General features: G+C 26.5%; 25 protein-coding genes, 2 long non-coding RNA genes and 1 pseudogene across 45 annotated transcripts; 16 read left to right on the forward strand and 12 right to left on the reverse strand.

Annotated features, from left to right (window-relative positions):
• Positions 1–1,442: 1,442 nt before the first annotated feature.
• Positions 1,443–7,315, reverse strand: LOC132930802 (pancreas transcription factor 1 subunit alpha-like). The gene is made up of 3 exons (XM_060996862.1): positions 6,996–7,315; positions 4,359–4,706; positions 1,443–1,961 (listed from the first exon to the last, which is right to left on the reverse strand). The coding sequence occupies exons 1-3, from the start codon at positions 7,156–7,158 to the stop codon at positions 1,786–1,788; spliced, it is 687 nt and encodes a 228-aa protein (XP_060852845.1). The 5' UTR covers positions 7,159–7,315; the 3' UTR covers positions 1,443–1,785.
• Positions 7,316–18,777: 11,462 nt separating this feature from the next.
• On the reverse strand, positions 18,778–20,654 carry LOC132930676 (transcription termination factor 4, mitochondrial). 3 transcript variants are annotated; one of them, XM_060996672.1, is made up of 2 exons: positions 20,473–20,654; positions 18,778–19,859 (listed from the first exon to the last, which is right to left on the reverse strand). In XM_060996672.1, the coding sequence occupies exon 2, from the start codon at positions 19,852–19,854 to the stop codon at positions 18,979–18,981; it is 876 nt and encodes a 291-aa protein (XP_060852655.1). In that variant the 5' UTR covers positions 19,855–19,859; positions 20,473–20,654; the 3' UTR covers positions 18,778–18,978. The 3 variants fall into 3 exon arrangements, with proteins under 3 accessions (XP_060852655.1, XP_060852656.1, XP_060852657.1); XM_060996673.1 differs by having other exon boundaries at positions 20,372–20,654; XM_060996674.1 differs by lacking the exon at positions 20,473–20,654 and adding an exon at positions 20,368–20,466.
• A 2,117-nt stretch (positions 20,655–22,771) lies between these two features.
• LOC132929767 (cilia- and flagella-associated protein 57-like) lies at positions 22,772–31,804 on the forward strand. Its single transcript, XM_060995326.1, has 16 exons — positions 22,772–23,056; positions 24,613–24,889; positions 25,037–25,191; positions 25,855–26,103; positions 26,171–26,354; positions 26,443–26,871; positions 26,996–27,208; positions 27,499–27,672; positions 27,733–28,050; positions 28,154–28,338; positions 28,435–28,534; positions 28,780–28,961; positions 29,781–30,075; positions 30,299–30,514; positions 31,187–31,555; positions 31,643–31,804. The coding sequence occupies exons 1-16, from the start codon at positions 22,839–22,841 to the stop codon at positions 31,646–31,648; spliced, it is 3,570 nt and encodes a 1,189-aa protein (XP_060851309.1). The 5' UTR covers positions 22,772–22,838; the 3' UTR covers positions 31,649–31,804.
• Positions 31,805–32,065: 261 nt separating this feature from the next.
• LOC132929769 (probable very-long-chain enoyl-CoA reductase art-1) lies at positions 32,066–37,757 on the reverse strand. Its single transcript, XM_060995328.1, has 7 exons — positions 37,381–37,757; positions 35,443–35,487; positions 33,796–33,934; positions 33,387–33,558; positions 32,874–33,090; positions 32,608–32,800; positions 32,066–32,544 (listed from the first exon to the last, which is right to left on the reverse strand). Exons 1-7 carry the CDS (start codon positions 37,384–37,386, stop codon positions 32,417–32,419), a joined length of 900 nt encoding a protein of 299 aa, XP_060851311.1. The 5' UTR covers positions 37,387–37,757; the 3' UTR covers positions 32,066–32,416.
• A 6,921-nt stretch (positions 37,758–44,678) lies between these two features.
• LOC132930226 (protein maelstrom 1-like) lies at positions 44,679–48,769 on the reverse strand. Of its 2 annotated transcripts, none has more exons than XM_060995973.1 (3): positions 48,662–48,769; positions 45,817–46,419; positions 44,679–45,738 (listed from the first exon to the last, which is right to left on the reverse strand). In XM_060995973.1, exons 2-3 carry the CDS (start codon positions 46,415–46,417, stop codon positions 44,843–44,845), a joined length of 1,497 nt encoding a protein of 498 aa, XP_060851956.1. In that variant the 5' UTR covers positions 46,418–46,419; positions 48,662–48,769; the 3' UTR covers positions 44,679–44,842. The 2 variants fall into 2 exon arrangements, with proteins under 2 accessions (XP_060851956.1, XP_060851955.1); XM_060995972.1 differs by lacking the exon at positions 48,662–48,769 and adding an exon at positions 47,994–48,338.
• Positions 48,770–48,983: 214 nt separating this feature from the next.
• On the forward strand, positions 48,984–56,542 carry LOC132930098 (nicastrin). Of its 2 annotated transcripts, XM_060995771.1 has the most exons (14): positions 48,984–49,194; positions 49,257–49,361; positions 49,424–49,547; positions 49,733–49,997; positions 50,975–51,119; positions 51,370–51,600; positions 51,841–52,040; positions 52,307–52,488; positions 52,878–53,040; positions 53,108–53,335; positions 54,139–54,235; positions 54,319–54,514; positions 55,211–55,247; positions 56,427–56,542. In XM_060995771.1, the coding sequence occupies exons 1-13, from the start codon at positions 49,143–49,145 to the stop codon at positions 55,233–55,235; spliced, it is 2,013 nt and encodes a 670-aa protein (XP_060851754.1). In that variant the 5' UTR covers positions 48,984–49,142; the 3' UTR covers positions 55,236–55,247; positions 56,427–56,542. The 2 variants fall into 2 exon arrangements, with proteins under 2 accessions (XP_060851754.1, XP_060851753.1); XM_060995770.1 differs by lacking the exon at positions 56,427–56,542 and having other exon boundaries at positions 55,211–55,600.
• Positions 56,543–58,932: 2,390 nt separating this feature from the next.
• Positions 58,933–61,493, reverse strand: LOC132930314 (enhancer of mRNA-decapping protein 3). Its single transcript, XM_060996111.1, has 6 exons — positions 61,182–61,493; positions 60,951–61,117; positions 60,417–60,695; positions 60,172–60,325; positions 59,885–60,102; positions 58,933–59,580 (listed from the first exon to the last, which is right to left on the reverse strand). The coding sequence occupies exons 1-6, from the start codon at positions 61,340–61,342 to the stop codon at positions 59,258–59,260; spliced, it is 1,302 nt and encodes a 433-aa protein (XP_060852094.1). The 5' UTR covers positions 61,343–61,493; the 3' UTR covers positions 58,933–59,257.
• A 4,948-nt stretch (positions 61,494–66,441) lies between these two features.
• On the reverse strand, positions 66,442–69,200 carry LOC132930074 (heat shock 70 kDa protein 14-like). Its single transcript, XM_060995739.1, has 10 exons — positions 68,975–69,200; positions 68,388–68,471; positions 68,087–68,324; positions 67,772–67,973; positions 67,547–67,708; positions 67,233–67,491; positions 66,942–67,163; positions 66,722–66,853; positions 66,609–66,664; positions 66,442–66,546 (listed from the first exon to the last, which is right to left on the reverse strand). Exons 1-10 carry the CDS (start codon positions 69,038–69,040, stop codon positions 66,474–66,476), a joined length of 1,494 nt encoding a protein of 497 aa, XP_060851722.1. The 5' UTR covers positions 69,041–69,200; the 3' UTR covers positions 66,442–66,473.
• A 4,845-nt stretch (positions 69,201–74,045) lies between these two features.
• LOC132930104 (uncharacterized) lies at positions 74,046–78,745 on the forward strand. The gene is made up of 5 exons (XR_009662192.1): positions 74,046–74,171; positions 76,382–76,496; positions 76,921–77,697; positions 77,768–77,895; positions 77,966–78,745. It is a non-coding gene; the product is annotated as an uncharacterized LOC132930104 (long non-coding RNA).
• A 2,149-nt stretch (positions 78,746–80,894) lies between these two features.
• LOC132929392 (RNA helicase aquarius) lies at positions 80,895–92,670 on the forward strand. Of its 2 annotated transcripts, XM_060994724.1 has the most exons (27): positions 80,895–80,985; positions 81,075–81,283; positions 81,892–81,995; positions 82,992–83,148; positions 83,223–83,423; positions 84,134–84,311; positions 84,464–84,642; positions 84,703–84,816; positions 85,188–85,291; positions 86,032–86,143; positions 86,739–86,952; positions 87,910–87,958; positions 88,422–88,519; positions 88,617–88,754; positions 88,819–89,036; positions 89,111–89,280; positions 89,444–89,575; positions 89,668–89,778; positions 89,846–90,136; positions 90,232–90,430; positions 90,489–90,613; positions 90,756–91,184; positions 91,259–91,430; positions 91,496–91,666; positions 91,738–91,935; positions 92,002–92,184; positions 92,263–92,670. In XM_060994724.1, exons 2-27 carry the CDS (start codon positions 81,206–81,208, stop codon positions 92,539–92,541), a joined length of 4,404 nt encoding a protein of 1,467 aa, XP_060850707.1. In that variant the 5' UTR covers positions 80,895–80,985; positions 81,075–81,205; the 3' UTR covers positions 92,542–92,670. The 2 variants fall into 2 exon arrangements, with proteins under 2 accessions (XP_060850707.1, XP_060850705.1); XM_060994722.1 differs by having other exon boundaries at positions 80,941–81,283.
• Positions 92,671–93,233: 563 nt separating this feature from the next.
• Positions 93,234–99,521, forward strand: LOC132929291 (UDP-glucosyltransferase 2-like). 3 transcript variants are annotated; one of them, XM_060994545.1, is made up of 7 exons: positions 93,234–93,392; positions 97,005–97,125; positions 97,274–98,246; positions 98,345–98,570; positions 98,648–98,870; positions 98,927–99,173; positions 99,309–99,521. In XM_060994545.1, the coding sequence occupies exons 3-6, from the start codon at positions 97,392–97,394 to the stop codon at positions 99,171–99,173; spliced, it is 1,551 nt and encodes a 516-aa protein (XP_060850528.1). In that variant the 5' UTR covers positions 93,234–93,392; positions 97,005–97,125; positions 97,274–97,391; the 3' UTR covers positions 99,309–99,521. The 3 variants fall into 3 exon arrangements, with proteins under 3 accessions (XP_060850528.1, XP_060850529.1, XP_060850530.1); XM_060994546.1 differs by having other exon boundaries at positions 97,324–98,246; XM_060994547.1 differs by having other exon boundaries at positions 97,374–98,246.
• A 1,657-nt stretch (positions 99,522–101,178) lies between these two features.
• LOC132929292 (ADP-ribosylation factor 6) lies at positions 101,179–105,154 on the reverse strand. Its single transcript, XM_060994548.1, has 5 exons — positions 104,507–105,154; positions 103,171–103,265; positions 102,302–102,405; positions 102,030–102,228; positions 101,179–101,968 (listed from the first exon to the last, which is right to left on the reverse strand). The coding sequence occupies exons 2-5, from the start codon at positions 103,250–103,252 to the stop codon at positions 101,826–101,828; spliced, it is 528 nt and encodes a 175-aa protein (XP_060850531.1). The 5' UTR covers positions 103,253–103,265; positions 104,507–105,154; the 3' UTR covers positions 101,179–101,825.
• A 7,708-nt stretch (positions 105,155–112,862) lies between these two features.
• Positions 112,863–114,901, forward strand: LOC132928523 (trans-1,2-dihydrobenzene-1,2-diol dehydrogenase-like). Of its 2 annotated transcripts, XM_060993263.1 has the most exons (7): positions 112,864–113,162; positions 113,239–113,442; positions 113,559–113,689; positions 113,808–113,968; positions 114,044–114,287; positions 114,349–114,499; positions 114,606–114,901. In XM_060993263.1, the coding sequence occupies exons 2-7, from the start codon at positions 113,241–113,243 to the stop codon at positions 114,704–114,706; spliced, it is 990 nt and encodes a 329-aa protein (XP_060849246.1). In that variant the 5' UTR covers positions 112,864–113,162; positions 113,239–113,240; the 3' UTR covers positions 114,707–114,901. The 2 variants fall into 2 exon arrangements, with proteins under 2 accessions (XP_060849245.1, XP_060849246.1); XM_060993262.1 differs by having other exon boundaries at positions 112,863–113,442.
• Positions 114,902–115,086: 185 nt separating this feature from the next.
• LOC132928522 (cohesin subunit SA-2) lies at positions 115,087–122,903 on the reverse strand. Of its 4 annotated transcripts, none has more exons than XM_060993257.1 (24): positions 122,795–122,903; positions 122,641–122,718; positions 121,574–121,760; positions 121,178–121,518; positions 120,906–121,108; positions 120,664–120,837; positions 120,396–120,600; positions 120,107–120,332; positions 119,895–120,048; positions 119,538–119,686; positions 119,234–119,453; positions 118,958–119,176; positions 118,593–118,775; positions 118,297–118,512; positions 118,044–118,205; positions 117,779–117,973; positions 117,552–117,711; positions 117,337–117,470; positions 117,093–117,269; positions 116,802–117,016; positions 116,569–116,732; positions 116,451–116,490; positions 115,412–115,468; positions 115,087–115,340 (listed from the first exon to the last, which is right to left on the reverse strand). In XM_060993257.1, the coding sequence occupies exons 3-24, from the start codon at positions 121,744–121,746 to the stop codon at positions 115,184–115,186; spliced, it is 3,924 nt and encodes a 1,307-aa protein (XP_060849240.1). In that variant the 5' UTR covers positions 121,747–121,760; positions 122,641–122,718; positions 122,795–122,903; the 3' UTR covers positions 115,087–115,183. The 4 variants fall into 4 exon arrangements, with proteins under 4 accessions (XP_060849240.1, XP_060849241.1, XP_060849242.1 ...); XM_060993258.1 differs by having other exon boundaries at positions 122,809–122,901; XM_060993259.1 differs by lacking the exons at positions 122,641–122,718; positions 122,795–122,903 and adding an exon at positions 122,095–122,152.
• A 2,188-nt stretch (positions 122,904–125,091) lies between these two features.
• LOC132930190 (uncharacterized) lies at positions 125,092–132,025 on the forward strand. The gene is made up of 14 exons (XM_060995914.1): positions 125,092–125,510; positions 125,632–125,746; positions 126,605–126,672; positions 126,754–126,802; positions 127,917–127,988; positions 128,857–128,970; positions 129,036–129,308; positions 129,394–129,522; positions 129,683–129,970; positions 130,033–130,290; positions 130,374–130,585; positions 131,019–131,176; positions 131,267–131,488; positions 131,589–132,025. The coding sequence occupies exons 1-14, from the start codon at positions 125,193–125,195 to the stop codon at positions 131,827–131,829; spliced, it is 2,517 nt and encodes an 838-aa protein (XP_060851897.1). The 5' UTR covers positions 125,092–125,192; the 3' UTR covers positions 131,830–132,025.
• A 3,254-nt stretch (positions 132,026–135,279) lies between these two features.
• LOC132929919 (nuclear transcription factor Y subunit gamma-like) lies at positions 135,280–139,893 on the forward strand. Of its 3 annotated transcripts, XM_060995561.1 has the most exons (8): positions 135,283–135,464; positions 135,527–135,677; positions 135,747–136,055; positions 136,645–136,839; positions 137,746–137,919; positions 139,084–139,185; positions 139,249–139,332; positions 139,446–139,893. In XM_060995561.1, the coding sequence occupies exons 1-7, from the start codon at positions 135,442–135,444 to the stop codon at positions 139,324–139,326; spliced, it is 1,032 nt and encodes a 343-aa protein (XP_060851544.1). In that variant the 5' UTR covers positions 135,283–135,441; the 3' UTR covers positions 139,327–139,332; positions 139,446–139,893. The 3 variants fall into 3 exon arrangements, with proteins under 3 accessions (XP_060851545.1, XP_060851544.1, XP_060851543.1); XM_060995562.1 differs by lacking the exon at positions 139,446–139,893 and having other exon boundaries at positions 135,280–135,464; positions 136,645–136,824; positions 139,249–139,395; XM_060995560.1 differs by lacking the exon at positions 139,446–139,893 and having other exon boundaries at positions 139,249–139,395.
• On the reverse strand, positions 139,724–141,757 carry LOC132929918 (phosphatidylinositol-glycan biosynthesis class W protein-like). Of its 2 annotated transcripts, XM_060995559.1 has the most exons (3): positions 141,486–141,757; positions 141,361–141,390; positions 139,724–141,277 (listed from the first exon to the last, which is right to left on the reverse strand). In XM_060995559.1, the coding sequence occupies exon 3, from the start codon at positions 141,246–141,248 to the stop codon at positions 139,872–139,874; it is 1,377 nt and encodes a 458-aa protein (XP_060851542.1). In that variant the 5' UTR covers positions 141,249–141,277; positions 141,361–141,390; positions 141,486–141,757; the 3' UTR covers positions 139,724–139,871. The 2 variants fall into 2 exon arrangements, with proteins under 2 accessions (XP_060851542.1, XP_060851541.1); XM_060995558.1 differs by having other exon boundaries at positions 141,361–141,757.
• Positions 141,758–144,180: 2,423 nt separating this feature from the next.
• LOC132930779 (interaptin-like) lies at positions 144,181–150,563 on the forward strand. The gene is made up of 16 exons (XM_060996826.1): positions 144,181–144,560; positions 144,728–144,971; positions 145,093–145,187; positions 145,258–145,345; positions 145,445–145,652; positions 145,723–145,838; positions 145,947–146,030; positions 146,566–146,718; positions 146,778–146,894; positions 146,987–147,063; positions 147,140–147,236; positions 147,335–147,658; positions 148,720–148,808; positions 148,912–149,071; positions 149,141–149,350; positions 149,801–150,563. The coding sequence occupies exons 1-16, from the start codon at positions 144,556–144,558 to the stop codon at positions 149,879–149,881; spliced, it is 2,148 nt and encodes a 715-aa protein (XP_060852809.1). The 5' UTR covers positions 144,181–144,555; the 3' UTR covers positions 149,882–150,563.
• A 1,449-nt stretch (positions 150,564–152,012) lies between these two features.
• Positions 152,013–155,538, forward strand: LOC132929376 (uncharacterized). Its single transcript, XM_060994696.1, has 4 exons — positions 152,013–152,048; positions 153,053–153,199; positions 153,312–153,643; positions 155,068–155,538. The coding sequence occupies exons 2-4, from the start codon at positions 153,170–153,172 to the stop codon at positions 155,330–155,332; spliced, it is 627 nt and encodes a 208-aa protein (XP_060850679.1). The 5' UTR covers positions 152,013–152,048; positions 153,053–153,169; the 3' UTR covers positions 155,333–155,538.
• Positions 155,539–160,881: 5,343 nt separating this feature from the next.
• LOC132929912 (uncharacterized) lies at positions 160,882–170,855 on the forward strand. Its single transcript, XM_060995549.1, has 3 exons — positions 160,882–161,020; positions 161,099–161,256; positions 169,272–170,855. The coding sequence occupies exons 2-3, from the start codon at positions 161,227–161,229 to the stop codon at positions 169,614–169,616; spliced, it is 375 nt and encodes a 124-aa protein (XP_060851532.1). The 5' UTR covers positions 160,882–161,020; positions 161,099–161,226; the 3' UTR covers positions 169,617–170,855.
• Positions 170,856–171,555: 700 nt separating this feature from the next.
• LOC132929911 (UPF0235 protein C15orf40 homolog) lies at positions 171,556–174,059 on the reverse strand. Of its 2 annotated transcripts, XR_009662174.1 has the most exons (5): positions 173,691–174,059; positions 173,328–173,455; positions 172,097–172,235; positions 171,935–172,031; positions 171,556–171,873 (listed from the first exon to the last, which is right to left on the reverse strand). XR_009662174.1 is itself a non-coding variant. In XM_060995548.1 (4 exons), the coding sequence occupies exons 1-3, from the start codon at positions 173,878–173,880 to the stop codon at positions 172,137–172,139; spliced, it is 417 nt and encodes a 138-aa protein (XP_060851531.1). In that variant the 5' UTR covers positions 173,881–174,059; the 3' UTR covers positions 171,556–172,031; positions 172,097–172,136. The 2 variants fall into 2 exon arrangements, 1 of the variants encoding a protein (XP_060851531.1); XM_060995548.1 differs by having other exon boundaries at positions 171,556–172,031.
• A 1,140-nt stretch (positions 174,060–175,199) lies between these two features.
• Positions 175,200–176,363, reverse strand: LOC132929913 (mediator of RNA polymerase II transcription subunit 9). The gene is made up of 3 exons (XM_060995550.1): positions 176,105–176,363; positions 175,947–176,043; positions 175,200–175,506 (listed from the first exon to the last, which is right to left on the reverse strand). The coding sequence occupies exons 1-3, from the start codon at positions 176,173–176,175 to the stop codon at positions 175,366–175,368; spliced, it is 309 nt and encodes a 102-aa protein (XP_060851533.1). The 5' UTR covers positions 176,176–176,363; the 3' UTR covers positions 175,200–175,365.
• A 9,636-nt stretch (positions 176,364–185,999) lies between these two features.
• Positions 186,000–188,024, forward strand: LOC132930156 (uncharacterized). The gene is made up of 4 exons (XR_009662194.1): positions 186,000–186,767; positions 186,838–186,965; positions 187,036–187,163; positions 187,234–188,024. It is a non-coding gene; the product is annotated as an uncharacterized LOC132930156 (long non-coding RNA).
• A 649-nt stretch (positions 188,025–188,673) lies between these two features.
• LOC132929650 (ribosomal oxygenase 1) lies at positions 188,674–193,601 on the forward strand. 2 transcript variants are annotated; one of them, XM_060995154.1, is made up of 8 exons: positions 188,674–188,813; positions 188,897–189,176; positions 189,367–189,795; positions 189,856–190,072; positions 190,463–190,721; positions 191,109–191,226; positions 191,557–191,767; positions 193,267–193,601. In XM_060995154.1, the coding sequence occupies exons 2-8, from the start codon at positions 188,926–188,928 to the stop codon at positions 193,342–193,344; spliced, it is 1,563 nt and encodes a 520-aa protein (XP_060851137.1). In that variant the 5' UTR covers positions 188,674–188,813; positions 188,897–188,925; the 3' UTR covers positions 193,345–193,601. The 2 variants fall into 2 exon arrangements, with proteins under 2 accessions (XP_060851137.1, XP_060851136.1); XM_060995153.1 differs by having other exon boundaries at positions 188,679–188,820.
• On the reverse strand, positions 193,062–201,643 carry LOC132929651 (multiple coagulation factor deficiency protein 2 homolog). Its single transcript, XM_060995155.1, has 5 exons — positions 201,504–201,643; positions 196,846–197,125; positions 193,786–193,866; positions 193,594–193,715; positions 193,062–193,541 (listed from the first exon to the last, which is right to left on the reverse strand). The coding sequence occupies exons 2-5, from the start codon at positions 197,034–197,036 to the stop codon at positions 193,438–193,440; spliced, it is 498 nt and encodes a 165-aa protein (XP_060851138.1). The 5' UTR covers positions 197,037–197,125; positions 201,504–201,643; the 3' UTR covers positions 193,062–193,437.
• A 26,209-nt stretch (positions 201,644–227,852) lies between these two features.
• On the forward strand, positions 227,853–227,969 carry LOC132931099 (U4 spliceosomal RNA; annotated as a pseudogene).
• Positions 227,970–231,127: 3,158 nt separating this feature from the next.
• Positions 231,128–242,447, forward strand: LOC132930436 (homeobox protein unc-42-like). Of its 2 annotated transcripts, XM_060996313.1 has the most exons (8): positions 231,128–231,325; positions 231,402–231,775; positions 235,408–235,662; positions 237,921–238,063; positions 238,161–238,268; positions 239,766–239,951; positions 240,400–240,514; positions 241,870–242,447. In XM_060996313.1, exons 3-8 carry the CDS (start codon positions 235,416–235,418, stop codon positions 241,974–241,976), a joined length of 906 nt encoding a protein of 301 aa, XP_060852296.1. In that variant the 5' UTR covers positions 231,128–231,325; positions 231,402–231,775; positions 235,408–235,415; the 3' UTR covers positions 241,977–242,447. The 2 variants fall into 2 exon arrangements, with proteins under 2 accessions (XP_060852296.1, XP_060852295.1); XM_060996312.1 differs by having other exon boundaries at positions 231,128–231,775.
• A 9,026-nt stretch (positions 242,448–251,473) lies between these two features.
• LOC132930798 (KRAB-A domain-containing protein 2-like) lies at positions 251,474–254,450 on the forward strand. Of its 2 annotated transcripts, XM_060996852.1 has the most exons (4): positions 251,474–252,271; positions 252,487–252,523; positions 252,597–253,857; positions 253,924–254,449. In XM_060996852.1, the coding sequence occupies exons 3-4, from the start codon at positions 252,745–252,747 to the stop codon at positions 254,215–254,217; spliced, it is 1,407 nt and encodes a 468-aa protein (XP_060852835.1). In that variant the 5' UTR covers positions 251,474–252,271; positions 252,487–252,523; positions 252,597–252,744; the 3' UTR covers positions 254,218–254,449. The 2 variants fall into 2 exon arrangements, with proteins under 2 accessions (XP_060852835.1, XP_060852834.1); XM_060996851.1 differs by lacking the exon at positions 252,487–252,523 and having other exon boundaries at positions 253,924–254,450.
• Positions 254,451–269,678: the final 15,228 nt, after the last annotated feature.

Consider the following 269,678-nt stretch of genomic DNA (forward strand, 5'->3'; position numbering starts at 1 on the left):
TTTCTACACTTTTTTTTGTGTTTGTCATCACCTTTTTAAGCAGTAAAAACTATAAATGATTCACGGTTTCATTGGATCCATTAAGGTATTTCTAGCATCCACGGAGTTATTCACTAAAAATTTAATTATCAGAATTATTACTAACAAATATAAATATTAAATTTTAATAACAAAATATATGTTATATATATTGTATATTTATAATTTCCAAAATATTTTAATTCTTTTTAGGCTATTTATAGGCATTTGAAATTTTCGATATTGTAATATGCTCGGCCATAAAGTTTGATAATGAAGTAATACCGTAATTGTATTATAGACTTATAGTACTATAGTATTTAATATTTATAAACAATGATATACAATATACAAGGTTTTACATTAGTCGTTTTTACTGGAATTAAAAAAAGCTTAACAGATATAGGTATGTAATATTTATGAATTATATGTGTTTGAATATTTGACGAAACTTTTTTGGTTACAATGAATACCTATATTGTAAATCTAGTATTTTCTTCTGGAAGTATGATTCTCAAAAAAAGAATTGAAATAATCAAAATTTTTATTTCTCTTCAGTCTAGTTTTTAAGACCAATATCAACCACAATTATTATTGAGTGAGCTTGAAAATGTTCCTAATTTAATTAACACAGTTTTCTTTTCCAACGTATTTCCCTTTCTTTTTCGTGTTTTTAATGCTTGCCCATTGGAAATTCATGATACCTTAGAAATTTTGATAGTGAAGATTTATTCATTATGCAACATAAATTATATTTATGTATTATAAAATATAATGCCAGTTAAAATCAATGTATACGTATACGAACCAACTAACCAAGCACGACTAGTTAACTGATTTTAATATTTATAGTATTGATGATATTTTTACCACAAAAAAAATAGTTATAATGTTTGCCTACCTATTGTTATTTTTGTTCACAAGAAACACGCGTACATAGTATCAACATTTTACTTTATAAATTATAATAAATAAACAAAATATAAACAAAATATAAAGACCTATATTTTTAATACGCACTACAGTCACAGCACTTAGCGATTAGCATGTACAAGCATAGAACACTAGTGTTCTATGGTACAAATTCACCCACGATTCTCGTATATTATAATATTATTTTGACAATTACCCAACTGCAAACTTCTGCTGTATTAATCTTCAATAAATAGTTTTTAATGGTTTTATTGCAATTTCATTTGTAACGGATTATTTTTTTAAGTTATAAGTTTATAACTATTAGGTATGTATGATAATGAAAGAAAAATAATTTTAAACATGAAATATGCCATCGAGTTGTAACAAGTAGATAGTTATACCTTTTGATCTACAGCTATAAAACAATATCATAAATTATGGGCTATCAAAGTACCTGTAGATTGAGCATGAAAATCATATAATAACTCTATAATACATTAATACGCATATTACAATTACCGATCTATATTGCTAGTGAATTATACAGTAGGAATGATAGAATTATAATGTATTATTATATTTAAAAATTGGACGATTAAAATAAATAATTAAAAAAAAAAATAATAAACACTCTAATAACTATCAACTAACAATATTAAACAATAATAAAACAAGTAGGTTATACGAGGTATATTAAGGTACCTATACAAAAAAATAATTTAGTTAATTTATATAATAAACATTTTAAATTGGAATAAGAACAACTGAATAGAGACAATAAATAAATATATCACTTATGTTCTATAGTATATAACTTATAATAATAGTTGTCTTATTTATTATGTTGAATGATTAGGTTTTACTTGATGATGTCGAACTCGTTGAGGTTGAAGTAGATCCAGAATTACGCGGTGACCCTACTTCAGGCCTCCATAACTTTGCTCGCATTACTCCTGCGCTATTTGGACAATTTTCTTTTGCCCTCGACCAAGACAACGAATGTAATGAATATGGAGTTCCAAACGCACCTGAAATTTAAAAAAATCCATTTTACCTTCTATACTGCTAAATGTTTTATAATACGAATAAATAGTTACAAGTTACAATGTAGGACGTACTAATACGTATAGCTATAAGTACGATACTAATAATATCATCATTGATACATAATATATTTACAGGTAGGTAATATATATTTACATGGTTGTTATTTATACATTTATAAATCTTAATGCTCAACCTCTACCTTATCCAAATTAATTTAACCAAGTTCTTATTTTTTTACTGTAAATCATTAAATCGAAATTGAATTTTTAAAACGTACTACGTAGTTTTGAATAATAATACATCGTGTATTATAAAAATTATAGTCTTATTAGTAATAGTTTACATAAAATATAAAAAAAATTAATATTTATTTTCTTGTTTATACAGTCATATTATAGGTATTATTCGGTACCTAAGGATTCAAGATTTGAATGAACCTACACAATTGAAGAAAAAAATATCGGAAAACTTGATCTGCATAGTATGTGTGAGTATACTTCGTCATAGGTAGGTAACTATTAAATGGATGTGTTAAATTTTAATTCAATGATACATTTTAAATCATTGGAATGTTGGATACAAATAAAGATTCTGAGCGGTGACGGTCTAAATTTTTGGTAATCACTAATCAATAAGGTTAGTGGTTACCAAGCAATTATTTTAATAATAATATTAAATCGGAGATGCTTTGTCAGCCTATATTTCTAAGGATCTTTTAAATTTTATTTATATTAATATTTTATTAATTATAATAATTATATTTTTCATTATAAGTAAAATGTTGCACTGATTTTTGTCAAAAACTTTATCTGTAAATTGTATAGACAATTGGTATTATATTATTAAATTATAACTTATAAAATAGCTATAAATAGCTTAAAATTAATATACATTCTTTGAAAATTGCAATATTTTTCTTTAAAAATATAGTAATAATATATAAGTACGTAATGATAAAAATTTTCATGTTCCAACAGTTAATATTTTTTTAATAATAACTAAAATTATAAGATCGTTATTAATCGTTTAAATATTAAATTTTATTAAAATTAAGTCTTCAAGTTTTTTGATTTAATAACATATGGAATATACGAGTAGATACATGGATCGAAAAATAAAAATAAAATTTATAAAATCCACAAATAGCACGATAAATTTATAATATGTTGAAAGTTTGATGTATAGAAAATGCATATAATACCCACTAATATTCAGGAAATATATTGTCTTTATGGTTAAGTATTCGTTTTTTATTAAACAAAAAAAACAAGTAGATTTTTTTTTAAATGCACTAAAAAATGCTCTTTAAATTATTTTTAACATTGAAAAAATTTGTTTAATTATATATATTTTTATTCTTAGGTATTAATTATTCGTATCATTTTTATCATTTTCTAGTTCTTCTATTTTCTTTTTTACTCTGAAAACTATTTCCAAAAAATGAATATACAATTTAGATAGATACCTACCTTATACTTTTATCATGTTTGTGTTTCATAATACAGTACTGTATAATCAGGTGCTGCTTATTTTTTTTATCGAATTTTATCAATTCCCATATAAAAACAACTTAAAAACATAAAAAAATGCACTAAAAATGTTGAAAAATGCAAAATAAAAATTACATTTTTTAATTCCTCGATGTATGCAATTAACTTTATGCTTGGAAAGCAATAATGATTTCGGGAAAAATGCATTTTCCATTTCAATCCGTTCTCTAGTTATTACCCATTATTCAAGAATAATCAAATACAATACATTAATGTACTATAACAGTATACATAAGTACAAAACAAAATATTACATGACATCATTATAAATTGTACCTTCATTTTTGTTAATCATTTTTGTAGTTTATACCAATGATTTTTTCACATTCATTTCATTTTATTATAATAAATTACTTTTGAGAGTTTATATAGTATTATAATTTATAATAAATAATACATAAATATTAATTATTGATAATTAATATGACCAATACGTAGGTAATAGCGGAATAAGTAATAACGGCCGGTAATAGACCGGCACATTCAGTTTTAAATAGTCATTAGAGCGCTGGACAATAAAAATAATATTAAACGCGACACGCTGCACGTCGGGTATACGGCGGTGGAACGATAGATGGGCCGCGGTACAGGGAAGTCACTTACACTAATGATCATTTACTACACACACACATGTACGCCACAACGCACGTACTTTACAGATTGTCTGAAAATTGCCTATACTCAACTCCTTAAAAACGGTCGGTATGGAATCCCCTTAATTGAAAAATGTTTTTTGGGTGAATTGTGATACAACTTAAATGAATATAATTCAATATGTTAGTTCCATCACTGCGTTAAAATTTAAAATTTTATTTTGGTCTAAATTACCTCTGACAATAAACTTCTTGACGGGTTGTTCTTTGACCTGTGCCGGTGGTCTATGCAGACGACCGGCGATCGTTGTAAGTTTGGCCACATTCAATGACGTTACGCCATTTCCTGTAGGTCCCGTGCCACGAGTCAACTCGGACAGGAAATTTATATAACCTATAGCTAACTTCAGTGTGTCCACTTTTGACAAGCGCTTCTCATACGGCAGAGTGGGTATGTGTGCACGAAGCCCTTCGAACGCTTCATTGATGCTTTGCATGCGTCGCCGTTCGCGCAGGTTCGCTGCTTGCCGCTGCTGCGTCTTTTGCCTGTGACACCGTGAACTCTTCTTGCGACCCGAATCAACTATAAAATACATGCCAAGTGCATTTTAAAGAGATTATCAAAAATAATTTAATCATACATCGTTATTATTAAATGTTTGAAAAATTTCGTCAAAATTATTTAACTTCAGACGAACTTAAAAATAATCGTGCTTATAACGTCATATTTTTTTTCAATTTTGATTAATAAAACTTATATTTAATTATCAACTCTTAGGTATAAAATTTAAAAATTGTATGCATTTTTATTACAAAATAATTTACTTATTTTCGTGATTTTGACAAAAATTTAATTTTATATACTTATAAAAAAATTGTGACTGTATTTTTGATAAATTTTAAATTCTGTAAGAGCGCACTTAGGTATGTTGTCTTTTATTCTTAAGGTCAGATTTAGGGAAGGGGCTGAGTGGGCTGCAGCACGGTGGCTTCACAGTTTTATAAATACAAAAAAAGTTATTAAATTAAAAATATATATAATATGGAACTTTATTTTTATATTTAAATTTAATAGCTTCTATTATTGTATTAATGTTTGTAATATGCATTAAATAAACAAGCGATAAATATCGATAAGAAAAATTTTCATTCCTTGACACAAACGCAGATAAAGTAACAAGTTATTTTGGTTTTTACAGTGTATGTGAACACTATAAAATATAGCTAGGAAATAGCGATATTAATCATAATTCATAACACTATTGTCTATTAATTATTATCGTATGTCGTTTTTAAATAAATAATTGGAGATAAATGAAAATTATTGTTAACACGACGGTCGATGACGAACAACAAATTTTTTGTAGTAGTGAAAGATCATTCTCTAATTTGAAATACATCATAAATAGATTATGAATTTCTATGGATATAGATAGATTTAATCAACTTGCGAGAATGAACTCAGAATGTGATATTTTAAGGTAAATTATATTTTAAATGTATAACTGAAGATTTTGTGAATATAAAATCAAGACATATTCCAAGTATTTAATTTTAATCATATCATTTAAAATTATTATTTTTATTATTATAATTAAAGTCTCGAATTCTCAGTTATGTATTTTATTAGGAAATGAATTAAATAAGCAACATATTATCGAAAATATTAAATATTATATAAAATAAAAAAAAAAATTTATTTATTTTTTTTTAGGCACCACAATATATTCCGCTCATGTGCTACCACTTATCTTAATCCACCCCTAAATTGTTTTATTTACAAATAAATATTTTATAACAAATTAATAGATATAGGAGTATACTTATAAATTATTTTTAATTAACACAAGGTGTATATAATAACTCATTTTCATACTACATGGTAAAACAAAAAACATATAACACATCTAATTTAATATTTATGTGTTAAGGTTTGTAGATAATAGAAAATATTATCTGTAAACCTTGTGTAAGTCTAACTTTGTATAAAAAATAATTATTATACAGGCAGCTATCATATTTATTTTGTTTAAAATCAAGTTATGTAACGATTGGAAGTCATTTTTTGATTTCTATATTACTTATAATTTGTAAATGGATAATGGTAAATGTATATATTCAGGTGGGAGTGAATATAATAAGGTTGTAACGAATGAGTCTGATCCCCATTATATTCTTTTTTATGTATAGAACTTTCAAACTTGTAATATATAATAAAGTTAATACCTAAGTAAATAATGGATATAACAATTGTCAATTATACTAATACTGTGATATACAATAAATAATAATATAGTTATCTATGAGAATAATTCTGTAACTATCTACAATCATGGCGTTCATGTCAAATGTATTATAATGTATCTGGACAAAAAAAATATATATATAATGAGTAAAATACCATGCATGTCCGCACAAAAAACTTATCGAAACCCATAACGTTAAAAAAGAACGGGGATTAAGTTCCTGAAGAAATGTCCGTGTACCTTTTTTTTTATACATAGGTGATAAGAGTAAAATCACCAATTATAAAAATTATAGAGAATAATATTTTTGTGGGTGTGACATATTTATTTCTTTAAATATTGTTTCAAAATTAATTTATAGTATCCATTTAAATTACAAAATAGAACAATTTTAAATAGAAGTAACACTAGTAACATATACAATTTATATGTGAAACCCTCAAAAATATTATCCTCTAACATTTTTGTAATACCTAGGTGATTTTACTCTAAGATGACTCGAAAATCGTAAAAAAGATCTTACATGAATGCGTTTTATCTATAGCCTGAGAAAAAAAATAAATATTGCGTTATCCTTTTAAATTGAATACTATATACTGTGCATAAGCTATTTAAACTACACTTACCACAATTGCCGGAATCGCAATCACTATTCAGTGAACTTGTTCCATCGGATTCGGAACCGGACGAATATTCGTAGAGGAAATAATCTCTTGTGTACGGTGGTGCGTGATAATGGTGCCCCGCACCATGGTGATTCAGTTGATAATGATGATGATGATGGTCCATTTCTGGATATACTAAGCGTACGTCGTAAGGACGATATATTAAGATAGTTATTAATAATATATACTTATGATTACATATTGCACTGCTAGTTGAGACGTGGGCTAACAAACACTAGTGGAAGCCGGGACGCTACTGCAGAGACTGCCGAATCAACTTTAGAAGTAGCCAATATACTGAGGCGTGCCGGATAAAGGACTAGTGGTCGCGATACCACGCCCATACACCGCCCCAATATACACCCTTCCTTCCACCCACAATCCACATATAAGTTTGTGACCCTATAACGTGTATGCATACAATATGTCTATGTATATACAAGCTGTTATATATTAAGTGCTTACGCCGTCCAAAAAATATTGATAAGAAATTCCAATATTGCGACAGTTTTAACTTAGGTAAATAGGTATTAGAATTAGATATATTAATATAAATACAGTGAGATTGCTGTTGCAGTATCTCAGGTGTAAGTTACCGACTGTAATTATTATATATTCATTATATAGGTAGATATTATAATCAATAGAGTATATAACTTGTGACCTGTACAAAAATGTTGCTATAAAATATAATTACAGCGATAGCTATTATATACGTCGTCAATATTGACAGAGACAAATAATATAAATACCTATAAGCTAATATTTATTATTTATCATATAATAAATAGGTATGTGTGATGCGTTTGTATGAATAATTTCACAATGAATCAAAAAAATAATTTAGGAATGTGAAAAAGTAGATTTTCATTTTTTTCAAACAAATAAACAAACCTTATAATAAAATATATATTATAGTTTTTTACAATTAGCTGCTGCTTAATAACCAACAGTTTCTATACATAATATTTTGTAAATTATAAATACTGACTGATTTATCATTTATAAATGTTGTTAAATAGGTATAAAGATATATAGAGTAATCACTATGTATACGTAATTGTATTAAATTAATTTTACAATTTTTAAATTAGTTTTTATTATTACTTTTAAGAACAAATTTTTTGTTTAGATTTTATATTATTTATGAAAAATAATATTAGGTAATGCATAATGTTATTGAATGAAAACAAGCTTAAACCTAATACTAACACGTCTAAAACCTAATGTTTATAATATAGCTGTTTTCTATATATCTACTGATAATAATATAATTCTATATCATGTTAGGTACTTCAAAGGTTGGTAAATTATAACTAATTCCTTTATTTTTGATTCAATAATATACATATACTAAATCAATATATTATATTGATTAATATCGTATTATTTCAAACTATTATATTGTTTATACACGTGTACTATATATAGGATATATCATCTAATTCTCCTAATTCAAAATTTAAAATTGTATTTTTACTATAGCCTAATAATCGTAAGATTAAGCATTAATCTAAAAAATAAAATAAAAATTTTAAGTTAAAACTGTTTAGGTACCTACTAATGTTCTAAAGTATATATTTATTATCCAGTATCGTAATTTAAATTATTAAAGTAGGTATCAAATTATAGATAATAAAATTACAAAAATTTAAAAAAGCAATCTTATTTTTATTTAGTGTAACCAATTAAATTCATCAATAGTATTATATTAATCATTTTTTGCATGTAATCTCATATCTGAGTTAATTATTATATTTTATTTTTAAAATTCAATGCATCATATCATAATTTTAACAATTAACTATATAATTATGAACAGTTTCAATTAAATGGATTCATGTTGAATTTGATGTTATTTGTATAAATTGATTCATAACATGTGACACTTCATTATATCAATTTTTTTCTAGGGTATCTCGCAAACTCTTCAATGATGTTATTATATGATTATTTTTTAGTTATTTCAGATTCAACTGTCATAATAATATCAGATTATCTGTCTATCACGGGATAAACATGGTCGAATTTTTACTCGTTTTAATACTGAGAGAGAGTGTTTGTTACTACAATTTGTACAACGCATAATAGTTAAAAATATTTATAAAACAATCGTGATGTTAGAAAATGTATGCTTCATGTTCATCAATCTTAGGTAATTCAGTTGCTATTGAGAATAATCCATATTCCATAGTTATCAATGACGTTTTTAATTCTTGGAATCGTAGCACTTCATTACCAAAGATTTCTTTATCCAAATCATTCGGAAAAAGATCCAATAAATTTGACGTCTACATGATAATATTTGACTTTTTCATATTGCTTTTGAACAAAAAGATAAAAAATTTTCTAATTCTAAGTAAGCGCTATTTCTTTTTTTTAAGTTCAAAAATTAATTTATCATATATAATATAATGTGTGATAGGTACCCATTGAAAATAAAATGTTCTCTAGATGTTAACTTAACACTTTGACTGTTTATTTCACCTAAATATGTTTAGTTTTAGCTCGTTTAGGTGCTTTCACTTTTCTTTAAAGTGAATAATACGAAATTATGTCTAAAGAGGATGCTTCCTCTTCATATATTGTAAAATCTCCCCAGACACCTTAAATAAAAATCAATTAATGAAGTATAAAAAGGAAATAAATCTAATACATTATTTAATATTTTTATAGACGATTGTAAGTCCTTGTTAACACTATTAATTCTTTATAAAATTGAGTTTCATTTCACGGTCAAAACATTAGTTTCTTTTTGTTTGAGCTTCAAATGAAGTTATTTGGCTTCATTTTTTTTCTGATTTACATAGATCTGACTGATATCTTTTAATGTTACCAATACCGGCAATACCTCATTGAACTCAAGCTTTTACGGCGTTTATTGTATTATAGCTGAATATCGTGTTTTTTATATCGACTTTAACGTTAAACAACATTTGTTTGACTTTAACATTTCACACACAATTTCATTAGACACATTTTATTTGAATTTTGGGTAGATAGGTAGCATCATTTATATAGTATTATGGTAATATCAAATATTAATGAATAACATGAGCTTATTAATGGTATTGTATAGATATGACAATAATATATGATGTTGATATCACGGTTTTAAATAATAAATAATATATATAGATAATAGAATCTATATAATATATTATAATTTATGACAATTTTTATCATTCTTTTTTAATTTTATTATTCTATAAAAAAAATGTTGCGTTAAAATAATTGCAATTTGTTAGTCTTTAAAAATACTAGTAGGTCTAACGAAGAATATATATGATGACGCTTCAAATTGAATCTATAGGTGACCAATCAATCAGGTACTGTAGATAATCCATAATTATTTTTTCATTTTAAGTTCTTTAAAAAGTAAAAATTGAATATTTTAATTTTGAAATTTCTATTTTTTGAGATTAATTTTCATAGTGTTTATGGTAACAAAACAGGTTGACATAAAGTTCATTATGAGTTAATTATAAGCGTATTTATTTTATAATACGCAATATAGTACATAATACATTTTAACTTGAAATTTTCTACTAAATCATAATAATCTATACGATAATTTATGATTATATACCTTTCAATAATATAAAAAAGTCGTGGTTTTCCTTTCCGACAATTTTCTCTCTAGTAAAATTATTATGATATTAATTTACTTAGACAGTTATAATTTATAACAATGAAAATAAAAATGAAATCATCCTACTGCATAGTAAGTTCCAAGTGTATCTCGTTATTATTGTGTATTTGTGTAGGTTATTGTAAATCTGTAATGGACGTGTTAAATTATTATTCAATCATTAATAATTCTAACACGAAAAGCAATTTTTGGCAGAATCGTGTATTCGTGTTGTATCTATAATTTAGTCATCTTTATTTCTAAATTCTAAGGATATTTTATAAATATTTATATTACTATTTATGGGTTAAGTTATTTTTTGTTAAAAAACATTAAAGGTATATATATTCAATATTGTTTAATAATATAAGCAAACAGTTTCAACAAATTGATCTTTAATTTGAAAATTGTATTCTGTAAAATATATAATAATTTACATTATTGTGAAAATAAGTATCCCAAACTTAAAATGTCTCTATAACAAAATAACTATAATCATTATTAAAACACCGATATTGTTTGTTTAAATATCTAATCTGAACAACAATTTAACTTCAAATGTCTACAAAAAGAAAAAAATGGCATTAAAAAATTTTTCTTCCTTTAAACCATGTTGTATGCAGATACACAAAATAGTATTTCTAAAAAATACATTTTATTATAAAACCAAAACATTCATCGCTCCGCTTAGAATCTAAAACTAACTATCTCCGAATAAAAATACAAAATGCATAACTTTGTGAAAAATAAAATAAAATAAAATGTTATGAAAAATAGAGTATTAAAAAATGTCAAAACATAGTCCATTTATTTATCTATATTCTATACGTTTGCACTATCGCTTGAATTTTAATTTAAATCCAAAATATATGGTACATCATTGTCATCATTTTATACTTTTAAAATTTGAAAACTATACTGAACAAACAGACGTATTTGTTTAACATCGAATTCTATCTATCTCTCTCACCCATTTCTCTCTCTCTTTACCTTATGCTATAGTGCTATACACTATACACTTTGTGCTTCGTAAACAGGTGCTACATTTCCCAGAGGGGTAACGGCAGAAAACAAATCAATGATTCGCTGGCTGTTCTTAAGCGTCACGTCATGTCGTCATAAACAACACTGTTCGTAATAATATAAATAAAATGCATTCTGTTATATTTATTTAATTATATAACAATTATAAAAATAGTTTTTAAATTCTAAAATAATATTTAAAAATATCATAACGTTTTTGATGAATATACTTGTATAGTTTTTAGTAACTATTAGTAAAACCAAAATATATACCTAAACTTATTACTATAACATAGATAATGTATAAATAGATAAATAATAAATATAATTTAAATTAAATTGATTTATAAGTAGGAATATTTAAAAAATGAAATGCCAGAAAAATTCACTTTCAATTCCACAAAACAATAGTTATATTTTTAATTTTTATCATAAACTGCAATTTAAAAAAATCTAAATCGATATTTGTGTGGCGTATATGTAGATATTATAAATAGTTACCTACTTATTATTTTTATTAATTTAATTAGAGTTAAATATTTTGTTCCTATACGGCTATACTAAAGTACCCTACCGTCTCTACCAATATATGTATTGTTATTTTAAAATAAATAAATGAGTATGAGTTACTATACATTGTTATTTTATTTAAACTGTAACACGTGCAACCGATTGGGGCACGTGCTAAGCCACGTGCAAGCGCGTGTTAGGTACGAGTTGCTCTTTCAATTTTCACACTTTTTCACCCATTAAATAATATAAACAACGTATACGGTGCTAGATTTAAAAAAAAATTACTAAACTTATTAGTTTATTACTTATAAGTGTGTAAATAGTATAATATAAGGATTAAGTGGTTTGATATAAGATGTAACTATAACACTATCATGATATACTGAATGATTAATATAAAATATCATTTTTATCAGATACTTAATAATTTAAATCAATGAACAGTTTAAAAACAAATAATACCTAATACAATAAACTATATATGTACCTCTTTTTTAAAATATTTGTATTATAATTTCATTACAATTTATAGCATTTTAAATACAATTATCACATGTTTATAAAAGATAAAACGTAATTAAATGTATGGAAAAATATCTTAATATTTTCATTCATTATATTTACACGTATTATTAGGTATTTAATTTTATTTAAACCTGCATAGGTATTAGACTGAAATAAAACAAACGAAAATATGTATTACGAACAAAAGCCATGTAATATAAAGTATACCGTGTCTATACATAGTATAATTTTAAAAATAGTTTGGCTTGTTCTGAGCAATTTATAGACAATTTAAATTTTCGATATTTTGTTGTCAATAAAAAAGTTATGAATAATTTTAGCAAAAAGCCAAATTAATTTTTTACAACATTGGATTCACTTGTATAATAACTATTTCTTTACAAAGGATTTTTGTTTTTTATTGTAATTCAAACGTAATTAATAGATAGTTTAGAATAGATTATAGTTTTAATAGATACTTGAAAATTTCACTAAATATTTATATTAACATTTTCTATGTATGGTATAATTTTGAAAATGATTCAACTTTTTTGAGCTATATATTTTTTTTTATATATAAATATCTATCGATAAAAAATGATTGGGTCCAAATTCTTGAAAATGTAATACAATATCTCGCATAAGTTATTCTTATATCGGTATTAAAATATGAAAATTACATATAGGTACTATATATATTTGATGTTATAATTTTGACGAAATTAAAAAAAATTTCAAAAATTAACTATTATAAAAACCTAACTATTTTGTTGTATGTTTCTATTTGAATTTCTTTTAACTTTTCTATGAACATAAAAATGTTTGAATGAGTTGTATAAAAGCTAGAATTAAAATGAGAATGAAAATACTTGCTTGCATTAGTGGTTAAAGTTGGTTCTGCTAATGCTTGAGCCCATACTTCAGGTGGATACTGAGCTTCAAGTTGTCGGGCGCAGTTTACATTATACCTTTGTAACATAGATAACATTTCGGGCGCAGTTTACGTATGCCCAATACGTTGACGTATATAATCAACGTTAATATGTTATCAGTATTTTTGTTTTGTTGTTGTTTTTGATTCTCAATAACTCAAGTTAAAAGTATTTAGCCCCCCCCCCCCATAAAAAATCCTGGCTACGCCTCTGAGCGTACCTCATAATTTGAGTAATTCACTGTGTTTGTGATATATTAAATTTTAATCCAATGATTAATATTAATTAATAATTATTACTTATTTTGTGTAAAAATAATTCTAAGAAAGGCAGCGTAACGCAGCATTTATTTCTAAGAATATTTCAGAAACATTACTATAGTTCTATTTTGTAATTTATAAAAATTCTTGATTATATGTATAAATACAATATAAATATTGTTTTTCATGATCAAAAAAAATGTTAGATGTTTTTTTCAACTATTATGTTTATTTTTTACCCCCCCCCCCCCCACCATAAAAACGTATTCCAACTATGGCGTTAACCATAATGTATCTAGATTATAGAGACAATTAGGTTATTAGGTAGTATATCAATAGAAACGAATGTCAAAACATTTATCAATTTATCATATAAAATATTTTAAATTTAATAATTTCATCATCATTTTTATTCAAAATACATCAATATACGTTTACAATGTTTTCGGATAAAAGAGTTAATCAAATTGATTTTCAAAACGAATTAATACACGTGTTATCTATGTGTATATATAATTTATAAATAATATATATTCATTATATTCAGTGGTAACCCTTCAACGCTCTTGGATAAAAGTTTAATCTTTAGGGTGATCTACATACGTACAAAAAAAACAAATCGAAATACGCGAGTTTGGTGATCCCAACGTCGGATTATAAACTTAAACCTTCAAAAAGTAAGAGTGAGAGTATAGGGACGTATAGTATAATGTACATATATACATTATATTCTATGATGCTCGCGCGCGCGTGGTGAGTTTAGATGTGTGGGTGTGACGTAAGCTTTAAACAGCTGCAATATGATTGTATATATCCAGCAGCAATAGGCGATACGCGTAAGGGTCTACCCTATTTATTTTGTCTGTCAGTGTATAATAATATATACGTATATATAATATATATATATATATATATACACTTTTACTTGCTACGCTGTTCCCCCTTTTGCGGCATTGGACAATGCATTGTATAATGCGACCTCAATTTGAACTTAATGTACAATGTATACACCAATTGACCCTTTTTATAATAGCGTTTTGGGGCGAATTTGAGGGAGTCGTGTAGAGCACCGTTTGATATAGTTGCCAATGTTTCAATAATTATCGAGTAGTATTATTTTTTTCATAGACTAATTTCATTGAAATGCAAGGTGTTTGTATCGCCCTATATATCGATATAATGATAACACGCAACCTTTTGTTGTAACAGAGAAACCCTTCGCATCAATATTATAAAATATGCGCCACAACATCCATCGATATATCCAACACAATGTCCGATGATCATTATTCATGTATAATATTGTGTCTGTTGACCTGTGGTATTGATGAGACAGTTCGTATCTCTACTACGATTAAAAGAAGTTAGGTAATTACTATATAGTTAACGCAAGTTACAATATATACTATAATTATTGTATAGAAAAGTGGATAGATGAATATAAAATTCATATAATTTATATAATACAATTTTGTATTAGATTCTATATCTTATAACCATGGACTAGAATAAAAATCCGAGAGGGATATCCCTGAAATTCACTCGAATACTTTTAAAAATTTATATAATTTAGGTAAGTACTATAGTTAAATTTACAAGTTTGATTTTTTCTTAGAATTTAAATTTTAAATCTATAGTAGGTATTTTTCATTGTATATTTGTTAATACATCTAAAGATTCATGGTTGGATTGTCGTATATACTATATACTCGTATAGTCGTATGTAAGGTAGATTCATAGCCTCCTAGGCGCAATTTGAGGGGGGCTTGGGTTTGCTTAGCACCCCCAATTTTGAAATTAACACCAGCAAATTTTTTCATGTTAATTTAAATTTGAATAGTAACAGGTATCCATAACGACCATAACCTCAAGGCATTATACAAATAACATTATAAAAAAAGATAGAGGAGCTTCAGCACCCCCAGTTTTTTCATTGAAATTACGCCCCCGGGTAAACTCCTGAAATTTAACTTTTTTGGGGTGAATAAAATAAGTAAAACGTTTATCTTGTCTACTAAAACTTGATCAAATTAAAAGTATAACACATCATTTTTTTATAAGACTATCCTTTATAAATAGTAATAGTAATATAATACACCTTCGTGGGTATATGATTAATATAAGCATTATAAAAATATTGTTCCTAAGGATGACCAAGTATAAATAATAGACTAGGGCCATTGTCAGCCTAATCCGGCAATGCAAAATTAAATCTTTAAAGAAATACTAGTACCTATAATGTGAAAAGATTAGGAATCAGGAAGGTAATAATCTTTTTACTAGAGCTGACGAGCTGCATTATAAATACTAAATACATTATATGTGTATTGTGTGAACATTGATATAAAAATATAATATCTATTATTTAACTTGAAACTATGAGTTAATTTATAATTTATAACAATAGCTTAAGTTTAATGAATTTATACAATATTCTAATATCTTATCCTTAAATTGATACGTTATACTTATATGCATATTAATTATATTAAAAAACATATTGTATTGTAATATACCTTTATTACGTAACCTATATTTTATTTGCAGACTGCAATGCGTACGATCTTATTATATAATATAATATTAATAGATATTGTATTTGATTTTACCTATATTGTACTAATACAATAAAAATACAATTTCAATCGCAATGTTTAAAATGAGATATTTTGATTATGTAAAAAACAATTAAACAAATACATTAATTTTTAACCAACTATTAGTTATGCCTATCTGTCATAATACTATTTGTCTATTTATACTATTATACTACATATAATTATAAAATATATGCAACAGCGACATGGTGGTATAAACATTATAAACATGTATATAATAATGTGTTTTTATATTTAATGAGATTTTAACTATCAGTTTATAATATAAAATACCTAAACATATAAAATAATTATCATTGGCGCAACTAGAGGGGACTTAGGGGGCTTAGCCCCATCAAAATATATTATAGCTCCTCCCTCCAAATTTTTTTTGATTATTTAAGATTAAATAATAATTTAAGCATAAAATAGTGAGGATGGCAGATACATCCTATGCAATATGATGTAGAGAATTATTATAACAGAATTATTCAAAAGTAAATTGTATAAATATCAAAGTTTATTTTGCAATATACATATAATTTTAATAAAAATATTTTTATCTAATAAATATTATGTGGGTATGTAGCATAATCGAGCAGCGGCACTGCGGCGGTCACCGTCCAATATTTTAGTTTAATTTTGGTGAATAAAAATGGACAAAAAAACTTATTTAGTATTTTTAATATACCAAAAAAATTATCCGTATTTGTACAGTTGTTACTATTGATATAAAAATAATCCAGACGATCTCCCTTAGTTTTTTGAAAAATATGGAAGTAAGTAAATTAAATTAGGTATTTATTTGTGGGCCTGTAGCCCCCCTAATATTTTAGACCTAGTTGCGCCAATGATAATTATTATAATTTAAATTAAATATATGTAACTATTTGCGACTATGTATCTAATAACGACAGTAATTTTTTTGTAGTTTATAGTTACTAGTTGTTACTAGTTAAAACATTGATTTTAGAATATATATATATATTTAGTATATTCTAAAATAAATGGTTATAGTAACTTTTCAACAAATACGGTTTATATATATATATATCTGTATTTGTCGAAATAACTAGCTATATAAGTATTTTAACAGCTTAAAATACTTAAAAATATATATTTTTTTAATTCATATCGAATTACATAGAATTTCAGAGGTGCAGTATTGTAAAAGTATTGTACAAGTAACAAATAAGTGGTGTATCAAAATATGTATATGAAAACATTTTTCCAATTTGTCCTCACTGTTTAAATTTTAGTATTATACATAATTTCAAATTTATCCACGTAAAAATTACTTTAAAATAGTAAAAGGTAACACACTTGGACATAGTACATTAAACATTTTAGTTTTAGTTTTATCTACATTCTACTATATCAGGTTCAGGTACCTGCGTATACAAAATAAAATCAGTGGTGGTCCATACAATTTTTTTATTAATCAATATTACATTTATTTTATTACTTGTACATGAAATTCATTTAAATAAATAAAAATAGTCCAAATATTTATTATAAGTTTTAGATTAATTCAGATAGATTAGATAGAACTACATTGTTGTAGTTATGAATGATTATTATAAATAAATTGCACAACTCTATATGTGCCTGCTCTATATAATATAGTACCAAATTGGAATGTTGGGTATATCATTTTAGAGAAATTACGGGAACTTAATTACTTTTTAAAGTGAAAAAACAAAATATGTTTTGAAAATCGTTCGTTCCGTAAAATGTTTTTTATTTTATTTTTTCTTAAATGTAAAGAAATAATAATAAATAATTTTTAACACCAAAAGAAAAAGTTTTAATCATTTTTCTTTAAAAATGTAATTAATGTAATAAACTCCCCCACTCACCCACTGTACCTAGACCATGTATTTATTAATGAGAATGTTAAAAAAAAACCAAATCTTTCACTAAAAAAAAAGTAATACTTATACTTATAAGTACTTATATTTTTACTATTTTTATAATCATATATACATTTAATAAGAAATATGTGATTGAGGGCTAACAAATATTTTTAATTCTTAAAAATTTCTTAAATTTTTAATTCTTTCTATTTTTTAATTCTTGGACGAATAGTTGACACATATGCATTTTCTTATATCACAATTCAATGCAGTCGGTAATTTATGGAAAAACCGCGGCACACTTAGTGGATACTCAACCAGTTTGAAACCACTGCAATATACTTATAAAAGTGTAAATAATTAATGTAGAACTAATGAGTAAATGGTTAAAAATTATAAATACAATTCAGTAATTTTTACAACTTAATTAAAGAATATATGAATTTTATTAACAGAAATTAAACCAAATAAATAAACAAAAAAAATTATTTAAACATTAGTTATAATTTTTTTTTTTTGAATTTAATTTAAAATGATTTTTTACAATAGATGTTTAAATATGTATCTTAGTGTATTAATGCAAACTATTTTACAATATCTACTTCAAACTATACATCTCATATTAAATTCAATTATCATCACTGTAATATTCAGGTTCGTCTGAATCATCTTCATTTTCTTCATCTAATTGTTTTTTAAATAATTTTTTAAAAACAAAGAATTCTTCAGCTGTAACTCCCGCAACTTTAACAGCAAATTGCTTATCACTTGTTTCAATAATTTTTTTTAATGAAGGATTACCAGTTATTTGGTTTTGACTAGCCTTTGGATCTCTAGGTTTGTACATTCCTAGTTTTATCAAAAAAGTATGTCTACACTTTAAATCAAAAAGTGTTGAGGACATAACACTCGTCGTTACAAATTGAGTAGGACCAAGTTCCATGTTTAACAATATATAATCTAATTTAGACTCTATATACTTCCAATTGTCAAACAAAATATTTGGTGAATATGATATCAATTCTAATAATCGATTTTGTTTATTACCAACATATGATAAAAGTTTAGGGATTCTGGATAGAATTTGCTTATCATCCAGCAATAAACAAGAAGGCTGTGAAATTATTAGCTGTCTTAATTTTTTGTCATCAAAGCGAAAATTAGTCCATGCAATCATACATTTTTGTAAGTCTTGTCTACTTATACCTAATATGTCTGGATTTGAATCTATCATTTCTAAAAGCTCAGATGTTTTAAAATCATACTGAGTTAAATATTCAAATAGTACTAGCCATCTTGATTCAGTGTAAAATTTTAACTTCTCTTGATGGTTGCTTATAACTTTGGATAACACTGTACTTTTTACATTTAACTGTTTAGCCAAATTACATAAATGTTCTGGTATAGCATTTGGTTCATTTACTGCAACTGACATATTTTTAGATGCGATCATTTTAAAGCAATTACACAAATGACATGTTCGAAATTGCCTCATTAACAACATAGTAACTGAAAAAAAAAAATTACTTCAATAGTTAAGCTACACAAATTTAAAGCTAGAATAAATAAATTAATAAATACATTATTTTGTTTTTATAACAGGTAGGCTGTATACTTATTTCTATTAATCAAAGATTATTGTTACTTTATTTTATCAATCTAATAAAGATAATTATTTTGTTAAAACATAAATAATAAGACCCAGGTTTTTCTGAAAATATTATCCTAACTCCTTAGCACACAAATTTAAATGATCCAAAAACTACTCGTTTGAATTTTAATCAATACAAACATTCAAGTCATATGGTTAACAATTTAGGAGGAAAAAGAAATTGGTACGTTACAATTGTTCTGAAATGGTGTACAAATTTAATCAATTGAATATATAGTCAATATTACTAAGTATAATATTTAAAAATGTTCAATAAATTCATTACTGTAAGAAAAATAGAAGCGAGCATACTGGGTATAGCGAATCATCTTGTATATAATAATTAATAATATAATATTGCTATACCTACTTATTCTTTTAATAAATGTCTCATATATAAAATGTAAATTTTTTTTAGTAATTAGATTATACACAATGGCTAAAATTACAACTTAAACATATTACACATACATAAAGTGAAAACAGGAAGAGGTCAAAATTTCAACTTTTTTAATAAATTTATTCTTCAGTCTTCTTTACATACTGTTATTAAAACAAATTTACTGAAAGTCTGAAACACCGAGTACAAAACTAGAGAGTATAGACCAATCTGCAGTCAGTAGTCGCACATTGCACAAGCTGCTGCGGTTAAAAAGAACTGTTTGATTATATTATAGTAATTGATAAACTGATAACAATAGTTGTGATAATATTATATTTATACCACGGCTCATGCCCTAATGCCCTATACCATAACCATTAAATAAATAGATAATATGTACCATGAGTAAAAAATAACAAAATAACACATTTGTCACATTTTGTCATGATATGTACATCAAAAAAAGGGTGCATCAATCACGATTTAAGATATCTTAAATCGCGGCATCAATTAGCATACGGGCCTTCTAAAGAAACGGCCTCTCTATATTACTCTACGCCACAATCACATAAATAACCACGGCATAAATGTAAAATGAATACCAAATACCAACCACAAATATTGAGAATTTCAAGAATTTGAAATATACCTACAATAATATATTATATACCTATCTGAGACAGTAGGACACGAATACAATTAAAATTTAATATAAATAAATATAACACCTACCTATATAAATAATACTTAAACTTAATTTATATTAATTCGCGACTATGAAGCACCGCGGTTATACATTGCAAGTTCATAAAATGGTTACGAGCATTAGTAGGTACTATAATAACTACTACTAATAATAACGTATGTACTATAGAGTACTAACCCGCCACCACATTACCACAAATTACAATTTAAAAACGTCCATAGAAAAATTACACGGTTAAACTGCCACTTGCAGTAAGTAGGTATAGTACCTACATAGACATAAATATACATAATAACAATATTGTTAACTTATTTTGAAAATAATTACATTTTTATAAGAAAGTACTTAATTATAAGTTACCTAATTATAAGTTTATAATTTGATAGGCGTCTATAGATAATGATTTTTTTTTTTTTTTGTAAAAATGATTCTATTTATATAAACAAATTTATTACAATATATTTACATAAGTACCTAGTAAATACCCATGTATCAAACTACTAACCCAACAACAACATAAATGTAAGCCATTTAAATAGATGTTAGACCGAAATTTTACTCGAATAATTGTACCTATGTGGCTATGTCCTATTTGATTCTTTAACTAAATAAGTAAAAACTAATAAAATATTTTTTTCTTATGTAATTATTTACTACCTATTATTTTATTGTTTATACAGTTGTAGCATACACTATTAATGATAACCGAAACTTTAAATCTCAACTGTAATTTATTATTAAATTATTACAAAAAAATGTAATTAATTTTGTCAAAAACTGATTTATGTAAAAATTCCCGTTTTTTCCTTTATTTTTTTGTTAGTTTTTCCTGTAGATATTTTGAAAAGTACTTAAAATTTAATTTTTGACCTTGCAAAAGTGCCAACTATATGTCTATTGTCTATATCTATCCCATTTTTTACTAGAAATTCCCATCAAAGTTAAAGATCGAAGCATTTTTTCTATATAATTCGTGTATAAAATCACAGAAAAAATAAACCATACATCATTGTATAATTAATACATTCATTACTTCACGAGTCTTTATCAAGAATCTAAAAATGGGGGTAAGCATACTTGGCGAATCATCCTGTTTAATACGAATTAAACTATTTACACTCCTCTCCATCAACCACCATGTTTAAGCATTCTCGTCTTATACATATACTGCACCTACTGCATTGTACCTACAGGCTACAGCGTACTTACAAACCCACGCCTCTGATTCTTAATTATTTATAATAATAAACGTTACAACTCAAAATTATATACATTTCTTTTAAAACATAGCTTCTTATAAATAATTATGAATAAATATATAGGTCCAACAAAAAGGACTAGATACAGAAAATTATATCTATTTAGTATTTACTTCATTAACGTGGTATCATAGCAACTATATAATATTATATATACCTAAGCAAATACAAAATTCGATTTAACAAACACATTTTTGTGATATCTGCATTTATATGTACTCTGTGGCTAAATCGATGGGAGGTAAAATACTTGTGCTATTAATTTAATTACAATTAAATAATTAATATTATAATATATTATATATTTTAAATTTTAAATATATTTATATAATACATATATTTAAATAAAAAATTATTAGTTTTTATTTAGGTAAATTAATATGAATTTATTTTGATTTAAGTTTTTTATTTTTTTACAGAAGCTATCCATTATATTTCATACATAGGTATATAGTGAGAAAGATAAATATATCTTCTATTTATTAGTATAATGTCACGTCCTGTAACAATACCGACCTTAAAACCGAAATTTTTTTTCGGCCTTACAACTCAAGTGAACGGTAACTGCTTATTTCTGAATGAAAATGAAATCGTCTATCCAGCATCTGGTGTCCTTGTCGTTTACAACACTGCCCACCATAAACAAAAATATATACACCTGGCTGAACCACAAAAGGTCATCACTGCTATGGCTCTTTGCATTAACAAGTATGTTCGTATATTATCTATTTATATTTAATAACATTTTTGTGTGTTATAAACTATATACATACATAACTATAGAATGAACTCATATAAACTCTTAGACATATTATATATATATATATATATGTCTATGTACAAGGCCATAACTGAAAAAAATTTCGGGGGTCCAAGTGTCCAACTGTCCAACAATTTTTTAAATATGAATACTGAAAATGTATAACCAATAAACTTTATTCGCCACTAAAATTTTTCTACTTTTAAAAATTTCGGGGAGGGGGGTCTGGACCCCCTGGACCCTCCCACCAGATACAGGCGATACAGCCTTGTCTATGTATAAAGTATAAACACTATAAAGTATAAACTAATATTAACTAATAACTAATATCTCTTAGTTTTAAATAACTAGTAACTTCGTAAATATTATAATTATGGCAATTTTAGAAACAATCTAAGTGAATTATAATTAGGTAGGTACCAATTTTTTCTGTAGTATAATAGGTAACATATTATGATAATGGTCTTAATGGTCTTATACATATCGTGTTTGTTTATTTTTCACGTGGGTGTGATATTATATTATATAGCAAAAAGCTTGATAAATCCATTTATAGTTATACATACACACACAATTGTTGAGCATTAAGAAGGAATGAGAATATAATAATATGGCATATTTGTATGTAAAATCTATTGTCTGAATTATAAATTGTAAAAATATTATGAGTTAGACACCATAGTTGTGTTTACGTATCTGTATGTTTGTATATTTTAAATGTGAGATGTGACTATGTAAGTAAACAAATAATGACTATTGTTATTCGTTATTGTTACGAAATAACACAATTCAAATCAGCAAAATATATTATGTTTTGTATATTCAGCTCTATTATTTCAGTTATTCCCCAAAACGGCCAAAACACTACTAAGCATTTTGAATGTCCGTTTTTTATCTATATAGGTAGGTACCCTAAATGTACGTAAATAAATTATTGTTTTATCTCACTGTTCGTCGTTCGTGAATAATTATTAGTTATTAGTATCCATCTATTCTATAGATGTTACTGATGTTAGTAAGCATACTTAACTCTTTATCCTATAATATATGATATAAAAATTATAACATATTGATGATGCGTTCTAACGCATTATATTATTTAGATTAATTAGATTAATATAGTGCTATCTCTCTTTATATTTAAAATTGAATTAATTCAATTATGAGATACCTTATGACTTATAGTAAAACTTACATTTGACGATATTTTTTGTTTGAGATAATATTTTTAAGAAACATAACCAAATATAAGAACTAAATATATTATGTATTTTTTTTTTATCCCCGTGGGTCTATAACAAAGATGTTTCGCTGTATTATTATCTATTACAGTGTGTAATAATCTGTTTATAAATATTAAATTAGGCGCGGATCCAGTGGGGGGGGCGGTAGGGACGCCTAATAGAATTATCGTACTAAAAATTATACATAGAACATATAGATATAATTATAACTAATTATATAAATATAATTGTATTTTTCCTGAATTTTTATTACAATTTAGAAACGTTATAGCTGTGGCAGAAAAAGGCGACAAGAAGAAACCGACCATAAGTATTTATGATCTAGACTCAATGAAAAGAAAAAAACTATTAACCGTGTTAACGGATTTAAAAACCGATAATTTCATAAATATAAAATTCTCATTTGATGATACTTATTTGGCAGCCCTCACTAATGGACCGGACTTTATGATGTATTACTACAATTGGGAAAATTCGAAAATTGAAAGTTATGTAAAAGCTAGCAATCCTCCAAATGCTGAAGGACCAGTGTTAGACGTATGTAATATATTAAAAATAAATAGGTAACTTAAATATAATGTACATACACAGCATAATATATGATATTGATATATATATACGTGAATTAAACTTTTATTAATGTGTTTATTATAAGTGTCATTAACAATATATAAATTATCACAGATGGCATTAAATCCATCCGACAATACTATATGTTGTTTTGTTGGTAAAGGGTTATTCCGACTAGTGACTATCAGTGATTCTATTTGGCGACAATATGGGTTTCAAAAAGCCGACAACTTGGATTTTTCCTCTGTATGTTGGTTAAACGGAGATAGGTAATGTATATTGTTGAAAATATCAAATTAAAACATTTTTGTAGTGATTTGTAACTGATATGAATATAGTTGAACGTCATATAAATGACGGTAGTGAAGTATAAAGCATTATGGTTTCTGTTATTGATAAAATGTATAAATGTATTAAAATTTAAAACGTAAATTTCTTAAGACTTGCTTTAAGCATATAGAAAAAAATGTAATAAAATATAACTAAAAATATGACTACTGTTAAAAATATAACTATATATTATAGGCTTATAATGGATGTTAAACATCTTGAAATTGTAATGGATGTTAAATACCTTGAAAAAGTAATGGATTACCAACTATAGCCTTAAAGGTAAAACCTAAAACTCTTTATCGATCCACGAGTATATCTAGTAGAAGTAACATGAATTAATTTCCTAATTATTTAAATTTTATAAGTTAATGTAAATTATGGCAAAAGGATTCAATATTTTTATGTTCAAATTTCAAGCTTTTTAATACAAATTTAAGTAGATATCTACAAGCATGCTCATGAAGTTATCTAATATAGCATAACTAATACACAACAATACAGATATATCATCTCATGTACAATTAAATAATTATACATAAATAATATATAGTATAAATGTTAATCTAAGTATTGTTATTTATTTGCTTTAAAACAACTAGGATTTTAGCTGGTACTATGGATGGTCGTATAGTTATAGTAGAAAATGGAGAACTTATAGCTGTGTACAACGTTAAAACAATGATGGATTTTGATCCGAAAAATAGAATAAAAGCTCCTTTAGATGTGATTCCGTTACCTAAAGAAAGTAATCAACGAATGGACATAAGATGCTGTATTCCAATCAAAATAGGTTTAATATTCGTTTTTGGTGATTCGTGTGTTTATTACTACGAAAAAACTAATCACAGGTTTATTACACAATTAAAAACAATAAATACTAAGAATATCAGTTGCACTAAATTGGCGATTCAACAGGTACAAAAGACGAAATGAATTCTTGAAGCAAAGTGATTCAAACTTAAATGCTCTGGATACAGATAGACCCATGCACAACATAGAGACACTGTCTATAAGTCCAAAATACCAAAAAATGATTTGTGTCACAAGGAGGTCACAATTATTTTGGGCACCGTTAGCTGAAATTCCAGACACATCTTTGGTAATATTCTAGAAACGATAAATTTAATAATATGGTAAAAACACAATTCAATGTATACACCATTATACCTACAAATATTGTATTGTAGAACGCGCAGAATATTGTTCACTTTAAGCCGCTTGGTGAAGACTTACATCACGGTGGTATTTCCAGCTTGTCAACGTGTAAATGGAAACCAATATTCATAACATGTGGCAAGATTGACCATACTATTAGAGTTTGGAATTATTTAAACTGTTCATTATTACTGTCACAACAATATCAAGAAGATGTGTTTAGTGTTTCATTACACCCTTCTGGATTATATTCTGTAGCCGCGTTCACTGGCAAAGTTGAATTCCAATTGGTACACACAAATGGTCTGAAAGCGTGGAGAGAGTTTGCTGTCACAAGTTGTAACTTAACTGAATTTAGCATGTCCGGTCACATGTTTGCTTTGGCTAACCAATTCGACGTTGATGTGTATTGTTCAGTGAAATTTGAGAAAAGGTTTACGTACAAAGGTCATTCAAATACGGTGTGTTGAAAATTATTACCAACAATTGCAAGCGTAATCACTCTCGCGTCGTACATAATGCATAGTGCATACACGTACTAATGTTATTCGTGTAATAATGTATCATAAAATTAATGATTTATAGATCACGGCTATGGTATGGGCGCCAAACGATATAAAACTAGTCACGTGTGGAGAAGATGGTGCAATATACGAATTTAATACAAGGACTGGTGAAAGGGACATGGATATCGTGCATCCTAAAACGATTTATATGGATTTGGCCGTTTCAAACGACACTAATCAAATTTTCCCAGCTGCTCAAGATGGTCGATTCAAAGAAATAAATAATCAATCGGTTAACTTTTTATGTTAAAGTATTATATTAATTTACACAAAAAAAACACAATTGTAAACATGTATATAGGTACCTACCCAAGTAAAAGTGAAGTATAAAAGCTTTAATTTAATCTTTTCCAAAATGTAAATAATTATACACCTATTTTATTGACCTATAAAAAAATACTTACTAATAGAGTATGTCTGTATGTCTATAAATAATCACATCACACAGTAAAAGTATAGTTGATATAAGACCTAAACCTAACCATAAGAAGTCTAATTATATGTGTTTAAAAAATTTTCTAGGTGGTCCGTGATATAGACTTGCACCAGGGTCCATTAGACGCAATAGCTTTGTCTAGATCAGATTTAATTCTATTTGTAGCAGGTCAAAACGGTGTTGTATTATCGTTAATGTTACCAATTATGGCTGAAATTAAACATAAAGAATTTAATATGCACAATAAGAATATTACAAAGGTTTACAAAAACTGTGACATTGCGTCATTGTAAAATCTTAATAACACATACTTTTTACAGATGTGTATGACAATTGATGATTCAAACTTAATCACTTGTTCGACAGACGGCAGTATATGTATATGGAAAATTAAAGATGCCGAAGGAAAAAAAGTTATTTTAAATGAACAATTTGCTTATTCTGACGATATCCTAGTGAACGCTTCGGATTTAAAGAATAAAATCGAAAACATAGTAGAACTTAAAATGAGAGTGACTGAATTGGAAAGGGAAAGTAAATATCAAATTACTCAACTTATAAAGTCTAAAGAACAACAGATACAGGAATTGAATAATAATCATTCGATCGTTATGAAAATATTAGAAAATAAAAATACGGTAAAATATTTATAATACATATCTATTATATAGTTAGTAGAATAGTAGATTGAAACATATTGCTATAGTTAAAGGGGACTATACAATTATATTTATATTTAAGGAAATAACAAAAAAACATATGGCTGATAAGAGTAGGTTAGAAATGGAATTAAACCTTCTAAAAGATTCACATGCTCAAGAGCTGGAAGAATTAGAAGCTAATTATAATAAAAAACTCCTATACGAATACGAAAAATATGACATACTTCAAAAGGAATTAATCCAAACTAATTCGGAGTTGGAAAAGTAATAATGATTATGCAAAACATTTAATAATTAAACAGTTATGTGTAAACAACGAGTATGTTCATTTAATTTTTTTATTCCTGTCATTTATACTAGAGATATAAATAAATCTGAATTTGAACAAAACGAAAAATTACAAAAAATAGTAGATCAATATAATATAAAACTTGATGAAAAAGATGAAAATATTTTGAAAGTAAGTAGTGTATATTATGTATTAATGTGTATTGTGTATTATATTATAATAATTTAAAGTGGTTAAAATTTCAAAAAATAATAAATAATAGTATAATAGTTACCTATATTAACTATCAGTTATACTATTAATTAGTTGTTTTATTTTCACGATTAAAGATAAGATATTATAATATATTATAATACATTATAATACAATATACAACAAGCTATAGTTAATAAAATATATAAAATATTTTTCTATAGTTAAAAGAACAATTGATTAAAGATAAACAAAGTATGTCTGATCTTATGGATAAAATTGAAGAGGATGCGGATCGGGAAGTATCGGAGAAAAAGGCTAATTTTGTGACTAAATTGAGAGAATTGAAAAAAATTAATTTGAATCTTAGAGGCGAACTTGGATCGTATAAAATGAAAGCTAAAGCGTGCGTAAACTTTATGTTAAAATTCAGTGCTCAAAATGGACTGGAACAATTATAAAATTCATAACAATTTATATAAACCTAAGCTGTGTTTTTATATATAATTATTATTTTGACCCTCCGAATTTAATCCTGAAAAATATTATCCACGAATAGAAAAGGTGGGCATTTCTCTAATGGGTGATGAGTGATGACTCTATAAAATGCAAAAAAAATACGAAACTGTGTAGGAAATTATTAAAAACATTGAATACCTAATTTATTGTATACTTAATTGAATTTATTCTGTTTGTTATTAATAAATTCATTTTTCCATATCTAATCGAATTATAATAACAAACTATTAATTTAACAATTAAATAATTCAGTTTATAATGTCTGAAATTTAAAATATAATTTTATATTTTCTTTAAATAAAAATGTGGGTTTGAATTTGAAATAAATTAAACTGATCAAACTAACTAATAATAATAGTTGTCAATTTGTCATAGTACCTATATTTTTAAAAATGTAAGAAATGTGATAATCCATAAAATGTGGTTATTAAAAAAAATGAATATAGAACGGAATAGATATTTAATAACTCCTTTGTTTTTGTTAAAGCTTATTATTTTTTAGTAAAATAAGTCTCAGTTCATAATATAGGTATATACTTTATTTTGATATTTTGAAAAAAGAGACAAATGCCATTTTAATTTTATAAACGTTCCGGTTCGTAAAATGTCCAATTTCGAGCACTGAGTCATAAGAATACTGAAATAGTTAAACTGTTTCAATGACTTATTTATGCCTAATATGTATAATACAACGCTGATGAAATAGGGCGTCGAAAGAAGCAGAAGACTTGACTAGTCTAATTGAAAAATACGAAGAAGATATAGCCCAACTGAAAGTATCGGTTAAGAATGAAGAACAGACTATCTTTGACCTTAAGAAGCAAATACAAGTTCGTGACGATATTATAGAGCAGAAAGAATCTCGGATTTTCGACGAGAAACTTAAAATGAAAAATCTAGAAAAACAATTGTTACTGACGAAAGAAAACGTTAGTGAACTAGAACGAACGGTCGAGCCATTAATAATAGAAATACAAGAAAAACAAAAAACTATTGAAAATGTAAGTTTTTGTTTTATGCACCTATATATAAATATATAATCTACAGCGAATTTATAATGAAAAATAGATAGGCATATAAAGTCAACTCCAATAATAAAAGTAATAATTTATTATATTATATTTATTTATAGCATTATATTAACTGTAATGAAAATGTATAAGATTGTAAGAACCTATTCATTAAATCTGATTTATTATTGTTGTATTGGCGGAACGCGAACAGATGGAATCAGAAATGTTAGATATGACAGCAGTAGTAAAGCAGATGCAATTACGTATATCCGAGCAACGAGATAAATTGAAGGCGTGCGGCCTGGAACTTGATAAAAAAGAACAGACGATCCGAGACGTTAACAGAGTGGTTAAAAACATTCGAGTCGACATTCAATCCGCTAGTGAACACTACCAAAATTCAGCAAAGCTAAAAGAAGCAGTTAAAGTAAGGAGATGAGATTGAAAATTTTTCTGGTTTTTGTAGGGAGTTTCATATAGGCAACTTATATTTCAATTGCAAATGTGTGCATGTGCTAAATATGTCTAATCTCTAATGTGTCAAATATATCATCAATATGACTGTTCAAACAAAAATTAACTTTAAATCAAAATTTTAGTACCTATAATAAATACAGTTTATATAGTGTATTATTACTACAAAAATATAAGATTAGACAAAGATTCATAAATTATACTACCTAATATCACACACTGGAGACTGACCTAATATTCTACTGATGCCCTCCTTGAATTTGTAAATATATCAGTGTTCATCAAAATCAATGGTATTATTTTACATTTAATTTACTGATCAACTTACAATAAAGAGATAGATACTAATACATTTAAATAAATGATTGTAGAAAAACTTTTTTTTATGAAAATACTTTGAACACTTTTACACCTATGAATGAATTTTCTAAAAAAGAGTACCGACAGTACCATAATTTTTTATCACAAGCAATAACATTAATGAATGTAGTATACTGTATAGTATCTAGCACGGTTATCTACTCCTATAGTAGATAACTGTGGTATCTAGTATCTACTTAAAAGTCTAAGTTTTAGTACTTAAAACTAAGTATTTTTAGTTATTAAGTAAATGTTTTGTTTATAGGATTTGTTTATTAAATATGGCAATACAAAAACATTTGAAATATCTAAAGATGAAGAACATGATACCAGAATGGAATTTACAAGACAGCGGAAATTTTTAGAACAGTCCATTATTAGCTTAAAAAATCGCGTAAATGTGTGTGCAAAAAAAGATGATTCCTATAACAAAATTATGGAGGAAAATATGATACTCATTGAAACAATCAATAAGTTAAGACAAGAACTCAAAACAAATCATAAGAAATATGAAAACTTAAAATCAATTTTGAAAATTAAAGAAAGTAAAAATCATACTACTAATAAACAAGCTAAAAATAATAATCTTCAGAAGGCTATAGAAAATGTAGATGCTGTTGAAAAAATAGCAAAGGTAACATAATATATTGTCTGTTAAATTAAATTTTTTTTTTAAGAAAAAACTGTAATTAATAGTTAATGTACAATTATCTGATTTTAGAAATAATGAAAACAACAAAACATTTAAGACAGAACAAAAATCTGGAATTATAATTCATAAAACTCATTTTTTGGTTTTATTTGTATATAATCATTAATCATGATTCATAAGTATAAAACATGAAGTTTATAATATTCTAAAACAAAGCAATTTAATGCCACATTCTTCCTTGTAAGTATTGAATTTAAATTATGCAATTTTATATTCAACTATTTTGTACTTTAATATGACTAGTTTTTATAAAATAATTATTATTTACTGTTTATATATTAACTGTTTTTACTATTGATATTATATATATATATATTTATAAATAATTAAATTAATTATGTGATTTAGATATATGTTCAATTAAATGTACTCATTTTGAATAATACTTTACTGTGCATAATATTTTCTTTGAAATAATATAAATATAATATATTACACATGAAAAAATGTAATTTATTATTAAATATTATAAACAACATATTAAAAATGAAATAGAGAAATAATAATCATCAAAATATACCATATCACTTACAAGAGTAATATAAATTATTTAATTATTATATGATATAAAAGTGGCTGTTAATTTATTAGAACTAATGTACAAATATTTGTATACAATTTGATCAATTACTTGTATTTTAATTAACAGTTGTAAAATATACAACAGTAAATTTTTAACATAATTTAGTATCCACAAGATACAAACCAAAACACCTATAAAAAAAAATATACACCCACCATATTCAGTCCTAGAAAAAACTTATTTAAAATATTCAGTACAAATTAAAGTAAAAATGGTATAATAGACTTTCTACATTTTGGGTAGTCAGAGAATTCTTTTTTGTAATTCCTGTGTTTGCCAAGAGCCCATACTGCCATTTGGTAGAATCCAGCAAAAGTGAATAATCCAGCTAAAAAAAATTACATACAAATTATTTTTTATCATTAATGCAATATTAATTATAAACATTTACCTGAAAATGAAGATGTCATTATAGTAAATCCAATCCAACTACCAACTTCATAAGTATAGTTAGGACAAGAAACAAAATTGAAAAGAAGTGTAAAAGGATTTATAGTGGGAACAGGGATACGCCTGACTTTGGTACCAGGTGGACGAAGGTTTCGCAATGCAATGTGAATGCTTAAATTTCCTAATTCACAGAACTGTAATATTGTTTAAAATGTTTATTTAGTTATTATCTTGATACATAAAGTTTAATTTGATTTTAATACTTACTATAAAAGTACCAAGACCAATGTAAAATTGAATTGTAGATGGTGGAGTATATAATGGATGGCTGACAAAGTATGAAACAAAAGCAGTGAAACCCCAATAATATGAACAGTTTTTAAAGAGATTCATTATTGGCATTGTGTTGTGAGAGAAACGATGTACAAACAATGTTTCAAACACACGCTTTGCATAATGGAATGACCAACAGTAAGCAGCAACCCTAAGAAGACAAAAATGAAAATTTGAATTACATGAATAGAAGTAAAATTATATATATTTAGAAAATCAACAAAAATTGATAATAAATCATTTTGATAATGTAAATAGCTAAGTTCCTTAATGCTTAGTTATACATTTTTAAAAAAATATTAAAAATAACATTTTAATATTATTATTATAAAAGAAAAAATAATTGTTTACACATAAATAGCATATTTTAAAAATAATTTAATTTAATAAATAATAGAACAATTTGGTAATTAAAATATCTCCACTGTTAAATAAATAATGGCTTACTCAGCAACTTGTGACATCTTTTGATTAGCTGTAGCCCCATAAATCAAACTAGGTCTTGCATAAAATATTAAATATACAAATAAGGGTCCAGCATATTCTGCCATAAATACGGTAGACCATCCAATTTGAGGGCCCAAGTCTTTAACATAAAGTTTTGATCCATTTTTTAATCCTAAAAAAAAATAAGTAACTATTAATACAATTTGTAACTAAACTTCTAATAATATAACAAAAATTTAAAAAGTAATTATTATCTACTGAACTAAGAAAACTATTAAAAAGCTTACTAAGTCAATATTTATTTCCGACAAAAACTTGAAATAATTTTCTTTAAAAATATAAAAATACATTTTATACTTTCATTGAAGATATTAAAAAAATTTAGAAAATATTACTTTTCCATACTTACCTAAATCTTTAACTTTATCAGTATCTTTTAAAGTTTTTCCTCTAGGTTCAAGCCTGATAGATTGTCTGTCTGGATATAAAGCTGACTTTACTTTGCTTATGCTTTTCTTAATATCACTAATCTGAGAAGCATCTGTTACCTGAAAAAATGTTTAATTTATAAAAATAATATCTTTTGGTTCACACGCATAAATTATCTTGGAATTATTCTACATCAAAATTAACATGGAAACCACACATTTTTTCAGAATTATAATTAAATTATTAACGATTTAACATGTTATATTATGTGCTCTACCAATACAATAAAAATGTAAATTATTTTTATTTTAAAATATGTACAAGTGGATACATAATTTATTTTGTAAAATTTAATTTTTATGTTTATTTATAAGGACGCTGCCTCACATGTGTTATCTCCATCCTAAACATGTAAAACATAACAAACACTGTTTTGTACAAGATAAAACCACTCATGATGTAGTAATAGTTAAGAAACAAAATTTTTATTATGCATAAAAGAAAACTTTGATTGTGAAATATTGTTTTTATTTTTGATATTACATAAAAATCTATTATTTGCATTATCTATTATTATTTAATGCGGTTCTGATACCAAAAAAATAAAAACAATTTTTCATAGCTAAAGTTCTCCTATTTATGTGGTAAAAATGTTGTTTCTTAGTTATGACTGTAAAGTTCTAGGTTCTTTGCTGCACAAAACAGTTTTTACTATACTTTAAATTTTTGTAAGACTAAAACAACACATGCAGATGTAGCGTTCTCTTAATGATTCTAAAAAAATTGGTATGGTACAAATCAATGAAATTATAAATCAAAATTTGAATTATAATAGAATAATCTATATAATTTTGACAGTAAATTAAAATAATATACACATTGATTGATTTTAAATTTGGAATTCATTCTTCTGTATGAATTCTTTATCTTTAATAAGTGTATGTACTTATAAATCACATTGATATTTAAATAAATAAAACTCAATAGAAAATTAAATAAAAATATCATATTAACAATAATAAATGGTAATGAATGTGATTTTAAATTTTTTTAAATGTATTAATCATCTATATTTAATACTTGTACACATTGTATATATTAAAAATTATTGTTTAGTAAAATGTTCCTTAGCACAGATAATATCTACTCAAGTAGGCACACTGAATAAATTATACAACATTTATCAAGGACATGGAATAACATTTTTAATTTGAATATCAATGAACAGCTTGGTAAAAAAATTAATCAATTCTAAAATAATAATTTAAAATACTAAAGTAAGAATGTACGAAATAAAAAAAAATTAGTTAACAATTATAAATTTTAATCTAAATGTAAATCCAACATAGTATAAAAATATAAAATTGTTAAAAATCACATATTAGAATTAAAGAATTTTTTACCATTACACAAGGTATCTAAAATACTAGTTAAATATCTAGTTTAAAAAATAAATACTTATATAATTAATATTTTAAAAATAATTAATAAAAAATGTTACATAAATAATGAATCCCAAAATGTCTACATCTTCACTACTTACATATAATATTAAAATATCATGGAACATAAATAATAATGAAAATATATGTGTTCAATATAAAATATTGTTAATAATAATTCTTACTTTAATTTTTCCAATATTCTTGTCAGTAGTTGTTACAATTTCAATCTAAAAAAATAAAACATATACTTAGAATTTTTAAAAACTGATCACACAAAGTTCAAAATATTATTTTTGTACAATGTAGATACACATTATTTTTTTAATCAATTACAATATTAACATAAAGTGACTATATTGGTTTACGTTATTTAATTGAAATTCAATAATTTATTATATTACCTACTACTAATGTGGTTTTTTACATATTATAGTAAAAATATAACATAAGCCCAGGTTGTATTAAATCTATCACTGGTGTTAAAAACTCATATGAAAAATATAAGTATTTGAAAAGTACTAAATACTATAGAGAAACTAAAAAGTGTGACTTATTATTAATATAGTCTGTTAATATTCATTATAATATATCTTAAAGAAACACATTTAAATGAATACGATCCATTTGAAATAAAACTAAAACAATATTTTAGTTTTACAAATAATACTGAAATAATTGCATTTAAATGGTATATTGCTACTATAATTTATAGGTACCTTAACTACCTAATTTTATTTTGAGCACTCACACACACTTGTTGAGAGAGGCACAATTTTTTCTTAAAGAATATTGAATAAATTAAAATTAAAAATTAATCTTATTTTTGTATATAATAAAAAAATTATATTGACTTCTAAAAATGTTAAATAATACAGTAACTTGATAAACAAATGCCTATTAATAAAATAATATTCAACATGCTATGCAATAATTCGTGTTGGAAGATAATATACTTAGATTAACGGGGTCAAAATTGCAACTACAATTTTTTAATAGATAGTCAATTAAATCAATTAACTTAATAAATAATTAGTAAGATATAAATACATAATTAATCAATTTTATATTGCACTACCTTCTATAAATTGTAATTAGACAGAGACAACTCTTTGTTTATCTTCAATTTTTACTATTAAAATAACATAAAATAAATAGTCAATTTAATGTAAAACAATAAATTAAATTGAATAATAATAATGATAATTTTCTTTCTACATGTTATATGAATATTTCATTAAATAGCTTAATTATTTTGGCTCAGTTGAGGAATAGATAACAAAATGGACAAATAAGCTGGTACAAAGGTAATGTAAAGTTTTAATTTTGATTATATAACTGGTACGTGGGCCAAAATAAAATCAATGTTACCTAATTTATAAGGGTCTATTCGCCCATAAAAGAAAAGCTTACCGATACCCAAAGTAATCAAACATTTAAGTAATCAGATACATCCAACTCAAATAAATTTTAGTTTTTATCATTTATATATCATTGCACAATGATATACATAAATATACACTGAGATGTTATACATATATATAACAAGTTTTGTATGAGATTATGAATTATGTGTAATGTTTCAGGGTTAACATGTACCTATAGAGGGCACAAGGTGACCTGGACTAGAAATCTTACTAATCAAATAAAAAGCAAGTACCTGCTTGGAAACTAAAATCTTAACGTAATCATTTGAAACTCAAACATTGGACAAGTGTAATTACAAAATGGTATATCAAGTATTAAACATTTAAAACTACATTGAATAATATGTTTATACATAATTTTAGTCACAAAAAACTAAAACTCGAGGAATGTGTTTAACCAATCAGTAGAGAATTATTGACCACTGTTCTTATTTCGGTGGTTGTAGCAAAGAGAAAATTCTCAGGTAGGCTTGAAGATCTCCAATATCTATTTAAGTAATATAGCCTCCTGCGATTTTGGAATATTTTATAATCGTACTTTTTGAGGGGGGTTATTACTCAACCGTCTCAGCCTATTGGTAGATCCATGATTAACTAACTTAGTAACTAACCTAACTTAGTTAGTTAATCACGGGTAGGTCGATGTAGTGGCGACAACGATCAACAATAATACGAAAACAAACTAAAATTGCTTACCTCCATAATTCAAAGCGTTGCTGGGCCGGCCGCGTGTAAAACTAACAACTATAGAAAAATTAGTGCTGTGTCGGCGACAGACGATTAAGTGATAGCGACCGTAACAGCGAATACTGAGTGACGAATGATCGCCGTTCCTGTGCTGCCGTGCGACACCAGCTGATACTGTACAGAGTACGGACGACGTGGAACGTTCGAACGTGCGTAGTATGTACTGTGTGTAGCCGTGTAGGTACTTCAGTCAGACAGTCAGTGTGTGATGTGTATTGTGTAACATAATATTAATATTATACGTGTAGTGTGTACTACGCGGATCCATGTACTAACTACCACTAGTACTACAACTACCAATTACCATTGAATAATACTACCACTGCGAGACACGAGTAAACGAGTTACAACTTACTGCTGAACTGTAGCTGACACTCTGATTGGCGGATTGCTCGCCGCAAACGACCCGAACGTTAATATTATGTCAATATAAATAAATTATAATATTACTATACGTTACTTCAACAGTTTAACTAGCCTAATTCTTTGATCCTAATCAGGCCCGTCTGGGCCACCAGTTTGGGAGAGGGGTTGAAATGAATTTGTAATTTTTGAAATTTTTATATACTAACCTTCATATTATATTTTTAATTTTTTACCATATATATCTACATATTATATGATGTATTATAATTATAATGTCATTTTGATAATTTAATTAGCAAGTAAATATATATATATATATTTCTAAATTAGAAGTTTTATATATGACTTTCAGAAATATTTAGTACATGAATTTAGGGGTCAGATAAAAAACATTTCCTATTTGCATTTCTTCTGGACATAAGTACCCTATGCCCTATGGACAGTATGGACCAATTATTTTGTACTCATAAATTCTCCCTAAATGATTCCCTACTCTGTGGCCTGTGCGACTGCAGTGCTCGTCATATCTAATTCTCCAGCCATCTAACTTTTTTTCATTGTTTAATAGACCAACGTGTATTTCCAATTTAATATTTATACTATTAATTTTATTATTTCGAAAATGTAAAATTGTCAAGATTACCTAATGGATGTATGTAACTAAGTATACATATTAAAAAAACATCGTTATGAATTTATAATACTATACTATTGCAGCGAAAATGTTAAGTTGAAAGCGTACTCTGTACCCCTACGAATGACACTTGAATGAGTTAGGTGCAGTGCTCGAATTGGGAGGGGGTGCGCAGGGGGTCCGTGCTCCTCTTCTATTTTTATTTTGTTTTTGCGTACCACAACCATATATTTTCACTGAATTGAAGAGACGGTACAAGATCATGTCCAAAATTGTTTTATTAAAATGTGGATTTCAATTTACGTTAATTATATAACAAATTTTTAAATTTTTAATATCAAAAACAATAATAATTATTATTTTATTTTCAAAGCTCCCCACCGGTTTGTGTTAAGTAATTGTACACTTGGAACGCAGTTTTGAACTCGTTGAATTGAGCTCCTCTACCTACTTAATTTTTCCTAATTTGAGCCGTTGACAAGGGGGTTTGGATTCAGACCCCCCCCCAAATATTTTGCTGACTACGGCCTTGCTTTCCAGGTCACCCGGGGGCCAGAGCCACAAGACAGAAACAAGTACTATAATCCGGTTGTGATCGTGATGATAATGTTATTTTATCGCCTATCGGTTTATATCTCGGTTTATATTGTAAATAATTCATAACAACTTCGGGTTTTAAAATATAGTTTTTATATATTATATTTCGTCCGGTTTCACGTCGAACCGGTTGCTTCCGCAACTAGTTATTATTGATTTCCTTTAGGCTCACTAATCGTCACTATTATTGTAGACCGTAGTAAATATTAATATTATATGAAAATGATGAACTAAGAAGAAACAAGAAATACCTACACAATAGTACAATACACATACACCGATACACCATAACCATATGCCCATATTATTTCTTAATATGTCTATAACATACACCATTAGGTACACCAATAAGTATCAAATACTGATATTCTCGTTGTCCATACTATACTTATACCATAAAAATGAGTTAAATAAAACTATAAAATTAACAATAGAAGTAAAATAAACTAAATAAACGTATTACTGTACAGTTTGATGATGATGAATATATGACGTATGTCGTAAGTATCGTAAATTGCAGTACCTAATCAAGATTGTAGATACTATAAACTATTTTACCCACATCCTACAACTCTACATCATTATAATATCGGGTATTATTTAGCTAACTTTAAGTTGTACCTACTACCTTGTACAGGTAACAGGTATAACACAACAATTATTAAATTTTTAATTTCAACTACAATTAGGTATTTATAGTTCTTTTAATAAGTATTTTTCAATACATTTCATATTTTCATGAGTGTAACACGATTGCATTCGAGCCTATAATAAACGAATTTCCTCAATATATAGGGTTGCCAGATTTTGAAATTACCAAAACGGTACATTATAGTATTGAATAACTTTTTTTTTTTGAATAACCCTACAACCATCCAGTGACGTAGCCAGGAAGTCTGAGGGGACTGCAGCCTCCTCTGAAATATTAAGAAAATTTAAAAATCCTAGCTACGCCACTAAAACCATGCCAATTACATTTTTAACTACATTATTTAGATAACATACCCATATAATACAAATAATACGATAATCATATAATGATGATAAGTGTATTATTATTAATAATAATATAATATTAAAGTTGTTCGCTGATTATCTCTCAGCTTTCATAAGCTGAGACAAATTTAATGACTGGGAGTTGGGACACCGGGACATGTCTTATTAAAAATCGGGACGAATGGCAACTCTACTATATAATATATTAATATGTTTAAAATACGTTTATAAAAAAATAATATGATGAATATTTATAATGTCATATTGCCATGTAGATGTAAGTATTAATAAAGTATACAGTCATCAGTCAAACTTGGTTAACTCGAACTTTTAACTTCGATTTCAAGTTAACCAAGTCCGAACGTATTTTTAAATAGTGTATTGGAAAATTGTTAGAACCTGAAATTGTTACCTATATATTATAGGCTCAAACACAAACGTGTTGTGTTTTTCGCATGTAAAAACATGTAAATAGATAGGGCAAGCACAATTGTGTTTCGCCAATTTTCATATTATCCTTATATTATTCGGTAACGATAAGTATATAGATGTGTGCAGTGTGCCAGTGTACAAATAACTACAATAAGTAATAACGATGACGAGGTTACAAAATACGTAAATAGGTAGGTATTTCCTTTTGTTATAGCATGTGTAAAAACCCAATAAATATTAAGTATCCACCTACTAATGAGTAATGATTAAAAATTAACTTTCGACACCTCTAGGTTAATGATAAATTAATAATATATTAAATGTTTATTGTATTATTGTATTATTATTATATACATAGCTACATGCCCTACATCTCCATGTTTTCATTCAAAATCGTATACAAATACAGCGAGTTTTGAATTATAAAATAATTGTTATTAGGGTTATGACTAATCATTCGCCAAGCATATCATGTTTATCCCTATATGCTCTTTAATATAATGAATTTATTCAAACTTTGATCTTTGAAACTTTCAAATTCTTAAATATACTCATAGTTCTTAATAGGTACTGATTACTGGTATCCTGTGGCAATGCAGATTTCTGATTTTCCTAAAACAACCCCCTTTTTACTGTAAATTATTTAATGAACTAATTTTTTGAAAATGTTGATGTATTTCAAAATTCGAATCGAACGAGTAGATAGTTATTAAAATATTTATACTAACTACTAAGGATAATGGTTTTTAAAAATTGTTTTACAATAATATAAAATATATAATGTCCAATCTAGTATTCATTATATTTGGACCATTTTTATTTTTTATAAATAATAATTGCTGTTAAGTGATGGATTAATATAAATTACTAAATTTTCCAAAACCATTATCATCATTATCTTTAACACCTATAAGTCCCTATACTCACTATAGGTACACAAAATTGAATTACTCAAAAACTAATCGTGCGTATTTTGATTCAGATATCTATCGACTAGGTATCTTAAGATTTTTAGAAAAATTATCCGCTATTAACGATAGCGGATAGGCATGGAGTCATGGAAGGATTTTCATTTGAAAATAGAATTTGTAATTTGTATCTCCACAGGTTAATACTGAAGTAGCATAAAAAACCTTGATAATTTGAAAACAAATAACTATATTTCAAAATTTTAAATAAATACGTCATTATTAAAGAAAAAATGGGGTAATAGATAACTAATGAGCATATTTGTTGAATCCATAGCCTTACACTAAATATAAGGTCTATAATGGACGATGGTTGAATCACCCGATATATTGTGAATACGTTCATAGTATAGTAGGTATCGAATCATGACACCAGTCTATTCGCCGCCATGCTGCCATAGTAATTGATATTTGATGATAACATCACTAAAAAATATTAGCGTCTTATTAATTTCAAGTACTTAGGTATCTACCGCGTACCATCCAGAAGACACTTTCAACTAATATTAGGTATTTAGGTATTTGAAAATATTGAAAATGTTCTGTTAAATTTATATTATTATTATAATTATCACTCCAATTTATATAGTAATAACTAATTATCATGTTCCTATAAATGAAGGTGTTAATCATGACAAAATATGTATTTCGTCATGGTGTTATAAGGGGCTGCTTCACCAGCATTTGTTTTCTCTGTCTATCTCCCACATAATATAGGAACAAAGATTTTCCGTATTTCCATGATTACGACTCTCTGGTTCAGTTTAGAGCAAAAGCACCTATCACATATTTTTTAAAGAAGAGTATTTCCTGTGTATTGACCGGATAGATTTTTAATATTTACATTTTTTATAAATATAAGCATGATTAAATTTAAAATAATTTCGATTATTTTTAACCATTAATTTATTCAAAATTGTAAATATTAAAAATAACCTACAAACCGGAGAATAAAAAATTCAAATAATGAAACTTCAAAATATTCCAAAAACTGTGGGTCTAAAGAAAAATGTAAACGTAAGCCAGACAAGTCTGTAGGAAAAATTACAGTATAAGCAGTAATTAAGGCAGAAATATCTATAGAAAAAACGCTTGCCAAGATTGATTTTCAATTTTTAGAAATGTAATAATTGTATGCAATATGTATGTATAATGTATTTTATTTTCATTTTCATTTAATGAGATAGATCTCTGAAACCGTAGAGCGATTTTGTTGTTTGGGGTCTTGTTAGATTCACATTGGCTAGGATAAGAGCAGTGAAGATTTTCAGATATCTTTTATAGTTAATTCACTACAAAGCTTAAAAAAAAAATTAAAACCCATTTTATTGTGTGTTTTTTATGTTTTTCAGCTTTATAGCTTTGTAGTGAGTTAACGATTGAAGAATAACAAAATCCGTTCTCCAGTTTCGGCAATCTACCATGCTAAATGAAAATCTAGCAAAAAATAACTATTTTTTTAACTGTGAAAAATTAAATAATTTTTTTTGATCATTCAAAACATTATTAATCTCACATTTTGTATCTACTTGATAATCCCTTTTTAATGAGCTACCAACCAACTATTTAGCTATAAAAGTTTTGGAGAAAAGTTAAAAAATAGAAATTTTGGGACTGTTTTGTGGATTCAAATTTTTATACCGCTTGGGTGTGATATCGGATCTCTCTCATTAATATTTAATGTTAAAGCTAGCTTAATTATCCACTTACTCATTTCAATTGAGTTACATTTTTATTGTTTTCCTATTTAACAAAAATTCTTATAGAACACTATTCAATAGTGTCATAAAAGTATGGACGTATGGTGATAATTATAAGAATAATATTTCATTTATTCATTGATAATAAATAAGGTAGTGTAATTAACAAGCAATAGCCTATGTTTTATTTTTTAAACATTATTTTTATTATTGAGCAATTGATGAAAAAATTTAAATCCACTAATTGTTTAAAAATGCAAAATTTCATTAAATATTATACATTTATACAATGTTTTTATGTTGGATTATAATAAAGTAATAGGTAATAGGTAATATTAAAATATAAAATAAAAACAAGTGTGAGTATTTGGGTCTTACACTAAAAGTTGTTAAACATTTTAAAATTATAGTTAATGAACAAATGTTTTTATTTTAAGTAAACTTAATACAATAATTTAAAAATACTACAAGATATATTTAAATAATTGTTAATTTTTAGTACACATTTATTTGACAGACATATATTTTTTTAATGGTTGCCGTATAATAACATACAAATATTATTTAGGCGAAGCAGAAAAATTAAAAATTAAATTATTAATACTTTTTGAAAATGTAACAATGATATAAAGGTTAAAACGTTATATTATTGGCACAAGGAGTTTTATCATAAAACTTTTATTCTTTAATTAAGTACACTATAAATAGAAATGTTATTTTATTTAAAAAGAGTTCATTAATAAATGCGTAATTAAGCTTAACTTAATTAAGAGGATGTCATACCCACAAGTGTTGTCTTTGCCCTAAGAATGTAAAATATGGCAAATTAGTAATCAGCAAAATTAAATTTATAATATAATCTTTAATATTAGTCAATTTACCCATGTAATATTAAACTTACAGGTAATATTATTTAGGGAATATCATAGGCTTTTATTGAAATTTTAATTTTAAAGTAAGTTTTGACTTTATGAGCATTTATAGTTTTAATACTTTACGTTACTACAACTCATTTAAAAATTAAAATATCAATAAAAGCCTACAAGATGCTCTACTTTTAAGTTTGATAATTGGTAAATTGGCTCTAATATTTATGCTAATAGCATTAAATTGATTTTGCTGAATGTAAATTTGCTGTTTTACATTTGTAAGACGTTGACAACACATGCCACATGCGGGCATGATGTCCTCTTAAAATATATTTAGTTATATTGCAATACTATACAATTAGTATAATTAATAATTACTAAATTATAAGTATACTATTGATCTTAATAAGTCTATTTTTTTTATAGGGGATTTTACTTTACTATAAGAAACCTATAGATTTTGATGATGAGAGTTGTTGCTGTATAAAATGATAGTGCTCATTACATCTACAATATCAGATACAAATGTAGTAATAGATCACCTAATTATCATTTAAATAGATATTATGTTTCTAAATAATTGATAACCAAAGCTTTTTAATAATACATTTTTTTTTGTAAATTTTCAGTCTGAGTATATGTTAATGTACGGGTTTCTTAATCTTTAGTAAATTAAAACAACCAGTTTTAAATAAAAGAAATATTTATTTAATATTTAAAAATTAATTAATTGTTTAATTAATTCATTAAGAAATAATTGTTGTGGAATTAAAAATATATATATATTTTTTTTTAAGTTAGAAATTAAAAAATTTAATAATGAATGATTTTATAACCATTATTTCTAACCTATTTATTTTTATCTATAAAAAGTCCTCTTCCTTTGTATGGTTGCTTTGGATTTTCATTTAATTGGTTAAGGTTATTATTTTGAATTTGGCTAATAACACCTCTGCCACGACCAGCATTCTTACACCAGTTGTTTGTTTCAATTGTAGTATTTTCTTTAACAGTTTTTGAATTACCAAGTGGAGGAAAGTCATTTGCTTTATTTGTTATAGTTTTACTATTTGTATTTGCTTTATATTCTGGTTTATTCCATACAGATTTTTGAATAACAGTTGATAATTTACTTTCAAGTGCTGGAAAATGATTGATTACTGAAGTTTTTTGTTTATCTGTTTCTGTATCGTTTGAAAAATCATCAGAAAACTTAGAAATATTAATCTTATCAAAATTTTCTTCAGTTAAATTTTCTATTTCAGATAAATCAAAATCATAATGGCAACCAGATTTAAGTTTTATGTCAAAATAACGACAACAATGTGCTGATAAAATGTATATCCACTTGCATACAAAAAAGTTACTACAAGCATGAGAGTATTCCAGTTTTTCATGATAATTACAACCAATTGAATTAATTATACTATATACATCTTTTGTTAAATTATCGGTAGCCATTGCAACAGAAGGTATAGCTAAATCATCTGTTTCTTCTGGATGTCGAATTTGATGACATCTATTTTTTAGTTCCATAAATAGTTTATCCAAATGGTAAACCTTAATAATATTATTGAAATAATTTCTATCAGCGTTCTTTACTGCACTTGCAAACAACTTAAACAAACTAGTACTAGTAATCATTAATTCATTTCCAATAGGTGTGTGTGCAGTATAGACTGGTGGCATGTCTAATGTTGAGTCATTTAGCACAGCTTCATCAACTTCTTTGTTCATAATAAAACCTAAATAATTACCATATATTATAACATTAGTTTGAAAAAATATATACATATTAAATCATTTTTATTATTAATACTTACCAATTATTTTTAATAATATTTCTGTGTAATTATTTGGAAACATTGAAAATACGTTAATCTTATGATTATTAGCAGCATGCATGTTTATATCCCCTGTTGAGGCTTTCGGAGCTTTTGTTCTGGTTTGATCAAATCCAATTAATTGATGAAAAATGCGTATCAAGCCTTTTTCTAAAGAAAACTCGGCTAACGAAATTTCAGCAGGGAAATAAAATCCTTCTTTCTCGCATGTATAAGGGTTTATATGAATCAAAATGAATGTTTGCTTAGGAAGATAAAAATTGGATGGTTGCATGTCGAGCAATTCTTTTATATATGCATACATAGTATTTGCTTGAAATATAGTATCATCTGATTGTTTTTGAACATCATTTACCTTTTCACCTATTGAAGTAAATTTGGCTGCTTTTTCTTCACCTTTCATATTTTTAGCTTTTATTTTATACTTTTCTTTCATTTGATCAGACATATTTTCCCAATCTTTTTTGCAATACTCTGACATATCAGCCAAGTTTACTTTAACACCCTTAATTGATAATTTCTGTTGAGTTTCTGTCATGAATACTGAATATGCATTGATAACTTTCTTTTTAGGAGCCATTTCTAAGACAAAAAAGTTATTAAATCAGTAAATAATAAATCAATTATATGCTAAGAATTGTTAGTCTATCAATATAATTTAAAGTATAGTATATTATTAATTATGATAAATAATGATTTATGAAGACATTATACTAAATAGTATCAGTGGCATAGCCATGGAAAAGGTTGAGGGGGCTGCATCCTCCCCCTCCCCCCCTCCAAAATATCAACAAAATTTAAAAATTATTTTAATTTTTAATGGTCTATGAAAATTGCTAAAAAAATTGATCAGCCCTTCCCGAAAAAAATCCAGGCTACACCACTGATTAATATTAATTATAACTATATGTATGTTTTTATATTTTTTTGGGGGGGGAGGGAATTTAAATATGTAAAAATTAAACTTAAATTAGTAGATCACTATTTAAAGTTTAATAATATCTCAAGATATAATTAAAGATTACATAAAAATACTTACATGAATAAAGAATGAGCACTTTCTTAGTTATTCACTTACTAAATATCTATAAATTATCATAATTATAAGGTACCCTTGCTACACAATATTTTTACACACAACATTCCTAAAACTTCCTGTACTAAACTCGGATCTTACACAGATTTCACAGCAATTGTGGTAACCAATGAAAACCCAATCATTGTTTCTAGTATGTTCAAAGACACTTCAACATAATTGACCTCTGGACAAAAAAAAAGAAAATCAAAATTAACGAATCCAAGTCTTTCATTACATTCACCCTAAGAAAAAGATCTTGCCCCTTAGTCACAATGAACAACACCTCAATCCCCTCCAACTCAGAAGTTAAACCAACCTGGAATCCTCACCTAAAAGCAAAACAAAAAGCCCTTAATACCCGTAACCACCTCCTTAGACCCCTACTGAAATCTAAAATGAATTTAAATACCAAACTTCTAATTTACAAGTCCTTACTCAGGCCACTATGGACTTACGGTGTTCAATTATGGGGTGCCACTAAACCTTCTAACACCTGTACAATCCAAGCCTCTCGGTCAATATGCTTTCGCTTAGTTTCATCTGCACCCTGGTACTTAACCAATAACAATCTCCACAGATATCTTAAAGAAGTCCAAAATCTTAACCAAATCTACAAATTATTTTATACCAGATTTGACAATAAACTTCAACGAACACACTGCCTGATGACCCGTGCCATAGACTAAAAAGACAATGTAGTAGAGATCTTCTATAGTATGTGAGCACAAAAATTGCTAGACGTTGCTACTAGGCAACACCTTTCAAATTTTAAAATTTTTCATTGTTATTACTGTCATTTTATAGGGTGTTACCAATGGGTATCATCCCTAATCTCACAATTCATGTCAACTACTTTTATATGTCACTTATCAAACCTACTTATTGTATAAAATATGTATAGATTGAACATTTTTCAATAAAATACAAAAAAAAAAAAAGTACCTACATTGTACATAACAATTGCAAAAATATTCACACATTACTTGTGTTATGTACACTAAATAAACAAAATATAAAAATCATTATCTTAACTAAAACAAAAATAATGGTAATAAATATTATGTCTTAATAATCTAACCTGTTTGACTTTCGGTATTTGGCTATTAACAAAAAAAATAAAACTATTGCACTACTTTGTGAGTTTCATACTTTTATGATTTATAATAACGTTTTAACGTCAACTATTGTTACTTGTCAGCCATATTATTATAATTATCGCATTCTGGAATGCTGAATTACTATAATTTAAGTTGTGCTACTACCGTATATTCACTATAATTATGTCTATAATTCTATATTCAATATAATCAAGTCACAAACTAACGAACTGACGGATCAAAATTGTTTGGATTGTGATAATGAAAATATGGTAATAATTTGATGATCTGCAGACAGTTCTATATCCAACTATTGGCATTACCGAATATCGAAGAACACGAAATCATGAACCATATCAGAATCTTAGGATAAGCCATGGTTTCATTGGTTTCACGCATAGACTTATAATTATAAATTATAATAATAATAATTATAATTATGAGTCTATGGTTTCACGCCGAATGGCCGAATAACGGAAATGTATTGTTATAATCATGATTTCCACATATAAATATAACTATCTATATTTTAAATCTGTGATTTCGTATAAAACCATGCGGTAGTCCACGGATTAATATACATATATATATATTATATTAATCTGTCGTGCTACCGTCTATCCAACGATAAATTATTTGAAATACAAACCATAACAATTAAACAATTTGATTTTATTTATGAAAAATCCAGTAATTTAACTTGAGAAACAGTTTTGTTAACATTTCCATGAAAAAACCACTTATGGTTCTTTCTCTATCGCGCATACTACGATGGTTTTATAGTTATCTTTCTATCCGTGGTATATTATATGTATATTTATATTATGTACAACCATAAAAAGGGTATAATATAAAAAAAATATATAATACCATTGGTTTTTAAAATTGCGGTGCTTGTATTATTTTAGGTTATGTTCAATTTCATATCAATATCAATATCAATAAATTATCACTATCTTAAGAGTGAAGAAAAATTGTTGTGATTATACTTCTGTATCTGTAAAATAAAAATTGAAATGTTGAATTGTTGGGTATTTAAAAAAACAAAAATGTAGTTAAAATTTTTTATTATTTAAACATTTATTATTATAACTTTTTTTATCTTCTTTTATTATTCTAAATTAAACAAAATGATTACTGTACGTCATGTTTTATTTGTATGCTTACATTATGCGACTTATAGTAAGTTTATTCAATAATATTATTAACATACACTGTATTTTACGATAACTATTTCTTTTTAGCATTATTAAATTGTCTCTCTGTCAAAGATCAAATGTATGAGAACATCATAGCGAATAACCCATGTTTTCTTAGGCTAAATGGAACAAATCAATTTGGGTGTACTTGTAAGTTCTCTTTTGGATATAAATAACAATTTTTCTATGTTGATTTTTTTTTTATTTTATAGCTTCAAGGTTCGGAAATGTTGGAACTTTACATTTGGTAACAAATTCGACTGATTTAGATTGGTTATTTAATGAAGGAAAGGCTGATCCTTATACTGTAGCATTAACGCCAAAGATGTTTAATAGGTGATGTTTGTTTACATTTTTTATTTAAATTAATAATTTTTAAATATTTGATTTCAAACACTTCATGTATTAACTTAAATTTATATTTTAATTAATAATTTCATTTAAAGTATTTTTTTTAATTGTTTTTAAGATTAAATACATATTTATGTTCAAAGTAAATTAAAATATCTCTTTATTTGCAGAGAGGTTTTACAAAATATAGAATTGAGTACTAAAGTAAATGGTATAATGTTACTAATGAATGGCACAGAACAAGAAGTAATAAATAATGATAATCTACAAAATAATGGATTTAGCCCAGAAGATACATGTCCTAACCGTTATTCAGATGTTAACAGTTGTCCAATGAAACCATGGAATCCTTTTGGTACTGATATTCTTTTAAAAAGTTGGAGTTTTCCCATATTTGTTGTCTACGATCAAAACACAATCAAAAATATTATAGATGTAAGAATAATCAATTTGTTATTTTAAAAAATATCAGCATTAACATCATATGTTTACTTTGGTCGGGACTCTTACTATTTAAAAGCTATTATGTTTATTTTTATTTATCATACACTAATTTTACTATTTTGAGAAAATATATAAATTCAAAATCTATATTTTGATTATAAGTCGAAGGATGAAACTAATTAAATATTCTTGATGGGAACATTACCTAGTAATTCATTTTAATTTCACATACAATATTATTAGTGATAATTTATACACATAATAGGTATGTTCTATTTTATTTATGTATGTTAGCCCCTTTTCAACTAGTTAATAAAGTTTAGAAATAGTGGTGTGTTACATTCTCTAAAATAATTTGATAATGAATCTAAGTATGCAAAAGTTTAAAAAAAAATTAAACTATTGTTATTAGATTATAAAATTGTAATAACAAAACAAGGTTTAAATTTTTAAATAATTTTCTTGCTAAACATTTTTTTGTGTGTGAATAAGATACCTTTACTGCAACCTTTACTAAAACCCATAAAACTTTATAGCTACCGGCACACCACTACAAAGACCTTAATAATTGTTATACAGTGAAACTTCCAATTAACGGTCACCAAAGGGACCATAAATAATGACCGTTATTTAGAGGCGGCTGTCCTATAGACGTGACAATACTGACAATACATGATATAACACTATGGGACCAAAAAATCTAACCGTTACATAGAGGTGACCGTTAACAGAAGTTTTACTGTATAACATAAATTAAAATTAGATAACATATTTTTATAACAAAGCAATTAATTTGTTAATAATATGTTCTGTATATTAGTTTAATCAAAACTATTGAACTTGATTTATTTTGGTTAGTTTTTGTGTAAATTAAGTAATAGTATTATTATGGCATTGGGTCTCTAATTCATTGTATATATTAGTTATAATGTTAATAATAAATAAATAATAATGTATTATTTTTCCAGTGTTTTAAAAATAATAATTTACCTTTAAAAAATCAAAATGATCAATCTTTATGTGCTCTGGAATTAAAGTCTCATATGTATGCTGCTGTAGATTCCAAAACGTGTTTGAGACGAACAATGATGTCATATCAAAATATAAGACCAAGTAAATAGTTGCTGTTATGGTTTATATTATTTTTTATCTTATAGCGCTGTGACCTAAAATAGGTTTATTATGCCTAGTTTAATCAACTGGTAGTAGTGTTTTGAAAGACGCTACATCATTTCTTCCATACTCAGAGGGATAGTGATCGAGTCTGTTTGGCCAGAAAAAGAGACAATTAGTTGACAATCTAACTTCCGGACTATTATATTAATGTATTATAATAAATTATTAATATTTTAAATTTGTTTAGTTAAATTCTGTGATCCATTGGGTGATAAAAATGTATATTGGTCTCTAAAAGAACTACGCCCAAATACACCAAATCAATCTATTGCTATTGTTGCTGCACGATTGGATGCTACATCTATGTTTCAAGATTTAGCTCCTGGTGCTCTATCAACAGCTACATCTATTGTGACATTAATGACTACAGCTAATTTGATTTCAGAAATGCTTTCTTACAATGATGCCAGCAACTTCTGTAAGTTCTTTAATTTTATTTGCTCTTTATATCTATAATTTTTAATTCCTTAATGCTTAGGTAATGCCACCACTTCATATAAAATTTATTTCCCATCTGCAGGTAGTTTTCAAATTAAAAATGTATGATTACTATTTGTTTGTATATTGATGTATAACATATAGTTAAGTTTATTATGTGATCTATTTATAGAAAAAAAGCTTCTTAGTTATAATTTTGAACAAATATTGAAATTTTCAGCTCGGAATGTTATGTTTATTTTATTCAATGGAGAAGCTTATGATTATATTGGATCAAGTCGAGTGGTTTATGATATGTTAGATGGAAATTTCCCAAATGATTTAATTAAACTCAATAAGAGCCATGTTGGCATGTTTGTAGAACTATCACAAATACATTATGATAAAGAAGTGGTTTTTTATCGCCCAATGAAATATAATGTATGTATTTAATATTTATTAATTTATTATACAGGATGGGAACCTGACGTTTTTAAAAAAAATAGCACTTGGTTATTTTTTAATTAAAAATTGAAATTTAATACTCGAAGTTGTTTGTAATAACATGTTATTTGAAACATTTTTCAATTGTGAATGATTACGTCTCCTGAATGCAATTAAAAGCCTGAAAAATGACGAGTTCCCATTATAAGGTCACCTTATACATAAAACTTAAAGAATTATTTATTATTTTTATTTTATTTTAGGCTAGTGATGATGTTCAAAATTTTATGGAGACATTTACTAAGAGTCTTTCTGATGATGGTTTTTCAGTTACTGAATCAAAAAGCACATTTATACCACCGTCATCACTACATTCTTTTTTAAAACTTGATCCAAAATTTCCTGGTTTAATATTAACAGGATTTAATGATCAATTTAAAAATAAGTATGTTTTATTTTAATTTTATATTAATTTAACATTGCAATGTTTATATTTAGAATAAGTTTTTAATATTAATTATAAATTAACCTTAATACAGTTAAAACTAATTTCACTTAAACATATTTAGTATAACATCACAAAACATTAAAAACATAATTAACTATATTCTTACCAATCAAAAAATATATTGTAATCTGATGAAAATCTGTTTTTTTGCATATTATTATTTATGCCTTGCTATTGACTATTGAGACTATTATGACTATGGTGGTATATCGTGTTTAGATATACATAATTTGTATGTTCTCTTGCTGGATATAGTATATCATATAATATTAGTTTAAGCATACAAGTATGTTATAACTTAATAAGTATTTTTTTTTTTTTTTTAGATTTTATCATAGTATTTTAGATGATGCTGAGAATATACAATATAATAATGATTCTACAATTTCAAAAACTATAGCTAATATATCAACATCTCTTAGTTACTCCCTCTATAAATTTATTACTAATTCCAACTATAATGGTTTGAAGCAAGCAAATTCTAGTTATGTAAGTAGTAAATTATTTATTCAGTTTAGTGTAATCAAACAATGGACAAAAATGATTTTTATTTTAGGTTACTAAATTACTAGATTGTTATGTTAAGTCCATGAATTGTGAAATATTTCAATCATTGACTTCACCGCTGCATCTACCTGACAGTCCTCCTAATTATTATGTCAGTATAGACATGATCACAAATACTCTAACCAGTCTTTCACGACTATTGTTTGCTTCTTTTGGTAGTAAATTAATTAGTAAAGTACAAAATGAAGAAAAATGTCTTTATTATAGAACAAAGCAGGTTAGTAAGTTTTTAATAAACATTTAATAATTTATAATTATTATTACATATGTATATTTGTGTGTATGTATACATAATATAGACTTGTCACTGTTTTTTACGGTTAATAGTCTATTTATCCTATATAAGTTATATTTTATTTTACATTACTAATTTAAAATCCTTTAAGTATTATTAACAATTATAACTGAAAGCAAAATTGTCTTTTTAAAATCAATTATTGTGTTTTCTTAGGTTTTCTGTATAACCTATAATATCCTAAATGCTGAAACATCAGGTTATTAAAACAATTAGACAATAATAATTGTTAAATTATTTTAATAAATTTTAATCGGATTATCATACAACTTTTTAAAATATTTTAAATTTCTACTTTAATAAACACTTAACAAGTTTTAGTACATGATATCATAAGTTATTTTTTAACTTCGACCATTTCTTAAAAATTACAAAGTAATATGCTTATAAAAGTAAATAAAACTCTTCAATATGTCATGATTTTTCTTATCTTGTAACATATTAAAAAGAAAATAAACAGCACAATAGAGTGTTAAAGCGTCTTTGAAGTTTAAATACATAATATGTGCTTAGAAAATATAAAAATTAAAATAGTTTTTATTATATATTATAAATAAAGAGTATAGTATAGGCCCATATGGATCACATAATATTAAAATATTAACCAAGAATTGTTGATGATTATAGTAGAAATTTATGAACAATAAATAGTACTTAAATAACTACCTAATAATAAAAGAAAAATTACTAAGAGTTTTATTTTATTTTAAATATGTTTTTTAAAGGGTTTTGTGCCTGTATGGTTAAGAGGAAATTATAATGCATGTTATTTAACAACATCTAATGTTACTGATGCAGTTAGCCCAGCATTTATTATACCTGGTATGTTTTTATATTCTTATTTTTATACACATAAATTGTGTGATTGATTGTTTCAATATATGTGTTATTTAAATTATTTCTAGATTATGATTTATCATCTTCAGAATATTCAACATGGACAGAATCTGTATGGCATGAAGTGCAAATTCGTATGTTTCTCAGGCAATCACTTAAACTACAAATTATTATATTTGTACTTGGAATTTTAGTATTTTTATTTTCTTTCATCATAGTAAAAAAAATGTATGATCAATCTGGAATTCATTTTAATAACCAAGAGTAAGTTATAAAATATATTTACATTAATTATAATTAATAATTATACACTACTTCAGAAGTATTGATTAAATTTATTTTTATAAGATCCTGTTCCGGTGTAAGTTTTTTAAAGAGATTATTTTAATTTGTCTTAACAGTATGCTATAATTAATTATGTTTTGAGTTTTTTGATGGATTACTGGTTATAAAAGTATAATTAACATTAACGTTAAATTTATTTATTAGTTCTATAAAAGTTGCTCATTTTATAACCAAAATACCCTTGATTATTTATAAGATCTAGTATACTAGTATAATTTGTAAAAAATATTAAAATAACAGAAAACACTTAAAATATTTTCAACTATAAATTAATTTAATAATTATAATAATTAAAAGGACATTATACTCACATGTTGTCTCTATCTTACTAACATCATAGAAAATTTGCATTCAACAGAACACATTTTATATTGTTAGCTTTAATATAGGAGTAAATTTACTTATTATTAAACTTAAAGGTTAATATTACCTTGGACATGTTACAGATTTTATCAATATTATAATTTTAAAGTTGTAATATTTTACATAGTTATCACTTACTTTAAAATTACAATAATAAATAATTGTAATGATTGTTGGTTTGTTTTAAAATTTATTTCTAAACTCACTAAATGTATGCAGTATTTAACATTTTATATTATGCTTTTATTTCAGAGTCAATTCAGTAACAAATTTTTGAAACAAACTTCCTGTAAGTAATATTTTTACAACAGTTTTGTCTGTGATTTATTTTGTATAATTTAATTTTTTTGATTTATATCTCACAAATATGTACTACTTTTTTTACTATAATTAATTTGTACATTTTAATTAATAATAATCTTTTAATTTATGTACATTTTTTAAAAATCATTATTGACAAAATATTTGTGTTTAAATTTACATTTTCATTACCAAAACTATTTACTTAATTATTGTTATTATGGTTATAATATATGTAACCGTGATATAAAATATTTTGTACATACATACATTTTATATTCTCATTAACTATAACAAAAATGAAATAAAAAGTTTCTAATAAATATTATTTATAATCTATAATTAACTCATATTGTTCAAATGCTTTAATTCAATATAACGAAAATATTATAAAAGTTAACCTAATACTAAATTTATTGAACATGTCAGTATTATAAAATATAATCAACTAATATTTTTCAAATACAAAGTTTTTGGTTTGTGTTCACAATATTTAATGTTAATTTTTATAGATAAGTATGCATATTTCTAAGTTTTTTAAAACTAATATTTTTTACAATTTAAAAAGTTACCTTTTAATTTATATCTTTTATATTATTTTTACTTATCCCTTGTCTAAATTTATGATATATTTTTCTTTGCTTCTCTCTCCCAACTATATAAGATTAACCATCTATTATTATTACTTTATCATTTTTTTCTCACAACCCTTACCACATTTCCTTTTGTAGTTTTATCGCCTTATTTACTTTCACATCCATACCATTCCATGTATTACTCTTACATGATTATCGAGTATTTTATCTTAACTTTTCTCTAATTTCCTTTGCTTTTTCAACCTTTCATTTTTTTTCCCCGCGAATAGGTATTCACCTTTCATTATTCCATAAATTTAGTTTTGTTGAATGGTTACCCATCCCATCCTCACAAAAAAATGAGTTTATGTCAGAATATAGTAACAGTAGTAATAATTTTTCTATAGGCAATTTTATCATTTTATTTCAATGTACTAAGAAGTAAGAATCTAAGATAATGATGAATAATAAATAAATTATTCTGTTAGTTAAATATAAATATAATTTTTAAATTAAAATATTTAGGAATACTTCAAAATAAAATACAAATGACATAATACAATAATAAATTTAATTTTTTTGTACTTTCGTAGTCTCGATATACTGTTCGAACTCAACTGTATGGACAATCAACATATTATATGAGCACTTATGGCACAACTATGCTATAAACAGTCATTGGTGCATTAACTAATATGCCAACAAATTTTTCACTATCGTTATTATATAATACAAAAGTTACTATTAATATATATTCACATTATTATTATAAGTAGAAGTATCAAATAAAACATACTTAAATAATTTACGGCTAAAATTATTTTTGTATTTAAAAATAATATTTTTTATTTGTTAAAATTACGATATTTTCTTTGTTATTAATTTATAAATAAGACTAAAGTGCAAACACTCTTCTTACCCATAAGTTAATGTGATTTAAAAAACAAACAGATTTATTGAAAATTAGTTATATTAAGTTTTGTTGATTGAATTATTAATTCTATAGTTATTATAATAATCAGGGCTCGGATTTTATAGCAATAAAAATAAATGAAATATGCGCTATAATATGACTTAAAAATCTTAAAATAAGTGCTATAATATGCTTTAAAAACATGAAAAATAGGAAAAATAAAAATGTATTCTATTCATAATTAAAAAAAACTTATATTTATTAACTAAAGATTATTTATGAATTAATAGGTACATTTATAATTAATTAAAAACTAATGTTTTTTTACATTTTTAATTATTGTTCTATAGGCCAATACGCCGGACTATTTAAAAATTGACTTTAATATGAACGAAAATGTGGGTTTTTTTTCATATGTAATCAAAAAAAAAAAAATTAAAATAAATGACAACATTTTTATAATTTTCTTACCACATAATATAAACTATAGATTTATGAAAATACAAAATAAAACGGTATATTATGCAAATTAGCAAAAAATAGCACCAAACACCTAAAATACTTTAAATATGCAAAAAATAGCATTATAAAATTTCATATTTGGAGTCCCCAGTGCATAATGTCTTATGCAAATTTAAATTTGTCAATTTATAACTCACTCTGCTATTTTTATCTGTATCCTATAATTATTAGCAAATGCTATAAAATCCGAGCCCTGATAATAATATATAAAATATACCATGTCTCAAAAGATCTATATCACCTTTAATATCCTGTGGCAAATCAATATACTCGAATGTAGCTTTTTTACAGTAAACCAATGAGTAATTGAATGACTTAGGAATTAAAATTTTTCATAAATTTAAAAAAAATGTATGCAATTTTGACAATTTAGTATATTTAATTCATAAAATAGAAATTTTTTATCATAATAATATTTAAATTATAAAAAGAAGTGTAGATTAGAAGCTGTGTGGGTGGTAAAATGGTAGTTCTCCTCTGAATTGAAAATTGTTACTTCTGCTATTGACATCATGTTGAATTTTGTAATTTTTAATAATCAAACATTCATACATTTGTAAGTCAAACTAGAATATAAAATAGATAAAATCTATTCTTTAAAATCTAATTCTTTACTTTAATAATAACTAATTGCCAAACTAAAGTACTTCAAATTCGAAATGCAATCATTATTTATTTTTAAATTTCTGGGCTAAAACAGTAAGAACTAGGCTTTCCACTTTCCAGATATATAAAGACCCAATGTATTTATGTTGTATTTAAAATTCAAGTAGGTTTAAGTTAAAATCTTATTTAAATAATACAATAGAAAAATGTATGATTTTACAAAGTAACTACATGATTGACAACAAATTACAACTGTAACCTTAAAGAATTTATAAACAATGAAATGGTTAGTATTTAATAATTTATACTTCTTTTTCCATTTTACCAATCAAATAAATAATCAAAAATATTTTTTTTTATTGTTATTGAAATATCAGCATTGTACATTGAATAATATGAATTACCATGAAAACTAATTTGTATACATTTTTTATAAAGTGTATTTTAACTTTATTACATTTTTAACCTGAAACAATCATTATCTGACATAATTCAAAACTGGAATTATGTGAAAATAAAATAATATATATCAATTAATTATTAGTCTAGTCTTATAGAATTTAAAAATGTGCACACAAATATATAATTTTATTCCTGATAACTAAAGTGTAGCCTTTATGGCAATATAGATCCACTTTAAAATTAATTTATTTTTAAATACAATAAATTATCACCTTTTGGTGATTAAATTATGGGCAATTTTGATGAGTATAAAACACATAATAATATTCAAGTTCAATTTTTTTTTTTTTTTATTAAAAATAGTCTAATACATTTTATCATAATTTGCCAATTATACTAGGTTTTAATTTAATTAATGTACATTATGATGATGGAATATGTATACATATTTAATACATAATAACAATTATTTATGTGAACATAACTTCTACAAAATGTAATGTTAAAAAAGTTGAATAATTACAAATAAAAATAAAAATGTTTATAAAAAAATAATATACATTATAAATATATTTACCATTATTATAATAACTAACATATTTTTGTTTTATAAATCAATTCAATATACACAATACATAAATGATTTTAAAATTTAAATACTCTTTTAAGTTTTAATATCAGTTCGGGGTACATAAACAGAAAATATGATACACTAAATAGATTTAATTTAAATAAAAAATCACTAAAAATTAATGGGTAGACTAATTATTGACATATCAATAACATGCTAATGAATCATGAAAATATAAAATATATAATAGTAAATGATTCAAATTGTATAACTATTAAATGGTATTTGAATAAACTTTAGACATTAAAAAAAAAAAAAAAAAAAAATTGGACACAAAACATATAAGTACTTAAATTAAAATCATCTTTTAGGATTCGTCAAAAACAAATAATTATTCAAATTGTAGTAAATCATTCATTATTGTGTAAGGGTATTACAGATTTAGAACCAAATGGTGATTTATATTGGATTCCAGCTAAATGAAATACTTGAGTAGGTATACCCATATTACAAAGATAAATTTTACCATTTGATTCACTGTAAGATAAAGGTAAAGCAGGTACTAGAGAATATTTTACTACTACTGAGGGTGTACCTTGTGATGGCGGATCAATGGCCATTAATGGTGATCTAACTGATTTAGCCCAGTTAGTAATATTTCGAGATACAGTATCAGTTTGTTCATCAGCCAAAGATACTACAACAAAATCTGGATCTAATAAACCGTGCAACTCTAAAATAAAAAAATATACATATATATACATAAATATCTCTTTTTACTAACAATATAATAAATATTTTTTCTTTTTGAACAATTCAACTAAGGTATGGAGATCAAACAAATAAATTAATATTCAAGTTCTGAGCAACAGGTTAGTTTTATTACAATATATTTTTTATTAATTCTATAAAGATTATATATAATTTGTAGGAAAGTTAATAAATATGGACATGTGGTACTCATTGGTATTTAAATTTATTCTTAGTAGTTTTTTATCATACTGATAATAAGAAAAATACTGGTTTAACTTAATTACCTGCTGCACTAGTAATAAGTGTACCAGTTGTAAATTGATATAAAGCCATTTCATTAGCCAACTGTGGTGTATACAATCCTGGTTCAGAAAGTACAACTACAGTATGGACACCATAACTGCTTAATTGTCTTGCACAATTCACACCCATTGCACCTGATCGATTAGGTCCGCATAAAACTACTACCCTAGGCCATTGGTGTTCATTTCTGGGATTAAATCTATGTGAAAAAAAAAGAAAATAATTATTTATGTAAAGATAAATTATTTTTTATAATATAATATTTTACCTATAACCTCCACCCAAAAGTTGCAACACCATTTCAGTAGCGGCTCTCCCAATTATCTCATTTTGACGTCCTGTTGTTAAACCATTCTCTTCCACTAAATTAAACAGTTTCCACCGTAATTCCGATGTTATACTTGGAACAACTAGTCCATCATCTAAAAATGGTTGAAATAAAAAATAATATTAATATTTTATTATTGAAATAATATGCAAAATGATTAGTTAAACGGATTATATATAATTAACCTGTTATGTATTCATTGATAGCAGGTGAAGGAACTGTAACTTGTCTGAATTTGACTGGAGTAGAATGTAATACATTTTCAGTATGTTTATATTTAGTTGAAACTTTTTCATGTGGAACAAGATCTGGTTTTTTATGAATTTTATTATAAAATGCTTTTTTGTTGAATAAAGCTAAATTTTTTTCAAAATCAAAATCTTCCTTAACAATTGTATCAAGTGATACACCAAAACAAGCATCATTTCGTTCTTTATGATTCGTAAAATTCTGTGGTGGTTGTTCTAAATAATTAGATAACAATAAGTGTAAAATTATATTACTTAATAGTAAATCAAATTAACCTAAGATTGATATAATAGATTTAAAGAATATAGCATGACATTACATAGAATAACTAGTATTTAATGTACAAATACAATGCATTATTAAAAAATATTAGACAATAACTTGTTATTTTAATTTTCTTGAGATATTATTTCAACATCTATAATGTTCTTAAATATGTAGATACTAAAAATTGCATTAAATATACCAACCAGGTTCAGAAATTGATGCATTTTTTGCTTTATTCTTTTGCTTGACATTGTTTGTTTTGGGTACAGAAACACTTTTTTTATTATTTTTGGATACTTGGCTATTATTGACAACTGGTTCATTTTCTAGTTGTGCTTTAATAATCTTTAGATTCTCTATCATCGAGGCTCTAGTTTTAAAAATAAAATAAAATATATATCTGAGTAATTCATTTTGTAGTATTATAGCATTACTTCAAGCGAATTTCTTTTTCTGTATGTGGTATACCATTTTTAAACGGTCGTTTTAAGATTAGAGTTTCATTGTCATCCGACATACCACTCACTTCACCTTGAACGACTGAACCATCCACACAATTAATAGACACACAACATCCTTTATATTGATTTGCCATTTTAAATAAATTGTTATGTTATTTTATTTTCCAAACAATAAAAACAAATAATTGTCAAAGTATATAAAAAATGTTTAACATTATGCAACAAGACATTCACTATCCAGATTTCCTTAGTCTAAGATAGATTCATCAAGCAAACCACAATTCACAATGTTTGTTGACATATTTTGATTACAATATCAGACACAGTGCAACCATATCGATAATAACCGTTGACCTCTCTTTATGGTTCGATCTATGGTTACAAATGGAACAGACTAACGAATAAGAAAATGAAACTTAGCTCAAATTAAAATAATAATAATTATAATTTAATTAATTATGTATTTATGTGGTTACTCAACAGTTAACAGTAATACTAATACAGTATTGTAATTTGTTAATTGAAGAAAAAAATATAATTGATTTTTATTTTTATTTTATAGGGCCATATAGGGTATTTACTATTTAGTGTTTACTAAAGACCTGCAAGGACGTGGGCACATGGCCGGCCCGACTCGGTCCTCAAAATGTCCGGCCCGCCTGAGATTGGACCGGGCCGGATCTTGAAAAAAAATATAAAAGGCTAGACGTAGCTTTTTTTGGTAGAACTTTTCTGGTCGTGCCGGACTCAAAATATTAAAACTAAGGATGGACCGGACTTTTATTTTTATAAAACTTTTCGGGCTGAGCTTTTTTTTAGTAGGAATTTTAAGCCGGGCCGAACCGGTCCTAAACCAAGGTTGCATCGGACTTTTTACATCTCGCCTGGTCATTTTTTGTTGTATAACAAATAATCATTATTTAAAATTAAAATGATATGTTTACACTTTGACGCTGGAATAATTACAAATAACAAATATTATGACATTTTTGTACACAAGCAACTATTACTCACAAACATTTTTATTATATATTATAGTTAAATATGATGTTCTAGCGCTAAAAAATAAATTTCAGACCGAACTGAATTTTTTTAAGAGCTTAGGATGATTTTTGGGCTGGACTTGAGATTTTTTTACAACATTTCTTGGACCGGGCTGAGCCGTAAATTTATGGTGTTTACAGGTCTATAGTATTTACTTAACGCGATAATTAAGGCACGGATTTAAATGCCCTAAAAACTATCAAAAAATGCTCTATTAAAGTAAAATTTAACCTAAAATACTGTTTCAACTCAACAATGCTCTCAATAAATTATCCATATTTGTTTTGTGTACACGGTATCTAACGAGAAGAAAACGATGAGTTTGAGTTTAATATCTTTCAAAATCATTAGTATAAATAAAATACCGAATTTCAAAACACAATATTTAATTACATTTTGATATATTTAAAATTCTTTTTATTGTTAACATATAGGTAATTAATTATTTTTCTTTATTAGAGTTTAGGTGATATAATTAGGTAGGTATATAATTTATAATAATAACATCATCAAACATCAATATTTTACATTAATTTAATTATTTGCATATAACTTGTATATTATGTATTATATAATAAAATTTACGTGCCCATCGGCCACTGCATTATTTCCTTAATTTTTATGCTAGGAGGATTTTTTTCCCACTACTTCTATAATCTATACGTATATACGCGTCTATACGGTCTGAACTGAGGCTAGAATTTCCGGGGTCTTTAATTTAACACCTCTTTTTCCTCCATTTGTTTTGAGTATGTGCATACCTAGTACCTACCTATCGGCTATTGATGCATTCAGACAGGACCCATAATAGTTTTTTTTTAACTTTGAGTTTAAGACATTAGTTTCTGAAAAAACCCAAAAGTTTAGGATGTCTAAACATATCAAATTTTGAATAAAACGAAATAAATAAAAATGTCAAGTTTAATTTGAATGTTCATAAATACTTAATGATTAAAATCTAAAATAGAATTAGTTAAAATTTTTTTTATAGAAGGTATTTTAATTAATTAAATTTAATATCTAATACAACTTAGAGGGGAGGGCTATTCTCACATCCGTCATGTAGTCATACGGCCACTTTTGAATATTTTTTTAAACAAGATGTATGATAAATATAATCCATCCTAAATTAACCTGAAGTATTTTTAACATATTATATTTTTGGATTATATATTTATATCATTATACCCCCATATTTATACCCTCTCTCCCTATCCACGCGCTTGGTTAGTAGTCACAGGCTATAGCTACTAGCTAATCTATAGAAAGCCATTCTTGGAATATAATGTTATGTTCTGTGGTAAAACCATGAACATTAGAGAAATTTCTCTAATGTTCATGGGTAAAACTTAAATATTTTTTTATTATTTACAATTTCGACAAGGAAAGATATACAATCATTTTTATATTTACTTTAGTGCATATTGAAATAAAATTTTTAATATACTCTATCTAAACACTGTAATTGGAACCGACGATATCAGTTCTTTAATAGATTTTTAGAAAAAATGTAAGAATCGGAACCTTTATTGGAAAACATATTTAACAATAATGTATTGAACCGGAGCCATTTAAATAAACATTTTGCGATTCTTTTAGGTTTTATTGGATCTAAGAAATAATTAAACATTTCATATATATTGAGGAATGAGTTTTATTCAAATAATTTTTCATAGAAATATTTTTATGCAATACAGTGGCTTACGCCAGGTGCGCAAAATTCTGAAAATTCTGCTTTGAAATTAATATTTTTATATTATAAAAAAAAAAAAAAAAAAAAAATATCGTTCGCTGCGAGGACGAACTCTCACAAATCCACTACATAAAAGCAGGCGTCCCCCAGGGAAGTATTCTAGCACCTACTCTTTACAATATATTTACCTCCGACATTCCTCACTTCGAGAACACCACTCTTGCTACTTTCGCAGATGACACAGGCATAATATCAACTAATGTTGACCTAACCATAGCATCTGATAATCTTCAATCCCATCTCAACGAACTACAAAACTGGTTCAACTTGTGGAGAATCAAAATAAATCCAAATAAATCTACCCACATAACCTTTACTCTACGTCCAGACCATAGTCCCCCCATGACTATCAACAACGACACGATTCCCAAAGCACAAGCCACCCGTTACCTAGGAGTCCACCTCGACAGTAAACTTACTTGGGCAGTTCACATAAAAACAAAAAGGAAATCACTCAACTTTAAACTCCACAAAATGAAACACCTTCTTAGATCAAATCTCCCACTCAACACAAAACTCCTAATCTATAAACAAATTCTCCGCCCCTCAATGACTTACGGAATACAGCTATGGGGTACCTCCAAAAAATCCAACATTCAAAAATTCCAATCCTTCCAATCAATTTGTCTTCGTCTCCTCACAAACGCACCCTGGTACGTCAGCAACCTCTCACTCCACTCTGACCTTAATATCCCATACATAAGCACCCTAGCCTCCCATTACTATAAATTATTTCACAAAAACACATTAAACCACCCTAATCCACTCATTTCCAATCTCTCATCCGTCACTCTCCCAGATAACCCTTCACGTCGTCTAAAGCGAAATTGGCCCAGGGACCTCCTCAACCAATAAAAAAAAAAATAAAAAAAAAAACATAAATAAAAGTCTAGAATTGAAGTAGTGTTGTTTGGACACTCCCTTCCATCAAGCCGTCCAGTTTTGTATATAAAATAAATCAACCATATTACTCAAATTTGTATGATTTTGTTTATTTATATTTACTACGAATACTACATGTAAATTTAACGACGAAATTATGAAAATAGCAAAAGGAAAATTCCAAATTGTTCCATTAATTGTTGTTATTAATAAGTACATTAATCATTTTTTTTTTATAGGTAAAAACTAAAAAGGCGGTTTTTCCTAAGATTTCCAAGGGCGCTAAAGTCTTTCTACATTACTGGTAATTTAGCTAGTATTTTAACTTGAAATAATCATATTGTACGACCGACGATTAATTTACTTATTCAGTCCATAATATGTATTATATTTTTTATTTACAATATAACAAGAATAATGGAACAAGTAACAGCAATGATTGGTTTTCTGGCTGTCATATAGTATGCGGTCTACCGCAAATAAATAAATTAAAAATTATATCATAATATTAAAGTATAATTATTGTAGCAGTAATAGTAAAAAATTAATAATTAAAAATTAGTTTGTCAATGAGTATAAATAAATATAATGTAATATGTTATACAAAAACTTTCGTCATATCTCTCAAAAATGCATTAAATAAATCTGATTTATTTATACCACGCCACCATGTTTCCATGAGATATCTGCAATAATATATATCATTGTATTATACGTATTACGTTAAATTTATTTATACCCATTGACAACAATTTTTTTGACAAACTAATTTTTAATAAAAAAAATAAAAAATAGTAATAAGTATAAAATTTTTTATAAAAATCTTTTGCCAACATATTGAATGTGTAAAATATAAATTGTGTCACGCAATAAATGACGTACTGAGCTATTGAGCCCATGCTTTTACAAAATGTCAAAGTATTGTTCTGTGTATAAGGCAATAAAGATAAAGTATTGACCGAAGAAAATATTAAAGTTTATCTATTAAAAATAAACTTAAGCCTATGTAAAAACCGCAGGTAGACCGCATCCTATATGACAGCCGGTTTTCTTACGAGTTATTATCAATAAAAATATTAAGTTATTAAGTATTTATATATAGTTATTAGGTAGTTAGTTTTATACTCTATTTTATATTTGTATCTCGGCGACCTCACAAATTAACACAAGTCACTATGCAGGCAGCAACAAATTATATATTACATTTTCCTACTGTGTTGTTCTGTGTTTTATTGTTTTCAACATGGAACGAGTTTCAATTTCCATCATTCAAAATATGTTTTGACTTCTGCCAATTATAATTATAATATACATATTACGAGTCAATATTAAAAAAATACAAACATCTTTCTATTTTCTATAATGTATTAAGATATTTTAAAGTAAATTATTATTGATTTATTAATGGATTAATAACTTATATAACTTCAAAATAATAATTAAGTATTGAAATTTAACAGAAAGAGTCTTGGAATTTGATATTCAAATTAACAATGTACCAACTTATAATAAAGTAAAGAATCAGAATATCGGTTAAAATTAGAGAAAAAGAAATAGAATGCAATTTTTGTATATTGTAAATCAAGTTATACAGCTACAAATATAGCAGATGATTTTAGTTCAGTGTCCACATGTTTAGCTTCAACTTGTAATTGATCTCTGCAGATAACATAAAAAAAAATTAATGCAATTGATTATACATATTGTTAAGTAGTACTTACACACTGGCAGTTAATGTAAAAGTAATTTCTCCTTCTGTTTTAAGATTTATATGTGCCTAAACAAAAATTAATAAAATAATAAAATACATTTGAATCATTTTAAATAAACTTACTTCAGATTTACTACTCTTGTTATTTCCTGATGTAGCTATAAGAGTAATATTATCAACATTAGCACTAGTTGTTATACTTTTTGTACTAGGTAATATTTCATTGTGATCAAAACTTAATGTTTCTCCACAACACTAAAAATAAAAAAAAAAAACCATTAAATAAATCATATGATTATTATAATTTTATCAGAAGATTATAAAAAAAAAAAAAAATACTAACATCAATTTCTATTAATTCATTTAATGTGTGAACTTCTGTTGTAGGTTCTGGTAAATCATCATGTGTATTCCAATATTTTGCTAAGAAACTAGCTTGCACAGCTGCTCCATAAGCCAATACTTCGTCGGGACTAATACCATTTGGTATATCTGCATGTGGGAATAAATTTCCAATGTAATGTTTCAACTTCGGTATTTTGAGTGGACCGCCACAAAGTAAAACCTAAATTAATCAAATATAAAAGTATGATATTCACAAACTTTAAATTGTGATCAATAATTATATAAATACTTTTTTAATATCTGAACTCTTAAGATTAGCTTTCTTTAAAACAACTTCAATAGGCAGAGCAAAATCAGTCAACAAATGAGCAATTAATGATTCAAATCTTGCTTGTGAAACCATGGCAGCAAAATCAACTCCGTCAGTCAATGATTCAATAAATATATTTGCCGTTTTTAATGTAGACAATAAATGAACTGCATCTTCAGTAGCTCTTTGTAACTTTGCTGAAGCTCTTGCATTTTCTGAAGGATTTGATCGATGTTTCCTTTAACAATTAAAAATATAGAAACTGTAGCTACTTTGTTAAGTTAGAAAAATACCTTTTTACTTCTTCAATTAAATGAGCTTTCAGTGTTTCTATTAATTTATACCCTCCAATAGCCTTAGTATGTTCAGATGCTACAATTGACACTAAACCAGAATTCACATATAAAACTGTAGCATCACAACTAATACCTCCAAGCCTATATACTAAAATATACCTGTAATTACACAGTAAAAATAAAATTTAAAAACACATTTAATACTAATATATTATTACATACGTATCATTTAAAGGTTCTGTAACATTAATTCCATAAGTAAAAGGAGTTACACTTGGAGCATTAACAACTTGAAGCACATTCCATCCAGCTTGAATTGCTGCGTTTCTAACAGATTCTCTGCTAGGATCATCAAAAAATTCTGGTACAGTTACAACACAAGAACATTTTGTATCTTCACTGTGAGTGGCTCTTTTGGCAATACCTAATTACAGTAAAAAAAAATCTATTTGAAATAATAAAATTATAGAATAAAGGCAAATATTTTAATAATAATGAAAAAATAAAATAAAGAAAATATATTTTAAATGTAGCTACCGTATAATGTTTTATATATATTTGATTCAATGAACTGAGGAGAATAAATTTTTTTTTTAGTTTCCAAGGGTAGTTCATATGCAAGATGACCTCCGTCCTCAATAGTTTTGACTTTATTATTTTCTATAAATGAACGTTTTTCATTTTCATCTAATGAAAGGTTCATTAAACGATTATTAAAAGTTATTGTATTTGCTTGTTTTGATATAAAACCAGTTTTTGCAGCATTTCCAACAACCTACAAAAAAATTTGTAACAAATTTATAAATTAATTAATAATTTACAAATAAATTAGACTTACAGTTTCTTCATCAGTTATAGATACAATTGCAGGTGTTATTCTGTCTCCAGCTTCATTTGCAAGAACGTCCACTTTACCTTCTTCCTGTAAAATTATTACAGAAATATTTTGAATACTAAGGACAAGCAATACTGTATAATTCATTTATTGAAGAACACTCATAATTTCAAAAAATTTTATTATTTTTTGAAAATTATAATTTATACTTTTATGAAAGTTGACACATTACTAATTTTATATTCTAAAGAATATTTTTAAGGGTTTCAATATTTAAAAACAATATACTCCAAGAAATATTGGTTCAGACTACGCATCCAAAATTCAATAAAAAAAAAAAAAAATTAAAACAGAAAATTAGAAATATATATTGTCATACAAAACAGTCAAAATATAAAATAAATCTAGTCAAAAATTCAATTTTTGTCAAACATTTAGTGTTGTGTTTTTTGATAAAATATTCATTCTGTATGGATTACCCTTGATAGTAATTTCAATAACGTCATAAAAGAACTCTGCTTTTAATAAATAATGTAATGAAACAACTAGCCTGAGTGTAAATTTTAAAATAGCATTTAGATCATATTTACTTTGGATATGGCTATTGATGCAGTTGAGTTTCCAACATGTATCCCAAATACAATTGAACGTGACATTCCTAATTAAGTAGTCCAAATTCCAACAAATACAATAACAAATTATTCTATAGTAGTAAAAATTACTTTTTAATCAGAATTTCAAATAAAAATAAAAAAAATTGTTAATACAAAATATTGAAATCTGAATGTTTTACAAATCACATTATACTATTTTCAATTTTTCAAACAAACTCGACATAACCTATAACTGATAACCGCAGTACCACCATAAAAGATATTAGGTACCTACTGCAGCAAGCTATCGTGGACGGTGAACGGTCACATAGATCCCTCGACAGCTAGATCCCGATGACTAACTGACGCAAGAGGATCCAATTGACGCGAGATTAAAATGACGCATGAGGATCTAATTGACGGGGGATTAAAAAAATCATAAGGATTTTACAAATTAATTAATTTTGTAATTAGTATTATTAATTTTTAATTATCAATGTATTTAAATGCTTTTACGTTATTACATCGTAGTAACACTAGTATAACAGTTGTTATCTAGCATAATCCATATAATTTTTGTTTAATAGACAATTAAAAAATATTTTCTATTATAACCTAATGTTTTAATAATACACGCATAAATTATTTCATAAATAAAGATTTCATAATGTTAGGTTTTATTTATACATCTGATAAAAAATTAAAATTTAGTAACTGAAGTTACTGAACATTTCAATTCTCAGTTAAAATAGCCATAACTCATGGCTGGTCACCATCTTATGTTTTTTTTATATTAATCAGAATAGTACCTATATAACTATTAGTACAACTATATAACTATAGCTACTATTAAATTATTATTATTATTGCTTAAAAGTTTTAACTTTATTCATATTCTCACTCCCAGTCTCAGAGGTTAGTCGTAAGTCCAGTGACGCCGATCTATATATTTCATGTTAGGGGAAAAAAAGCTGGTGTAATGACCCACCTACTAAAAAAATGTTTAGTTAGTTACGTTCGAATGGTACTATATTATTTCTAACTATAAACATACAAGATAGGTACTGCATAACAAACTATTTTTGATTATCGCCCACCCACCCATAAATATTTCTGGGGAATTTTCCCCAGTTCATACCCGTGTTCGGCGCTACTGTTAGTGCATATAACAAATTTGAATATTGACAAAACTGTATATTTTAACGTAAAATAACGATTATATAGGTATAATTATCTATTTTGTTTTAAGTTATAACAAAAATATTTTTTAAAGACACCAATTCGTGTATTATTATTAACACTAACAGAGAAGTATTCAAAATATTATGTAGATTAGTTTTAAGCTGTTTATGCCATAAATTTATTAACACCTGCAGTGGCGGCTCGTCAGGGGTCTTTGAGATGGCGAACTCACCATAAAAAAAGGTAGTAAATCAATAAAAAAGTTTGAAGAAAATTGTAGTACCTATAATTTAATATTTTTGTCTATTTGGAAAATAATTATGATGGTTTTCGATATTAATATTGATTATTGATAATATTATAATATTTTTACATTAATATTGAGAAGACGGGTGTCATTAATATATAATAATACGGGCGAAAAATATCGATAACAACAACTAATTACTAATTTATGCGATGCCAATGGCAGAAACTTTGAAAGAGTCTAGTCTCAATGTCCTGAACAACATCTACCCCGCCATCCGCCATGCATATAAAATTTGTATAAGTACACAATTGAGTCTCTCGAACGGCAGACTCCCGAATAAATTTAAATGTCTGGCTAATAATAATATTACAACATAATAATACAGTATATAATCTATGGATATGGATCTATCATATTAATCTATCATCTATGGTAATCATCAATCTTCGCTATTCGTCGGAGACGATTGACGGTTGTAATAACTTTAACGGAGAAAAAAATTGACGTACAAATCGTTAAACCGTATTTTAATATATATAATATTTTACATGCATATGCCGTTCTGTTCAGCTTATTTTTATGAAATATTTCAATATCTTCAATTCGAAACGTGGTAAAGACGGACGAGGAAAGGTGTTCCTGGGTCGGCGATGTGGTTACTGAACGTATGGACATTAAATATGACACAACTAAGTTTCACAAAAAAAATCGATGTTTACGTGAGTTTGATTTTCTATAATTTTGGAGCTTTAATTTACTTTTTTAGACATAAAAAATATAAAAATATAATTATTTTTATTTAGTTCACTATTTTTATAGATCAAATTAAATAATTTGTTATCATCTTCATTAGAATAAAATATTAATACTTTGCAATATCTATAACGATTTGGTCTAGTTTATGTGTTTCAATTTTACGTATGTCAAACAGCTAAAATATAATAATAAATCCTATAAAATCACAAAGAGTTCTATAAAAAAAAAATTTATAATATATTTCATATTATCATCCATGGCAAACGACAATCGTTGTCATTTGTAGGAGACGATTAACAATTCTAATAATTTTATTGAATAGTCGTCAAACAACAGCCTTTAGTACATGACAAGTACTCTCATTTTCATTTCGTGCTGTTTATTTTCATAAAATGTATTTTTATTCTCATTTAGAATTACGATGAAGATCGATATGAAGAAAATGTTCAGTTTCTTCGGCGGCGGTGCACCACTCCGTATAGACTGAAGATTGAAACAACTCGGTTTCCCGGGAACAGTCTACGATTACGTAAGTTTTTTTCTTATTCTTTTTTAGAATTAAATTTACATTTTAACTTAAAATAAAATATATTTATTTATATGAACAATCGGCTACTTGGACGATGTAATCGACGTAAGCACATATTTTATTCTACTATTCACGCCGTGTGACGTATACGTATGCATATTTTATTCCCCAACGCGCAATGCATAAAATACGTGAAACCGAAAATACATAATCGTCATATTATTATATTACCAGACCCATTTTATAGAATAATAATTTATATTTATATTCATTGTATAAATAGCATTTTTCATTTTTAACCGGCCGAGTACCCGACTAATATAAGTTTTTTTTATCCCTAACAAAAATAAAAAGTTTTCCGAAAATACGAATTAATATTTTTTATAATTGTTTGAATTTTGAATTTTTAAGACATTGGATATTCATTTCATATTTCTGTGATAAATATTTCTTCTCAACCGATTTTTGTTTTTTTGTAATTTAAAAACGAATTACTATAGTTATTTGATAATTTTAACAAATGTTAATGTTTGCATTTCTTATAAATATTATAATTTTCAAAACATTTTAACTATACACTTATAGGATAAAATAAACATAGCGTAATACCATAAATAGATGCATTTATTATACATATACCTATATTAATATCGCAAATTATCTGAGCATATTAGTTAGAACTTATCGATTAATTTTAAAAACAGTAAAAATAGTATGATTATGTATTATTCCTAAACAGGACGGTACTGAAACGGAAATGATATGTGACTATATGTGTATAACGAGTTGAATATGAATAATATTTAGAAATTAATTTTAGTAATTTTGCAAGTCCTTATTTATTATATGTAATAGATTATAATCAATTAACTATTTATTATGTAATATCAGTTTAATGATTAAATTTTTAAATATTTTTAAAATTATTAATCATTTAGTTCTGCCAAACCGTATAAAACCGTTATAAAATTATAATTTAAAAAAAAATTCAGGATAATATACAATTATTATGATTTTACGTATGAAATTAATAAGATACCAAAAGTTTCGTATGCAAGACAGCTGAAATATAATAATGAATCCTATAAAATACAGAGAGTTCTATTAAAAAAACATTATTATAATATTTTTCATCCATGGCAAACGACAATCGTTGTCATTTGCAGGAGACGATTAACAATTCTAATAATTTTATTGAACAGTCGTCAAACAACAGCCTTCAGTACATGACAAGTACACTCATTTTCATAAAATATTTCAATAATTCCATTCCGAAGCGTAAAGAAGACGAATGAAGAAATAAACTATAGCTGTTTCTTCGGCGACGGTGCACGTTTGAACTTTAATATGGCACAGCTTGATTTCGCCGAAAAGCGTCGAAGGATACTTACGTAGGTTAATTTTCCTATAATTTTGGGGTAGTAATAAATCTACTATTTATACATAACATAAATGTTTATTGACTTCTACAAGCTGTTACCCCGATGACAGACCTATATTTTATTTTCGATCGTCCAGTCCAATAAAGTGGTCAGCAACCGACGGGTTATTATATACGACCCGTTTTAAATTCTAAAACACTGACATTTTTTTTTATTTATATTTTATTATTTTAAAGTTCTAAAATATTTTTTCCATAGTAAATAATTTAAGAATATAAAGTTTTCATTTTTATCTGGTCTGCAAACTGTTTTTAATTTGTGAATGTGGCCTGAGAGTTCAAAAAGGTTACCGATTATGCATTAATGATGAAATTGCCAAGACTAAAATAAATAAAGTCGTTATAAGTACACCTTAGAATTTATATCCTGGATATGCAGCGAAAAATGTATAATGATTTTACAATTATGTAGTTTATTTTCTGTCTGCCATGAATTCTTGTAGCAAATATGATCTATTTGGTACTTTGGTTGGTAAATAGTAATATAAAATAAAAAAAATTCAGATCTTGCCATAATATCGGAAAAACAAAAAAGTTGTAAATATTACCATATTTATACGGTTTTATATTTTGGTGAAAAATTTTACCAAAACCTATTGAAATAATAAAATTATAATTAAAAAAAAAATTCAGGATATACAATTATTATGGTTTTATGTACGAAATTAATTAAATACCAAAAGTTTCGTATGCAAGACAGAGATATAAAAATAAATCCTATAATATCACAAAGAGTTTATAAAAAAAAAAACATATAATCTATCACATTATCATCCGTGGCAATCGACAATCGTCGTCATTCGTAGAAGACCGTTAATAATTCTAATAGTTTTATTGAACAGTCTTTAAACAACAGCCTTTATTATATGACAAGTTCTCTCATTTTTATAGAATATTTTAATAATTTCATTCTGAAGCTCAAAGAAGACGAATGAAGAAATAAGAGCCTAGCTGTTTCTTCGGCGGTGATGGTGCACGTTTGAACTGTAAATGTGGTGCAGCTCGATTTCGCCGAACAGCGTCGAAGAATACTTACGTAAGTTAATTTTCCCATAATTATGGAATATTAAATTTCTCTTTTATACTTAAAATAAATATTTATTGACGTGTACAAGCTGCTATACTTGGATGACAGACTTATATTTTATTTCCAATCGTCCAATGCAATGGCCGGCAACCAGTGAGCTATTGTCTACGGCCCGCTTTAAATTCTAAAACGACGAATTTTTTTTTTAATTTAAAGTTCTAAACAATATTTTTTTGCATAGTAAATAATTTAAGTATATTAAATTTTTATTCTTTTTTGCAAGTTTTCTAACAGTTTTTAGTTTGTGAATGTGGGCCGAGAGTCTAAAAAGGTTGACCACTGGTCCAATGTATAAAATAGCCAAGAATAAAATTAAGTCGTCAAGTATACCTTGGATCCTGGACATAGCAATGAATGTATATTTATTTGACAATTGTGTAGTTTCTTTTCTGTCATAAATTATTGTAGCAAATATAATCTATTCAGTACTTTGGGTGGTTAATAGTAAAATAAAATAAAAAATTTCGAATCTTGTCATAATATCGAAAACACAAAAAAACAAATGTATTATTACGCTATATCTTTTTATAATATTGACAAAATTAATTTATTAATTTAATTTTAATTAAAAATGCTAATTATAGAATTTTGAAAAATTTACCAATTACATTATGATTTCTCTATAGGTAAATTGTATAATTTTAAAAGCATTTTCATTATTTTAAATAATAAAATTTTTTTTTTTTTTATTAAGCCGAAAAAAATTATAGATGTGCAAATATGATTTAAAATTTAATACAGGCTTCTTCATCAATCGTTCACTAATTTACTGTAATAAAAAATGTATAGTCACGGTATATTTTATAAACGTTTAAAATTAAAATTTTGATTGTATTCGGCTAAATCTAAAAAATGTTCAAATTAATTTTTTCGTTAGATATTCATATAAATATTTTCTTTTTATATCTACAATTTAAAAATATTATATTGGAATTCTCATTAGTTTTTTTTTAACCTAAAATAAAAATAATAAAAAGTCATTTTTATTTTGAAATTATGTATATTTACGATATTTTGTTATTATTTAAAACATTATTTGTAGGGACATAAAAGTTTTTTGTACATGTTATACTATACGTACACAATGACATTTTTGACATACGTAGATTAATCTTAAGATATTATTTATTCAAATTATTTTACGAAAGGGTTGTACCTATTAACTCAAAAGTATATAACAAGAATATAATACGGTATAAATTATATTTATTATTTATACAATATTATAATAATAATTATGATAAATGCAATGTTTTCGGAAAAAATGTAGCTTGTCAAACTTTATACAAAAAAAAAAAATAAAATACTTAGCAATATCAATCAACATATAATATTATAAGTCATAATACATCAAAATTATACTTATTAATGAAGGTTGACTGACTGTCTCTTTCAAACTCAAATTTCACACACTAATTACAGTAATAAACTTAATCACTAATGTATAAAGCAACACTGTAATAATTACTTCTTTATCTTTAATTTAATGTAATTTTTGATTATTTTGTAAAATGGTACTGAAAATTGAATTCCTCAAAGCATTGACTAGGTACTATTTGTTACATGAAACCATAATAAAGGAAATGTATGAATTTGTTTTTATTATGAAAGGTGTCTTCAGATATATACATGTAAGTTTACATGTAAAAATATGTAAGATTAAGTTAAAGCACTGCGTGATTAAAACCAAAAGTATGCAGAAATAATAACTCAGAAACATAACGATATGAATCATAAATCATAATTCTTTTTTTTTTAAATATATAATAATATAATTATTTTTGTTTAGTTCACTATTTTTATAGATTAAATAAAATAATTTGTAATCATTTTCATTAGAATAAAATATTAATACTTTGCAATATCTATAAAGATTTGGTCTCTAGTTTAAATGTTTCAATTGTACGTTCATATGTCAAACAGCTAAAATAGAAAAATACATTGCATAATATCACAAAGAGTTCTATAAAAAAAAAACCATAGATTTATCATATTATTAATATTCGTCATCTGTGACATACGACAATCGACGACATTCGTCGAAGACGATTAACAATTCTGTAATAGTCTTAATGAATAGTACTGAATACATGACAAGTATTCTCATTTTCATTTCGTGCTATTTATTTTCATAAAAATGAATTTTTATTCTCATTTAGAATCACGATGAAGATCGATATGAAGAAAATTTGCAGTTTCTTCGGCGGCGGTGCACTACTACGTATAGTCTGAAGATTGACACAACTCGGTTTCACGGGAACAGTCGACGCTTAAGTAAGTTTTTTTTTATTTTTCTTTTTTGGGATTAAAATTATTTTTTAAACTTAAAAAAAAATATATAAATTTATATGAACAATCCGCGCTAGTCGGAGGATGTAGTTGATGTAGACGCATATTTTATTCTCCAGGGTCCAACGAAAAAATAGTACACAATGCCTACTTATTTTACTCATTAGTTATAGTAGACAAAAATTGTGAGAAATAACAACCATGTATTATTTGTATTATTCGCGATTATATTATATTAGAATAGTAGTAAAATAGTACACCTTAGATCCTGGACGTGGACGCAGCGAAAAATGTATAATGATACAACAATTATGTAGATTATTTTTTGTTTGTCATGAATTCTTGTAGCAAATATGGATCAATTTTGTACTTTGGGTGGTAAATAGTAAAATAAAACAAAAAATTTCAGATCTTGCCATAATATCGGAAAAACAAAAAAACTGAAATAATTACGCTATAATGTCAACCCGGAGGACGATTGACAGTATCATTAAGAAGAAGCACATCTGAAGAACAAAAATTAGTGTCGCAAGGCTGTGTTTGTTTAATAATATAATTTTTTGAACAGTAGTACAGTATATTATGAATATTTACTTAAATTATATTTAATTTTTATGGTTTTTTTTTCAGATAATGTACTGTACTACGGTTTTAGGTGTTCTTTTTATTTTAATAATACGTTGATAAATTACTAATTTTTTCGATTTTTTTTTCTTTTCACAAAGCTAGTTCGTCTTTGTGTATGTTTAAATTTATATTTTTTTATAGTTATTGTGCTGTTTAACTTTCTTATAAAAGAGAGTGAGGAATTAAAAAGGTGGCCACCGAACAGAAAGTTAAACTGCAATATACTATAATCTTTTTAGTTCATGTTTACATTTTTAACTGATAAATTATAAATATAAAATTTCAAATTAATTTAAATTCAAAAATAAAAGAACACCAACATAGATTTCTTAAACATTAAAATTTTACTATAAATTTAAACTACATTTAATCAGCACATTAGTTGAAGTTTTATAGGAACCGAACATTTGGCTGGATCATGGACTACCCACCGACGGAGAATTTGTCATTGAGCTGAAGGAAGATGTGTCAGCACTCGGCTTCGTTTCAACCCGGAGGAAGATTGGCAGCATCAATATAAGAAGCTCATCTTAATGTCAACTGTCCAAAGGATTTGTTTGTATGATATTATAATTTTTAGAATCGTAGTAGGTACAGTATACTATATATAAATATATAATATTTATTAGTGAAGAAGAATTCGTCACAAAGCTGATGGAAAATGTGTCGGCACTCGGCTTCGTTTCAACCCGGAGGAAGATTGGCATCATCAATATAAGAAGCTCATCTTAATGTCAACTGTCCAAAGGATTTGTTTGTATGATATTATAATTTTTAGAATCGTAGTAGGTACAGTATACTATATATAAATATATAATATTTATTAGTGAAGAAGAATTCGTCACAAAGCTGATGGAAAATGTGTCGACACTCGGCTTCGTTTCAACCCGGAGGAAGATTGGCAGCATCAATAAGAAGCTCATCTTAGTTAAGTTGTCCCCCCCTTTACGCATTAGCGCTCATCTCTCATCCACTCATCCAACACATTCACTATCGCCGGCCGGCAACACACATATATTATACACATTAACCGTTTTATATTATATAATAGTATTATTAATATCCACATAATTTAAGTTATTGTATATTTTTTTTTATTATTTGAATGCATTCATATGATCAGTGGCGTATTTAGGAATTTTAGGATAAGGGCAACACATATTTTACCGCCTTCCCCCCTCATTAAAAAAAAATTAAAAAACTACGCCGCGCAATAGTGGTCAAACTGTTAATACCATAGAATACCATGTTATATAAATACTGTATAGTATTTTATACCTCTATGGCAATGGCACACATTTGTTGTGAAAATTATTAATGATTGACGTCACTGCGCCAGTACTCATAAAGTACGAAATAAAAATTTGCCGCCTCTCTAAATCTTTAAAAATTTGCCGTTCTGGACAACTGGACCCAAAGCCCCTACCTAAATACGCCCCTGCATATAATGCGTTCTCGCTTACGATGTGGATTAGGCCTACTGGGGACACCACAATAAAAAAACGCGCCTCGTGTAATACCTCATAAAGTTATTAAACAATACGGACAATGTTATTGTACGTCGTTTAATAATAAAGGTGGTGTGGAAAATTACCTAACACTGTTATTCTTATATTATAGTTACCTTGCATACATTTTTTTTTATTAAATACCAATTAAATTATTATTTATATCAAGAAACGAGAAATATTATAAACTTATAAATAAGTCCAATATAAATTTAACATTAAAGGAATAAGTGGCCATACAATGCTTGTAAATAAGTATAGTCACCCTGTTAGGTTAATGGTTAGGTTTTAATGTACTTAGGTACCTATTATAATAAATAGGTATTTGAGCAAGTTCTTTTAAAAATTATATATAAGTTCTACATTAACATAATCGATAATTCATATATCGTGTATATTAGAATATAATGAAACGTTACTTCTTATTTAAAACATCGAATCTAATATCATAATTAATGGTATTAGAGATTTCACCAACGCCATGTAACTTACTTATACTTCATACTATTTCATAATATTTTTAAAATTTAAATTGTTATTTAAGTATTTTTTTAGACAAGTTTTTTAAATTACCGTCGATTTCTGGGTACCTAAATGACATGAGAGAGAGTTTATAGTTAATATGGAATCTAAATTTTCTTTGAGGTTTTAAATGTCCAATGGGATCCAGTTGACATACGTGGATCTACTTGTCGCGGGATCTAGGTGATACGTAACCATCGTGGACCACAGACACAGAGTAATTACAACTCTTTGCCGCGAACTGAGCGCAATACAAAAACGCGCATCATAATTCATAATAATTAATAATTATATATTATATATTTATATACCTATTTACTATTATTACGAGGGTACAATTATTTTTTTTATTCCGTTTAAAAACAAAAACCCATAATTTTCTACTTAAGACAAATTAATTAAAAATCAGCTCATAGTAGTAAATATGTGTGGTAAATTTATAATAAGGTACCTATTAAAAATGCTTTTAAAATTGTTTATATTAAAATTGCAAATACAATAACGCTCCGTATTATACAATTAAAAATTGTTATTACATAAAAAAATGTAGATAGGTACTTGACTGTTCGTGTTTATCATATTTTGTATCAATTATCTTAAATTATAAATGTGAATTATGTAAAGAATTTGTATGAAATAAATCAACCTAAATGCTAAAAGAAGAAGAAGAATACCTAAATATAAATTTAAAGAGCACTATACATCATGGTACCTAAACCAAATCTATGTTATTAGTATCAGTTTATTTCAGAATATTTATCATTTTTTTAAATTTATCAAATTTAAAATGTGTCAGTATATTTCATGCTATTACAAATTTTAAAGTCTAATTACAAAGATAATTATATTTTAATGTTATTTAATATTTTTATTAAAAATTTAAATTTAAATTTGGTCTTCGTCTGAGCTGATATTTGATAGGGGAAAATTTTGAGGTACCTAGTCATGGTTTTAAACGTCGGTTTTTTTATTTTAGTTCTGTGGAAATTTTTAAACTGGGTTTTTATTCAGTCTTGGAGAATAGGTATTCTTGTGTCGTTATGAATTTTCCTATTTCTTATGAGTTTGGATTTTGTTAATTTTGGCTGAAAAGGCTACAGTGCCCATATTGGGCATATTTTGAACTATTTTGATATACTACAATTTGTAAACTCATGGACCTTTATAGTCTAGTAACTTATTGTTTATATTCTTTGTTTGACCTAGGTACCTAATACCTATATTATTAGTTAGAACTAATTGATTTTTTTTAGTTTTTATCTATGTTTTACCATAATAAATTTATTTTATTTGTTTATAATTATACAAAAAATTGACTTAATTTCTAACTGATTAACCATGTACATAATAAATTAATAAATGTATACTGCAGTCTGTAAGTTATACTAGTTATAGACTATTATAATTTATAGTTATATATAATATATATTAAATAATTATTTCCGTGATTTTTCAGAACACAGATTTCATGGTATATAAATAAGATAAACGACGTATTATATTAAGTGGTGCCACGAAAATATTGCACAATTGGTGCACACATATTTCAGAACAAATATTTCGTGAACATAAATAATATTTATATTTTTAGGATAAAATACTATTGGAACAAATGCTTTATGGAACTACAGATATTGTCCCGACATTTATCTGTGATAAGTGATAACTGTATCTGTGATACCTTTTTTAGTTTGTTTATGTTTGCTAACTGCTAGACATATTGCCGGTTCCCACTGTATAATGTGGTTATGTGGTTTAATATATACTTAATATTTTTATGATATGTGATGTTATATCTGTATATCGTGTAATAACTAGTAAGTTCTATTCAACGTTTTCGTACGTTTGAAAATCAACAATTCAACCAGTTATTACTTTATTTTATTAATATCCTTATTTTTTGTAGATACGTTAAAAAGTTCAAACATTTTATAATTGATACTTAATGTGTTGTTATTGTCTTAAAATAATAACAATTTTTAATTGTGTTTAAATATATTTTTTTTCAATTATAAATATTGGATAAAAACAATCACAATGACTGATTCTAAGCAAGCAGTAGTCTTAAATCTTGCTCCAACCATTGATCAGATCAATGCTGATCGTATTACACAGGTATATAAAATGATTTACATAATATAGTGATAATATTTGGGTTAAATTCTCACTCTTTGTGAATGTGAATATTTTTAATCCATTGATTAATGAGTTAATTTTCATAGTTATAATTTATAATTTATATCTAAAAAGTAAACATTAGAGTAAAAAATATCCAACAAGTTCAAAGTATTTAAATTGTAAATAAATGGTTCTTTGTGTAGATTTACATAACTTTATTAGTTTTTAATACACTAGTATCTAAAAATTAAATATAAGTAAATTAGTAAATTAATGTATTGTGTAGCTCTTACAGAGCAAAACATTTTTCTGGAGTAATTTTACAACTTATTAGAAAAATGCATAAATTTAATATTTTTAGATATAGATTTGTTATTGACAGAACCTATATAAGTAAATACTAAATGTGCATAGTTTTATGAATTGTATTTTGTTAGAATATTATTTATTACTATAGATTGCAACAATATTTTTAACAATAAAACTATATAATTTACTCTTACTAACTAGATTGTTTTTAAAAGTAATTTTTTAATCTGACAATTTTTGGAAACTTAATTTGGCTAATTAAAATTTTAATAAAATTTTGCATCTTAAATTTGTAGTTAGCATCAAAGTATTGGGCACCAAATTTACATTCCAATCAATACTTACCTTATGATGCCAAGGTTGTTGAAGATATTTATAATGAAGAGATCTATAAGTCTAAGTAAGTTACTATATTTAAATTTCTATCAACATTTAGATATTAAACAAGTGTTGATTTAAGCTATAGTTCAAGTATAATTTTCCTTAGATAAATTGATAAGCTACATGTCCATTTCCCACATGTGTTGTATCTTGTATTTTGCAAATTTACAATGTGGTAAATTTGCTTTCATTTCAATCCATTTTGTATTTATCTTAATATTATGAACTATAATATTTAAATTTGTTATAGTTTATAGTATTTTTACCTATTATTAACTTATTGTCTTCATTTGTTTGCTAAAACTGCATAGAATATCCCTTAACATCTGTCAATAAATAATTAAATAATTAAACTGTTCTTGAAAGCAAGTTCAAAGATAAAGACAAATACAAACTAAAAATTATCAATTATAAAATTGAAAATTTAGTTAGTTTCTCAATATATTTAAACATGTTTTTCTAATGGAATGAGTAGTAGTGTCAATAGTAACATATTACTTGAAAATACTGAAAAACTAACTATGTTTTCAATTTTATTATTGATAATCATAAGTTTGTATTGGTGTTTTATCTTGAAACTTATTTCCAAGGATAGTTTTAATTATTTTCTTATTTAGGTACATACATATATATTTATTAATATATCTTAAGAGAACATGGTACCCTTATTTTTTGGTTTAAGGGCTTAAATAAATGTATAATTTTTAAGAAATTTAATATACTATACAATATATTCAATTTATACTTATGTTTTTTTTTCTAAAAAAATTTAAAATTAAGTTTTGTAATATAGAATATTACCTTTACTTTCCCTTGTCATTAAGTATATGCTTGACAAATATTTAAATAAGCATCTTATTTTAAAGTCCACTCCTAATTTTAATATTTTATTTTTTGCCTATTTGCATAAAATACATACATAAATCTTTAAGATTATTATTTAGGTTATTTTTATACTAAGGGGTATCCTATAAGTACTAAAATAATTAAAAATAAAAAAAAAATTTTAATTTAGTTTTTCAGTTAGACGAATTATGATCTTGGAATTTAGTCAATTTTTGGAAAATTATTTGTGGCCTAATTATGTCTCTGCAAATGCTACGTTTGCACATATGATGTCTATTGTTATAATGTTAAACGAAAAATTTCGTGAACGTGTAGCACCTTGGCAGGTAAATCATTATTTATTTTTATTTATATATACAGTATATTAGAAAAATATATACATATATATTCATTTTTTTAGGCCTTAAAAAAACAACCAGCTGAATTTGATGGTTTTATTGATCAAGTTTTACGTGCCAGTCTTTCTGATGACCACAGTATAAAAGAACAAATAGCTTTAGTAGTTTTTTTAAATCATTGTTTTCAATGTATGGAAACTGATTTAGTTAGAAACAAAATGAAGAAACTTGTGTCAATATCAATTTGGTGTAGTTTACAAGAAGTATGTATTTTATAAATATTATAGAAATAGTGTATTTGAAGAAATAGTTATAAATAATCTATCCGACCTTACATTACATATCACATTTTAACTTAAAACTGTTTTATTATATCTTGTCACTTTCTATGATTATTCAATTTATTTTTCAAATCTTTCATAATGGATTAATGAGTTTCATTTTATCAACAATTTAAATATTAATATTAAAAAATTGTTATTATTTTCTTATTTGTAGATAAACAATGATAATACATTCTATTGTATTGATGTGAAATATAAAAATGAGTGCTTAACACAAATGTCCCCAACCTTTTTAACTCAAAGCACACTTAGTTATTTTTTAAAAATTCAGAGGCATCCTATGGCCTATTCTCAATACTGAATACACAATAGTAATATATTTTCTATTTATATTAATATATATATTTTGTAATTTCGATTTTATTTAGCTAAGTAGATTATATAATATAATCTGTTTTATTACTCATGCTACTATATTTTTCATGAAGTCGTCTTTTCTTAAAAATATATTTAAAATAATTTTGCACTAAATTTAAGTTTATGGCACCCTGGTTTGGAACCTCTAACTTAATATAATAATTAAATTTATTGAATATTTATCAAAACTATCTTAGCCATAATTTACTAATAAATAATGTTGTTTATTTTTAATAATTATTAACCTATAATATATTTATTTTATTTTTCAGAGACGAAGAATATTGGAATTGCGTCAAGTACCTAAATGGCAAAAATTATGGAACCGATTACAAAAAAAAGATAAAGAGTTGTCATTAGAAAATAGACTAAAAGCAGATCTTGAAAGAACATTTTTACATAAATTGTGCATTAAATTTATCAATATCTTAGAAAATATACCTTTAGAAGGTAATTTTGTAAATTTTTATTGCTATAAATAGTTAATAATAATAAATACTCAAAAGTTAAACATATTTATATTTTTTTATTAAAATCTTTCTTAATCAGATATTTTGATACATTTTATTTAAATAAGTCTGTATACTAATAATAATGTTTAGGTGATTTATGTGTGGACCATTTAAATTATTGTGAAAGATTTTTGGAAATGCTTATTGACTTAGAAACATCGTTACCTACAAGAAGATTTTTCCATGCAGTCTTAGATGATGTTCATTTAATTAACCGCTGTTATTTAGCAATGTTAAGCAAACGTGATGAAGGACACCTTTTCAAACAGGTCTGTTTCTTGATGTTTTATCATTTACAATAAGTATTAATTGAATATGTTTTTAAACAGCTTTTAGATATATTAAAATTTTATTTCCATTTTGAAATTTGTCAAGCAACTGGCGATCCATTAAAAGAAAACGAAGTGATGCAAGCACATTACGATAAAATTATATCATTACAAGTATGGATCAATGATAATAAATATATTTGATAATGGGAGGGAAAATATATATGGTAGTTACATGATTAAGAAAACCACCCATTAGTAACATTTAGCTTTAAATTATAATATCAAGGAAAATTAAACCTAAAAATAATTTTAAAAATGTAGTTATTAATTTGTTAATTAACCTTGACAGTATTTGATATTTAAAGGCTTGATGTAATCTTTAAACAATGTTTATAAACACTACCAAATATTTTTAAAGTTCATACAAATGTAAATTTATCATTTAATATATTTTTTTGTATATTATTCAAAAACCATTTTTAAATTTTGTTGATTAAAATAACATTAACACTAATATAACTGTTTTATTTTTATTTTTTCAGGCAACATTATTTGGAAAATTTACTAAATTACAAGACTTTTCATTATCTAATATTAATGCTATTGATAAATATGATTCTCTCATTAAACATTTCAAAAATCTGAGGTAAATTTTAAACTAAAGCATTATTAACTGTTTAAATTATGTTTTTTTTATATAAGTATTATTAAATCTAATTAAATAGTTTATTTCTATAGTGATTTTACATATTGTATATTTTTTAACTGAACCAAATTCCCAAAACTTGGTTTAAAAATCAAATTCGAAATTTGGCATAATAAAACCTGATATAAAATTAATTTTAACTTTAATTTGAGTCCATTATAAAATTTGAATATTTGATTTAGTTTTGGTGCAAAAAAACAATGGAATTTTGGTTTAACTAATGCAAATATACCACAGTTAGTTAAATTTTAAAAAATTGGTTCAAATGTATAACTTACTTTTAGTTGTTATTAAAATTTGTAAATTTCTATTTAATGTATTTATGTAACATAGTAAATTCAACATTATTCTAGAAAATAAAATAATAATTAAAAATGTAATACAAGAGTAGCCCTGGTTTGGTAAAATTGTTAAAGTGAATTTAGTTCTGAAGTACATAGATAAATCCTCTTTAAATGAAAAATAAGGGTCAATAAAACTTCATATTGTTATCTAAAAAAGCAATGTTAGATTTATACTAAGAAGAATTTAACCTAGTTTTATTTTTATATTTGTGTCATGAGAAAGAAGATATTTGGATATCAGCAAGGGTAGGAGGCTAGGATTTTTTGGAATTTTATAAATACAGACATTAATTTTTCGATATCTATAACCATTTTGATGTACCTACTTTATTTCAGCAATCAAGAGCTTCAAAATATTGCTATGGAATTAAATTTGATTCCTGACCAAGAAAAACGTTTGACTGAAAATTGGTATCGTTACGACTCTGAGTTTTTACTTTCTTTACTGGTATGTATATTTCATCAATTTTTTTTATACTTTATAGTAGGTTAAAAAGCTATTAACTTAAAAATGTTATAGTTTGATCTGTAGATATATGCTTGAACTATAATGACAAATTACTCAATCATTATATGATATTTCTATAGCCTATGCCCTATAGGTTAGAATTTGGAATAGGTGACATTTCAGCGTAGTCTTTTTAGTGCACGACAATTTAGCGGTGACATTATAGTGCGTATATGCGTGTATTAATTTAATACATTTCTTATACTAATGCTATAAATACTATAAGGATTTTTTAACGATGAATTAAAATGTGTTACCTAACCTAACCATCTGAATGTACAGATTATTCTTAGTTTACTAACAAATTGTCAAATTATTTTAAATTACTGTTGTTATATTAATAGTTTTCAAGTATGTGGTGTGTGCAATTATAATTTAAATTTAAATTTAATCTTTCTATTTTCATATAAATTCTGTATATATATTGATTATTTATTAGTTATAATGTACTATTATAGTTCAGAGATAATTTTTGATATAATAAATATAATATTATAGAATTTATTTTTACTTATATTATTAAACTTTATTTAAGATATCTCGCCATGAAGCTAGAGAATCACAGTTACAAATTTTGAATGGAATGCCTCTTTATCCAACAGAAGATATTATATGGAATGAAGCTGTAGTGCCTACTGAATATTATAATGGCAACAAATGTTTGGCATTACCAAAATTGAACTTACAATTTTTAACTCTCCATGATTACTTGTTACGTAATTTTCAACTGTTCAGATTAGAATCTACATGTAAGTTTTATTTTTCATTTTTTTCTAATTAGTTAATTAATTAATAATTTTACCTATTCCTAATTCCTGTTAAGTGATATTTGTAATTTTTATAAGGACAAGTCTAAAATATATCATAATTATTCATATGGCTTATAACTATATAAGCCATAACGTAATAAAATTGTGCTTCTAATTTAGAAAAATTGCTAAGATTAAAACTATGGTTACTGTGGTATGCAATGTAACTATAAAAAAAAAAAAATAACATGCAAACTATGGAAGCAAATGATGTGATATATCATATATATTACTTGTTTGGTATTTAAAACTTGACTGAAATTTAAACAAGGCATTGCATCAGTATAATTTATTTTGGGTTTCAGGATTTTGATGCTGGATGAATATGAGCATTCAAGCACCAGAATAAAAACATAGAATAAATTCTTAGGTGCTCATAATTGTTATATAAGTTTATATTATGGGTGTATACTGGATATTGTTAACTATTGAATCCCGGGTAAATTAAATTTAAGTACTATGTTCTTCATTTTTTTATGTAAAAGATATTCCTTTGAATATTATTTTAATTAATGAAATATTACTGATAAATATGTAGTATGATTGTATGATATTAATATGATAATTAATACTAGAAGTTAATTCAGATAATTTGGGAACAAGCGGTGAGGCCCTTATTATGATTGTTAAAATATTATAATTTAATAATGGTCGTAACTTGCATCAATATTAATTTATCTATAAAACACTTACAATGTTGCTACCTTTAAGTTTGATTATAAGAGAATGACATGGGTAATATTTTATTGATGTTAAAATACTTTACTGTTGTAAAGGTATATCAAAAAATTTCATAAATTAAATAAAAACTGTTGACTAAAATAATGATTCCTAATAAGGTTTACAAAAAAATATTAATAACAAATACATTTTATGTTTTTCTTATATCTTTTGTAGATGAAATCAGACAAGATATAGAAGATTCTATTACTCGGATGAACCCATGGTAAGTAATGACTTTTTGAATGTCTGCGTACATCTCAGAAGTCGGGGGCTACCAGCCGCGTAAATATTGATAATATTACACTCGTGAAGACCAGGCAAATTATAAACATAAAAATGCCGGGAAATCGTAACCAGCTGCTTGTCGTTGTTCTAAATGTTCTGATAGTTATACTGAATGGCCATACTAAGTGAAATAATCGATCACAACCAGCCAAATATTTTAAATAACGAATAAAAGTAATTGTCCTATGACGGCTACGGGTCTTCATCGCTTGTAGCGCCTGACATCGAACGACGACAACGCATCGTCATCTGAGCTGAACGTGTTAATTATAATGATAATATTTATATTTCTACTTATTATCTGATTAAATAGTTTAATTACTTAAATCAACTAAAAAGCAAATTATAAGCAATTTAAAACAATCTTATTAACATGAATCAATATTTTTAATTAATTTAAGCAAATCTGAAGATGGAAGCATTTACTTTAGTGGTTATTCCAAGATGGCATTACCTATTGATAATTTTTTGGTTGTAGAAGTTGCAAAACCCAATCTCGGTAAATCAAATAAATTCATATGGCTACTTTCAATGCTATAATTTATTTTTTATTTTGTATTTAAATAAAATGTTTTCTTTTTTTTTTTTTTTTTCAGGTGATTTACAGCCTTCCAGAGTTCGAGCTGATGTTATAGTTACTTTAAATGTGAAAAAAGATGTTCAAGAAGAATGGGAAAACCTTCGTAAACATGATGTTTGTTTCTTATTAACTGTAAAACCAATTTTACCTATAGGTAAGATAGACATTAGTATTTAAATATTATGTACATTTTTTTTATTAATATTTATTTATTTTAGGATCTAGAATTGACTATCATAAGCCATTCCTTCAACAAACCGCAATAGTCTGTGTTAGAGGCTGTGAAGTAGAAGGTATGTTAGACAACATGGGTCGAGTAATTGAAGAAGGACCTGATCCAAGACCGGTTTTACCTGGCCAAAAACGAACATATCGTGTTTGGTTGGATTGTAATCAATATCGCGCAGATCTTGATAATGTTGCTGCTGGAGAAATTGTATATATATTTATTTTTAGTTGTTAAATTATTTTCCAATCAACAAATGTTTATGAATTATATTTTGTGTTAAGGATGTTTATGAAACTTTCAACATAATAATGAGAAGAAAACCTAAAGAGAATAATTTTAAGGCTGTATTGGAAACTATACGTCATTTAATGAACACTGAATGTGTTGTGCCTGAATGGATCCATGATATTATATTAGGATACGGTGATCCATCAGCAGCTCGATATGATAAGTAAGTTAATACAATAATTTTTGTTTTGATTTTTTTTTCGTAAAATGACTATCAATAGTGTGTACTATAAGCTAAAGAATATTTATTTCTGAAAATATCAATCATCGTCAATTTATATGATATTTCAAATTGATTTGAAACTAATTAAATTTGTTTTTATTAGAATGCCAAATAGAATAAAAGTAATGAATTTCAATGATACATTTTTGAACATGGACCACTTGTTATCAAGTTTTCCTAATCATCAAATAGTTCTACATGAGAACAATCCCGATAAAATGCTACCACCGTATCGGTTAGTAAGAACTAGTTTTTTTTGTGTATTTAATTTAATATTTTAAGTATAATTTATATAGTAAAAAAATGTACAATTGTTTTATTTGTTAGTATTCATTTTCATGAAACTACTGATTCAGATGGTAAAACTTTAAAAAAGGCCATTGTACAATCTGAGAAAATTGTTAACAGAGGACCTTACAAGTTTAATCAACCTAAGAAGTAATATTATATTATTTAATGTTAAATTCTATAACATAAATTTATAAACATATCTTATTTTTATTAGAAATATAATTTATTTTACACCTACTCAAATTGAAGCTATATATTCTGGTATGCAACCCGGTCTTACTGTAGTGGTTGGTCCTCCAGGAACTGGTAAAACTGATGTGGCTGTACAAATTATTTCAAATTTATACCATAACTGGAGGAATGAACGTACATTAATTGTAACACATTCTAATCAAGCATTAAATCAATTATTTGAAAAAATTATGGCATTAGACATCGATGAACGGCATTTATTACGTTTGGGACACGGAGAAGAAGCTTTGGAAACAGATAAAGATTTTAGTCGGTAGGTTTTTTTAATTATGACTTGAAATAATTTTTAACAAATTATAAATTAATTAATGCCAATACAATATTTAATTTAAAATAACTTTTATTTAGGTATGGAAGAGTAAATTATGTCTTAGCGAAAAGACTCCAGTTATTAAATGAAGTACAACGTTTACAAGACTTAATGGATGTAAAAGGAGATATGTCTTATACTTGTGAAACGGCTATGCACTTTTTTTGGTCTCATGTGCTTCCCCGATGGAATAAATACTTAACAACATTGAAAAATATAGAAGAAAATTCGGATGGCGTAAGTTAAATTAATTAATTTTAATCAGCATATTAAACATTAATATTTAAACTTGTAGGCGATCTCAATTAACATTGTCAAAGACAACTTTCCATTTGATCTTTTCTTCAGTGATGCTCCTCAACCATTATTCAAATGTCAAAACTTAGAAGAAGATAAAGAAATCGCTAGAGGTTGTTTTAGGTATGTACAGTTTTTATTTCCTTATAAATATGCATTGTAGTCATATATGACTATGTCATTTAAATTGACATAACTTAATTACCTAAGTATTTGTTAATAAATTATTATTTATTATATTAATATTATATATTTTCTTCAATAGGCATATCAAAAAAATATTCAAGCAATTAGACGAGTTTCGAGCTTTTGAATTACTTAGAACTGGTTTAGATCGTTCTCGATATTTATTAGTAAAAGAAGTTAAAATAATAGCAATGACATGTACTCATGCGGCATTAAAGCGTAAAGAACTTATAGAGCTTGGTTTTAAATATGATAACATACTAATGGAAGAATCAGCTCAAATTCTTGAGATAGAAACATTCATTCCTTTATTACTTCAAAATTCTGATGATGGATTTAGCCGCTTAAAACGATGGATAATGATTGGTGATCATCATCAATTACCTCCAGTTATTAAAAATATGGCGTTTCAGAAATATTCTAATATGGAGCAATCATTATTTACTCGCATGGTAAATTTAGGTGTTCCTACTATTGATTTAGACGCACAAGGACGTTCGCGACCTAGGTATTTCCAATTAAACAATATATAATATTTTAAAATATATCAATTAAATAATTCATAAACCTTTTTACTTTTAGTTTGAGTCAATTATATAATTGGCGCTATAATAACTTAGGAAATTTAAACCACGTGTTAACTGCTCCAGAATATCATAAAGCAAATGCTGGTTTTTCTTATGAATATCAGTTAATTGATGTTGGGTTGTTTAATGGTGTTGGAGAAACTGAACCAAACCCCCATTTCATTCAGGTTAAATATTCTATAATTTATATTATATTAATATTTCATTAATCATTAATGTATACAATTTTTAGAATTTAGCCGAAGCGGAATATTGTGTGTCAGTTTACATGTATATGAGACTAATTGGTTATCCTGCTAGTAAAATTACTATTTTGAGTACATATAATGGTCAAAAACATCTGATCAGGGAAATCATAAATATGCGCTGTGGTTCTAACCCACTCATTGGTTGGCCTCATAAGGTAATAATTAAAATATTGCTGCTCTTAAGCAAAGTATTTTTTTGATAAAAGGTTTACCATTTAATTTTCAGGTAACTACAGTAGATAAGTATCAAGGTCAGCAAAATGATTATGTATTATTATCATTAGTGAGAACAAAAACTGTTGGTCATTTAAGAGATGTCAGGCGTCTTGTTGTTGCTATGTCCAGAGCAAGACTTGGTTTATATGTTTTTGCTAATGTATCACTATTTAGCAATTGCTTTGAATTATCACCGTCATTCAAACTTGTATGATTATAAATTAATTAACTCTGAGTATCAATTATATTATATTATTTTTAATTTGTCTTTTAGTTAACAAAACGGCCACTAAAATTACATCTTCTACCAGCTGACTATTACCCTACTAATAGAGTACTTGATAGTCCTATAGATGCTCAAAGTCAAGTTTTTATAGTACAAGACATGCCTGAAATAGCTAAATATGTATTTGATTATTATTTACAAAGAGTTCAGGAACTAAAACAAGTTCACCAAGTATGTTCACATTGAATTACTGTTTCAAGTTTCAACACATCCTTGTTATTTATAATTTGTTGTTACTTTGTACTATAGGAAATTAAACCTATGGATGATTGGATTAAGCCCGGAGAATCAGTAACATGTGTAGAAAAAAAAATCGTTAAATCTGAACATCCTAGAGCAGATTCTGATTCTGAAGATACCGAGGATGATAATGAAAACGACAGTTCCCTAAAAGATGAAAAAGAAAAGATTGGACCTTTAGAAATGAATGAAGCACAAAAAATGGACGTAGATGACATTGAAACATCACCAAAAATTAATAAAGCTAATAATGTTTTAGAAATGGACGAAGCTATGAAAGAAGATTAATTGTGTATGACTTTATTATTATTTTTAAATGTGTAAATAGTTGTGTATATAAAGAGTAATATGTATTTTTAATTTGATAATTCATTAACTGATAATAAGCACTTTTTTTAATAAAACTATTGATAAGAATTTTTTTTTTTTAATTTTTTTTTATAGATGGTTATTTCATGAATTTCTTACATTAATAATTGTGTATAAACTAAAATTATCTAATATAGGTGATCCTATTACAATTTTTTCTTTTAGAATTTTAATTTTATTTATATGGTAATTCATAAAAATGGAATAATAATTATTAAATAACCATTAAAAATTAATAAATTAATAATACAATCGTTTACATATTATAAATTGAAATTGAAATAAATTCCAATTTAAAAATTATGCATTTAATATAAAAAAAAAAGTTCCTTTGTTTACTTCAGATAATTATAATGGTCAAACATTAATATTTTTTCTTTATCTACATGTCTATAGGTTATTAATAAATTTTTAATTATGTATGCCCAGAATTATATTATCATAGATTCATAGATTAAATGAAACACTATAAACATTTAATTCATTCTGTGGTTTAAATATTCATACCTATGATTACAATATTATAATATTTTATAGCTAATAAGTGCCTATCATGGTTGTATAATAATTATATTGTATCATAATTCATAGTACCTACTTATTACAAATATATATTAAACTATTCAAATAATATATTATCAGAAGAAGGGGGGAATAAAACTATTCTGAACCTAGTTTCAGTGACTCATCCAAAAAAATATTCTGGACATACCACTATACTACTGCATGCAGGGTCATAGATATTTCAGATATTTGGACTTTTTAGCTAGGTAAGACATTTTTTTTTTATTTTATAATTTTAGCTTGTAAAGCCATTAGCTTTAATATATTTTTTTTTATTATTGAAACAAAATATCTTGCATTTTAATGGGATTACTAGTGGTATAGCCCTGCGGCTCTTGCTTATCGGTTTATTTCTTCATTTCATCGGATATTAAGGTGTCCTGATATCCACAAAATGGTAATTTAATGAGTGGATTTTAATTTTTGTATTTTGTTAGATGTTATTATTGAAATTTTATTGAAATGGAAATTATTTTGTCTGTTGTGGATAGTTCTTTGAGAGCCAGTGAACTTATAAAAAATTTAGGTGGGGAAAATTTTAATGTACCCATGGGCTGTGTCATGTTGCCAAGGGGCAAGTTCAACATTTTTTTTTTAAATTTTTTATCGTAAACATTTTTTAAGAATATTTTTCACAATTTTAACAATGGATTTATATATTAGATATAACACTTTCATACATTAAATGCAGTAATCATCATATTTGTAAGTTAATTATTTCACAAGAAATTACCAGTTTAAGTCGAACTATTCAAAATTATGTCGCAGTTACCCCACTACACCTTAATATATTATACTGATATACTAATAGCTTGATTATAAATTCCCCATCTAAATGTATTATGACTAATGAGCTTGGACTATGGAGTATGAACTTGATAGGTATCAATGTATCATCGACCATCGTAGGCATTATCATTTATATAATATATGTGTGTGTGTGTGTGACGTGTGTGTTTATATTAAAGGAACTAGTCTATAATCGATTATAGAATAAATCTATTCTATTACGCACATTACGCGTGACTGCCCAGTGCCCATGTTTGGCAATATTAAGAGCACGCCATACCCGCAATGATATTATTTTAAAGTGAATTACAGCTATGTGAAGTATTACAACTTTAAAATGATAATATCAATAAAATTCTATGTCAATGTCTAGGTAATATTCTTACCTTTAAATTTGATAATAGGTAAATATTAAAGTTTAAAACTAACAATGCTAACATCACAAAATGTATTCTGCTGAACGAAAATTTATTATGATGTACGTTAGTAAGACAGAGACAACACATGCGGGTATGGTGTCCTCTTAGGTAATATTCCTACGTTCCTATATATTATCCTATATATGTATATATGTACCTAATCATGATCATGCATTAACTTCAGTCGTTATCGGAAATTACTACACAAATCGCGTTAGGCGTTACCTATAATTAATACCTATATTGTCTATATTATAATTTAATAGGTATTTATATATTGTTAGTCTGTATTAGTCAGATATTATGATAATATACGAGTACCTATTATTAGCTTTTATTTAGGTAGCTATTTATTATAAGTGACTTAGAAAAAGCATGTCCGTTTTCGACCAAAACCGTACTCTTCCCTTTTCAGCCAAAACAAAAAGTTTAATATATTCCTAACCTAACATTGTTAATTATATTTTAAATAATTTACTATTATTTATTTTACAACATTTTATACAACTTATATTTTTAATAATTTTCTATATTTATAATATGAAGACTTAAATTAAGTAATATAATATATAATTTATATTGACTATTGTTATTATTAAACTTTTTATTGTTTCGACCAAAAAGGGAAAGGTACAGGTTTGACCGATAAGAGTCGTCCATTAGAAAGTAATAAGTAGATTATCAATGTTGACTATAATAATAACTAATAAGGCTGCATCTTCGGGAGTTACAAGTTTCCACCAAAATAATATTAGCTGTTTCCGCCAAAAAAAGTTTAGAAACCATCGGTTTTAATTTTTAAGCAATATTGAATCAATGTTGTGACTTGTGGTATGTATAAAAGATAGTAATGTAACATGTAGCGATAATTGTTGATAATCGTCGATAACGGAAGGAAGCATACACTGTATCTTAGTTTAATTATAATTAAAATTAATTTATACAAATACTTAAAGATACGATACAGACGGATACTTATATCAAAATTATCAGTGGTCAAAATAATATAAAAAAAATTCCAAAAAACAAAAATATATTAAACCGTTTAAAAACTACAGAAGACGCAATTACAAAAAAAAATTCTAATGAAATTAGTAGGTACACTTTTGTCAAAACGGTTTCTTTGAATTATAAGATTATTTAAAACCTGACCTATACTTACGATTGTAATTTTTTAAAACTTGACATCTACTTGTATTATAATTTTAATTTCTCATACAGTTTTCCTCACAGTTTTTATGTCTTCTTTAACTATCTCTGTTACTGTATTATTTAATAGTTCGTTCTTATTATTTTTAACGGCTTAGTAGATAAATCTTCTTCACATTTTTTACAGTTTTCCCTTAATATCTGTAGCTCGATTTTTTGTACAGAGTTCTCAGCGCAGATATGCTCACCGGAAAATTCACAGATCGATTTTTTTATCTGATGTCGTCAAAATACTTGCACTACAGTCTTTATTTGTACATAACCATTTTATAATTCCATCTTACCGCTGTCGCCTAAATCGATATTTATTTGTTTTGTGTATAATTAACTCTTTACCACGTTCTGATAAAATAATTTGACAGTTTTCCATAGTTTAATAAAATTACTGTATAAAAGGACACTATAACAACGAGGTGGCAACTACTACCTTTCTAGCTTACTAGTATTACCTTGCTATCCTAGCTTGAAAAACTAGCCTCGTGTATTCCGGGCATTACTGCAGTATTTAACAAAAATGACTTATAACTGCAATAACTGCATACTAAATTTAATACGCTTAGAATTTCCACATTCCCACATTATCGAAGTGTTATTTATAAATTTGGCAACATGGGTCCGCAATCGTGTAACTTTCGGGATAGTCTATACTCTATAGGAACTATAATCGTTCGCAATCGTGTATCACCGGAAAAAAGATCTAAAATGGTCGAAGTCGGTGTAATTTACATGCGCCCAAAATCTCGAATCAATATTTTTTTATAAGCATTTTAAGTTAGAATTTCGAAATTGATAAATAAAAATTATAAACTATTTCGTAGTTAAAAATAAATAAAAACTTTTCTTTTTGTATCTAAGTTTTGAAAAACTGTTCTAAATTATCTTGGAAAGTTGGAACTAAAAAATCTAAAAAATGTTTAAAATCAAGACAGTAGTTTTTTATAGACTATATTCAGCTACATACCTATCAAGTATCAAGCAAATGCAAATAAGTATATTAGATTAGTAATAGTATCATGTATACCTACTGGGCTACTGCCTGGCTACTCGCTACTATATATTATTAGTATTGAGACGGTTTTATACGGTTTATATTTTAAAGTTTTCGTAATATACGTAATTTATAATAATTATCTTTCGTGCAGGTAATAATACACGTTGAGACTAACAAGCACGGATATAGATACTAACAAGGTTGTTAGGGTCTTAGGTATAACTTATGAATTATGATTATATAATAATCATATAATTCATATACTACCTGCAGGCTATATCGGTAGTTATTTTTTCATATTAATTTATACTATTATATAGTAATTAATAATTATGGGTAAATCGTACCAACAGACCAAGGATTTATATAATATTATATACTACTATTACTACTTGTAATTCACGATACAGATGCATGCAGTAGATACACAAAATACTAGATACAGTTTCAGTGATCAGTGTCAGTCAAGATAGCAAGTACATGCACGATAAACGAATCAAAAACCGTTGAGTACAAATCTATATTTTATTGGTAGGTATAGAATACATTATATATTTTTAATATTTATATATAGACATGTACACACTTATATAACACAATCTATATTCATTTTACTTTTTAATTGGATTTTTCTTCCCTACAAATATCATAAAATTGATACCTATTCCTTATTTATTAGGTATTATACATTTATACAGCTAGGAATAATTATATCATCTATCAATCTAGATTTACATATTATATACGTAATAAACGTTATTTCATAAATCATAATCAAGGATTACAAAAATCTGTGTATGCAATATTCGTGGGTGAATAAAGAAGTAGAGAAGAACAAAATGAAGTCCATTTCATTCGCCGGCGTTGTTTTTTGTGCCTTAGCAATCTCACAACAAACATGGTCATCGGAAATCCTGGTCATATTCCCGACAACCGCTCAGAGTCATTACCGTGTCGTCCGACCACTAATCCACAGCTTATTGGATCGCGGACACAAAATATTAGCGATCACGAATTTCCCGGATACTGTGGAAAGAGCCAATTTATCACACATCGACATTGCTGGATTGAAACCGCACTCGAAGATCAAGACTACCGGTGATTACGGAATTATTAAGATGATATCACGTATATCGAAAAACGCCAACACATACGCGACTATTCTCAATCATCCGCCAGTTGTTAAACTATTACAGTCCGGTCGAAAATTCGACTTGGTGATTGCCGAATTTTTTACATCTACACCAATATTTGCACCGATCGCCGAAGCTGTGGACGCACCGATTGTCGGTTTTTGTCCAATGACCTCATTTCCATGGATACACGAAGTGATGGGAATGGAGACGACCATGTCTTATATGCCTTCTCTCATCAGTGCTTCCGGGAATCATATGTCATTTTTCCAGCGAATCAGTAATACTTTAAAATCGGTAGTCATCGACATTGGGTTTAATTGGATCTACACCCGCGTAATTCGAGATATTATCAAACATCATTACGGCATAGAAACAGAATCAGTAATAAAATCGATGGCTAATCTAAGTATGATTATGACAAACAACTATCATAGCGTGTTTTTATCCTATCCCACACTGCCCGGAATTGTTGAGGTTGGCGGAATTCACGTAGTCGATGAAAAACCTATCCCGCAAGTAATTAAAAATCATAAAAAAATATATATTATTTTTAACTTAAAAATGTATAATGACATACTAAATACTTAAATGTTTATCTATTGATGAATACGCAGGACTTGAACGATTTTATAAATAATGCAGATCACGGTGTGATTTTATTCAGTTTGGGCTCTATCGTGTCAGAAGAATCGTTGGGCACCGATAAACTATACAACATACTCGACGCGTTTTCGAAACTTAAACAAAGAGTCATCATGAAATTTGATGTTGAAAAACGCAATATACAGTTACCAATGAATGTAAAAGTGGTCAAATGGTTTCCACAGCGAGATCTTTTAGGTTGATAAACGAAGACAATAATTAATCTAAATAATATATTTTTTTAATAAATAAAATAATTTAAAAACATTTTTTAGCGCACCCAAAGGTATTATTATTTATAACGCATGCTGGTATGATGAGTGTAATCGAAACAATACACTGTGGTAAACCAATAGTAGCTATACCGATATTTGGTGATCAAATTTTTAATTCTCATTTGCTGGTTGAAAAACAAGTGGCTGTCATTGTAGAATACAAACATTTGGAGAGTGATCAGCTTTTCAATGCTATTAATGAAGCATTGACCGAGAAATATATGTATGGAAATCTAATAAATAATAAATTTTTAAGTAACGAATTTTGTTTAATTTCAGAATTAACATGAAAAAATTGCAACAGTTGTATAATGATCGACCGCATTCACCTCTTGAAACAGCAATATACTGGACCGAGTATATAATAAGAAATAAGAACGAATCAAAAGAACTGTTAAAAAGCCAAAAGGTTCACTTAAATTTGCATCAATCGTATTTAATTGATGTATTTACTGTTCTTCTCCTCCCACTTATTATAGCGGTATATATTACATTATGGACAATGAAACGTCTAAGAAAGCATTAAGTAAGTGAATTATCACCAATTGTTTTAAAGGATGCAATTTTCTGGTTGTTATTTTTTTAATGTACAATCAAAATTTTAATTTCATGCCTATTCTAGTCTATTTAAGTGAAAAATCAATTCTAAATTTTTTTACAGCTCAAGACCGCTATAAGATATTATTAAAAGATACTTAACCCACACAACATTTTTTTTTGATACCTACCTGGTTGAAGTTAGAACTGTTTTGGAATAACTACCTTTCTATGTATATAGAATATAGATATTCGTCTTAGTGATTGGACACAAAGAAAGAAAACCTTAAAAATAAATCAACATACAAATATACTTATGTTATATAAGTACTAAAAATGACAAAATTACGTACCTACTACCTGTCTACCTACTCCTACCACTTATATATAAAACCTACCATTACTCTAAAAAAATTTGTTGATTACAGAACTATACGTGGAATATAACTATTATACAAACAGGCATACGGTAAGTAAACACGTCACATAAATAACTATAAACTTCACACTGAGCCACAGAGTATGTCTTTGCCTCTTTATCGAAGTATTATTGTATTTTATAATTTATTTTTATTTATATTATCTAACAATAATATAATTCAATAAAGGCTGAGCTATTTTTAGCCAAAAATATCATATATTATACTAAATTATAAGTAAATAAATTTGTATCATTCTCTTAGAGTATATATTATATCATACTAGCAGTGGCATAGGAAGACTCATTAGCACCCCTGCCAAACCTAATAAAAAGGTGCCTTTTTAGCGATTAAAAAAATTGACGAAATTATATTTTTTATGTAAATATATATAATTATCAGCTATTATTACAATGTAAATTTCAAACTTTGAAAAATTTTCTTTTCTTGCTTTATGGCTGGAGATAAACAAGATAAACAAAATAATACACATTTCAAAATGTATAATGAAAAAACGTCGTTTTGAAGGTAGAATAAAATTAAATATCAATTTTGAAGCACAAATTTGTGCCCCTGGCGTAGGCACAGTTCTCCATACCTTTGCTACGCCACTGCATACTATAAAAAAATATAGATCATTATTATACTTCTATCATATATATTTATATTATTATTGTTTGTTAATTATTATCATTCATTTATGCTGAGCACCGACAATACCGTTACCGTAGAATAGTATGATTATTGATTAGATTTGTGGTATAGTTTGAAAATTACATTATGTACTTTAGTAATTGGTACTTGCCTATAGTGCCAATACACTATATTAATACAGGTAATATCAAAAAGTTCTAATTATCTGCAGTTAATATTTAATAAATTACATCAAAATAATAAAAAATGTTTAGTTTAATTAAATTTAATCTACTGTATTACATTAATAAAAAATAAATTATAAAATATCTACCCTTGTAAATAGTCAGACGGTGTAGAACACAGTTACATACACTCCAGCTCAGAATTTATTTTTCTATTCAATGGTTTGTCTTAAATTCAAATTTAAGATTTAAAATGTCCATTAGTCCATTACAATGATAACTCAGTAAAAATGTTAAAAATTACACATAGAGATTCAAACTTACAAGCACTATAGTCTCTATTCTCTTGATCGTTTATACCACTATTTTTTTAAGTATTATACATAACAGACTGGTGAAAAAAACTAATTTTCCATTTGAATAAGCAATCTTTAAATAATGTGCCAATGTATTTTCAAAGAACAATGTATTATGGTATCGTATAATAGTATTACATTTTAAACTTTTTTGACTAGAAAAAAAATGTTATCAATATTGCATATACCAAAAGAAGTAGAATATTCCAAATAATTAATATTTAAATAGCTTAAAAAGAACCTAAATATTTTTAAAATTATAATATAAATTTATTCTATATTAAGTTTAACCCACTTACCCATGCAATAAACTAATAAATCCAAGATTCAGCTCAGGATTTACGAGTATGAAGACTGTTAAATTATACCTTACCAAACAAAAAACAAACAGAAAGCAATAATAATTTTTTTTATATATATTTATTCAATATTTTGTACAAAATAATAAATAACAATAAAAATAAAAAATAGGATTCTTCCACGCATGAAACAATATTATTACAATTTTTTTTTTTATAAGATCCTAATCATTATGAACTGTATTTATGTATAAAATATTATGATACTTAGTACATATTAAATATACTAATTTACAGGCCTAGATAAAATATTCTAAACTTGAGAACAAATATTATGTATTTATTAATTAATTTATATATATATATATATATAAATAATATTGCTTACTTTTTATTATTTAAGCTAATATGTATACTGATACTGAATGGGAATCAATTTACAAATATACACATCAAAAGGATAGTTAGGCAGTTTTAGCATATTATGACAATTTTGTTCAGTACACATTACAAATTATAATTTATAATATTTAAACAATTGTGAATAATTCAGTATTTTATTAGGCCAGTCCTCTCAGAGTAGTTATTATTAAAATGGACATCATAGTTTAAATATTGATGTTCATTTTTAATTATATTTAACAAATAATGTACTCAATTTGTACGTTTGGAATTTCTTTTAGTCCTAAGCTTCCTTAAAAAAAATTAATAATGATATTTAAAGTATAATATTGTGATATACTTTGGTATCATTGTTTAAAATTTGATGTGAGCCAAGCAAGGCCTTCATGTAATCCGTCTCCTGTGGTAGCACATGATGGTTGAACATACCAATTTCTATCCCGTATTCTTGTTAGTCCAAGTTTTTCTTGTATTTCATGTGGTTTCATTGCTATAAAATAAGACATTAAACCAAGGTAAACTTAAAATTGAAAAATTATTACAATACATACCATTGGTCAAGTCTTGTTTGTTGGCAAATATTAAAATGATTGCATCCCTCATTTCTCTGTCATTTATTATCCGATGTAGCTCTTGCTTAGCTTCATCTATACGATCACGATCGGCACAATCCACTACAAAGATCAAACCTTGTGTACCTGTATAGTAATGTCGCCATAGTGGACGTATTTTGTCTTGACCCCCAACGTCCTGTGAAAAATTAATTTGACAATTTAATACTGATTTGTATTAGTTATATACAACTAGTAACACGATAACTTACCCAAACATTAATTTTGACATTTTTATAAATAACTGTTTCTACATTGAAGCCAACTGTTGGTATTGTCGTTACAGATTGACCCAATTTCAATTTGTATAAGATAGCTAATATATTTTAATAGGAAAAATTTCTTTTTTAAAGATTTTAACATCTATAAACAAGATTAATATTAAACAAACTTCCTTAAATTACAGAATGATAATCTATAAAGTAATCAAAAAATCTTTTTAAATTAAATCATTAGTTCTTTTCTTAAAAAAAAAACAGAAGCTTCAAATCAGTTTTATAACAAGTTTTAGACTAAAATATATAATGAAATCTTTATACATATGGTATATATTAATTGTGGCTTAACAATTAACTAATATTCTATTGGTAAGTACTGTTAATAATAAAGAGTTATTTCAATTAAAATTAAAATTCTGAACAGTACTCTGATTAGCTCATGCATTTTAATTGCTAATATAGTAATATACTAAATTTATATTCATATTCATATTCAGTTACATTCAAATACAAATAATAATATACAATTTAACATGAATTGTAGATTAAGTATTATGGTAGGTACGTGTTTTAACATTTTAAATATGGATAAATTAAAAAAATATGTGTTTCAGACTTCAGTTAACATTCTAACATAAAATTACAACAATAGACTAAATTGATTATGAAGAATTTCTTAAGGTAAATAGTTTAAAATTAGGGAAAAAATAGATTGTATTTTGTTAAAATTTAGTTCCACTTCTTGTTCAATTTGGATAAATGTAATATTAAAATATTATATTAGGTATTAAAATTGTTGAATAATTTTAGAAGAACTAATATCATATGCCTTGAATATGAATAATATTTTATAAAAAGGATACTTGTTTTTCCAGCTGCATCCAAACCAAGCATAAGTATTCTCATCTCTTTGTTACCAAAAATTTTGGAAAGCAGCTTTCCCATAGTGATTGATTATCTGAAAATTAAAAAATAATATATTATCAATTATAAATTGAATTATTTATAATTAAACTAATGACTAAAAAGTGTAAATATATTTTAATATGTAATTGATATTTATATCAGGTGTGGCAACGAAGTTGGGGCATAAGGTCATTGAACAAATTAAGGTTTAAATATTAAAATAGTATACTTTTTTTAAATTGTAAGTTGTGACAGTTGCTTTATTTATTTCCTTTTATTTATTTATTGTTATTGCTTTACTGATATTGTACATGATTAATCCATTGAAGATGAACACTTAATAAAGAATGCCTTTACAAAAGAAGTTTTTCTTAGATATGTTAAAATGTAACTATGGTCAAGAAATATATTTTTTAAGACAACAAAACAAGGGGAAATTTAATATTCACACAGTTCTAAAAAACTTATCAACAATACCATTATTGAAATAAAGAGCAGCTAAACAAAAAAAGATTCCTTCAATTATTGATATTAAACTTATGAATGTGGCATTGTATAAAAATTCATTAGCCACCAGAACTGATAACATTGTTTATCGCAACATCATAAATTGCAGATAGGTAAGTATATGTAATCATCGGTCCTAGGTGTTTAAAATGAACTTAAATGGATAATATGTTTGTAAAAATGAAAAAAAAAATAATAAAAACTGTATGAAAAGAGAAGGTATAAAGGCATAAAGGGCTATATTTGGATGGTTATTAATTTTGTTAATTATTAGTTGTTAAGACAGTAAACAAATACACATTTGTTGAGAAAAATAAAAATAAATTTTCTTAATAGGTAATAGGTATAAGGTCCACATAGTGTAAAATATATATTTTAATAGTTATGTAAAAATGTATTTACCATTACAATCTTATTTTTTTTTTAGTGATTTACCTATTAAATTGTTATTGATACTAAAACAAGTTGGACACACGCAACAGCATTTTAATAATAACATTTACAAACAAATGTAGACAGCCTTGCACAATCACCAACTTTTTAGGGGGGCATTTAAATCATTCTAAAAATATGTATTACACATACCAAAGCATATTTAATTATCTCGTAATGGAACAATTTGAATAATTTTACATAAACAATGCTGAGCAGCTAGTGGTTAAAAACCAGTCGAGAAGTCAAAGTTACAACTCGTACCCAATAAGCGTACAAGTAGATGATATCATCCACTGTGATGGACATTAATGTTATGACGTGCAAGAACTACAGACACAGTGTTTTACATACCAGTGAACATTTACAACGGACCGGTGACAGAGGGCAGCGAATGTTCAGGCCAAATCTTGATGTGCAGGCTCAACTACTGTCGCATTACGGTTTTCAATCATCTCGCTCAGCACATTAATGGGACGACGTCCGCGGCGATAGATTATGATTTTACGGTAATCGCCACGTTCGTGAGAGATCTAAATTCCTTTCAGATGGACATCCGTGTTGGTATCACACGATATATGTATGGACACGATATAGGTAGTGCGTGCAGTGGGCGATATCGGAATCAACGGGATTGGGACGAAAACGTCGTTATCCGGCAATAGGCGGCGGCGGCGTCGGAGAAACAATAAAAATTTAATAACACAAAAGTCGGTAACGGTAAGAACAACAAATAACACGGTGACGAGTCCAAAACGGTGTGCCCGACGACGGGTGATAAGTTGGAAAAACGGAACGCGTTCGATTTTACGTTTTACCGCAGTCTTCTTTTTTGTCTTCGATATTTTTATCCCGTTTTTTTCTTTTTTAATGTTTTTTCTATCACTATTCACTGTGAATAGTGAATATCGTGATATTGTATTTTGTGTGTTACCAGAGCGTAAGACTGCTGCTGCGGCGGCGGCGGCGGATGTTCGGTGCGCGCGAGTGGGGCGTGCAATGGTGGGGCCGGTGTGGAGGGGGGCGTATTCGAGCGATAACGAACAAAAACGAACGCTGCGATGAACGTATAGGCACGTCGTGGTCGCGGTCGTCGTCGTCGTCACCGTCACCGCCGCCGCCGCCGCGGCCCGCAACGGCCGCTTCGACATAGGACACCGACCGTAGATAATAGAACGAAAATATGATTACTGTCTGATACGCGCGCGCTCTGTATGCAACACGAATAAATAAATATGTAATACAAAAACGAATAACGATAATGTTATGCTGTTGCTGCATCGGCTAACGGCTTTCCAAAATCCACGGTGATATTGACGAAATATAATTTTTCTTATGGAATGTAAGCTTATCCTGCTGCAATGCGCTGTGACAATTTAAATGTTGTCAGTGGATTTACTCTGCCTTAATCATTAAACTCTGTTATAATGTAGGTATACTACAGATGTTATAACGGTCATTCGGATAGTTTTGGCCTAGACCTATTAAATTAAAATACGGGTTTATAAAATTGCAATAACAATTTTCATTTTTATTAAATTAGTGTTATTATTAGTATATTATTTTCAATCCTAAAATGTAAAATTTGAAAAATTGAGACTGAGGTGAATCATTGTAGTGTGTACCAAAGTTCAGAACCACGAGTGCGATAGACTTAATTGTAAATCGCTAACACGCTCATACACATACATTGCCTTTTAATAATATAGGTACCTAGATAAAATAATAATTACAAATAAATATATTTGTTTTGTTGTATGCCAAAGCCAAATGGCAATCGACAAGTTTGTTATCGACATTCTTGATGTATTATTCAACTGCTGTGCGTATTTGACATTTGTGTACACATTTCGGCAACAATTCTATAAAAAAAATAATAATAATTAGTTAATCACACGTTTTGTTGTTACTATAACTCATGTCTCATAATAAGTCAAAACATTATATTATAGACTCATCGTGTCAGCTTTTTTATGCACATTTTTCAAAAATATTTATAATTATATATCATCGTTATTAGATAATATATTACTGCCTACACTCTACAGGACCGAAATTAGAGAAACTGAGTACCCTGTGCAAATAAACAAATATCTTCCTTCTCTCACCAGTCACCACACACAATATAACTACTATTTAAGCATTATACTCATTATACTATTATAGCCTATTTTACGTTATTATTAGAAATTATTATTATTATTAAGTATTTATTTATATAACTTCTATTACAAAGAGCAATGGGTATTACTTTTGTAAGTATTATCATTTTTTAGTTCCTTCCTAGAAATATTTTTATCATTGAAAAAACGAGGCAAGTGGGTACCGCTGGCCCCTCTGTTGTACATTAGGAGTCGAGTGGGTCACTTTTATGGGTGTGTTAAATTTGAATTCAATGATACATCATTGTATACAGAAAACGATTATGAGCGGAAACAGTCTGTCAGTCTGACAGTCTATATTACCAAGTATATTTCATGATATGTTTTTTTTGAGTATAATATCTATACGCACTATTTAGTTATTTATTTTACTTATAATATTACGGTAAATTGATATAATTTTTTTTTCGAAAATATTGCAATTATATAATTATTTTAAATTTTTACCACATTATTATTACATCAACTTATATAACACACAATTTAATAACATCTTTCTTTATATACCGTAAAATGGTAAAAATAGATTTATAATATAAAATTAGATAATATCTTAAAATAAATCAAAAATGTCATTGTGTGTAGTAAAATTTATAATAATATATGTAAAAGTCTTAAGTTCCTTAATATAAATTGTTTATAAATAACTTTAAAAAAATCAAGATATTTAGAAAATCGTCTGTATGGAAATGTTAGTACAGAAGATTATAGTAATTATAATAAGTTTCTGTCATTATTCGTTTTTGAATTATATCAGAATAAAGAAATCCATTTTGTCAAAATCTGATTTAGTGTAAAAAATTACTGTTTTTCCTTAATTTTTTTATTTGTTTTTACAATACTGAAAATTTTTAATTTTGACTTTTTTAAATACGAATTAGATCCAATTTTCTCTTCAAAATCACCCTTAAAGCTGTATATTGAAAAATTTTATCTATAATTTTACTTACCGTGTACTTGTACAGTCGTACACACAAATAAAATAACATAATTATTATAAATTCAATAAATTCAAAGCTCTGCTCAAGATACTTTATCAATTAATAATTATCATAATCCAGTCCATTCATATTATGTACCCGATGTACCGTAGTAAGTTGTCTTGTATTAAGTTTTATCTAGTCCGTTGTAGACGTCATGTGCTTATTATAATACTTACCACGGTTAAACGGTTAAACCGTCCCGAGTATGTAGGTATATACCACGATTTAAGATCTTAAGCCGTGGTATATACTATTTATAACTGCAGTAATTGCAGTATATAGCACAGTCGCATAGAATAGATATGAATTGTATTTAATGTTTTCTATAGTAGAAGATGATAGGAATTGGATTGTGGCATTGTGCATAGCATAATTATTCCGAATCCATGACCCATATATAGTTATGACAACATTTAAACACATCATGTGTTTGTAACTTTTGAGAAAGATGTTTCAGGAGTAAACAAACATTTCGATTTTATTTCTCTTTATATTCGTTGTAAAATTGTAATTGCATCATGGGACTCAGACCAGAGACATGCAGCGAGACCGTGAATTTTGATATAGTTATTAGTTTCAATGTAGTCATTACGACATTACTCATAATAAAGTGAATAGTGATTAATCATTATATTGTATACATAAACATTAAAATTTAAAGGAAGGATATATCCGGTTAGAGCGAAAAATATATGGTCCAAAATCCGAATTTATCGCATCCGCCATTATGCGTTCCGATAATCCGTATAGATAGCCGCAAGGCTAGATCTAGCGTCAAATTTGTTGTGGTGGGAAGGATTGAATTAATAACAAAAATTAAATTAATCATTTTTATAATTTATTGCTTAATATTTAGTTCATTTTGAAACCTATGAATTTTGTTTAACCTATAAATGAAACATAAATATTAAACCATGATAAAATGATAATAATTTATGTATTATAATAATAAATTTATTATTATAACAATAAATTATGAAAATTAAATATAATACGCACTTTTAAGAAGTTTCGGAGAGGAGATGAACCCTGAACCCATTCCTCTCGGAAGAATACGGCTATGCACAGTAGACAGTAGTGATACTAGTAATGTCATTTTTACATGTATACCTACACATAGCGAAAGAAAGACTTAATTAGTTTTAGAATTTCAACGGAGCAATGAATGTATCAATTCTAGAATGAAATAGAATAATTGGAATATCGAATGATGTTAGTGGATTTTAGCTACTGTTCAGTGTTCTGGTGAGAAAGTAGACTGATACACTACAAAAAATATTAAAAATTAGCGGGTTAACTAATAACTATAGCCTATAGGTATATAATTCCCTGTGATACAGGTACAGCTTTTATCATATAATAATTTATTGTCTGCTTGTACAATAACGGACGATAAAATATGTTGTAGTTCAGTTAGTTGAGACTGAAAATATATATAATAGCCAATAGGTAGTAGGTACCTATACTACGATGATTTTTTTAAATTAAAAATACAATATCATTTATAATTGAATTCAAATTAAACACATACATTACAGTAACCTATTTAGTAACAAAATTCACTAAACCGTTATTAAACAGCAAAGCTAATTTTTTATTATTATTGATTTTTAATAATTTTACACATTTATACTATCACTTTTTTTTACGTTAACACATATTTTTTATTCTAATAAAAATATATTAAAATTTGAGAAAACTACCAGCCTCAGTAATTATATAACATATAATATATATATTGATATTGTATTGATTTTTAAGAAAATATAAATCAGTTTTTAATATTCTAATCCAGAATGGTACACACGTACAACCCAGGGCCCCTTGAAGCTTTTTTTTTTTTTTAGCCCTCTTTAGTAATAGTTAACATAATATGTAGTACATATATTTAATATTTAAATTAAGTTATGTTATTTAAGTAAATTGTTTTCTTCGATCAAAAATAAATTTGTTTCTAAAAGAGTTTTGGAAACTATGTTCGCAAGGAAAATTACCACCATTACCTATATAATTTATTAAATTAAAATTTAGTAATTATTTGGAAGCATGTTGTGAATCAGCAATTTCTGTTAAGAATTCATTACAGTCTTAATTAAGAAACCGTTTCGACAATTCGTCATTAGAATCGTGTATCAGATTAACTTTACAACAGAGTGCTATATTGAAAAATTTGTTTCTGAAAATAATGGCAATCGTCATGTAAATTATAAAATGTCAAATTCTAAATAAATTTAAGTAACTTAATCATCATAATTATAAACTAATCATAACCGTATTCTATAACGTGATAACTTATGTATTATATTATATTATTATTAATAATATACTTAATAGTAATTTTTTTTATTATGATGTTAGTATATTTGTTATTATAAAATAAAATACGAATTTAAATATTTTATTTTTTTTTGGCGGCCCCTCTTGTGCTAATAAATGTATAAATTATTAAATTGGTACGCCATCTATAAAAGGTTGGATCACTTGGATCACCCTATTCTAATAATCTAATCTATACTAAATAGTGACATAGTTTACTGGTCACTACTTATTAGTATATTATAAATTATAATAGCTTATAATTTACAGATATAATTGAGTGACTGACACCATACTGTTTGTAAAAAAAAAATGATAAATATAATTAAATTTTACATACAATACAGAGATCATACTTAATAAAACATTTCCAGATTAATCATTTTCGTTCTAGTTGTTATTGTGTAGGTATTGTATTTTTTTCTGATGTGCATTAGTGCATTATTCATTATCATTGTTAGCAATATTATTTTTTTCACATTTCATATCCATTTTAGTCCGTCTAGTCAGATTACTGCTATAGTGTTGTACAACTCAAACATTATAGAATCTTTCTAAAAACAGTAAAAACACATACAGGTAACATTAATGAATTTATGAATATTCATTGACAAAATGTTGAATTTGAAATTGATTGAATTTTAGTGAATAATTTTAAATTTTATTTTTTATTTATTGTACCTACAGATGTCAGATTTATAGTACCAATATTGGCTGAATTTATAATGAATGCAGTATGCATATTATTATATTAATAATAATTATTTTATTTTTATTTTTATTTCATTATATAAATTTGAAATTAGTTTATTCTTTAACTTCTCAAATAAATAATAATTTATTAACATTTGATTCATACTGAGAGTAATTGTTAACCCAGTATTCAGAATGTAACACAAATTTTCTTTCGATAATATTCTGGAACAATTTCACCAAAAATATGAGATCATTTAATTAATTATGGTCTACGTAAGTATCTACAATATTTACGAAGGTATAACATATGATTAAATAGTAAGAATATTATGTATTTATGTGAAAATTATTAATATTAATTATGAAAACAAATGTGTAAAAAATAAAAAAACATATAATAATATGTAAACATTTTTTATCTATATTATTACATGTAATTGTTCCATTTTGATTTTGTTAATAGTTCATAGGTACCATTAGAAAGAAAAATCAAAGTGATATGTAATATACCTATTATGTATAATTGAAAAGGACAATACACATAATGTTATCCGTCGTAACTCGTAATATTATTAACTATTAAGAATTCATCATATTATCTATAAACAAAATAAAATAACAAAGACTTGTAATTTAATATTTATAAATACCGATAGGTATATCGTTATTTAATCCTCTGATCTATCTCATTTTCGATTAAAGAATTGTTGTAGGTGTAAACTTTTGGTCTCGTTGAATTGCCCATATTAGGTTAAGCCGCGAGATACAATAGACTACAAGGTAATACCATTGAGTATTGATTATAGAACTATTATTATTTAGTTGTACAACTATTAGAGTTGTATTGTTTACTCGCAGCTAGGAGTCAGGATAGACTAATATTTTCATAAAAATGATGCAGAGGAATGACCAAATATATAAAATATTTAAGTATACCTACAGGCTATAGTATATATTAAGACTTAAAAAATAAAAATGTGTAATATATTAATATATACATATATAATATATTGTAGATGCCAGGTTATATACTACGAGGTACCGAAGTGCACAGAGCAAATAATTTAGGAACTGGGCTGGCCAAGTTGACTATTTTTTTTATTCATTATGTTTAGACAATTGAAAGATGCTTTTAATTATTTGATTCTGAGCGGAGCAATGAATTTATTCAGGGGCGTCATTTCACATTTTTTTATGGGATGCAAAACCAATATTGAAAATCTATTCAATTTATTATCAATAGTAATATATAGTAATACTAGTCACTCGCATGGTAGAGTCATCCCATGAATTTTTTTCAACATACTTTTTGTGTAAATGTAGATAATTTTATTGAAATTATAGTATAGAACAAATAACAATAATTTTGTTCATGGGATGCATTTGTACACTATACAGCCTTGCATCCCACAAATTACGCCATTGAATTTATTGATTTTACAATTATGTATGTGTTTTTTATGTATGTATACACGATGAGTAATTTAAAAAAAATTGCTTCGATCTTCAACTTGAACTTTGAGGGTGATTTTTGATGAAAAATTGTATCTAGTTCGTACTTAAAAATTTTAGAAGGGGTTAAAATTAAAAAGTCTCAGTATTTTTTTAAATAATTGGGAAAAACGGCATAATTTTTACACAAATTACGTAATTAGATCAAATTAATACATTTTTATGTAAACCATTAATATAACATTTTAATTTATAATTAATATATTATGATAATGTTATATTATTAATTTATTATAACATAATAGTTAATAACTATTATGTTGGTAAAGTTGATCTGATTCGAAATAAAAATATTAAAAATGAGCAGGATTTTTTTTAAATAATAACAAAATAATTAAAATTGTTTGATGAGAGAGATATATATTTCAATCTATTCTGCGGACTGCAATGTAAAAATTTGAACTTTAATCTTTTATAAGAAATATATACCTATGGCTTTACAGCATATATTAACTAAACAATTTTTTTTAATGCCAATAAAAAAATTCTTAGGTACCTAAATCGATTAAATAGGTATAAATCTAGTATTAATTTTTTAATCCTCATTTTCGATACCTATCTTTTAATTACAGTATAAACAATTTCTAAGGAACCACAAAACTGTCAAGTTTTTACTCATGTATGGTGTACAATGTGTACATAAATCAAAAAATGCTAAAATATTTTGAAAATTTAAAATGTCCACAAATGTCACTTCCTTTTGACTTCTTAAGTCCCCAAAGTACCAACTGTTGACTAAATCCGATACGCTACCAGAAATTATCTGCAAGGTTAAAAATTGAAGTATTTTACTGCTCCTAAAGGTATGGCACACCAAAAATATTTATCATTATTGTATTATTATTTATTTGTATAACCAATTTACCAATTATTTACATTCATAGGTTCATAGGTACACCTCAGAATCTAAGATAGTAAATGACAAATTACAGTACACGAGTAGCGAATAGCGATGTAGATTATATAATCAATAAATTATTGTGTAATCAGATCAGTTAATAGTTATATATTTTATAATTTACAATATTTATATAACTCCATTACTCCAATAATATGCCCAGCATATTAGTATAATTAACAAAATATGACATAATGATTACTAATTAGCATTGATAAACTGCCGTGACCCGTACGAGTGTATAATATTTTTAATCTACCTACGAATACGCTATTGGCCAGAATACATAATAACACTGTGTACGAGATTCCGTCTTACTATCGGGTGTCGAGGTATTTCGTTCTGTACTAAACACACGAACAGATTGGCCGTGCCGCATTTGTTATCCACTCTTTGCAGATTTAATATATAATTATTACTCGTGCTAGGTCGTTGAGATTTTGGTAGGTATTTTACTTATAGGGGCCGGTCGGGTGCAAGTGACGAACACAACTAATTCAGGTGTACATCGCCCTTTAGAGATGGCGACCAGATGGGGAGTAATAGGCACCAGCAATATTTCGCACGATTTTGCTGTGGCCATGAGTACGTTGCCACGGACAGAACACTTGATCACAGCAGTGGCGTCTAAAGACAAGGCGAGATCTCAAGAATTCGCTGAACAGTTTGACATTCCCAAGGCGTACGATTCTTATTCTCTCGTGGCAACCGACAACGAAGTAGGTGAGATGATTCAACTTTGAAATGTTATGATTTTTGATGTAATGCATACGTTTTAACATACTATTTTATTGCAAACAGTTGGGTATAATTATTATATGGTATTTAATTTGTAACAGACGTTGTTTATGTGGGCACCCTCAATGAACACCATTACTCTGTCAGTCGCTTAATGTTGGAACACGGCAAAAATGTTTTATGCGAAGAACCATTCTGTCAGAATACTGAGCAAGTCCAACAGCTCGTTGAAGTAATTACTTACTCTCATATGTCTTATTAATATGTCTGGTTTTAAAAGCTAAATATAAATTTATCAATTTCAATATTTTGTTGACAAGAAAACAACATTTTTTTTCTAACTATTTCAGCTTGCAAGGTCCAAAAACTTGTTTATTATGGAGGCCATGTGGATGTTTTTCACTCCAGCATTTACTATTTTAAGAGAAGAAATCAACAAAGGTACAATTGGTGAACCGTTGCAAATAATTTCTTCATTCGGTACACCGATGTCTGAATCACTTATTCAACAGTAATGAATCACTCAGTATCTATGTTATAGTTAGGTCCAAGAAATATTCTTTAATTAATTGATTAAATTTAATAGGCGAAATAGTGGAGGTTCAATATTAGAGTTAGCTGTATTCTCAGTTTACATGAGCCAATTCCTGTTTGGACCTGAAAAGCCTCAAATCTATGGCGCTTGTGGACAATTGACAGAATCTGGGTTTGACAAGGATGCAAGTGTAATTTTAAAATACAGCAATGGCAGAATTTCTACATTTTTAAGCCATTTCAAAGTTGACCTACCCAATGAGGCAATTGTATTTGGCACTAAAGGAAATATTAAAGTAAAATAAAATGAAAAATGGACAATGATTGAATTATGTGATAACAAATTGATTTTGTTAGTTATACGATCCATTCTGGTCAGCGACTAAAATGTCTGTAAACGGAACAGACATTAATATAGATGTGCCTCCTACAAAAAAATCAACAAGATATGGAAATAGTGTGCAACTAATCTACGAGATTCAAGAAGTTAGAAATTGTCTTCTGAAAGGTAATTATAATTTTACAGATTTGCTAACAATTTTTATAAAATAAAATATTTAATAGACATAGTTCTAACTCAATTGAATAAGTGAATTGTATGTGTATTATTGCAGGTTTAAATGAGAGCAGTATAGTTCCATGGTCATTAAGTATTGAGAATGCAATTTTAGTTGAAGATATAAGGAAAAAATTGGGAGTAACTATTTGTAAATAATATAAAAACCGATTTTGGTAGATAACTTATATTTTAAATTTTATGTTATTGTTGCAAATAAAAATTATTTACTTGTTGATTTGTAATTAAGTTATGTAATAAAATATTATTTTGTTGATGCTCAAAAATATATTGATGAAATTATCAAAATTATAGGTAAATATACTTGAATTGCTTTCTATTGTGCATGCTATATGTTATTGTTTGTTATTTTAGGTATAAAATGAATATGAACTGTTTATAATTATTCTTAGGGAACAATTATTAGAAGTATTTGAAATATAATTACTTTATTAGCACAGTAATTTCATATAAAATTATTTTAAATTATTTTTTTCTTTTTACCAAGATAGGTAGAACCATTTTATATAACAACTAAATATTAGTGATATTTTTATATGTATTATATTGTTTAGATTTCTACAAAAATAATTAAATCTCAAATAAAAAATAATTTGAGTTTATAATTATTATGCTTCATTCATCATCTTCATCGTCTTCTTGAATATAACGATAGGGTATTGAACGATTTATGCACTGGCGTGTTGGACGAGAGCCTCCAGCTACAGTACTATCTGACCAATTAGTTTCATCAGAGTTCAATTCGGAGCGGTTATCTTGTGATCTTAGTGATCTTAATGGGGAATAAAATATATATATTTTTATTAACAAGTACTAAGAGTATTTGAGTTCACTTTATCTTACTTAATAATCTTTGATCGCCTTTTCTTTATTGGAGCTTCACTCTGTATACTTGGAGTTCTGTGAGTATCAAAAAGTAGTTAACATTGATAAAAAAAAAGATTAAATCAATTTTATGATATCAACTAGTAAATTTACTATAATTAGCTCTTATAAACTAATTAGTAAATTTATCGATGTGAACTTTTATGAACTTTTGTATTTCTATAGATTTTAATTGATAAAAAAAATTTTTTGTACTCGAATTGAAATTATTTAACTAAACTCAATAATCCAAATGTATATGAACACATACACAAAATAACTAATATTCAAAATTTTATATTTTTATAATGATATCAAATATTTCAATTATCATTAAAATATAATACTATTTGAATTGCATGAATATTATTTTATCACTTACCACATTATCATGTATGGTACTAAAGTAACTACATCTTGCAAATTAACTATTCGTATAAATGACAATATACAAGTTTTTTCTTTATGTTGATTAAATGAAGACATTGTTGAAATGTAATACTTAAAAATATATTATAACTAAATTTCATGCATATTGAAAAAAAAATATTTACCATACATTTAATTTATTAAAAAATAACTGTAACACATAGCCAAAATATAAATTATTATCAATCACAATTATAAAAAATGCATGCATTGTTTATATCCATATAAAAGTAACTGATTTACATTAAAATAAATTAAAAGATTCAAATCAACTAATTTCAAAAATCAAATTAAAACACAAATTGGATAGCAAAATAAATTTTATTACAAGATAGGAACACACAACGGTGCTAAAAAAACTCCAAGATGACATTGGTGATAACAGCTTAAATTTAGTAACTGAAAAAAATAAAAACAAAAAAATATAGCATTGAAAATTTAATAAATTAAAAATATCAAAAGCATACTATAATTGCAATAATAATACATATCAAATAATTCTCTGCAAAGATGCTAAAGCATTAAAAATGAACATAATCCATTTACTTAAAAATGTAATACTTAATCAAAAGTGTAATGTTTTTATTACCCAAAATCTTGATCCGACCCTTCATCGTCTTCGTCATCATCTAAACATAAATTTAAAAAATAATTGCAATGCATAATTAATTATCAAAATCTATTATATAAATAAATGTTTTACTTACAAGTTTCTTTTTTGTTTCTACGTGTGTATGCGCGTCGTGAAGTCACTGGTCCAGGTTCAGCATCACCATGCATTAAGCTGTTTCTATAAATCACCCAAGGCTGCCAATCTTCACTGCGACTTGAGGGTACTGCTGATGTTATATGTTTATCCAAATAGTTAAGACTAAAATAGTAAATAAATAACAGTTAGAATAAGTAATCATTGAATAGTACAAATTAAAAGCATTCATACACAATGCGTTTATCTTGTTTAAGTAGTTTGTTGGTGAATTCAGCTAATATTTCTAAAAATGCAACGTGTGGAGGAGGTACTGACGGATCATCTTGAGCAATTCCTTCATCAGTACCTACAGCAAATAAAACACCTTCACGGTGTAAAGCTGCCATAGCTTCACGGTTTTTTAATGCATCCAATCCAAATGATAAGGCAAATCTTTTGGCCAATTCCTAAAGTAAAAAATAAAATAAAGAATATTCATTTAGTAAACTTTATTTAGTAATGAAAATCTTAGTTAAACTGCACCTTTAAACTGCTGAACTCTTGAGAAGATCTTGATATACGGAATGTGCCACAGTTGATTTGTAGCTCTCTAAATGATGTGATTAAACTGACAACCATAGTTCTTGCACAAATTACTTTATTAATTTCACGGGCCTTTCCAATTGTAGTCTTAATGATATCTCCATATTCATTATATGACTAAATAATAAAAACAAAAACATAATTAATAATCATTTTAATTTAATAATAACATTTGAACTCATACTTTGACATAATGCTTAAAGATATCTGCTGCACAAGTAACTGGAATCATTCCATAAACAATTAATTTACAATAAGATGCTAAAAAGTTTCTTCTTTTATGTAGTTCTTCAATTTTTGAATGCTCATCTTGTACGCCTGTTTATTAATTTGAATTTATTAGTATAAACGTGTATCACAATTTTAAATACATTTGAAAACAACTAATTTAATAATCACCTTCTTCTTCATATACAAACACATTTTTTTGAATAAAATTATTCAATAAGTCTTGAAGTTCTTTATCAGAATCATAAAGTAGATTTCCCAAGACTGGGTATTGTTTGACACCCAATTGATTACAAAAAACGACAAGTAAGTCACATATTGATATATAAGCCTATTCAAACAAAATTTATTAAAATTGAACGTTCAATGATTCACAGAAGATAATAGAGGAAAATTACCTCTTCTTTGAATAAAGGATTAGCAGAATGTGCCAAGATTCCTCGAAGTACATCCATGAAATCATAGAGCTTAGTTTTAACTTGTGCCACTTGTTCTTCTATATCTTCATTACGTCCATTTTCCAAAACATTTTCAACACTGTGTAATTCCCACATTGTAGCAAACATACACGCAGAAATGCTATATTTGATAGCCTTTATAACATGCAAAAAAAGTCATTTAATAAATATTTAAATTTAGAATTTGCACAAAATATTAAATTACTTCTTCTGGTAATGGTTTTGAACCTTCATGGGCCATTTTTAAATCTTTGAAAATTATATCCCACAAATTCCAAGGCCCCAAGTTATGACATGAATAAAATATAGAAATCTTTTTCATACTATTTACCACATTGTAGATTTCATCATCGTCAGGTTTTTCATTCTAAATATAATGTTTACATTTTAGAAAGAAGATTGAATATGTAATGCATATTATTAAATAATGGTTTAAAATAATTTATCAATTTATTTACTCCTTCAATGAGATTGTTCCAATCATCCATAGCCTCTCTGTGTTTATTAGTTATAGTATCCATAAGTGTACTTTTTTGAACACTACACCTTGTAGCTAATGTAGAATTGTTTTTTGAACAAAGAATTTCTAAAGTTTTGGCACAAGTTTCAAGAACTTCATCATTTTGATGTTTGTCAGTTACCAAATGTATTTTTTTGAGTAATAAATCTAAATTCTGAAGTAACAATAAAATGTATAAGACAACACAATTCAGGTTTACACATGATATAAAGTTATTCAGAACAATTTACTCACAGATTCTTGTCTTGATGTTGTATAAATATCTAAATCAAAATACTGAGGTATAGATAACAAATTAATAAGTTTGTCTGCATCTGCCCTATATTTATCAATTAATGGGGGTAACACTTTTATAAAATGTTCAGTCAATCGCTGCTTATCATCTTGAACTTGTTTAATTTCTTTTACTGACATCATCTATTCAAAATAATATATTAATTAAAAATAGGGTTTTAAATGTTTTAATACTTAAACATTTTAGTTTCCTCATCATAATAAAAATTAACATTTGTTTCATTCAATGTTAAATATATATATATAAAAAAAAGGAAAAAGTTTTGTCATTTTTTAAAAACCATGTCAAATAATAAATTATCTACCTTTCTATTAGGTCCTCGTCCAACAGGTGCTTCTCCAGTTGCTGCTTGTTTAATACAACACACCATCAATTCAATCAAACTAGTTTCTTGTCTATCATCCATTTTCTCTTCACTCAAACCGGGCTCTTCTAATAATAAATCAGTCATGCATTCCCAATCTTTCATCATTTCATTAGAATCGATCAGTGAATCGACCAAATAGGCTCCATGTTCATGCAACTAAAACGTGTTAATCATTAATATTGTAATTTATTTTGATTTTTGATCAAATCTTACTTCTGATTCAATAAAGAACTGAACTAAATCCCTTATTAAAGGTGTATTAGGTAAACGTTTTTTTCCTCGTTTTGTTCTCACAGTTTTTGTATCTTCTTCTGGTTTAAATAAACGTTCATTTAAAAACTCTCCAGCAGCTTGAGCAACTGCACGATGTGAGGAGTAAACAAGTTCATATACATGTTCACAGTCTTTATCTGATAAGATATCGCGATGATGTCTATATTATAAAAAAATATTTTTACTTATTAAATGCAAGGTAATAAAAATTAAAGTATACGTGAAAACTAAATATTCTATTTACTTTAAAATACTAATGACTAATCTGACAGCTTGAACTGCGACATCATATTCTTTATCTAATGTCATTGCCACAATTCTATCCTTAAATTTGCTAGTGAAAAGTTCCAATTTACTTTTCAATTCTTCAGATGCATATAAAGGTTGTAATGCCTACACATATAAAATAAGAATACTTTTTAAGCTTATTTACAATTTTTAAAGATATCTTGTCTTATTTTTGTTTATAGATAAACGTAGAACATTTTAAATTAAATGTATTAACAGTTTATACATTTCTTATAATAAATGCTGATGTTGGTGGTAAAGAATTATTTAATAGTATTGTATACTAAATGTTGCAATATTTTAATATTATTACCTGTAAACATTTTAATCGTACTTCACCAACTTTATCATGCAAAGTCCAACCAATATACTTCAAATATGAGTCATCCAAAAAGTTTTGATGGAATTTTTTCATCCAAACTCCTATTTCTGCCATACATATTGCTCTAATTTCTGGTAAGGTATCCCTGTAATTTTATGTTTTAGCAAATTTATTTTAATTGTATTATTTGTATTTTTACTTACCTGTATCTATGAACAAACACAGATTTGAACATATATGTCAACATATTTTTAATTTCATCCATGTTTTCTTCAAGTTCTTGACGTTTAGCCATTAATGATTCTAAACGATCACTTGCTCTTTTATCTCGAGCTTTTTGACGCTCAGCTTCATATTGACGTTGAGTATTATCCAAATTGACAGACACAATTAATGCAACGTCAACTAGAGCCGTCATCAATTTCATGGCTAAAATTTTATGAAAACCGAGTATAATATATTATTTTTAATTAATTGATGTAAATAATTTACCAGCAAGTGTAGCTGTATGTCTGAATGCTCGAACTTGAGAATCAGATAAACCTGTTAAAAGTGATATCATGTTATCCATTAAATATTGATCATATATAATAGAATATTGGCACTGTTTTACAAGGTGACCAACAAAATCACAAAAATTTGATCGAAATTTTTTCCATTGAATTCCACTCATAATAAGAGGGTATTCTCCACTTTCCTAAAATAGAAACAATCAACATGGAATATATAATAAAAAATTAATAGTTATAGAAAATTTTACTTCATCGAATTCTTCTGTCATTTTTCTAATAATAGCAGCATGTTCCATATTTTCAGACATCGCTGGTGTAATGACACCTTTACAACCAGCTGCATTGATAAAGAACTGCATCAATACCAAAAGTGCTTCATCTCTATTCATTTTATACTGTTCGATCCAATCATCAACAGTGACCTAATAAATATATTTAAATAAAAAGAAAATATATTTAAATGTACAATGATTCCTTTATCGAAATATACTTGTAAAGAAACACGGCCATTTCTAATTGAACCATACAAAGTTCCATCATTTTCTAATTGTATATCTACAGGCTGTATTTGAACATGCTGTTTTTTTGATCCTGCAGGTCTGCCAGGAGGCCTTCCAGGCTTACGCTTTTCTGGTTTCTTTTCTGGCGGTGGAGATGGTGACATAGTAGATCTTTGAGGTGGATATTGTGCTCCTATAACAACACATAAAATATAAAAGTTTATTAATTTAGTGAGTGTTATATTAATTTATGTATATAAACCTCTAGTTCTTGCCCTAGTCACTCGACCACCACTAGGTGAATCAGAAATAGCACCACTAGGCGAATCAATAATACCACCACTAGGTGAAACAATACCACCACTTGTAGATGGAATTTGATTGTCTAAGTGTAAATTAGACATAGCGTCATGAACAGGCATTTGGGGGGATTGATGTTCTTGTGAATTTATTTCTTCATGAATAGATGGGGAAGTGTGAGAAGGTGTTTCATATGCCATCATAGTTTGCGATTGTTGAGGTGGTTGAATAACTGGCATTTGTTCATAATTATTATCTGACATTCCAGGTTCTTGATAATGGTCCATGTTGAAGACTTCAGATCTAGAAATTATCCGTCATAATTATTTATGAATTTTTTTTTTTCATTAAATTTTACCTTGGCGTTTGATAGTTATGATAATTTGCATAAGGGTTATAATGTTCTTGATAATCTGATCGACTAGGTGTCATAGGGCTTGGATGAATAGAACTACCAGGTGTAGATGGAACATCATACTCCATTGGAGGAGGATCATCCATGCGTATCCGTTTACCTATACTCCGATGCATTTTTATTTTTTTATCTGTAAATTATTAATAAATTATTATAATAAAGATATTTAATGAAATTATCGTTTTACTTTTGAAAAAGTTTTATTTTCATAAATATGAAATTATTATTTAATATAAATGTAAAAACATGAAATTTAATATTAAATAAAATTAATATAAATAAATTGTATGTTATTTTATCATTTTAATCATTGAGTTGGCAAAGTAGCAACAGTTAATATTTGGTATTTTTCACATGTATGGCCATTGACCGAACTATAAAATATTTATAAAATTAGAGATCTACAAATCATTATGTTTACAATAACAATCAATAATGCTAAAATGTATAAAAAAGTAAAATACCTATGTATTGTACATTTGACTATGACATATCTGTATGTTTAACGTTTGTATAATACTTATGAGAAAATATAAATATTAAATAATAAACAATAATAATCTTATCATAATTATTATCTAGTATCATTTATCAAGTCTTACATTTTAGTTTTAATATTTTAGTAGGTTACACAAAATTCCAACAAAAACAATTATTAAATTTATCAGGTATCTTATAGCCAATATGATCCTTGGTTTACAATTAAAATGAGTTGTAATTAATTATATATTATATTCAGTACTAATGTAAAATATTACTCGAGCAAAATATAATTTTAGATTTCTTAAATGTTGGAATACTTACAAAATACTATGATTGAATAGGTAGATATATTATGTACTTAACGAAAAACCAATAATGTAAAATACTAAATGATGTTCCAGAAAAAAAAAACAGTATACAATAATTTATACCTTATATGTATTGTAAAAATATAAACGATATTAAATACTTATCTACAATTAAATTTCGCGCTAAAATTACTACGTAAGAGACAATAAAATATTTACCAAACTGATCAATTTCAAGTGATTCTAGTCACATACATACATTCCGTTTCATACACTGTTGACTTTAAATCATTGACACTAATAAAAATGACATACAATTTTCAGTTTTTTGGATAAAAATAAAAAAATAATAAACAACTTCAATGGTATTTACTATTTAGTATTTACTTTACGTGGATAATATATACTTATGTATACGTTCGCTGTTGATTGTTGTAGTCTACTGCTTGACTGTAATCATCTATCTGTGACAGTGGCCAGTCTTTGTTTACGGGTATACAACACTTGTACCTATTTGATGTAACGCAATTTCGGAATATATTATAAAATCGTCACTTGGTACAAACATGCGTTAATAGTCCTAACAACATTATGTGCCACATTTTTTAAAATATACAAATAATAATATGACTCATGTATTCATGTTTTTGTGTATCTTTTAAAAATGTAATACAAGTTCATGGGTTCGTTATAATAATTATGAGTTGAATTTCTTAGCTTAATAAATCATTAAAAAGCATTTAAAAAACCCAAAAAGCAATTATAAAATTTAAATTAGATAGATACCTACTTTCATGTCACAAAATAATAAAATAAAATTATAAATTATACAATTAAAATTAAAAAACAAATTTTACAACCATATAATATATTTAGTCGAGTTATTTTTACTTAAACTTAGGGCCTAATTTAGCTAGGTCAGGCTATTGAGACACTGAGTGACGGATACTATTAAGCTAGTATACGTATACGTTTGTCACATACTCACATTTACCGGGTAACTAAAGTAATAGAAATAAATAAATTTGCTATATTTAAGAGAAATGAGAATAATATAAAATATAAATTTTCCTTTTCAAAATTCGTAAATAAAACTGTAGTTCTACAGTTGTACGGTAACTGAGAAACTACAATTAGGGCACTCCGATACTTATTTAATATTTTATCAGCTATTACCTATTTACCTACCCATGAGGATTTCACTTATATAGGTACCTATCTATCAATAATAGTACTATATAATAGTAAGATAATAAAAAACAACTATAGGAATAGGTACATGATATTTATATGAATATTATGTAAAAATTAGATAGAAGGAATGATATTATTTACTATACAAGATTCAATTTTTCAGAATATATGTAGATATTAATTTAAAGCTATCTAAGCAATTATACCACAAACCTATTCCAACCGTCCTGTGTCTCGTCTTCACGTTGGTATTGACTTTATAAGTTATATAATATCAATTATCAGCCAATTAAGCTAATAATAATACCTATTTTTTATTTAGGTATAGGTATCTAACTCTATACTATAGAATTAATATTATATATGCAATTTATTTTTGGTAAAAGTTAGTTCAACTGTTTCAGTATCGTTTATTGTATGAATTCAAATTCAACACATTCTCAATGATTAATACGTTGGCACCTTGTCATTACATTCGGTACATTCGGTACATATAGTATTCAATATTCATAAATGATTTCCACGTTTTTTCACAATAATAGTTTTTTAAATAGTAATTTATTATAACAGTAAATATAATTATTTATTATTATTTTTTTTAATCAGTTGTAAGCCGTGTTTATTCTACGTTATTGTCTATTTGTTAATTTGTATTTCACTATTTTTGCTTATTACAGTGAAACCTGTATATAACGGACAGTCACGGAATCAAAATATTGTCCGTTATAGACAGGTTTCAGTGTTTTAATAGTAAAATTATATATCTGTTTAATGAAAAATGAAAATTTTGTACGTACATTATATTAGTATTGTATATACTATTATTATTTTTATCATAATTGTTGTTATATTGTTCATATACATTAAAAATTTAATTTTAATATTTGTCAGTATAAGTTTACGAATAGACAAACCGCTATATAGAGTCTTTACAACGAATAATGTCCACCTTTTGTTTTAAATTTAAACATTTACGCGGTACAGAAGAAGTGATTGCTAAGAAAAATATGTACAATACTTGAATATTAATATAATATAAGTACGTACCTACAAAATTTTCATTTTTCGGATTTGAACTAGAATTTTTGTCCGTTATGTAATCACAGGGATTAAATATTAGTGTCTGTGTCCGTAATACAAACAGTATATAATGTAAGATTATTTTATTAAAACTATTAAAATTTATATGGAATAAAATCTATACAAAATTTCTATAATTGAAATGAGTCTTAAAATATATATGTAATTACAATATTACATATTGTTTAATATGATGCACTCCGTGCGGTTGATTTAGCGGTCGAGTGTTGATATTTTAATCGCTCATCGATTCTTACAATAATTAATTTCAATTAAAAAAGCATACTATTAATTGAGTCTGATTAAAATGGGATCGTTGACTGCTGCAGTGTAGCGCATGGGGGAGATTTATATATTGAAGTGTCTAATTAAGTCGTTGTGTGCGTGCGGGCGTACCGAATACGGTTTCACCGAATTGGGGGGACCTCGTTATTCTTCAAATACTTATATAATGTTAACTGCGTCTATGCTGCCGACCTAAAATTGTATGTTCAATCATGCAGTACCTATCGAATGTGTGCTTAGCTGCGGTCATAACGGTTCAATACGTATTGCTATATGGACTGTACGAATATATACGGGAAGTGGATATCAAGTGCTCGGCATTGGAGGAAGCGACGAATCATCGGCCTCGACGGGATGTGAACATCGCTGAGAACTCGGTGTCTTCGAAGACCGAAGATGGCGGGGAAAAAGTGGAATTCATCAATCCGAATTTCCGACCCATCATCGAAAAAGAAACCAATGCTAAGGGTGAAGCACCAAATGGAACCAAAGAGGAATGGTATTGGCTCAACGCCTATTCGAGGATACCAGTAAGAGATAGAGAGTGTGAGAGAGTGCATATTGCACATATAATACGTAAAATACACTGTGCTTAGTTATATTATTAATACCTAAGTGTTATATTAACGTCTAAATGGTAAAAATATTTAGGTAGCTGCTCTTCAAGGTTTCTGCTCATCTACCAGAGACTATTGTCCACCCGGTAAAGAAGGACCTATAGGTCCTCGAGGAGAAATTGGTCCGGAAGGACTACCAGGCAATAAAGGTAAAGGACTAATAAAATAAAATAATAACTACCTTAAAAGCAGTTTATTTTTATTATTGCTCATCATAAAAACAAATAAATAAAATAAAACCGTTTATAATATAATCATAAAATTAAATTTAAAGCATTGAATGATTATATATGTTATTTTTTTAGTATCTAATAATATCCAATAGTCAATAGGTTAAGCGATACATATAGGTATTATGTTATTTTAATACAATGACAATTAATTTGTATGCCTATTTATTATGTACCGCGGTAAAAAAAAAAGTTAACTCTAAATTAAATAACAAAATATGCTGTCCTAGCTTTTACTCTCGTGTAAGTTTTAAAAACTTAAAATTAATTTAATAAAATATTTAATAAATACATATACAATAGCTTATATTAATATATTAAATATACAGATATTAAGGGTAGTAAACACTTAATAGAAATCCCATTTTATCTCGTGTTTATAGAAAAATTCTATTGAGAAACAAATTAAAAAATAATACTGTATAGGTCTGTAGAACAAAATATAGAGAATAAATAAAGGATACTAGTTTGTATGTATGATTATTGATTAGAATCAATTCAAATGTAGTCATCATCATCATGTTATAAATGTATAATATTGAGTTTATTCTCTCTAAAAAAATGAATGTCAATTGTTAAAATGTAAATATTAATTTGTAATTTAACCTATAACTCTTTAATTTGATGTTTATTACTTATATTTTATATAATTAAAAATTTATAACTATTGGGTAAAGATTTATTTAAAATCATGTCAAATTAAATAATATTAATGTATACAATGTTTAACATTATGTAATTATAAAATAATTATTCTATTGATTATTTATGTTTTAGGTGAACCAGGTCAGGATGGACCAATGGGTCTTGAAGGTCGAAAAGGCCCAACAGGGCTACCAGGGCCGGTTCGTAGGTGCCATGATATTTAAATTGGCGTTGTATAAAATTCTTAGCTTTATTACGTACTAAAACATTTTTAATTATAGGTGGGTCCAAAAGGAGAAAGAGGAATGACTGGTTTTCCGGGAGCACCTGGTAAGGATAATATTAATATAATTTAAGTAATAGGTATTTGTGAAAATAAAAAAGTCTATCGTTTATTTCAAAACAGAAAACATCTATTTAAAATAAGTATTAGATTCCTTGGTTTCTAATAAATTTTTGCCTTTTATAGCCTAAATAGATAAATATTATATAGGTAACTAATTCAGTGTTTCGTGTATCGTGAGTATCGTGTATTTAAGCCTTAAGGTGTATGATTTTTACTAATTAAAAACTATTAATTATTAGTTATATAGACTTCCATTAGTGTAAATAGTCATTACATACCTATAAGTAAAGATAAAGATATGTAGAAAATACACTGCACAAATATGTATTACTGTATAAACGTATAGTTGTAGCTTTGTAGGCAATTTTGCATTATACATATTTATTTATTCATCTATATTGTACTCGTGGGGCAGTATACTAGGTTATAATAATTCTCAAATAACAACAATAATATAAAATTAATTTGTAATAAGTGATTTAATTAATAATTACTTAAGATAATATCAGATTTTCAGGTCGCTATTTGTTTTCTTACTATAATTCATAATATATGTATTACAATTTCGCGTTAAGCAGAACTAATCTTACGCTGTTAATTTTAATTAAGAGGGAAATTTAAACTGATTTATTATCAAACATTATCAGATTATCTATATTGTGTACGTTGGCCTTTTTATGATGCTCCAATTTTTGACTTATGTAAAATATTAATATTTCGCAAAAAATTGAAACATTTAAAAAAAATCAACGCATCATGAACACAGCTAATATTCTTTACTTTAAGTTTGACACTACTGCATATGATTGGTTCTGCAGCTTTGCTATATTGTACATGTGTCAGAGAAAAAAAACAATTGATGCACGCACTGTGCTGACATCCTCTTAATTTTAATTCATGTAAAATACTTAGGCAGGTACCATATAGGTATTCTAGTATAATAATTTTATTTTTTTATAGAACTATGTTAAAATAAATTAAAACTTTTTTATTCTAATTGAGATAACAATTGATGTTTAAAAATAAATTCAAATAAGTTACATTTAATGAAGTAATTACCTATAAATTATGATTTAATATGTTTGTTTAATAAATTAGGTTTAGATGGACGCGATGGTATTCCTGGAGAACCCGGATTGGATGGAATGCCTGGAAAGTATGGTCTCGATGGTTTGTAATTGGTTTTATACATATAACAGTATAACATATTTTTAGAAATACAACCTTTAGTTATTTTTTAAAAATTAAAATAGAATTTTCAAGATTGTATAATACAAATTATAGTAAGTTTATAATTCAGTTGATATTCTAATGTAAAAGAATATTTTTATTGAATTTGTAAATAATTGTTGGCTTGAGGTATAGTCGTATAGAAAAGTCTTACATTTAATGGTGCAAATACTAAAATTTCTCATGGAGGCTTCTGTCTCAAGAAAATTTTCAAAAGTATTAATATAATAAAAATGGCTAAATGGCTGTAGTAGAAAAACCCTGTAGGAGAAAATATGTATTAAGTATGTTGCTATAAGGCTATACATATATAGTATATTGTCGGAGTATTATTTGAGGAGACTTGTTAATAGTTTAGCCTTTAAGAGGGTTTTCCCTATAAGCCCCATATTTATGTCACTACTTTCACGCCCAAATAAAACTAACCATACCATTTAAAAAATTCTAACTAATTTTAGCAAAACTGTAGAAAGAAGCACCAGGGTAATATATTTTTTTCCGAACATGTCTTTAACCATCAAAACCCGTTCTATAATTTTGTATGAGTTACGAGCCTAATTTTTTAACTACACCAATATTTAACAACATATTTGTTACCCGTCGTTATATATATACGTACTTATATGTACATCTCTCGATTATCGATGCTGTAATCTTTAATTATATATTTTACTTCAAGTATTTTTTTTTAATAATTTATGTTTAGTATGTATATACTTTCCTTTAATTATTTAATATACCTAATTATCCTATATCTCTTATTTAAAAATAGTTATTAATTATGTTTGTAATTGATAATTGACTTAAGGTGTTCCTGGTACTAACGGTTTACCCGGAAAGGATGCAACGTGCTTCAATGGTACCGATGGAAAGCCTGGTGAAATGGGACCATTAGGACCACCCGGTCCCATTGGCCCAAAAGGTTAATTATTATTTTTTTTTTATATGTATATTTAATGAAATTAAAGTTAAAATTTAATGAATTAGGTTTAACTGGACCGAAAGGTCGTCCAGGTAAACCAGGAGTTGACGGTACTCCTGGAAGACCAGGATTAAGTGCTTACAATTACACGGTGAATGGAATTCCCACTACAGACTTTTTAACAGCTCCTAATATTATTGGACATTCTGAATTAAAGAATATCACTGTGAAAGAGGGTGATAATTTAAGATTACGGTGTGTAGCAACAGGATCCCCTAAACCTACAATTGTATGGCAAAAACTTGATACTACTACAGTGCCGATGGGGTCATGGAGAGGTAATTATTTTCAGTTATTTAATTTTTTTTTTACATAGTATTTAACTAAAAAGTAGTATGTATATTAATTTATTTTTTATTTTAGAGGAGACAGTTACTGGCTACGCTATAAATATTACTAAAGTCAATAGACTTCACATGGGTCGTTATAAATGCATAGCCGATAACGGTATAGCTCCATCTGCAATACAATATTATTCAATTGAAACACACTGTAAGTACCTACCTAATTATTTTATTGCTTTGGTGTTAGAAAATTTACTTACTAAAAGTTTGAGTTTTATGTAAGAATCCCAGACGAGATAGTTAAAAAATTTAAATCTGAATTTGCTGTTAATATTACTTTAATATGAAATTCTTAATTTTTTTTTTAGTCCCTCCACTTATTTCTGTACAAAATCAACATGTGGCTGCTGCAGTTAATCGTTCAACATCATTTGAATGCGAAGTAGAAGCTTATCCATACGCGATTCACTATTGGGAACGAGAAGGAGACATTATAGAAAACAGTGATAAATATAGTATAACTAGAATAGATATTTCCAGTTATAAGTTTATAATGCAACTAAATATATCATCAGTTACTGATGCTGATAATGGCACATATTATTGTGTGAGCAAAAATGACGAAGCTATCGTAGCTGGAAACATCACTTTATACAGTAAATAATTAATAAAATCTGTTAATATTTTAATCAGTAATATGTTATTTTAAACATTTTAGTTGTTGATCCAACTTTGGTAACACCTCCGCCTTATGTTGACCCTAATAACAAAATTAAGTTCGGCAAAGGACCCCCAGAATTAGTTGGAGAATACGACATATGTCAACCACCCGTAATTTGTCCTACTTGTCCAAAATCAAAAGAAACAAAGGAGTGTAAAGAAGAATTTACTATTGATGACTTGCTGGGCCATCAGCCGTTAGCTATACAACAATTACACAAAGTCACCAATAAAGGTCATGCTAATCGAACTTTAGGTAAATACTAAATTAAGATTTTAATCATTTTTTTGTATTAATCAGCGTTACTTACTTACATTTAACAATAATATGTATTTTAGACTGTCAAGTATATGCGGTGGGTAAACCAGTCTTTAATAGAGTTTCAAACGCTTCGTTTGGAAGTTGGATGAAAGATCCAATGTCACGTGATTCAAATGATACCATTTGGATGACAGTAAATGAGATAAATGCACTTTATCAATTTTCTAATAAATCAATGTTTAAAGACAATAGACCAACAAAAACATATACTTTAAGTTACTCGTTCCACGTGAGTTAAATGAATAACTATACCTATTATAATTAATTATTATATAATGTTTTTTTTATTTATTGACGCCTAGTGTTAGTCTTATAAGTAGATAACTTAATTTCAATATATATTACAATATACCTATAATAGTTTAAGTTTTAAAATAATCTTGAACATTTTGATTTTATTAAATAAGACAATGAATATAAATGTAATCATTCCTAATTGTCTTTAAATCTTTCAACTTTATATTATTTAACATTATTAACCTTAAATATATCTTTAGTTTGAAGCTTCGACAAATCATTTTCATATTGTGATTAATTATAATTATTGTTTATATAAAAATGCAATATTTAATATGAAATTAATTTGTAAGAATTATTAATAGTTACTAAACTAAATTGCATAATAGTATATATAATTAAATATAATGAAAAATGTATTTTAGGGAAATAGCCATGCAATGTATAAAGACTCTTTTTATTTTCACGAAAAGGACAAACCAATAATTCGAAAGTATGATATCCAACAAGAAAAATGCACAAATTATTTGACGGTTCCATACTTAAATACTACTAACCTTAAAAATCGTTTGTATACAACAAAGTTAGTAAATTGTTTTTACACTTAAATAAAAATTCAACTATATAGGTATATAAAGTAAAGAAATACAGTAGTTTGTTTATGAATATTTAGAATGAATTATGTAGATTTGGCAGTTGAAGAAAATGGCTTATGGGTCATTTATGGTCTGGAGGATTCTAATAATACAGCAGTTCTACATGTTGACCCAATGACTTTGGAAATCGAATATGCTTGGAATATAAGCATTAAACACGATCGAGCAGGAGATATGTTTATCGTGTGTGGTGTATTATATGCAGTCCATAGTGTAACTGAAAGGAGTACAACCATTAGGTGATACATAATATGACATGTTATTGCATAAAGATTATTTACTACAAATAGAAAAATTTTACATTCCATGTTTTAATAAAAATTTTTAATTTTAATTTAGATTTGCATTGGATTTATACAAAAACGTTCGATTAAACGATGTCGATTTACCATTCACTAATCCATTTGCACACACTACATTAATCCAATATAATCCACATAATAAAGAATTATTCACTTGGGATCAAGGAAATTTGTTAACGTATCCAATTAGATACAATGCTATGGGTTTAAATATTACTAACAAAGAATTAGACGACGAAATGATTCCTTCTGGTATAGAACAGAGTAAATTAAAATAAAGCATGAAATATTTTATGTATATTTTTTTTACATTTTCAAGTACAACGTTATTTTATATCATTGTAAAGACAAATATTCTAAATGTTTTAAAATTATTTGATAACCTAAGACTTAATATTTTAATTGTGTCTCCAAATACGTATACATTTTTTTTAGCTTATAAAATATAATTTACTTGATTGTTATTTTAATATATGACGTGTTATTAATTTATTATTTATAATATACTATAAGTGGGTATAATTTATATAGTATTATTTACAAATCAAATATATCACATTTTAAGTTAATATCTTGTGAAAATTAACAGTCAAAGTGGTATATACTAAATTATATTTTATGCCGAAAATGTATGAATTTAAAAATAATAAATAATCATTTAAACAACATAGAAAATACATACAAAATATTTGTTTTTGTAATTGTATTATTAGATTTTATTAAAAAGTAAAAATAATTACAATGAATAAAGCCCTATAGGTATTAACATAGTTCTTTTGTTAGAGTAGGTATCTGCTATACCGGATACCATAATAAAATTAATTATAGTAGGTATACAATCATAGTAAGGGTGAAAGTATAGACATCCGATCTGCTGTAGATACAATATCTATAAATCGTAATTGAGTAAGCTAATGTAGTACTGTACATATACTATGAACAGTGGAGGGTAAATGTGGTATTACTTACCATACATGACTGGTGTTAGGGAATGTAGATTTGGGTGATTGTAGTGGGATACAACACGTTTTGTTTTGTTGCTTTGTGCGCATCACTTTCTTCCGGCGAATGAAGCACAGAACTACTCTGTAGTCGTAAAGTCGTAAAATATAATTAAAGACAATAATGATGAACACTGCAGTTATGTACCTATTTTGCCTATACAATACGCCAGGCAACACATCGTAATTAGTGGTCATACGGCGTTTATAAAAAACATTACAAAGTACTCGTAGGTACTTTGAGGAACGTCAGATAGGACTTGAAACTGTTCCGAAATTTTACAGATGAGATTAATGAACTGTTTACGTTCTCAAATAAGATTTTATCCAAAATAAGAGTGGCTCGCCAACTCCAGATTGGTTAAGAAAGTAAATCAAAGTACCTATATTGTTCGGGGGGGGGGGGGCATCTTCAAAATTCGTAATTATTAATGTAGGACGTAGGTATTATATGATCGAAATGACGCTACCACGCTGGCCGCGAATTTCAATAACGTACAAATCTACAAAATTGAATACAAATAATTAATCGTTTTCTGCGTTGTTAATTAATAGAATAAAAATCCCGTTAGACGTTGTCATCATGCGAATATTTATATGTTTTACGTGTTTATTGTATATGGATGAATAGAAATTTTATAAGATTACCGATGACCGTATTAATATTATTATTATAAAACATAATTTAAGATTATTTCCGAGAAAAAAGTCTTAACACAAACATTTATATAGTTTACGGAAACAATAATTAAAAATGAAAAAAAAAATAGTAAAATAACTCATATATAATTTAGTGGAATGGTGTTTTATTGACTTACATATTTGTATGGGTACAAAGGAGAAAATACTTTTCTTCGCACACGGGGCGGCTAATATAATATGCGTAAATTCTGCAGTATAATATAATTTTAATTCATATCAAATCTTCTATAATTGTCAATTTTTTTGATCAAGGAACAAAAAATGTATTCACAACATATATTGAACTTTATATTTATTTATTTATTAAAAATACGGGCTGGTATTTCATAGTAATGGTTACATTACATTCATTACAAGTAACATTTAATAATTGAAATATTAAAATACAATTAAAAGTTAAAACAAGAAAAAATGTATAATGAACAACAAAAAAAAACATAAAATATGTATAGTAAAATACAGTAAGTTAATTAGAAGAATAAGACGGTTCAATATTGACAATTCTCATAATTCTCAACACAATTCTCTTCCTACAAGTGGCTTATTACTCATTAGCAGTATAGTTTATGTTATAAAAAGGAATACAAATCCCATAATTATTACATTTGGCCAAAGCAAGAATTTTGAAATAGATGCAAAAGGGGAGATTTAGGAAGTCAATTTTACATGAAAGTAAATTAGAAAGAAAAATTCTCCTATCGGTTATCAGTCAACGACGATCTTTGCAGAGAATAAGAAGGACTGGAAAAGAATGTTGCTGTCGTTAAATTATTGAAATGTACCTATTTGTGAAATACGCTGAAAAACTCATAATCGTTTTTTTGTACAATTATGTATCATTGAACTTAAATTTAACACATTCACGTACCTTCACTTACAATGACCCATTTGGCATCTAATGTACAACAGGGTACAAAGCGAAAGCGGTACCCACTTGCTTACTTTATTTGTTGTTTAATACTTACAATACGAATTTTTGATATCATAACTAATTATATTTAATTGATAAGGAACAGTAAATTCACTTGAGGAGAAGCCTCCGTTTTAAGGCACTCTTATATGACTTAAATAAATCGGGTTTAGTGAATTGCGTCTGATAAAATAAATGTTGATGTAGATCATCACAATTCATTTATTTGTATACTGTATTTTGACTATTTTCGGTTTACCAGAGAACACGCAGTGTCCGGATGAAAATTTGTTTTTCTACCCCCCCCCCCCCCCCCCCGCGTATGCGACAACCATAGTGGAACCGGTCTCGATAGTAGCGTCGTTGGGACACGCAGATTAGGTTTTCTTTTTTCACTCGCGGAGGAGCATAGTCATTGGCTCATTGCTGATGTCTCAATTATTCTCATTGTACTTTGTACTTTTGTAGCGTTGTAGGTTACTATTTTATAATGTTATGTGTTTAATATGTAAGCAATGTACTAATGTAAGTGTTTATACACCATCAACTGAGCTTATGTAAAGTGCAGTTGCAATATAATATTGTACTGTGTACTATTAATATGTAGGCCACAGACATAGATAATAAATTATTATCTATATATTTTGTGATGTAGGAATAGATCTTTTACTAGTAAAAGCAAATACTATAAAAAAGGTATATAATATACGTCGTATACTATAATGGATGTAGGCACTCTACCAAGTACCAACTAGAACTTAGTAACCATTATGTTGTAGATTATAGAATCACTTTGCTTATAGAAGCCGAAATGACTATCACTGAGTATCACGAGATAATGTTATCAGTGGTTCCCAAGAATACTGGATTAATAATAACAATGCTCATTTAACGAAAAATTGAACAAAATAAATATCTAAAAGCACATATAATGATAGATTTTAACTGAATAATTATTGAAAAATAATGGACAATTGATCATAATATTATTAGTTCAAGGAATTAACACCATTTTGAATCATCAGTCATTTCACAAATTCTTAAAGTAAAAATAGTTTGTTGTAGACGGTTTGGGATACCTTGAGTTTACGGTTAGTATCAATACCAATGTAAGGGCGAAAAAATGATTGGGCGTCGTTTGTGTCGTTGATCAGCTATTGGACATCTGCTTTTGTTCTGTTGAAAACTAACGATACGCCAATTTTGGTTGGATGCGCTAATTTGAGCGGCAAATTAATTTGTTTCGACTGATTCTGAATCGTGTGAATAACATAACCATGTCCGTGTTCTTGGTGAATCCGTAAGTATTAGTGGTTTACCGTTGAATGCTGTGAGTTATAATAATAAGCGTGTGTATTTCAGGTCTACAGAAGAAGAAGAGGAAGACAATCCAACCGAAGATGATCCCAACGCTATTACAATATCCGTAGAAGAGAGCAATCAAACTTGCAATGTGGCTGCCTTAAACCAATTTTGGCCCAAAGCAATCGATGAAATTAGAAAGATTGGAACAGTAAAACTATCCATTGTTTAAATTATGTTTGGTTGTTACAAAACAGTTTTTTTTTCGAATTTTGTTTAGTTAGACTTAAAAACACAAGCATTACCATTAGCTAGAATCAAAAAAGTGATGAAATTAGATGATAATGTGAAAATGATCAGTGCAGAGGCTCCAATGCTGTTCTCAAAAGCTGCAGAAATATTTATCAATGAATTAACTCTTCGTGCTTGGATACATACCGAAGACAATCGACGACGAACATTACAAAGGAATGATATTGCTATGGCAATCACCAAGTATGACCAATTTGATTTTCTTATTGACATAGTGCCTAGAGAAGAAGCAAAAATTGTTACAAAGGAAGTGAAGACATCACTGAATCCCGAACAAGTAATTATCACTTATCAGTATTAGGTGACTATATATATATATCTAATATAAGACATTTCATCAACAATTACAGACTAAACAATAACTTGTCATAAAATATTAATATTCAATGATTTATCTCATTTAATATATAAAAAATACTTTTTTATTATGTATTATCTCATGTGAAAAGCCATTTGTCATTTATATCAATAAAATACAAATATTAATACATTCTAACTGTGATTTGGTAAAAAATAATTATATAAATTAGTAGGTATTTATATTTTAATCATTATACTTTTAGGTGTACAGATTATAATTTCTGTTTTGTAATTATTTGTAATAATTCATGTTAGCATTTTGTTATCAAATTACTCAATTTAATAAATGGAGATTATGATAATAATTATTAGATGATTCAAATTTGTTTGACTATGAAAAAATGTTATACACAGTTAATATTTTTTATTGTACATTTTCATTAATTTGATATAATCATATAAGTTATTGAATTGAGTAGAATATTGATAAAGAAAATAAACTTATTATTCTACTAAATTAATAATAACTATAAAAAATATATTTCTATTTGATTTTTAAATTATAGGTTCAGTATTATTTTCAACTTGCTCAACAACAACAACAACAACAACAGCAGCAGCAGCAGCAACAGCAACAACAACAACAATCAAATAATGCATCAGGGTCTAGTGCTGGGCAGACAATACAAATCTTACAACCGGTGAACAACCAAGTAGTATCTTTAGGGAATGGTACTCAAGATCAAGTAAATATAGAAAATGTATGTTGGTTAGGTTAATTTATTATTCTCTTAAAAAATATGTTTGATATTTTTCAAATCTTATAAGTTATTAAATAACTTAGTTAAATATAATATAATTTATTTTATTTTTAATAATAATTTTTTTTATAGATTTAATCGATATATAGTATATAAGGTGCATAGGTGTTGGGGGTAGGACTAAAGTCTCCCAGGATTTAAAGCGCTCCAAGTAAACTTTAGCCTGTCTACAAAGTGTACATCAGTTTACATATGGACCAATCATGAGACATTAAATTATGTTTAAGAACCATTAGTTAACTATTGATTTATTAAATGTTTAGTGATTGTCCATTTAACTCAGGGCTTTAATATTAATGTATTTAATAGTATACTTTGAATTCATTTTTATAATTATTTGACATTTATTTTCATCTTTTTTTTCTTAAATAATATTTAAACTTTACAGAAAAAAATATTCTAGTAATTTGCCATTAAAAACAATCTAAATATCATTGCATTGGACAATAAATAGATACATAATTTATGTACTTCATATTTATTTACAATTTAATAATTTTATTACCTATATTGTATTTTTATAAAACTGTCCAAAGGGTATTAGAAATGTAGTAAGAACAAAATCGAAAAATTGTTTCATAAATTACAATAGTCAACAAAACTAATAAAATTGAAAAGATGCCAAAAATTACAATATGTTACAATTAAAAATTTTATAACTAAATATGTATTTCTGTGAACACAAATTTATAACTCGTTTAGCAACAATTCTGAACATTGGTAAAAATTTGTAAGATTCATACTCTAGTCATTAATAAATATTAATAGTGTTGAATATCTATTTTAATTTTTAGGGTTAATAAAATAACTATTAATTTACTAATGTTATATTTTTTTATTACTTAGATTCCAAATAATACATCAAATATCACAACAAGTACTTCAACCACTGTAACAGGTAGTCAACCACAAGTTATTCAGTTACAAGGCAATACTCAGGCATTGAATACAAATTCAAATGGTGTACTTCAATTAGTACAACAGGTTATTACTCCAACTGGAGAAATACAACATATACCTGTAAGTGTTGTCATTAACTACATACAAATGTATATTTAAATATAATATTGGGCATGATATACAGTATAATTCTTAAAAAATTAAAACAATTTGTTTAATTTAAACTCTTAAAACAATTTATGGTATCTATAGTTTTGTGATCTTCCAATATAAAAATTAAAATATGATTTTCCTCAAAATCATAACAATTTAAATATTAATTTGTTGTTAAAATCAATAAAATTTTCAATTTTAATAGTTAAGGCTTTAAAATTGAATAAAATCTTCTTTATAAGTTTTTCTTACACCAATACAAATTTTAAGTATTACATATTATTATGTATACTTTTTTTTATATAGATATTTCAAGTTCAAATTAATATTAAATAAATATTTAAACTAAAAATAACAATGTTTTAATCTTTGTTATAAAGTATATTATAATTTACTATACTAACTCACATTTAAAATTATACCACAAACTTATTCACATTCCATTGTTAATAACAGCTACTAATATTACATGAAATAATAATTTATGCAATATAAATGTGCCTATCTTTAGAAATATAGGTTAATAGACTGTTCAGAATGGGTGTTTGTATGCATTGATTTATCTTTAATTTAAATTTAATATCCATAACAATGAATTACTTATTGACAAGCTATACTTACAAGTAATGTACAGAAAAGTAACATTCCTGGTTTATGAAATTTTATTTTCATGTAATTTATGTAAAACCACTAAATTTAATAAAATTTGCATGTTATACTTTTATTATTATTAAAGTAGACTTTATTTTGGGAGATCAAAAAATTATACAACTAGAATTTTAAAATGTACAGAAATATGTTTACTTTGTTTTTAAATAAGTCTAATTATAAATATTATATTAATATTAAGTCTTTGATATGATAAAAGAATATTTATAAAATATTTTTTCATAGGTGAATAATAGTTTATAACTAATAAGTAATAACAGTGCTCATATAACTATTCAATTTGTAAAAATCAATCCTATTACCCCATTATTCATTTTTGATGAATATATTACCCATGATATAGATTTTTTTGTCATTTAATTTATGTTTATAAAATTCTCATAAAATAGAAAAAGATATTTTTAAAAAATAATTACTGTATTTAATAAAATTATTAAATTACTATTTTTTTTTTTGATTTAGATACAAATTAATTCCAATCAACTGCAAATGCTTCGCATGCAAATTCAAAATTCCCCTCAATCACAAGTTCAAGTAGTCCAATCACAACCACAAATTATACAAGTAAAATATTCAAAAACATTTCATTTTTATAATTACAACTTATTATGTTTTTTGTTTTTGAAGGTGGCTTCACAAGCTAATGGACCAACACCAGTATACATATCTCAATCAACTATTAATCCATCTTCAAGTCCAGAATAAATTATTGTAAATAAAATAATAGTTATTTATTATGTAAAATAATTAGTAAATTGTCATTCAAAATTTAAATTCTTTTTTTTAATCTGCAATATAATTTTAATTTACAAATGTTATTATAGGTTACAAATCAATTCATCAAGTTTCACCAAATTGTTATTAATGTTAATTCCGATTTTGATGTTAAAATTATTATCATAAAAACCATTTATGTCTGTTAAACTTGTATTAAATCCTTCAAAACATTTTGGTGAAAAATTATTGTTATGACAAGCAATTGTAAATATTTTGTCATTAGTGTATAATTTTTATACTTTTTAATTTCTTATTTTGTATTAACCATTGCAACAATTCAATTTGTTCTTTGAAATTCGAATATTGTTTAATATTTAAGGGAAAATTTCATAATTTTTCATTTTGATCTGATAACCATATGAAGTGTGGTTGTAAGAAATGGTACCATTAATTATTAAAAATTTTATTTTTAACTATACGGATAAATTGTACATAATTTGCCATGATATAAACAGTAAATAATTATTTTAAAATTAAACATAAATTTTATTTTTATATTGCTGTGAAATATATATTGTAAAGTAAATAACAAACATATAAAGAGACAGAATAATTATACTAGAAACAGTATTCATTACTAAAGTATACATACACATATTTATTATTCCAGTTACAACATTAGCAAACAAAAAGAAAAATAATAAATTATCATTTACACTATCTATAATTAGTGAAACTCTATTGAATTCACTTAATCGTCCTATTTTATGTAAAAGAACAGTTAAAAAGTTTTCAATCATAATTGACATGAACAAAAGATATGAAGATATTGATAATACCCAGTAAACATAACCGGCATTAGCTAATCTTCTAGAAACACCAAAAATATAACTTATGATAAATGTCAATAGAAATAAAGCAATAGATAAAGTTGATGTTACTGTTAAAAGGAAAATACTGTTTAGTAAATGATTTTTTTTCATAAAAAATGACAACCGTGATTTCATTGACAACGTATATAAAAATATCGCTTCATAGCCAATTAAAGATAAAATGCCTTCACGGTTTGCTGAGAACAGCGTGTCTCTAGGAGCATCACTCATAATCCATTCGGCAAGTCCAAAATTTAATGCAAATTCATAAATAACGACCAGAATTGTGGCAATAATAGATAGACAACAAGTACTGATAAAAGGTAAAACAAATAGATTAATTATTTTCAGGAATGCTAAAGTCATGAAAAAATTCCAATGTACTCCATACTCAAACATATAATGATGATAATCTGCTTTTGTCACGAAATATGTACGACCTATTCCCAACACAAGTAATGGTAAAACTTGTTTGAATACTTTGAATACATTTTTACTTATATTCCGTGTGTTGGGAATATTGAACAATAATGCATTTGAACAAACATAACAACCAACGCCTATATCCATTACTCCGTGTCCATACGTTTCTGTTTTAGCGAATCGACGTGGAAACACATTGAAATCTACTGCTAATATACAAAATACTGTGTATGTATTGAGCATAAATCTATAGACAGTAATGTAAGGATTTTTTTTGGTTTTAATAGTACTCGAAGATATATAATTGTGGTTCAACAACATCCAGACAAATGCAATACCAAAGACTATGATGTAAATCAAGAACTGTACAACTGAATAATCTGAAAACAATGTGAAATTAAACACGGTCGGTAGTACCATTGTAATAAATTCAAAAAGAAACATCCATATTGTTGGAGAGTTGAGTTTTTTGCTGTGATCTGTATTGATTGACATCCAAATAAATACGATTATATGAATAGGCAACGGAAACAGAGATGTGTAAATTTCAATTAATGTAGAGCCTGTTTGGTTGGACATGGCTTCTCTATGCAGTTCTTTATACTCTGTATCCATTGTGTGAATGTGAACACACAAACGTATCACTAGATATAGAAATAAAGTCGGTTAACATTTAATAAATGGCAACAACCACAAAAGGTTAGGTACTTAAATTAATACTATTTACCCAAATGTTGAAGATATTTTATTCAGTGATCTTGTTGATACATTAAAGCATGTCAAATAGCAACCATGTTAATCGAATAAATAATGTATACAAATTTAAAATATTAATTTTTGTTAAGTACCTACATTAGTAAACGTCAACGGCCAACAAGATATAGGTAATAAATATTTTCAAGTATTACTGACTAATGAGTAGGTTAGTTACTCATTCCCAATAGATATAGTATATAATATACTACTATAATGTCATGATACTCATAATGGTAGTACAAGTATAAATCAAAAATTAAAAACACTAAACACTAATGATTATTATGTTAATAATATAATATATTATTGCACATTTTTACATTATTAATTGCATTTTTTATTATTAATGTCTATGATTAGTATTTACTATTTTGTTGTATTATTAATACAGTATATCAACATTATCGACAACCGCCGTTATCCAGTAAGTTAGGCATAGATAATTATTATCTAAGAAGGCAATATTCACAGATAGTATTATCAGACAGCAGTAAGTTGGAGTAGCAATTTGTGTAAAGCAGTAGGCACTATATAGGTACACTCATGATTTAAGAATCAAAATATATTAAAATAATAATATTTAGGTATATCTTAAATCGAAGGTTCAATAGAAAAATTAATTACCTACACTTATGGACAAAAGAGATACATAAAGTTAGGCTAAAAAGTAAAGATATTACAGATCCACAGCCACGGTAACGAGTATAAATTAACCACCGATAGATTGAATCTACCGTTATAAATTATAAATTATTATCCTTTAACTTAAAATTCATAATAAATCAGTTTATTAGTTATAACTTAAGGTAGGATGGTTGAGTTGTATAAATTCAATTAAAATAACACAATACATATACGATATTCAGCATGTATATTAAAGGTATAAAAGACCTAAACACGTTTTATTAAAAAATTATATAATATGTAGATACACGAAAAATAACCTGCAGTAATTTTGAAGTCACTGTGTAGTAGTTACATATAGTAGTTTTCGAATGTACTACGTGTCCGCTTCATTGATACTGGTCACTGTAATTTAAAATAGACGTGTTAAATTTAAATTCAATAATAAATTATTAGGTATAATACGAAAAACGATTCCGAGTGAAAACGTGCAGTGTGTTAGAGCTTAGCTTATAATGCATAGGATGTTTTATAATTTATTTATATTAATAATGGTGTTTTATTTTCCTGTTAGAAATAAAATATGTAAATAAGTTGAACTATTTTTCCCAAACATTTCGCATGAGAAGGTAGTTACATCATAATAATCATTAATCATTATAATACTAAATTATATTATATTATACCTACGATTAATACGATTGTTATTAATTTAAAAGTTAATAACGACGCATCATCTTAGAACGGTGTGACTAGAATTGTGGTATAATTAATTTAAAATTAGACTAAATATGTTGCAAATTTCATTGCTCATAAGAAATTATAATAAGTTTTCATAATAAATACATTTAAATTACAAATAGTAACTATAAAATCATTTGATTAAAACCATTTTTTATTTCTTATAAATGTCTTATTTAATCAAAATGAAACATTAGTTATTATCTATATATAAAAAAAATGTTGCATACGTGCTTAGTTTATTTTTTAAATTGTAATTCGAGAAAATGTATAGAAAAAATAAGTACAATTTTTCAAAAATATCAATTGCTTATAAATGTATATGCTTATAGTTGCGTATAAAAATAATAATTTAATAGCAATGTAATGAAATATTTTTACGATTAATATATTTTGAATTACAACAAAATAATTAAATATCAAAATTTGTTTACCCAATGAAAAATCGATATAATTACTTTGAATATCCAAATTTGAACTTCAAATAGTTCAAATTCCTATAAGTAAATTGTAAATATTTATTTTCGTTGATTTTTATTGCAGCATACTAGAAATACAAATTAAGAGTACCTAACCATAAATAAGCACTTTATTATGGTAACTAGGTATTTAAGAGCATAACTAGATTAAGATTATCATAATATTGGACTCTTGGTACAAGACTACTATAGTATCACATCTAAAAATATTGGCTTTTTGAATAAAAATTTTGTAGATCGATATAGCTTTAATTTCTAATTTAAAAAATGGTTTATTGTTATATACTGTAGCCCAACCAATGCCTTCGTATTAAATATTTGGATTATATTTTGGAATTGGATTTAACAGAAAATTCAATTGCATTTTCTCATACAATTACCTATGATATGTTTCTTTAATCGCGGGCCGTGCGCATTTTGTAGCATGCAACTTTCAAGTTTCAATACGTATAAAAATTCGTCAGCAATTATAATTATTTAAGAGATGATATTTGGTTTAATATTATTACTGTTAAGTGTGATGGCTATGATCATTATTATTATTATTATTATTATTATTATATATAGTAAATTTGAATATTTGATATTATATAATATGAATAGTATACAAGTATACATCACTGCAGTATTCAGTTTATTTTTTTATAAAAGCTTAAAAACTCGTCTATTAAAACAAGGATATTATTTCTTAGCGATATAATCGATGTACTTTAATGCAGTTAGTAATGAAGTTATATTAGTAAATAATTTTAGGCGCTAAATAAAATAGATATTATTATTTAAAACTTCATACCCAGGTAAATATTATAGATTAGGTATTGCTAGTATTAGGGTTTTAACACTGGTATTTATAACTTGCGCACTACTGCACTAGTATATATTTATTGGTGTACCGATATAGTAGGGCGTAAGCTTAGGTATTAATTATTAATAGTAATTCGATCTATACTTTGGTAGACAATTGTAACTATGTTTGTATAGTTGTATTATACCGAATTACTGAAGCTATTTTATCTATCTAATACATTTTTACAGAGTTGGTTATGATTTTATTTGAAAGACATTGGAAATATTTTATACTCATGTATATTGAATAATTTTAAAGTTATCCCGTAGCTGTTAGCTGAAAGTATCCATTAATCAAATTGAATGTTTTCTAATTTCAATAATGTATTTACAGCTAAGGTGATGAATAGGTGTTGTATAATAGCTGTAGTGTTACGACTCCATGGCAACAAACAGTACAACAATACCACCCAACGACATAGGAGGCAACGTTTACTTTTGTATTTTGGTTATGATTGTTATGTTTCTCTGTGTTTATGATGTTAGTGATTCAGATTATTTATATTTAATTAGTAATTACGTATGTGTGTGTGAAATTTAAAATAAAATTGGGGTAGTTTTGTCATGAAAAATCCTTAACATATTTAAAAATAGGTATTATACCAACCTAGATATTTAATGTAACTTCTTTCTTATTTAAACAAATAGTGTATATCCAGATTTTAAATATAAAATGACCTCTAACGTGTCACCAAGTAGATCAAATATAATGTCTTCGTCACATCCAAGTAAAGGCTCTTTGACAGACCGACCAAGCAGCTGTTCTAATAAGAGTCTCGTGCACAATAAATCGTGCCCTGTTCATTCAAGACATTTATCATATAAAACGATTGGACAATGTCATGATAAAATCGAGGAATTAGAAAAACAAAATGCCCGTCTTGTTTCAAAGGTATGTGTGAATATAAATAAAATTATAATATAGTTAATTATTTTTTTATTGATACTTACCTGATGTTCTGAATTTCTGATAATTTTTTAAAAGATTCACTAAATACTAATGTTTATTATAGATTAAGGTATTAAAATATCAACTAAAAACGTCAACTAATTTATACAATAATATCCATCAAAGACCAGAGAAACCTTTATCAAGACATTCTCAAAGGTTTGTATAAGTTTTGATATAATTAACTATTACGTTCAATGGTAATAAATATTCAGTTAACTTGTAATAGGTCAACACCAGTAAAATTACAAAAAATTTCAAGATTGTCTAGAGTAGGTTTTGATGAAAATGAAAAGACCATTAAACTTCCTGAAAGAGTGTGTATTTTTTCATTGGAAATAATAATTAAAAATCTAATATGTTAAGTAGGTATATAATATAAATATATATTTATATTTATTATGTATGTATTTTAGAAATTTGAAAGTACAGAATCATTTGATAGTGAAAGTAGCTTAGTAGAAAATAAAAGTAAATTTAAGGAGAATATTGAACTAATACAATCTCACAGAGTTATCAAAAGTATGGAAATTCAAATGGAAACTTTACAAGCACAATGCAAAGCTTTCGAACAAAATATATTGGATATTAATGAATTGTTTGATAAAGAACGAGATGAACATGGTATGATCATAACTTATTAAAACTAAATTATAGTCAGATAAATAATTTTTTTTCAAAATTGTATATTCAGACAAATTGAAAGAGCAATTAATTAATGAAAGACATAACTTAAGTGAACTAAAACCAAAATATAATGCTTATAAAGAGTCAAATAAAGCATTAGAAGAACAAATTCGTGACTTACAAGTAATTTTAATTTTAAATTACTTAGTATACAATTATTATTTATTGATAGATATGAGTGATATGACTGTTAAGTTCATATTTTTAATGTGTTTGTTATAATTTAATTAGAAAGAAAAGTTATCGCTCAAAGAACACAACCAGAAACTTCTACAACTTACTTCCAAACCTAATCATCAAAATAACGGACTAAAGGTTAATTTTTCAATAAAAAAAAATAAAAATAAAAATGTTGTTCTGAAATACTATAAGTTCCTGCCCCGAAAAGGCTGTAACTAAGATTTTAGCTACAGTTATATAAAATTTTTTTTTTTATTTGGTAATTTCGTATTTTCAGGATTAAATATTGATATTCGTTAAATTTACTTGTCTCAATGATATTACCATTTAAAACGCCATATTGCAATAATTGAGGATTTTTAAAGTTAAAAAAAATGTATTCACTTACAACAAAACAGTTTTAACATATTTTTTTTAGCGTAAAATTAGTTAAGAACGTTGTTGATTTTTTGTTGTATACAAGAGATAAACCTTAAAAATTATAAATTTCATAATATTTTTCATAATTTCATTGTCTGGTGTTTCGGAACAACCATTCCTTACGTTATATAATATAAATATTAAAATAAGTAAATGATATTTAAACTTGAAAGTTTAATAATACAAATACAAATTGATTAATTATTACATAGGTGCACTTGTATGCAATAATTATTTATATTAATTTTAGTTGAAAGAATTGGAGGAAAATTTTTCCGACACTCGAGCGGGTCTTTTAAAACAAATGGAAGAAAATAGTAAATATATTGCAGAGTTAAAAGGGATAATAAATGAAAATGAAGTAAAACTATCTAATTACGCAGATGAGAATAAATGCTTAAAGGTTTAATTAAATACAAAAATGAGCTTTAAATTTGAAATGACTTATACATTTTATTACAGAACCAACACTTGGAACTGTCTAAAATATTAGAAGTAAAAGAGAATGAAATTAAAAGTATTCATAAGGAAATTAATAATATTCGACAGAAAAATGATGACTTAAAAAATAAGCTCAAGGTAAATCCATGGTACAACTTTATTTAGTATTTAACTTATATTTTCTAGTTTAAATTATTTTATATGACATTATTACTACTATCATTCAATAGACAAATATTGAAGTTTCAAAAGGAAATGAAAGTGAAGTTCTCACAATGCATCAAAATTTGGAGTCTGAAGATAAAAGGTAAATAAAGTTTAAATTAAAGCTGAATGTTATAATAATAATACGTGTAGTATCTAATAATGAATTCTTTTTATAGACTGAAAAGTCAAATTCAAGAGCTTCAACAAGAACAATTAAAAATTAATCAAACCCTGAACTCTCAGTCTTATTTAAACACAATGTTAAAAGATAAGGTACAAACAGTGTACTTTTAATTAACTACGTTATTATTACTAATTAAAAATTACCTACTTAACGATATGATATTATTTAACGGTGTTTAATATTTTAGGCTGACCAAGCAGAACGTGATATAAAAATAGCAATACAGTTTATTAAAATATGCATGAATTTATTTAAAGACATTACAGCGTTGGACCTATCTGAACCACTTATGGCTACCTTAGAAATTATAGAAAAAGCTGTTTGTTCTATTAAGAAAAATAATGAAGTTAATGTTGAAAACAAGGAGTTCGAAGATATAGTTAATGATATACTAGAAGTTTTGGTTATGTTCAGAGATCAGATGATTAAAAGACGAACCATGTTAAATCAAGAACAGTGGACCAAAAAACCAATTGTTAATTTAATTACAGACATCACGACTAAAAGTGAGGTATGTGTATAAAAGTATTTATATTTGGTTTAGTTATTCGTACATAACGAGTATGTAAATTAATAATTATTATCACAATACAAATCGATATTAATATTTAATAATAATACAATATGAATCCAATAGTGTATACATGTATACATGTATACTATTAACTTAATAAAAGCGGGTAAATCATGATGTGAGATAGACTAAAGAATCTTCTCAATTTCCATAGAATTGTATGGGTTTATTAAATTTTTCCACGGTAAAAGCCCATAATCGAAAATCTTTGTCATTTTTAGATTACATATTATTCAACATAGGTACTATAATACTACTATCTTTGCTAAAAATTTAATAAAAGTAACACTTTTACAATTGATTGATATTATGATTGTTTTGTTACAATGAAGATTTACATAGATATCATATTTAAGTGTTAATTGCATATTGTTTATTTTTGCAGTTATATTTAATTATATTTTATGAATTATAAATTATGATAATCATAGATTATTATGGGGATAATTAATATAGGCATTATTATTACTAATAATATTTATTTATCTTTAATTATAATTTTATTTTATTTCGATTTAAAGCTTGCTAAATAAATAAAGTATAACGTTTTAATTTATATTCATAGTACATGCAAATATTTAAAAAAAAATTATTTTATAAAATTTATAAGATTAACGGTGAATCCAATAAGTTGACAATCTAATTATCTTATCACTGTTTTTCAAAGAAGTGCTTAAAAAAATAAATAAATAATCCTTGGTTGTAAATCTTTTTAACTATTTTTTTTTTATATACCTAACTCTTAAGAAATGTAATTGAGTTTAATATTTTTAATTGTAACTAACCATAACAGTTAATAGGTATAATTAATATCTATTTTATATTTTAATTAAAATAATATTATAATGCTGAATGTTTAATTATAATTAAATAAAATTTATATTTGATAAAGATTTATACCTAATTTAGTAATTTAATACATTAATATTTATAATTTGAATATCAAAAATAATAGGTAAATAAATTATAATAATAAAAATAATTTTTAAACATTTTAGAATACACCTAGAATTCAAGAACATTCTGCACAACTAGAAATTAATATCAATAGTGTAAACTTTTCTACGGAAAGTATACAGCATTTAAAGTACGTATTTTGATTTCTATATACATTAAATAAATGTTTTCTACGATTATTTTATTCTACAGTATTAACTTATATTATTATCATTATATATTATGTATGTTAGGTCGCTACAGTCGGAACCAAACATTTTTCTAACGTGGGGTTTTAAAGATCAAGAAGATGTTGCTTATTCGCCTAGTCGTTTAGCTTGGTCTGCTGATTTCAACTGCAGTTGTTTCTACCGTAGTAATAATAGCGCAGAACTTTTACATTTTGTCGCAAAGGTAATATATTTCTTTAAAAGTTTAAAATAAATGTAATAAAAAATATTGCAAAATATTTTATCACTACAGCATGGTTTATTTATCAACGTTCACTTGGTAACGGGAAAATCATCTCCAGTAGTGGCTGCAGGATTAGTGAATACAGTGGATTCAATAAATAATCCTATGGTTAAGTTTAATTTGATCATACCAATAATGGGACAAAATATCGATGCAAAATTAAAGTGCTCAATACAACTTATTTGCGATTTTCACGAGATACAAGCGTATTCACAAATGGTGAGATTAAATAATTACTATACTTAAGTATACCTACTACCTATTTATGTATTTATTGATTTATATATTATTTTTTTATATTATAAAACATGTATATTTATAGTATTACTTGGGATTTTTCAAATATTTTTTTATTTATTTGTGTAGTTACTACTTATACTAGTAGAGTAGTAGCGTATATAACTATATATAAATAACTAAATTATAAGAGTTGAATATATCCTTAATCGATCCAAAATTACTTATACCTAGGTATGATATCATTCAAAATAGGTAGGATTCGTAATGTTACTGTTTTATTCTAGTCAAGTATCTACCGATCAGATTATTTTTTTATTTAACACTCAAGTATTTCATTAATTCAATCTTTATTATACTGCCTGCGTAGCATTTTTAAGTAATTCTAAACAATAACATGTTTAAATATTTTATATTTGATTTTGTTCACAGGTTGATAATGAATATAGTAATATAGAAACTCCTATAAACAAGACATTGTCGATACCACCCACACCAAATAATTCATACTAAAGAATTAATTTATATTAAGAATTTAATAATTTTTTTATAGATTTAATATACATTAATTGTGATATTAGTTTTAGTGTATATTTACAGGGTGTTCCATGATGTTATAAGTTGTCACACTCACCAGTGAGCTAGGTTGAAAACATATAGTTTCTTAACAAATATACCTTTAAAAAATATTTTTACCTATATTTATTAAAAATTGGAAGTCAAGACAATTAAAGTTCTGAGCGTAGCTGCAATGAATGTAATGAATGTATTGGTTTTGTTACTCTGCGTCTAAAAGATTACAAAAGAAATCTTGACGAACATCACGCCTATTATGGGACATCTGCAATAGCAGTATTATTATTATAAAATATAAATATTGTTCCAGCTATAGTATATATATATTAAATTAAATATATTGGTATCGCCTCTTGCATCCATTTTATAGTCTTCAATTTGGTTGACCGGTGTGGGATAAAAGCAACAAGCGGAACGAAGAAAAATAAAATGTCTAACTTTTGATCTTTTTCTCTAAATTCTGTGATATAAGTTTATGAATGTAATTGTTGATTAAAATTGTTTTATTTACAAGTACAGATATTTCTTATAATTTATTTATTTAATATAAGTTATTCTTATTGTGATAAATAATAAGTAACAACCAAAAACTGTGTAATATGTGTACCTATTTGCTAAATAAAGTAAATATAATATCCTATTATGACTGTAAAGCTGTAGATAAATATTATATCTAAAAATTGTGAAATATTCATGGTTAAACCATTATATCATCCTATTGGTGTATCCTTTTCCAAAAATCAAAATATATTTAACTATAGACATAAAAACATTATTTGTTTAAAATACATTAACTGATGTACTTATATTCTATAGATTTTATATTTTGTCAATCCATGTTAATATTTTCTCGGAAAACTGGCATTTATTGCTATAAATATCGTTCAAGACTTCATTATACAGAATGAAGATTGAAAATGAACTGTATTTTAAATAAGAGAATTTTCAAAACCTAATCGAGTTTCGCCCGAAATCGTCTATATCAAAATAATTAGCAACATAAAACAATAAACCCTCCCCGCCCAAAAAAATACATATAATAGACAGCCAAAGCAAATCTACCTAACGTTATATGTATAATCACTTATCAAATAGTGCTGCAATTAATTGCTCTTATATAGTGGAATATAATTTAAATAACCGTAAGTATTCCACTCAAATAACTAAATAACATCCGTAAATTCACCTATACACATAATATTTTAAAAATAATTCGAGGAACATATGATATTATAATAAGGTGCGAAGTACCTATAAACTTTTTTTCTTTTGCAATGAAAAATACAATTTTAGTAACGAAAGTGGAAAAAAAATATTTTCGATCTTCACGTTTTAAATAGACCACAATAAATTGTAAAAAGGTATTTCTGAAAAAAGGGGTACTCACGAACCCCCTCGCTCGTCGTTTAGCGTCCTACCACTTGATTCAAGATCACCGTTAAATTGTATCAAAAACCCCTGCAGAATATATAGTGTAGTAATGTAGTACCTATACATTCTGAGCACGAGTTTTAGATACATGTCATCATCGTGTGTGTTTAAAATACCTCAGCTAAATATATGGTTAATATTATTGTTTTTATTATAATTATACTTATAATATATGGTATGAATAAATCATCGTATTCAATAAATAGTTCTGAGCGGGGTTTATTTATATATAGTATAGTAGCCAGTAGGTACCTTTAGTGTATTATAACTTTTATTAGTGTAGATGAAATAATTATTTAAGAACTTCACGATTATTATGTGTAGCCGTATTATAGATACCAATAGTTACATTTCTCTTGTATTGAAATCTATCTAGTTTTAGAAGATCCAATATACTCGTATACATTCAATCAAACATTAAATAGAAAAAAAAAACATTAGTTGGTAATATTGTTAATATTATATATACTAAAAAAACCAAAACACATTACCGGAAAATCAATAGCTTCTTCGCTCCGTTTAGAATATAAAATACTTTAGACCGTAAAATAATTAATAACTTTTGTGGTCTATTTATTGATTGTATATAGGTACATACATATATAGTTAGTTCCGTCGTTTCAGGGCTACAATGAATACAATGTGAACATTATAAACGCTCTAATAGCATAAGGTATTTTGTTTTTTCTTCATAGCTTAATATATGACATCTGTATTTTTTTTTCTAAATTCTGTACAATCCAAAAAAACATCTATTTTAAATTTATTTATATTAAATCATGTATAACATTTATTTTGTTGGAGACAGCAAAAAATTACGACTTAAGGTTTTATATACCTATAGAGAGTATTTATTCCTATTTCTTTAAGTTTAATTTTTTAAATTACAAAACCATTATTTAAACCTTTTTGAAAAGTTCAAGGAAACTTATAATAACGTTGTTTTGTAAACAATTGTAGTTGGTAATTAATTTCTTGATTCGTGAATATAATATTTAAAATTGTTTATTGAACATTTGTACCTATAATTATTTTTAACTAATACATTTGCAGATGGTTTAATACTTAAATATGTTATTTATATTTACATAATATATACATAAAATTATAAAATATTGCATTATTAATATGCATTTTTTATTATCTATACTAACTATAACATTATAATTTACAATTTAACCGTTTAGAAGTGTACGCATATTGCATATAAAATTATATATTTAAATAAAATCATCATCATTATACATCATCATCGTAATAAAATTAATAAATCATGTCTTGATCTTATATAAATGTGTAAAGAACATAAATGTTAACTCCAAAATATTCATAAGTGAAATTTAATTTTAATTATAATATAAAATTGTTTCGTTAAATATATATGAATATATATTATCAAGTTTTTTTTTCAATATTGGTTAGTTTTCATTGTTTTATATTCGATGGTCAATAATTAAAATAAGCGATGTCCTCTAATCGAAGGTTATATGGTGGCTTTAACAAAATATATTAATCATAACATTTGAATTAAATAATTTATATAGGCCAATTTTCAAACGGTTTTTGTCGTTGCCGTTGTCATCATCATACATATAAAACCACAACATGACCTTACAAATCAGTGATCGATGATCATATATCTAGATTAATCTAATACTACATCACGTTTTGTCACAGGTAAATGATCACGATAATAGATGTTTTATTTCATATTATATATAGGGGAGCTATACGATATAATGACGGGCATTCATATAGTTTTATTCAAAGAATTATCTCGCTCTAACGAAAATTATGACGGACTCATCACCGATGTTTCACATGGTAAAAAGTCATCTTAGTATAGATATATATACATTTTATTTTTTATTGTTCGCAGATAACTAAAATTAATTCAATATGATATTAATAAATACTGTTAATAATGATGTTTTAGTTTATTGTAACTTCAATGGTTATGACTGCAATGGTCCTAACTACTAATGGACAGATAAACCGTTACATAAATCCTACGTGGCTGGAAATGGATGCTAACAGTGAATATTATCCTGGTGGTGAAGTATTAAGCCAAATTCTTCAAGCTTACGGTTTAGGCGATAGTTATGGACCTTCACGACTTAGATCTACCATTCTTGATCGGAATGGCTACAGGAGATCTTATCCAAGAAACCGAATCGTAAATAATTTGAACAATGCATATGACTCGGATCCTTTATTAACTCAGGAATACGTTGATCGTAATTATGATTATGTTGACAACACAATCAGGTAACTTATTTTTCTTTTATCTTATATTTGATTTATGACAATATAAGTTGTCAATTTCCAGCGAAGCATTAAGTTGCGTGTAGGTTATGTTTATAGCATTATTATTACCTATCTACCTGTAAAGACTATAAATACGAATATTACCTACTCAAATATTGCTTAAGAAAACTACTGAAAAAAGATACATCTTCTAACGTAAATTACCTTCTACTTTCAAATAAATTGATATAGCATTAAGTATTTAAAATTATTGAAGTAATCCTTTAATTCAGAAACCTATTTTTATAAAAAGTTTTAAAAATATTAAAATAAAAACATAATGTTAAAATTAATAGGTAATAAATAATTATTGATTATTTTTATTATTATTTTATTTTTCATTAGTTTATGGTATATAATATTTATTTATTTATTTATTGAATAAATACCCGAAGGCTCAAGTACAGTACATAATATATTTTAATATATTTATATACAGTAATATAATAATAATAGTACATTTCTCTTCCTAATTTCAAATATAACCTTAAATTATCAAATTTGTAGGTATATTCAAATTAAATTCTAAAATGATTTGCAAAAATCAGAATTAAAAAAATAAAAAAGGTAATGATTTAAATACCATATTTTTTTCTGTAATTAGCTTTTTCATTAATATGAATTCTATAAATGCTATGCAAGTTGAAATCAAAATAACTATTCTAGAAATATTATTAATTACCGAATATATATATGAAAATATTATACTTAGTTCTATGCATTTAGATATACGAATTTTACCTAACATATCCAAAATAAAACTACACGTTTATTTTAAAATAAATTATCTTCATAATAAGTATTTTAAACAGGAAATTTTTACTGACAGCTCAGTGACAATTTGTTTATTTTAATTTTTTTTCGAAAAGGTTTGTCAACTCATAAATATAACCTATTGTGTATTTGTGTCCACTTTCCAATTGATAAAGAGAGACGTATGATTTTGCAAATTGTAATTGTATTGCTATTGAAAAAAAAATTTAAATAATAAAAAAAAATACATCATTAAAAAATCAGTCATAATAGTTTCATAGGAGAGAGGTAAAGAAAATAAATCTTTTCATTTCAATGCATTATTTTAATATGATTTCTACCTACTTTGTCAATACTATGTAGTATGGTATAGAAATTCATTTTCATATTTAACTATCTACATACTTTTTCCCACATTTAAGGTTTTAAATTATACATGAGTACATGACTAAAATAAAATAATGTTATTAAACAAACTGAATAATTATGTATGTTTATTATATAGGTAGGTATATAATAAAATTAATGATTTATATGTATTTAGTTATTTATTTTTTTTCTAGTTCGTATTCAAAATAATTCAATGAACATTTTACAGTTTATAATAACATTCTAATTATAAGGATTTTTAGGGGTTCTAACTATAGGTACAGGAGCAATTTGAACGATATTCCTCGGAGAACAAGGATCAATATGGTTTCAGCGCCGAGGACTACTTATTATCCAGCAGATTACATAGACCGAGATTCTGTACAACCACTATCTTACTCTAGGTCCAGAATAGTAACCGGAGATCCGACCATGTCCCAGGAATTAGTAGTACGAGGTCGAGAAACAGCGAGACTTATCCCAAGATCCACTGTGGCGACCGATACAAACGAAAAGCGCAAAGTATAGCAGATTTTTATACGTATATTATGATTCCAGTGATTTCCAGTATAATGTGTGGCTTGTATAAAATTGAAATTAAAACCAACACGTGATATAATATTAAAATTAAAATACTTGTCCTATATATATATATATATTATGTGTATAATAAATTGACTTCTTTCACGTTTCATATATCGTAAATAAAAAAAATAAATATAAAATATAATTTATTTTTGCTCGGCTTATTTTCCTATTATTATGCAATCTACAGATCACGATTCTTGGCGACGCGAGTGAATTAAAGCGTGATTTTTGGCTATGCTACCTAGCTATAATATTATAAGAAACAAGAATGCGTGTCAGACGAAATAAAAGTGAACGTATGAACATTTTCTATGACAGTAGTTCACATTATAATAGTAAGTAGGTACATATAAATATAAAAATAATATAAGTGTATACAACTCTAAAATGTTTTATCTTCCCAACGTTATATAATTGTACAGTAGATATAGTTACATAGATTTATATGAACAAAACTGGATTGACTTATACAGTTATATATATATATTATTTTGTCTTAATAATATACCTAAACGAATGTATAAATATATAATATAATATACATCGATATATTGTTATATTTGCTTGTGACTTATAATATAACATCTCGAATGCGAATTATGCATATTTACGATACTATATTAAATATATATATATAAGCATGCATAGATACGTATAATATGTGTATTGTTATTCGTATTATTTATTATAAACCGCTTTTAAACATGAAATTATAAGTAAATGCCATTTAAATGTCCGTACACTCGTATAAGTCATCATGCGTTTTAAACTCTGTTGTTCTCTATAGCTGTTGGAAGGGGAAATTACTAGTTTCACACAATGTATATAAAACGTAGTCCAATTATTATTTCGTTTATGCACTCTCTCCCGCACAATCTGTCCGTCCGTCCAATTGTGTTTGCTCTAGTTTCAGTTCATTGTTTGTTTTCGTCATTTTCGCAACTATCATTATAGGGTAAAAACATCGTGATCTGCATTTAAATTGAACCTAACATTACGTTAATACATACAGGCTACTATGAGTACTACCCGTGATGCAGATATGTTAGTACTACCGACCATAAGACCCTGACATTAAAGTATAAAACACGATATTGTACATTTTCGTTAGAGCTTATAACTATTTTTTTATTATCGCATAGACAGTTGAAGTTATTAAGACAATAATAACTATTAATAAGAACAACATTACAACAATCGATTGTAATCATATTATATACGTACACTAATTATTATTATACATCGTACATAAAGCTAGACAACACCAAGAACTCGAAATGAAACGGGATTTCAAATCTTAACAAACTCCTAGTAGAATTTATATTGTGAGTTATAATTCATAATAATATATAAATACGAGTTTAATAATAAAATATATGTAGATATAATAAACATTTGTAATTGCAGCAATATATATGTATACATTTCAAGTTTGTAATATAAAAACAATATAGTTAATATATATTGCGACTACGAACATGTATATTGTATATGTTATACGTAATACGTTGGAAGATGATTAGAGTACTTAGTAGGAAGAGGTACCTACCTATTTGACATTATATCCTAGTGGGTGATGAATGTAGACAAAATGTGGGTACATTAAAGTTAAATAAATTATAAACATGCATTCTTGCTTCATAAATTATGTCATTTTAATTTAATTTAAAAGTTTAATAGAATAGGTACATATAGAATTAGCGTTATGTTTTCAGTAATGAGATTTTATAATATACTTATCTATCCAAATCTTCTGTAATATCTTGAATTGTACAGACTAAAATATAATTTAATGATAATATTTTGCATGTTTAAAAGATGTCAGATGATTGATACACTGCAGGTAAAATTTCGTGTAGGTATGTATTTTAAACAACAATAATAATAATCCTATATTCTTATAATAGCAGTATAACCTACATTCGTTAGGCATAAACAGTACAATATAATAATACTGTATAGTTGAGTTAGGACTGACTATACATGATCTATCTATATATGTAAGAAATTAATAGCATTTTTAAATCTTATGAAATATTTTAAAATAATGGTAGCGTTAAATACTTAAATATATAGGTTTATTATATGTGTTATGTGTTTACCAAAAATATATATAAAATATACGCGCATGAACGTCGTACAGTAATGGTTGTGATGTAATAAACGCCTACAATTTTGTACACAGTTCCTTCAAATTTAATTTAAATACATAATATTTTCTAAACAAACCGCACCCGCATAATATTTAATGTACATAGCAGACCACACAAATATTAAACTCAAGGATACAATATTTAAATTTTATACTTAAATATCATCATACGATTCATACGTATATACTTATCAGTCTATCTATATTGCTTTATTTTAGTTTTAGTTTTAATTTACATTTGTAAATGTTTTGATTGACCAATATTTTATGTAGTATTGCAATATATGTTGGTTAAGTACATTGTACAGTAATGCATCTTTCCATTTTAACATCATTCTAAACCTGATGCTTTGTAAATAAATAGAAAAAATATACATTTGGACAAATTTTTATGTTAGAGGGCCATATTTAGTCATATATTATATCTATAATATGTGTAGATTAATCTTGTAAGTTATGACTGTTATGAGTTATAACCATAGTTATATCATATTATCAACCCCTACTACAGTACCATAAATAGCGACCTTGTTAGTGTTTGAGTTGAAGTATTATTATTTATTTAAAAATGTCCAATCATTTTTTAGACACAATTTTTAAAGTAATCTTAAAGTTAAGTAATTGATTTTATTTTTATATTAGGTATTGATGTATTTAAATATTATATGTAATAATAAATTTTCTTTTAAAATAAATACAATCTATTAATTATTTACTAAATTAAAATTTCAATTTTTAAAATGCGTTGGTTCCTAGTAGATGGGAAATTTTTTTTATCTTATTGTAGTATTTTAGGCAGATTATTTTTTCATTGTTTTTTTTTATTTATTTATCTAGGTACCTTATGTTTAAAGGAAACACTCAAAAACTACAAAAAATAGATTGAAATATTTAAGGCTTATAACATAACTCATTATAGTTAGTTATTTTCTTGATAAGTTTGAAAAAAAAAATAGCACATTAAATAAAATTTAATTTATATAATATCTTAGTGTATTAAATCATTACATGGATTACATTATATACGATATTGGGTTACCTATCAATCTAGTTTTTAAAAAGTATAGAATTTTTGTGAATTAAATATACATTTTTTTAAAGAAATTTAGAATTTTTGGATTTAGATATTTAAACAATATTTAAGTATTATATTCATTATTTAATAAATTATTTATTATTTATAAATCTTAAAAAAAAATAACAGTTATCATTAATATTCTACGAGTTTTTAAAAAATAAAAATACTCATGCAATATTCTATGATTTGTATGTATTACTAATATAATACTAAAATTCGAGCTTCGCTCAGAATCATTTCTGAATGCGATGATTTATTATATTGTATTAAAATTTCGAATATTTAACACTAAATAATAATAATAAATAGGTATAATAATACATCACTATCCTGCATCCAGCGAAGCAAGACGAGCGAGCGCCCACTATACCCATTAGTCGGTATTTGTATCCTGTCCAGTTTTTATATTCATAATACAAATATAACTACCTAATTATTGCCTTTGTAATTAAATTTACGTATAAATGTATGAACCAATGACAAAAATTATTGTTTAAGGTTTATTTTTGTTTGTAATATTTATATTCATATCATTGATGTTAAGTATACTAAATTTATTTAATATAGGAGTTAAAATGTATTCTTTATTACTTTAATAGGTACCTTTATTGCCTTTTGCAGTTCTGCACAGACGCACAGTAGGCTTAACACAATATAATATGTAATAATATGTTTTAACTATAACCTTCAACATACAATGAAATTCCTGTACGATTTTAATAACAAAAAAAATCAAAAATCCGTATTTACAATTCACATTTTGTCCTAAATATACCATATTAGATTATATTTTAGTCCATTGTTATAAAATTAATAATTAATATTTAAAAACTAACAATAATAGAAAATTATTTAGACGAGATTTGTTTTTCTATTAAACTAAATTATATACTTATATTTGTACAAAATCCCCTTTGTGAAAAAAAAACAATTTACCTAACAATAATTTTTTACTGGTTTTTAAATCACAAAACAATGTATAGATTAGATTAGGTATCCTAAGCATAAAATATTTTTTGTTTACCTATAATCTATATATTAAACATCAAAATTATATCCCATAAATAACATATTAATTATTATAATATAATATAGTAGTTAGGTATAGAAAATAGACCTTGTACTATAAAATAATATTAAGTACTTACCGTTATCATCATGTAGTAGTTATGATAAAGGCATAGAAATAACAGTGCTACTGAGAATTGAAAATAAATTAACTCTTCCAATACGTCTGATGTCTGAATTTATCTGGGCTTAAAGAATAATGAATTCAGTAATTGGAACTGTTGGTTAAATAAAGTAAAATACTTTTTACCTAATATAAGTAGGTATACTGTATACTGTACAGTTAACACTATGCACAATATAGGCCTTGTTGCCTGAGCACAAGGTACTAACCATATATATATATATATATAATACTGATTGGAACTCGAACTGTTTAACTGTGTAGGTACCTATATTATATATTAAATAATGTGTAAACTGTATAGCATCTATTTGTATTGTTAGTTAATAGTTGATAAATAGCTTTAAATTGTAATACCTACCTAATTTTACTGGAAAATGGTTTTTAAACTATTGTTGAAGTTATCAAAAAGCTGAAATTGGAATTGAATACATTAATTGAATAACATATAATATTTAAATTAAAAAAAATAAAATAATTTTCGAAACATAAAATGTAACATCTATTTATAGATAGGTACTTATTGATTTCTGTAGTATTGTCATAATATACACTGAATGTTTTAATATTTGCAAAAGTGAAGAATTAATTTAAATTAACCAAAATAAATAAATAAATAAATAAATAAAAACAACAATGTTTTCACAAAACATAAATTACGACTAATCCTTAGCACTTAATTGGTTTTTTTTTTTATCGACATTTATATTTTATAAACCGTTTATTTATCGTTTACGAATTAAACATCCGCCGCGAGTCAATTTCGGATAATAATACTAATATAGTTGCTTACCTATGTTTATTGTAATTTGTAATATCGTGTATCTATACATAATACATAGCGTGCTTATTGCTATTATTGTACAATATTATAATGTATATTATATTAAACTCTAATGTAAAATGTTACGTGAGGATGTATTATAACTACAGCCAGCTGGCATTGGCGGCGGTGACTAAAACGTGAACAATTATTATTGCAAACTCGTGATATACTACTTGCACGTGTGTGTCTGTGTGTGAAGTATTAAAAATAATAATGTACTTAGGCACGGGGGAAGTCACCGCGTTCGCGAACTAGAGTAAAAGGAACACCGCCTCTAAACTACATCGTGACCACGTTAACGTGAATCAGTCATGCTTTGAACGCTGTTCTCGTACAGACTTGTTTTCCTCGCGCAACTGCTCGCTGTTTTTTGAAAATAGGTATACCAATTTAGTATATTGATACCTACGCTAAACAATATTTAATTTCTTAATTTTAATTGTATCCTGATTATACAGATTTTATAGAACATACATCTATAACACGCTGTAAATTTTAAATTTGAATCAAGATTTATTTATTGGTTTCCCATAAGGTATATCGTGGAGCGTAATAATAGCGATAGTTCCTAGATGTCAATATTTAAATGTTCTGTTATATTGTGAAGTGTCTGCAGGTACGTACCTATAACCATAATATTCTAACATTTAAATTATTTAAATTTTAATACGTTTACTGTAGGCACACATAAATACGTCACGTTTATCTAGCTTTAATTTTTACCTAAATACAAGTACCTAATCACTACAATAAGTATATTTATCTACTATAATAACTAATAAGACGTGTAGAGTGTAGAGTGTAGGCACTTTAACAAGGACTAAACTTTTAAACTATTTACACGTATTTTTAATTTAATTAGTGAAATAATAATTAAATAATAGGTATTTGTGAATTTAGTGGTGGCTAATGTATTTAAAATATAAGATGTCAGTTAAAAAAATGCAATTTAAAGTAGTTTTACAGACAAGAGTAAACACTAAAAGAAATATAAAATATTATAATCGTATGTAACTTATATTAAAAAAAAAGTTGGCGTTTACCGTTCAAAAAATCATTTTGTAACGGGTAGTACCTATAATTTTTATAAATTTTTGTAAATTGATGTACAATATACACAATATATTATAAAAATATTACTATCTATGTTTTTCTTTAAATAAAAGTAAGTTTAATTAAATTATAAGTACCTATATTATAATTCCTACTTGCTAATATACTATTCTATACTATACTATACTATAGGTCCTACCCTAATTTATCCTTTTTCTGTGTTGTATTAGGTGTGTGCCCAAAAATATAGGTAACTACTTGCTCTTATATTATTTGTATAAACTATTCTAACGTAAGGTTTCAACCAGTTGATTAAAATGATTAACTTCCTAAGTATTTAATTTTTCAAATATTTTAAATGAATATATATATAATAAAGAATAAAACTTAATTTTTAAATATTAAATACAAATCTGCAATCTGCAGTCATATATACAATTATGTTTTTTTGTACCTTATACTATTTAGGTTAATTTTTATTTTAATTGGAAAGAAAGTTTTTCGACTCAAAAAAAGAATATTAGCGCTAAAAAAAAGAATTTATACAATATTTTGATGTTGAATAAATGTTTACATCAATGAATACTAACAAATTGTATTTTAAATTTATATAAAAATGTAATAATCTGTTTAGATACATATAAACAACATAAAGAAGATTTTTTTTAAACTGGGCCATAAAGAACTTTCTAAGTATTTGAAATATTCATGCAACTAGTAAATTAATTTTTTTATAACATGTGTAGTTAACTTGTTTATATGTATCACAAATAATAAAAACCAAGGCCTATTATACAGGAACTATCATTATAATGACTTGGGTGTATTGTACATTTAATATTTTAGCTTACCTTTTATGGTACCTATATTAAAAACTTTTTAAATGTAAAAAAAAATAAGATAAATTATTTTTGATTAATTTCTTTAATACATTTTTTACTTTCATTGTCATGATTACATTTATATAGAGATATTTGTAATATTATATTTTTAACATTTATTTGATCATGTACCAGCTATACATTAAAAGTCTTTGAAACCGTTAATATTTTAAAGTAAAATCTTGTAAGGCAGTGAAAAAATATCTACCGCAAATTTATCTAAACTGAAATAAGTATAGATACCTATCAACGTATCTATCTAACTTAAGTAATAAGTCCTATTAATTAATAACCTGATTTTTTTTACAATGTGTAAATATACTTAAAAATTATATTAAAGCAATTTCTAATCGAAATACTGTATAGAAATATTATATTATTTAGTTATGCAGCTTATTTAATATTAGATAGAACCTACGTAATATATTGAAAAAATTGAAATTCACTAATAACTATGAAATGTATATCTATTAAAAACCGATTACATAGTTTTGTGATGGATGTTTTAATTAAGAAAGTATCTATATCGACTATATCCTACTATAGGACCATGCTCTTATACTCGCGCATTCTGTCACTTTAAGTTCAAGAATCAACAATGACATATGAAAAAAAAATACATTATAATTTAATAAATATTTTTCAATTTTACAATTTGAGATAATAACTTTCTCCGGATAAAACAAACATTGCTTTTGTATCAATGCTATGATGTAATACAAAAAATTATTAATGTTTTGTTCGTATTGTATTTATATCAGTTAGTTGGTCAAGGTAGACGACCGTTATTCTCATTAACTTAACGCATTACATATATCTATGTATCTCCAGATAATATTTGACTTTTTTCATTATTAAGTTCAAATTGCCAAATAGTAAAATACCTATATAGTATAGGTTAGGTTATTAGGTTTCATTATTTACTCAATGCAATTTCGGGCATTCATATAAATGAAAATAATAATGCGTGTTTTATTAAAAAAATCAGCCTATTATTGAAAATAGATAATCATATTTATTAATAATCACTTTGTTAGTTGTTTATGTAATTAAGTATGATAAAAAAAAACAATGACAAATTATTTAATTTTACAGTAAACTTATTTACAATATATATTTCTTTATATCATGTTTGGTTGTTATGTATATTATTATAATACAACTGTACTGACTATAATAGGTTTATTAATAATTGTACAAATACTAAACAAATTCATAAACTTAAACATTATATATTTTACTGATATTTAACTTGTTGAATAGGGTTTATTATACGAATAGTTTTAATAAAATCCGACTTAATAAATGTCATGCTTTAAAAATAAAAGCATCCTTGGAGATCAGACCACCTTTCCGTCTACAAGGAAGGCTTCTGAGGCTTTTGAAATGAGCTTTTAGAGTTTTATTTAATTATCCGTGCTTTTTATTATTATTAAAATGAAATGAACAAAAATGTATATATTTATCAATAATATATAAGCATATAATAATGTATTTTTAGAACTGCCGTGCTAAAATCTTAAAAATAGTTATTTTCTGATGAAATAATAGCAATTTTTTTTGACTCGAATAGCGGTATTCGTTTTTAGAATGTACGACTGTATGAGTATTTATTATAATAAATGTATAATACAATAATACTATATATTTAATTTGATCTCGTTTATATATCTGTATCTAATCGTATACGGTCTACGTTATTTGATATAGATACAGTATAATCAGTGGCGTAGCATGAAACTATTGGTGGCCCTAGGTCCTAAGGTGGGGCTTTCTTAAACACTGAAATTAAATTATTAAATGGTAATGCTAGATACCATAACATTTGTTCGTATTTTAAATATAAGACTTTTCAACATAAATATAATTTAAAGAAAAAAAATATTCAATGTTTTTTTAATGTAACGATAAAGGTTGTATGGCCCCCTTCCCAACTTGAACATATCTCGCGGGCTCCGGTGACTCCGCGTCCAAACTGCACCACTGAGTATAAGATAGATCCAAAAACATCCGATTCTCAGAGATTTGAATTACACAAATTGAATATTTATTATATACGCCACGGCCAAATAAAAAATAAATTCGCCCACTATATCGTTAATACGTACGTAGCTTACCAATGTTACCATAGTTAGTAGTTACCATGATTACTATAATAATAGTACCTATACATAGATTATAAGTATATTACTATATTTATACATTATATAACAGATTATAAGCGAACCAAAGAAATTAGATTATTGATAAGTGATGTATCCATAAAGTTAGGCGAAAAAGAATGTAAGAATGTAATAGGTAGGTGCGCAAGTATAGAAGCACGTAATAAGAAATTATTCAGATGCCAAGTAGATATCACGGTAATAATTAATTAAATGTTCATAATTATTATTGGAGCTTGAATGCTTGAAATTACTTAAAAAGAACATGAAAAGAATTTTAGAACTAAATAATATAAAATACAATGATAAAATAAAACTATAACAGTGGTTAACTTATTTTATACCAATAACGAGTTAAAAATTATTGTATATTTAAATAATAAATAAAAATAATAATTTAAATAATAGGTAAATCATATGTTATATTCGAATAAAATCTTTAATCTATACGAATAAAATAAGTAATCGTAAATTTAGTTCGATACGAATAGGCACATCAGTTATAATGTTGTTTTAATAAGTACGCTTATAATAAATGCCGTTTAAATTTATCAAAATAACTTATTAGTTATTACACATATATGTATACTGTTCTATAAATATTAATATTTAAATATTTTACCTGTTTCTAATATGACTTATGAGTTATGAATAATACCTATCACGCAGTGTGTGTATATAATTAAAATATAATAGCCAATTATTCACATAATGCGTGTTATAGTATAATTTTATTGTACTGTTTAACATAATATCAAATTCGATAGACAAGAGTGAAAAGTGTATAGTGGTTTACTACACATTAAAAATAGATATATATTTTAATAAAATATAATATTCAATTATTGAATCAAAGCGTGGTACATAAATCAAAACATTGTAATTGGTAAATGGTAATTTGTATAACTAAATAAAAAGAAAAAAGCACATCCCCATGACTCTATATTACACTTGTGAATAATATAATGTTATATTGGTTGTTCTTGTCCTTTAGTAGGAAGAATCATTAAATATATGATATATAATATACCGAGTGGTTGTATTCAAACGAAATATATTTTAATCATCCGACGACACCTGCAGCGTCGGTCGATTCTACTTCCTGCGGTGGCTCAATTATGTTGTCGGGCGGAAGATCCTTATAATATTATTATAGTTAGGCAGGTACCTACTTATGTATAGTTTGCGCTCGGACTCGGCGGTTCTGGACCGTTGAACCGCTACAAGTCATCTGATCCGTTCAACAGGATAATTTTCTATGAAATTGTCGTCGAAAATTCGTTGTGGTACATTAGTAAATCGCAGAAAATCGATTGTGAAATTTTAAATTCTTTTAAACTAATTACAGTTTAAACTATATTCTTCTACGACTCAGCTCTATCGTAGTAAATAGGAACAGTATATAACAAATAATTTTTGTGAAACTTATTTTGATTTTAATTTCTCTAACCTTTTCAATATACAAACACTTTTTCTATTTAAATTCTACTCAGGCGTAATATATAGACGTGTGTGTAAACGTCCAAGCGCGTGCGCACACACATTCACATGCACACGCATAATATGTATTCATAAATTCGCATATAGATAAAATCGTTCAAAATCGAAATCTTGCCACTATGGTATGGTACTATATGTACGACGTACGTGGACACTGCAGAACAATACGCGACTAAGCTGCTTACAAATACAACATAATATATAATAAATTGCTTATACCTGTCTATATATATATATATATCATATAATATTTATATGAAAACAGTATTACGTATGTGTGTAGGTGACTGCTGTAGATATATGATATGATGGATGTGTGATACTGTCTTCGTTGAATCGTTCCTATTTTATATTATATTGTCAATTATATTTAGCATTCGACTCATGAAAGGGAAATTCGGACGTCTTTCGTCCAGTTTACACCAAATTATCGATTCGTTTTCACCAATTGTACGTGTGAGGACAAAATTAAAACGAAAGTGACGATGATTTTATTTTTATTTTTCTCACTCCGACATTATTTTATAATATAAGTACCTCGCACTTATATATATATATACATAGAATATAGAAGTGGACTGTATATTATATAGTCTTTTATGTGACTAATCGAATTGGGCCCCAAAAATTTTCTTTTCATACTAACAAAAACATAATTTAAGAAACAATACAGAATTGTTATTGCATTTTTTATTCATATTAAAATATATAATCGTTTTATTGTCCAATTTTTTATTATTTTGTTCTTTTGATTTTTAGATTTCAACTAAAAATATATAGTATTTTTAATAAACTATTGTTAATCGATATGATGTATGAACTGTTAAGTCTGTTAACTGAAACTATTAAGTAATAGTATTTATACTAATATTCGTACAATAAAATTTAAAATTTTTGTTGTTTAACAATTATTTGAATGAACATCAAATGTAATTTCACAATATCTAATAAACATTAAAAAATTAATTTAACTTTATTCTTAAAATCATCATGTTAAAAACTAAAAAGACGGAACTACATTTTTACAATTTTAAAACGTCTGTAATACTAATTTGTATTTCAGTGTATAGTGTATACGTATATATATAATAATGTATAATATATGTATACGTAGGTATCTGCAGAGACGATCATTTTTAAATATATGTTTTATAATTCAGTCGACGCGATGACTATTAATCACACATCATTTTTGTTCAGTACCTATCTATTGATAGTATAAGTTAATGGTATGTATACACTTTGCTATATGTAGAGAATTTTATGACATCTCTAAGTCACTATGATGATTTATATCAATGTGACTTTATTTCAGTGGTTGTTATAGAAAATATAAGTACATTAATAATTGGGACCTAAGTTAAGTTATGAGTAGAATCTTGGGTCGAAAACTATATATTTAAAAAGGTATAGAAAACAGTAAAAAATATTAAAATAATTTCATCATGAGTCTAATATCCGTTAGTATTTTTTCATTCATTTCTAACACCGTAGTCAAGTTTTCAAATTTAATGTTTGGGTACCTATACAAACATAATTGAATGTCGCACGGTCGTCGGTCATCAATTTCACACTTAATACTATACCTAATTGAAAATACAAAAAAGTGAGCTACCGCTAGAAGTTGTTATTTTATATTAGAAATTAATGACTAACGATTTTTGATATTTTAAATATACCTACAACTGGTTCAAAATAATATAATTACATAGGTATATACTATGGTGTGTTCAATGGTAAAGGTAACATGGAATATTTTGAATAACGCATGACCCTGAATGTCCTTCAGGTTTTTTTTCCTGAAGATAAAGGACTTGAAATTACACTTATTTTTTCCATGCACTCATATCTATAAACAATTTTTTTAGAATTGCACCCTCCCCTTTTAGTTTTTGATTTTGAATAAAATTTTTTTTTTTTAATAGGTACCTATCTAACTTAACTGTACTCAAAGCTCCGCTAGATACCGCACTAATTCATGATCAATATGAAATATGGTTTTGCCCCAACAATTTTATCTCATGGTATTAAATAGGTCCAGATTAACAACAATTATAAAAGAAAAGAATTAACAACATCTCTTCAGATTATGTAGTTTCTTTTTATTGAATTAAAATAGTTTAAATTCATATTAAACGAATTTAAATACTTAATATTTTAGGTACTTACCTCAAAGCATTTATAGTGAACTAGAACTTAGGTGAGAAGGTTGTACTTATTCAATGAGCCTTTAGCCTTTAAGCATCCTTTTTGTCCTTATAGAAAAACCACTCTATATAGCAATTGAAAGTTTAAAAATGTAACACCTTTGACTACTTATCTATATAGATGTGTATCTATTTCTAGCTAGTGACTATAGGTATAGTATATAGCAGGGCCTACTGCACACCTATAATTCCATACTCCAAAATATGTTTAAATAATAAACATAGACTTAGTAGTACACATGCCAAATTGTTTTTGGTATTTATTAATAATTAGTTATAATAAATACAATCTAAGACACTCTTCTATAAAAGTCCTTGATAGTTGATACTTATATAACTAAACATTTTAAAATTAAAAACAAAATAACTTCGGTTAAAGTAGGTACAAAAAGTAATGCTCACTTTTAAATTTGCTACTGCACATTTAATATTAGCTACTGCACATAGTGTGTGCTACTGCACACAATTTTAAGCCTTGGTATATAGTATAAAGGATACTTAACCACTATATAGTCTATATATAGAGCCATAGGGCTAAATAAACATTTTAGATCATATATGCTAATCGATGTTTGAAGAATAATAATATTTAATATAAATGTATTATGCAGTTATATGTTTTTTACGAGCGTTTAACAATGTATCATCTGCGATGAGTAATAATTGCTATATAGGCATCTATATCGTTTCATACATATTATACCTTTAAAAGTTTAGGAGTGTTATTTTTAAAAATGTCCATGTGATTGATACATTCGACGCATTATTGAAGGCGTGGCACTGCGTACATAATTCACACCATCTGCATTATTGTTTTTTTTTTTACAGAATGTCGTTATGACGACGGCGGTGACTTTATCATCGGCTACCCCTACAGACCGCGGCGGACTACACACGTCCGTGTACTTTTGGTTGACGCTGTTGGCCGTGTGCCAATGTCTGTCCGGGACACCGACCACGGCGTCGACAACCCGCCATTGGAGTTTGGCCGAACTAACGGTGACGTCTAGCGAACTGCCCAAACAGATACCGGCGCCGCCTTACCCCGTACAACAGAGGATTCAGTCGACTCCGCACTACGACCAACAGCTGAAATTGCCGTCGGGAAACGGCGTGGGTTCGCGACACCACTACTACCCGTGGACCCGTCCGACGGTGTCAATTATTATTTAAGAAGACAACCGTAGTAATCATTACCCTCAGTCCCCATCGTTGTCATGGCTCTTCCGACAATTTCATCGCTATATATACATTTACCTATTTTATGACCACCGTTTCGAGCGCGGGAACCGGAACCGAACCGAAACGGACCGGTTCTTTTTTATAGATATTATCCGTATAAGTTACCCATACGAGTCATATACGTAAACGACGTAAACATATTTAACCAGCACCCCCCCCCCCCCATAAGTCAGCACAGTCATTACTCATTGGACCCTAAACCATTCCAATTCCTTCAAGTAAAAATAATCGTAACTTTTAGTATGTCAAGCACGAGAAGCGCGAGTATCATATCCGAAAAACCGGAGTAGATATGCAAATCAAATTATAAAAAAGGTTCCAGTTCCTGAATCACCAACTTTAGTGAAGTCGGTTTAACTATATTAAACCAATCATAATTATATTGTTATTCCTTATTTGGCATTTTTAACAGTTATAAAAACTATATAGGTAGGTTACCTATTACATAAAAAATACATAAATGAGACATGTAGCGGTGACCAAAGTTACCAGCTGGCTAACCACAAGTACTTATATTATGTTACCTTCACGTTGTCTTTTTTTTTGTAAGTACCTAGGTATCTAGATTTAAGACGTATCTTACCGATCGGTAGCTATATACACTTATATTTTTATATTATTATGTTATTTATTTATTTTTATATTTAAAAAGTAATCAGATAATTTTAGATGTGAAATTATTACACAAATTCACAGCATATAATTTATATATCAAAAAATATATTTAATTACACAATATCTATTTGTTTATAGCTTAAATATACCTATTGTATTTTACATATTTATTGAGATTAGAATTGTATTATTATAATTGTTTGATATGTTACTTAAGACAAATAATTGTTCATATATTTAATAATAACTTATAGATTTAAGGCCATGCTATGCTTTATTAAGAAGTAACCTAACAACCAAGAAAGGAATCTTAAGAAAATCTTTTTATAAGGCTAAAAATTAAAATACAATTTTAAAAATTGGATACCGTAAAATCTATGAAATGCTTTAGCTAAAAAATTTTTTTCTTTAGTATTGTGAACAAAATTTAATCAGTTATTCATAATGAATATTAAAAAGGTATTTCATATCTATGTAATAAATAAAAGCCCCGGGGAACTTATTCTGTTGTATAGAAGCTGTACCTCTAAGCGATAAATGGGATTATATAATGAATGTGTTGAAAATCATGGCATATGATAAACTATGATTGTGTTGATAAAAAAAAACTTAAATTTTTGGATCTATTTTATAATTAGTAGAATATTTTTAATTTCTATTCTTAATATTATTTCTTGAATTACAACTATTTTCAAGAAAATATTAATAATAGTTTGAAGAATAAAATAATCATTGTTGTTAAAATTTAAAGTTCAATCGCTCATAAGTCATAACACTAATTTTTCCTGTAATATAAACTAATAAGGAATCTTGTTTTGAATTTTCAAACCATTGATCTGAAAATTGCAAATGTTTTGTAATCTTGACAAATTTGTGATGGGGTAGGTAGTTCTCTTTTCAAACACTCATACAAATAAGCTTGTGGTTATACTCAATTTTTTTTTTTTTTTTTTTTGATAACAACTAATGAGTAACTTTGAATTAAGATTTAAACTTTCTAAGTTTTTAAGCTAAACATATTATTTTTAATAGACATTTATATAGGTAGAACAAAAAAAAAAAATATATCGTAAACTCAAATAAAACAAATAAACAAGATAACAAAATCAATTTTTTTTTAAAACCGATTTTACGTAGATTCTAGCATTTTTGCTCCAGAACGTACTGACACACACACACACTTTTTATAGTTTAAAATATAAATATTGGATTTTATAATTTACAAGTAATAAAAATATAAAATTGACAAGAATAATTAAATTAAATACTTATATTAATAAATTTCATGAAAAAAATATAAATTTATCTCTAGACCATAGACCAAAAGAATTAAAAATCACATACATATTATATTAAATTATAATTTCTGTAATAACGAAAAATGAATTTTTTTGGTAAACTATTGATTAATAGTATAATTTTGTGAGATGACTGAAATGAAATATTGTATACAGTACGTATCTACATAACTGGAACATTTGCATCCAATTTGGTCTATAACACATTTTGTATTCTGTGTTATCTGTGATTAGTTTCAACACAGCAAACAATTTTAGCATTCCATAAAAAAATTCTAAAATAGTAATTATGTGGTCAATCCAATTCATATGATATACATAAGCTATAAATATTACTTGGTCCATTACACATTCAATACAGATGTTACACATAATTGTGTTAATGACCCATTAATATCAGTATACCAATAGTGTCCTTTTTCAATAATATTTTCTGAAAAATAAAGGTTTATAGTAATAAAGGATTTGAACACAATCTTTATTATTGAATTTTCTTACATAGTTATTTTAACATCCATTTTAAGTCAATCATATTTTGTTAATGATTTTCTTTAATTTCTTGGTTAATTTTTTCAGTGATGCCTTCTATGCCTAATGAAGTTTGCACAATTAAAATTTTATTTCTTGATCTTGAACCCTATTGCATATTTTTAAAATAATTATTAATAATATTAAAATAACTATTTCTAAATAAATATGAAGTTTTTAAAGTTAATAAACTTTTTATTTGGTTTTATATGGAGGTGAAAATAGGAATTGTTTATAAATAATACACAAATAATTATTGCTATTAAATATTTCATAAAGTAATAATCCTTAAAAATAGTACTTTTCTATATTTTCTAATTCTATGCCTGTATAATTAAAATTAATTTGCTCATTTTTTTTATGTCAAAAAGAAAAAAAAGAAATTTGTTTAAATGTAGGAATATAGTACAATAAATTCTCTTTAGAACATTTTTTAATGTGGACATTTACTCCAATATTTTTTAATAATTTATATTAATATAAAATTATTATGATATAAGTTTTTATTTTTATTAAATAGACAATGATCAATCAACATTAACCTATAGATCTATATTTATATTTATGGAAATATATTTTATTTTAAATTAAACATTGAGGACATAATACCCGCATGTGTTATCTTTGTCTTACATACATACTAAGTAAAAAATTTTCATTCAGTAGAATTAATTTTGTGATGTCAGCTTTAATATTAGAGTAAATTCATCAATCATCATTAAATTAGTTAAGAATATTGTCTAGGAAATGTCATACGCTTTTATTAATATTATCATTTTAAAGTGAATTATAATTTATAACTATGTAAAATATTACAACTTTAAAATGATAATATCAATAAAAGCATAATATGACATTTCCTATATAATATTCTTAAATTTAATTTTGATGATGAATTTACTCTAATGTTAAAGCTAACATCACAAAATTGATTTGCTGAACAAAAATTTTCTATATAGTATGTATGTAAGACAAAGACAACACATGCAGGTATAACATCCTCTTAAAACAAAAATTAAATAATATTATATTTAAATACATTTTTTTAAATATGGGAGGTGGGGAGGGAAACGTACTATCCACCAAAAATGGCTTAAAGGAAATGGTCCAATTAATTCATATAGGTATATTTACATAGGTACCTACTTTAATTAATGTTCAAAGAACAGAATATATATTTAAACAAAAGAAATAAACTTACTCGATCTAAACATAAATCACTTTTTCTCAAACCTAATACTTTTGATAGATATTTTATTAATTCTGCATTAGCTTCACCATCAGTTGGAGGTGCATTTATCTGAACACCAACACCATCAGAAGATATATCTTTACAAAAAAAAAAAAATAATAATATAAATTTAAGAATATAATACACAATCTTTTGATTTTTAAAATACTTGGTTTATATCAGCTATTGAGACCTTTTAGTATTTATTTGTTTTGTGTTAAAAGTTATTAATAGTCAATATTATGTAAATTCACTTCAAGAATTCTTTTGTTTATTATAATAATTGGTAAATATTTACATATTTGTTAATATTATAGTAATTGTATTAATTACCTGTTATATTATTATTTTTAGCACCAGGTTTGGCATTTATTTTTATAACAATGCCTCCCGATTTGTCGACTGTTATTGGTCCAGACTGAACAGTCTCTAATTTATCTTGAACCTGTTTTGTATTTTTCTTAGGCTTAGGCATATTTTTTATTTTTTTTGAAGAAAATAAAGTAGCATTAAGAAGTTTCATTTATATGGTCTAAATAATTTTACAAAAACTGTAAATACTAAAAAATGTGAATTATTTACGTTGATTATGATACAACTATAAAATTCATTTTTAAAACAAATGTAATATAGATTCTTTAGTCTAATAAAAAAATAACAAAACAATCATTTACTTTAAATTATTTTTTTGAAAAATCAAATTTTAGTGATAAGAATAAATTATAGTTCAGTAAAATAGATAACAATATACATTATACTACAGAATTGAGATGGTTAGGTCCAAGATCTATAAAGATCTATCTTCTTTATAGATCTTGAGTTAGGTCTTGGAAGTTTATGCAATTTAATCATTTTTAATTTTTATTAAAGGTTTATACAGGATAGGGCAGTAAAACGGGTGATTTTAAAATAATTAAAAATAATCAACAATAATTGTTTTAATAATTATATTTTTTGTTTGAGATTGTCAATTGTCCTCGCTTCTCGGTTTTGTTTATATACCTTCACAAAAAACAATTACGGTCTTAAGACTGACAAATCAGGCGATCTGGGCAGCCAAGGAATATCCACATTTTAGGAAATTATACCATTAGGAAACAAATCTTTTAGAATATTTATGCTCCTTCTTATTGTATGACTCATAGCTCCATCTTGTTGAAAATATACAATTACTTCATATTGAGCAAGTTGTGGAATAAAAAAATGTTTAAATATGAATTTACAGTGACTGCTTCTCCACATTTGTTCTCTAAAAAGGTACTATGATCCCTAAAGAAAATAAAGCGTACCAAACCGTTACTATAAGTCACTATCTTGGAGGAATGTAGAAATCTTTCACGAGGGTTTATGTCACTCCAGTGACTAGTAGGTACCTAAAGTTTTGTTTATTGACGTATCCGGGGAGGTCATTTACAGTTTTAAAATACACCTTGACGAATACTTACTCAGGAATGGACACCTTCTATAAAATTTAAATTCTTACATAATTAGCACTTTTTAAATGCTTTTTATGTACTTTAAGATGGCATTAATAAATTTATTAAAACAATTATTCTCGTTTGAAAAATTTGTCTGTGATGTGATGAATGGCTGAATGAGAATTAATTTTTTCAGACTGTTCACAACTCTTTTACAGTGGTACGTAAGTCTCAGATAAATGTTGTAGTAACAGGTTTTTTCAATCATCCACCCATATTTCAGTTAACTCTTTAACTATATTACATTTCCCTTCAAAAATATTTTATGAATGTCTTAGATGGATTTGTTTGTATAGATAGGAATAGCCAAGTCACTTTTAGAGATAGTGATTAGTGGCCCAATCGCCAATAAAAGTACCATAAAAATACTTAAATTAATTTATTTTTATAATAGTTTTTATATTCTGTAATGCTTACATAAATAAAAAAAAATAATGAAATTTTACTCATTAAAAAAAAAAAAACAAAATTATGTTCCCAAACAATATGAAACACAAATTACACAAACACATTAATTGTATTATAATATCTTAATACTTTGGTACATCAAATGAATACATATGTCTATATTTTAATAATAGTTGTCTTTTCATTTGCAAAGATTGACGGAGATCATCCATAGCTTTTAACTGTTGCTCACTGTTGTATTGGATTCCTGGTAATTTACGAATCTATACAATTAAACAAATTGTTGTACATAAATAAGGTTTTAGACGTTTTTTATTAATAAATACTAATTTTTAGATATTAAAATAAAGTAAAATTTATGGTACCCTTATGATTATGAATCTTAAATAGATCTTTCATGTACTAATTAGTTAGATATATTAAATAAAGTTGTATTTATTTCTCATTAAGTTTAGAACAATTCTATTAGTCTCCATAAAATTTCATATTCTAACCTATTTGTCTTAGTTTTTATTAATTTGTAAACAACAAGTTGTAATAATTAAATAAACAAATCTTGAGCATCTTAGTTAAGTTCTGTATAAATTTCAATTTTTTCTGTTGAACTTATACATTTTAATGTAGTAGTGTAATAATTTTAGAACAATTTATACATATTATAGTTAGAGAAATTTTAAAATCAAAAAGTAATTAATATTCTTACATCACTTCGTGCTTGATCAATTTTTTTTTGTAAATCTTGTATTTTTTGTGATATTTCTTGGGCTGATTTTTGAGGTTCATGATTTTCTCTTTCACCGCTATAAACAGAATAGATACATACTTAATAACTTTGAAAACATATTTGATAAGTTCTTTTACCTTTTTATAATATCGTGAATTAATGGTAAAAAATCAGTATCCACATCGTTGACGGTAATAGTATTTTCCATATTTAATGTTTTTAAATTTATAATAAATAAACAATGAACATACCTACTAAACGCTAATAAATAATAAGTAAATAGTAAATGTATAATAATGATATTTATTGATAAATATAAATAAAAACAATAAAAATTAAATTATACGGTTTTGTATAGTATTTTTGCTTGTTTAAATACCTATTTCAAAATAATAAATATTATTTATTTTCTTTTGATATATTGATAATATAATGAATGATGATAACATTTTTTCGTGATTATACCATGCAAATGGCAATGCGGCATTGCGGCATGGTGAACGGTCACATAGATCCCTCGACAGCTAGATCCCGGTGACTAACTGACGCAAGAGGATCCAATTGATGCGAGATTAAAATGACGCATAAGGATCTAATTGACGGGGGATTAAAATAAATTTTATCATCTATGGTAATCATCAATCTTCGCTATTCGTCGGAGACGATTGACGGTTGTAATAATTTTAATGGAGAAAAAAATTGACGTACAAATCGTTAAACCGTACTTTAATATATATAATATTTTACATGCATATGTCGTTCTGTTCAGCTTATTTTTATGAAATATCTCAATATCTTCAATTCGAAACGTGGTAAAGACGGACGAGGAAAGGTGTTCCTGGGTCGGCGATGTGGTTACTGAACGTATGGACATTAAATATGACACAACTAAGTTTCACAAAAAAAATCGATGTTTACGTGAGTTTGATTTTCTATAATTTTGAAGCTTTAATTTACTTTTTTAGACATAAAATAAATACATACTTATTGCACCGGACAATCTGCTACACGCCGGGTGACGTATAAGTATGCATATTTTATTCCCGAACGCGCGATGCATAAAATACGTGAAACCAAAAATACATAATCGTCATATTACTATATTAGTATATTACCAGACCCATTTTATAGAATAATAATTTATATTTATATTAATTGTATAAATAGCATTTTTCATTTTTAACTGGCCGAGTACTTGACTAATATGTTTTTTTATCCCTAACAAAAATAAAAAGTTTTCTGAAAAGACGCATTAATATTTTTTATAATTGTTTGAATTTTGAATTTTTAAGACATTGGATATTCATTTCATATTTCTGTGATAACTATTTCTTCTCAACCGATTTTTGTTTTTTTGTAATTTAAAAACGAATAACTGTAGTTATTTGAAAATTTCAACAAATGTTAATGTTTGCATTTCTTATACATATAATAATTTTCAAATTATTTTGACTATACACTTATAGGATAAAATAAACATAGCATAATACCATAAATAGATGCATTTATTATACATATATATATTGATATCGCAAATTATCTGAACATTAGAACCTATATAAATAGTATGAGTAGGTATGTAATGTATTATTCTTAAACAGGACGGTACCGAAACGGGAAGGATATAGTCACATGTGTATATAACGAGTCGAATGTGAATAACTACTTGTATTTAGAAATTAATTTTATTGATTTTGTAAGTCCTTCTTTATTATACGTAGATCATAATCTATTAACTATTTAGTATGTAATATTAATTGAATGATTCTACTTTTAAATATTTTTAAAATTATTAATCATTTAGTACAGCCAACCCGTAAACTGCTGTATAGCTACTATAGTAGGTGACTACAATACTACATGTAGACTAGGTTAAGTATGTCACTATAATGAATTTGTACAATTTGAATTCAATTTTCAATGTATAATGCATTAATACATTGTGTACAATGTAAAATTATGCTGGTCGAAGATGGTCTTATTTGTTGGTGAGAAATTTTACCAAACAACTATTGAAATAATAAAATTATAATTTAAAAAAAAATTTAGGATATACAATTATTATGGTTTTACGTATGAAATTAATTAGATACCAAAAGTTTCGTATGCAAGACAGCTGAAATATAAAAATGAATCCTATAATATCACAAAGAGTTCTATAAAAAAAACATATGATCTATCATATTATTATAATATTTTTCATCCATGGCAAACATCAATCGTCGTCATTTGTAGGAGACGATTAACCATTCTAATATTTTATTGAACAGTCGTCAAACAACAGCCTTCAGTACACGACAAGTGCTCTCATTTTCATAAAAAATTTCAATAATTTCATTCTGAAGCGCAAAGAAGACGAATGAACTTTAATATGGCACAGCTTGATTTCGTCGAAAAGCGTCGAAGGATACTTATGTAGGTAAATTTCCTATAATTTTAGGGTAGTAATAAATTTAGTTTTTATACTTTAAATAAATATTTATTGACTTGTACAAGCTACCACCCCGATTACTTAGACCTATATTTTATTTTCGATAGCCGGCAACCGGCGGGTTATTGTATACGACCCGTTTTAAATTCTTAAACGATGAAATCTTTTTTTTTAATATTTTATTATTTTAAAGTTCTAGATAATATTTTTTTTCATAGTAAATTATTTAAGAATATAAAATTTTTATTTTTGTCTGGTCCGCAAACTGTTTTTAATTTTTCAATATGGCATGAGAGTTCTAAAAGGTTAAAGTTAAAAAATAGCCAAGAATAAAATAAATTCGTCAATTATACCTTGGATCCTGGACGTAGCACAATGAATGTATATTGATTTTAAAATTTTCTATCTGTTATGAATTCTTGTAGCAAATATGATATATTTAGTGCTTTAGGTGGTTAATAGTAAAATAAAATAAAAAATTTCAGACCTTGTCATAATATCGGAAAAACTGGAATCATTACGCTATAATATACTTGTAAAATGTCGACAAAATTAATTCATTTACTAAGTTTTTATTCAAAAATGCTAATCATAGAATGTTGAAAATTTTACCAACTGTCTACATTATGATTTCCTATACATTGTATAATTATAAAAACATTTTAACAATTTTAAATAATTAAATTTTTTTTTTTAAGCCGATAAAAATTATTGATAGCAAATATGATTTAAAATTTAATACAGTGTTCCTCATCATTCACTAAATTACTGCAATAAAAAATGTATAGTCACGATATTATATTTTTATAAACGTTTAAAATCAAAATTTTGACAAATTTAGTCTAAATCTATACAATTTTCAAATTATTTTTTCATCAGATATTTATATATATAATATTGTCTTTTTATATACAAATTTGATATAGTAATTCTCATTAGTTCTTTTAAATATAACAAATATAAAAGGTTTACTGGAAAGTCACATTATTTTTTACGACTGAAGTTCAATATTTTATGACTTATTGAGTATTAATTTTTCATCCCCAAAAAAAACTATTTCTTGTAAAACGATTTTTATATTGTGTTATAGACTATAATACTATATAAAGTTTAAAATCAAATAAACTTATACAGCGATAACTTAAAGTCTTAACTAATTTTTTATGAGAGTATTTCTTATTTATGTTATTATTTTAAAAATATTTTAAAACTATATATATAAACAATGTTCTTTATTTTTTTATTATTACAAATTTTTAAAATTTTTTAAATGTTCAAATTATTTTTTTCATTAGTATTCATATAAATATTTTCTTTTTATATCTACAATTTTAAAATGTTTTATAGGAATTTTCATTAGTATTTTTAATGCAAAAACAAAAATAAAATGCTAACTGGAAACTTATATTATGACTGTTTGAAGTTCAATATTATATAATTTATATATAAATTAATAAAATATGCGTCTACATCGATTACATCATCCGGGTAGCGGATTTTTCATAAAAATGAATATATTTTATTTTAAGTTTAAAAAGTCAATTGATTAACTAAAGCATTGACTAGTGACTAGGTACTATTTGTTACAATAAAAAACAATAAACGAAATGTATGATTTTTTTCTATTATGATAGGTGTCTTCAGACAAAATATCTACAGACAGAGGTAATTGCATCTAATGTAATAGATATATAAGATTAAGTTAAAACACTGCGCGTGATTAGAATCAAAATAATGCAGAAATAATAACTTAGAAACATAACGATATTGATCATAATTATTTTTTTTAAATACTTAAAAATATAATTATTTTTATTTAGTTCACTTTTTTTATAGATCAAATTAAATAATTTGTTATCATCTTCATTAGAATAAAATATTAATACTTTGCAATATCTATAAAGATTTGGTCTAGTTTATGTATTTCAATTTTACGTATGTCAAACAGCTAAAATATAATAATAAATCCTATAAAATCACAAAGAGTTCTATAAAAAAAAAAAATTATAATATATTTCATATTATCATCCATGGCAAACGACAATCGTTGTCATTTGTAGGAGACGATTAACAATTCTAATAATTTTATTGAACAGTCGTCAAACAACAGCCTTTAGTACATGACAAGTACTCTCATTTTCATTTCGTGCTGTTTAATTTCATAAAATGTATTTTTATTCTCATTTAGAATCACGATGAAGATCGATAAGAAGAAAATTTTCAGTTTCTTCGGCGGCGGTGCACCACTCCGTATAGACTGAAGATTGAAACAACTCGGTTTCCCGGGAACAGTCTACGATTACGTAAGTTTTTTTCTTATTCTTTTTTAGAATTAAATTTACATTTTAAACTTAAAATAAAATATATTTATTTATATGAACAATCGGCTACTCGGACGATGTAATCGACGTAAGCACATATTTTATTCTACTATTCACGCCGTGTGACATATACGTATGCATATTTTATTCTTCAACGCGCAATGCATAAAATACGTGAAACCGAAAATACATAATCGTCATATTAGTATATTACCAGACCCATTTTATAGAATAATAATTTATATTTATATTAATTGTATAAATAGCATTTTTCATTTTTAACCGGCCGAGTACCCGACTAATATAAGTTTTTTTTATCCCTAACAAAAATAAAAAGTTTTCCGAAAATACGAATTAATATTTTTTATAATTGTTTGAATTTTGGTTTTTTAAGACATTGGATATTCATTTCATATTTCTGTGATAACTATTTCTTCTCAACCGATTTTTGTTTTTTTGTAATTTAAAAACGAATTACTATAGTTATTTGATAATTTTAACAAATGTTAATGTTTGCATTTCTTATAAATATTATAATTTTTAAAATATTTTAACTATACACTTATAGGATAAAATAAACATAGCGTAATACCATAAATAGATGCATTTATTATACATATATCTATATTAATATCGCAAATTATCTGAGCATATTAGTTAGAACTTATCGATTAATTTTAAAAACAGTAAAAATAGTATGATTATGTATTATTCCTAAACAGGACGGTACTGAAACGGAAATGATATGTGACTATATGTGTATAACGAGTTGAATATGAATAATATTTAGAAATTAATTTTAGTAATTTTGCAAGTCCTTATTTATTATATGTAATAGATTATAATCAATTAACTATTTATTATGTAATATCAGTTTAATGATTAAATTTTTAAATATTTTTAAAATTATTAATCATTTAGTTCTGCCAAACCGTATAAAACCGTTATAAAATTATAATTTAAAAAAAAATTCAGGATAATATACAATTATTATGATTTTACGTATGAAATTAATAAGATACCAAAAGTTTCGTATGCAAGACAGCTGAAATATAATAATGAATCCTATAAAATACAGAGAGTTCTATAAAAAAAACATTATTATAATATTTTTCATCCATGGCAAACGACAATCGTTGTCATTTGCAGGAGACGATTAACAATTCTAATAATTTTATTGAACAGTCGTCAAACAACAGCCTTCAGTACATGACAAGTACACTCATTTTCATAAAATATTTCAATAATTCCATTCCGAAGCGTAAAGAAGACGAATGAAGAAATAAACTATAGCTGTTTCTTCGGCGACGGTGCACGTTTGAACTTTAATATGGCACAGCTAGATTTCGCCGAAAAGCGTCGAAGGATACTTACGTAGGTTAATTTTCCTATAATTTTGGGGTAGTAATAAATCTACTATTTATACATAACATAAATGTTTATTGACTTCTACAAGCTGTTACCCCGATGACAGACCTATATTTTATTTTCGATCGTCCAGTCCAATAAAGTGGTCAGCAACCGACGGGTTATTATATATAATACGACCAGTTTTAAATTCTAAAACACTGACATTTTTTTTTATTTATATTTTATTATTTTAAAGTTCTAAAATATTTTTTCCATAGTAAATAATTTAAGAATATAAAGTTTTCATTTTTATCTGGTCTGCAAACTGTTTTTAATTTGTGAATGTGGCCTGAGAGTTCAAAAAGGTTACCGATTATGCATTAATGATGAAATTGCCAAGACTAAAATAAATAAAGTCGTTATAAGTACACCTTAGAATTTATATCCTGGATATGTAGCGAAAAATGTATAATGATTTTACAATTATGTAGTTTATTTTCTGTCTGCCATGAATTCTTGTAGCAAATATGATCTATTTGGTACTTTGGTTGGTAAATAGTAATATAAAATAAAAAAAATTCAGATCTTGCCATAATATCGGAAAAACAAAAAAGTTGTAAATATTACCATATTTATACGGTTTTATTTTTTGGTGAAAAATTTTACCAAAACCTATTGAAATAATAAAATTATAATTAAAAAAAAAATTCAGGATATACAATTATTATGGTTTTATGTACGAAATTAATTAAATACCAAAAGTTTCGTATGCAAGACAGAGATATAAAAATAAATCCTATAATATCACAAAGAGTTTATAAAAAAAAAACATATAATCTATCACATTATCATCCGTGGCAATCGACAATCGTCGTCATTCGTAGAAGACCGTTAATAATTCTAATAGTTTTATTGAACAGTCTTTAAACAACAGCCTTTATTATATGACGAGTTCTCTCATTTTTATAGAATATTTTAATAATTTCATTCTGAAGCTCAAAGAAGACGAATGAAGAAATAAGAGCTAGCTGTTTCTTCGGCGGTGATGGTCACGTTTGAACTGTAAAATGTGGTGCAGCTCGATTTCGCCGAACAGCGTCGAAGAATACTTACGTAAGTTAATTTTCCCATAATTATGGAATATTAAATTTCTCTTTTATACTTAAAATAAATATTTATTGACGTGTACAAGCTGCTATACTTGGATGACAGACTTTTATTTGCCCGCAAATAGTTTTTAGTTTGTGAATGTGGCCCGAGAGTCCAAAAAGGTTGATCACTGGTCCAATGTATAAAATAGCCAAGAATAAAATTAAGTCGTCAAGTATACCTTGGATCCTGGACATAGCAATGAATGTATATTTATTTGACAATTGTGTAGTTTCTTTTCTGTCATAAATTATTGTAGCAAATATGATCGATTCAGTACTTTGGGTGGTTAATAGTAAAATAAAATAAAAAATTTCGAATCTTGTCATAATATCGAAAACACAAAAAAACAAATGTATTATTACGCTATATCTTTTTATAATATTGATAAAATTAATTTATTAATTTAATTTTAATTAAAAATACTAATTATAGAATTTTGAAAAATTTAACAATTATCTAAATTATGATTTCTCTATAGGTAAATTGTATAATTTTAAAAGCATTTTCATTATTTAAAACAATAAAATTTTTTTTTTTTTTTTATTAAGCCGAAAAAAATTATAGATATGCAAATATGATTTAAAATTTAATACAGGCTTCTTCATCAATCGTTCACTAATTTACTGTAATAAAGAATGTATAGTCACGGTATATTTTATAAACGTTTAAAATTAAAATTTTGATTGTATTCGGCTAAATCTATAAAATGTTCAAATTAATTTTTTCGTTGGATATTCATATAAATATTTTCTTTTTATATCTACAATTTAAAAATATTATATTGGAATTCTCATTAGTTTTTTTTTAACCTAAAATAAAAATAATATGTTTACTGGAAAGTCACATTATTTTTTATGACTATTTGAAGTTCAGTATTATACCTATAACTTACTAAATGTTTATTAATACACCCACCCTAAAAATAAATATTTTTTCTCAAATAATTTTTATATTTTGTTATAGTTCAAAAACGAATAATTTTAGTCTTTAGATACTTAAAACCTTAATTAAATTCTTATGAGAGTATTTCTTACAAATAGTATTTTTTCAAAATATTTTAAAATTATGTATATTTACGATATTTTGTTATTATTTAAAACATTATTTGTAGGGACATAAAAGTTTTTTGTACATGTTATACTATACGTACACAATGACATTTTTGACATACGTAGATTAATCTTAAGATATTATTTATTCAAATTATTTTACGAAAGGGTTGTACCTATTAACTCAAAAGTATATAACAAGAATATAATATGGTATAAATTATATTTATTATTTATACAATATTATAATAATAATTATGATAAATTTAATGTTTTCGGAAAAAATGTAGCTTGTCAAACTTTACACAAAAAAAAATAAATAAAATACTTAGCAATATCAATCAACATATAATATTATATGTCATAATACATCAAAATTATACTTATTAATGAAGGTTGACTGACTGTCTCTTTCAAACTCAAATTTCACACACTAATTACAGTAATAAACTTAATCACTAATGTATAAAGCAACACTGTAATAATTACTTCTTTATCTTTAATTTAATGTAATTTTTGATTATTTTGTAAAATGGTACTGAAAATTGAATTCCTCAAAGCATTGACTAGGTACTATTTGTTACATGAAACCATAATAAAGGAAATGTATGAATTTGTTTTTATTATGAAAGGTGTCTTCAGATATATACATGTAAGTTTACATGTAAAAATATGTAAGATTAAGTTAAAGCACTGCGTGATTAAAACCAAAAGTATGCAGAAATAATAACTCAGAAACATAACGATATTAATCATAAATCATAATTCTTTTTTTTTTAAATATATAATAATATAATTATTTTTATTTAGTTCACTATTTTTATAGATTAAATTAAATAATTTGTAATCATTTTCATTAGAATAAAATATTAATACTTTGCAATATCTATAAAGATTTGGTATCTAGTTAAAATGTTTCAATTGTACGTTCATATGTCAAACAGCTAAAATAGAAAAATACATTGTATAATATCACAAAGAGTTCTATAAAAAAAAAAACCATAGATTTATCATATTATTATATTCGTCATCTGTGACATACGACAATCGACGACATTCGTCGAAGACGATTAACAATTCTGTAATAGTCTTAATGAATAGTACTGAATACATGACAAGTATTCTCATTTTCATTTCGTGCTGTTTATTTTCATAAAAATGAATTTTTATTCTCATTTAGAATCACGATGAAGATCGATATGAAGAAAATTTGCAGTTTCTTCGGCGGCGGTGCACTACTACGTATAGTGTGAAGATTGACACAACTCGGTTTCACGGGAACAGTCGACGCTTAAGTAAGTTTTTTTTTATTATTCTTTTTTGGGATTAAAATTATTTTTTAAACTTAAAATAAAATATATAAATTTATATGAACAATCCGCGCTAGTCGGAGGATGTAGTTGATGTAGACGCATATTTTATTCTCCAGGGTCCAACGAAAAAATAGTACACAATGCCTACTTATTTTACTCATTAGTTATAGAAGACAAAAATTGTGAGAAATAACAACCATGTATTATTTGTATTATTCGCGATTATATTATATTAGAATAGTAGTAAAATAGTACACCTTAGATCCTGGACGTGGACAGAGCGAAAAATGTATAATGATACAACAATTATGTAGATTATTTTTTGTTTGTCATGAATTCTTGTAGCAAATATGGATCAATTTGGTACTTTGGGTGGTAAATAGTAAAATAAAACAAAAAATTTCAGATCTTGCCATAATATCGGAAAAACAAAAAAACTGAAATAATTACGCTATAATGTCAACCCGGAGGACGATTGACAGTATCATTAAGAAGAAGCACATCTGAAGAACAAAAATTAGTGTCGCAAGGCTGTGTTTGTTTAATAATATAATTTTTTGAACAGTAGTACAGTATATTATGAATATTTACTTAAATTATATTTAATTTTTATGGTTTTTTTTTTCAGATAATATACTGTACTACGGTTTTAGGTGTTCTTTTTATTTTAATAATACGTTGATAAATTACTAATTTTTTCGATTTTTTTTTCTTTTCACAAAGCTAGTTCGTCTTTGTGTATGTTTAAATTTATATTTTTTTATAGTTATTGTGCTGTTTAACTTTCTTATAAAAGAGAGTGAGGAATTAAAAAGGTGGCCACCGAACAGAAAGTTAAACTGCAATATACTATAATCTTTTTAGTTCATGTTTACATTTTTAACTGATAAATTATAAATATAAAATTTCAAATTAATTTAAATTCAAAAATAAAAGAACACCAACATAGATTTCTTAAACATTAAAATTTTACTATAAATTTAAACTACATTTAATCAGCACATTAGTTGAAGTTTTATAGGAACCGAACATTTGGCTGGATCATGGACTACCCACCGACGGAGAATTTGTCATTGAGCTGAAGGAAGATGTGTCAGCACTCGGCTTCGTTTCAACCCGGAGGAAGATTGGCAGCATCAATATAAGAAGCTCATCTTAATGTCAACTGTCCAAAGGATTTGTTTGTATGATATTATAATTTTTAGAATCGTAGTAGATACAGTATACTATATATAAATATATAATATTTATTAGTGAAGAAGAATTCGTCACAAAGCTGATGGAAAATGTGTCGGCACTCGGCTTCGTTTCAACCCGGAGGAAGATTGGCATCATCAATATAAGAAGCTCATCTTAATGTCAACTGTCCAAAGGATTTGTTTGTATGATATTATAATTTTTAGAATCGTAGTAGGTACAGTATACTATATATAAATATATAATATTTATTAGTGAAGAAGAATTCGTCACAAAGCTGATGGAAAATGTGTCGGCACTCGGCTTCGTTTCAACCCGGAGGAAGATTGGCATCATCAATATAAGAAGCTCATCTTAATGTCAACTGTCCAAAGGATTTGTTTGTATGATATTATAATTTTTAGAATCGTAGTAGGTACAGTATACTATATATAAATATATAATATTTATTAGTGAAGAAGAATTCGTCACAAAGCTGATGGAAAATGTGTCGACACTCGGCTTCGTTTCAACCCGGAGGAAGATTGGCAGCATCAATAAGAAGCTCATCTTAGTTAAGTTGTCCCCCCCTTTACGCATTAGCGCTCATCTCTCATCCACTCATCCAACACATTCACTATCGCCGGCCGGCAACACACATATATTATACACATTAACCGTTTTATATTATATAATAGTATTATTAATATCCACATAATTTAAGTTATTGTATATTTTTTTTTATTATTTGAATGCATTCATATGATCAGTGGCGTATTTAGGAATTTTAGGATAAGGGCAACACATATTTTACCGCCTTCCCCCCTCATTAAAAAAAAATTAAAAAACTACGCCGCGCAATAGTGGTCAAACTGTTAATACCATAGAATACCATGTTATATAAATACTGTATAGTATTTTATACCTCTATGGCAATGGCACACATTTGTTGTGAAAATTATTAATGATTGACGTCACTGCGCCAGTACTCATAAAGTACGAAATAAAAATTTGCCGCCTCTCTAAATCTTTAAAAATTTACCGTTCTGGACAACTGGACCCAAAGCCCCTACCTAAATACGCCCCTGCATATAATGCGTTCTCGCTTACGATGTGGATTAGGCCTACTGGGGACACCACAATAAAAAAACGCGCCTCGTGTAATACCTCATAAAGTTATTAAACAATACGGACAATGTTATTGTACGTCGTTTAATAATAAAGGTGGTGTGGAAAATTACCTAACACTGTTATTCTTATATTATAGTTACCTTGCATACATTTTTTTTTATTAAATACCAATTAAATAATTATTTATATCAAGAAACGAGAAATATTATAAACTTATAAATAAGTCCAATATAAATTTAACATTAAAGGAATAAGTGGCCATACAATGCTTGTAAATAAGTATAATCACCCTGTTAGGTTAATGGTTAGGTTTTAATGTTTTTACCTATTGGCTATTATAATAAATAGGTATTTGAGCAAGTTCTTTTAAAAATTATATATAAGTTCTACATTAACATAATCGATAATTCATATGTCGTGTATATTAGAATATAATGAAACGTTACTACTTATTTAAAACATCGAATCTAATATCATAATTAATGGAATTAGAGATTTTACTATCGCCATGTAACTTACTTATACTTCATACTATTTCATAATATTTTTAAAATTTAAATTGTCATTTAAGTATTTTTTTTTAGACAAGTTTTTTAAATTACCGCCGATTTCTGAATGACGTGGGAGATTAATGTTAATATGGAATCTAAATTTTCTTTGAGGTTCTAAATGTCAAATGGGATCCAGTTGACGTACGTGGATCTACTTGTCGCGGGATCTAGGTGATACGTAACGTTGCGGCATGAACTGAAGTTAGGTTAGCTCATCACTGATATAAGTATCTTTATTCTTTAACAACATTAACAAATTATATGTAGTTCAGACGTTTCAGACTATTTTAAATGTTCTTATACTTCGATACATTATATTTTATATCGATTATCGAACAGAGTAACAGAAAAAATTTGTAATTCATCGTATTTGTGAGTTGTAGGTTTTTGGATAAATAAACAGTGTTCGATAATATTCGATAAACGATTAATCTTTTTTTTTTGAATTGCTATAGAAAAAAAAATCAATTGTTGAGTGAAAAGTATGTCTGCATTTGAGTATTATGGTAAGAACAATATTACTGAGAAAAAAGTGAACCTTAAAAGTATAAGCAAAAAGAAATTAAAAAAAATGAAATTTAAAATGTCTAAAAAAGAAAAAGTTGTAGAGAAGCCAAAAAAAACCAGCTGTGTTTTGAATAGTTTTTATAGTCTTAATTTAAAAGATTCTTCCAAAACTGGTCAAAAATTGATGGAATGGCTAATACATCCAATCAGTATAGACAATTTCATGAAGTAAGTTGATACATAATATTATGAATACTATAATATACCCATTATATCCATTTAACCTGTGTTAATATTTTTGTTACCTATGTAATGTACAATTTAGAAAATAACTATTTTTTGGTTTTTATTAACAATTAGATTTTAAATAATAGTATAATTTAACCCAGTCAATGAATTCAGATTTATTGTTTTTCAGGAATCATTGGGAAAAAACCATCCTGCATGTGCCAAGAAACAGTTCTAATTACTTTTCGCAGTTGTTTTCTCTTACTGAACTTGATACCATTCTTCGTGAAAATAATCTTCAATATGGGACAAATGTAGATATTACATCTTATACAGACAATGTACGTGAAACACATAACCCAGTTGGCCGAGCTCATCCTCATGTTGTTTGGGATTATTTCAATAATGCATGTAGTGTCCGCTTATTGAACCCTCAGCTATTCGCCCCAGAAATTTATAAATTCATGGCTAATCTTCAAGAATATTTTGGCTCATTAGTCGGTTGTAATGTTTACCTTACACCACCATTTTCTCAAGGGTTTGCTCCTCACTATGATGATATTGAAGCATTTGTTGTGCAAGTAGATGGAGAAAAACATTGGAGGGTTTATAAACCAAGGTAAATGTTATTAGACATTCATAGTTTATTATAATATATCTCATACAATTTTATTTTTAGAAGTAAGTTTGAAACCCTCCCAAGGACTTCAAGCCGAAACTTTCATCAAGATGAAATAGGTGAACCAATTCTTGATGTAATATTGAGACCTGGAGATTTTTTGTATATGCCTAGAGGATACATACATCAAGCCGATACATTATTTACCGAAACACATTCTTTACATTTGACATTTTCATCATATCAACAAAATTCTATGTACGATTTTCTTCAAGTGGTAAGAAGTTGTAATTATTTTCTATTTTCTATTTCTTTTTCTTAAAAATATTATTTTTTTTAATTTGTGAATAATATATTTTTTATTTATTTTATCTTTTGAAATTGGCATCGATTTGAGTTTTTGATTTTTGATTTTGTTTTTCGATTTAAATTTATCAGCTTATACACAGTAAATCAAATGAAATAATTTATTTTTATTTTACCAATTATCTTACATTTTTATATATTTTTTTTATGACCCTATTTGACGTATTTTTTAAATAGTTATTTAGAATGTGTTAAAACTTAAAACCAATTATTATTTTATATCTTTTCAAGTTTATAATTTGTAATTAAATAAATAAATAAAACTAAATCTTTAGAAAAATTAATAAATTATCATTTTCAGGTGGTTAATAATTCTTTAAATAATGCTGTGAAAAATGATGTATCCTATAGATCTGGATTACCTATTGGATACCAACATTTGGGAGGCTTATGTGAATCAGAAAAACCACTTCCTCGTACTGTTCAAAGGCAAAAATTTGAAAACCAAATCAACCAACTTATAAAAAATTTAAAAAATCACATTGATATTGATCATGCTATTGACACGTTTTCATTGAAAAATTATTATACAAATTCATTGCCACCATCATTATGTAATGGTAAGTTACTAAATTATTTATTATTAAAAGTTAATAATGCTTATTCGTTATTAGTATTATGAATGGTATTAACAAAGAGACCATATATCTAGTAAAATGAAATGAAAGTATAACTAAATCTATCATGTATAAATATTTTGCTTATATGAATTGAAAATATGAAATAAATATTAATATCGATAATATCTGTTGTTTGTTAGTCATTAGAAAGTTACTAGTTAGTTAAATATAATCAAACAAATTAAATCTTATTTGTATATACAGATACATAAACATACAATTATGACTCAATGAATAATTAAATTAAAGCGTAGACTTATTGTTATGTGCTATAAGTCATATTTAAATAAATTGAAATATAGAAACAAAATATATTTATATTTATAGCTGAAATTCTACGGACAGTTGCTAATGGTACAAAGATGTTACCAAATGGAAAAACCACAGAACAAGAAATAAACCTTGAAATTACTGAAGTTAAATTTATTCGTAAAAATTGCTTTAGGTAAGACACACACCCTAGAAATGTACCTATTGGTTATATTAAGAATGAGTTAATTTTCATATTAATATTGATTTGAAAACATTATGAATGTATAACGTTTAATACATTATTAATATTGATTGGAAACATTTATGTATAGTATTGCGATATAAATTATAATAATCCTTGAACATTATATTTGATATTTAGTTTTAAAAAGTATCTAAAAATAAGGCTATGTTAAAATCTTTATTGAAAAATATATTTTTTTAAATACCCATATGGTTTATTTTGTTGATATGTAATATGTATTGTAATATTAATAAAAACAATAAAATGTTACTATTATAGGCTGGTTGAAGAAAGCACGTTGGATGAAGAAACTGATCAAATGATAAGTGAATTGAGATTGTATTATAATTTAGATAATTCTAAACAATTGCATAGTAATGAGTGTCAATTTGTTGTCATACCAGATGAAATGGGATTGTATGTGAAGAAACTATTTAATATTTATCCATTATTTATTAAAGTATCTGATTTATGCAATGGCAGTGAGCAGGTAAATATTAATTAAGTAAAAAAAAAAAAAACTGATGTACATGAGTACAGTTTTTTTTTTAGTTTTTATATTATTTGTATTATTTGAATTAACATAACTAATAATTTATTAATATTTACGCTATTTTTAATTTTTTTGGAAATTAAAAGATTTGATTTAAAAACATATTATCCAGGGTTAAGTATGATGTAAAAAAAAAAGTATCTTGATATATTTATGGTTGATAAAAGGTGAGATAAACTTAAATAAACTTAAAATATTTAAAATATTATTATGGGGTTTAAAAATAATAATTCGGTATCAAAAGAAATTAATTTTTATAGTAAAAGTTTTTATAAATGAATACTGATAATTATTAGTTATTATTAATTTAAAGTGATATACAAATGTGTGTATGTTACAGTAAAAGTGCAAATATCATTAGAACCTAGGTACTAACTTAGATCATATACTATGGGTGAAGTCACAGCATATTAACCAAAACATAAAAATGTTGCCAATATTAGTGACGAGTCACTGAATTAGGTGTTGAATATGCACATGCGTGACACAACTTCTTGGATATTTATCCACGAATAATTTGTTATACCTATAGATTATCCATTGTATCTATAGATAATTATGCGAAGAATTACAACACGCATGCGCATATCGTACATAAAATTTGTAGATTTGTTGCTAATATCGACAACAAAATAATACACTGTGTCTATATCCATAGTATATAATCTAGGGTATCAATTGATAACACATATATACAATATAGTTTGGTCAAATTCCGTATGAGTATTTTGGTTTGTGCTTTTGCAGATAAGAAATGGGATATATCTTAGTTTAAAGATTTATTAATTTATTAAAGAGATCTCCATTAAATTACATACAGCATTGTTAAACGTATCTTACTATATTGAAATAAAATACAATATTTAATTTGACTTTTATGTCATATTCAGTGTATGATCAATAGTATTTATTAATATAATATAATATTTTATTAATTTGGAGAACAATTTACTAATTTCACTTTTGTTATGATTTTGACATTTTATTTTCTTTACATAAATATTTTATGTTTTGACTTTTACTTTCCATATTTTAATATAGACTAAATTAAATTGTATAACTCGGATTTTTTTTATATTACAAACTTTATCATTGTCATTTTCCATACATTTTTTTTCAAAGGTAAATTATTACTTGTTTGTAAAAACTCAACTATAAACAATAATCATTTGTAATTCGTACTTTTATCATACCTTAGGTAAAAGTAGCATAATATATTATAATACAAATATAAAATATAAACATAACAAATTTTTAATTAATCAAAAACTAATTCTCAGTGCTGACTAATACCTACTTATCTACTAAGTAGATAGTGTTAGTAATTTTGTTAAAATTTTAGTTTTTTTTTATTGTAAATACAAACAAAACCAGTTTTATTTAATTATTATTAATTTTAAAGGTATATAATACTTATTAACATAAATATGTTCCAGGTTATGCAGCTTGTGAATGATCTATGGGAACGAGGATTGTTAATAACTTCAAAAGATATTACAACAAAGTCTAATTAATTATTGAAAGAAACAACTAAAACATACATATTAAAATTTGTTTGAAATAACACTTAACTTATAATAAACAATGCATTTTAAAGAAGAAATATATTATACATTTTGCAAATGCTTGTTCTTGGCAATCACATATTCAGTGTAGCTGAGAAATCCATCATAGTTTGTATCATCATCATACAGTATTTGATCAACTAAATCTAAAAAAAAGTTTTTGACCATGTTTTATTTGTAACTAAATAAATAATTTACCTGTATAATTTTCTAAATTTGATTTCTTTGTTTCTGTATCACCGTAGTTTTCCATGTTATGAGCAAACGCAGACATTAATTCTAATCCATCAAGCATTGTGTTTTTATCATAGTCATGAGCGCTACAAAATTAGTAAATTAATTAATTAGTTATTTACAAAATATTATTTATTATTCGTGTATGTTACCCACATGAAATATCTAAATTCCAATTCTTCATCTGTTAAATTACTGTCATCTATGTCTGGAAGTCCAAGATCCTCTTCAATGTGTCTGTTTCATTTTTAAAACCATGTACATACATATATAAATATAAATATAATGCTATGTATGACCACATAAAGAATAAGGCATAAAGGTTCCTTCCTTAAGAATAATGAACTTTTTAATTTGTAGCCTTGTAGGTATATTATTTTTATTGAAGCATTTTATTTTATTTTAATTACTATACCTACCTATTGATAGTTATGATTCTATAATAATATATGAATGATCAGTATATGATTTATTATTTTGTAGATTAGTAATCAATTATATTTTAACTATTATACATAATATTAATATAATAAATATTAAATTTTGGTTAAACTATCCATAGGTTCAACTAGACCAATATTCATAAGTGTGTACAAAGTATTGTAAACAATAATATATATAGACATTATAAATGAACATGTTATTATATTGCTCCATTGTTGTATGTTTAAAAAAGTAGTCTATTTTTTATATAGTTAAATTAGATTTTAATTAAAATTAAAATTAATTAATTTATAATTAATACAGTTAAAGAGTATTAAATATAACCTAATAAATTGGTCGGAAATAGTAATGCAAAGAGCAACGATTTTTTTATACTAAAAAATGATCAAATGTGCATTTATTTATCAAAAAATTTAAAAAAATGTAGTTAAATATACCCTATGAAATGTACACGCCCTAACTAGGAAATAACAATTTTTCTTTAAATATTTTACTTAATTCAATTTTCTATGTAGTTATAGCCAGTTATAGGTATATGTATAAAAAAATAAAACAGATCTAATCTAACCATTAATTCATAAAAAAAACTAGTTTTTATCGTCTTTATGACAAATTCACAGTATAAATTCAATATAATATTTCAAATATTTGACTTTAATTCATGAAAAATATTTACCGAAGTGCTTAATTTGCGATAAACTATTAAAGTATTAAAGTATGCACTAAAAACTTAAGTCTTAGACTATGCTCTTACAATAAAAAATATATCCTTTAAGTCCAAAAATGTTAAAATAAGCACTAAGCCACTAAAACTGAGTATTTGATCACAAACATTGTGCTTGTGCACATGGATACTAAGCATAAGCGTAACTATAGGGAGGGGGGCTTAGATAGGCTAAGCCCGCCAACTTTGATTTTAGCCCCCTCCCCCTGTTATAATTCCTAGTCCTGCCAACGATAGTTAATTTTTAAATTTTAATTTAATATACCGTTTAATTTCCAAATTTAAATCAAATGCTACATTTAGCACTTTCCGTTCCATTTGGTTTTGCATCTTGTGTCTTGTGAAAGAACATTTTCATTAATACGTCGCATAAATGCTTACATAATGTCAACGGTCAACTATGTTACCAAATCGTTTCTTTAAGTTGTATATCATATTAAAAGAGATTAATCAAATGTTCTAAAAAAAGACATTTTAAATAGGTACCTACATTTTTAAACTGACCGAGAGGCGGCTTAAATTTTAATAACTAGTGTATTTATTTAAATGTTACCTTTAAAAATCCTTTAGATTTTTCTTATATTTTAAGAAAATTTAACTTGAATTCGTATTTTAAATAATGCTTAACAATATTTTAATCATTTAATTAATTACGATTTTTTATTATTTGTATTATATAGGTACACACGAAATATAGCACACACGCAATAATAATTTAACAATATTATAATTTTAACGGTTTATTTAACATGAATGAAAGCTACAGAGCCCCTCACTTTTTTACTTCTTTTGAAAATGGTAGAGTTGTAGTCTTCTAACTTTAAGGTTTAGTTACGCCTATGATACTATAAGCATACTAATCATACAATAAAGTTAACTAGATAAAATATGCAAATGCATGAAAGTCTCTGCTCTAGAATGTGGAATTCATTCTATATCAGCGGAATCAATGGACCCCCAAAGTTGTGAAGTTATATAAATAAATAATAATATCAAAGAATGTAATTTATTTTTTATTTATCAAAAAAATAATAAGCTATACTCTTTTATTCAGTGCGTCATATAGGTATACACCAGTAAATAAATATTAGTCTGAAAAAATAATACATTGTATCTATGGTTTTGTTTCTTGCTACCTACTATATTAGATAGGTATAACTCAGTTATTTAGTATAAGAAAATTAGTACAATTATGTATTATTAATGCGTTACGAGTGATGACGAATCTGAATTTTTATGTAAAAAATATCTTAATTTATTTGTCGAGTATGCACACAAAATTTCAAAAATATGTAAAGAATTTTGTATCAAAAATTCAAAAATATATAATATGCATAAAATAATTATAAATAGCTATTTTTAAAATGTTAATCAAAATTCATTATTGTAAGTTATTATAGCAAAATTCCCATCGAAAATTGGAGAATATTCATTCATTTATTTACAAAATCGGGTTTTAACTTATTATTTTATAATAATGATAATGAAAAATAAAAAAAAAAAAAAATTAGAAATACCAGTTAAAAAATGACTATATAATACAAAAATTAAAAAATATAAACAAAATTGAAAAAAATAGTTGGTAGGTACTAATATTATTTACATACTTATTAGGTAAAAAAAAATAATGAAAATAAACGTAACTACGTTTCAAAAATAAAGAATAAGTTTCTAAGGGTTTTAGTTATAATTTATAAAACATTTTACATAATATGTATGAAACTTTGTGTAATACCCATCTAATTTGTAACGTGAAATTTGAACGACAGGGGTCCTTATAGAATCTACCTAGCCATATATTATATGAGTGTTACGAGGGGCGATTATGGGACATGTAAGGTGGATCGTCGTGACAGAGGGGTTGGCTGAGGAGGACACGAGTGTGCCCGCGAAACTCTCAAGTCTCGTGTGCTGCACTGCTGCACAATCGTTACAACAAAAACGAATAGTTGCAGTTGCAATTATATTATGGCGTGGGCACCTATATATATATACATCATCATGTCGTATGCCGTATGATATATTATTTTATACTCGTCGTCACTGACCTCTTGTCGTGCAGTATCGGTTTGTCTTGGGTGAACTTCGTGTCGCCCATGGGCTTGGGGTGTTTGTGCTCGTGGTGGTTGCTCTCGATTCTCGGTTCACCAGACACAGCGGCCCTCGGATGGTGCGGACCCCGCTGGAACCCGACGGCGATGCCCAGCAGCAACAGTTCGGCCAGCACCGTTCCTCTCATGTTGTATAATATATATATATAAATATATATAGTGCGAGTTTATCCCTTCGCCGCCGCCTCCGCCGACTCGCGGTCCTCGTCCTCTATTCCTGTGTGCATACGACGGGGTATTTTTTTTTTTTTATTTCCATTTTATTTCATTTCATTATCCGCTTAACGGAATAATGTTTTCGCGCGCGACAGATGCGCCGTAGCTCGGTCTCGCCTGCAACCGCGCCCCGCACGTACGCGAGCCAGCGATCTGCAAATTCGATTTACTCGGCTCGCGCACCACGGTTATTTCACGGCCGACGTGAACTCAGCGTGGTCCGATCACCACTCGTCTCCAGTGGCGGCGATGACGACAACGTTAAATCCAATAATCGGCGGGAGCCCATCGTGTCCTGCCTGCACTTTGAGGAAAAAAAACCCTTTTACCTTCCCGCTATCGCTCCATCCCCGTACTATACCTCTACCTCTTTATCACTCTTCCGAATATCGCTGGGCTTATATGACTATATATAATAAATGTATATTGTATAACTATACTATAATGTATACAAGTGTAACAGTAATTTACTGATGACTGTATAGTGTTTAACTAACTTTTGTTCTAAAATAATCGATATTAAACATTTTTTTGTTTAGTGTAATATAGGTAATATCAACAATATTTTATGGATTGAATAGGTATAAATAACTTTTTTCTTTTTAAATATTGAACAGAACTGATGTGCTATTTATTATTATAGGTTTACATAGTGAGTAAATTTCATTTGTCAGTTCTCTGTGTTACGTTACACCATGCGTGATGATCATAATATGTTGTTTTATTCTTTTTTGTATATGTAAAAAGTGAACTTACAGGTTTATATACGACAAAAATAAAGACAAATTAGGCTATAGGGTATATTATTATACGTACGATGTTCACGTGTGTATATAATTGTTGATGATATTTCACGTAGGTGTTGCTATAGATGATTGTTATTTAAAATAATTATTTTTGCTGTGTCTCAGTTATCAATATCATTAGAATTTTTTATGCAACTTATATGGTTTAGCCAGTGCTATTTATAACATTTTTTGAATTATAATTATTATTATATAATACTGCTGCATGTGAAGATAACAAGTTAATTTCCACCAAAAATATTGAAAATTGGTATAAACGTATATTACGTTCACCGTCGGTGAAATAAAAAACAATTTTTTAATTTATAAATAATATATATATATCGTCTTTTTAGATTTTAGGTAGATAGCAATGTTATAATACAATACAATGTATAGGTACGAAATCGAGATTGATTATTAATTTATAGAATAGATATTTTAAAGCTGTGTAAAACTATTTGAAGTAAATGGAAAATTATTTTATTAGTATATGTATAGTCATCCACCTATTGTATATTGACATTTTATAAACAAATATGATACTCGTATTTTAATTACTTTTTTTTTTATACTTTCTTTATTTTAATAATAAGTTTTTACTAATTATTGATATTATTATCGGTTGATATGGTTTAATTATTGATTTCTCGATTATATGAGAAATGTCACTTTTAGAGTGTAGATACATTTTTTGGTTAATTAGTACTTAGGTTTAAGAATATACTAATTTTTAGAACATAAGTGATTGTCGGTTGTTAATGGTTTATAAACTCGTAGATTGATAATTTTTTAACATTCGTAGGTCGTAGTAATAATTTATTAATTGTTATGATATGCAGATAAAGTATGTAAATACTATATTGAATTATTAGAATATTAACAAATGTTTCTCATTGATGATTTTTTTTTTGAAATCTTAGCACATCTAAATAAAAATTCGAACGAGTAGTTTCTGAGTTATTAATATATAATAATATGTTTATAGTGTTTATAATAATAAAGATAATATATTTTTAAACAATAAGTTTTATAAAACATAATATGTTGTATTGGACCTATCTATTGTTTAATAAGTAGGTATGTTCATTTTAAGAGTTCTATAAATTATAGGATTTGAATAAATAAATTATTAAACGAAAAATGCCGGAGTGGGAGAAAAAGTATCTGGATGAGTTTAGATTACATCATTGGTTGTAAAGAATAGCTAGTACATTATTGCGACATCCCGCACGTGTTGATTTTTCTTTTATACAATATTATATAGTCAATACTCGTTTTGTATTGTGGCCTGCATGCAGTATATTATAATAATATATTGGTTTACAATAACGGGTCTGACATTTTATCTGAATTGATAAACTTTTGGATTTGGCCATCTTATAAGTTATAATAATATATGTATTATGTTTATATGTTATTTATCAAAACGTAGTGTAGTTGTATAGAATATCTGAATTTGTGCGTATGATATAAAAAAAATTAAATGTTGATGCGATAAGCTTTATAAATATATATATTTATACATAAGAGTACCTATAATATTATGTTATGTCACCGAGGATGTGTAATCAAATACCTATACGATTTGGAGAGTGATTCGCATTAAGGACCATAAGTGAGATTATAATCACAATCCAATAATATCCTTATACACACATATATATATATATGTGTATATTATGTTCTCCGCATTAAATATAGGGTTATCATTTTGGCAATATGTTCTACGAGGACGATCGGTCGCAGGGTAGGTAGGCACCTACACAAAAGGGTTGTCGAACAATAGTCGGTTTCAAATGTACACGCTACGGCACACATACCCTATTATAATAGCACGACAGGTTTTAAAATAATGTATTATTATACATACAGCTGACAGATTTTAGACACGATGACGTGCAGTGTTATAAAGCGTTTTCATTTGAAATGAACGGAAACGTTTCCTTATATTGCACGTCGTCGCAACTAGAAAACTATTCACTGTTTTTAGTCCATGTCCAGATACTGGACAATCACTAGTCTCTTGTGTACTTATATAGCGATTAAACGAAACCCGCGAACTTATTAACAGTATAAGAACACGCAAACGAAATGATAAACCTAACTGTTATATATTTTGGTAATCGGTTGATTTTTATATATTTCAGATTGATATCTACTAATATTTTGTTATAATTATATTACAATATGTATCATAATTTATATAAGTGGCACCACCTAGGCGAATTAATGTTATAGGCACAATTATATATTTTATTAGTAAATTTATATAAATGTACCCGTGGGCATAGGTAAGGGCAGGGTTTTGGGTGTTCAAACACCCCCCCGAAATTATATAAAACAATTGTATTATTTAATACATACAAATAAATTATTCATAATTTTATAATATTAATATAGATTTAGACAAAAACCGCCTCCGAAAATATTTCTTACCTACGCCCATGAATGTACCTATAAGTATACGTGATTACTAACTTTTTTTATTTCATAATTATTGTATCTATTTGAAACATTTATTAATATTCATATACGAATTAAATTAAACTATATCGCGATCGCCTGTATTATGTTTTATATTTTATTGCTACTAACAGTACTAACATAATAATATACTTGTGTTATAGTTTTATATATACATAGATTTTGATAGGTATGAAATGGAAGTTGTCTGTTGTTTTCTAGCAGGCGGCTCATTAAGCACATATATTTGTATACAAATTGTATGAAGTCCAAATCGCATAGAACAGCGGTTCTTAACCTTTAACCTGTGGTCCGCGGCCTCCTGGGGGTTCGCGATACTCATGTTGAGGGTCCACGGCAGCTTTAAGAATATTAAAAATAAAATAATTTATATTACACTTTTATCAAAAATTAAGTTTAATAAAAATAATCATAAATGTGTATGTTTTGTTTATGTCTACTTCTATAATTTGTAATATAAAATAATTATTATAATTTTGGTAACATCAGATGTTTTGTAAAAAAAAGGTATTCGACAAAAAATTTGTAGCGGGTTCGCGATTTCTAAAAATCTTTTATCGGTGGTCCGTGTTCTACAAAAAGTTAAGAACCGCTGGCATAGAATATCGAATAGCATATAGCAAGAGCGTATATTACAGAGTATCATACTGTATTATTCCTCGTATAGGTTAGGTATTACATTACATAATTATATAATTATTATATTATTACCTACTCACTATAATGATAATATGCTAAATACTCATTAAAAAAAATTGAAATTACTATTCATTAATTATAATAAACCAAAAACTACTGCCCTATAATGAGAATTATTACAATTGTGATTTGTGGCAGTCTATAGTAGGTAGGTATTAATAATTGGCCAAAATCATGTTTCAAAAATATTAAATAAAAATATATTACCGACAGGGACAAACACGAAGAGACACTCTGTAATGGTACACAGCTCACCTCCAAAAAACAGGCCTTACTGGGATGACGGGGATGAGACAAAAAATGTTTCTTGTAATCCATTATTATAATTAATTATTATTTGAAAGCATTTAATGATTTTAAATTGTATATTGTTGAACAAATCAAATATCATCAATACATTATACGTACCTATGCTTTGAAACTTCGCAGTAGAAATCTGTGGAAATGTGAGTGATGTGATTATAATATACTATCTTTTACACGAGATATGATAACGTTCGGTATCAGTAAAACAAACCGCTCGATATGAGAACTCGCGATACCTATTATAAGGGCATCAAGTGGCGCCGGATCAATAGAATGTGCGTACACCGAAATAAAGGGTAGTTTAGCGTGGTATACGCGTGTGCATTAAATGCCGATAGATAGCGGTAGGGTTTCTGTGTTCAGTGAAACATCTCAGTTGTCTGAAAAACATTAATAATACTTTCCGCGGTCTCATCGGATATGTGGGTTAGTTTCTATCAACTTTAAGCACTTACATTTGGTAGCTCTTATAAAATATTGCAATAGCTGGTGCCAGGTAGAGAAAAAAAAGTTTTACCCGTCACATTTGGTTCTTGAGAATTTTTGTTTTGGGCTAGGTTTTTGGAGTGGGAATATAATATTTTTATTTAATCAATGAAAAACTAAAGTGTGAAAAAATAGTATAGCCATTATCTAACTATTGTTTGGTCTGGTGAAAATCATATTTGATGCCCATTTCAACATGCTATTTTATGTAATTATTTATTTACAGGGAAACTAAGATTTTACATACATTTAAACTTCTACTAAAACCAGTCGCTGTGGTCGATAATATGGAAGTACGTATTTCTACAGCCCTATAACATTTTTTTCATGATTTTAGATTAGTAGGTAACACACTTTTTTCTAAACAATATATTATTCATATTTTCTTTTAATAATCTTTTTATTCTCAATATAATAATATTCTAAATAAAAAATACAATTAATATAAACAAACTATTTATTTAAATAAGTTGCCTATAAAAATTAATTAAAAATAATTTATATTAACAATTTTGCTTTAAATGTTTAAAGACATAGTACTATTATAGTATAGTATATATACTACTTTGGACAAACTGTTTAGTCTATTATTATTCTAATTTGATAAATTTTATATTTTAATGTGACAAAATAATTGTTTGTGTTATTTAGTTGATAACATTTTTACTTATAATTTATTAGGTGTTGTAATATTGTAAATCTACGAGTCCTATAATATAACAGTGCAAAATAAGTAATAACCTACGAGAATATGAACGGTACCTATAGCTAGTTCCTAATATTTAGAACAATTAAAATTCGATCATCACACATTCACACTATTATAATAGTATAATATATTTAATATATTTATTTAAATAATTTTATGTTCTTAGTTTTTAAATAATATTATACATAATTAAAATATTATGTAAGTACTTATCAAATATTATTTCTAGTTGTATTTCCTTCCAATAATCAAACTTCAAATTTGAATAAACGACAAACTATAACTTTTACACTTGATAAGGTATTTATTTTCAATAATTTTTAAATATGTAATTTAGGATATACGTATCTACTATATGCACTAAAAACTGTCTTTAGGCAATGCCTATCTTGTACCTACCGCATTTTCTCATCAATGGTTCAATTCAATTTTGATATTTTCTCCCTCTATTCCTTTACTTAGTCGATCTACAAAAATTTTTTTTACTTGTAAGTAATGCATATATATATATTATAGAGCTACCTTTTGCTATTGCATTCATCAATTTCCTTTTTAGTTTCTGTTCTTTTCAAATCCTTTTGCAATACAATCTTGTGTACGTTTTTATAATATGTCTACATTCATTCAATGCGTTCCAACTGTTACTATCTATTTTTTTTTTATTTTCAATTGAAGTCGATCCTGTAACCTTTTTTTCTCGTCTATTCAATCTTAGTTACACTTTATATTTATTCTTTTCTCCCATAAAATACTCAATATAGTATGTTTTTATTACCTACCCACGTCTCTCAAAAACATACACATTCTGTTATTTTTATACTTGATATACTTATTAGTTATTATATATACAATACCTAAACAGGCTAAACCTATGATATTCCATAGTTTTATTGTTCTTATAATTGTTTATATATCTGTTGAGCTGTGTACAATTTTAATAATAATCTGGTTACCTACTTATAATTTTTATGTACTCGTAAAGTTAAATAATTACGTTACATACACCATCCATATAATATCATTAAATATTATAATATATATAAGTATGATAAACCGTAATTATAGTATTTAAAAGTTATTAATATATATTATATGGTTTTAAATAAATTAAAAAATTAAAACATATTATATTCGTGTTTAGACGAAAATCATTAAGTATAAAAAACAAGGGTATCTACCTAGTAGTTTTAAAAAAAAATATTGTATTATAATGTAATAAAGTTTTTAAAATTATTTTTATATGTATTGTATTTAGAAATCACTGAAATGCCATTAGGTTAAAAATTCAACATTTTCAGAGTGTTGTTAATGTATGAGATAGAGTGAAAAGGGACTTTTCTAAGCTGTCAAATTCCCTATTTCCCTTGTGTTCAATTTTCTCGGTACCCTTAGGGGTAATACCTAGCTTTATTCTTTCCAAGCCAGATTGAAAAAAACTTTTGAACACATTTGGTTTAGCCTGTCGTATAACTTCTCCATTCAATATTAAATGAAAACGAGATCTGATTTATGTATTTATAGGCGAATACATTTACTTTATTTCCTTTGTTAGGTACCTACCAACTCTATACTTTTTTATTCTTATTTTTTGTCTGTAGAATTCTTCTATAGACACAGTTCTACGTATTGCGTACTAATTTTCGTTTTTATTGTTAGTATATTGAAATTATACTTTATATAACACTAACGAATATACAATATACATTTATATCACTATAATATAATGAATTTAATTGACATTTATTTTTCTGATCTTTGATTTATATTTAACTAAACTCATAACAATTAAAATATTTATGGGGGATTATAAGGTATTAAAAGGTAATAACTCCAACAATTGACCAGATAGTACATATTACTATAAGAGGTGAATTATCGTTAGGTTACGAAGATTTATTAATAATTGGTAAACTACAAAATATATTCCTTAAAATATTTATAAATCATACACACTACACAATGCATATAGCTTAATGAAGCTATCAGGTTTATTAAAGTTACATAAAATATATAATATACTTCAATCAAGAATCAAGATATATCAAATATTAAATACAATATATAATTAAACATAAATAACGTGTAATATATATATACAAATTATATTGCTTTCATATAGGTATTATGCAAATATAATAATTATATGTAAGCCACATTGCAAGTGTAAAGTACTACATACTTTTTGTAGTTAATTTTTTACGAATATGAAGCAAAAGTAAGCTCTTCTTTGAAATTAGTTCAATTATAAAATAAACCATTTTGATTCTTCAACTTTTATCCTTTTCATAAATTGTTCAATGCATTTACAAAACTTTGGTACAACGTCGTCGCATCTTATTGAAAAGCAAACGTATATATTTTTATAAAGAGTTGTAATTATCTCTGTATTGATCATATAGTTCTAGTCAGTGAGAGATTAATTATGAGCAGTAAAATTTAATTTTGAAAAGCTGTAAATGAGTATTATAGTTAGTTATTTATATTGTAAATAAATTTAAAAATCCATAATGTTACCTATTCATAAACAATAAAAATTATGTGTATGTTTTATTTATTACTAATTATGAAAACGTTGTCATTTAAATAGTAGGTACAAATATAGATAAATAGTGAAGTAATTTGTGGAGTGGTGGGAAAGATCGCGTTGTCTAATTTTTTAAGACCTACTTATAGGTTGATATTAGAATCTTAAGGATTTGCCAGTCCAATTGTTTCTCCCCTAAAGAAAAAAAGTTTTAATCAAATATGTACAAAGTATAATTTAATATCATTTTTACTCTACCCTAACCTTAACCAGTTTTAAATTTTAAAACAGTATTTTTTGAATAAGCTGACTGTTGTGGTAGGTATTATATTTTTACATTACATTAGACAGATTATAATTGAATTTAATAAATATTTATGAAATATATATCTTATAATTTATAAAATATATAATATTACTACACGTCTATATATGATATATAAAATATATATAATGTATATATCATGTATTACTACTACTACTACTACTAATATTGCTATACGTATCTATTAAGACTATTACTATAATAACTATATCTATCTAATTATACAGCCAAGACGAGTCAGAAATGCCAAATAACGACCTTAAAATAGGTACTAGACGTAGTAGAATGTTTATAATCGAATATTAATAATATATTTTTTAATTATTTTATTTAAAAATTATATTAGGGATATAAAACATATTCATTATTATAACAGTTATCATTAATTACTCTATCACTAAATACTTAATTGAAAGATCAAAACACTAATTGTTATGAGTAAATTACGTAATTTGTAATGATTCTCTTGAAATGCTACAATGAAGACTGTAGCATTGTAAATAATTTTTAAGTATAAAACATAACATGGCGCTATTTTGACTTATAAATATTGTAAAATGTAGATTAATTCTATATGTGTGACGTATTATATTTGTATCATAGAACTTAGATTCAATATACACACACATTGTTAGGTTTGCTATTACCAGCAAAGTCAATTAATTTGTTTCTGATGCCATTGTTATCGTAATAATTTGTACCAGTTTCAACTGTCGTCTGGCTTTTAAGGCTAGATTAAACGGAATCGTTAAATTTTTATAATAAATGGAACGTGCATGAAGATGGCCCTTGCCAAAACTAAATTATTTTAAAGTTTTAATTTATAGGTATAGTCGTTTTTTAAATTAGTTTTTAAAGTTTTCCAATCATTTCTCATTCCGATTTGAAAAAAAAATATGACTGATGAGAAATTCACAAACCTCCTATTGCGTTATGGTCTTCAAAATGGAATCAAAATTTTGTAAATCTTTGTAAAATCCTATAAAATAATTTTTGAAAACTGGTTATAGCAGTGGTTCTATATTTGTATACCTACCTTTATTTTTTTCACTCTATACATATGATGAGTATAGTCGGATAGTCAAGAAAAAATTAACTAAAATTTAAACGAACCACTGAAGCTTGTGATTAAAATATATACACGTAGCCACGTAGGGCCGGAGCTGTACAAAATTAATGTTGGGATTACCCTTCCTAGTCTTAATTGTCTTATTAAGTTATATTGATTACTTGGTTAGATAGGTACTAACGTTAATATTTATGATAAAAATAAATTATTATAATTTTGTTACCTATTATGTCCTTATGACGATTTTTTCAATTGTTTAGAATCAGTTTGCTAACTTTAAAATATATTAGTATCGTTGTTTGTTATATAGTTATTAAAAAAAAAAACTTCCGGGGAGTATAAATGTTTAATTTGCAATCACTGTTAGTTAACTGAATAAAATACTAATTATTACATTATAAAGGATAATAATATGCACCTACTTTTGTCGAGAATTTAAAAATGAAAAATACAGTAATATTTATTAAACATTAATAAAAATAATTTAATATTAATTAATAATTGATAATCTTAAAATGCACCAAGCGGCAAGCACTGACCTAAACATTTAAAATATTAATCTTTAGAGGCCTATATAGGTAGAACCGTTAGAATTGATCAGTTTATTTAAACACGTTACCGTTATTGAGTATTAAATATTAATGATGCATTACTTAGTTGGAGGTTCAATTAGAGTTTATTAAAACTAATTAAAGCGTGCATAGAAGCTTACCGGGTTAGCCAATAGCTGTATATGTAGCTTTCAGTAATTGATTTTTAATAATCTCTATTGCAAGGTATATCAATTTTTTTTTAAAGTACATAATAGGTTTTATATTATATATAAATATAGGTATTTTTTAAAAATTTGCTGATAATTGGAAAGTTTTATAGGTTAAAATAGTTTTTTTTTTTTTTTATTAGAATAAGTCTCAGACCTCAGTGTATGCCTAATAATTTCAATCGATTACCTGATAAGTTCCTATTTATCATATACATACTAACGTTTTTGTTTTGTTCTTATAGAATTGCAGGTTTTAATTTTTAAACATAATTACGCTATTTTATTACATAATTATATGTTGGTGTAAAATTCACTTATTAATAGTAATAGTACCTACTTATTTATTAAAAGTATTGTTAGGCCCCTGTGTCTCACGGAGGAATTCAAGAACTTTATTTTCCTTTACGATTCATTCAGTTTGTCTGTATAATTTTAAAAATAATTTATTAATTAGTTAAATTTAATAAGAACAACATCGCTTGTCTGAAATGTTCACAGATATATAAAAATACTAGATAGCAGACTTCGATCGATTATTGTCGCCAACAAAATGGCCGCTATTCGTTATCTAAGGGGTAAATGTTTAATATGTTGTTAGTATATTATATTAAGTTTATTAATATTAAGTATTTATAATTGTGGTCGTGATTAAAATAATTGAATAGTATCTTATAATATCAGTTTAATTTGAAAACATTTACTTCTCTTAGATAACAGATAGCGGCCATTTTATTTGAATCATTATTTTATACGTATGGGTTATGGCAGTCGGCTGTCTAGAATTTTTGGGTATCTGTGGTTTGTGAAAATGTTATTTGTTAAAAATTAATCAACATAATAACATATAAACATCATATCATTATTTCTTTATGCAATTTTCTTTTTTCTTATTTAACAATTATTAATTAGCCTATGAGATACGTATATTATATTTAATTTTTAACTCGATAAAGGCCTAAAATAGCTAGTTACAAAATATTATGTTAATGGTCAACTATAAGTAACCATATAATATATAGTTAAATGGTAATATAAATAGCAAAAAAGTTATGTTATTGATATAAATTTTTGAACAAATGCATAATTTATTAGGTACCTGCAGGCTGCAGTATACACACAAAAATAGGGGTGGTTAAATTATTTTTATTTGTTATTTTAATATGGCTTTAATATATAATTTTTAATCAAAACTATCTAACATTATTATTCAATATTCAAACATAATCAATCGATGTTAATAAACATAATTTAAATAATTTATATCAGTATTTACACGAAATATTAAAGCGTATTGCTATTATTGTAGCAAATTATTTAGTTTAAATTTATTTAAATAATTTGTTTTACAATATCAGTTTAAATAACTTATTTAATTTTGTTTACAATAATAATTATTTGCCATTTGGTGCATAAAAATAATACGTAATATAATTATTAATTATTTTCTTACATAGCCTTCCATTTAACTGCATAAACTGAAAACAAATAGGTACGTAAAATCATAAAAAGTCCGATCTCTACCTATGACACATACTCGTATGTTTTAGGGAACAATAAGTAGCAACAATAATAATTGTCGAATACAATATTAAAAGCGTCTGGAAGTAAACAGAACAATATTATAACGAATAATAAAACGACAACAATAAATAAATATATATATATATATATATAGTTATACGAGTATAATGTATACCTATATAATAAATACTGATTGAATCAATATTTTCCCGCGTAGTCTTGATACAAATTTATAATAATAACGAGAAAATTAAAGTAAAATAATTTATATATATTGTATATTAAAAATGTCTATAAATAAAAGAATGGACCACGGACGTTCCAATTTCGGAAAGGTACATTATATATATATACAACAACATAATTACGGAGGAAAAAAATAAATCACAGCTTTAGATTTCATAAAAGTTCTTTTTCTCCTTTCCGCACACCACATGTACACACACACACACACACACACACACACACACACACATATATATATATATATACATATCCGCCGTCGCCCGCTGCTGCCGTCGCAACTTACAATAACGATCACGTTGCTCGGGGGTAAAAATAAGTCGTGAATATATATATATATATATATATATATACACGAGTATACGTTCGGAGAAAAGATGTAGAGAAAAACGAGAGACGGGTAAGAAAAAGGATAGAGGGTAAAAAAAAAATACAATTTCGCCTTCTAAAGATAAATATATATATATATATGTGTACGGTTGAAACTCGGAATTTATAGAAACATTCTCGCGTTCCTTGTACATTTATATACATATATATATATATATATATATATATATATAGGCACGTGTATATAGCAACAGCAGCAGGGCGCCGTATACTCTGCAGTCAGCGGCGGCCACCATTATTATTATTATTATTATTATTATTACGCGCTCGGAGCGACGGCGGCGACGGTGATGACTGTACGACGGCGGAAAGTACGCGGAGGAAGAGGAGGAAGTCGAGAGACGGAAAAGCTCCAGTTCCGGGGCGGCGGCGGTACCGGAGGGAGAATGCAAGGGTGAAAATGGGCGTTACCGGATAGCACCGGTTGCCCCGGGCAACCGCGCGGCTACACTACTCGACCCGAACGGAGTGCAGTGTACCATCACTGCGTGCGCCGCCACACCGTCGCTCCGCCGTCTAGATGGGTATTGATTTGAAAAGGTACCCGGTGTAGTGCGTGTGCACACATAGCGTATATACTCGACACGACTCCGAGTGCAAAACCGGGGGGACCGGTACGGATAACGACTCTGCTGGCTCAGGCCCGTATATATAATATTATATATACCCGCGAGTATAGAGGTATATAGCACATACGCACACACACACACACACACACACATATATAATATATATTATGTGTTAGAGCGTGTGGGTGTACTGTATAATATTGCGATGACGGTGACGACGGCGACGACGGTTTCGATGTTGTCGTATAACGCGCGTGTGTCAGACAAAATACGAATTTTCAAACATGAATAATACATCGTTTGGACGGCGTGTGCGCCGAAGCTTGTCCGGAGGGATAGCGAACGAGTCGTTTATAGATGTATATAATATAATATGTAATAATATGGATATGTGCATACCTGTGTATATCTATATAATAATATGTTCAGGTATACATGGTGATTAGCCAGACGTGCGCGCCCCTCTTTTTTCACCGAATAATGCAGTTATTCAAAATCTGGTTTTTTGGAATTTTTAAATACACTTTAAGACCATAATTTAAAATTCTTAAGATTTTTGTACTACTTAAGAAGTGCCTTGTGATGATATACATATTTGTTTTTCAAATGAGAACCATTATTTTCTACTTTAAATTATTTAGGGGTTAATTTTTATGAAAATAGTACGTACCATCAACATCACAATTCGAATGAGTAGCTTTCGGATTATTTGACGTAGTATATGAAAGATAATAGGTTCACGATAAAAGACTGAATGATATGTGAGGAGGGGAGCTTAGTAAATTGAAAATGTTAATAATTAATATTTATTTAAAAACATTTATGATTTGTAAAAATGGTCCAATTATAATAAACACTAGATTTAATAACTACCTACTACAAAATATATTTTATATAATATTTTTAAAACTATTTTTAAGGACTATTATTCTTAGTATAAACATTTTACTAACTTAATAACTGGAAAACTATTTTTTTGAATTTTGAATTAGCTAAATTGAAATTAAAAAAAAACATTATTCATTAAATGATTTACAGTTAAAAAGGCGGTTTTCATATCAAATTCAAAAGTATTCATCACCACAGGACATTTTTAAAGGTAGTACTCAAATCTCGAAAATTTGAAAATGCGGTTTTTAATATGATTTTAAATTTCAAAATCAGAATTAGAATTATTTAATTATATTAATTAGAAAATGGGGTTGAAGTTTAGTATCCTACACAATATATAATAAATATTGTATAAGATAATATGTTGTGTAAGTAATGTGTTTATATAATATATTGTGAAGTCGAACGGATTTAAGGTTATAGGTGAACTACAGTAGCAAAGCGTACCTAAACGTCTTAAATGAACACAAATTTCAGTTTTCACGTACTCTGTTAATCTACTTTAGGTATAGTTATAAATCCCTAGATATGTATCCAATATTTTATTATATTTTCAATGTATTATTAAACGAGTATTTACGCGTGCATCGTTACCCTTAATATCGAGTTTAATGTACAATTAATTTAATTTTTATTTTAAAATAGCGTTAAACCAAAATTTTATAATATATAATGTGTTAATCGAAGTTTAGACTTTAGAGTATGGAAAAAAATAATAACTATCTAAACTGCAACAGGTAGGTAATATATTTTATTTTTATATATTAAATAATAATTCCACTAACTACTACTTAATAATATAGATTAACTAAATGTATATTATATTGTCTACCTATGTATTGTGTATTATGTACATAAACATGGCGAAAAGTAAATAGCTTACGTGCGTTTCTATCGGGTAAAAATACTAGAAACCACAGTGGAGATTAGTATTTAGTATGTTGTGTTAAATATGAAATGCATAGAACTGAGAAAATTACTTAATACTAATTCCGTTCTTCAAGTCACAATAACCGATGAAAAATTAATTATTATTTGTGGTTTAATACAATATCATGGTAAATTTTATTAAAAAACTTTTATATAGATAAATTAATCTAATATTATCTAGTATATACCATATATGTATAATATATAATATAAACAAAGCTTAACGTTTGTTAACGGTATTTTATGATACTGAAATGAAATAATAAAATTGGACAAACCATTAATTCAAAAACTAGGTACAAAATAATAAATAATTCGAAGACAATTAATGACAATAAACCGTTCGAAACCGAATATTGAGAACTTATTCGTTGGTTATGTATAATTAATTTAAAAGTTATATTAAACTTATAACCTATTTCAAATAATAAAATTATTAAGACTTTCTATTATTTTTTTTATACTATTAGATAGTTGTCAGTAGTTTTCCTCACGGTGAGATAATAACTATAAAAATTTAAAAAAAATATAACTTCTTTAAAGGGCCAACCCACACTTGAATACTGATCTTTATAGAAACTATCACGAAAACTTTTTTTTATTTTTTTTTTGAAAAGTATTTATAAGGAAAATATATAGATATAAGAGTACATTATTAGTACAATAAGATATGTTGAAACCAATATACATTCTTTGCAAATTGCTTCGCTCAGGATTTAATATAACAATGCCGTATTATGAATTGAAATAATTTGCTGCAATCCCGCTTTAAACTTTTACACAAAAATATGACTTCGATTATTAAATTATGATTAATTTTTAACTATAGGTACACGGATGTTATTTAATGCATTTAATACTTTGTCAACAATTTATTATTTTATTATAACAACCCGACTGAATACCGCAATGATAATATATTATGCATTTATAATTATATTTGAATTTTATTCCATCCTCCACCTTTATCATGAAAAAACGAACGGCGTTGAAAAGATAGACTTTTTTCATAGCTTAGGTATTTCCGGAAAGAAATTGGTTCCCAGATTTATATATAGCATGTTTTTACATCATATTATATTGCTTGGGAACCATATGTTATATTGCAAAAATTGAACAATAAAAAAATAAAATTTCATATTATAATTAGTAAAATTAATTTTATCATTATTAAGTATTTAGGTTAAAATTTTAAATTACAGATATTTATTGTTATAGACTATAGTCATAGTACCTAAATATAATAGTTGCGTTTTATAGAAATGCACGCTATACCTATAGGCTATAAGTAATTTATTGTTTAAAAAAATCACAAATCAAAAATTCAAATATTTTAAAATTAAATGATAAAAATAGTGGGAAAGTATTGGTTAACTTTACTGTCTGCTATACATAGGTGATGGGTGTACCTCGTCATTGTAGAGTAGGTCTGCGATGTATTCAATTTGTTAAATTTGAATTAAATCATAAATGATTATAATAACATACGATTCTGAGCGGAAACAGTCTTATATTTTATATAATGTATTTATTATTTATTTATCGCTATTATTATAGTAATTTATTTTACTACTGATATAATACGGTATAAATAAGCACTACCTTAAAATTAATCTAAATATTTTAAAAATGTCATTGGCTTAGTAAAATGTATAATAATACTAACATAAAAAGTCCCTATACGAATATAATTATTTTTTAGGTATATACACATTTATTCAAGTACATTAATTATTTATTTTTTATTGATTAATGTAAAATTAAAATGATTAATTGATTATTCTGTTTTATAATTCTATTTTGATGCAATGTACCATTGCTATATTTTGGTATTTTTTGAATGAAATAATATTTAACATTATATATTTTTAATCATCATATTATATAATATTTTATGTTTCCATTTTAGAATAAATATTTATTTATCAGTAAAACATTTATACATAGTTCGCATACATTTATAAATAAAATGCATTTTCCATTTAAAAACACATCTACCATAAAATATTGATAGGTATTTTGTATTTTTGTATATAATTATAGTGAACAAATATACATTTTTATATTAGTGCGTATACATTGTGTATATGTAACAGTAAATTATGTTATACTTACATCAAAATAACGTTATTTTTTAGTAAATAACAATAGTTACCTAACAAACTAGTAATTATAGTTGTAATTATTTTTTGTGTTTGTTTGTCGATAGTTTCTACACACAATAGAAAATGCTGTACAATTTTGTCTAAATGGTGTGAATTAGTATTACAGCTGCAGTAGATAGAATCACGGAATATATAGGTACTATACAGACGTAAATATCTTATATATCTATTATAGATTAGTCCTATGTCTAACTACAACTGCTTGAGTCATGTTTATAAACAAGCTTAGTGGGGCTTACTATGGTGTAGGATTCTATTGTAACTATATATATATATATTTATATTTTAGATAATATTTTTATCAGCCTATCGTGGCACGCGTTAGATCGACATCGTTATATTATCGTCGTGAGTTAAAATAATCGACAAATGATGTATTAATTTTGTTTAAATTGTATCATTAATATAATTAAATATGGATGAACTTTATATGGAAAACAAATTTAACAATATTTTATCTGATATAATTAATAATAAGACGTAGTGATAATAACTCATTTCTATCCATTTATGTGTACAATATTCGTATTAAATAATTAAAACATTTAAAATTTGTGATGAAAACACCAGCAAAAAAAATTTAATGAAAAATTGTTGAATGGTACGTAACTATGATATTTTAATAATAAATAATAAAGATTGTCTTATTAACCCTGTCAAGGGGCTGCAGAGAGAGCTAATCAAGACGTCAAAGATATGCTAACATTTAACAATATGGATAGTACAAAATAAATAATAAAATAAGTATATACATTTTGAAATGTATAGGTATTTATGTATTTATATTTGAATTAGGTACCGAAAATGATTTTCTTAAACATAAGTATATGAGATATGCAAAGAAATTTAGCTTGATCTTAAAACTCTGTACTTGAATCATTTGGAGAAAAAGAGACAACACTTTGAGAAGCAGCAGGATGTAATAGCCTTATGAGCATACAATGCTATCCAAGATTATGTCACTGTAAGACTTAGTATAAAACGAATAAATGCGCTTGTCGAATAGTTGGAAAATTATGCAATTCAAAATGTCATAGTTCATTGTCATGTAAAAATAAATAATTATAGTACAAACATTTAAATACAATTAACATGATAAACTAATATTGTTTGGAATTAATGTAAATCCTTTGTAATTAACGTTATAAACCTAATAAAATATTCATTATTGTTTATTAACGTTAATTTCTGGTAAATAACGTTATTAATACAAATTTAATGTATTTTACTGTAACATATTATACGATATACTGTTTAATACGCTAGTCGCTGCCTTAACACTGTTATACCACGTTGATACGATGATTAGAATCAAATATTTATCTGTACTATAGGTATTAAGGTATATGTTATTAGTTAAGTTTACACACGCATGTTGATATTATATTATATCTTCCTATGTATATATTGATTTATGCATTTATTGATGTATTTATATATTCTTTAAAAATATAATGGACCTTCATATATTATTTATTATGCATAGATACTAATGTATGATCTACGTCACAAATAAAATATGATAAATAATTTGCACCCTCAGTAAGGTGGTGCTTTATCATTCAATTGATACAATGACTAATAAAGTTAATGCCTATTACTGTTTATAAATTATTGTTGTATACAATTGGTATCTCTATTATGGCGTACATTGAACCGATCGTCTAAACCGTATAGTATAATATATATAGCCTATAGGTACATAATATACGCTATTGAAATATATCTATAATAATTGCAAAATATATGTATTTTGTATATGCCTGATGAACAATTTTCAGACCTGAGGCAAGTGTACCACCATTTGACACATGCATTTTATTCTATATTTTTTATAAAAAGAATATAGATAATAGATAGTATACCCACTCATCCTACTTCGGTACGCCACTGTTTCTATATATCTATAAATAATATAATACATTAATACATAATGTGTAATATATACGCTCTTATACAGTATTACATGGTATATGTATAGAGTAGATAGTAAAAAGAAAAAAAAATCTCATGTCGTTGTAGCCTTGTAGGTGCTACTTGTTTTGTGAGAAAATTCGACAGAGATATTTTTAAATGGAATTTCTTTTGTACTATACTTTAAACTATAATTTTTTATACATAACGAAATTTTCAAAATATTTTAAACTAATTTTAAGCTATTTATAAGTATTTTAGTTTTAGAATTATTTTGACTAGTCTAGTTACAAAATTGTATAGTCAATCAAAACCATTATAACTTAAGAAATTGATATTTTTGTTTTAGTTTTAGTTTGAAATGTCTCTTATTTTTGAGTACAATCAACTACTTTATTTACTTGGACCAGACATTAATAAACATATTCTATTCTTTTTAGTTATAATTTAAAAAACATTGTAAATATTAATTGATCACATTTTTTCTACAAATGTTTAAATTTGAATAAGTATATTTAAATGTAATAATTTACGACTGAATTTTTAATAACCTTTAATAAGTTTTAATCACTTTTTAAATATTGCAAAATTTTTTTATATATTGTTTATAACAATATTTACACACACACACAGGATATATAAGTCGCAGTTGGTCATGCGCATATATATTGTATATATTCGTCTATAATTATGTCTGAACAACGTTCCAAAACTTATCCCCATGGGAGGGAGTGACTATAATTATCATTGTTATAGAATATGTTGGCAAGAAGGGTGAATTTAAGGGACAAAATATCCGGGTACCTACCTCTAATATTTGGCTGAAATATTAAGATTTATATCAAAGTCAAAAGCTGAACAAATACAGTTATATTATATATATGGGTATATCATTATTATACATATACATACGTATTGCACTGCTATTCACTGCTGTAACTATAATACACGCATGTATTGTCTTCGTCTTACCATTGATTATAGTCCATAGAATATTAGTTTATTTTATACTAAAATATAGTCTTACCAACGCATAACATACAAATATTTAGGTTCAGCAATTCTAGTTTTGTGTTGTTACTTTAATTATTAGAGTGAATTGACTTATATCAAACTTAAAGATAAGAACATTGTTTTGTGTTCTCTCATTGGATTTTTAGTGTTTTATTTTTTAAGCGAATTATGAGAATTATTAAATTGAAATTATTTACATAATTACTTAAAAGATAAAACATTATACAAATAATACGAGAAACACACATTCTTATCTTTAAGTTTGATAACAGGTTAATTTACTCTAATATTTAAGGTAAAAAGACAAAAATTACAACTTTCGTACCTAACTATGTGTATGCTATGTGTTATAGTACGATAGAGACAAGTAGACAACACATGTAAATGTGATGTCCTTTTAAAACATTGATTGTATACAAATATATTAAGAAAAACCTTTGTTATTTTTTTAAAAACCTTATGAATTAATACGTTACATACAAATATTCAATATTGTTTATAAAAATATTACACTATTATTTGGAAATTGAGAATATAACATTTTTAAATAAAATGTATTATGTATGAATAACACAATTCAAGAACTAAAGATAATAATGCTTAACTTTCCTTTTATTATACATACATAATATATTAGTAATAACTTATAATACATAGGATAAATAATATATATAGTATAAGTATACATATTCATATAAAATAATATACATATTATATATTTAACATAAATGTAATATTTACATTATTTAAATTTTAAATTTTACGGGCTACATTTTAAGCAAGACACTTGGCTTTAAATTATTTAAATTTAACTACCAGCTCAAAAAAGAAATGAGTTAATTAGGTAAACATTTATCTCTTTTGTATTTTATAGTAAAAATGATATAGGCACCTAAAGTCCACGTTATATTTAATTTGAATTCTTACAGTATTTAACGAAATAAATATCAGTATTAATATTAATATGTAGTATACATATTATAGTAGACTAATATTGCGAGAATACAGCAATCTTACGAAATACGTTATATGTGAACACAAAGAATGAACTTTTTACTTGTAAATCTATATAGCAACGGCCAACAGTGGATTGCTGTAATAATTGAACAAAAGACGCATCCGGCAGAAAACGGAAGAGTGTCGTAAAATCTACAAGGGGAAAGAGTGAAGAAAAAATAAGAAAGAGTGAGAGAAAAAGAGTGATGAAGAAGAACACGAAAAATCGTCAAACTTTAAAGAGGTAAGCTTGATGGCCATCATTCCGAGTTAATTTCGTTAAGATTTTCGGCTCTCGCCGTTTTCCAAAACCATTTTAAACTCGTACGCGCGCAGGAACGACAGACTTAATTTGACAAGGAAAAGTCGAAATTGTTTTCAAAATAATTGACATTCAGTACGTCGTCAGGAAAACTTATTTTTGTATTATTATTTTTATTATTTGCCTCTTTGAAATAATAATAATGATAATAATGGAAATAATAAAAATACCTTATTAGCCCTGAGGACTAGGGTATGTCATACATTATTTTAAAAATATTTGGTTTGTGTCATAAACATTATTATGTTTTAGTGCATTCTTTTTAGATTTTGTAAGGAATGATAAATGTATGCGTTAGTTGTACGCGTATATGTTTTTTTTTTTAAATAGTGTTTTTGTGTTAGTGTTCATGGTTTATAGAAGAAAAAATGGTTCAATTTTAAACGCCAAGGCCTAAAGTTTTTTTTTTATATAGAAAATGGATCTAGTTGATATATACTTTTAGGTGATCAAAAGGAAGAAATTAATCGACATCTTCTATATATCAGAGCGTGTCTTCTGGTTTTTTTTTTGGTTGATTGATAATTAATAGTATATCATATAAATATATATATACAAATATCTTCTAAGAGCATTGATTCTTTTTCGTAATATTGTTTTAAGTTTGTAATTAGTTAATTGTTATTAGTTTATTAGGTAAAATAAGGTTTTTATGGTAAAAATTATAAAATTTATAACTGATCGTTATTTGTATCACTATAATGCCAAAATTATGGTACTTGATAAATGTTGCACATTAAATGTACGGCGAGAGGACTTTAGTATGTACACATACGAACTTGATTAAACTATATCATTCAAAATTACATCCATAGTTTGTACGTTTTATTCACGTCTCCTAGTCTCTAGAAAATAATAATGATTTCAATAAACAATAACCGTGACATAGGTATTATCGTGTAGGTAATTATTGTTATCCGAGACGACGATCATAAAATATTTTACAGGTATAATATCATAACGACAGATGAGGATCGATTGTCACCCCGTCTCCAAGTAAGCTTACATAAACCTATACATTACATGTATATTATACACATATTAATATTATACACTTTGTAGATCCGATCGAGATATAATGCGAGTATAGTAACGAAAATGTGGCTGATTATCTCGCCAGTATCATAATACTATACATGCGTACATTGAATATAATAATGAAGTGTGCGCGCGAAGGGTGCGGTGATTCGGCAGAGGGGCTGTGGCGGCGACAGCGGCGATAACGGACACACACTGTGACCCTGCCGATGATGACAATCAATCGGAAATATTTAAATTGTGATCAAAGTGCCGCGGGGGGGAGGGTCGCCCATCTGTCGTCCACTGCAAAACTAAATATGTATATATATTTATATAATAGTACATATATTACACCTGTTTTACGCGCACGGCAAACGCCACTGTGACTGGCAGTGGCGAGGGGTCGACGTCGCGTAGATGGACTGTAGAGTGTGGTATGTATATACATATATATTTAAGTGTGTGTTTTAATCCGAGAGTTCACACCCCAAAACTACACAACATCATAACGTGTATAGCGAGTGTCCTCTTACACAAACTGTTTTCTTTTCACAACTCCCGCGAAATCCCCGCCGATTTGTCACTTCCAAATATATAGACGTATATAGACATATGCAAGTACGTATTTCTATTATGTGTACTGAAGTCCTGTTTATATATATATATATAAATACACGTTTGTATTATTATTATTGTCATCATCACATTTTAGACACTAATAATGTACTTCGATTGCAGAGGGTGCTATAACTGATGTAATGGTGGTGGAGTTTGTTTGACTGGACCCTCGATTCGACGTATTTGTTCAAATTAATTAATACCCGCACTGTATACATACATAATATGTGTATATAAATATATATATATTTATAGGTTATGTATTATGTGTGTGATATAATATAGTGGACGTGACGAAATTGTTTATGTAGGCCACAGCGCTAAAATACCCACGGACTATAATATATCATGACGATATTATGCATATTATATTGCTGTAGCTTTAAGGTATACCAAGGAAACTGTTGTAATAATAATAAAAAGTTTAACAGAGTAATATAATTTGGAGGAGAGGAAGGCTCATATCACGTATCTTATACATTATTTGATCAATCAATATTAATTTATAATAATACAGATACTTAATAAAGGTAAAAAATATCTCAAATATTTATTAACAGTAACAACAAGACGTGCAAATTCATTAATACACCTAGCTAAAGGTACACAACTATAGTTTATCCGTTAAAATATGTATAAACTTTTAAGTTATAACTCGTTATAGGCCATAATTGTATAGCATATACGTATATGATGTGCATGAGTATTAATGATTTTACAAAGTTTAATAAATCCTTAAAAAAAGGATCAAAAATCGTTTTGATTTTTTTTAGTGTGCCCTTTAAATATAGAATCTTATTTTAACGATAAATTTTAGATCCTGCGCAGATATGATGTTATATAAATGAGTTAACATTTGACTCGATCATTATAATGCGAATCGTGATTTACTAATGATGATGTACGCTCATAATTTACTAAACAAGACAATCAAGTTGCCGATTGATATAGGATTATTGGTGTAAATGTAGACGGTGTTATGTATGGTTATAAGCATCCTACTATATGCGATGGATATCCATTTGTGCGTTTGGTGTATAATTGTGTGAAATATACTAATATATAGTGTGGCATACTCGCATGATATTTCAATTTACCTTAAAATTGAAACTTATTATTTATGCTATGAACTAAATTTGCGTTACATCTAGAAAAAAATTTAAGATGATGATAATATTATTTTATGTCTATAATTATATACTAATTTTTTATCTGATGGTTTAAACTATTGATGTTTAAAAAGCACTTTAAAAGTTACTTTTTAATTTGAAAATCATGTGTGGATACTCAAATTAAATCGATCGATAACTTTTATTTCCATATAATAATAAACCTTTTTACTTTTTAGTCATAATAATGTATTTAAATTGTGTTAGCTTTTAGTTTTCCGGTTTAATTTTATATTGAAAATTAAAATATAGGTATATTTGATTTTTAAGACTGCTATAATAATTTATTAAGTAATGTAGAATTAAAAACAATTTAAAATACGATATAATAATTTTAAAGGTTTAAAAGTCATGTAAAACTATCACATGGATTTTAAGTATTTCCCTCAAAAAAAAAAAATGATTTAGTAAAATATAGCTTAGCTGATTTTTTAATTTTAATTACCTATTTGCATACCAAATTATTCAATAACGTAAAGATGTATATTGTAAAATAAATACATGTTTCGCTTCAATAAAAATATAAAATAATACCTACCTATAAACAAAATGCTACATTTTCATCATTTTAATAGTTTATGAGTTGAAGTTTGAGTTTTATAGTAAATTATTATTATTATTATTGTCTCATACACTTTACAAGAAAAATATTTAAGTCATTTTAATGTATTGTTAAAATTCATTACGAAGACACCAACAAATATATCAATTAAGTAAATAATATTATATTGTAAAGGAATAAATTAAAAAAAAAAAGAAAAACTATTATGTTTTATTACATTCTTAGTTTGTCCAAGTAAATAATATATTTATTTTATTTTTAAAGATCTCGATTTTATAAAACAAGTACCCTGACATTAATGACTCTATAATTTGACAGTTGCATATTATTATACTCGAATATGTTATATTTTGTGACACAAAAGAACACATTGTCATATGTTATGTTTTCAAAACGGACGAAACAGGGTCTTTTGTAAGGGTTTTTTTTTTTTATTACATTGGTTACTCATGTTATACAAAGCCAAATTGAATATGTACGCCCACCGTATTAGTTTTTCTGCCGCTAGAAGCCGCAGCACTCTCGTAAAAGGGTCTCTGATCACAGTGCCCGCGAGTGTATTTCCTCTATTGTCGTCGAATGCGTTTTTTCTCCATCAAAAATCCATTATAATGGTCATAGACATGTGACAAAAACCAGAGCAACCCATTTCATATTTTATTTAAGGCTTAAATAAAAAAAAAAAACACTGTTTTAGCAACATGTTGTTACTTCTTTTTGTCAAAACTTTTGATGTGTTTTCATATTGTGAAATACTATATCCGTACACACCACTGCAATCATAACTCTCGTATAATATTTTAAATCGCATCATGTATTTATTAAAAGCTTTTGTGAATTCAAGAGGTGTTTGTAAGATTGCACTTATAAATGATATATAATTCAACGTCACATAATTTATGATCTGTAAACCACGAATTAAATAAATTATTGTTTATTTATTATCGTATTTTTGCACTAGGGATAATTTTTTAATACTCATTGGTTAAATTAATTATTTAATTCAATTTCAAATTAAATTTAATAAATTAAACAATTTTTGAAGATATTTGAGCTAGTTGTTATGCAAACTGCAGCAAACAATTATTAATAGCTACCGAATCGTAAAAATATTCTCATTTTGTTTTATTAAAAATTTAATAAATATATTAGTATATATAATATTACATATACAGGTGGACATGGTGTTTTTTTATCGTATTTTTTTATAAAACTTAAAAGCTATATAATAGTTAAACATTATTGCGATTTACTGAGTAAATATAAATAAGTATTTATACATGGTCCACGTAAGTTTATTTACTATTTTCTTCAGATGTCTAAACTGTTTGAAGTGGTACTGAATTATACTTACGTGAATAGAAAATATATGTCAGAATGTTGGACAAAGAATATGAATGATGTACATACATATTCTGCTGCCACTGAGACTTGCAAACCATGATGAAATATTTTCTCATTTTATTTTTGAAATCCTTAAAAAGTCTGTTTTTTTTTCACGTATATATTTTTTACTTTGGAGTATTCACGATGATAGGTAGGTAGATATATTCGTTTATAATACCCATTTATATAGTGTAAAGGGGATGAAATTGTACAGATAAATACATTTTGGTTGCACTGCTTCTTTAGTTAGCATATACACTATACAGCCAGAAAGATAATATTTACCATCATATCGATAATAATTATCAATACGAATTCTTACGCGGTTGATAAATAAGTAATTGATTTTATAGTAGGCCACGGAGCTACATTCCATTCGCAATAAAATATTCATTTATCAATTTCTGATTTCTGATGACCATATTAAAAAAAACAATTGCGGTTTATCTCTAAAAAAAGATGTGTAAAAATCGTATAATCATTTTTATATTTTTAAAGATATTTTGATAATAATTTTAGCCTGTTCGATTAGATGTGCTCCATAATCTGTATTGTTATCTGGCTTACGGACATACGAGGATATTGTATTCTATAAACGTATTGCAATATTGCATAGCTACATGCAATGCAATATTGCATTCTATAAACGTATACAATATGTCATGCCTCACGATTATCGTTAATAATGTTCACTTGATCGGCGCTCGTTATATTTAAAAACTATTTATTATGATTATTAACTTTGGTTCAATAGTTACAAAACTGTGAAAATTGTTTTGTATTGTATATTGTAGAGGTTTTTGCATTTATTCTCATATAGGTAGTATATGGAGAAAATGGGACCATCATCGAATCACGGGGACACATAAGACGTCCCGTTCGAAGTTTGCCGGGACAAGGGTGCTCGATGATAAAAAAATAAATAATCTCGTTTTAAACGGTACCTACACATGGTCAAACTTGACTCTAATTTCTTCATACGATAATAATCGTTATCATACCAAATGGGAATATGTAATAAAATGTAATCTACAATGTATAATTTAATATTATTGAAACCATTATACAGGTACTTTCGTCATTGTGATGATGATACTATAATAGATAGGTATCTGTTTCACGGTAAGTTCTTCTCCACAAATTTCATATAATATCGGAAACTCTGTAATGTCTATTATAAATTATAATATTATTACACAGTTAGTATATTATCAGCTATATGGGTGCATTAATATATGTGTGTAATATACATATTGCATATATCATTATATTATATAAACTGTGTAGCTTTAAAAGAGTTGACACGTCGCATGTTTACTGCGTACACTGCTCAATAAGTTTAATAATATTATTAAATGTTTTGATAATTTAGTTCTTATTTATTTTCAGTTTATGGCATTAATACATGTCGATAAACATTTATATAATGTAATATATTATACATAGGCAGGCCAATTTATTTTTTTAACAGTATCCCTTTAATAATGTGATTTATGGATAATCCCCATCCAACAACTTTGATTTTGAAATCACAACTTTTATTTTTAATTAGATAGTCTTGAATGGAATTCTTTTATCAAAAAGTTTATGTTCAAGATATTCACTATGCATATTTTGAATATTGTAGGACTTGTAATTTAAACATTTAAACCATAAACTATCCAATGATCGGCGCTATTAATCAGCACTTTTTTAATCTTCATAGTAATCACTTATCATCATACTATTGTTTTTATGTGATCTTGGAAGTAAAATGATCGTAGTTTCCGCCTCAGTTGTGAATCCACGCGAAAAAAGATGTAAATAGGGTTTGCTATGTTTTTCAAATAAGAACAACTCAGAAAGTATTCGGTACAAATTAACTTTATTTCTATCAAAATCAAGTATATCATAATGTGAAAAATACAAAAATAATATGTATCATGGCGTTTAAAAAATCACATTGTGGAAATGTCGGACGTTTTCTGAAGTGTACGCTTGCTCTCTAAAGCTACGAGCCCCGTAATTTCGCCATCATCTGCTGCAGAATTTTGTCGGCTTCCTTCGAACGTATAGCGAGGTGTGCGGCTTTTTGCCGTAGGATATCCGAGTCATTTTAGATTTCTCACAAAAAAAAAATCGCAAATTCACAGTCCAAGAAAGCTGGTCGATACCGATAGAGTTGTCACCAAAACGAAACCACCGAACACAACGGCACTACTCGCTCTCCACTAGGAAGACTATATAAGATCGGCGATAGTAATCGTGCGTTTCCCGTGACGGATCCCATGTACGTCATATAGTACGAGTACAGGCACCTAATATTCTGCCGCGGTACAAAACATACTATACGTATATACGTATGATAACACGCGCGTTATATATTATAATATGCTTATGTTACGTATAAGTGCACAATATTTTATTACATTATATTATTGCGACGTGTGTTATTGTTGTGTGTGGGGCTCGACAAGTGACGGACAAAAGACCCGCCGTCGCGCCGTCGACATCCAGTCAAGGGGCCTCTCGACATCCGTTTGATTTGCAGCAATAACGCGCGTCGGACAACTACTGCGGCACATCCCTCGCAGCGCGTGTGCCGGCAATAGAAACCCGAACAAATTCGCCGTCTTAATATTTACAGTATCGCGCCCGCGCGCACGTGTGTCCGTCGCCCGTTTATAGCGAGCCCGAACGCGCCCAGCCAATTGTTAAACCGCACGGCGGCGGGCACGCAACCTGCGCCGCCGACACGCGTCCGTCGGCCGGTCACTCCCCCGGTCGGACGCCGCGCGTAAATAGAGGCGTTTTTTCTCTTGGCGTTTTAGCGATTTTTTTTTAACCATTATTATTTTTTTATCGAGCGCGTATACACTGCCCACTTAATAGCAGGCCCCGAGTGAGAATTTATATTTGTATTGTCGCTCTACAATAATATACACACCTCTGTACATTATAATATTATTATATACACACGCACGTGGTAAATTACATAAATATGTGTGTGTGTACGTATAACGTGTAGCATTTAGGTACCTATTGTAAATGAAATGGAAAACATTGTATGAAAAATGTGATTAAATTATGTGTTTCGCACGTCTACTTTCATTTAATTGCGTGGAAGTTATAATCTCGAAAAAAACGTTCGACGTACCTACCTATATAAAAAGTTTCATGATATAAATACATAACTCTGTGGAAAATATTTTATCACAACAGCCAGTATTGATACACGATATTGTAATCTGATGTTAATGAGGTTGTAAAAATCTACTGCAAAATACATAGTAATAATATAATGATATCTAAATTATTATAAAATATATCCTTTATGCTTACAAATATATTTTTTTGAATATGTAGATCGATATAATCTATTATATTAGGTACAATTCGTGTAAATATAATATGATTTTAAGTTTTCCGGAATTCATATTTTTAGTAATTATTTGCATTTTATAACAATCAAAACTTTTTTTTCCCAATTAGAGTATTGTAATTTGTATTTATTACTTTCGAGTTTCGGATGTTAGTGACAATGTTATTTTTTTGGTTTTGAAGAAGCAAAGTATAGTAATATTTTTTCCAAATTGCGATTATTGTGAACTATGAGGAAAATTAGATATTTGAAAACAACAGTATGCTCTGTTACCTGTTATCTAGAACATTTCGTTGAAGTTAACTTAACTTCAATGTTCGAAAGATGTAGGCAGTAATTAAAATATCAACCACGCTCGACATTAAATCTAGTCAATTTGAGGTAGGTAATATATTGAATTAAACATCAAACGGTTTATTTGATTATAATAATGCAAAATAAATTAGGAATGCAAATTTATACGCAATGTTAAGTATAATTGAACGTGAATGTTTTGCGTAAAAAATCGTCAGTTTTGGTTAATCAGTTAATTGTTCTCATTAATACGTTGTTCAAAACTTCACTATTTTTAGCCAAAATACTATAGTTATAATGAAATAAAAACATATGAGTTATAATTTAATAAGTATTAGTAGGTATTTAATTTGTACAATTTTATTATATTATTTCTGTTATTATTAGCTGCATAATAAATATATGTTTATGTACAATAATTATGAAACGTAGAAATTATTTAATTAATACGTTAGGATTTATTTTTAATCTAACCTTTGATTTTAATCGAAATAGCTAATTTTTAAACGTTTAAAACCATTATTTTTATTTATTTAGTCTATATTAAAATTAGTCCTGTTACTAAAAAACTTACATTGATTAAAATTATTATTAATTACCATATTATCAATTATTTCATGACTTCCTCAGTCGCTATATATTAAACGTAGGTATTATCGTATACAATAGTATAATAGAGGTTATGCCCAATAAAATAGCACATATTATTTGTTGAAATTATTTAAAAAAATTAAAAAGAATTAAAACAATTTAGTTAAATATTTCTAATAAAAAAAAAAATTAAAGATTTCTTAAATTTTAAAATATTTTATCTTTTAATAATAGTTAATTTTTAATGAAATAATGTTTATGCTTTATAATATAAACATTAAAGCACTCCAAAAGCTCTCCAGTCTCCTTAATATTTCATTTAATAATTTGTTTTTGCAGGTTTTTATATTTAATGTAAACTTTTAAATAGTTTTAATTAGATGAATGTTGTTTTAATAATATAATACGAGTATATACTGTAGCAACTTTCAAGTGCTTATATCTATTGTGTATATTTCAAAACAAAACTAAATGTTTATAAAACTATTCATTTAATTTATCTTAACTACTGTTAACACACAAATAATATGTAATAATATTTTAGTTAACTTGAATATTTTTTCCATTAGTCTACATTTACCTACTAAATATAAAATAGTATATAATAGCTACTAAGATTAGTTTTGTGCAGTGGTGATATCGTAACCAATGAGGTTCATCTTAGGTGTGATTATTGTTGGTTTAAAACCTATTAAGACGTATTATATTCTTATATTGCAAAAAACTAATTATTTAGATTAATATGAAATATATGAAATAGACAACTGAAAACACAATAATTTGTAATATAAAGTTTAATATCCTAGTTATGGTAAACATTTTGACATAACTTTTATTGGGTACGCAAATGTACAAATCATGATATGTAAAACTTTAAATATAAGTGTCTAAAAGTTTTTAATTTACCAATCTATAAAGCTTGTAAATTATAGTCATGTTGTAGACTTGTATACAAGTAATAACTATAATTATAAAGTAATAACAAATTAATTTATACTTTATGTAAATTCTAATCCATACACAATATATACACAGCATCAGTCACGAAAAAATGCAATATTTTTTGAGACAACAATTTGTTACACTTTAAAGTTTAAATACGAGTATTATAATGTTGGTATATTTTTATAACCTTGATTTAATAAATCATGAATAATCACATTTCAAATAAAGTTCTTAAGTAGATGAAAATAATAATATTAAAAAAGAATAAAAAAAAAACGGTAACGTAATATATAGTACAAGCGTTAAAATCAATATTTTGTAAAATGCGGTGAGTGTTGACTGTTGATATTTATTAGTAAGTACCTAAGTAATTTTCCTGGTTATATGCACTAATGTAAATAAAATTAGAGTAGGATTTATCTGTGGTTAATAAAAATAAATAAATAATTAATTCGTTTAGGAAATTTAATTTTTTTTTTAAATGTTTATTACTTATTGATTTGCCGTAGTTAGTATATGACATTAACCATTGTAGGTAATCGATGTCTGTTTCTATAGTTAAAAACTTAAAACAAAATAATTTGTCGGTAATTTCCAAGTCAGATGTTGATTTACCGCTTATAAAACTTTATAATATTGCATATTAGGTACACTTTTTTGTTGTAATAAATAAGTGAACATTTTGAAAATATCATGTAAATATGTGATAAATATGAGAAGGTAAAAATTTGAAATTCAAAACACTTTGTGTTTTAGTGAAGAGAGGATAGTGTCTATACACAATTAATGCTTAATTTTCGGTTTACACTTAAAAATGTCATTACACAAGTTAGAGTGCAAACTACTACAGGAGTTGGAATGCAAATACATTGCCAAATGCCTAAATGGCTAAATACCTAATTATTATTTTCGAAAAATGTTTTTGAAAGGTTCTATGTGGTGGCTGAGGACATTTATGAATTTAAAGTTTCAATAGTAGTGCTTTGTGAAAATAAATATAACTATGTATTTGTATAGTATAAGTAATTAGGTTATAACCATAAATACATTATTTTATTGATTCAAGTAAAATACTAATAAATTAATTATTATTACCCACTTTTTTTACTATTAATATTTTGTTATTTCATGCCATGCTTGAGCAATGTTATCATTGCTTTTCCAAAATAAACTTTTTCAATAATATCCATAGGTATTAATCATTACTAAAAATAACTTATTGCCAACATTGATGATAACACACGTATCCATAATAGCTACACATTAATTCCCCTTAAAACAGATTAAAATTACTGTGACTTCAAAATAGATGGTCTCCTTATCGTAACATATTAATAAATATTTACGTAATACAATTATGCAAAATATTATATTTACCTAGTTTTAACTGCTTGCATATTATGTTTAATTAGACATTTCAATTGGTGTCCTCTCAAATATGAAATTATTTTGAGTATTAGTAGATATAGTATTAATGTATTATAATATATTTATATAATAAAAATATTGATCAGATGACTATTGTCCTATACACATTTATCGACCATAATATACTTGTATGTATAATATATGTACTATCTATAAAAACAGCGTGTATTTATTTATATGTCTATATTATGTCTTAGAGAGAGTATGGCAGAGATATACATTTTTTATATTGATTTTATGTAGCGAATCAGTTAATAAAAAATATACTTTAATGCAATATTATTTTATAACCATTGAGCTATCTGGCTATCATAGTTTAATACTGATAGCTATAAAAAAAAAAAAAATGCATTATTATGTTTATGTAAAATATGTAAAGACTATAACCCACATTATACGACTTTAAAATCTAATCAGTTATATGCGAATTATTTTAAACAACAATAAATAATTCAAAAAGTGATAACAGTAGCGGGCTACATTATTTTTTATAAAACTACTGTTGATGTGTTCGAAAAAAAGATTAAAATATTTTTTTGACTAACTACCTATGTAGGTATAATCAACGAGACAAATTCATAGATAGTTTTAGTTGTATATAATGGTCATGCACTAATACGTTAAAGCGAATATTGGTTTGAGGGAGTTTAACATTGTGAAGTCTTTTGTACGCATAATAATAGAATATACACAATATATACAATATATATGTACTTAGAGGTAGGTAATTTTCGTAATAATTCGTCAGAGAAGATCATAAATAATTAACAATGTATTAACATTAATTCATTTTCATTTAAATAATGTTCACGATGTATATAATAATAAGCGCTTGCATCACGTGCATATTATATAATATTATTAGGTTGCTATATATATTTATTTTGTATATACGACATAATATAATTTAAGTTAAAACTATGTTTATATAAATTATAAATGTATAAGCCTGTATAAATAATTGTATACATAAATATATATACATAGCAGGTACCTACTATATATAAAAGCATTGTGCTTTGTTATTATTATTGTTTCTATGAAAAAAAAAAACTAGGGAAAAAAAACGATGTTGAAAATAATCAAAGCGAACGCAATATTAACAGAACCCGCTGTGCGAACGGTATATACCTATTATACCTATATAATAATAATAATAATAATAAAAGTAATATGTATTATGTGTGCGTGCGTGTTAGGGCTACAATATATACCTACCTAATATATATATATATATATATAGTTGATGGGAAATTGCGAAAAAAAAAATTGAAAAAAACGCTCGTCCTGCCACGTCCCATGAAAACTATCACACAAAATCTATTATCGTTTAGGGGATCCACAAAAACAAAGGCGGTCTCCACGAGAACAACCATGGCAGCCGTGTCTCGGGTGGCGAAGGGCCGAGCCAATGCCGTCGCAGCGCTGCGCACCCTGCCCCCTTCTCATTGGTCCCCCCGCCGGCCGGCCCGCTTGCAGTCATCCCGGCCACGGGTCCCTGTTTTCCAGTCAGCCGATCACTAGTACTCCGTAATTTCGTTAGTCACTTCTAGTTTGGCATCGGATGACGCGCTCTTTCGTTAATCGGACACTCCGGTCATCCCAAACCAATTCAATTTAAATCATAATCACCGTCCAACCAACGATTTGGAGTTATTCATTTTTATTTTTTTATTTCGTTGAGATACTGGAATTTTTTTCTTCCCGAAACGTCACCGCGTACGTAAAAAAAATTATTTTCATAAACCAATTATAATCGCCCGCTATCATAATCACGCGTTGTTTATGTTCATAGTTTTTGTATTTCGATTCGTCTGTTCACGGAGCCGCCGTCGCCGTCATTGTATTCACCGTCGAGTATAATACACCTAAATAAATTTCAATAAAAGTCACGATCACTTTGCCAAGTCGTACACTGCATTCACACCAGTACCGCCGTAGCCATCACTGTTGCAGAACCATCGTCACTGCCGCGTGCCTGCACCCTTGCGGAGCAGCGTCGACGTTTTGCGACCCGGCGTTCAGTAACGGGCACCGCGATTGATCTGAAAGGTGTGGCGGGTGGTGATCCGCACCACCCGCACAACATTTTCCCCGCACTGTTCTCGAGACAGTTGAACTTCAACAACGGGTCACACCATCACGGTGGTACGGCACACTCGTCTTCGGGTAAGTTTGATATTCACGTGCAATAATAAAAATAATATACTATATAGGGGCATAATTTGCGCGTTACTGCCGGTATCGCGGTCTATGCGCTTGCAACTAGAGCTGCAGTTTCTCGCGCTTAATGATAAAATTAAAATATCTGTGCATTGAAAATTCATATTGATCATATACGCGGTGTATAATTACGCGTATCATGCCAGAACAACCCCTATTTTTTAAATAAAATTTCCATTCAAAATTTTTGTTGTGCGTTAGTTTGATATACTCTGGATAAGGGCGGTGGTAAGAAAAACAAACGCTCTTTTGAAAGTTATAATACATTTATATAGTTACACAGTTGTTTTGAATAATGTTTATAGGTATACTCATTTACGTACGCAGACATTTCTGTGTCTCTCCATTATCATTTGTAGTTTTTTTTTTGTTGTCTCATAAATATATTAATATACTATAAAATTCATGATAAAACTTTTAGGATAATATAATAGTTTGAGATTATATATATATATATTAATATGTTTATATACCTAGATTATAATTTATTATGTTAGATTGTTAAAGATATTTTGAGTTGCCATCGTCAAAAGTGCTTACAAATTAGTAAAATTAAATTGGGATTTGCATTCTTCCAGTTTTACGTATGACACTATGACTTATAGGTTATAGATAATTAGTTATATCTATGTTGATATTGTTACATAATTTGGAAGTATTACCTTCGGCCTACCTAATAAATACTTAAATATATATTTATTTTTTATCAGAAGTTACCTACGATCATTGTAAGGCCAACGGCAATTAAACGTAACATTTGTTTTTGATAAAACTATAGAAATATTATATAATGATAGTATTTACCAAAAAAAAAATAAATTATACAAAGATAGTACCTACAACCTATATACATTTTATTATTATATTTTACTAATGCGATTTATAGATATTACTGATATGAATTCAAGTAGTTTGAGGATGTTGTTTGATTGGTTCCAGGTTAAGTTTCTGAAAGATCGTATCGGAAACTCCCGATGTGCTTCTTTCCGTCTCGTAAGCCTTGCATTCGGAATAATATGTCTCATTGTGGGGGGGAGATATTAGTACATTTAGTACCTAAGTTTGGCCTTAGAGACAATTATATAATATATATATAGGGAAGATTTAATTTTTTTAAAGTGTTTTTAAGAGGCGTGTATAAATGCCATATATAATGGAGGTTCATGTTTTCTTATTTTGTAGTCTGCAGGGAAAGATTAAAAGCATAGGTGGTTTTTTTCACTTCACTAAGTTTGATTGAGAATTTTAATCATTGGTAAGAAAAAAAATAAATTATAGATTATAGATGGATGAATGAGCTAGTTTGGAGAGCTGTCAGCTTATTATTTGCTATTTATGTTACTTATTTACCAATCTTTATTATATATAAATATATAATAGTTAATTAATACTAGTATCGATTTGATTCTAAAATTCGGTTTGATAATACTTCAATGGTTTTTCAAAAAAAAATTGTGTTTTTTTTGGTTTTTCAAATATGAAATTGAAACAAATAATATGCGTTATGTATTTTATTACTAAATACAAATTATATTTTGCTTATTATACTTAATAGTTTATAATATCCAATTACTTGAATCTAGATTTAAAATACATACATATTAGATGTAGTTAATGGAATTTTTTTATCAAATATACAATTCAATTATATTAAATATTTGAAAACTCACCTTAAAAATGGAAACGTAAATGATTATTAAAGTAATTTTCACTTATGTACCTATACAATATAAATAGATATAATATAAATATACCTATAGTATACATTGATTCAATAATCGATTTATTTGAAAACAGAATAATTAATATTTTATTATAAACTATGCATAAGTAATTTAAGTAATTGCATATTGTCTCGACTATGAAGTTAATTATTTATATTAATAGTTTATTAAGTTTATTTTGTTAATTTCTAAGATTCAGATTTATGTCTAGTTTCAATTGGTGGGTATAATGCGTACCAATATATTTTACTTATAGACGCATGCATATATAAAATGTGTATACGAGTATAATACAATATACTTAAATTTGTTCTTAACGCCTTATGCTTAATAAAAACTAAACAATTTATACAAATTTAATTGTCTTGTAGAATGGGAAATGGCTGATTTATAAATGTTTTATGATTTACGAGTTATGGGGACATCAGGTATGATAAATCATTATGCTTGATAATATAGTAAGTTCACTATCAGACAAATATCAATTATTCTTTTATAATAGATATATGTGGCACATATATAATTGATAACAATATATAATAAAAGTACGTGAAGTGTGGATACGCACGCGTCAGTATATTATACCAGACTTAAATGTACACGATCCACCCATATCTAAATCGGTATGATTAAATGTATTGTGGGAGGATGAAGCTTCACTATACATCTCGTAAGGGCTTTACACCCTTCTCACACACATATTCATTACTAAGGCTACTTCTAAAAGTGCAGTAAATACTAAATATGCATGAATATTTACTCTTAAGAATGTACACATATGGTTTAAAACAAAAAAAAAATATTGAAAATATTTGCACTAAAAATAATAAAATAACTTATTTAAATTGACAAATTAAAAAATAAGTAAAAAAAACTATTGTTAATTTACTAGTAGTTTAATGAAATAGATTTTTAGCTTAAATATTATAAATTAATTTAATTTTTTAAAAAAAATATGCAATTGCAACAACAATTAATAAAATACACAATCACATAATTTAAATGCAAAATAATTTATTTTTTCAGAACTATAATAACAAGCGTAAAAGTATTTTACGGGTATACATTCGGTAAATCGTTCGGATCAATTTAGTTTGAAATATTTCTTATAATAATGATTAAAAAAGAGATTAAAAACAGTCTTGTGTCATAATTGACCATTTATGTGTATTGACACTATATCTCATTGTTGAAAATACTTTATGAATTGATGTCGAAGAAGTTAGTAAGGTCAGAACTAACAGTTTAGAAGGTTATAGAAATTTGAAAAAGTTAAAATGTTGATGTTTTTCTAGTAAAATTGTTTGATGTTTGTGTTCTGATTTATTACTATAATTTTTAATATTGTAGATTTTGACATAATCGCCTCTTGGTGATAAAATAATTTGACAAAAAAAAAAAAAAATGATATTATTATTTATTATGTTCCGACGGGATGATATTATGAAACATGATTTAAAATGAGATATTATAAGAATTACTTCATGAGTACTTGTATTATTACTTTATTATCGCTTTTCACCAAAAGTTCAATGTAATAAACATAATCATTTATCTTAATGACAGATATAACAATTATTATTATTTTTTAAATCGCTTAAAGATTAATCAATAATATTTTTTAAATTAAGATGGCCTAAAATTCTGGAAGCTAATATTTCCTAATATTATGCTATTCGTATAGAGGGGATATATCTATAAGCATCAATCGTACAACCGGACTTAAACTTATTACCATTTTCTTTATATAAATGGATGATTAATTTTACTATTGAATAACGTCAATATAATATCGAGTTATTAGATGTGCAGCATGTATTTAACGACAGCGCTTGTCGATGTTTTTTGTTTTAGGCAAACTCATGATGGACGATTTGCGACCAGGTCTTGGAGGAATATTGGGCTTGATGGACCATGATCACCATCATCATCACCTTCACCATCACCACCCGACTGCGGTGCATGCGGACAAACAACGGGCCTCAAAGGGGGCCAGCGACTCGTCCAATGAACTCGGCTCGTTGTACGGATTGCCAGTGAACGCGGCCGGCGATTCGTCTCATCACAATACACCGTCCCCTGGACGAGGATCGTTAGCTGAACAGACTAGTACGTATAATATGCAAATTACAAACCCTTTACTATATTAGAATGGCATAAATTATATTTTAATATGATAATATATATATATATATAATTATAACGATTGGGCCGTTGATGGTAGCAAATCTATTGATACTAGATGCTATTTGTTACTATAAATAGTTCTTAATTCTTAAGATTTAACGATTTTATAAAAATAATTTCTACTTTTTATGTAAATTATAATGATACTTCTAAAATAATTTATTTAATAAAAGCTAACCTAATTTATTAAATTAAAGTACATTTTACTGTTTTGAAATAATATTATATACAATTATTAATTTTATACAAATTAAGATTACATAGAGATTAGTAGGTACATAACTATATTCAAAATATCTTGATTTTTTTTTTTTACAAAATAATTGGCATATCTCATATAGTTATTTTTAGATGAATTTATAATTTTTAACTTATAAATTCTCATTATCTGCATACTATCATTTCATTAGTTACCTTTTCAATAAATTGAAGAATCACTCATAATGATAAAACTGTACAATTTTACTTAAATTATAATTTTTTTTAAATATTGAAATATAAATATAACAGGACAAATAATGATGATTTGCCAAACCTGATGCTTAACTTCATTTTTCCTTTAACAATACATTTATTGAAACTATTTGACTTTTGGTAGTTTTAAATATGCTTAAAACTCATAGTTACTATTAAAAAAATAGGCAGTTTATTATAGCCTTACAAAATATTTAATTACATTTTTTAAATGGAACCATCATTTTTCTACTGTGAATTATTGAGCTTATCATTTTTACTAGAAATCTGTATTCATCTGAATCTAAATTCAAACAAGTGACTTCTGAGTTATTAATCTTAATGTATATATTATGATAGTACCTAGTCTTTAATAATGACCTTATTCCAAACTTATATTTTTTTTAGTAAAATATAAAATAGATTTAATATTTAGTCTAGCATAATTAGATATAATTACCTATTATCCAATGACAATCTTTATAAATTGTACAATTTTTAATACATTACATTTATAGTTAATAGTATTTAATATAATTTAGAGACCATATAATTAACTATAATCATTGATCTATTATTAGGGACTACTGTCCTTGGAACTTAAAGTACAATATTTAAAAAAAAATCATCTCCGTCGATAATAAAAAGAGTTTGCATTCATCAAAGATAAATTGTTAAATGGTAGAAAAATCTTAGAATTAAAATATGATATGATCATTAATACGTAGGTATATTTAAAATGTCCTAAATCATAATTTAAACAAACGCATTGTTAATAAAAATGGAGTTCAGCTGTCCTGTATAACTTATACTATATACAAACTTTGAACATGTATGTACTTTGTGTATACTGTACACATAATATTATTATGTCTCATTAAATAAATATTTGTACTTTTAATAATTATAAAACAAGTAATACTTGCTTCTAGATTTGTAATTAAATATTAGTATGCCCTTTTTTTTTAATGTGTAATAAATAGTTGACATTTTACTATATTTTTAGGAATTATTTTTTATAGAAAAAATTGTATACATTTAAAAATGTTTAATTGAAGTATATACTAATTTAATTAAATAATGTAACTTCTTTTAAATGTACATAAATATACATGATGTTTTAGTTTTAAATTTTAAAACAATATTTTATAGCTTTATATATATATATATTAAATTTATAATTATAAACTTAATATATTTGTGTTCTTTGTAACTATATTTATAAAGTTTTCTATATTCATTTAGGTATAGGTGTATCTATATTACTTTTATTATTTTCTTGAATAAATTACAAGCATTCAAGAGGTTTTTCATATTCTGAACTTTAAAGTGTTTGATGTTAGTGCTTCATAAACATACAAACCGAGAATTTTTAATTAAAAGCAAATTTTCTAAAACGCGGAAATACCTGCAGTCAAAGGATAAATGTAATTTACTAACAAACCATAACAATTTGAATAATGAGAATAATTTAATTAGGTATTTTACAAAAGCAAAATTTAAACTGTTATTTCCAGTAATAATAAAATAATAATAAAATCAATACTATTTATGATAGGTATAGACAGTTTATAACCAGAAGGTTTCAAATCAAAATATATACCTATATTTGTCACTGGTAGATTAAGTGGAAATGGAATGTGATTAATAGTCTTAAATTAATAATATTATAATCACATAATTTCATAAACAGACCAATTTCAAAAATAATTTTGTTATAATTTTAGCATCTGAAGGAGCGTTTAAAAAATTGAAAACGGAACCTTTAACATCTGTAGGTAGCATAAGTGCAAGTCATTCTGGTCACACTCCTACTACAGCTACGTGCCCGACTCCAGCGAGACGAAGACACCGTACGACTTTTACCCAGGTCAGTTATCGATAACGATACATAATACCTCAATGTGTAATATACTCGTTATAATCTATGTAAAATATTTAAAAATTGTTCATATTTTTTTTTTTAGGAACAACTGGCAGAGCTAGAAGCTGCTTTTGCAAAGTCTCATTACCCCGATATCTATTGTAGGGAGGAATTAGCAAGAAGTACAAAACTCAATGAAGCTAGAATACAGGTTAGTCTATGTTAAAAACTGTGATAATAACGGGTAGATATACTTATACTTTTAACTTTGATACGGTATGACATTTAAATTATTAAACTTATAAACTAAACGAAATTACTAAAAAATCAGACGTCGGTTGAACCGAAAAGTGTATAGCATTTTCGTTGCATGCCATGGTCAGTTGTAAATGGTGCAATGTTGTTTTCATAAAATTTGATACATTTATATATTATGCTATGTATATTGTGTGATGTGTTGAATTTATAAATAGTTTAACTAAAATCATTAGTTGTATGAATGTATAAATATAGTATACTCTCATTGCCACCTGCAGCATGCTCATTTTATTGATATATATATTTCGCAAGGTTGCTTTCGAATTATTATAATATTATACGGCCGATATATATATTTTTTATTTAAATTTATCTATTTACTAATAAGTAATGATAGGAAATCTGTATATTATTCATACGATGTATGGTTATATACGATTTATTATCGATATGATTCGTATGAGTGTGATAATAATATAATATAGAACCAATATATAGACTTAAGATAAAATATATAAAATAGTAGTGAGTAATAATATAACAATATAATAATAAAATATAATTTTCTGTAAATATCGTAATAAACTTCATTTAAGATTGATAGATTATCTGGTTTATACAAATCAAATAAAGTTAATTTAATAATTTATTAGATGTTTTAAGAATAAGGAAAATGTAAGGTATAAACGTGAAAAATATTTAAAGACATTAAAACATGATAAATGTTTTGGCCAAGAAATATAACCATTAAACAGTTTGTATACAAAGGATGAATCAATAAATTGGCAATGTCTACCATATCATTCTAAATTAGTTCTTACTATAGGGTTGTCTAGATCATAATATAATATTTATACCAATCATATTACATTAGTTTTTTGTGTATTTATGCATTTAACAATAACAAATAATTATAGTCATGTATATACAATATACATGTTTGATGTTGATATTGTTTTTAAATGATTTTTAATTGTAGGTATAGTGTATATCTATTGTTAATTAAACACTTATAGTCATTTAATTCTGAAATTGTGTACAGAAAGTTTAAAATTATAATGCTTTATACGTTATTTGTATGCACGGCGAATCGTGATGTATTAAAAATAATACAATATATTATTTAAGAATTTAGAGTTATAAATACGACACGCGTTTAATAGCAATGCAGGGGTAAGGACAGGGACAGGGTGAGTCACCGACTTTCCCTCAATCATTGTCCCCGAGAACATCACACAGGGACCACTGTAATTGAATTTATCATCCAAAATGTATTTCCGGGAACATAAAGGGATACGTTTTCCCTGCAGGGTTTTAAAAGGCCATACTTTCCCGAATATTTTATACACTTGCACACTATACATAGTGATAAAACGAGTTTGTAATGACTTGAAAAGGGGAGAGGATGTTTTTGCATTGGACAATGACGATGACGATGACGATGTTATAGGTATGGTTTCAAAACCGAAGGGCCAAGTACAGAAAACAGGAAAAGCAATTGCAAAAGGCTTTGGCCCCGCCCTCCATGCTTCCCGGATGTAACGGGGCCGCCATGATGAGAAACATCTACCCTTCAGCTTCCAGAACGTACCAAGCTTACCCGCACCCGAATAGCATGAACAGATACCATCCGCAGGTAAAGAATATCATTACTATTATTATAATTTTAACGTATTTAGAACTTGTTAAATATATTCTGTCCACGACGTGTATCTATAACGGTTTAATATACACAGTGCATAATGTATATACCTAATATAACGTTTATCAAATATTTAAATATTTAATTTATTGATATCCTTTATTATGTATTAATAATATTATTTTTATTATGATTTTATTTTTAATGCCATAATGGTATTATATGGTTTATAACTTGATAAATTGAGTACCTACGTAAATTAATTTATCAATTATTTTAGATAATTATTCAAATAAAACTAAACAAAAAACGTTTAAAGTTTCGTTTCTTATAAATTAAAATGAATACATTCATGAAGTTTATAATAAAAAAAATTATCTTTAATTATATTTTAATTCCAGTAGGTAAGCTAATAAAAGAAACATTTTTTTTTTGTACGTAGATGTCATCCAGTTCGTACATGTCTACAGCCGTGATGAGCCAACCGTTCACAGTCACTAGCCATCATTCTAATCCAACTGCTTCTTCTAATCAGTCTTCTATTACGACACCTGCAGGTATATAGTAGTCAGCTTACATTATTATTAATATTTTGTAGTTACCTATAATATTATTTAAGTAAGCCAATTAGGTATAAATATGACTTTATTGAAGATAAAAAGTCTTGATTATTACACACTTAAATATTATACAAAACGTAAAATAAATTGAGTTTTTCTATTATTATAACTAATAAAGTGAAAGTCTTATGCATAAAACCATTAATTGACAATAATTAATTATTAAGTTTGAAAATAAAAACAATTTTATTTGAATCTAATCCATTTCTGAATTATAGAAAAGTCTATAAAAAACTGTTGATGATTTTTATTAAAAACGATTAAGTAACTTATATTTATTAGCACCAACCTAGTTGGCACTTATCTAGTTCTACAATTATTTTCATGATTTTGTCAAAATTAATGGAAAACACATACAATTATTTGTTTATAAAATCACGTCTGCTTATAGCTATTATTAATCTAAAGAGGTTTTCATCAAGCTTTTAATTCTCAAAACTATTTGTCGAAAACCAAAAAATGTAAAAACTCATTGTTATAAAACAAAAACATTTTACTTAGATTATAAAATTCTAACATTTAAATTTAAAAAACTTATAATTATAGAGACATATTATTATGACAATCATTTAATATACGCTATAATTACGTCACGGTAAAGCTTTGTTTAGGTACCTTTTCAAACATTTTTAATAGATTAACAATGTACTTATTCCATTACAACGTTATAGAAGATCATAAAAAGTTTTCCGACTGTTAATTTTAAGTCGTAGTCGAATTATATTTAACTATATAAATTATTTGAGAGTTATCATTTATAAATTGAAATTTATATGGCAATCGATGTTTATAATTATATAGATCTCCAACGTATATCTCATGGATCTATGTATCAACAATAAACATGTATATATTTTATATTGTCACATAAAAGCTTAAAAAAAACCTAACGTTTATATTATATAAAATATATTGTTGTAAAGACACTAATTATTTGTAATTTTATTATTTTATTTATTTGTATTTACCTACTTATATTATATGGAATTATAGCAATAATAGTTTTGTATATTTCAAATTGAGTACGTAGTGAAAAACAATTTGTATGGGAACGAGTATTATTAAGGTGCTCATTTATGCTTAATTGCCATTTTGCCAATGATGCTTTATTGTGTACGTGATATAATATAAAATAGTCCTATAACAAGATAAACTATTGTAAACGATAGGTATACGTCCTATATTTACTTACAATTCTTATAAGTCAAATAGTAACTAATTTTGTTATACACTTGCAACTTGTTTCAAACAAATGAAATAGTAATGTAATTATCTACCGTTCGATTTTTCAGGAATGATGCCAGAAGAAGAATGGTACAATAAAAGTTTATCGGCATTACGGATGAACTCCGGACATCATCCAAATCTCACCACACCAATGTTACAATATCAAACATAGATTTGCTGTGATAATACTATAGATACATAATATGATAATATTATGATTGTATGCTAATTGAATTATTTTAAATAATTATTATATTACGGGCTGAATCGTTCATGTTTTAAAAACCACGCGCCACTTTTTCGTGTACTTATAACCTCAATAGAATACTATTCAAAGTCTTGAAACTCTTTTTGCTGATTTGTGTACAAAAATACCATAGAACTCACTTCAATCTATTTATAAGTTATTTATAACAACGGTTGTACCTATGTAAATATATAATATATATTTTTCGTTTGGTTTGTTTTTTATCACTTTGGAAATTCTTTAAGATTTATTACTATAGATATTTATACGTTTTTTTCGATTTTTACGATTGATTAATATTATTGAAAATAATCTACAATTATAACGTAATTTATATTATATATAGTACCTATTGTAAACGGAATTGTAAATATACACGTTTTAATTATGTAATTATATGTTGGTGTGTGTACCTACCTAATTTTCTTTGATTTGAAATATATTATTTGACTAAATCTAGTTAATTAGACTTTGAACTTATATCAGTTTCTGTAAATATAAGTTTAAAAACCTTCAAAAAGTAAAATTATTTAAACGAATTTGTCGACAAGAAAAATTGAATTCAGACTATAGTTTACCTTCTATTATAGCTTATCATATATGTAATATTTTCATTATCATTGTTATAATAGCCAATATTGCGTATAAAGGTTATATTTATCCGAACAACATAATTTGTTTTTCTACTATGCCGTTCGACTAAATATATGATTAATATTATAGTTTAAATGTTTATAGTATCAGTGTATCACCAAGTACACCTGTATACTATACAATGGAGTAAGTATTGTGCAAACGGTTCACCCCCACGAGGCGATAACACAAGGAAAAAAGAAAAAAAAAGTATACAATAATGTATGTATAGTGTATACACATTGATTTACTACATTTGTATTCATAATATACGAGTAATTTTAATGCACTCTTCTACTCAAACAATACTTTGTTTCAATAATTAAGTTTGAACTAATATAATATATTGAGCCATCATACGTCTAACACATTAAAAAAAAAAAAAAAAATGAGTAACAAAATAGTAGGAAATCATATTATCATAGTATTATTTATAATATATAATACAAGAACAAGACTATCGTATTATAATGAATGAATTAAATAATTATCATATTTACTTTAATAATAATTGTCGATTGTCAGAATTACAGACAATATTCCTCTCCAGTAATTTATACGATTCTATTATAACATCAAATCAATTATATGTATGGTTCAACCACTTGTTTGTGCCTAATTTGACACCAGAAGAACTTAATCTCATAAAATATGATAATACAGAATTTTATGATATTTTTTTTATAAATAAACATATAATGTTTATTATTTTTTAAATATTCAATATAAGTTACCCCTTACCTAAAAGAATGTATGTGGACTGCAGTTTATCTAATAACTATAGGTACATAGACTTCTATATCACCATATCTTCATTTATATTATAAAGTTTTATCAAATAATGTCAAATATACTTACGAGTATATTATAACATAATTTGATAAAAGAATTTGCTTAACTTTGACCATTGGTTTCATTTAGTTATACCGTGTGCCCAGAAAACAGGGTACACTTTATCACTCATTACCCGGGACACACAGTATACTAATGTATTATACTAAAACAAACTACACTAATATTTTTGCACTGCATTTTGAATAAGAGCAACCTGTCTTATTGATTTTTTAGTTAATTGCTATATGTATATTTATTTTAGGGATGGTAAGACATTTGTAAAGTTTCCCCCTTTTCTTCAAAAATTATAAAGTCTATTATTTATCTTTTTAATAAAAAAACTTAAAGTTTTCGTTAAGCATTGATTTTATAGTACCTATACTATATAATGGAATGGTTATATATTGTAAAATAAAATAAAAATTTTAATAAAATAAATTTAGTAACAATATTTGGGACTTCTTTTCAATTATTCACAATCAAATGTTTATAGTTATCTTTCTAATAGTCTCGCCGCAATTCAAATTTTAATTGATGTAATTTAGGGTAGTCGCATATTTTAAGTTGTCACATATTCTTTAAGCCAGCACCAATATTAAAATATAAATAAATAAAAAAAATCGTATAAAATTGATTATACTTAACAAATTGTGATAAATTGAGCTTTGTTATTTGAAGGAATTCAAAAATTGATAATATATTTTATATTTAGTACTTAGTAGTTATATAATATTACCTATTACCTACTGATAATTTGGAATGTCACACGGCGTCTCGTGTATGCAATATTGATACATAGTATCAATATACACAATTTATGACAAAAATGGATTATTATAATATAATTTTTTTTCAATATAAGCAGTCTATAAAATATAAGATGCATAATAACCTTTTATATTAAGGGTGAATATTGACATGAAGGGGTTGATTAATCAGTGGCTCATTAGCAACAATTATCTTAATTTATTATTATTTTTTAAATTGTTATTTATTGTAAGACTATTATTAGATAATAATATATGGGTTATATTTGTAGTAAGTCACGACACCACTTTATTTTTTAATCTGTAATGAGGATTCCCTGGTAGTTTTGGAATCGATAAATATTTTATGAGTGGTTTGGGATGATTTTGAAGTTTATTGTGTAAACTTATATAAAAGTGGCGTGCTTCCTTGTCGAGTTGTCGATAGTTTTTATATTAAAATCTTTATGTAGTGTTTGGTTGGAGATACAGCAGTTTCTTACTATGTCAACGTCGTTACCTCAAACTATATTGAAATTCTCTTGAAACTACCATTAAACTTAATAGTGTTTTTCTCTTGATAACTCGAAATACAATTAACCATTTTTCGTTATCTCGAATACACAAATAATTATAATATTTTTATTACGATAAGAACAAAAAATTAAGTAGTACCTATAGTGATTGTGATTTTACGCTTTGGTAGTCAATAATTTTAATCATTTGTATATAATATAGTGAAATGGAAAATATTCTTACAATATTAATTAAAATATTATTAAACAAACTGTAATGACAGATTAAAAAAAAAATTATTCATTATTTTAGTTTATTGATTGAATGTAGTATTAGTATTTTAAGTATTCAAACCATGCATTTTAAGCATTCAAATTATTTACAATTTTTTTCAATTTTTTTTAAGAATTTTAATAAAACTCGATATCTAGACATTTTTGATATATTGAACGATTTCCTGTTCCTTTGAGATTCAACATGATGAGAATTTACTGTATATGGTGGGGCATTGGACTATTGGGGACTGGAGAGACGTCGAAATGATATATGTATTTTGGAACGTTTGGGTTTTATTAATATTAGATTTTTTAGGTGTGTCCTAGAGTTGTAGTGCATAATTCTAAATAGTGTTAAGAAGAGATTTATATATTTGTACTTAAGTTTTGAAATTTTTTAGATGAAAGAGGGCTGAGATCACGCAAACTAAACTAACAATATAAAATCAGTAATTGGGTCGTCTCGCCGTCCTCAGTACTCCGCTAATCGTTGTTGCCAACTTTCAATATCGTAGGAGTGGCGCGCTGTTCAACTAAATATTTATATTTTGAAAATTTTACGAATTCACGTGATAGCGAAACTGTTTGACTAAGTATTTTTAAATCATTAAAAATAATTAATAAAATTGAATTCTAAAAATAGTTTAAAATTAAAATTTTTTAAATTTTATCATGTCTAAAAAATATTTATATTTAGATATATAGTGTAATACTTGATTTAATGAAAATTTCAAATACCAGAGAGTATACAGGTTTGAATCATAAAAAAAACAAAAAAATCATTTGAGAAGAAAATCATTGTTATTTTACGTGTAAATATACAATGTTGTAAAAATATGAACTTAAGAAACTCATACAAAATAAATATATTTAACTCCTGAAAAAAACTTTCAAGGAATCTTTTAAATATAAAATAATTTGTAAATTTTTATGGTTTTTAGAAAATTTCGAAATTTGTCATCATTTAAATTTTAAGTACATATAACAACATTGTGTCATGTATTTTCAATATTTACCCTACTTTTAATAAATAAATACATAAATTATTTAATATCAGGATTAACCTGATAAACTGACCCATAATTATCTATCACGACTAATCAAAACTGTGATAAAACAAAAAACTGTAATACTTAATATTACTTATATTATGATATGCTTACATAATTGAATTGATATTATAATTGATATGATTTATTATTATTTATTAACTATTAAACTGACCAACCAAATTATTCGTGACGTATATTTGTCTGTAGTCAATTTATCGCAACGTTATAGTTGTTCAATATGTATAAATTCAGCGCATAGATAATCCTGTTTCTATAAAAGGAAAAATACGATAGAAATGGTTTAAAATAAAACTTACCTATATGGAAATGTAATTTGCTATCGATACATTAAAAATCAAATGTTGGAGACAAGTTCATTTAAGTGACAAAAATTTTGAACACAGCCAGTTTCCGAATTCAACAGTGTAATAACGCAAAAATAAGAGAAATTAAAAATAAAAGATGGGTGACCTATAGTGAGATTATGTTAATTTTAAAGTGACAAGTACAAAGGACACAAGCCTTTAACAAATGTCAGATCTATGGAACCTTTCTCCTACACTTATAAGTGCTGGGGAATTATGGTGACCAATTAGATGTAAATATTAGAATTACTTAAAATTACGTTATTACCTTCCTCCTGATGGTCGGAGGGCTCTCGAGATCGTGATTCGAGAATATAATCAAATACACTGTATAGAGATTAAGTGTAGAAAAGCAGATTTACACAAATCAACGCAAATGAAATAATGCTCATGCACCTTACCTTATTCGCTGTTGAACTCGTTAACCAGTAATTGTCTTAACAAGATTAGAATGGGTTGATCACACGGATCCAAATAAAAAAACAACACTGAAGTATTTCGTAGTAGTGAAAATGGTCCAGTTGTCACTCGCAGTCTGTCTCCGGTGTGGTGGGTGTATTATTAAAGTATTTGGTGCTCATGCACTCTAGAGAGATGTTACTAATTCTAATGGTGCGTACGCACTGATGAGAGAAGACGACGTGGTCAATCCCGCCAGCGTCGCAGGCGGCTCCGACAAAGGCCTCCGCGTCCTTCGAGAAGTGACAGCGGAGAGCCCCATTGGACCATCCCTTGTCTTTGGCGGCACACGTAAAAGATCACACGCCTTGCGCCATACTGTCGCAATAAAGTGTGAGTTCCTACGTGACCAAACAATGTAAATCGTTTCTTTCATCAGTGATCAATAGGGATTATTGGTTTTTATTGACTGCTATCTGCGTGCGACAACTTTACCGTTATTTATTTAAAAAGATAATAAAATATACAATAAATTATATGATGTGTGAGCATATCATTACAACAGACATTGATGTTGAAAAAACACTCAATAAATTTAAAGAAATAGTGAGTAATGACTAATAAGTATAATAACAGTATAAATAATAATATAAATGCTCATTCTATTTTAGGGAAATCATTTTACAGTTTACAAATTTCTTCAGAACTATCAGTCAGTTACTAATTTATTCATTGATCAAAATAAATGTACTATGCACGTACTCAATAAACTAGGTACAATTTAAACTATTAAAAAATCCGACTTATTTTAATTTTACTGTATCAGTTGAAATGACAAATATCAGCGATAGAAATCACTTTTTATAATAATATACACGGTGCCCTATTTTTATTTTATCAAATTTATTTAATATTTAATGTAGTACACTATTTAAATAATTAATAAATCGACAAATTTAAACGGTAATGCTAACGCCATCTATTAGCGTTGTATTGAACTTGTTTTATACATACTCGAAAATAACGCCCTTGATCGTCGTTAACTGTAATCACTAGATAGCGCTAACGTAAAGGATTTTTTAATTAATTTCATTTAATATGTCAGCAATAATATGTTTTTCTTTTTTATGGCTTTATTTTAGATGGTATAAACAAAATAGTAAAAATAAATTTATTATTTAAAAACACATTACTAGTAACAAACCAAATGATTTTTATGTTTTTATATAATATATATATATATATATATTGTTTAGAGTGTTTACTGTTTAGACTATACACCCAATGGTTGTTTAGAAATAAGTTTCGAAATACAAAACATAATCCTTCAGTAGGTATAAATATAATAACGTAAAGTGACAAAAAAAAACAATTAATATTTCCATATAATTTGAATTGAACTCTGATAATAATTATTTTATATTACTTTTGCGGTGTGCAGAAATCTTTGAAAAAAAATCTTTTTTTATATACACACAAATACACGATAAAATGGCAAAAATAATATCAGATAATTTAAAAAAAACTTCTGCTCCATTGTATAATAAAGGCGTAAGACATTGCGGCGTCTGTAATATTATATTATAATGTGTTTTATAATAATAACTCTTTTAAATTGTCGTATATCAATAAGGAGATTTGATTTGGCATTGTATCTAAATATAAAAATAATTAATATTATTTTATACATTTACATTTTAATTTAATTATTCACAAATTATAGTTTATGAATAAATATACAAATTTAATGATTTAATTTTCATTATTGCCAGTCAATGTGTTTCAGTGTTTCACGGATATAAAGTGAAAAATCTCGGGCCCCATTAAGACCAAATCAAAAGCTGGGCCCCGGAAATATGTGTAATTTTCCTTTCTTATAGTGTCATTACTGGGCGTGAGCCGTATTTATGACAAATTATAGAGTGTGATGATTTTTTAGTTTTTCAGCTTTAGTATGTTTTAAGATATCTTTGAATATTTGATATCTTCTGTAGTTACTTATACATAGTTTTGACCATAGTTTTCATATTTCCCGGTTTCTTCCACGTTTCAGTATGTATTCGTCGACGAAGTGTTCGGATCTGCATTTCACGGGACGCAAATTATTTTGACAAATATGGTCTCGTGTATGATTCTTTAAAAATATTCTTTTTCTTTTTCTTGTGTTAAGATGTTTTGTCTAATGTGTTCATTACGTATTAATTAGAAAATGTAAAATTCCCCATTTGAAAGCTACAGTGGTCGTGCTGGGGCGTTCATCGTGGCAATACATGAAGAAATGTAACATGGCATTAAAGTACTGTGATATATTCATAATTTTTAATAGAGACAAGGGCATAGACTTTCAAAAATATTTTTACCATACATTATATTATCAATACTTAAATTTCTTTAATTATAAATTGCTAAATAGTATCTATAACAATTTATAATTTTATAACTCATTACTTCTTTGTTACATTATTTAACTTATGCATAAAAAACAATTAATCTAAAAATAACAATTTTCGGTTTATACTTTATTTTGTTGTTTATTGTATTAATAAATTATATTATTCGTAGGTATGTTTTTAAACTTTTTAATATTACGTACATGTTTATTTTTTATATACAATGTAATTTTCAACGCTTATTGGTATGTATCTGTATGTTAAAAGAAGAACAGTGGTGAACTGTAAACTCGAATAGTCATAATCCGAAGCCTTTCTACTGGTTATTTGAGTGTTCACATAATAAATTATTTCATTAAAAGTTGACCAGGAATGTTGTAACTTCAATTGCTTGTTGATTACAAACTAAAGTATTTTGAGCGAATATATTAAGGGCAATATCGACTGACGGCACAGGCCGAAGGGTTACGTGTTGAGTGAGAAATATCATAGCGAGCACATGTAAGTAGCAGCTATAGTGCTACCGTTCACTTTTTTTTTTTTTTTTTTTACATAAAAAATAACAACAACAACTATTACCTCTTGTTGGCTGCTTAGTGTAGTATTGTATTTTTAGTGTCGTATCTCAATGTCATTTATATATAATATCATATGCCTACCTACTCGTCTTTTGAGTTCTGATGGTTATAAAATACAATATTATAATATAATTACCATTTTCGTCGTATTTATATACATCATATACGCAGTCATATGGCGCATTATAATAATATTCTTTACATATATTATAGGTACCTACTGAATGCAGACCTCGGGAATATTGTATTGTATTGTATTGGTTCGGAGGTGTAACTTTATTATAAATTATTGTAATATTATAATATTTCACCAGAAATTATCAGTGATATAGGCACAGACACGTTTTTTTGTAGATTTTATTATATTATATACAATTTATCTATAATTCATTCATATACCTATAATAATAATGATAATACAAAATACAAAATATAAAAGTCGTTGGTCTGGTACAACAATGCACTAATGCAGCAAAAAACCATCTCCATTATAATATTATAAATATTATAGTAATATAAGGTTTAGTTTTGTAATAATATATTTACACAATAAAATACACAATGGACTGCGTGTAGAATGCTGTTTATAATAAAGGTAGACACTATATATTATTATATATTTATATATGTGATGTTCGTAGGCGGTAATTATTTTATTTTTTGTCGTTTTTTGAGCTGCTTAAGAACGGATTTATGAACATGTTTGTGTTTGCCAATGGCGCCAGAACGTTCGTATGTGTAGGTAGGTACATGTCACGTGTGTGTATAAGCGACCTAATCAAATAATAAAAACTTCACGGTGCGTATAACATAGCGATCGGATTAAACGAAGAATAATCGCTGCGAAAAATAATATTTAAATTAAAAAATAAAATATAGACAAGTATACTGTATATGTAGGTAGGTAGGAACTATAATGTATTACTTACAATATGGTGTTTATACTTTTCATGAAAAAAGTAAATTTATTCATAAATATTTAGTTACCTATTTGTAATATCTAATACTAGTTATCATAATTCATAATATCATAATAATATATCATAAGTGGATGAAACTCGGTATTGTGTCAAAAAAATTATTTATGTTACTTACTTAACATTGTATGGAGATAATATTATACTAATTATTTGACTTACTTTGATTTTTTTTGTATGAAAAATATCGAATTATATAAAAATGGTTCAGTTCACAGATATGTACCTACCTACGCTGTAACCATTAGCTTCGAAGTTTCAGTTCAAATATCATGCCAACTGCACAGCTTAAAAATTTAGCGGCCACCTGAATGACTTGCTAATTCTAAAATTGGACTTGCAAATACTTGCAAATTGAAATCTACCGTTTAGTACAGTTTTCAAAGTTTTAGAACCACTTGGGCGGGCCAATTTTGTAACTTTTAAAGTTTGAAATAAGCCCCGGGTCACTTGCAAATTCTAAAAATGATAAAATATTTTCAAATAACTTGTAAAATCATGGCTTAGATTTAAAAAAAATTAAAGTAGGTACTTAGGTGGGCCAACTTCACGAACGTGATAAATTTACAAAAAAATAATTAAGAAGGTACATTCATTTCTGCAAAATATAATTTATAGGTACCTATAATACCTACCTATTATATGTACATGTTACCGGCAGTATGGATAATCCGGTGTTTTGTGAAATGCCTAGGCATTATATAAAATGCCAAAAATCACTCGGAAATATGCACAATACGAACTTTGCCTAGGTATTATGTATAATGCCAGAAGTGAAATAGGAAATATGATCAAAATAAACAAAATTGGGTATCGACTATTACTAGAGCGCGGTTTTTTGCAAGGATTGTTTTTTATTTATTTAAAATTTACAAATTAATTAATAATAAAAATCTATTATTTTCAATCAATCTATTATAATTTATAAAGATAACTGACAAAAATCCAAAAATGTGAAAAGAAAAAAATATGCAATTGCATAGAAATCTGCGCTTTACCTATTCAGTATTCACCAACGACTTTACTTATCGTTTATTGTAAATGCGTGTGCCGGCCGCCGCGTGATGATTTGACACAATAAAGATAAGAATCTTAATCTTTATTGCATCAGATTCATACCCTACTATAAAAATAATAATTCTGACGAACTATATTGAACATATTTTTATTATTTTATCGTCATTTTCGTATCTCGTCGCGGTGTGAACTAAATTGAACATTCTTACTTTTATTATTTTATCGTCATTCTCGTTTCTCGTAGCAGTGTGGCATTATTATGGATACGATTAATATGAAGTCAAATTTTTATAACGAACTACATAAAAACCGTAAAAATTTGGCTAATAATACTAGTTTTTTGTCTGATGAAAAATATAACGAATTGATAGAAATTATTGCAGAACTTAAAACTGGACGTAAGAAAAAAGAGCCTAAAGACTTCCGTTTAATCAAAAGGTAAGAAATTCATATTAGAAAAAAATACTTAAATTCAGGGCTTAAATTTAAAAAAAAATATATTGTTTTTTCGTAATATTAACCGAGGGCTGGGGCTGGGATTTTGATGCAATGTCATCTTTTTTTCTGGTGTTTTGAAATTATTTTTTTATTCGTTAAGTATTTAAGTAATTAATTATTTAAATACTTAACGAATAACTTTCGATACTTTTTAGTGCATAGAAATCCGCGCCTTGAAGCCCTGTATATAAAGTACTTTTATAAAATACAGCCATCTATTTTTTTATTTAGATTTATTTTAATTGATTTATTTCTGTTATCGTAGGTATGATATACTGGTTGTACAAGGAAAAACGAAACTTATATTCCCTGTAAAAGATGACAATGTTGTTCTGTATTATGTGCCAACCAGTGAGCTATTTGATATATTGCAAGCCACACATGTATCAATAGGACATGGTGGGCGTGATCGAATGATCAAAGAACTTGGTAATAAATATAAAAATATAACACGTAGTGATATAGAGACATTTTTGCATTTTTGTGAACCATGTCAACAAAAACAAAAAGGCTCGAAAAAAGGAGTGGTAGTTAAACCAATAATATCTCCAGACTTTAATTCCCGATGCCAAGTTGATTTAATAGACTTCCAGTCTCATCCTGATGGAAAATTTAAATTTATTATGGTGTACCAGGATCACCTCACTAAATTTGTTGTTCTCAAGCCCCTCGAATTTAAACGGGCTGAAGAGGTAGCCTATAATATTATAGATATTTTTACGTTGCTTGGAGCTCCTACTATTTTGCAGTCTGATAATGGACGAGAATTTTCAAACCAAATAGTGTCTAATTTAAGAAACATGTGGCCCGAATTAAAAATAGTACATGGCAAACCGAGGCACAGTCAATCTCAAGGTAGTGTAGAACGTGCAAATCAGGATATTGAAAATATGTTGACAACGTGGATGCAAGATGAAAAAAACCGACACTGGAGCGAAGGACTTCGATTCATCCAGCTTATGAAAAACCGAGCTTATCATTCTGGTATTAAAATGTCTCCATATGAAGCTTTATTTGGCTGCAAAATTAAAATTGGTCTAAACACTTCAAATTTACCACACGATGTAATAAGTACGATAGAAAATGAAGAACAGTTAGCTGAATTAATTACAGAACAGTCACAAAAAGTCGAAAATGAAGTATCAGCTGACACAGAACATATCACAGAACAACCACAAAATATTGAAAATGAAGTAACAGAAACAGAAAAAATTACAGAACAACCACAAAATATTGAAAATGAAGTAACAGAAACAGAAAAAATTACAGAACAACCACAAAACATCGAAAATGAAGCATTACATACAGAACAACAATTAGCTACAACTATCAAATTAAATAACGAAAACGCCAATATCATGCGAACTAGAGCCAAAGAAAATCTGGAAAATCAAGCAAAAAAAATGATGGCGTGGTCGGATAAGAAGCTATTACCGGTGGCAATTCATTCAACTGTACGTGTTCCAGTTCCTGAGGTAGATAAAGGACGTTTAGATGCAAGAAGTATACTGGCAATTGTTTTAGAAGTAATAAATAAGTTTAAAAATTATGCATTTAATAATAATAACTATAAGATATTTTATTTTTTTTAGGTGACAAGTGATGGTTTTTATCGATTAGGAACTCGGGATGGAGTTCTGAAGCAGTTATATGCCAGAAGTCAGTTTACAGTATGTCAGAAAAAGCTACTACAAATTGACGAGGTTCCAATAGAGACAGAAGTGGCATTACGAACAGTCGCAAAGGAACAGTCCACAGGAACTGGCCAAGGATTTTTTAAATGTATTTGTAAGACCAAGTGCCAAAATAAAAAGTGCATTTGCCTTAAAAATAATGTTTTGTGCACTTCAAAATGTCATTTTTCTACAACATGTTGTAATAAGTAGCTATTAGTTTAAGTAAAATGTATAAATAATATTACTTAATAAAATAATATAATACAATAATAATAATAATATCAATGTATGAAAATATAGTAATAGATAAAAATTAAAAATTAATATAATGTTTTAACAGATTATGAAAAATTGTTTGTTACTTTGCCTAAAAAGAAATTGGCATTTTACATAATGCCTAGGTATTTTATAAAATACCTAGGTTATATGTAAAATAATATTAAACATTATATGTTTTATTTATATTGCCTAAAATGGGTCAGCAATATGCATAAAGCCTAGGTAGTTTGCAAAATACCTGAATTGTCTATATTGCCGGTAACATACATATATACAGCCTAATTGTACGTACAATAATTAACAATATAATAAGTGTATTATTAGGTACCTCCCTATTAGTACATAACCTATACGTGGATCGTATCAATAATTCTCACACGGAAGATTTCTATATAGAAATCACAAACAAGAATGACTAGAGACTTGTAATGTGAAGCGGAAGTCGACTAACTGAATCAAGTTTTCAACTAGGAAAAAAAGCTACTTACCGATATACTATAAATAGATAAATGTTCTGTGATTTTACGAAAATTGGATTATAAAACAGATGAAGCAATCATTCAATGAATTAACGAATTAAAATCATTTGGTTTATACATTATTATATATTAATGTTTAGGAGGTCATCTGAATGTTTGACTAATTTAGTTATAATAAGTAACTTTAAAGGGTGAGTAAACATTAAAAATTCTCAACTAAATGTTTGAAAATATTTCAATTATACATAAATATAAGTATATATTTTTTTAGCATAGTTTCGATGAGTTATCTTCGAGATTGAGACATCGCAAAGTGAAGTAGGCGATGATTTACTTACGATTTAAATGCTGAAAATACAAAATAATATATATATATATATACACGGTGTACACCCTATAAATTATAATAAACTATTTTGTTTTTGAGTTTTAATGTTTATTGCTTTAAGTTATTCAATATAAAAACCATACATAAGTAATTTCTTTTTTTTTACTGTGAAATAATAGTATATGTATAATAATGATGAACTCATAAATTATATATTATATTTTATTATATAGGTAATTGTAATAGTATATACAAAATATATATTATAAGCTTTATTATAACATTGTATTATTATGTTCAATCTCATAAATTGTAGTACTTACCCAATTACTAAATTACCAAATAGGTACTAATTATTAGCATACCTAACAGCTATATCTATAAGAAATAGTGTGCACTAATTTTTATTTAATTAAAATATACATACAGAACACTCAGGCGCAACTAGACCAATATTTTCGGAGGTGCACAATAAGTAAAAAACGCACAAATAGCTGGAAGCATTATAGGTACTTATTTTACTCGGTGTATACACTAGTAGAGATATAGTACAGTAAAATAAATAGCTATAAATATTTAATATTATTTATTTTTAATATTTTGGTCAAATTTTAATGAAAAAATATTTTTATGTTTGGGGGCTCCCTGTGCACCTCCCTAGTTGCGCCAGTGAGAACACTTCTTAAATTTAATGAAATTCTAAATATTTGAAAAAAAAACTTAAAAATGTCCTAAATCAGTATTTGAATTTCAATTGGTTACTAAACAAAAAGAAGGAGGTGTGTTTAGTGAATTATTCTGTATATATATACGTATATATTTAGATATAGATGATTTAATGCCTTTCTTAATAGCTAAACAAAATACTAAATCGTACATGGTAAATGAAAGTATAATATACTCGTTTTCAAGTTGTTTTCTTTTTACTTGGCAAACAATTTATTTCCAACTACGCATTGTGTTATATCATACAGGCGTTAAACGTATATTTTTTCAAAAACCACGTCTCCCGTTGATGTCTTTTCGTAGAATTCGTCTAAACGCATTACTTCAAACACTTTAGTGAACCACCGTAAATACTAAATATACACATGTATAGGCATAATAGTCGTACATTTACGTCTTTGTAAGAATGAGGCTGTACACTGACAGTGATATATGGTAGCAAGAGTCAAACCGTCTTAATTCAGCTTATTGGATGACCCGTGTCACTTGACCTTGTGAATTTCATAGAGGAATGACCGGGCACCCGTGCAAAATTAGGTACAGCTATTTTTCAAAAATTTAACTCGGATTCGTGTTTACAAAATGCATTACCTTTCAAGCGTCGAGATAATCTTTAAGACTTATGTAGGTAGGTACTTTAATAAACAAAAACATTAATTCATACGTGTTTGTGGTTATCGTTTGTTGATTTTTTTATATTTTTTTTTTTATTGTAGGTATATATCAGTACACAAAATTAATTGTGGTATCATGGTTTAAAAATTAAAAGTATGTAATTGCAAGTTTTTATTAAAACACATGTACACAAATATAATTTAAAAACACTGTAACAAACAAGTAGATTCCGATAGGGTTAGGTGCTCTCGTAAATTAACGGGAATTCCCAGAGGTTCATGGGAACGTAATCGTTCTTCGAATACAAAAAAATGAAAACGTATAATTTTATGAGTATTTTTTTCTTTTACAATTATTTGTACTTGTACATTATAATTTAAATTAAATGATATTTTTAAAATATTATGCACTACCTAAAATATAATACGTAGAGCAACGGTATTTATGTCGAAATAAATATCAATCAGTAAATACAGTCAAGTATCTAAATGTAAGTCATCTCAATATTATATTATATTCATTTAACTATATTATTGTTTGAAATTAATTTGTCTCTTATACTATAACGTAGGTATTTAATTTTTATGATATTCAGTCACTAAATTACTATGTACCTAACTATTGTAACTGTATATATAACCACAGAATAACACTATGTCATTCTCTATAGTATACCCGCTGTGATAAGTACTACGCGGATAGTATAATTTACCTGCAGTTATAAATAATTCTAATACAGAGTAAAAGAAAACTGTTTTGGGGTAAAGCCGTATAATTTTATTCACTTCGACGTATCGTTGTAGCAGCGGTGTTACATTATTTTTTGTAAATGAATAAAAGCAATGCTATTAATAATATCACTCTAAAGGTTGTACATCGGTACTCAGTTCACATAAAATATCAAGATTTATCTGAAGATTTGACCTTATAATGATTTTATGTACGAGTGTTTATTTTTAACTATTTCATTGTTTCATATAAAGTGTAAATACACGTTAAAATGTATAATTGTATAAAATGTAAGTGTATTGATGATTTATACACAGTACATTGTGTACGATTTTTAAGCTTAATTAATTTAATATTTTAGTTTGACGTGTTGCATGTATTGTGATTTCGTGATTTAACAATATTATTGTCAATTTCTTTCCATTTGGCGTATCATTTATTGTATATTAATTTTCAAAATTATGTTAAATATGAATTCTATATACATATATTATATTATGTTCTATATTATATAAATTATTTCTCGACTTCACCTTGGAAAAAATGAACAAAGTATAAACAATTTTATGCGCATTGTATTTGAATTTTTATGTACCACAGTTCACTGGCTGCAGGGGCATACGTAAACTGCGCCCAAATGATCTTTTTTTTTGTAAACTGCGCCCGAAATTTTATCTACGTTAAAAAGGTATAGTGTAAACTGCGCCCGAATTTTTATCTATGTTAAAAAGGTATAGTGTAAACTGCGCCCGACTTATAAACTTATTAAATTTTGACTTATTAAGGCTTTATGTTTGACGATTGTGTACTTTTACAAGTATATTATAGAAATTTTATTTTCGTCAAGAAATACCAACACGTTATCGAATATCTACATTGCAGTAATACTAAAACTGACAACTGATGGTTATCACTACTTCCGGTATAGTTCTGCTAGTTACTGTACCTATCGTATTCATTTTAATCAGTAAAGTCACGATGGCTGAACAATTCATGTCGCAGCGCGAAAAATGCTTATATATATTTTTAATTCCTAATATGTTATAACAATATGGCGTTACCTATTATTTGTAATATTTAAAATTATTTTAATTTTTTTAATTATATCTCATTTTTTATTATTCATATTATAAATTTGTGACGAATTAAATATTTTACCTGTAATTTTACCCGGGCGCAGTTTACATGTCACCTTTTTACACTTGATAAAAACTCGGGCGCAGTTTACATGGGTGATTTTGTGTTTACCTGTATCTTGGGCGCAGTTTACAATCGCCGGGCTGCAGGTATCTATACCTACCTCACACTGAGGGCAAACCCGACTCAGATAGAAAATTATTCAATACAGCACTTAATGGTTTTTAAGTATAATAGGCTTAAGATGAGTACTAAAATCGGGTTCAGAATCATTTTTTCATTCATAAAAAACTGAACAACAATTTTAAACGACACCACAGATTTTTAAACAATCAGGTGAGTGGTTCTGTATTTTTTTTTTTTATTCTCTATAAAAACCGTTAACCATTAGTATATTCCTATTTCATTGCTAAATTTCCTGGAGGTCTATGGCATTATACTTAAAGCATTGGCGGAATATGCTCCGGCTATCTAACAGTGAAAACCACATTCAAATTCATTCAGTGGTTTAGAGGAGAAAAGTAACAACGATAATTTATAAACTATAAGTAGGTACTTCGAACCCGAGTGTGTTATATCGATGGACGTTGTAGCAAATATCGATTAATGTAATAAATAAGTAATAATCTTAAAATATAATTTTAGCCGAAGATAATCACCATTTTAATTATATTGAAATATAATTATAAAACGAAAAATATTGTTTTGCATGTAAATTGATTAAGAGTTAATATTTATAATATATAGGCAGGTTTATTTAAAACATAGGTACCTACTTCCTAGAACTTCAGTGCTGTAATATATTATTATTATCTATTAATTCATACGCAAAGTCACGATGTACTTCCTGACTGTAATCTAATATTTAGGATAAAATAATTGACAAACAGTATGACATTTCAGAAAGAGACTTATTTTTGTCGATTGGAGATGACCACCAAATTAAGTAATAAATATTGTTGTTTTTTCGCGTGAACAACGGCAACTAGTAAAAATAAAAATTTAATTTCTAAGACAGCGTAATTTCCCCACCCCCTCGATGTTATGTGGAATTCGCTCTGTTTATATAGATATATACAAAATATTATAGTATTTGTCGGTAAACTCGGTTGCGATTCCGACGACGGATTGTATCCTTCGCCACTCTATTATTTCCGCTCGGCGATTACCATCTCTACGAACAACTGGCAAATGCTGATGGATATTTACGATTACTATATTATATTATATAAATATATACGGATAATGTCGGCGAAATTTACCGCCACCGCTGTCGTCTTGCCCTGGTCGACGACCCATAATATCATTATTCATCATATTATATATACCTACATCATACACGCGGCTGAATCGATTATAATCAATTATACACATTCATGATAAACTGTTAGAACAATAATTATTATTGTTGTTTGTAGTGTTCAGGAGGCACGTATTACATTGTAAGCACCTACCTATAATTAAATAAATATTTTCGATGTGTGTGCGGTCGTGGCTATAATATATCTATTCCAATTAAAAATTTTCTTCTCGGAAACTGACGAAAGGAAGCTATAAACTGTTGCGCCGCACGATAATAATTAATCTCCATTTAAAGGCTCTATTATAATAGTAATTACATAGTAGTGTCTTCCTATGTGTAATATTATATAGGTAACTAAATACATATAAATACCTATAATATAAGACGCTCGATTGTATCCATCGCCATCATACACGCGCTATATCGTACAATTATATACATATACTGCAGTAGTGTTATTTTTTTGTTTATGTGCATCATTTTTTGTTATATAACACATTCGATATTATGAAACGTTATTTTTACCTAACCAATATTTGTTCATAATACCATAAAAGCATTTGTATTTATGTACCTATTTTATTATTTTGTAAAAATCCATATAATATTCAATTTATATAGGTACTCCACGCCTGCTGTACGTTGCGTTATTTTAATATTTAACTCGTATGTTACATATTTTATAGTAATAAAAATAATTTTTAGAAATTTATAGGTAAGTAGCTCAGTAGCCAAGATTAATAAAAATAAGGGGACAATAAACAATCTTATACAAATTAAATTTATATTGTTTTCACTATATAGAGATAATTCGTATAGGTATACTTATTATATGACCCGGTATAATATTAAATGTATCCTAATAGGTACTCAAATAATGAATAAAATATTTAACGACTTTGTGATATTTATAATAATTTATTGCAAACAATTTATATCTTAAATATTCCTAATAAGATATATTTATAAATTATAATATTATATTATTGTTGCGTTAAAGTCCAATGTTAAACTTTCATCTCTCTATGCGATTTTGACGCAGTAAATATTTTTTTTACATTGTCTTATTCTAATTTGTTTTTATATTTATAGAAGCTAAGGTCAAGCTATTCAATCTTTGTTCATTCATTGTAGTTCTTAAATATATTTTTCACGAGTGAACAATCATCGTACAGCAGTAGTATAAATTATCGTACATCATATCATACGTCCAAATTGGAAAATTTGCACTGTCTCTGTCGGTATGAACAGTAGCTTACGTTTGAAACTTTACTACCGCGGCATATCATACATGATGTATTTATAATATCGTAGGTACTCAGTAGATATCTGATGCTGAAGTCATAAATGTATTTTTATGGATGTACTATTTTAAAATCAATAATAAAAAAAGTACGACCGATGGTAGACCCTCTGGCTACTCCACTGAATATACTTGTTATATCTATATTGCTATTATAATTTATATTATAGCCGTTAAGTTTAATATTATGATTCATAACTGCTGTTATAAAAATATAATTAATAACACACCATAATACAATACTATTATTGTATTGTATGTAGATCTCGAAAGAAGAACAGAATTTTTACTCGGCTGCACCGACGGGCATTTGATTCATATTCTATAGCTGGACTGTAAGCGAGTCGTTCATCTATCGTAAAATGCACCTATTCAATATACTGTAATATATGTATAATTAAATAATATTATATAGGTATAGGTTAGGCATCTTTATAGTCTGTAAATGAGAATCAACGCTTAACGTACACATTAATACACATGTATAGTAACAGTAATACCTACCGCTAATTTGTTATTTTATATTATCGCAATTAAGTTTCTCCTAATTATTTTAATTAGACATATAATCGTTTTTTATCAGTATATGCCAGTATAGGTACCTACCTAAATGTAGGTACCATATCGGAAGTTCCTATATATTCATAGAACGGAATAAACGAGATATAGGTATTTCCGTGGAATACATAGATATATACCAGAATACTGTATATTATATGAAAAACTATTGTTTTATCGTAAGTACTTAATGTAATTCTTTTTTAAATTATTATTATCCACTTATCAATAGTGAACGTGTACAAGAGTCAAGTCGTATGCCACACGTGTGTATACATACAGGGGTGGCAAACTTGCGGGGTTGCTGTTCGTGTCTTATTTATAAGATAAACATTTTTCATCCACACGGTGCTGGACTGCTCTCCTGAGAACACTAAGAGCTTCAACAATTTCTTTGCTTGTTCGATGTGCCAGGGGTGCCTCGCTGTTTTCTTCTTCATCGTGCAGTATTGGCCTGTTCATTTTGTCGAGGATTCATTATCGCATTACAAATATATTCTTCAGTTTGAATCTTTGCAACATTGAGGTATGTGAGTCCCCATTAATCCAGTCGTCATACACTACGTCTGAGAGATCGACTGGTGTTTTTCAGGCACACTGTATGTTCGTTCGTGTTCGTCATCTGTGACAAAAACAATAGTTATCGCCGGATAACCGGTTTATATGTCAACTGCTCTTAGCCTATAATTGTTTAAAATAACCGATATGTGATGTTTCAACGATCTGATTTATTTTCAATGTTTTAATATATACGGCCGGACCGTACCAGGACATTTTGTTTCAATAACGCGATTGTATCAATTAACCGCGTGTTTGAAATAAGCGGCTTCTATAATATAGGTACCTATATAAAATGTATTTATAACCATTTTGGCTCTTGGTATCATTGTATTTAGCCATTTTTATGTAGCTCGCGAACATATTCGTGTTGGCTATTCCTGATATGTAATAATATAGTTCGATAATCGTGCAGTACTAGATATAATTTCTCCATGGTTGTAACTTATAAATATAATACGACATATCTAAAATAAATTTGGATTTTTCTAACATAGGTACCTATATAATTACACATATTGAAAAGAAAAATCATTGAAGTACGTGTTTGATGTATCGAATATTATTAAATATTTCCATTGGTTATTCGGAAATTTTTATGTTATTCAAAATTACATACATACCTAATAGGTGTAGCATGTTGCATGTAATACAGAACAGTGAGTCGCGGGGGATGAGATATATTAGTAGGAATTTACCGTATAGTAACAGCGCGTTGTGGTTGAAACTTATCAATATATTATACAAAATATTTAGAAAGTTTAAAATCGTTCTATATACTGTAAGGAATACGTATCCAAACTTTCTAAAAACACCCTATTTAATATTTATACATAATTACCTGAATACTATACCTATATAATATCTAATTATTGGTAATAATTCGCTTATAGCGAGTTAATGTACCAATAACGGTTGGTAATTGGTATATACTTGAAATAACCAACTTAATAGCCGCGAACTAGCTACGATTTATATATTTGATTGATATATTATTATTAGAAAAACGAGACCGGTAAATATAGGTAATGGCCATTTATTTTTCTCAGATAATTAGCAACAAATTGAAAACTTTATTCGTTTAACAAAATCAAATCGATAAATCTCGCAATGCTGCGATAAAGAAAATATGATTTCTACGTCTAATATATTTATTTTATATGTTTTTGGATTTCCAACACAGATAGAAAAATAGCATTTGTGATGGGCGTATATTAAATACACAGGTATATACAGATAGGTACACAATTTTTTAGTATTCTAGAAATACTGCTTGCGATGATCAAATTCAATAGGTTTCTTTTTTTCTCGAATTAAAGCGTCCAAATAGTGGTAAAACGTTATTTTCTTAGTTATATATACACCACGTAAATTATCGACGTTTGTCAATGGAATATAATACCACGACGTGTATTATAAAAAAAGTATAAAGGAGAGGAAAAACGGTTTTCTCCACCGCGGTGGACCACTGCGAAATTGGTGTCGTTTGTGTTCTTTGACCCATAGAACGGAAAAATTTCCATTATATCTGAAAGCGCAGAACACAAATCAACTGTGTAAAAAAATAAGTATTTTTTATTATTGTTATTAATAATATCATTATGCTTTTTACATAGATCCGCGGCAGTTGTGCCCATAAACACCGTGACAAATCAACGCGAGCGCGAAAAAAAAATACAATAATATAAATACCTATCTATTATAATATATAGTATTGTGTTTTATTTTATTTTTTTTTCCATCACGTTGATCTGTTCCTTTGCTATACAAATTGTTTTATTTTTATACATTATTTTTTTTTTTTTTTTATCTTTCCCCTTTTGGTGTAGTCACTTACCTATATACAGTACGCGCGCGTTCTTCGCACGGTTTTTTGAGTTTTGACGCACGACCCGCGCTTTAGATCCGATCATAATTGGCTCGTGCTGACTGGGCATTTTACACGACCGGCATCAATTATTATCAATAATATAGGTGGGTACACCGCCACCGCCATAGTAATAGTATCTTTATACATACATACCTATGTATCTACTATTATTATTCACTCACCATACCCATTACGCGTATTACTGTATATATATATATATTATTACTGATTGGGAATCTGGAAGAATCGTATAAACGCTCGTGATTTGTCGAATCGTGCATGCCCAAGATAATATATGTATTATAATAATAATATCTATTCGATGTGCTACAGCGTATAGGTTACTTACATTATTGCAGCTCGACATCATATATGTACTTATGTGTGTGTGTATGTGTGTGTGTGTGTGTGTGTAGTGTATATATAATATATACTTTCAACCATTATATTACATATATATATATATTGTTATTATTATTATTATTCGAAACATCGTAAGCTGCAGTATTCGCTCGTGTCAGCATACGGTAACATAATCGTTTTAGATATTTGCGGCCTATTATTACTATTATCATATACATATATACTTATTTATATTTTAATATATTTTTATTTTTTCCTATTGGACAATAATATACACACAGCAGCGATAGCGATACCGATTGGTATACAATAGCCGTATATATAACAGACTAACAGAGCAGCGAACGGAGAAATCTACGTCTGTCCCTACATATAACCATATAATATGATATGATATAGGTACCTACCTATACATATGCATATAATATATATTATATATATGTATAAATATAATATTACATATACTATTTATTATTATAATATTATATATACGGTTGTAACGGCAAACAACGATCATTGTATATAGATACATATATTATTTATTATATATTACTGTATATATATACAGTATACTGTACATTACATATATATTATGTAGAATATCAAAGAGGCACGTGCAAAAATGTCTGTTTTGTATATTATAATATTATTTTTTTTGCACTTGATATCCGTGATAAAAAAAAAAAAAAAAATAAGACAAGTTGAATTTGAACAGTACATTTGTACTTTGATTTTATGCGCAATGTCGCTGTATAGTAAATGTATATATAGGTACTGCCGCTTTACGTTCAGTTATGTAGTTGAAAAAACTTCACAAACTATAAATATGAATAGTTTTTTTTTATTCTATACCTATATTACTATTATTACCTACCGGCAACCTTACACAAAATTATGAAGTAATTAATATTATAACTTATAAACTAATTTAAATAATACAGTATAAGTTCCATAATTTAATGTAATCAATGACTTTTAAGATCGACCATTTACTCGAATCAAAAGATGAAATATTATATTATGATTTTGTCTGCACTGTTAAATTAAACATATTCTAACCGTATTGTATTCTGAACAATTGAATCACTTTTAAGAACAATTTAAACAGTAAAAATCCGAACTGACTATAGCTATATAGTATTAAGTTTTTTAATTTTTTTTATATGTAACGATATGAGTTTTGTTATAATAATGTACTATATTAAATTATTATTTAATAAATAATAAATAAACCACTATATCTGCAGCATCGTCGAATCAATAAAAATCACCGAAGATAAAAACTAATAATATATTTTGTATGTACAATAGGTACATGCCACAATATATTATATTATACATTTTAAAGATTTAGTATACGAGTAAATAGGTATTATAATAGCCAATTGGTGTATAGAATTTATTGTTCATCAATTATTTTTTTTGAGTTGCAATCAGTGTTGCGTGGACTGCGGTGTCTGATGGTAATATATAAATCTAAATATTATGAACTATACTATAAAATATATTACCTATTACCTATTATAATATTACCAAATATTATTAGACCGGTCACCGGTGTACTGTGCAGTAACACAAATGTAATGCTATTTATTTTACATTTTTATCTCATACAGTCATATGATGAGAGTAAAGTACTGCCTAATAATATTCAACTCAACGGAAGACATTAGTAATAATTTGTTATAATATATTTTGTGGACCACCCTAGCTGCAACAGTCCATCTAACTGTTGAGCAAGCGATGATTGATCCGTCTACTTAGCTGAGATGTTATAATATGTTTGATTAATTGTGCCCATAATCCATTAACCTTATACTACATATATATATATATATTTATATACCATCCCAGGTGCAGAACTTGAGCCATTAGAGGTAATCGGGTGAAAAACAAAAGTGTTATCATGCAATTAATACAAAATGACAGCCGTAAATCTGAATCACACATTTAGTAAGTATACTAAGCATGGTAATGATAAATAATAACCTAACATATCCAGTGCATCGGGTTGTTGTGCACGCTAAGTAAAAATAAATTATTATGTAACCACACTTTATGGGTGGCAACAGTGGTACTTATATAACATATATACACACATTAAACATGAATATTGACTGTTATCGGTTTTCGTATAAGTGATCAAAAATTCGTTATTGCTGGCACACTTTACTAGCTGGCTCATTGAAATATTAACTATACGTAACTATATGTAAGCATATGTAGGTACACGTAGTTGCATCGATACATCGATGTATATATTACCGTATATTATTGACGTGTGGTGAAGTATTTTTATCATCTGTATAATGAAATGTATAAACATAATATACTTCTGGTATTTAACTAACTAGGTATACTAATAATTATTTATTTAATTCGTTATTTTTAAAACAAAAGTTAATGGTATTTTATTTTGAAAAACTTGATTCTGTACACATTATACGAGCTTTTATATAGGAATTTGGCCATAATGAATTTTTTTTACGTAATTAATAATTTGCTATGCCGCTACAGAACACACGAAGAATTACTTCAAAAATGGCTGTCATATCAAAAAGAACAAAAAAAAAAATGATACATTTTCCAATATTAAATTATACATAATTATCAGCTTCAACAATTATAAGTATACGTTGTTATCAAATGAAATGTAAAAATAGTCAAAAACATAATTATTTATAAAGATTGCGAAAGATTGCGATTCTATATAAGTTGCAAACTATAAGATCTACGTTTAGAATTCTATGTAATACGCAATTACCTATACATATTATATACATGAATAAAAAACCATTTTTTAATAATTACAATGGAAGTTATATACACAAAAGAGGAAAACACAATTATTGATTTTTAATAAAATATTCTTTTGCTCTCGAGATCAATATGGCAGAATTCATTGGCGATATTTATGACCCAATACCTACAGTATAGTGAATGTTGACTCCAAAGTATAGATATATGTATATGCGCTCATTTACCATAAGGTATTATAGTGTTACACGTTTATGCGGAGATTAAATATTAAAAAAAGGTTTACTCTTAACTTATTAATGAATTCTATTTTATTTAGGATTTTAAAATTTCATAAAATTTATTTTCTTGAAATATTTCATTTCAATGAAAAATAAAATAAAAATTGTTATATCTTAAAGTTTATAATCACATCAACTTGCAAGTGAATATTTTTAGAAGTTGGTTTATTGTGTGAAATAAAGAAAATATTTATACCTAATAATAATAATAACCAATAAGGATCCAATTAATAATACAAGTGATAAATTCTAGGGCTTGGAAGTTGTTGTATTTACTTTTTTTTTTGGACTATTTGATTTATTGCTTAGTGAGCTAAAAATCTTTTCCCGGACACTACTATATTTCGAAAAGGGTGAAATGTTCAATTTTGAAATATTTCAAATTTAAAACCCTAATTTTAATTAAAATTAGCTCAATATATTTATAAATATTTTAATAACTATTTGTATAATATAAATATTTGTTAAACGATAAAACTATATAATCAAAATAAAATTAATTTTATTAAATTTTGTTCGATATTTTCTAAAAAAACTTTTTTTATACGTTTTTAATATTAGTGCTGCTTAATTTTTATCGAATTTTATCTATTCCCAAACAAAACAAAAAAAAACATAAAAAGTGCACTAAAAATGTCAAAAAATGCAAAATAAAAGTTACATTTTTAAATTCTTTGATGGTATATAAAATTAACTTTGTGCTTAGAAATCAAAGAAAAGAAAACACAAAGAATGCACTTTGCATTTAAATTAGTTCCCTAATTATTATACTTGCATAGACAACTACTGGAATATGATGAGTCTGCTTTTGTAGTCTACATAAACATTTTATAACACAATGCATCATATTCAAATAAAATGATTTAGAATTATTTTATATTAGTTTTACGTATTTTTATAATTTTAAATATTGTTATAAGTAATATTGTTAAATATACGCCAGAACTTAACGTCAAAACGCCAGGACGATTTTACGTAAATCATTCATTTGTGTAATAAATGTGTCCCAGTGTTCGGATGATGCAGATTAAAATCGAAAAACCAAATAATTGTTATAATTATATAATGAAGTTGTGTAGATGAAAATATATAGTAAGTATTTTTTCAATAATTTTTATAATTCCATCTATATATTACATAGTAACGCTGCGTACGCTTTTGAACATAAAACTATATTTATTTAAATACAATTTGCTTTTCAAAAGTGCACATTAAAAATGTATTATAATAACAGTTATTTTGATGGTCATAAAGTTCATATCGATCTCGGGTCGTATAATCACAAAGGATTGTCATAAATCTCTATGGCAATATAATATTAAAATGTGTGCGACTTTTATGGCTGCATACAATTTAATTGCAGTGATTTTATTATTTATAGTATAATAACAATGGCAACAGACAAAGGTTGTTGTAATTTTATGAATATCATATAATCTATTTTAATTTTGGGTGATTATGTTAGGTATATTAGGATATTATAGGCATGGAGTGCAGTAGTAGATTTAGCGAAAAAAATGGAAAACTGTTGTCACCCGAACTCTCTCAGGAAAGGGCTCCCGTGGCCCAGACTCCACATGAAACAATAATAATTAATAAGAATACAAAAACAGGGACACACAGCCAATTATCTGCTCCCGGGCATCTGTATATATATATAGACGACTATAATTCGGACTCCAGTGTGGATAATTATTTAGATTAGTATAGCCGTATATAGTTGTTAGGCACTATTATATATATATATATATATATACATATACCTGTTATATTATGATTTATAATAACTACGTTTATTATATATAAGGTATATACATAGTGACAAACCGATCTCGGTTGGTTTTGACTACCGTCCGACGCGTGTGGTAAACCTTAGCTGTCGGCATACCGTAGTAATTAATAATAACATATACAGAATCACATTATAATACGCGAGTTAGTACACCTGTATAAAAGCAACGCGAGCACCTCATCAGCGGCCGGTCGGTCTCGTATTGAGATTTAAGATCGGTCGGTGGCGGCCGAAGAAGAACCAAAACGTAATTACGAAACCAATTATTTCCCAAACATTGTGTCTCCTAGCAGTGCCAGCTGTATATAAGCAGCGTTATATCTATATGCCTATTGAGATTTTGGATTTCAGATGACGACGGCGACGTCGTGAATGAATGATTATTGACAATTCGTCTGCTCGCGCGTCTTGGGAGGCCGTCTCATCAATCCGAATAGGTGGGTACAAGACAACCATCACGTCGTATACGCGTTTTATATTATTATTATTATTGTTATATTGTTAACACCTTTACGTCGTCTATATATATATATACATACGAGACGGTCAGACCACCGCCACACGGACGTTATTGTCTTTGCTCGTTATTATTA

The sequence above is a fragment of the Rhopalosiphum padi genome, chromosome 4 (assembly GCF_020882245.1).
Source record: "Rhopalosiphum padi isolate XX-2018 chromosome 4, ASM2088224v1, whole genome shotgun sequence".
Taxonomy (NCBI): domain Eukaryota; kingdom Metazoa; phylum Arthropoda; class Insecta; order Hemiptera; family Aphididae; genus Rhopalosiphum; species Rhopalosiphum padi.

What these genes read in the sequence shown, in the direction of transcription:
- LOC132930779 (XM_060996826.1), top strand. An exon ending in ATCAAAATAACGGACTAAAG is followed by an intron (nt 146,031 to 146,565) that starts GTTAATTTTTCA and finishes TATTAATTTTAG; the next exon opens with TTGAAAGAATTGGAGGAAAA. An exon ending in ACATCACGACTAAAAGTGAG is followed by an intron (nt 147,659 to 148,719) that starts GTATGTGTATAA and finishes TAAACATTTTAG; the next exon opens with AATACACCTAGAATTCAAGA.
- LOC132929912 (XM_060995549.1), top strand. Translation starts at nt 161,227, where the DNA reads ATGTTCTGTTATATTGTGAAGTGTCTGCAG. An exon ending in ATATTGTGAAGTGTCTGCAG is followed by an intron (nt 161,257 to 169,271) that starts GTACGTACCTAT and finishes TTTTTTTTACAG; the next exon opens with AATGTCGTTATGACGACGGC.
- LOC132930676 (XM_060996672.1), bottom strand. Translation starts at nt 19,854, where the DNA reads ATGTTGTTAATGAGGCAATTTCGAACATGTCATTTGTGTAATTGCTTT.
- LOC132930798 (XM_060996851.1), top strand. Translation starts at nt 252,093, where the DNA reads ATGGATACGATTAATATGAAGTCAAATTTTTATAACGAACTACATAAA. An exon ending in GACTTCCGTTTAATCAAAAG is followed by an intron (nt 252,272 to 252,596) that starts GTAAGAAATTCA and finishes CTGTTATCGTAG; the next exon opens with GTATGATATACTGGTTGTAC. An exon ending in TACTGGCAATTGTTTTAGAA is followed by an intron (nt 253,858 to 253,923) that starts GTAATAAATAAG and finishes TATTTTTTTTAG; the next exon opens with GTGACAAGTGATGGTTTTTA.
- LOC132928523 (XM_060993262.1), top strand. Translation starts at nt 113,241, where the DNA reads ATGGCGACCAGATGGGGAGTAATAGGCACCAGCAATATTTCGCACGAT. An exon ending in GGCAACCGACAACGAAGTAG is followed by an intron (nt 113,443 to 113,558) that starts GTGAGATGATTC and finishes AATTTGTAACAG; the next exon opens with ACGTTGTTTATGTGGGCACC. An exon ending in AAGTCCAACAGCTCGTTGAA is followed by an intron (nt 113,690 to 113,807) that starts GTAATTACTTAC and finishes TAACTATTTCAG; the next exon opens with CTTGCAAGGTCCAAAAACTT.
- LOC132929292 (XM_060994548.1), bottom strand. Translation starts at nt 103,252, where the DNA reads ATGGGAAAGCTGCTTTCCAAAATTTTTGGTAACAAAGAGATGAGAATA. An exon ending in GGATGCAGCTGGAAAAACAA is followed by an intron (nt 102,406 to 103,170) that starts GTATCCTTTTTA and finishes AAAATATATTAG; the next exon opens with CTATCTTATACAAATTGAAA. An exon ending in CAAACAAGACTTGACCAATG is followed by an intron (nt 101,969 to 102,029) that starts GTATGTATTGTA and finishes CTTATTTTATAG; the next exon opens with CAATGAAACCACATGAAATA.
- LOC132929291 (XM_060994545.1), top strand. Translation starts at nt 97,392, where the DNA reads ATGCAATATTCGTGGGTGAATAAAGAAGTAGAGAAGAACAAAATGAAG. An exon ending in ATGAAAAACCTATCCCGCAA is followed by an intron (nt 98,247 to 98,344) that starts GTAATTAAAAAT and finishes ATGAATACGCAG; the next exon opens with GACTTGAACGATTTTATAAA. An exon ending in GCATTGACCGAGAAATATAT is followed by an intron (nt 98,871 to 98,926) that starts GTATGGAAATCT and finishes GTTTAATTTCAG; the next exon opens with AATTAACATGAAAAAATTGC.
- LOC132928522 (XM_060993257.1), bottom strand. Translation starts at nt 121,746, where the DNA reads ATGCATCGGAGTATAGGTAAACGGATACGCATGGATGATCCTCCTCCA. An exon ending in AGTTCTTTATTGAATCAGAA is followed by an intron (nt 119,177 to 119,233) that starts GTAAGATTTGAT and finishes AACACGTTTTAG; the next exon opens with TTGCATGAACATGGAGCCTA. An exon ending in CAAAACCATTACCAGAAGAA is followed by an intron (nt 117,974 to 118,043) that starts GTAATTTAATAT and finishes CATGTTATAAAG; the next exon opens with GCTATCAAATATAGCATTTC.
- LOC132930190 (XM_060995914.1), top strand. Translation starts at nt 125,193, where the DNA reads ATGCAGTACCTATCGAATGTGTGCTTAGCTGCGGTCATAACGGTTCAA. An exon ending in CGGTCCCATTGGCCCAAAAG is followed by an intron (nt 128,971 to 129,035) that starts GTTAATTATTAT and finishes TTAATGAATTAG; the next exon opens with GTTTAACTGGACCGAAAGGT. An exon ending in GCCGATGGGGTCATGGAGAG is followed by an intron (nt 129,309 to 129,393) that starts GTAATTATTTTC and finishes TTTTTATTTTAG; the next exon opens with AGGAGACAGTTACTGGCTAC.
- LOC132929918 (XM_060995559.1), bottom strand. Translation starts at nt 141,248, where the DNA reads ATGGATACAGAGTATAAAGAACTGCATAGAGAAGCCATGTCCAACCAA.
- LOC132929650 (XM_060995154.1), top strand. Translation starts at nt 188,926, where the DNA reads ATGTCTGCATTTGAGTATTATGGTAAGAACAATATTACTGAGAAAAAA. An exon ending in TGGAGGGTTTATAAACCAAG is followed by an intron (nt 189,796 to 189,855) that starts GTAAATGTTATT and finishes TTTTATTTTTAG; the next exon opens with AAGTAAGTTTGAAACCCTCC. An exon ending in TGTACGATTTTCTTCAAGTG is followed by an intron (nt 190,073 to 190,462) that starts GTAAGAAGTTGT and finishes TATCATTTTCAG; the next exon opens with GTGGTTAATAATTCTTTAAA.
- LOC132930802 (XM_060996862.1), bottom strand. Translation starts at nt 7,158, where the DNA reads ATGGACCATCATCATCATCATTATCAACTGAATCACCATGGTGCGGGG. An exon ending in TTGCGATTCCGGCAATTGTG is followed by an intron (nt 4,707 to 6,995) that starts GTAAGTGTAGTT and finishes TGTATTTTATAG; the next exon opens with TTGATTCGGGTCGCAAGAAG. An exon ending in CAAGAAGTTTATTGTCAGAG is followed by an intron (nt 1,962 to 4,358) that starts GTAATTTAGACC and finishes TTTAAATTTCAG; the next exon opens with GTGCGTTTGGAACTCCATAT.
- LOC132930098 (XM_060995771.1), top strand. Translation starts at nt 49,143, where the DNA reads ATGATTACTGTACGTCATGTTTTATTTGTATGCTTACATTATGCGACT. An exon ending in CTTACATTATGCGACTTATA is followed by an intron (nt 49,195 to 49,256) that starts GTAAGTTTATTC and finishes ATTTCTTTTTAG; the next exon opens with CATTATTAAATTGTCTCTCT. An exon ending in ATTCATTTTAATAACCAAGA is followed by an intron (nt 54,515 to 55,210) that starts GTAAGTTATAAA and finishes CTTTTATTTCAG; the next exon opens with AGTCAATTCAGTAACAAATT.
- LOC132929919 (XM_060995561.1), top strand. Translation starts at nt 135,442, where the DNA reads ATGTCCGTGTTCTTGGTGAATCC. An exon ending in AAATTAGAAAGATTGGAACA is followed by an intron (nt 135,678 to 135,746) that starts GTAAAACTATCC and finishes AATTTTGTTTAG; the next exon opens with TTAGACTTAAAAACACAAGC. An exon ending in CACAACCACAAATTATACAA is followed by an intron (nt 139,186 to 139,248) that starts GTAAAATATTCA and finishes TTGTTTTTGAAG; the next exon opens with GTGGCTTCACAAGCTAATGG.
- LOC132929651 (XM_060995155.1), bottom strand. Translation starts at nt 197,036, where the DNA reads ATGAGAGGAACGGTGCTGGCCGAACTGTTGCTGCTGGGCATCGCCGTC. An exon ending in CCGATACTGCACGACAAGAG is followed by an intron (nt 193,867 to 196,845) that starts GTCAGTGACGAC and finishes AAAATGAAACAG; the next exon opens with ACACATTGAAGAGGATCTTG. An exon ending in TTGGAATTTAGATATTTCAT is followed by an intron (nt 193,716 to 193,785) that starts GTGGGTAACATA and finishes CTAATTTTGTAG; the next exon opens with CGCTCATGACTATGATAAAA.
- LOC132929769 (XM_060995328.1), bottom strand. An exon ending in AAGATGTCACAAGTTGCTGA is followed by an intron (nt 33,091 to 33,386) that starts GTAAGCCATTAT and finishes TTGTCTTCTTAG; the next exon opens with GGTTGCTGCTTACTGTTGGT. An exon ending in AATGACATCTTCATTTTCAG is followed by an intron (nt 32,545 to 32,607) that starts GTAAATGTTTAT and finishes AATTTTTTTTAG; the next exon opens with CTGGATTATTCACTTTTGCT.
- LOC132930074 (XM_060995739.1), bottom strand. Translation starts at nt 69,040, where the DNA reads ATGTCACGTTCAATTGTATTTGGGATACATGTTGGAAACTCAACTGCA. An exon ending in AGAGTTCAGATATTAAAAAA is followed by an intron (nt 67,164 to 67,232) that starts GTATTTATATAA and finishes TGATTAATTTAG; the next exon opens with GTTTTACTTTGTGGCGGTCC. An exon ending in ATGAATTAATAGAAATTGAT is followed by an intron (nt 66,854 to 66,941) that starts GTTAGTATTTTT and finishes TTTTATTTTTAG; the next exon opens with TGTTGTGGAGAAACATTAAG.
- LOC132930436 (XM_060996312.1), top strand. Translation starts at nt 235,416, where the DNA reads ATGATGGACGATTTGCGACCAGGTCTTGGAGGAATATTGGGCTTGATG. An exon ending in ATCGTTAGCTGAACAGACTA is followed by an intron (nt 235,663 to 237,920) that starts GTACGTATAATA and finishes TTATAATTTTAG; the next exon opens with CATCTGAAGGAGCGTTTAAA. An exon ending in TCAATGAAGCTAGAATACAG is followed by an intron (nt 238,269 to 239,765) that starts GTTAGTCTATGT and finishes ACGATGTTATAG; the next exon opens with GTATGGTTTCAAAACCGAAG.
- LOC132929376 (XM_060994696.1), top strand. Translation starts at nt 153,170, where the DNA reads ATGACGGACTCATCACCGATGTTTCACATG. An exon ending in CATCACCGATGTTTCACATG is followed by an intron (nt 153,200 to 153,311) that starts GTAAAAAGTCAT and finishes ATGATGTTTTAG; the next exon opens with TTTATTGTAACTTCAATGGT. An exon ending in TATGTTGACAACACAATCAG is followed by an intron (nt 153,644 to 155,067) that starts GTAACTTATTTT and finishes AAGGATTTTTAG; the next exon opens with GGGTTCTAACTATAGGTACA.
- LOC132929767 (XM_060995326.1), top strand. Translation starts at nt 22,839, where the DNA reads ATGTCACGTCCTGTAACAATACCGACCTTAAAACCGAAATTTTTTTTC. An exon ending in TGTTGGTTAAACGGAGATAG is followed by an intron (nt 25,192 to 25,854) that starts GTAATGTATATT and finishes TAAAACAACTAG; the next exon opens with GATTTTAGCTGGTACTATGG. An exon ending in TACGAAAAAACTAATCACAG is followed by an intron (nt 26,104 to 26,170) that starts GTTTATTACACA and finishes GCGATTCAACAG; the next exon opens with GTACAAAAGACGAAATGAAT.
- LOC132930314 (XM_060996111.1), bottom strand. Translation starts at nt 61,342, where the DNA reads ATGGCAAATCAATATAAAGGATGTTGTGTGTCTATTAATTGTGTGGAT. An exon ending in GAAAAAGAAATTCGCTTGAA is followed by an intron (nt 61,118 to 61,181) that starts GTAATGCTATAA and finishes TTTTAAAACTAG; the next exon opens with AGCCTCGATGATAGAGAATC. An exon ending in TGCATCAATTTCTGAACCTG is followed by an intron (nt 60,696 to 60,950) that starts GTTGGTATATTT and finishes CTAATTATTTAG; the next exon opens with AACAACCACCACAGAATTTT.
- LOC132930226 (XM_060995973.1), bottom strand. Translation starts at nt 46,417, where the DNA reads ATGGCTCCTAAAAAGAAAGTTATCAATGCATATTCAGTATTCATGACA. An exon ending in AATATTATTAAAAATAATTG is followed by an intron (nt 45,739 to 45,816) that starts GTAAGTATTAAT and finishes GTAATTATTTAG; the next exon opens with GTTTTATTATGAACAAAGAA.
- LOC132929913 (XM_060995550.1), bottom strand. Translation starts at nt 176,175, where the DNA reads ATGGAAAATACTATTACCGTCAACGATGTGGATACTGATTTTTTACCA. An exon ending in ATTCACGATATTATAAAAAG is followed by an intron (nt 176,044 to 176,104) that starts GTAAAAGAACTT and finishes TTCTGTTTATAG; the next exon opens with CGGTGAAAGAGAAAATCATG. An exon ending in TTGATCAAGCACGAAGTGAT is followed by an intron (nt 175,507 to 175,946) that starts GTAAGAATATTA and finishes TTAATTGTATAG; the next exon opens with ATTCGTAAATTACCAGGAAT.
- LOC132929911 (XM_060995548.1), bottom strand. Translation starts at nt 173,880, where the DNA reads ATGAAACTTCTTAATGCTACTTTATTTTCTTCAAAAAAAATAAAAAAT. An exon ending in TAAAAATAATAATATAACAG is followed by an intron (nt 173,456 to 173,690) that starts GTAATTAATACA and finishes TTTTTTGTAAAG; the next exon opens with ATATATCTTCTGATGGTGTT. An exon ending in GTGATTTATGTTTAGATCGA is followed by an intron (nt 172,236 to 173,327) that starts GTAAGTTTATTT and finishes AATATGCAATAG; the next exon opens with GGTTCAAGATCAAGAAATAA.
- LOC132929392 (XM_060994724.1), top strand. Translation starts at nt 81,206, where the DNA reads ATGACTGATTCTAAGCAAGCAGTAGTCTTAAATCTTGCTCCAACCATT. An exon ending in GAAGAGATCTATAAGTCTAA is followed by an intron (nt 81,996 to 82,991) that starts GTAAGTTACTAT and finishes ATTTTAATTTAG; the next exon opens with TTTTTCAGTTAGACGAATTA. An exon ending in AAAATGCTACCACCGTATCG is followed by an intron (nt 89,576 to 89,667) that starts GTTAGTAAGAAC and finishes TTTATTTGTTAG; the next exon opens with TATTCATTTTCATGAAACTA.